Genomic DNA, 288,358 nt, shown 5'->3' on the forward strand with positions numbered 1-288,358 from the left:
GTTACGAGAATGTTAAGAAGCAACATTCTTCTAAGGGAATTTCAGTACTTCCCCATAATATTACACACAAATTCCCATGTGGTTCTATTTAATGTCATATTCTTACGACATTATGGGAATGTTCTGAAAAATGGTGTGACTTAAGTGATGTTCTCAGAACGTTCAGATAATGTATGGTTCTCTTTTATGTCAGTTCTTGGCAATATTTTAAAGTTCTTGGCAAACATTTAACATTTAAAAATCGACAAATTTAATTTAAATTTCCTCTAAATATAAAACTTTCCATAAAAACCACAACAAAAATGTAGTAACATTCAGTAAACGTTCTAAGAATGTTATTTCAAAACATATACATTCTGTTCTCAGCATCAACACATCTCTCTCTATCCTCTATCTTGTTAAGTGTGTTCAGGTGTGTTGGCTGTGCCCCCACTAATTGGCCACACCTGATCTGAGTGCTTGTTTCCTTTGAAATTAGGTCTAGTTCAATAGACTAAAATGAACATCTTTGAATGGGAAAAAACAACGTGGCATGCTAGCTCCATCCTGTTGGCGCAGTAGACTAATTTCAAGGATAGAGAACAGAAGATCATAGTTTTGAATCTCACCGATGCTGTGTTTAGAGAATGTTCTCAGAATGTTATTTAATTATCTTCAAATAACCTATAATTTACGTTCTCAGAGCATTAGTAAAAACCTGCCAGGAAAACTTTCAGGAACCATTATTATGACAGATGCTGGATTAAGTTATTGGGGGAGATGGTAAGAGAAAGATATTAACATGACTTGTGAAGTATCTGCCCCCCTAAACGGAAACTGTCTTGCATGTTTCAGGTAATGGATCAACGTCCCCTCCCCTTCAGTCATCACATCCCACAGCCTGTTGACATACACTACAATACCATTTATGTTTCGTGCGTTGTCCACAAGAGATTACACTTTTCTCAAACCTTGTTTGGAGATTTAACTCAGTATCTCTGTGTGTCTTATGCTGCATGCACTCTCTAAGTATGACCTCAGCTGTAAAAACAGTTGGTGCACCCACCCCTCTCCTCACCCACACATCCAGGCGTGGGTCCCTGGGGTGGGGTGGTGGGGGAGCAAGGAACACCTCTCCTGGATGTTTGTGGCTGGGGGTGTGGGAGTTTGGGTTGAAGCAAGCCAAATACCTCCAGGGTTTAGATGGTTTTATGTGTTAGGACACACTTCAACAGTTCTCTGTGTGTGTGTGTGTGTGTTTATTTAAGACAGTGTGACGGAGAGAAAGTGTGTGTTATTCTTTAATGCATATCAATCCTTCCTTTCATTTTTCATCATCCACCCCACTAGTTAGAAAAAAGCCTATTGGCAACACAATGTCAGGATTCATATGTGCCGTATAACATTATTTGGTAGAGCAAGAACTAGAAAAGCAAATGACATGAAGTAGTCTGTTAAGGGGAGCACAGAAGTGTTGGAATGGTGTTTGTTTGTTTGTGTGTGTGTGTGTGTGTGTGTGTGTGTGTGTGTGTGTGTGTGTGTGTGTGTGTGTGTGTGTGTGTGTGTGTGTGTGTGTGTGTGTGTGTGTGTGTGTGTGTGTGTGTGTGTGTGTGTGTGTGTGCGCACGCTTGTATCCAGGGTAGTTAAACCTCTCTGACTTCCTCCTCCAGGTCCCGAGGCTGCTGGGAGGCCCCTCTCTGCCAACAGCTTTTCTCTGACTCGCTCTCGCTCGCTCTCGCTCCAGCTCCATAAAATGCCAGTGGATAGCCATGCGTCCCTACGGAACATCCCCAGGAAAAACACACAGCTATGAATGGCCTGCATTGAGCCCGGGGTTGAAGGGTGCAGGGGGGTGTACAGGGGGGAATATAGGGTCAGCACCAGACCCCTCCTACATGGGGAAAGGTCACCCCACTGACCAGCCTGGTGGCCTCTCAGGAGCACGCTGGAGAAAGTCCAAGACAAGAAGGATAAATTCCCTGGTAACCCTCTTTCTCTCATCTCCTCCACTCCTCACTCACTCACTCACGCCCTCACTCTCTATCCTCTCTCCTGCCCTCCACTCTCCTCCCTCCCTCCTCCACCTCTTCAGTCCATCCGTCTCTCCCTAAACCCTCCCTCCCTGTCCTCCACCCCTATAGACTGTGAATTTATAGGCCTATGAATCCCTGTCTTCAGCTTCTGTGAGACTGATTATTTGTTTAGACTGGTAAAGTCATTAAGCATTAACGATGGAGCATCAATCTGACAGGCTGTTACACTGTCAGGCCCAGCCCGGCCCAACCAACCTCTGGCCTGTGTCCCAAATAGCACACTATTCCATATTGCCATAGGCCTGCATGATAAAGTATTATAGTATACTATGGTATAAAAACTATAGTATTCACTGTAGGTTTTTTTCGGGCGTTACTGTAGTATTCACTGACTGTAGTATTCAAAAACTAATGTTTTTGTGGACTAAAGTATTTATGTAGTATACTGTAGTATTTACAGTTAACTATATTATAAAAACTCTAGTAAAATAAAACTGTAGTATATACTATAGTAATTCATGTAATTCAATATACCATGCTGTAGTATTTACTGTATGTGTTTTTGCGGACTGTCGTATAATGTACTATTTACTGTAGTGGTTTTGCAGACATTACTGTAGTATTTAATATAGTTATTTTGTTTCATTATCTTTGAGATATAAAAGTGAAGGCTTTCTCCTTCAGGAAACCTACTGGAAAACACCAAAAGTCCAAATGTTCCATAACCTGTAAGTAGGAATGGGTTTTGAACAGAGAGTTCAGTGCATCTGCTCTTTTCTATAACTTGTAGGGAACACAATATGGTCTATACTTGACATGTAGATTTTGCACTTATGGGTAGCACAAATTGCGAAATGGAGAGGGGAATGGACAAGGACACATGAAATACCATCGTTAAAAAAGTTTCATTTTTTTTGTGGACATTACTTCATTATTTATTATATGTATTTTTTCAGATAATACTGTAGTATTTTACAACATTCTAAAGTAAGTACTACATTTTAGTCATTTAGCAGATGCACTTATCCAGACCGACTTACAGTAGCAAGTGGATACATTTTCATCCTTTCTCCCCAGTGGGAATCAAGCACAAGGCATTGCAAGTGCCATGCTCCACCAACTGAGCCACATGGGACCCCATATGATCTATACATGATCAAGAGATAATGCAGAGTCTAGTATAGTATTCTACAGTATACTATAGTTTACTATATAATTCTATAGTAAGTAGTGTATTATTCTATTGTAAACTGTCGTATTTTTTCATGTGGGGGGCTCTGGTCAAAAGTAATGCATTTTGTAGGGAATAGGGTGCCATTTGGGATTCAGTCCGACTACTCCTCTTCTGCAATGACAACTCTCTGGGTGTGAAAATGCTTTGATACTCATCTAGAGCACCCCCCCCCAGTGCACATTTGTTTTTTTGCCCAAGCATTACACAGATGATTAAAGTAACCAACTCATCATCAACCTTATTTGAATCAGCTGTTTATTGCTGGGGCCAAAGCCAAAACGTGCACCCGGGGGGCGAGGGGGGGGCAGGACCGAGTTTGGGGAATCCCTGATCTATAGAACCCTTTCAAAATGTGTTGGCGATTTGGCTCATGCTACTCAGGCTAATAAGGCAAAATTATTTAAGTGCATAAAAGGTTTTTCTATCGACCCTGAGGAAACATGAAAGACCAATTTCAAAAAAATTGGCCAGTGGTGTTGTTTCTTTATGTCTGTAAATTACCAAGTTTATTTCTCTATAATCATCATTAAGTTGTGTTTTGTCAATGAGCAGTCTCCTCCTCAACCCGTGAAACCTACTCCAAATATAAAACTCAGCACACCAACCAATGGTCTCCAAATACGGGGAAAGAGAGGGGGGTGCTCCAGGTCTCTCTGGGCTCATGTAGCTAGGGGAGGGAAAAACTCTAAAGCTAACAAAGGGTTGGTGTTCAGGTTTATGTGTTTGCTCTGTGACATCCTAGCGCCATCCGACTAGCACTACATTTCACTTCTCTTCCCTTGTCGACTCACAGAAACTCTATCCGTACGCACCCGCCAGGGAGGGAGGGAGGAGAGGGGGGTTAGGAAGGAAACACGCTGATCTGTGTAACATATGTGGAGAGGAGAGGACGGCAGGACGCAGAATGGTGCTGGACCCCCTGCTAGTCAGTTCCACCTGAGTGAGACATGACAGGAGAGGATGGAGCGATCAAGAGGAGAGGAAGAACGCCGTAGGAATCAATTACACAGTGTAAAAACAATGGGGCCTGCATAGACAGACAGGTCGAGAAGTTACAGCAGGATCAGTGTCCCTAGAATGTCCACTGCTACTCCACTTACACCAACTCAACTCTGCCACAATAGTTGGGGAATAGTTGCTCTGTTTCAGTACTAAGTTTAAATAAATAAAAATTAAAAGCACCCTTATTTTTATATATATATTTTTTTAAATACTCAATTTTACACTGTCCTATGTCAAAATTATATCAATTTTGCCTCCCACCAAATCACAGATGTCTCACATTCAAACAATGCATTTTGTTTACTGCTACACTAACAGGAAATTAGAACTCGTAACACTTGTAAAAGTGATAAATCTCCACACAACTTTCCTCAAATTTTTATGACTGAAATCAAATTTGGCAGGTGGATGTTTTCAATAATACAGAGGGAGGCAGAAGTAATGGAGATGGGAGTTTATCTATTTGAAAGTTCATACTTTGTTACATTTTACAACACAAAACAAACACGTGCCAGCACAAATGCTAAAAACTACCATACCGGTATTATTACTACATAAGCCACCCAAAATTGCCAATGAATACTTCAGATATATTGTATGTATCTGTGACTTCCACTGGAAAACAAAAGGATAAGACTGGGAGTGTTAAAAAAAATCTAACTGGCTTGTCGCTGTACCATACATAATAGTACATACAGCATCCAACCCTTACAAGGCACGTTTTACTCACATAAGGTCTAACCACAAGTACCTGGATTATTTTTGTCTTTCTTCCTTGCTCTTCTGAGTCCACTAGCTAAGTGCTGGCACACACATTTGACTTCTTTCCAGGACAATTATTCTATAAGCCTTTTCCTCTGTAGTCAGGTCGTGCTTCCTACATCTGACCTGCCTGTTCTAATTGAACGTGTACTGTATTTATTGCCATATATATTTTAATATGTATATATGTAATAATAATAATAATGTAATAATATATATAATATAATATGTATATGAGTGTGCACCCGGCATGAGTACTGGAGCTTTTGCCTTTGTTTGTGTCAAATCCGGTCTGTTTGTTTGTTTGTCTACGTTGCAAGTGTATGTTTTGATGTACAGCGCATTCGGAAAGTATTCAGACACCTTGACTTTTTCCACATTTCGTTACGTTACAGCCTTTTTTTAAATGGATTCAATAATTTTTGATTCTCATCAATCTACAAGCAATACCCATAATTACAAAGCAGAAACAGGTTTTTATACATTTTTTGCAAATGTATAAAAAAAAAAAAATGCATATCCTCTCAAGCTCTGTCAGGTTGGATGGGGAGAGACGCTGCACAGCTATTTTCAGGTCTCTCCAGAGATGTTCGATCAGGTTCATTTCCGGGCTCAGACTGGGATAGTTAAGGACATTCAGAGACTTGTCCCGAAGCTACTCCTCCGTTGTCTTGGCTGTTTGCTTAGTGTCATTGTCCTGTTGGAAGGTAAACCTTCGCCCCAGTCCTGAGTGCTCTGGAGCAGGTTTTCATCAAGATTCTCTCTGTACTTTGCTCCATTCATCTTTGCCTCGATCCTGACTAGTCTCCCAGTCCCTGCTGCTAAAAAACTTCCCCACAGCATGATGCTGCCACCATCATCCTTCACCTTAGGAATGGTGCCAGGTTTCTTCCAGACGTGATGCTTGGCATTGAGGCCAAAGTGTTCAATCTTGGTTTCATCAGACCAGAGAATCTTGTTTCTCATAGTCTGAGATTCCTTTAGGTACCTTTTTGGCAAACTCCAAGTGGGCTGTCATGTGCCTTTAACTGAGAAGTGGCTTCCGTCTGGCCACTCTACCACAAAAGCCTGATTGGTGGAGCGCTGCAGAGATGCTTGTCCTTCTGGAAGTTTCTCCCATCTCAACAGAGGAACTCTGGAGCTCTCTGAGTGACTATCGGGTTTTTTGTATACTCCCTGAACAAGGCCCTTCTCCCCTGATTGCTTAGTTTGGCTGGGCGGCTGTCTTTAGGAAGAGTGGTTGGTGGTTCCAAACTTCTTCCATTTAACCCTTGTGTGGTATTCATGTTTTTGTTATTCACCCAATGTTCGCGGGTCTGTTGGACCCACAACATTTTGGGTTTTTAAAATCAATACAGCCAAAATAATTTACATAAAAATACTTAATACTTAGATGTTGACTCATATCAATTACAAGCTATATAGACATTATACATGGTTAATATTTGCCATTTACCTTTGCTAGTGTGATAACATGCGTCTTGGTGAGAGGTGTAGGAGTCAGGCGCAGGAGAGCAGGGATGTCTGAGAAGCGTGTTTAATAATATAGTCCACCAATACGAAACGGCACAGACAAAAAGCTCTTGAATACTCAGAAACTCGTGCAAACACATGGAGGAACAAACACAGTTCCAACACTTTACATACACGTGCGTAATAGCGAAAAAACAACAAACATCAAATACAATCGAGCGCAATACACACAAGTCTAATCCTGCACGAATTACGGCAGGTAACAGGTGCCCTATATACCCACAGAAATCAAAGCAATTGAAAACCAGGTGTGAAAAGGAACACAGACAAAACAACCAGAAAAAGAAAAAGGGATCAGTAGCGACTAGTGGACCGGCGATGCCGAGCACCGAGCGCCGCCCGAACAGGGAGAGGAGTTACCTTCGGTAGAAGTCATAAAAGTATCCCCACCCCCAGCGCGACGACGCTGGCCTCGAGGACGACCCGGGGGACGAGGCGCAGGGCGATCCGGATGGAGGCGGTGAAACTCCCTTAGCATAGGTGGATCCAGTACGTCCTCCACCGGCACCCAGCATCTCTCCTCCGGACCGTACCCCTCCCAGTCCACGAGGTACTGAAGACCCGACGCCTCGAGTCCAGTATGGACCGAACTGCATACGCCGGCGCCCCCCGATGTCCAGAGGGACCTCCCGCACCTCATCTTCTTGAAGCGGACCAGCCACCACCGGCCTGAGGAGAGACACATGAAACGAGGGGTTAATGCGGTAATACGGGGGGAGCTGTAACCTATAACACACCTCGTTTATTCTCCTCAGGACTTTGAATGGCCCCACAAACCGCGGACCCAGCTTCTGGCAGGGCAGGTGGAGGGGCAGGTTTCGGGTCGAGAGACAGACCCGGTCCCCCGGTGTGTACACCGGGGCCTCGCTGCGGTGGCGGTCGGCACTGGCCTTCTTCGGCCCGTTTAAGGTACCCGTGGGCGGCCTCCCAGGTTTCCCTTGAGCGTTTCACCCAATCGTCCACCGCAGGAGCCTCGGTCTGGCTCTGATGCCATGGTACCAGGACCGGCTGATAGCCCAACACACATTGGAAGGGCGACAGGTTCGTAGAGGAGTGGGGGAGTGAGTTCTGGGCCATCTCCGCCCAGGGGATGTACTTCACCCACTCCCCTGGCCGGTCCTGGCAATACGACTGCAGAAACCTACCCACATCCTGGTTCACTCTTTCCACCTGCCCATTACTCTCGGGGTGAAACCCAGAGGTCAGGCTGACAGAGACCCCCAAATGTTCCATGAACGCCTTCCACACCCTGGACGTGAACTGGGGACCCCGATCAGAAACAATATCCTCAGGCACCCCGTAGTGCCGGAAGACGTGAGTAAACAGGGCCTCCGCCGTCTGTAGGGCCGTAGGGAGACCGGGCAAAGGGAGGAGACAACAGGACTTAGAAAACCGATCCACAACGACCAGGATCGTGGTGTTGCCCTGTGACGGTGGCAGATCGGTCAAGAAGTCAACCGACAGGTGTGACCAAGGCCGCTGTGGAACGGGAAGGGGTTGGACAGGCTCCGAGGCATCTGGGCAGATGCCTCGGAGCCTTGCACTGAGCGCACACTGAGCAGGAGGACACATAAACCCTCACGTCCTTGGCTAAAGTGGGCCACCAGTACTTCCCACTAAGACATCGCACCGTCCTCCCGATCACCGGGTGACCAGAGGAGGGGGATGTGTGAGCCCACCAAATTAACCTGTCTCTAACCTCCAGCGGAACATACACCCGTCCCACTGGACACTTTGGTGGAGTGGGCTCAACACGCGATGCTCGCTCAATGTCTGCGTCCACCTCCCACCTTACAGGTGCCACTAGACAAGAAGCCGGGAGGATGGGCGCAGGATCAATGGCCCCGCTCCTCCGTATCATATAGTCGGGACAATGCGTCTGCCTTAATGTTCTGGGAGCCTGGTGTATAGGAGATGGTAAACCTAAATCGGGTGAAAAACATGGCCCACCTTGCCTGATGTGGGTTCAGTCTCCTCGCTGCCCGAATGTACTCTAGATTACGGTGGTCAGTCCAGATGAGGAAAGGGTGTTGGGCCCCCTCAAGCCAATGTCTCCACACCTTCAGGGCTCTGACAACAGCTAGCAGCTCCCGATCCCCCATGTCATAGTTTCACTCCGCGGGGCTGAGCTTCCGAGAAAAGAAAGCACAGGGGCGGAGCTTCGGTGGCGCACCCGAGCGCTGGGAGAGCACGGCTCCAACCCCAGCCTCGGATGCGTCCACCTCCACTATAAATGCCAAAGAGGGGTCCGGATGCGCCAGCACGGGAGCCGAGGTAAAAAGAGCCTTCAGGCGACCAAAAGCCCTGTCTGCCTCAGCCGACCATCCCAGACGCGTCGGCCCCCCCTTCAACAGTGACGTAATGGGCGCAGCCACCTGCCCAAAACCCCTGATAAACCTCCGGTAGTAGTTGGCAAACCCTAAGAACCGCTGCACCTCCTTTACCGTGGTTGGAGTCGGCCAATTACGCACGGCTGCAATGCGGTCATCCTCCATCACCAACCCCGATGTGGAAATGCGATATCCAAGGAAGGAGACGGTCTGTTGGAAGTACGAGCATTTCTCAGCCTTGACGTACAGGTCATGCTCCAACAGTCGCCCAAGTACCCTGCGCACCAGAGACACATGCGCGGCCCATGTAGCGGAATAGACCAGAATATCATTGATGTAAACCACCAGACCCTGACCGTGCAGGTCCCTGAGAATCTCATCCACAAAAGATTGGAAGACTGCTGGAGCATTCTTCAACCCGTACGGCATGACGAGGTACTCATAATGGCCGGATGTGGTACTAAACGCCATCTTCCACTCATCTCTCTTCCGGATACGCACCAAGTTATATGCACTTCTGAGATCCAGTTTTGTGAAAAACCGTGCTCCGTGAAATGACTCAATTGCCGTGCCAATGAGAGGTAGCGGGTAACTATACCCCTCCGTGATGGAATTTAGACCTCTATAGTCAATGCACGGACACAGACCACCCTCCTTCTTCTTCACAAAAAAGAAACTCGAGGATGCAGGTGAGATGGAGGGCTGAATGAACCCCTGCCCCAGAGATTCTGATATGTATGTCTCCATAGCCACCGTCTCCTCCTGTGACAGGGGATACACGTGACTCCTGGGAAGTGCAGCGCCTACCTGGAGATTTATCGCACAATCGCCTCGTCGATGAGGTGGTAATTGGGTCGCCTTCTTTTTACAGAAGGCGATAGCCAAATCGGCATATTCTGAGGGAATGTGCACGGTGGAGACTTGGTCTGGACTCTCCACAGTTGTAGCACCGATGGAAACTCCTACACACCTGCCTGAGCACTCCTCCGACCACCCCTGTAGAGCCCTCTGTTGCCACGAAATCCTGGGGTGTGACGGGCCAACCAGGGGATCCCCAACACCATCGGAGACGCAGGAGAATCAATGAGGAAGATACTAATTCTCTCCTCATGACCCTCCTGCGTAACCATACCCAGTGGAGCCGTGGCCTCCCTGACTAGCCCTGACCCTAATGGTCGGCTATCTAAGGCGTGCACTGGGAAGGGTTTGTCCAGCTGAACAAGGGGAATCCCTAACCTGTTCGATAAACCGCGGTCAATAAAATTCCCCGCCGCGCCTGAATCTACTAGCGCATTATGCCGGGAAAGAGGGGAAAATTCAGGAAAAACAATCCATACATACATGTGACCAACAGGGGGCTCTGGGTGAGCCTGGTGCTGACTCACCTGAGGTGTCCGGGCAGTGCTCGGCCTGGCGTCTCGACTCCCGGGGGGAACCCCCCCAGCACCGGTCAGCAGTGTGCCCTCTGCGACCACAGCTGGCACAGGAAAGGCCCCCTCCTCCGGTCGCCCTCGTTGAAGTACCTCCTAGCTCCATGGGTGTTGGAGTAGTGGTGCTGGGAGATGGAACTGACAGAGCCCGATCTGGACGTCCGCGGGTCGCCAGCAAGTTGTCCAACCGAATGGACATGTCGATCAATTGGTCCAAGGACAGGGTGGTGTCTCTACAGGCCAGCTCCCTACGGACGTCCTCACGCAAACTACACCTATAGTGATCAATCAAGGCCCTGTCGATCCATCCCGCGCCAGCGGCCAAGGTCCGGAACTCTAGAGCAAAGTCCTGAGCACTCCTCCTCTCCTGCCTCAGATGGAACAGCCGTTCACCCGCCGCTCGACCCTCAGGTGGGTGATCGAACACGGCCCGAAAGCGGCGGGTGAACTCTGGGTAGTGGTCCCTCGCCAAGTCAGGATTGTTCCATACCGCGTTGGCCCACTCCAGGGGTTTACCTGCGAGGCAGGAGACGAGGGCGTTCACGCTCTCACCCCCCGAAGGAGCCGGACGAACGGACGCCAGGTATAGGTCCATCTGGAGTAAGAAGCCCTGGCACCCTGCCGCCGTCCCATCATATTCCCTCGGGAGGGCGAGTCGAATCCCACTGTGCTCAGGCAATGAAGGAGAGGGTAGTGGTACTGGTTGGGGTGTGGCTGATAACGGTGTGGGAAGGCCACCTCTCTCCCATCTCTCCATCGTCGCCATCACCTGATCCATGGCGGTCCCCAGTCGGTGTAACACTGCCGTGTGGTGTTGAACTCGCTCCTCCACGGACCCTGGGAGTGAACTCCTGCTGACTCCATAATTATATTGGTGCAGGATTCTGTGATAACATGCGTCTTGGTGAGAGGTGTAGGAGTCAGGCGCAGGAGAGCAGGGATGTCTGAGAAGCGTCTTTAATAATATAGTCCACCAATACGAAACGGCACAGACAAAAATCCCAAAATTACGCTGTCGAATACTCAGAAACTCGTGCAAACACACGGACACAGTTCCGACACTTTACATACACGTGCGTAATAGCGAAAAAACAACAAACATCAAATACAATCGAGCGCAATACACACAAGGCTAATCCTGCACGAATTACGGCAGATAACAGGTGCCCTATATACCCACAGAAATCAAAGCCATTGAAAACCAGGTGTGAAAAGGAAAAGACAAAACAACCAGAAAGAAAAAGGGATCGGTAGCGACTAGTAGACCAGCGACGCTGAGCACCGAGCACCGCCTGAACAGGGAGAGGAGTTACCTTCAGTAGAAGTCGTGACAGCTAGATGAAGGGGAAGAGAGGGAAAGATAGAGAGAGATGAATGAGGAGGAGAGTGAGAGGAAGAGAGATGAAGTGGGGGAGAGAGGGGGGGGGGAGAGAGATGAGAGGGAAAGAGAGCAATCACATTTATCAGTAAAAGCACTATTTGTTTTTTGATAAAAATGTGATTTTTGCAAACAAAAATCAATTATAATCAAGACATGGGCGGAATAAATCATGTTAATATTGAACAAATAGAAATGAAACAAGGTTTTCATCACTATTGATGTTTATTGCTTTGAACTGAACAAAGTGGAACAACAAATTTTACATACAGTATTTTATGGAAATGATAAATGAGCCCCATTGAACACAAATTAAGGTCGGTCTACACACCACATGAGGGACAGATTTTTACTGTGTGTGTGTTGCAAATGTATTTCTTGCACTTGATGCATGTGTACTGTGTCTTCCTGTCCTTCTTGAGTTCACAAACATTGCAGGGTTTCTTCTTGTTGCTACCGGCTGCAATCTAGAATGATGAAAACACTTAGTTCAGGAATTTTACGAACATCTCACTCACTCACTTATTCACATATATAGTTACAGCAGGCCAAGGTAGGAGAGTCAGACACACACATATGCAACAACATCACTCACACTTACTTCCGGGAATAGGAGTTGTTGGTTCTGTGGGTTGGGCGGATGGGGCACCAGCATCCTCCTCCTGAATCATCTTCACGATGGCTGCAGAAGCTGAGGTCTTTGGGATATGTTGCCTCCTCTGGATGTGAGGTCTTACCAATGCCTTGCCCAGCTCCTCGAGAAAAATCTGCCTCCTCTGGCGCTTCCCTCTGTTCCAATCTGGGTTCAACGCCATCCAGATGACAAACGCGTTGTATGCCAAGATGTCCAAAATGTTGAAGAATATCACAAGCGGCCAGTGTAGGGTTCTTCTTTTGCAACTGTAGCCAGTCACCAGTTTGTCTATATTGTCCACTCCTTCTTTTGTGTCATTGTAATCCATTATGATTTCTGGTTTTAGATGTTCCTGGCCACAGATTCTCCTATCCCTATGACACGTACTCATTTTTACCTTTCTTTGTCACGTAGAACACTATAGGGATGTGTCGGCCGTGAACACAAACTTAGAGGGATTGATAGGCCGGTTCCGTATATTTAACAGCTGAGGTGAGAGCTCTGGCTTGTTTTTTTTGTACTGTTCCTACCATCGTCAGCTTCCTCTTGGGGACCTCCTGTCCCAGCTTGTGCAAAGTAAAAAAGTTATTGCATGTGATGTTGTGGCCATGGAGTCCCTGTGTCATGTCCAGGACAACCCACATCTCTTGGTTCTTCTCAGGGGCTCCTCCATGTGGCTTCCCCGTATACATTTGCAAGTTCTACGCATATGATGAAGCAGCATCACAGGCAGCCCAGATCTTGATTCCATATTTGTGGGTTAAGACGGAATGCACTGTACTGAAAAAAGTACTGAAGGGGCAACGGCCCCTAAATGGCATAAGTTGCTCATCAACAGTAATGTTGGGCCCAGGGTTGTAAAACAGGGGAAGGAGGTCCAACCACTTGTCCCACACTGACCTGATTGCAGCTAGCTTGCCTCTCTACAGCCGAGCTGGTCTGGTGTCTCGGTTATCAAAGCGGATTTACCTGGAAATAATGTGGAAGTTTTCCAGAGACATTGTTGCACGAAAAAGTTCTCTGACCGTTTCTGCATTCCACAGGAATTCTGTGGATTCCCCATTGGATCTGAAAACACCAGCAAGGATTAGAACCCCAATGTGTAGTGCAGTCCAGAATTATTTTCTGGATGGTGTCTGGGATGAACAGTTCAAAAGACGACTTTATGTCCTGCACATGAATAACCACCATCCGCGTCGAACCTGGTTGCATCCTTATCACATTGGCAGCCATGTGGGGGGACTCATTCCTTGGGGAAGAAGACCATTACATTTCACAATTTTTTGACATCCATATTTCTCCTCCTGCAGGCTGCTGATGAGCTGGCTGCTGACGTGTCCTGGGGGTGGCTCCTGACGGGCTGGCCCTGGGGGTGGCTGCTGACGTGTCCTGGGGGTGGCTGCTGACGGGCTGGTCCTGGGGTGGCTGCTGACGTGTCCTGGGGGTGGCTGCTGACGGGCTGGTCCTGGGGGTGGCTGCTGACGGGCTGGTCCTGGGGCTGGCTGCTGACGGGCTGGACCTGGGGCTGGCTGCTGATGCGCTGGTCCTGGGGGTGGCTGCTGACGGGCTGGTCCTGAGGATGGCTGCTGATGGGCTGGTCCTGGGGCTGGCTGCTAACGGGCTGGTCCCGGGGCTGGCTGCTGACGGGCTGGTCCTCGGGCTGGCTGCTAATGGGCTGGTCCTGGGGCTGGCTGCTGACGGGCTGGTCCTGGGGCTGGCTGCTAACGGGCTGGTCCTGGGGCTGGCTGCTGATGTGCTAGTCCTGGGGGTTGCTGCTAACGGGCTGGTCCTGGGGCTGGCTGCTGATGTGCTAGTCCTGGGGGTTGCTGCTGATGTGCTGGTCCTGGGGCTGGCTGCTAACGGGCTGGTCCTGGGGCTGGCTGCTGATGTGCTAGTCCTGGGGGTTGCTGCTGATGTGCTGGTCCTGGGGTTGGCTGCTGACGGGCTGGTCCTGAGGATGGCTGCTGATGGGCTGGTCCTGGGGGTTGCTGCTGATGTGCTGGTCCTGGGGTTGGCTGCTGACGGGCTGGTCCTGAGGATGGCTGCTGATGGGCTGGTCCTGGGGGTTGCTGCTGATGTGCTGGTCCTGGGGGTGGCTGCTGACGGGCTGGTCCTCGGGCTGGCTGCTAACGGGCTGGTCCTGGGGCTGGCTGCTGACGGGCTGGTCCTGGGGCTGGCTGCTAACGGGCTGGTCCTGGGGCTGGCTGCTGATGTGCTAGTCCTGGGGGTTGCTGCTGATGTGCCGGTCCTGGGGCTGGCTGCTAACGGGCTGGTCCTGGGGCTGGCTGCTGACGGGCTGGTCCTGGGGCTGGCTGCTAACGGGCTGGTCCTGGGGCTGGCTGCTGATGTGCTAGTCCTGGGGGTTGCTGCTGATGTGCTGGTCCTGGGGCTGGCTGCTAACGGGCTGGTCCTGGGGCTGGCTGCTGATGTGCTAGTCCTGGGGGTTGCTGCTGATGTGCTGGTCCTGGGGTTGGCTGCTGATGTGCTGGTCCTGGGGGTGGCTGCTGACGGGCTGGTCCTGGGGCTGGCTGAGGGTCAATCTCATCCTCTTCTTCCAACTCACTGTCAGACTCCAAATTGACAGAGACATGATCCTCATATACATACTAGCTTCTCTCTCTGCAAAAATGATTTCTACGGCTTTTTGAGAAGAGGTTATTTTTGCCATACATGCAAAGCTATTTATTTGTTGTGTCCCTCCCCAAATTTGCATCTGGCTGGGGTAGAATGTGGGAAAATACTGAATTTCTTAAAATAATGTATTGTAATAACATTGTGCAGGTTCCCGCAAGACAATGTGTAGTTTCACACACTACAAAGGGTAAAGAGTGCGAGAAAAACGGGAGGCAGGTTCCTTGGTGCTATGTTGAAACAGCAGGCCTAGGGAGGAGGAAGACAGAGTGAAGGCACACAGCAAACCTTTTTGTTAAATGTTTTACTTGTTTTCAAGGCGGGGGGGGGGGCTAAGGCCAATGAGTCTCAGGTTGGAAAAGATAATGAATTGTATCATTTTTATTTGAGTAAACATTGAAAATGGGTCCCACAGACCCAAACAAGGGTTGAGAATGATGGAGGTAACTGTGTTCTTGGGGACCTTTAATGCTGGCAGACATTTTTTGTTACCCTTCCCCAGATCTGTGCATTGACACAATTCTGCCATGGCGCTCTACGGACAATTCCTTCGACCTTATGGCTTGGTGTTTGCTCTGACATGCACTGTCAACCGTGGGACCTTATATACACAGGTGTGTGCCTTTCCAAATCATGTCCAATCAATTGAATTTACCACAGGTGGACTCCAACTAAGTTGTAGAAATGTCTCAAGGATGATCAATGGAAACAGGATGCACCCGAGCTCAATTTCACTTTGTCATTGTGGGGTATTGTGTGTAGATTGATGAGAATATTTTATTTTCATCCATTTTAAAATAAGGCTGTAACGTAACAAAATGTGGAAAAGGGGAAGGGGTCTGAATACTTTCCGAATGCACTGTAGTCATCTAAAGTATATCTGTTAAAAATATATACCTCAGCTCAGTTAATCAAATCCATTTTTATTGAAAAATAAAGTCATAATTTAATTCCTGTAGAGATTTGTTGAAAGTTTCCAAATGTATTATTCTTCCTTGTTTAACTTGGCAGCATGAATAAGAGTACATGAATCTGTAGGAAAGTCAGTTACAATCGTCCACCCCGAGACTTTGTTGAGTATGGAGAGGCTAACTGATTCCCTGGCTAAACCAACAAACACAAAGTTAAAACAAATGTAGGGAATGTTGTCTTAGGCTTCGGATACTGTGGACCACAATTAGGAGAAGCACAGTGTATGTTTAGCAAAACCTGTCAAATACAGAAACCAAATATTATCCTTGTTTCTAGATGAATTTGAAAATGAGGGTTCCTCAAGGGTTCTTAGGGAAGGGTGGTTGTTCTATGAGGAACCATCGTGACGCAAATAACCCTTTGAGCTCTTCAATGGTTCTTTACAGTTCACAAAAGGGTTGTTTACTATTTGAGTGATAATTAAAATGTAGGGGAGGCGGCTAGTTAAAATACACTACATTTACAAAAGTATATGGACACCCCTTCAAATTAGTGGATTCAGCTATTTCAGCTACACCCGTTGCTAACAGGTGTATAAAATTGAGCGCACGGCCATGCAATCTCCATAGACACACATTGGCAGTAGAATGGCCATACTGAAGAGATCAGTGACTTTCAACATGGCACCGTCATAGGATGCCACCTTTCCAACAAGTGAGTTCGTCAAAATTCTGCCCTGCTAGAGCTGCCCCGGTCAACTGTAAGTGCTGTTATTGTGAAGTGGAAACATCTAGGAGCAACAACGGCTCAGCCGCGAAGTGGTAGGCCATACAAGCTTACAGAACGGGACCTCCGAGTGCTGAAGTGTGTCGCGTATAAAAATTGTCTGTCCTCGGTTGCAACACTCACTACCGAGTTCCAAACTACCTCTGGAAGCAACATCAGCACAAGAACTGTTCCTTGGGAGCTTCATGAAATGGGTTTCCATGGCTGAGCAGCCGCACACAAGCCTAAGATCACTGTGCTCGATGCCAAGTCTCGGCTTTGGACTCTGGAGCAGTGGAAACACATTCTCTGGAATGATGAATCAAGCTTCACCATCTGGCAGTCTGACAGATGAATCTGGGTTTGACTGATACCAGGAGAATGCTACCTGCCCGAATGCATAGTGACAATTGTAAAGTTTGGTGGAGGAGGAATAATGGTCTGGGGCTGTTTTTCATGGTTCGGGCTAGGCCCTTTAGTTCCCGTAAAGGGAATTCTCAATGTTACAGCATACAAAGACATTCTAGGCGATTCTGTTCTTCCAACTTTGTAGCAAGCGTTTGGGGAAGGTCCTTTCCTGTTACAGCATGACAATGCCCCATGCACAAAGCGAGGTCCATGCAGAAATGGTTTGTCGAGATCGGTGTGGGAGAATTTACTGGCCTGCACAGAGCCCTGGCCTCAACCCGATTCGAACACCTTTGGGATCAATTGGAATGCCGACTGCGAGCCAGGCCTATATGCCCAACATCAGTGCCCGACCACACAAATGCTCTTGTGGCTGAATGGAAGCATGTCCCTGCAACAATGTTCCAACAACTAGTAGAAAGCCTTCACTGAATAGTGGAGGCTGTTATAGCAGCAAAGGGGGGACCAACTATATATTAACGCCCATGATTTTGGAATGAGATGTTCGACGAGCAGGTGTCCACATACTTTTGGTCATGTCAGTGTATTTTCGGGCATGGTTTGCGCGCAGCTCTTTTTGTGCCACCGTGAAAGTGCCATTCCAGTTTAGCTATTGTGTTTTGTCATGCCATTATACACTATATATTACTATGTCCAGTGACAAACGCATGGCCTTGTGTCGATTGAGAACTGTTGACTAAGTCAGTGGTTCTCAATTGTTTCCTCTGGGACCCCCAGCTGCTCTAGAGGTAGCTTACTTGATTCAACGTATCAGTTAACACAATAATAACACCTTTTAACAGTATAATATGGCTGACCAGAATTAGAAACCCTGTGTGGTTCTTCAAAAGGATCTATCTACAAATAACCTTTCAGATTGAGAAAGGTTCCATGAAGGTTGTATAAAGAACCATCGAAAAAGGTTAAATATCAAGTACATTCTGATCGTATTCGGACGCCATCCCTCTTCGCACATTTTGTTACGTTACTGCCTTGTTCTGAAATGGATTACATTATTATTTTTCCTCATCAGTCTACACACAATAGCCAATAATGACAAAGAGAAAACTGATTTTTTTGACATTGCTGCACATTTATTTAAAATACAAAACAGAAATACCTTTTTCACATTAGTATTCGGAACCCTTTGTTATGAGACTCGACATTGAGCTCAGGTGCATCCTGTTTCCATTGATCATCCTTGAGATGTTTCTACAACTTGATTGGAGTCCTCCAGTGGTACATTCAATTGATTGGGCATGATTTGGAAAGGCACACACCTGTGTATACAAGGTCCTACAGTTAGCAGTGCATGTCAGAGAAAAAAACCAAGCCATAAGGTCGAAGGAGTTGTGCGTAGAGATCAGAGACAGGATTGTGTCGAGGCACAGAAATGGGGAAGGGTACCAAAACATTTCTGCAGCTTTCAAGGTCCCAAAGAACACAGTGGCCTTCATCGTTCTTAAATGGAAGAAGTTTAGAACCACCAACACTTTTCCTAGAGCTGGCCGCCTGGCCAAACTAAGCAATCGGGGGAGAAGGACCTTGGTCACGGAGATGACCAAAAACCCCATGGTCACTTAGACAGAGCACCAGAAGTTTCTCTGTGCAGATGGGAGCTGCTTCCAGAAGAACAACCATATCTGCAGCACTCCACCAATAAGGCCTTTATGGTAGATTTGCCAGATGGAAGCCACTCCCCAGTAAAGGGCACATGACAGCCCACTTGGAGTTTGCTAAAAGGCACCTAAAGGACTCTCAGACCGTGAGAAACAAGATTCTCTGGTCTGATGAAACCAATATTGAACTCTTTGGCCTGAATGTCAAGTGTCACGTCTGGAGGAACCATTCACCATCCCTACGGTGAAGCATGGTGGTGGCAGCATCATACCGTGGGGATGTTTTTCCGCAACAGGGACTGGGAGACTAGTTAGATTCGAGGGGAAAGATGAAAGGAACAAAGTGGAGAGAAATCCTTGATTAAAACAAGTGCTCCAAAGTGCTCAGGACCTTAGACTGGAGCGAAGGTTCACCTTCCAACACAATAATGACCCTAAGCACACAGCCAAAACAACGCAGGAGTGGCTTCGGGACAAGTCTCTGAATGTCCTTGAGTCGCCCAGCCGGAGTCCGGACTTGAACCCAAACGAACATCTCTGGAGAGACCTGAAAATAGCTGAGCAGCGACACTCTCAATCCAAACTGACAGAGGGGATCTGCAGAGAAGAATAGGAGAAACTCCCCATATACAGGTGTGCCAAGCTTGTAGCGTCATACCCAAGAAGACTCAAGGCTGTAATCGCTCCCAAAGGGTGCTTCAACAAAGCACTAAGTAATTGTTCTGAATATGTAAGTAAATGTGATATTTCCATTTCTTACTTTTAATAAATTTGCAAATATAAAAAAAAAAAGGTTTTGCTTTGTTTAACTTAAAACAATACAGAAGTCCATTATCGGTTGTGGGGTATTGTGTGTAGACTGATTAGGGGGGGGGGGACAATTTAATACATTTTAGAAAAAGGCTGTAACGTAACAAAATGTGGAAAAGGTCAAGGGGTCTGAACACATTCTGAAAGCATTGTACCCCCAAATAGGGTTGTAACCGTAGCGGAACCTTTTTTAATCGTTATTTATAGGACATTAGGAAAGGGTTCTTTATAGTACCATACAGATTCCATTTAGAACCTTATGAGCATGGTTCTTCGTTGAATGTAAAAAATAAAATAAAAAGTTATATATAGCATCAAAAAGTTTCCTGCTATGGTTTCAAGCCAAATATCCTCTTTCGGTTACAATTTAGAAGAATAAAAAATGTGTTTGTGTGTGCTCAACTCTCAGAAGTTTACTATTAAATCATTAATAGAAAACAAACAGAAAGTGACACAACAGACAGACAGTACAGTATGTTCCCCTAAGGACTATGGGTAAACACCTGACCAAACATTAGACAGGGAGGATGATGGGAGATGACCTCTGACCCTACACCCTCTTTAAAGAAGTTTCTCTTTCATCTCTAATACATACCAGGTCTGGACCAGGCTTCTCTCTCTTCAAACAACATATCTCAAAGAGACTAATCAAATGGATCAGAAAAGGTTCAATTAAATTCATACATTCAATTTCATGTGCACATCCAACCATGCAGTGTTGTTATGTAATTTTATTCCTATTAGGAAGAGATTTGATTTAAAGGACATTCTACTAATGTTAAAAAAGGGGAGGGGGCTTACAATTCAGAGTATCAGCAACATAGAGTAGAAACAATTACTCATAAGACTAGCACTTTGAGGATGAAGATCTGTAATCCGCTTGTAATAGTGTGGATAGTGGCTGAATTACCAGTTAGTCTGGCTGTGCAGAAGAGGGACCGAATGAAACCTTTAAGTGAATCACTAAAAGCTAGGAGCAGAAACACAATTGTGAAAATCAACCAGATTCATCAATGATTCAATGGGAATGAGTGGAATAGGGTTCTGATCATGATGGCATTGGTACACACCTGAGATGAGACCGTTACCCCTTCACCACTCGCTATCTGCACCAGTCGAGTGTGAATGCTCAGTGCAGCTTGTTGACTCCGTAACACAGAGCAGAACACACACACACAAACACACACACACACACACACACACCCCACAGGAAGCTGCTAAGGGGAGGGCAGCTCATAGTAACGTCTGGAACGGAGTAAATGGAATGGCGTCAAACACATGGAAACCATGTGTTTATGTATTTGATACCATTCCACCTATTCCACTCCAGCCGTTACCACGAGCCCGTTCTTCCCAATTAAGGTGCCACCAACCTCCTGTGACACACACACACTGGAACCCCAGCAGCTCACTAGCTACAGCCCAGTGTGCCCTGCATGTGTTACATGTGCCTGATATATCCAGTTACCACCACCATGGGACCATGAAACAACCTCACATCTCCAACAGGGATCCGCTCAATATATGCTGCCCTGACCTCCCCAAAGCACAGAGACCCTCCTTACACTCCCCCCCTACACAGTTGTGACGGGGCACAGGAAGTTCCTACCACCGAGGAAGTATCAAATCAAACAGCATCTTTTTCCACTTTGTTGAGACTTCTCTGGTTAAACGCTTTCTGCATGGGCTTTGTGACGGAACGAGAGATGAGCTGTGTGTGTTTGTGTGTGTGTCTCTCTGTGTTCTGCTCCCAAAAGAAAAGGGTGCTTTCAGCCTGCCTCCTTCTATAGGAAACACTATGTTGTTTTAAGGTATTCTTTCTGACCTTTGAGAGAGTCAATGTTGATGTTGCACACTAGGTATATGATTTTTGGGTATTATTGTATCCAACCTCAGGAGGGGAAGAGAGAGGGATGGAAGAACGGGTAGACAGAGGGAGGGAGAGGCAGATGGGGAGAAGGAAAGAGAACTTCCTTGATTTGAGTCTTCATATTTGAATCTTCATATTACCACAGAAGTGCTGGCGACTGAATTTGAGCTTTTACAGAAGTTACAGCAGCTTACTCAACATATGGTAAGCACATAATTGAATTAGTTAATGAATTAACTAATAAAAAAATGAAAGGACTAAACAAAAGTGCCACACTTTTTTTAAGTCCATGATTTGTGGAATGAAATACAGCAAAACTACACTAACTTGTCAATTAATGTTTGCTTGCTCTATTTCAGGGCTTATTGGATCTGTCAATCTAAGAGACATCAAAAGCATGCGCGCACACACACACACACACACACACACACACACACACACACACACACACACACACACACACACACACACACACACACACACACACACACAGCTTAAATAACTGGTGTTACAATAATTTAAGAAAATGGATCAATGTAATAAATAGCCTCTCTGAAATCCGATTATCACTTAGAATGCCTATTCTTTCACAGTGCAAAGAACTGTCAGATTTTGGGGTAATCTTTATTGTAGATCAAGAAGTTCTTTTACAGGGCTTTAAAGAATGTCACCCAGTTCACATAGCAGCTCTTAGCCCGTCATACATCATCAACCGGCGTAACATTGATGCACACATAGTTCTGAGGGATTCTCACCTCGAAAACCCCATACATAACCTATGGTCTAAGATCAGTATCTTGCAGAATATCAAAGCCCCAAGCCCTTCTAATGTGTTACAGAAGGTCGTGGTGCTGCCTCTGATGTGGCTCACTTTTTGGCAGAGGGGTGGGCCCTGGGACAGGGGTCTTGTGTGTATCACAAAGCCTCTGGATCTAATTGTGGTGTCGATCTACCGCTATGAGAACACCACGTCTCTCAAATACTGATCCCCGGGTCGGGAGAGTTTTGGGCATGCCTCCAGGAGACTGGGAACATACAGGCATAGAGGCGGGGGTGTATGCAGCAGAATCTACCCACTTAAACGCTTAGCTCTGGTGTCTCGCTAGTCCTTTTAGAGGCTCTGGGCATCTGCAGCAGACACTTTGTGGCTCAAAGAGGCTGAGAGCAAGAGAAAGAGAGACAGCGAGAGAGAGAGAGAGAGAGAGAGAGAGAGAGAGAGAGAGAGAGAGAGAGAGAGAGAGAGAGAGAGAGAGAGAGAGAGAGAGAGAGAGAGAGAGAGAGAGAGAGACAGGGAACGAGGGAGAAAGAGAGATAGTGAGAAATTAGGGAGGGAAAAGAGAGAGTCAGGGACAGAGTGAGACAGAGGGAGTGAAAGCGAGCACTTTATGATAACTCCACATAATAAAGCATTTATAATGGATTAGTAAATAGTTTATTCATCATTTATTCATCATTTCTCCCGCATTTGTTTTAACCCAGTTATTCACACATTTATAAAAAACTTTAAAAGTATTTAATAACGAGTCATAAGATAATATAATAAGTTGTTTAATATAGGTCCTTATAAACAATTTACTAATCATTAGTTGAGTATTTTTGTGTGTCCTAATCTAAAGTTTGGGCTTTTTATACTTTATAACTACTTTATGTTTTGAGTGACAATTGAAAATTCTAAAAAAGGATGGACATGCCATTGTTAGACATTCCAGCAGTACCAGACCATATCAATGGTTAAACAATAAGCACACAATACAGAGTATGTTTAAGAAAGTACAGTATATTTAACATTTTATTCAAAAACAGTCACACTATTGTAATAGTGAGATGTGTAACTTCAAACACTTTATGCTGAGTAAAATAACGTTTTAGTCCGGAAATGCTAACATAAACTTTTAAAGTGTGGATTGCAGTCACTCTTTAGAGCAGTTTAATCTCGGTTATCCCAGAACTAAAATCTTGCGTTATTTGGTCAGCTGCGTTATTAAGTTCTGGGTTCATACGTGTTAGAAATTTGGAGTTCCAGTTTGTGAAATATCCAATATATTTCCTTTAACATCCTGCGTTGTGTGCTTATTCTTTTACCAATGATATGTTCTAGGTTACTTTGAGACCACAGAGCATCATGTTCTGCTGGAATGTCTACCAATGGCATGTCCATCTTGCTGTGAGAAATTACACTGGTCAATCACAACATTTCTAAAGTATTTATAAAATATAATTAGCCCACACTTTAGATGAGGCCATGCAAAAAGACTTGACTAATTATTGGTGAATGATTTATAAAGACCTATATTAAACATCTTATGAATTGAGTAATGATTAATAAATGATGAATAAACTAGTTACTAAACAATTATAAATAAAGTGCTACCAAAGCTAGTTAGGGGGAAACATTAAGAGAGAGGAGAGAGTGTCTTCATGGGTGGCTTCCAATGTTGATGTTTTTTGTTGTTGTTGCTTTTTGAGTGACAGGGGCGTCGCCATGGAGAGAGAGGGAAAAGATCACATAGAACAGAGACAGCAGGTAGAAACTTCAAACATGAACTTTCCCCACTGAGTCTACGAACACACAAACAAACAGTCACACACACAATATTCCCAAACAACATAATTATGTGAGCCTATATCTTTTCCCATGAATATATGTTGATCCAGTAAATATATATTTAATGCATCATATAGTACATGAACCTGATACCATATCATGAAATTAAAGTATATTTGATCTTTGACATAAGTGTATTTATATGGATGCATATGTTTTCTTAGCTTTATGTTTAAATGGGTTTGGTCAAATCTCTGGCAGTCCTCTGTTAATATTGGACAGTGTTTGGGTACTGGATAGTAGAACTAGGGACTGGGGTTGAAAGGAGCTGCGCTGTAACTGGGCAGTGTGCATTACCTGCAGGTGTCACTATGATGAACGGGCTGCTTGAGGTTGATGAAGTGTTTACAACCCAGTGGCGTTGTTGCATGTAGCTAACCAGGTCCCAGACTGGTAGCCAGCCGCTCCAGTCCACCAGCTACAGCGGCTACACCTTCTGCCAGAACCCCCCTGAATGGGTGTGCACTGGGGAGAACACGGGATGCTAAATGATGTGTTGGATGCAAACCGCCAGGGAAAGCTGTTCACTGCTAGCTGTGACAACAGACAGCTGCTGGCGGTTGGCATCGGTTCAAGACTCTTTATGGTGACCGAGAGTTAGGACCCAAGACTCAAGACTTTCCGGAACTTTCCATGTGGCGAGGGCCCGAACCGCGTAAATGGCAGCAACACATTTTTTGTTATATTTATTGTTGTAGCTTAAGTAGGAGATGCCTCGCTAACCTCTGTGCTTCGTTTCAAGTGGACAGAATAATAAATCTGTGAGTTGTAACAAATGGTTTGTTTCAGCCCGCCTGTTATTTTATCATCACATTCTGCACAAGCCTGATGGATAGGGCTATGGGCTCTGGGTTGTTTGTACGGGCACTGAGCATGCCAAGGCAAACAAGCACGGAGAGGGGGAAAAAGAAAAAGAAAAGGAGAGTAAAAGAAAGAAAGCGTGGTCGGTCGGTCGGTGAGAGGCAGAGACATAATTCTGCAGCGGAATCTCAGATTGAACAAGTTCATCTCGAGGTGAGACAGCCAAGATGTAGGAATAATAACCCCTACTCCCAAACTCAAACTCTTCATCAAAATAAATTATGGATGCGATGGAGGTGGTGGCGTGGATTACGTGGGGAGTCAGTGAAGGCCGTCCTACTGGGCACAGACGTCAATTCAACTTCTATTCCACGCTTGTGCAACGTCATTTCCTTGAAATGATGTGGAAACAACGTTTATTCAACCAATGTGTGCCCAGTAGGGTGCCTGTGTCCAAAATGGCACCCTATTCATTATGAAGTGCATTACTTTAGACCAGGGCCTGTCTGAAGGAACCAGAAACAGAACCAGGCCCCGTGCCAGACTGCTACAACCTTTCATCCTATCATCAAACACTACATCTCTCTCTCTTTCTTTCTTTCTCACTATCTCTCTCCTTTCTTTCTTTCTTTCTTTCTTTCTTTCTTTCTTTCTTTCTCTCTCTCTCTCTCTCTCTCTCTCTCTCTCTCTCTCTCTCTCTCTCTCTCTCTCTCTCTCTCTCTCTCTCTCTCTCTCTCTCTCTCTCTCTCTCTCAGCTTCCCCTATTCTCTCTCACCGTCTCGCTCAACGAGTTGTTGATATAACTGTACATCTTTTCTTCTCTCTCTCCCTCCCTCTATCTCTCTCACCATGATATCTCTCCATTATGTGAAATCCAGGGAGATTTGTTTTTAGGATTAAAATGTTCTTTAATCAACAGTTTGGGGTTATTATCAATAAAAGCCAACCCTGTGTATAGTGTATGAGGGTATGGGATTAAGTTTATTAAGCCAGACATCGAATAGTGTTTATAATGCGTTACTCAAAGCAGTCTGCCTCTATATAACAAAGCATTTGGACTGAGACCCAATTGGCGTGCTATTCCCTATGTAAGTGCACTACTTTTGACCCAGGCCCAAAAGGAATAGGGTGCCATTTTGGGACGCAAGCCTGTGCATCAGATTGCTATATCATATGATGTGGTTAGAAGTGGTTACACCTATCCACGTGTCTGCAATTTAGTTGAGCAGGAACTCAATCCATGACTCAGATCACACCAGAGAGAAGGTCCTGGGAGAAGAAAAGCAACAATATCACAATTCTTTGTTTTTGTAGTCATTCCATTCTATTCATACTTCTCAAAATAAACACCTTACTCTTCACTGACCCCCCAAAAGGCCAGTGATGGTATCCTGGGTAGCCTCATGGAGACCGACACCATTCATATTTTCATAGTCCATCTGGACCTGTCTCCCAGATCAAAAGTAACGTTATCTCTAGGATGAAAGGTCTGTTCGGTTGTAGTAGGATTCCTCATTCCTGCTCTCTATACACACAATGAATAGAGAGAATACGGAGAAACAGAGCAAGAAAGAGAGTCGGAACGTGAAAGAACAAAGAGCAAAAAAGAACACCAAAAAAAGATGGGTTCCACAAAAGGGAAATGGAAGAATCCATCCCAGAGCCTCAGACTCCTCTTGTGTAGCTGGGCCCTTGCAGCTCTGGGTACTCTAATTAGACTAGTATTCAGGGGTGGCATTTTTTTTCTAAACGTTTTAATGGGGCGGAAAGCGGAGCTCCTTTTTGAGAGAGGGGATAAGGGTAGGGAGTGTTCTATACGCTGAATAGCAGATGGGGGGATTCTACGCCTCCCTGGGAGGTATTCCCTCCTTTTTACTCCTCTCGTTCCTCTCTTTCCCTCTCTTTTTCATCTTTTTCTCCTTTCTCTCTTTGCCTCCCCCTTCTCTCCTCTCTTTTCCCGGAGTATTTTAGATTTTGTACACACACGCACGGAGGCAAGTATGCGCACACACACTGACACACACACACAGAATGCTTTTTCTTCACTCCAACGAAAAAACACAATGCAACAAATCATGTTAAACAGAGTACACATCTCTACATGTTTCTCTAATTAAGAATCATTATAACAGGAATTGCGATGCACTGAGAAGAGCCAACATACTTTCAGATGATGTTCCATTCTAATCAACACTGGGCAACAACTTATTTTGATATTTTTTGCCTTACTCAGGGAGGTTTTGATTCTGGTCGTTGTCGTGACTCTAGATGATGGTTTTGAATTAGAGTTTTAGTTTTAGTGTAATAGTAATCTCTGGACACCTGTATGAATGTGACACAAGTGTACATCTGTGAAAAACATGTGTTTTATAGTTGAATATTTGTCAAGGAATGTTTCTTGACTGTTGCAGTAGAGACTGATGAGGTTTTGTGCTTTTTAGTATTAGGGAGAGTTAGAAACTATGGAAATTAGAAGTATGGAAAGTAATAGAAACCATTGATTCAAACCATGTACATAAAATATGATTTTTTCCCCTGGCTCAAGTGTCAGAACAACCAAGAACTTTCTCTTAAAAGCTATAATTCACAAATGATTGATTAACTATGAGGAGGGTGGATGGAAGGAGAAAGGCTTACACACTGACTCCAAATATTAATTTTTCCTCGTGTTTATTTAGTAGAGATTTACATGAATTAATCTACGTAAAGCATACATAACACACCCGTGAGCACTAAATATAAATGATGTAATAGTTATGCACTGCAGAGCACCACTAAAAGTTTACAACGTATTTTACAATGCATCTAATAGTCAGATGGAACTGTGGATGGAAAATACACTTTGACGTCATGTCTATTTGTTGTTTATGGATCTGTTATGAATTCTTTATAGATTAAGGATGTAGTTACTGTAGTATCGGTGTACATTATAGCAAATGTAGTTGTGAAAATGACATTCAAGGTTTATGTCTCAATAAACTAAGTTACTATACAAGTCAAGAATTTAGAGCACCACATGTCATTTAAAATACAAACTTTTCAAAACAGGTTTAAACTATATTGTCTATCCATACACACAAGGATGAATTTGGAAATATAATTCGAAACATTCAACTGAAATATCATGAGCTAAGCACTAGCATTGACAATAAAAAACCATAACATTGCTTTTATCACATCCAGTATAGTGCTATATTATCACAATGTTGGAGTCAAAGTTATTGAGACAGTGTTATCTTTGTGGTGGTGCAAAGATGAGGCCAGAGTCTGAGACACCAGGCGACTAAGGATCTGAGGGTGAACCCCTAGGCCCCAAATGTTCCATACACAGTGGATTCGGAAAGTATTCAGACCCCTTCACTTTTTCCACATTTTCTTACGTTACAGCCTTGTTCTAAAATGTATTCAATTGTTGTTGTTTTTCTCTACACACAATGCCCACAAAATCAGGTTAAAAAAAGAAGGAAATATCACGTTTACATAAATACTCAGACCCTTTACTCAGTACTTTGTTGAAACCCCTTTGGCAGCGATTACAGCCTCAAGTCTTGGCACACCTGTATTTTGGGGAGTTTTTCTCATTCTTCTCTGCAGTTCCTCTCAAGCTCTGTTAGGTTGAATGGGGAGCGTCGCGGCACAGCTATTTTCAGGGTTCAAGTCCGAGCTCTGGCTGGGCCACTCAAGGACATTCAGAGACTTGACCGGAAGCCACTCCTGCATTGTCTTGGCTGTGTGCTTAGGGTCATTGTCCTGTTGGAAGGTGAACCTTCGCCCCTGTCTGAGGTCCTGAGCGCTGTGGAGCAGCTTTTCATCAAGGATCTCTCTGTAGTTTGCAGAGTTCATCTTTCCCTCCATCCTGACTAGTCTCCCAGTCCCTGCCGCTGAAAGACATCCCCCGAGCATGATGCTGCCACCACCATGCTTCACCGTAGGGATGGTATTGGCCAGTTGATGAGTGGTGCCTGGTGTCCTCCAGATGTGACGCTTGGCATTCAGGCCAAAGAGTTAAATTTTGGTTTCATCAGACAAGAGAATCTCGTTTCTCATGGTCTGAGAGTCCTTTAGGTGCCTTTTGGCAAACACCAAGTGGGCTGTCATGTGCCTTTTACTGAGGAGTGGTTTCCGTCAGGATACTTACTATACCATAAAGGCCTGATTGGTGGAGTGCTGCAGAGTTGGCTGTCCTTCTGCAAGGTTCTCCCATCTCCAAAGAAGAACTCTGGAGATCTGTCAGAGTGACCATCGGGTTCTTGGTCACCTTTGTGACCAAGGCCCTTCTCCCCCGATTGCTCAGTTTGTCGTGGTTCCAAACTGGTTCCAGACTTCTTCCATTTAAACTGGTTCCAAACTTCTTCCATTTAAACTGGTTCCAAACTTCTTCCATTTAAGAATGATGGAGGCCACTCTGTTCTTGGGACCTTCAATGCTGCAGAAATGTTTTGGTACCCTTCCCCTGATCTGTGCCTCAACACAATCCTGTCTTGGAGCTGTAAAAACACATTTTCGACCTAATGACTCAGTTTTTTTCTCTGACATGCACTGTCAAATGGGGGACCTTATATAGACAGGTGTGTGCCTTTCCAAAGCATGTCCAATCAATTGAAGTTACCACAGGTGGACTGGAAACAGGATGCACTTGAGCTCAATTTCGAGTTTCATAGCAAAGGGTCTGAATACTTATGCAAGTAAGGTTTTTCAGATTTTTTTTATTTATAATACATTTGCAAAAATGTCTAAAAACCTGTTTTCACTTTGTCATTATGTGTAGATTGATGAGGGGGGAAAAATATGTAATACATTTTAGAGTACGTCTGTAATGTAAGCAAACGTGGAAAAAGTGAAGGTGTCTAAATACTTTCCAAATGTACTGTAGCGCAACCACCCATTCTGGAATGTAGCTTGATATAGCTTGATATCTCATGCAATAGTAAAATACTCTGTGAATGTGTGTACCCCACTGAGCCCATTCAGCACACAACTTTTACACACACTGAGTCCAGAAGGTGGATTTTACTTGAGATAGTTTGACTTTTGTCTCGTGGTTGTTCATCAATCATTTGTCTTTGTAAACCTCTTTGTTGTATTTTCATCTGCACAGCATAATGCAGAACTTTTGTTTTCAATGGACTGGCTAAATGTGAGGTTAGGCTATGCATGCATGTTTTACAGCAACATTTATTTGAAATGAAGTAGGATTAAAATAACCTACTTTGAATAAATGCCTTTGTTCCTGAATTGAATTTAGGGTTAACGAAAACTAACTTTGCTCATTCTCTAGTCTAGTGTCTGTGATCATACACGTTGCACTATCAGCGCCTTCGGGTTGCTTTGTGAGCTATGAGTGTTTTGGTTGTAACCCCGTTCCTCATGACCTGTGTGACCCGCCAACGATAAACTGTTAACTGCAGAGCTTCAGTCACGCTCAAGGAGGCTGATGCCAACATGATCCGTGACATTTTATGAGAAGCGCTTGTTTACCGCTCAGTCACCTAACTAGGCCTATAACTATAAACGTTCCTTCTTATTTTCTGTCTGACTTCAACTTATTTTATTGTAGCCTATAGGTTCACTTTCTGACATCTATCATCAAACACACTCTCTCACAATTTTTTAAATATAAATGCTATGCTAATTATAAAATAGCCTTTCGGCAAATCGACAGAAAGCCAAGTCGACATTTTACTATCTTTTGAGATTTCTACTCAATCGCTGCTGTAGCTTACTATTTTATTTGAAAATTTGAAAATTAAACTGGACAGATTAATTTAAAAAATAATTCAGTTATCAAGTTAGTCTACTTTTACTTTGGTCAACATTTGTCCAATAGCCTACTCAATCAACATTCGTATAAATTAGGGTGAGAATATAATGATTCTAACGTCAAACATTGTCAAAGTGAATAGGCTTATGTCTGGCTAAACTTTGTAGAAAGGGTAAATCACCTAAGAAAGCCAACAGGGTTTATATCGAAGCATGGCAATAAATAAATAAAATCTGATCAGTTATGCCGTGCAGGTGTAATAACAACACAGAACAACCAGGCTATAGACATAGAAGTCCTACCTAACCAAGCACCCCGGCCATATCAACAGGAAAAAGCAGGTCATTAAGATCATGCAGATGTGTGGTAACTCTTGTGATCACTTACCCAAGTTATTAACATCAATTTAGCATAATTTATACATTTTAGGCTGGGTATCTTTAAAGGCCAATCCGCAGTTGAAGCAATAACAAAGCGAATACCCTCTGTTTCGAAAAAAAAAACCGAGGGAGTGCCTGAAGAAATGCAACCACTCTCAAATTCAAAGACAGCTACAGCGTTTGCTTACATTTACAATGTTTAGAAACATTAGAGTAAAACAAGGTTATTTGTGAGGTTCTGATGGGGTGTGACGTTAGAACTAGGCTCATGAGGAATTTACAAGGTATATTCTTTAACAATCAATGGATATGTCATTAATTTAAAAGTTTAAAAAATGGAGGTAGCAACTGTAGATTGCCCCTCTAAAGCACTTTATGAAAACTGTAAAAGGGACTTAAGCCTATAAAATTAAGTTGATTTATTGATTGAGGTGTAAGCATTTTCGGCTGTGACGTGTTTTATAAAGGTAAAAGGGAGTTAGTTCAGTGTGAATCCTATTATTTTCTTGTTGTATTTTATTAGGATCCCCATTAGCTGTTGCTCAAGCAGCAGGTACACTTCGTGGGGTCCACACAAAACATAAAATATGACATAAATGGATCAAGTAATCAATCCACTAGCAGATGTATTTATTCGCATCATACTTTTATGGATGAAAGAAAATGAAAAAGTAGGCTAGTGGCGTTTCATGCACATGCATACAGACAGATCAACAAATTATTCATGAGATGGTGGGGAGAAAATAACTCCTGTTCGTTTTAGACATGCATTTGATCTAATTTTCTATTTGTGGGTAGGCTGTAGGCTGTACTTCACTCTACTTTTGTGGGCAGAGTGACTGATGGTCTATATTAGGTTTGGTGGAAAGAGGAAGTCCTATTGCATGACACACAACTTGGTAAAATAGATTGACATCCGAACACTGATAGGCATAACACAGCTAGGCCTAATAAAGACCAATATAATGGCAATTGCGAAACAAAATGTGTAGGAAATAATGACACAAATTCCAAAGGATTCAGCATAAATAAATATGTATCCATTCCATTCATGTAGGCCTATGTATTTTTAGCATTGTATTGGCTTGTGTCCTATGTGGCTTTTTGAATGTAGTAGCCGACTTTTTACACCGGTGAGTTGATTTGCTGTACGTTTGTTTATGTGTGACTCCGTGTTATTGTTTTTGTTGCACAGCTTTGCTTTATCTTTGCCAGGTCCCAGTTGTAAATGATAACTTGTTCTCAACTGGCCTACATGGTTAAATAAAGGCGAAACAAAACATCCAAATTAAAAAAATATGTCTAATGTCTGCAGTGTCATTGCGTGTAGACTTTTCTCCAGACCTTTCGTGTTTTTCAGGTATTTGTAATCTATTCTATTATTGAACTAATTTTCGTTCGCCATTTTAGTCTCACTTCATAACAATCCAACGATGTTCAAAGGTAGGCTATGCTTTTGGCCTGGTTTGGCCGCACAGGCTCTCTCTAATTTTCATAACCTGTGGGCCTACAAACCAAATGTTTTCAGTCATACAAAGACTAACAAAAAGTGAGATATTTTCTGAATTCCAATAAAAGTGGAATATATATTTGCGTATTTATTAAGCCCATATTTATAAAAGAAAACATAAACTACATTGCTGAAGGTATCCTGAAATCCATTATATTATGGGGACAGTGTGTGTGTGTGTGTGTGTGTGTGTGTGTGTGTGTGTGTGTGTGTGTGTGTGTGTGTGTGTGTGTGTGTGTGTGTGTGTGTGTGTGTGTGTGTGTGTGTGTGTGTGTGTGTGTGTGTGTGTGTGTGTGTGATGAAGACACGCAACATTTACAAGATGATATGGCTATTTCAAACAAGGTCATTATTACGCACGTGGCCCGTGGGGTGAAAAGATTTACATTGCAAAGTAATAAAATCATAGTTGTGGCACACATTAACACACCTGTATACATGTACTATATTAATAATTTCAGGGCTATATGGGCAATTTCTTTAATTTTCCCACTCTGAGTTTGTATGGCATTGCATAGCCATATTTGCCTGTAATAAATTGACTCATTTTACAGCCAATGAAAAGCATATATTTCAGTCTGTCGGGCGGCTCCACCTGCATATATTTATCGCCTGTGAAATGGCAGTGGTAAGAATTAGTTATGTTCCCGCACCTGCTTGGCCCGAATTATTTGTATAATTTAGCACAATAAAATATGTGACCTAAGCCTCCAATAAGCAGGTCGCGACCCGGGGTTGTGTGAGTGTAGTGCCATGGCTCAGTCAGGGACTCTCTCTCTCGCACTCTGCATTGGCTGTCTGGCTTGCGTGTTACATCATCACGCATGCTGCTGTCCTCCGGTGGCCTAGTGAACTGTCTCTGAGCAGTGCGCTGCGCGGAGTGGATCTACGTCTACTACACGTATTTCCTCTGCGTCGTGGCGCCATAACACGCGGCCGGGCAACGGGGGTGCGCATTTGTAGTCACGGATGGATCACACTCTCCAAACAGTGGTCCTTCCACCAGAGACAGGGAGAGGAGACCTTTCTCTTCGCTTGTCGCCCGCCCATCATGCCACACAATTGATGTTGTGAGGATATCGGCCTAAAAAACACCACCACAAACACCTGCTTTGAATATTGACTGGCATATTTAGTAGAGATGCTGGTCTTTCGTTTTAGCATCATCCCAATTAAGATCATATAGCCAAAACCTAAACATCATGATACTATTATTATCCATAAGCTCATAATTGTGAACAGTGGCTCAAGGATCTTCTTCTACTAGGAATTCAGGGTTAGGCCTAATATTTAATGAGGCATAATTGCAGGATAAATACGTTGTGCTCATGTCTCCTAATTATCATTAAATGATCTTAGTTGCTTTTAAAAAATAAAAAGCCTCGACATGGCGCATGTCTGTATACTAAAGCTGTGGGCTATGGATGTGAAGGAGTAGGCTATAGCCTCTCTGGCCAATACATCTCTCTTTCATGGCAACTGTGACATGTAGGCCTATGAGGAGATTATGAAACGGTCGAGGAGGAGTGTTTACTCAAGAGTCCGAGCCAGCTGCCTCTGATCACCCGTGATAATCATCGTCCTGCAAAATACAGTCTTTGTCACCCCCGTGACACCGCCCTGTCCACCACGAGTAATTACGAGGATAAATGTATGAGAGGGTAAATGGACTTGTAGGACCAAGGTTTATCATCTAGCCCGTGCATGGAGCATGGAATTACAGTCACACACATAGGCCGCTCAGAAGAGGCCTAAACTTTGGCTGCTTTTGTGCATAAAGATAAATGTTGAAAAACTTGAACAAATATTGATTCAGAATGTTAATCGTAGAATTGCACATGTTCTAAAAGTCACACACACATACACACTCACACACACAGTATAGAACATTGACGTTTCTTATTTAGGTCTATAGGTGTGAAGTTGATCCTGCACCCCAGGGCCTGTTGAAAGTAATGGTTCTAGTTTGGGCAATGTTACACTGAAAGTGAATTATTATTTAATGTAAGAATAATGTTCTTACAGCTGATTCGCACTCATCTCTTTCAGTATTTGTGCTGAACCACTCGTAAAAGTTGGAAGAGAAGTAACAGAGGAATACACTCTGCTTTGTATATGGGAAGCAACTAACAATGTCCATGGGTAATTGTAACAGCTATTCCTAGATGTATTTATATTATTATTATTAGTAGTAAGTCGTATTATTATAAACGGCAGCAGTCGAGTAGTTATAATAGGCCTATCAATTTATTATTCTAAAAGTATAAGCCTAGTAGTATTGATATTAGTATTATGTGCACTGTTGTTCAGTCCTATTTTACAGGTTCCACTGTAGGCTAATAGCCTACATTGTCTTTTACTTTTTGGGAATAGGATTCTTAACAAAAATGAAAATTATAGGTATTTTTAAAACAACAACACTTCATGCACGTGATCTACTGTGGGCCTTCATTTGGCTAATTTCTAGAGTATTACTTACTCAAAAAATTACTTTCAAGGCAAATGTCTTTTTTTGTAAAACAATATTTATTCTCATTGAAAAACAAACCGTGTAAAAAATATCACACTCCGATTATACAATACTTGCCAAAGAATGTACAATGTTTTATTACTGAAATAAGCACACACTGCATATAAATGAATGACCTTCATCTTTGTGTCTTTTAAATACAGAGCACAAATCAAAACAGTAAAAAAAAAGCCAAACTAAAAAACATGTGTGTTTGACACAATATACATTGTTTGAGACGTGATCATGTTTAACCTTTCATTTAGTCGATATCCTGAGACGCCCTAGACTTAAATGAATCACTTCATAAACAATGAAAGTTCGTGGAGAGAAAATTAGATTGACACTAAAATTGTATTAACATAAATATAGCCGAATATTTTTTTTACAGAATGAATTGGCACGAATAGTGTTAATGTCCATCATTCAGCTGCGTGTTACCAAAAAACATACAAAAATAATCCTACCTTCAAAAGAGGGGGCGTTTTTGTTTGTGTTTCTTGAAAACTTGGAAGTTAGTTTATAGAAATTAACAGCCACTAGTACCGTTCAGAATTATGTTGGGAAAGTTCTCGACCATGTGTAAAACAGTTCCTGGGTGCATACTCAGCGGCTGGTTGGGCGACTGTGGCGCGAGGGAAGACGATAACATTGGAACAACAGTAGAAGTCCGCGAAGCACAGTGATTGTGCGCAGGGCTCAGCGAACTCCCAATGATACTCTCTATGGAGAAGGTAGAGCGCTGGACAGGCGAACTGGATTTGGCTGCAGTGTGTATGGGTGAAACCAGGCTGGGACTGAGCTGGGGTAAGAACCTGCTCCTCGCTAAGTCACTGGAGGTGGGCAAGGACGGTGCCGAGATAATGGTCCCAGTGTGTGAATGCCTGGACTGTTGCTGCTGCTGAAACGCGAAAAGCGCAGAGTGTGTGTGGTAGGACTGCAGCTGGATACCGTAGCCGCAGCCGTAAGGTCCATAGCCGTACGCAGCAGCGGGGATAAAACTGTTATGCTCCCGCAGCAAGTCCTGCTGCTGCTGTCGTTTGAAGCGTTTCCGTCGTCTCAGAAAGCTACCGTTGTCGAACATATCGGCAGACTCTGGATCGAGGGTCCAGTAGTTCCCCTTCCCGGGGTTTCCGGGTTCCCTCGGTATCTTGACGAAACAGTCGTTTAGTGACAAATTGTGTCGGATTGAGTTCTGCCACGCGGGGAATTTTTCCCGGTAGTATGGGAAACGGTTGCTGATGAAATCACAGATCTCGCTGAGGGTGAGCCGCTTCTTGGGGCTCTGGAGAATGGACATGGTGATTAAGGCGATGTAGGAGTATGGGGGCTTCACCAGGATGTTCTTACTGGCTGGTTTGTACGGATCCCGGGACGAGGAGATGTCTAGGCATGGCGGGGAGCCAGCCAGGAGATCATCGTGCATCTGCGCCACCTCGTCTACGTAGGAGCGCGTCTGGCTGTCCCCATCCTCCCCTTCGCCGACCACGTCGATGTCGGTCTCTTCCGAAAGGATGGAGGCATCCGACATCTCGGAGCTCAGAGTCATGGCTCACGGCTGGTTATGCAGAGCGCTGCACTGTGCTGTGCGCTCCCAGAAGCTACGGCGGAAAGGAAGAGGAGATGCTGCCCGTGCTACTCTGCCCTCTTTCAAGACAACTCATATGAGGGGATGAGAGGAGCACGCCGGCGGTAAGAGATGTCCCTTTTTCCAAGCACTTTCATGTGTTTTGGGGATTTTTTCGTTTTTCAGTAGCGCACCATTCGGATGTTAGTTTGAAGTGTGTTTAAAGGACCTGAAAAAGGCCGAACCTGAATCCTAAAGAGGGCGGATCTTCCATCGCGCTTTATACCAGTGCTCTGATCACATGGCGAAGGAACGTCACCAAGGCAAATGAATAGAGGGGGGAAAAAGCAAAACATTGTATTTGAAAAAGAACTGTGGACGATTTAAAAAGTTTGGTTCTATTTTGGTGGTCATCTTGGTATAGGCTACACATATGGTTCATCTAAAGATTTCATTTCAGCTTTCATTTCTGCATGCAGAACAAAGCCAATGCAGGACTATCCCCTTTAGATAATAATTTATTGTGATAAAAAGCTCTAACATGATAGTGGGATTTTATGCTTGAAAGAAGTAGGCCTATGTATACAGTTATGGCATTTTAGAAATTCCATTTCACCATTAAAAGGTAATGGTTCAGATGAATTAATGATTTATAGCCTACATCAAACTAAATTATCAGCATTTTTAAAATAAATTATTACAGACGGAATTTCATGTCCCACTCTCCACGCATCATAGTTTGCGTGATCCGGTAGTTATCTAGATTATCCGCGAGCCATTTGTAATGGAAAAGAGTCAGCTGTTAACTTGCATCAGTCACGGGTCACGCAGAGCATGCGAGCAGCTCGAAAAATAAGGGCCTCTATCTCCCATGCACAGACTTTATAGCACTGAATGAAGATGTTCAAGATAATATAGAAAGAAAATCGAATACATCTGTTTTGATGAGTTTCTATAATGTTTTGATGAGATCGTGATGTTTACGCATGGTACAAAATCCGTTATTTGGGTTATCTCGATCATGTTATCTGCTGTAATATATTGTAATTGCCTGCATGTAACAGTGTGAAACTTTCTTGCGTAATACGGCTCTAGCAAAAGAGTGTGTCGAGCATATCTCTAAAATCTTTACAATCTGAATGTAGGCTACACGTGCGTAATTGCTCTATGCACAGCACCAGCTAATACATTTTGAAACTACACCAACATAGGCTTATATGATGTTTTTTGATGAATTAATTTGAAATATATAGGCCTAGAGAATATATAACTCGTAATTATATTGTAAAACGGAACTGATAGTTCAGAACACCTCCCCATTGTGGTGTTCCTTTTCATTGCCTTTGCACTAGAAGTATAGGCACGAGAAGTAGGATAATACGTTATGATTTCTAAAATGTTCCTGCTCACCAATCAATTTTAAATGATAGGCTATGGTTACACGATTCATTCTAAAGAACCCCCTTTAACAACTCGGAGACAGTCACGTTCATGAAGTTGGGCGAAGTGAAGAATCCCCATTTGTTGTTGAGTGAACTTGGTTCATATGTTTTCTTTAGTGAATTTACAAACATGTGACAATAACAATCTAAACTGGGACTCACTTTGTTATGGCACTAGGCTAGTCTAAATCAGGCATGTATTGCACCCACAACTAGACACATTTGAGACATATCTCTTGACACAGGTGAAAGATGATCATATCTAATATATCACACCAATATAGGGTGCGTGAAAATAAATCAGTAAATAAAACGTATAAAATACGTTTTCAAAGCGCTGAAAACCTACTCAACGTGCGTTTTTGCAACAATAAAATACAAGTAAAATTACATTTTAATGCAAATAGGATATGAATTAATGTTGTTATCATAACGTCCCTTTCTATGTCCCCCACTAAGTTAAGTTGGTAAATTCAGAAACAACTATAGCCTACCAAAGCACTACAATAACAATAGATCCTGTAGGCCAATAAATAATAAAATAATGGGTTTAGGTTCCCTTTATGTCAGTAAGAAAATGTGTGGTGCTTTTTTGATGACCATATAAAGCTACCCCATGGCAGAGTTGTATGACGACTTATGTTTATTTTACTCTGGCCTATCTACGGCAGCGTTTCTGCTGGACTAGCACCATCTAGCGGATAAAAAGTCCACACTCCATCCAACGGACGACTACTTTGACGACTTCAGCTTTTTAAAAATGTGACTTTGACAACACTTTTATTTCCCCTTTCGTTATTTTCTATGTCATTTGGATAATATTTATATTCCACAAACAGTTTATGATTTACATTCAAGCCTTTGCGTTCTCACAAATTAACCAGTTGTTGGCTGACAATTGGCTTAGGCCTAAACCTCGCCAAAAGGCCATAGAACTCTCTCAAATACACATCTCTCTCAGACAGGTATTAACACCATTTTTAATGACTATCGAAATAATGGCCTTTCGATTTAACTCTTCAAAATTAACACAGCAGTGATATAAAATATTTTTAGTCATGCATACAAACATTTTTGAATTATTTGAAAATCACTAGTATGTGTTTATTAGTTTGTTTGTTTGTGCTAAATATCATATGTATACCCTAATAGCCATTGTCTTAAGAGGGATATTGTGCTGTCTTTATAGGAAAATAGATAATATGGACCACAATTAGGCATACTTATTGCCACATGCACTACATTATATGGACACAATGCAGTTTTAGGTTGTAAAATAGAAAGGTAACCCTACGTGGATTGAATATTTTATGTTTTATTCCTGTAAAAAAAATATTAGGCTCATAAAGAATCTCAGTTGATGCTGACCGTTTCTGGCAAATTAATTGTCACCATATGGAAACGAAGCCTTGTTGAACAGTGGAGAGTTAAAACATAATTATAAATACTTTCGTAATCGTCCTATTCCCTTTTCAAATGCCTATTTTAGACTTGCAATAACCTAGTCTTGGAGAAGGCTACGGATGGATTTATAAATGATCAATTATCAGTCACTTTCAGACAAAATAAATCGAATAACGAGTGACACGTTGTAAGTGACACTTACAAATTAATAGGTGAAAGTTGATTTTTTTTTAAAACGGTAATAATTTATTTGAATGAATCATTTTAATTTGCACTGAAACTCTCGGAAGATGTTTGAAATGGGTTTTGCTCTATACGTTTACGATTGTCACCTACATCATTTGGTCTATATGGGGAAAGCATTTAGCCTGTTTGCATCATGCTTTCTATAATTACTCATTTGACATTATTTCGTTAAGTTATTAGTATAGTTCAGGTTTAGCCTATAGCTAAAGGAGGGTGATATTTTAAAACTGACACTTAAAGCAGGGCTCGCATGTGTGGTAAACCACTTCTAAAGTGGTTCTAAATTCCCCTCTGCGATCGGAGGGTGTTTCCGTGCCACGGGGTACCAAGAAAGCACTTACTGCTGAACGCAATCCCTGCCTCCCTGCCTCTAGCTCTGACAAATCCTATGAATGTCACCAAAACAGTCCGTCTCTCCCGGGGGACTTGGTAGCCTGTGATTCATATGTATCACATGCCTAAAGGGCAAGACAATACCAGTGCACATATTGTGAGTGCGTGCGGCTGTACGTGTGCGTGATTAGGGCTAATGTGTAAGGTGTTGTGTGTGTGTGTGTGTGTGTGTGTGTGTGTGTGTGTGTGTGTGTGTGTGTGTGTGAGAGAGAGAGAGAGAGAGAGAGAGAGAGAGAGAGAGAGAGAGAGAGAGAGAGAGAGAGAGAGAGAGAGAGAGAGAGAGAGTGTGTGTGTGAGAGAGAGAGGGTGTGTGTGTGTGTTTGTGTGTGTGTGAGAGAGAGAGAGTGTGTGTGTGTGTGTGAGAGAGAAACGGTGTGTGCGTGCGTGGGCGCCCGTGTGTGTGTGTGTGCATGTGTGTGTGTACACAATGCACAGTTTAGGCTACTTCAGGAAATATATTGTATATTTGTGAATAACCTGAGAAATATATAGACTACTTATTAAATATTTGTGAAAATACTTGAGATTGTTTCTGTTGGGACAAAGTAAACATGGCTAACTTTGATCTGGTAATGTAGTGGTGATTCCATATGACACACTATTTGCACAGTTTGAGATCAGTTCAAGATGTATCCACAGAATTTACTTTCCTAACTTAGATATTTGGTTGGTGTTCCCATCCCATGCATTAGGCCTATGGTAGATTATCAAATGCAGAATTCCAATATATTTGATGTACCATACTCTTCCAGTGAGACAATAAGAACTGTCTGCTCTCTCCTCTCTACTGTGGGAACACTTCCTGGTATCCTGGTCAGCTAACCTGTATAGGTTACATGTGACCAGTGACCTGTAACCCCATGTGAGAGTGTCACTACTGTACAAAACCAAGTTCAAACATTCCTAGCTAGACAACATATACACAACAGATTCAATGAGCATGTAAGCAGACCTAAATGGCTTCTACAAGTAAGGTGAATAGATTGACAAGGTGTCACAAAGTTTTCATCACAGGAAGATCCATGATGCCTCATGTGCTAGCCCACTGTGGAGGGTTATGTTAGGAAGTTCTATTCAAATCTGGACAAAGAGACACTTTGGCCAAAATGGGTGGGCTATCATTGTTTGCTTTTCTGTTGCATAGTGTTTAGTCTACATTAGGCTACATTCTTGTGCTCTCATTGCCATGGGAGTTTTGTACTGGACTGGAGTTTGTTGTTGTTGTTGTAATTCTTTGAATATTAATTAGCATTCCACAAATAGGTATACCAGTTTGGCAGTCTGTGTAGGCTACGTCTAGGCTTACTGTTATTGCATTGTAACAGGCTTTAGGTATGGGATCCAAGTTTTATGCTCTATTGAAATTATAATACCATTCAGTACAGGCTAGGCTTGGTCTAGGTCTAGGCTATGGTGACACTTTCCACCTTGTTCTCACACACAGAATGAGGGGGCCTTCAAAATTACATTGTGACTGATAACGCAGGATGTAATGCAGCTCATCGCCTTATAGCCATTACTTATAATAAAAAAAAAAATGTTTTATTTATTTCACCTTTATTTTTAATTTTTAATTTATTTCACCTTTATTTAACCAGGTAGGCTAGTTGAGAACAAGTTCTCATTTGCAACTGTGACCTGACCAAGATAAAGCATAGCAGTGTGAACAGACAACACATAGTTACACATGGAGTAAACAATTAACAAGTCAATAACACAGTAGAAAAAAAGGGGAGTCTATATACAATGTGTGCAAAAGGCATGAGGAGGTAGGCGAATAATTACAATTTTGCAGATTAACACTTGAGTGATAAATGATCAGGTAGGCCAGTTGAGAACAAGTTCTCATTTACAACTGCGACCTGGCCAAGATAAAGCAAAGAAGTGCGACACAAACAAAAACACAGAGTTACACATGAAATTAACAAACGTACAGTCAATAACACAATAGAAAAAAAATCTATATGCAGTGTGTGCAAATGAGGTAAGATTAGGGAGGTAAGGCAATGAATAGGCAGTACTGGCGAAGTAATTACAATGTAGCAATTAAACCGTGGAGTGATAGATGTGCAGAAGATGAATGTGCAAGTAGAGATACTGGGGTGCAAAGGAGCAAAAAAATAAATAACAATAGGGGGATGAGGTAGTTGGATAAAACATAAAGATAAACAAGTGGAAGGTAGGTCTAGGCCTACTCAACAGAATAATTGGCTGCAGTTTTATTCTATAACCGATGAGTAACTACAGATTAAGATCATTTTATTGGACAATTGCACACAAGGTTCAACCCAAAATGTGACTTTCGCTTTTAAGCCAACCCATCCGAAAGATAAATAGACCTATATACAGATTTTTTGGAGACGTGTGGGGGGCTGCCACACTGGGCGCTGTTGTGCCTTGCTCAGGGGCACAACAGCAATGCTCCAGTTGGCAGCTCACTTCCCACTAGATTTGGCATTCAAACTGGCAACCCTCTCTAACCCCTAGGCTACCTACCGGTTAGAAAGGCTTGCTATTCAATCTAGTCATAAGAATAATATAATTTCACTGAAACAAGCGCTGTCTTGGTGAGGGCAGGGCACTCACCAAGGTGGGCAGCAGTTTCCACACCTGGGAGTTCCCAGAGAAATGCTGGAGATGATTGCACATACAGTTGAAGTCAGAAGTTTATATACACCTCAGCCAAATACATTTAAACTCAGTTTTTCACAATTCTTGACATTTAATCCGAGTAAAAATTCCCTGTTTTCGGTCAGTTAGGATCACCACTTTATTTTAAGAATGTGAAATGTCAGAATAATAGTAGAGAGAATGATTTATTTCAGCTTTTATTTCTGTCATCACATTCACAGTGGGTAAGAAGTTTACATACACTCAATTAGTATTTGGTAGCATTGCCTTTAAATTGTTTAACTTGGGTCAAACGTTTTGGGGAGCCTTCCACAAGCTTCCCACAATAAATTGGGTGAATTTTGGCCCATTCCTCCTTACAGAGCTGATGTAACTGAGTCAGGATTGTAGGCCTCCTTCCTCACACACGTTTTTTCAGTTCTGCCCACAATTTTTCTATAGGATTGAGGTCAGGGCTTTGTGATGGCCACTCCAATACCTTGACTTTGTTGTCCTTAAGCATTTTTGACATGGAAGTATGCTTGGGGTTATTGTCCATTTGGAAGACCCATTTGCAACCAAGCTTTAACTTCCTGACTGATGTCTTGAGATGTTGCTTCAATATATCCACATAATTTAAAATTCCTCATGATGCCATCTATTTTGTGAAGTCCACCAGTCCCTCCTGCAGCAAAGCACCCCCACAAAATGATGCTGCCACTCCCGTGCTTCACGGTTGAGATGGTGTTCTTCAGTTTGCAAGCCTCCCCTTTTCCCTCCAAACATAACAATGGTCATTATGGCCAAACAGTTATATTTTTGTTTCGTCAGACCAGAGGCCATTTCTCTAAAAAGTACAATCTTTGTCCCCATGTGCAGTTGCAAACCGTAGTCTGTCTTTTTTATGGTGGTTTTTGAGCAGTGGCTTCTTCCTTGCTGAGCGGTCTTTCAGATTATGTCGATATAGGACTCGTTTTACTGTGGATATAGATACTTTTGTACCTGTTTCCTCCAGCATCTTCACAACGTCCTTTGCTGTTGTTCTGGGATTGATTTGCACTTTTTGCACCAAAGTACGTTCATCTCTAGGAGATTTTTAAAATTTAGTTTTGGCTGATTTCTTTTGATTTTACCGTGATGTCAAGCAAAGAGGCACTGAATTTGAACATAGGCCTTGAAATACATCCACAATACATCCACAGTGCCTGAAGCCACTCAATGGACTCCCATGATTACTCGGCTACGCATGCCTCTCCCTAACGTCAATATGCCTTGTCCATTGCTGTTTTGGTTAGTATTTATTGCCTTATTTCACTGTAGAGCCTCTAGCCCTGCTCAATACGCCTTAGTGAACACTTTAATTCCACCTCCAACACATTCGGTGACATCACCTGGTTTAAATGATATTCCTAGAGACAATATCTCTTTCATGGTCACTCTATGCACAGGTTTAACCCCACTGTATTCACATCCTACCATACCTTTGTCTGTACATTATACCTTGATTCTTTTCGTTTGTTTTATTCACTGTCCTAGCACACTCTGCCAACCCAAATGCCTTAGCCATGTCTGAATCCTGCCTCAGGAAGATTACCCAAAATCCTGACATTTCCATCCCTAACTATAACATTTTCTGACAAGATAGAACTGCCAAAGGGGGCGGAGTTGCAATCTACTGCAGAGATAGCGTGCAGAGTTCTGTCTTACTATCCAGGACTGTTCCCAAACAATTCAAGCTTCTACTTTTAAAAATCTACCTTTCCAGAAACAAGTCTCTCACCGTTGCCGCTTGCTATTGGCCACCCTCTGCCCCCGGCTGTGCCCTGGACACCATATGTGAACTGATTGCCCCCCATCTATCTTAAGAGCTCGTGCTGATAGGTGACCTAAACTGTGACATGCTCAACACCCTGGCCATCCTACAATCTAAGCTTGATGCCCTCAATCTCACACAAATTATCAATGAACCTACCAGCTACAACCCCAAACCTATAAACACTGGCACCCTCAAAGATATAATCCTAACCAACTTGCCCTCCAAATACACCTCTGCTGTTTTCAAGCAAGATCTCAGCGATCACTGCCTCATTGACTCCATCCGTAATGGGTCCGCGGTCAAACGACCACCCCTCATCACTGTCAAACCCTCCCTAAAACAGGCCTTTTTAATCAATCTGGCCCGGGTATCCTGGAAGCATATTGACCTCATCCCGTCAGTAGAGGATGCCTGGTCATTCTTTAAAAGTGCCTTCTTCACCATCTTAAATAAGCATGCCCCTTTCAAAAAATGTAGAACCAGGAACAGATATAGCCCTTGGTTCTCTCCAGACCTGACTGCTTTTGCCCAGCACAAAAAATATCCTGTGGCTTTCTGCATTAGCATCAAATAGCCCCCGTGATATGCAACTTTTCAGAGAAGTTAGGAACCAATATACACAGGCAGTTAGGAAAGCTAAGGCTAGCTTTTTCAAGCAGAAATCTGCATCCTGTAGCACAAACTCAAAAAAGTTCTGGGACACTGTAAAGTTCATGGAGAGTAAGAGCACCTCCTCCCAGCTGCCCACTGCACTGAGGCTAGGAAACACTGTCACCACCGATAAATCCACTATAATTGAGAATTTCAATAAGCATTATTCTACGGCTGGCCATGCTTTCCACCTGGCTACCCCTACCCCGGTCAACAGCCCTGCACTATCCACAGCATCTCGCCCAAGCCTCCTCGATTTCTCCTTCACCGAAATCCAGATAGCTGATGTTCGGAAAGAGCGGCAAAATCTGGACCCCTACAAATCAGCCGGGCTGGACAATCTGGACCTTCTCTTTCTAAAATGATCTGCCTAAATTGTTGCAACCCCTATCAGTAGCCTGTTCAACCTCTCTTTCGTATCATCTGAGATTCCCAAAGATTGGAAAGCTGCCGCGGTCATCCCCCTCATCAAAGGGGGAGACACTCTATACCAAAACTGCTACAGACCTATATCTTTCATACCCTGCCTTTCTAAGGTCTTCGAAAGCCAAGTTACAAACAGATCACCGACCATTCCGAATCCCACCATACCTTCTCCGCTATGCAATCTGGTTTCAGAGCTGGTCATGGGTGCTCCTCAGCAACGCTCAAAGTTCCTAAAAGATATCATAACCGCCATCGATAAGAGACATTACTGTGCAGCCGTATTCATTGACCTGGCCAAGGCTTTTGACTCTGTCAATCACCACATTCTTATTGGCAGACTCAACAGCCTTGGGTTCTCAAATGATTGCCTCACCTGGTTTACCAACTATTTATCAGATAGAGTTCTGTTTGTCTAATCCGAGAGCCTGTTGTCCGGACCTCTGGCAGTCTCTATGGGGGTGCCACAGGGTTTTATTCTCGGGCCGACTCTCTTCTCTGTATACATCAATGATGTTGCTCTTGCTGCTGGAGATTCTCTAATCCACCTCTAAGCAGACAACACCATTCTGTATACTTCTGGCCCTTCGTTGGACACTGTGTTAACCTCCAGACGAGCTTCAATGCCATACAACTCTCCTTCCGTGGCCTCCAACTGCTCTTAAATGCAAGTAAAACTAAATGCATGCTCTTCAACCGATCACTGCCCGCACCTGTCCGCCCATCCAGCATCACTACTCTGGACGGCTCTGATTTAGAGTATGTGGATAACTACAAATACCTAGGTGTCTGGTTAGACTGTAAACTCTCCTTCCAGACTCACATTTAGCATCTCCAATCCAAAATTAAATCTAGAATTGGCTTCTTATTTCGCAACAAAGCTGTCACGTTCTGACCTTTATTTTCTGTGTTTTGTGTTTAGTTAGTATGGTCAGGGCGTGAGTTGGGTGGGTAGTCTATGTTTGTTTTTCTATGTTTTGGTTATTTCGATGTTTCGGCCTAGTATGGTTCTCAATCAGAGGCAGGTGTCATTAGTTGTCTCTGATTGAGAATCATACTTAGGTGGCCTGGGTTTCACTGTGTGTTTGTGGGTGATTGTTCCTGTCTCTGTGTGTGCACCAGATAGGACTGTTTTGAGTTTCACATTTCTTGGTTTGTTAGTTTTGTTCATGTGTACCTTATAGCATTAAAAAGTACCATGGAAAATTACCACGCCGCGTATTGGTCCTCTGATCCGTTTCGCCTCTCCTCTTCGGAAGAAGAGGAGGAAACTCATTACAAAAGCATCCTTCACTCATGCTGCCAAACATACCCTTGTAAAACTGACCACCCTACCGATCCTCGACTTTGGCGATGTCATTTACAAAATAAAATAGCTTCCAACACTCTACTCAACAAATTGGATGCAGTCTATCACAGTGCCATCCGTTTTGTCACCAAAGCCCCATATACTACCCACCACTGCGACCTGTACGCTCTCGTTGGCTGGCCCTGGCTTCACTCTCGTCGCCAAACCCACTGGCTCCAGGTCATCTACAAGTCTCTGCTAGGTAAAGCCCTTACTTACCTCAGCTCACTGGTCACCATAGCAGCACCCACTCGTAGCACGCGCTCCAGCAGGTATATCTCACTGGTCACCCCCAAAGCCAATTAATCCTTTGACCGCCTCTCCTTCCAATTCTCTGCTGCCAATGACTGGAACTAACTGCAAGAATCACTGAAGCTGGAGACTCATATCTCCCTCACTAGCTTTAAGCACCAGCTGTCAGAGCAGCTCACAGATCACTGCACCTGTACATAGCCAGTCTGTAAATAGCCCATCCAACTACCTCACCCCCATACTGTATTTATTTATTTATCTTGCTCCTTTATACACCCCAGTATCTCTACTTGCACATTCATCTTCTGCACATCTACCATTCCAGTGTTTAATTGCTATATTGTAATTATTTCGCCACCACGGCATATTTATTGCCTTAACTCCCTTATCTTACCTCATTTGCACTGACTGTATATATACTTTTTTTCTTCTTTTTTCCTACTGTATTATTGACTGTATGTTTCGTTTATTCCATGTATATCTTCGTGTTGTTGTATATGTCGAACTGCTATGCTTTATCTTGGCCAGGTCGCAGTTGCAAATGAGAACTTGTTCTCAACTAGCCATCCTGGTTAAATAAAGGTGAAATGAAATGTAGAAAAACACTTTTTTGAATCATCAGAAGCTTCTAAAGCTATGCCATCAATTTCTCTAATTTTACAAGCAAATTTTACAAGCAATTTTACAATTTTACAAGCAAATTTCTCTAATTGTACAAGCACAGTCAACTTCGTGTACGTAAATGTCTGACCAACTGGAATTGTGATACAGTGTGTGAATATGTGAAATAATCTGTCTGTAAACAATTGTTTGAAAAATGACTTGTGTCATGCACAAAGTAGATGTCCTAACCGACTTGCCAAAACTTTAGTTTGTTAACAAGAAATTTGTGGAGTGGTTGAACATGAGTTTTAATGACTCCAACCTAAGTGTATGTCTGGCTTCAACTATAGATTACGCAGGACCATTCATGGGGAAAATATTTCTGATTTTGATTGATGCGCATTCTAAATGGGTGAATGTGTATCCTGTTCTGCTTCATCCACCACTATTATAGATTGCCTATGACAGAGCTTCAGTAACCGAAGGAGTGAGTGACAACACAACCTGTTTCGTGAGCACTGAAGCACAAGAATTCTCCAGAAACAATGGTATTGTGCACGTGACATCAGCTGCATATCAACCATCTTCAACAAAAGTGTAATCTGTTCTGTTCAGCTACAGAATAACACCTCAATCCACAACAATGCTTTCTCCTGCTGAGTTGTTATTAGGTTGTAAGACTACGCTCCACACTGGACCTAGTCCATTCAGATCTGAAATGGAAAGTTGAACGCAAGCAAAACAGACTGAAAGAGAACCATGACAAATGAACCAAGGGCCAAAGTTTTGGAGAGGGGGACCCTATCCTCACCAGAAATGTCAGTCATGGGCCAAAATGTATTCCTGGATTCATAGACTCAGTGACTGGTCCTGTCTCCAACAAGGTAATGTTGGGAGATGGTAAAGTGGTTCGCAGACATGTTGATCAGATTATTTTCAGACATGAGGGAACAACAAGTGAGTTACTAGTTGTGATGGCAGAGGACAGGCTGGTCTCTAGCTATCCACTTGTTTCTATGGTGCACATTCCACAGACAGAGATCGTAACAAAGGAAACAGTTCAAGAAGAGGAGAACCCAGTTTCAGAGTCAGATACTGAGCCCGGCTCAGAAACAGCTGGTGGCTCCTCCTCTGTTGAGAATGGACGCTATCCCTAGTGTTAGTCACAAAGCTTCCAAGCTGCTTAAAGGACTTTGAACTGTGAACAGGGTAAACTAAAATGCTTGTGAGCATGTGAAATGTAATGTCTATTGTCATGCTTATTCTTTACACTGACTTGTTTAGTTCAGTAGAGTACAGAACAAGTTAAAAAGAATGCTGTTTCAGTTAAAGGAACGTTATTTCAGCATTAGTTCATTTTAATGCAATAAAATAGCATTCTTATGTTGTATATCCTAAAAAAAAGTTTTTTTGGGGGGAAGATTTTATATTGAAATCTTAATAAGGGAGGAGGAATGTGGTATTAACACGTCATTACACATTCACGCCACCAGGTCGTGTTGCACTTAAGATGAGTACGTGTAATCATTGTTAGAGTATTGGGGCGCACCAATACACACGTTGAGTGCAGCTGCGACTGTCTGCCTTTTACACCATGCTCCGGGTTAATAATAAAATAATCAGGGTATATAGAGCTACTCCCTTATTTATTATAAGGCATAAAGAGTTCCATGGATTATTACATATAGGGCCATCCCTCATTCCCATAAATGAACTGGCCCATCAGCCACTGAGGTATATGAATGACATCAGGCACTTTTGCGGTTGCACGTCTGCCCGGACGTCACTTCCTCCAGCCTCTCTCGCTTCCATCTTGCTCCCCGCGTGTGCTCGTTGCTAGTGTGCAGGTCAGTGAGGAGCTCTAAAATACCTTATTTCCTGCACTGTTTCTGCTCTTCTCCAACTGCACACGGTAAACAATATCCTCGGTTATCAGACCGGTAAAAATCGTGGAGTTTGAGCACAAGTGGGCTTGGTAATGGAGTTTAGAGCTGGGAGGTGAGGTTTGAGTGACAGGCCCAATACCGCTGGCGCAAATCGAATTTAGCAACTTGGTAGCTAGCCAGAGGCAAAAAGCCCGATACATCGTTTATCTGGCTTTTACTTTTCAGTGGTCATGGTCGACATGTCAAATGTATGTAGATATTTAGCTGGCAGTGTTTTTTTCATTTTCTCGACATGTTCCAGTTCTTTGACATCAACAGTTACAACGGCCTGTTAGCATAGTTAGCTACATCAGTGCCTATTATTATCCAGCCAGCTAACGTTAGCTCTCATATCTAAACATAACTTACCAACTAAGTACTGGTAAGTTGGTTGATAGTTTTTCTGCTAGACTCAGACAACATGTAGCTAACGTTGTTGGCTAGCTACAGTTCATTAATTTAAGCCGTGGCGTCTGTGCTTTTTTTGGTTGCAGGTCTGCGTCTTAACGACGTTGGCAAATGTTCTATAACGTTTGCTAGCTGATATGTGATCTACTAGCCAGCTGATACTGCTCAACAGGCAGTTTGGTTGCTAACGTGACGTATCTTAGTGTTGCCTTTCAAACTTGTCAACCACAATATTGATTTACTGTTTTGGGGATTTTTGCTAAATTACTGTACATCAACAGTACACTCACGTGTGGGGGTGTGCCTTCAACTTGTATTTCATGCTCAAATTAATTTAGGCTACATGTAACGTTACTAGTGTAAGGAAGGGGAAAGGGGGATACGTAGTCAGTTGAACAGCTGAATGCCTTCAACTGAAATGTGTCTGGCGCATTTAACCCACCCCTTCTGAATCTGAGAGGTGCGGTAGTCTGTTAGTAGAAAATAATTTCGGTAAGAAAAATACAGGCTTAAGTGAGGCTGGGCTTAAAGGTATTACAAATTTAACGTTAGTTAACCAGACACACATAATCCTAATTATATAATACCAGTAACCCAAATGCTGTCTATTTCAGATGAAAGAAATAATAATGAATCAAGAAAAACTTGCCAAACTTCAGGCACAAGTCCGCATTGGCGGCAAGGTAAGAAAATAAGCCATTAACACACCAATTTCTTCCCATTATGCTCCGATCATGTTTTTCCACCTAGTAACACAGGCACTATTTAAAACAGTCAATATGTTTAAAAAACAAACATGTTATTGTAAAGTTAATCTTGCACCTGGTGTTAAATCTGTCTTCTGTTATACAGGGCACCGCTCGCAGAAAGAAGAAGGTCGTGCACAGAACCGCAACAGCAGATGACAAGAAACTTCAGTTCTCCCTAAAGAAACTAGGCGTCAACAACATCTCTGGTATCGAAGAGGTAAGGCCTGGTCAATGGTTAGACTGACCCATTCACTCTCTGTAGCCATCTCTTTTTAAATGTATGCTTTTTAAATGTATGCGTTGATCTCTTTGAAAGCAGAGGGTTCTTTTCAAGGCACAACTTAGCTAACTCTGTGAGTTTTCAGAAATGGAGATGTCTAGTGTGACTGCAAGTAACATGAAATAACCATTCTCATTCCTCGCAGGTGAACATGTTTACGAACCAGGGGACAGTGATCCACTTCAACAACCCCAAAGTGCAGGCCTCCCTGGCAGCCAACACCTTCACAATCACTGGCCACGCCGAAACCAAGCAGCTGACAGAGATGCTGCCCAGCATCCTCAACCAGCTGGGAGCAGACAGCCTGACAAGCCTCCGGAGACTGGCTGAGGCTCTACCCAAACAGGGTACGTGTTCCTGGGGGAGGTAGCTGGATGGTGAGGGGGTACTGGCCGAGGCGCTGCCCAAACAGGGTACATGTGTCTGGGGGACATTTCAAAATAGTCTTCACCTCATCTGTTTGATTTGGCCACAGACTTCTGTAGTGTTAGTGTGTGTGAGGAGGTGGATTGGTAAACGAAACAGACAGAAATGCACAGTAATAATTTGAACCTTTTTGCACTTGTAATTGGAATGTTTGGGATTTGAAGTAGGGCTGGAGGTTCATCGATGGATCTTGAGCACTGAAATTGTAATAGAAATGCCATTTGTTTGACGTATTCTTCATGATTGGATGCATCTTCCTGTACATTGCTCTGCAAGTAGTTTAACATTTCTTATTTCTTCCTCACAGCTGGAGATGGAAAAGCACCAATTGCCCCCATAGAGGAAGAGGATGATGATGTTCCAGGTGAGTTATATGAAGAGCAGTCTCAACGTGCTGAGGTTGAAACTCAAACAATCAAAATCTGAGAATTAACTCAGACTTCTGTTTCCATCCATGTGGGCCGGCACCTGTTTCTCACTAGCCCGTGGCTCCGGCAAACCTGCTCTGACTTTGGGCCAAAGTCAGGCCACTGGTACTTTTCCGCTGGCATTTACAAAAAAAATAGCTAGCCGAACTTTAATTTTCTCACAAAGCAACTGTCTTGATGTAAAAGTAGTTGATTCTGCTCACCCCAAGTCTTTAGTCACACTCCTGATGGAAACTCATTTAAACTAGCTTTCATTAACAAAAATCACTAGTGACACACTGGTGTGGGCTAAGTCTTAGAGGAAAAATCCCCCTAAAACCACTCATTCCTTTAATTTACAGTGTTAAGAAACACTGAGAACAATATTGTTTGTGAACAAATGTTTCATTTTGGCTTTGTAGTAAGGTTGGTAGCAACATGGGAAATCGTTGTGGAAGTCTGTTGCAGCTCAGGTCGACTACAAAATCCACAATACAATGCTCTATGGGCTGGCTAGCTAGCAAATGTAGCTACACACAATAATATCAAAGACAATATCAGCATGTGAAGGAGCTAGTTAGTGCAGTTGGTTTAGGCGATTTTACAGCTATCACTACAATCTCACCATGTTCAACCTGCAGATCGATGTGCCTCAGTGGAGTCGGACATTCGCAACAGCAGATATACTTTTGAGGAGATGGGGAAACGTTGCCCATGCTACGTCAATGGACCGAGCGGTGCTTTCTGAGCGATTCTGGGACAAGTTCTCTTCAAGGAGTGAATGGGAGTCTATTAGGCGCTAGCTCAAAAAACCAACATTGGCACCAATTTCATCAAGTACAACATTACAAATCTTGTCCAAGATGTGAGAATTAACTTGCTATCTGTAATATCGTGTAACTTTGGATTTGTGTAGTTGCGTACTCAAGGAAAATGGGCACGTTTCTCGACATAGTCCGTTTGATAAGGGATTATAGCAACTGCAGGACGCAGCATGACAACGTGAACGCAATTGGTGGGGCATTATGTCCTCTGTCAACTGCGTTTATTTTCAGCGAACTTGTGTAAATATTTGTATGAACATAAGATTCAACAACAGACATAAACTGAACAAGTTCCACAGATGTGAGTAACAGAAATGGAATAATGTGTCCCTGAACAAAGGGGGTCAAATTTAAAAGTATCTATATCTGGTGTCTGGTGTGGCCACCAGCTGCATTAAGTACTGCAGTGCATCTTCTCCTCGTGGACTGTGCCAGATAATATAATAATATATGCCATTTAGCTGACGCTTTTATCCAAAGCGACTTACAGTCATGTGTGCATACATTCTACGTATGGGTGGTCCCGGGAATCGAACCCACTACCCTGGCGTTACAAGCGCCATGCTCTACCAACTGAGCCACAGAAGGTCCACAGATGTTACCCCACTCTTCCACCAAGGCACCTGTAAGTTCCTGGACATTTCTGGGGGGAATAGCCCACACCCTCCCCGATCCAACAGGTCTCAGACATGCTAAATGGGATTGAGATCCAGGCTCTTTGCTGGCCATGGCAGAACACTGACATTCCTGTCTTGCAGGAAATCACGCACAGAACAAGCAGTATGGCTGGTGGCATTGTCAAGCTGGAGGGTCATGTCAGGATGAGCCTGCAGGAAGGGTACCACATGAGGGAGGAGGATGTTTTCCCTGAAACGCACAGCGTTGAGAATGCCTGCAATGACTACAAGCTCAGTCCAATGATGCTGTGACACACCTCCCCAGACCATGACGGACCCTCCAACTCCAAATCGATCCCGCTCCAGAGTACAGGCGTCGGTGTAACGCTCATTTCTTTGACAATTAATGTGAATCCAACCATCACCCCTGGTGAAACAAAACCGCGACTCGTCAGTGAAGAGCACTTTTTTGCCAGTCCTGTCTGGTCCAGTGACTGTGGGTTTGCCCATAGGTGACGTGTTGCCGGTGATGTCTGGTGAGGACCTGCCTTACAACAGGCCTACAAGCCCTCAGTCCAGCCTATTGCGTACACTCTGAGCACTGATGGAGGGATTGTGCATTCTTGATGTCCTAAGTTTTCATAAGTGACCATAATTGCCTACCGTCTGTAAGCTGTTAGTTTAGTTTCTTAACGACCGTTCCACAGGTTGCATGTTCGTTGAACAAGCATGGGAAACCGTGTTTAAATCCTTTACAATGATCTGTGAAGTTATTTGGATTTTTACAAATTCTTTGAAAGACAGGGTCCTGAAAAAGGGAAGTTTCTGTTGAATTTACGCTCCTTCATTTTGATTCCTATCGCCTTTCTGATATCTTTGGCCACTGCATCATGACTGGACTGGACTTACCCTGGACTGAGGAGGCAGACAAATAGGAAAATTCTGTTAAATTACACATCGAGGTAGGAATATTGCAAAAATATGATCAATGGCTAATTCGAGAAGACATCCTCCCGAGTTATGACATTATGACATGGCCCGTATTGAAGTCTGACATGCATGACAGACCTTTTAGCAATCTAAAGGTCGTGTTCCTATTTACCTTCCAGCGAGAGCAACTATCACAGTGCTAAGTCATACCGGCTGGATTTCTGCCTGCTTGCAATGCCAATAACTCAAACATGAACTGACCCAGGGAATTGATAGAACATCACTCAGATGCACAAAAACAAAACATTCAAAATTGGTGAATCATTCCTTTTAAGAGCTCTCCAGTGATTTCAGTCTCTGCAAACGGAGCGATCCCAGAATTTCAGCTGCGCAAAAGTACGTGGAACTACGGAAACAAAGCAAAGTCAGATCTGTTGCATACTGTGTGGAGCACTTTAGGTGGAAGTGTAGCAATGGAGGCATCCTTGTGAGAATCACACCAGCCTCTGGCAGTACATTTGACGCTGTCCCACTCCCACCCTCTTGGCATGGATGGACACATCTCTAGTTATTGGTTCTTTTCCCTCCCTGCTTATTTCTACTTGACCATAGGGATTGTGTAGGTATCGTCAATAATGGACCTGGTTCTTGGCCTCTTGTGAATTTGCTCAGTGACGTGCACCTTTGTCTCAACATCACCCACATGTCTAGTTAGTATACATGTTATACTTTCTCTGAAGTCTGCCTCCAGAATAAGTTACATCTGGGCTTTTACTTTCCCTCCAATTCATAAAACCTTGCCAGGGTTTGCTTACTTTTGGGAATTGAAGGGGGTCATGCTCAGGGGATCCAACAATGACTAGAGTAATTGGTGATGGGTGGGAGTCGGGGTGGTGGGCTTAGTGTTTGAAATGTTGTTCGTTGTTTAGGAGTTCTGAAAGCAGTTTGCTTTTCTTTGTTGGAGAAAATGGGTCCAAACACATGAGGTTGCCATTAAAATTACCCACAGCTTTTCCCAGGGCTATCCTTTTCCCGTAACCCAAAGTTTTCTCAAACGATTACACTCCCGTTCAGCGTGAGGAATGGTTGAATCCCGTTGACAGTCTATGTCTATGCCATGTTATTACTGGAGTTTAGTTTCCCTTTGTGTCCATTTGAACCCTCACAACCCCTCTGAGACATATGGACTTGACAGATTTCAGTCTTCATTGAAAAAAATAGGACCCTCCTTGAGATCCTCAGTGCCTTTGATCTTCAGTGCCATGATTTTTACATCTGTTTTTGGGAGTTCTGTGTACCTTCCCCTTGCAGAGCGAGACTCGTTCTGAGTGTAAAGGGAGAGCTGATTTTGTGGGGGGGGGTTGTACCTGGGATCATGTTTCAGATAAACTCTTTTTTTCTTAAGTGGTCTGAGATTAGTAGAAAGAGGCATGTATGTTTGTATTTAGGCCTGTTTAACCTTACTGACACGTCACTTACCCACCGTTGGCTCTTGTTGTTTTTAGATCTGGTGGAGAATTTCGATGAGGCTTCCAAGGATGAGGCAAACTAAAGAAAAAAAGACCTTCAGGAGTCTCAACAGGACTTGACTGGGTTGGATAAGGGCACTAGGTGTTATTTTTTTTATTTAATTTTTTATTTCTTGCCACCCGACTCATACTTTTTTGTGCACTGTGGTGTCCGTGTCCAGTTTGAGTCAGTGAGAGATTGTACGGGTTCTGTGGTTCGTGCTCTTCATATTCTCTTCAGCTGTTTCTTCCATGTTACTGAACCTGATTTCTTTGCAGTCTGGCTGAAACTATATCTGGAATAAACATTTTGCTATTGTCAATTTATATTTTCTCTGATTACTTAAACATTTTTTTAAATTGCACCCCATGGACAACTAAGTAGTGCGCCGGACTGCCAACAATGTGACTTAAAGGCCATTTACACTTGCACCGACGTGCACAGCGTTTACTTTGAATAAATGAGAATTTGGTGAAGATGGTTTACAAGGTGTTTTTTACAATAAAGCAGCACTAGCAAAAATCTGAAGGAACATTCTACTAAACTAATGTACCCTAGGATGGCATTTCAACCATATCTTCCAATGAAGTCGGGCAGATAAACACAAATATACATTAAACTACAACCTACCTACAGCAGTCCCCCTCCCCGCAACACTGCTCTTTTATTAAGCTTTACATATATTTGAAAAAGCTCTGAGGCTGATACGTAAAGCTTAATAAAGAGCAGTGATGCTACCAAGAGCAGTGTGCGTGTTTATTTTTTCTGGACAAAATTTGAGAAGCTTTTTGTGGCTGTGGATTTTTTTTTTTTTTTTTATCTCTTAACATGGGACCAATTTTATTAATATTTATTATTTGATGTACTTAATTTCACCACAACTTGTTAAAAGTAGCCCGCGAAATGACGTTGCCACGAGCAGCACTGCAGATATTGAGATGCAAGCCTTTGTTCCGTCACACACAGTATGTGCACAGGTTCGCTGAATGCTGTTACGTGGGAGCTAGGGCACCAAAACAGCATAGAAGTCTATGCTCTTAGTCGTTGCGGCAGTTGACCCACTAGGCTGTTTTACTCTCATGCCAATACCCTTTTCATGAGGGGCAGAATTCTCAAATGACGTGTGCAATTAACTCAACTTTCAACATCCCCCATTATTAAGGAATGGTTTGGGTTTATGCACTAGTTTCTTACATGGTTTGTTACAAAACTCAATAGGATGTCTACCCAAAACGGATACATGGGGTGCCTAAATACTCACACACATGCTTCCTAAACGTTTCACACATGAGCCTCAGACGTGCTTCACGATTGTCCTCAGACATTTCTTTCTTCGCTATGGCATCTGCTGTATACTGCATTTCCATTCCCAGGCAATCCCTCAATTCCTCATGTCCCCAGGTTAGTGGCTTTTCCCTGGGCTCTGGTCACTCTCGCATCCCCATCAGCAGCTTCAGTAGATGGGCCTCCATCACCTGTTGAACTGATCAGAGAATAGAGAAGTTTCATGAAAGTTTGAGTATTGTACGAAATCAAAAAGGCAAGTATCTGGTAGAGTTGGTTAAAGGTAAATAGGAAAGCTCGGTTGCTTAACCTGAACTGACAAGAAAAGGACATAAGAATGCTATCCTCAAACAGCACAGCTCCAAAAGGCCATTTTAAACATTAGGTCTCTTATTTCCAGAGTACAAATATCCAAGTCATGAAATCGTAACAGCTACTGGGTTAGTTTGAGCATGGATTGATTGGGATATGTTTCCATAACAATGACACGTCTAGCCTTAGCATACACAGCACCTTACTAACTTGTCCAGCAATTTGAATTGTTAAGAGAAATTGACATAGAAAATAGATGCGCCAATTGCCTGATACGGTGCATTTCCATTGAATGGTCTTGTGCCACTAAACAGGTGGATGTAATGTCACGCCTAAAAATAACACTTGCAAAAACCTAGTCTAAGAAAAATAGTGGTTGGAGTGTTTCCATTATCCATTTTGGCAAATTATGCATTAAATTGCCTACAGGTGGGTGGGAGGGCATACAGGTACACTGGGAAAGCCAGCATGAATAGAATGCAAGAATTGACATTCTAATTCTCATGTGCACCTGTAATGATCATGCTGTTTTATCAGCTTCTTAATATGCCACTCCGGTCAGGTGGATGGACTAGCTTGGCAAATAAATGCTCACTAACAGGGATGTAAACAAATTTGTGAGCAAAATGAGAAGCCTTTTGTGCATACGGAACATTTCTGGGATCTTATTTCAGCTCATGAAACCACTTTACATTTTTTTTTCAGTAGTTACATATTTATTTAGCAAGCAGTATGCCTTTTAAGAATTAAATGTTGAGTGGAGCTTCGTAGTTGTGATGACATCACGTGCCCATGTACCTTCTAAATTATCCTGCAATCAGCATTTAAGTTTTCTATAAAAAAAAAAGTTTGAAAAATTCAAAATCCACCCGTCGAACAAATACATGTCGCTTTAGAATATTTCTCCTATAGCTGTCGTTTCCATTACGTCTTTTTTTGCGACATTGCTTTTGTCAAATAAACCTGGGTCAATGGAAACCTGCCTATTGTTATACACTGACTAGAAGGAACTTTCACCAAATACCCTTGTTTCTTTCAAAATATTCTAATATGTAGTTAAGTTGTCTGCACCATATGTATCTTTAAGAAAGTGAACCTGGCAAAAGACAAGTAATGAACGGCTATATTTCTGCTTTATGTATGCATAGAGTACAATGCCTCTTGTGAAAGGATTCATGATATTGCAACCTGTTCATGATAAGTATATAGCCTATAAATGATATGAAATGCATATTTGTATACCATTCCTATGGCCCATTGCCACAGCCATATCCATAGCGTTGAAGCCAGAGTCGGACTCAATGGTGGGGTCGGCTCCACTTTCTGTGACAGGAAAGTTTGAATTCATCAGATGACAGACCCGTCTACACAAATACAGCCTACATCTAAACAATTTACCTAAACATTAAGTCAGTTTCAGATAACCGCCACTGCTGTTGATAAGTACAGTATGTCTGCTGAGTGGAAGGTCAGTCAGCCAGCCAGTCAGTCCTTACCCAGGAGGATTTCCACACAGGGTACATGGTTCCCATGGACAGCGTAGAGCACGGGAGTCCCGCCGTTCTGAAACCAACCCACAAACACTGCATCACATTCGGGCAAACACCTTGGGCAGCCTCCAGGAAGGTAAGCTCACCACATTCACATTACTGATTTGGGGGATCCATTTGTCTACATAAGCCATACACAAGAATACAGTTTAAAATCCTGAATCAGCTAACTTTCCTACCCAGTCATATTCATTGACATCCACCCCACAATCGATGAGCATCTTCACGATGTCTGTATATCCCTTACTGCATGCCAGAGACAGAGCACTCTCTCTGCCTTTAGCCAACAGGTTGGGGTCCGCTCCCTAAAGGAAGAGAACATGGAGACAGACCATAAGCGAGAAAAGTCAGGTCTAAGCGGCCCATTTAGTCAAAACATGATTTCAACAATGTGGTGTTTTGCTGTTTTATGTACATTTTATAACAATGTCTGACTATATTTCTGTACCATGTTGTTCAAATGAATTTAGTCATTTGCTGAGTTATTCGTCTCAACATGTCATTGTACTTACATTCTGAAGCAGGAATTCTACGACTGCAATCTGTCCATGTGCTGCAGCCCACATCAGGGGGGTGAAGCCTTCCTCATCCTGCAGGTTAATCACAGTCTCTACAGCCATACAAACACCAAAGCAATCAGTAACATGTTCCACATCTTTCAAGTCAACCAGTGAGAGCCATATTATAGACGTTCTTGAGTACATATTGTTCTTACCAACTTAATTATGTGACTGCATGGTTCTAAGGAGCCCGACAACATCAATATAACAAAACAAATAGAACTCCACCTTGAGGACATCCTCACCTTGTTCAATCCTGCTGGCTAGGAAAACCATTTCACCCTGTGCTGCTAGCTGGTGAATGGACAGAGCTGGAAAGACATCATAGGTCAGAGGTCAAGCAGCCATCGTTCAATGTTAGATTCAGGTATGATTTGTGTTGTCATGTTTGAGGCTAAGTGATGTGTGACAACTCTAGGATAAACGCCTTCATATAGCTGCCCACTGCTCCGACCTCTAAATTGGAAGTCTGTACATTGGACAAAGAAACCACCTTTATTTTAAGATGAGCTCAGGTACTTACAGTGGACGAGAAGAGGAGTGGAGGACACTTCGTTACCACGGTGCTTGTTGGTGAGTGTTGTCGACTGTTTGATGGGAGAGAAGTGTTTGGTGGTGGACGGGGTATAAACATGACGTACTTGTATCCCCGGTGAGGGTGACGTCTGAATATTACACTCGGCTGAAAGGCAAGAGGCAGCAGCATCATCAAACATTAGCTCTGTTCAATTGAGCAGCAAAATACCTGATTTATATGGGATCAAATTAGCCTAAAATCATGGCTCTCTGTTCCACTAAATTACACATAACTAAGTCATTGAACGAAGGCGTCTTCTACCGGGTAGTTTTAAGACCCCCAACGCTCGGCCTGAACATTTACACGCATATCAGTGAGAATGTGTGTATATATATATATTGAGAAATTGCTACGTAGGAACACTAATATATATATAATTGTAACATTTATACACCTTTTTATAGGGTTAGTGTTCCTACGTAGCAATTTCTCAATGTTACAGCTCGTGTTTTAAGACCGAAGGACCACCTGTTCTAATTCCGTATATAGCGTGTTCCGAACACCTGTATTGTAACGCTAACGGAAGAAGGCCGCCAGAAACTGAGGGAGTAACGGTAGGCACCTTTAATAAGAGTACTGGGGGATAGGGTAAAACATGCGAATTGCATTGTAATACCAATGAGTGCGTCAACAGTTGGTAGTTAGTTGGTACCTTTAAATAAAACAGAAGCCACCTCCAAATCGGAGTTGACCTGGTCCTGTATGTTTTTGCTGTCCTCTTCGTTGAGTGACTTGACGAATCTTGAGCATACGTTCATATCGAAGCGGTTGGGCAGAATGAACTTGATCCCCATGGCCACGTTCTGTGCACCTGTGTTGTCCGCACTTCCACCCGGGTGCTCCGACTTGATGCCACTCATATCTGGCATCACACATATCCCCTCCATCTCCTCTGAGACCGAACTGGTCCTGCCTGGTACCAAACCTTTGTCCATGACTGAGTAGTTAAGAGTCAAGAGGGTCGACTCAGTGCTGGGTGGATGTGATGGCGACTGTCTTGGTTAACGAAGACTTTGTTTACCACATCGAGTGTGCCATAAGAGAAAAGTCAGTGAAAGCCTAGAATGAATTCAAACGTAACATCAGCATTGGGTAGGCCGAGGGTTAGTGCTAATATGCATAAACCCACAGGAGAGAGTGGTTGCAAGAGAACAGACAAGGATCATGCCTAATTAACAACAGGATCAAATCCGTCCAGAGGCTTACATCGTTCAATTTTAGGGCCTAGCTAGCTACAACCAAATGCTGTCTGACTTACCATTACTGGTAGTTAGGTAATATTTTGAAATAAATAATAAAGACGAGACCCAAACAGACCGACTAGTGTTAGCTAGCCCAAGATTGGCCAACTCGTTGAACGAGACGTAGCTAGCTAAGTGTTAGCAAGCTAGCTAACAGACCCAGTATCATCCATTGCAAGCAACCTACCGTACTGATTAGAAGCACAACTTACACCGTTGTTAGTGATTTACATTTATTAATAATAAATAATTTCTTACTAAGTAGCTAACACATTTTGTGTAATGTCCACCGATGGTGCAAGGAGTTGATAGCTGGCATTCTACTTGTTTCTCGCGCATGAGCACTAAAGTTTTTTTCTCTTCATAATGTGCCAGACTGTAAAACCAGGTATGTGAACAATAAAACATTCGAAAACATGCTTTATTCTAGCGCGACACTTACAATTATTGAAAACATACAGAAAAATATTTTGTATTTTAGCAAATTTGACAATGAATGACACTTAATAACCAAGCCTCTGTTGTGTTTTTTAGTTGTCCATATTCTGGTTGCGGAGGCCTATCGCATACAATTCTTTGAGGCCTTGGGGACCTGTGTTTTACTTGTGTGTCAGCTCCAAAAACCTAACCTGGGTGAATTAAAGTTTTACCATGACATTTTGCAATGTTTTTGTTAATCCATTTTAATACGAAAGCTTGGATAATAGATTAGGCTACATTGGTTACCCTGCTGTGAGATTACCATCTGAAGCATAAAGATCACAGTTTTGGTCAAATGCTAAAAATTGGTTTATGCGATGCAATTATTTTTTTGACCACAGGTTCATTAGAACAATTGCTCAATTTTCCTTGAATATTTTCCTTGAATGAAATGGTTCCATTGTAAACCAAAGACAAAGGAGCTGATCGTGGTCTACGGGAAAAAGAGGGCCGAACAGGCCCCCATTAACATCGACTGGGCTGTAGTGGAGCGGGTCCCCCTCAGGAGACTGAAAGGATTTGGCATGCGTCTCCAGATCCTCAAAGTTCTACAGCTGCACCATCGAGAGCATCCTGACCGGTTGCATCACCGCCTGTATGGCCACTGTTAGCCAGCCGACTGTAAGGCGCTACAGAGGGTAGTGCGTATGCCCCAGTACATCACGGGGGCCAAACTTCCTGCCATCCAGGACCTATATACTAGGCGGTGTCAGAGGAAGGGCCTAGAGACCCAAGTCAAAATAAACTGATCTCTCTGCTACCACACGACAAGCAGATCCAAAAGGCTCCTTAGCAGCTTCTACCCCTGAAGCCATAAGACTGCTGAACAATTATTCAAATGCCACCCCCCTTGTTTTTACACTGCTACTCACTGTTTCTTATCTATACATAGTAACCTTACACCAACCTACATGTTGAAATTACCTGGACTAACCTGTAACCCTGCACCTTAGTGTTATTTTATTGTTACTTTTAATTAAAACATTTTTACTTTTGTTTTATTTTCTTAACCAATAACGCAGTTCAAGAAATAGAGTTAAGGGCTTGTAAATAAGCATTTCACGGTAAGGCGAACCTTTTGTACTCAGCGCATGTGACAAATACATTTGAATTGATTTGAATCACAGAAGATGGAAACAGGCATATTAGAAGTGTGCCAGGTGTTTATCCAATCTTTGATGATTTTCTCTCATAAACATGTTTGAAGTTACTCTTTTCATTCTCAATTTAAAGTAATAGAGCAGTAGAGTATGTAGGTTTGTAGAAATGTATATGGTACCATTCAGATGAAATTAAAAACATTTATTGACCCAGCTAGCTATCTTAAGTGTTTCCTTTTGTGCTGCAAAGTCTCTACATGTCACCATTTGAAGCATGTTACTTCTGCTTGAATAATCTGGAATTACTCATTCGTTTGAGCGGTCAGAGGTTTTCCCCTTCACTGGTCGAAATTGCAACATGCTAATCTGATTTAGGGGGATATGCCAAATATTTCTCCCTAATCTGTCAAGTCCTGACATAGAGTGTAGTCCTAAAATAAACGCCATTCGCTTTTGTTTTTGTCGGAGTTTTCATAGCTAAACCCCTGTCCAGATCAGGAAATTAGGGGCCACCTCTCTATTTTATCCGCTAATATTTATGTGGCTATTTTCAAATGCTGCTAATTTAGCTCATAAAACATAACTTTATATTTTGGTTAGGGATCAATTGGCCAAGCAATAGATATTATTTGATTTATTTCTGTGGATTTCTGATCTGGTACAAAGGATCAAACGCTAAATCAACCTGCTATCAACATTTGTCTCACCACAGCTTTCTTTCTTTTGGTTGTTTATACCTGAGTAACAAGGACTTGGTAAATAGTTTATTTTTGAATTGGTGACAATAGTTTGTCAACAGCGACCCATTCTAGTCAGGTCTTTCGTGACACCACAACAATTTCTGGGAATTACGCTTTTCTGAAACTAACCGTATGCAATGCAAACCATAAAACGTGAATGTCACATTCATTATGCTAGGTAAGTTCCTCCTTACCAGAAGATCCCCTGTAGGAAAGTAACCCATGACTGTGGCGTTGGTAGATTTAATAGATCCGTTTCACCTGTTGTGTGTTGGTTGACTTTCTTACGTGGCCTTGGCTTTCAACGTTAGTTTATTTTGAGGTGACTGTGAGGCATGTCTACAAATCTGCTACAAAGTGGGGATTTCCTAACTACGTGTTTAGGCTTATGTTGCCTGGATGAAAACCGTTTTTCAGCCCCTGCCCTGTCGTATTTATGCAGTTCATCAGTCCCATAACCTCCGCTCGTGACATACTTTGGCAGCATTTTAGACAAGCAGCCCAATTCGCATCTTTTTTTCACTAATTGATCTTTTGACCAATCGGATCAGCTCTGAAAAAGATATGATGTGATTGGTCAAAATACCAATTAGTGGAACAAATATCAGAATGGGCTGCCTGTGTGAATGCAGCCTAAATAACCTCTAACCTGTTTGCATGTGTGCATAATCTCTCTCTCCCTCTCTGCATGCTTACACACAAATAAAGCGAATATGTTTTCATAATGATGTATCATTGTGTGTCAAAGTGAATAACACTATTTAGCCAAGGCATATCATGCATGTCTACAGTTGGGATTACCACCAATAGAGGGGCATGAATGAAACACGTGCCCTTTGGGTTAGAGGTCAACTGGTTGCCATCAATATATTTCATACACTTATATCATGCTGTCTGATCAAAGAGAAAAGCCTTATAGGTCAATAAGTCTGAACAAGAAAAGTTGAGTAGGGAAATGTTTTATTTTCCTTCTTCTATTAATAGAAATGTACAGCACCCCAAGAGCGACAGGGATAGCTTTTACAGTCTTTTAGTTGAGGTAATGAATCAACTTAAATAGTACACCACCATCTCAAACCAAACACGTTTTGTGACTTTCCAGCCATGTGTTTTTGAGAGGTTAAGAAGAGCTTTAGGAACTGAATTTGCTTAAGTAAAACTAACCATAAGCTGTTGTTCTTGGAAGGCAAAGGTAACGATGTCCTTGCAGTGATATCGAGGATAGAGGCAGAGGTAGGGGGGCTGTTCAGGGGCTAGCCTAGCTGTGGCGGTAAAGGGGGCTTTTAGCTTACGAGGGGGCTGGAGTAGGGTGGGTAACAACAAGGGAGTGAACAAGCAGGAACAAGGGGTGACCATGGTATTCTTATCTTTTCTTATTTTTGTTGCATTGTCGAGAAGGCACCTGCAAGTAATCATTTTGTTGGACAATGTATCAAATCAAATTTGATTTTTCACATGTCCCGAATACAACAGTGACATGATTACTTACAAGCCCTTAACCAACAGTGCAGTTTTAAGAAAATAGAGTTAGTAAAACATTAACTAAATAAACTAAAGTAAAAAATTATTGATAAAAGTTACACAAAATAATAATGAGGCTATATACAGGTCAATGTGCGAGTGTACAGGTTAGAAGTTTACTATGCGTATACCATACATACAACTAATAAAACCTGAAACTAGTCATAGACCATGCAATGGTGCATGGAATGATCTGGGATGCTGCTGGTTGGTACACCTGCTTCTTCCAGTCCATAAAACCTTATGAGCAGGCTTCTCTGGGGCCTTGTTGCCAGCAGCACCAACAGGCCTACTCACAGCGCCTGGGTCCTTTGTGCCTCCCGTGCCTAGTCCTCTGCCTCCTGCTGTTTTGTGCTGGACGACTGTAGCCCATGACGTGATTTCACACAACACAACCAGCCACGGCAGAAAGAGAGGGGGTTTTGTCCCGGGACCCTCTTTTGTGCTGTTGTTTAGTTTGTTTGTTTTCAGAGATTCTAATGAAGAAGGCCACGAGTTGTGGTCCGTCACTGCCACAGTAGGGACACCAGGGGGTCTGGAGAATAAAAAGCTTCCAGGTCAGTAGCATGGAGCAAATCGCCGCTCTCTAATATCTCTGTCAGTTATCACACGCAACTCCGGCCTCAGTTGCCTTGTTCCCCCAGCATGTGAAGGGCACTCGCGTGATAAGTCTGCGCTCTTGCTGTGACCATAACTCCTACTCCTCACGGCATCTACAGGATAGCCTACTGAGTTGACTGTTAACTCAACTAACACTCAGCTATTGAAACAATGATGCTGAGCTGACCTCGACCCTCTAGCAGGCTGAACTATGTTAAATCTGATTATTGGTGCATACTCATTTATGTCTGGAAAATGCCACAACCACAATTTATTCTAATGTCTTTCACATGTAATCTATGTAATCTTCTTCACTTTATAACAAAAATTGGATGTGGCAACCAGTCCCAAAATATTGCTGAAACAGACAGACAGGCAACCGGGCTAATAGAGAACCTAAACTGTGCTTGTATGATAAATATATGTTGTTAACATGTAACATAAATGTCAATGGATGTGTAAGAGGAAGGTAAACAGATCTACGTTTCAGGTTTTACCCAAGCTCTTTACTCAATTGGTGTTTGGTAACTGGGACTAGATCTGCACCTAGGGACCACCTTACCCCAATCTTGTTATAATTTTCCCCCAGTATGTGATCAAATCTAATGAACACATGGGGGCAGTATAGACCAATCTGACACACTGGCACTTGACTTGCAACGAATCAAGTTCATGATGAGTAACTGAGCTGAAATTGTTTCTATTGAATGTAACATCAAACAATGAGTTGGCGAGTCTGATTGTACTTAAAGCGTCAGTGTTTTTTATTGTCTTTATAAAATAATATTTAAGTGTATTTTTCATGTACTGAGTATAAGAGATGCATTTTAGAAAACAACGTGTCATACAGTATATGCAGTCATGTACTCTCATATCATCTATTGTGTCCAGTTGCACATGTGGGATTAGTAATTTTGACTGCAGATGGCAGAACTGGTTCAGTCCAATAACCTTGATGAATGAAGTGTTGTCATCTGCGGGGCTGAGTCCCCTGGTCTACATCTCACACATTTCTCCATTCATTCAATAATTGCTGCAGGCAATTTGGGTTACAAGCTGCACTCAATGGTACAACTGTAGTGGTCTCTGCCTGGTATTCAACTGTTTCCCCAGAACCTGCACACATTATAGGCCTACCCATAGCTTTATATTTGTTTATGGTTGTACTGCTGCTACTGCTGTTGTTGCTGCCAATGAGCTGTAGTCTAAACTGATTCTCCAGTCCATGTTTGCTCAATTTGAGTTAATGGGTTAAGCAGGAAGGGCGGTAACTCCATTTGGACTCCCTCTCATTTCCTCCCGTTGCTATGGGCACTAGTATGAGTAATGACCTTGTATACATGAGTGCAGCAATAAGTTAGTGGAGAACAGCAATATATATGTTTTCAGTATGGGAGGGGGTTGGGCTCACTTATGGTGGACCATATGGGAGGGCAAGCGGTGAAATAGAAAGTGCAACACTCACTAGCCTTCCCATGCAAATTAAGTGTTTTGGATGGCATACAAATATAACTCCCCATGGAAATAAATAGTTATGTACGGATTCATTCTTATGTTGTTCGTTTGTAATTAGGCTACCTTTCTACCATGTAATGGGCTACTGTAAAAATAAAAAATAAATGTTGGAAATATTTTCAAAAGACTAGTCTCTTCAGGAGGCACTGATAAGGGAACATATTTTATTTTATATTATTCTCTACATTTCATTCAGAAACTATTCATACTCTGACTTATTCCGCATTTTGTTGTGTTACAGCCTGAATTCAAAAGGGATTAAATAGTTTTTTTCTCTCTCAAGCATCTACACACAATACCCCATAATGGCAAAGTGAAAACATGTTTTGAGAAAGGTTTGCAAATGTATTGAAATTGAAATACAGATATATCATGTACATAAGTATTCACACCCCTTTGCTATGTGCTTCTACAAAGTATTGACTCAGGGGTGCTAATACTTATTTAACCCTTGTGTAGTCTTAACATTCTGTTTACTACCTTATCCTAAGGGTAAAAAATGACCTGCCTTCACTAAACCCCTAAAATAAAGTAGCTTAATTGAATTATAAACCCCAAATCTGTTTTGCATGAAGAAACAACTTGTCATTCATCACAAACTTTGAATATCTGGGTTTCCCATTTTCACAATGCAGAAAGACTGCATTTAATCAGTGGACACCACTTGTTTTTACTACAACATACCTGTCATAATTGTTTTCTTTACTTTATTATTATTGCTAAAGGTACTGCATAGGTGTAAACATACATTTGTCTTTAGCAAGAGATAGCACTTGTATAGCCTAAGAAAGTAGAAAAAATGTGCAGAAAATAGTTTTGAATGCATTTTATTGAGACGAGTTGTACTTTTTTTGGCAACATAGTGATTGATATATTCTTATATACTGTACAATTAGAAAATCAACTACAAAATACTAGTATTCTCCCATTTTTTTAAACCATTGCCCCCATCCACAAGGTGTATAAACAACAACAGTAAGTAAGAATAAAACAAGATAATAGATACAAAACAAAAACATGAAGAACATAAATCAATCAACTTTAATTAGCACATGTAGGACAGTATGCAAGTGTGTGTGCATGGACTTTGCAGATGTACTTTTACCATGTGCAGCACATAGTATTTGTTTTACAGTCCTTCTTTGGGGGGCAGAATTGGCTTCTCCTCTTGCCTGCCCCAGCTGCAGCCTCATATGGATCAGAACAAGATTCAGCCCCCTGAACAGCTTTCACAAGCACTGCAGAGGCTGCTGTGCGGGGGAGGCACTCCCTTCTTTGAATGTGTGGGGTTACAAGTGCCTTTCCCAGCTGCTCCAGGAACACCCTCCTCGTGTTCTGCTTATCAGGGATCCAGGTAGGGTTGATCTTGTTCCATATCATGCAGGAATTGTATGAGGACACATCTATGATGTTATGGAAGATGACCAGGGGCCAGCGGGCAGTCATCCTCCTGCAGCTGTAAGTTACAATCACCTTGTCCAGGTTGTCTACGCCACCTTTGTTGTGGTTGTAGTCCAGGATGATGGCTGGCTTCCTGTCCTCACGATCACTGATCTCAGCTGTTTTTTGCAGTGTGCTCAGGAGGACCACATTCTTGTGGGGAGGTAAGAAACTAGAGTGGTGGTGGGGGTGAAGGCAAACTTTGATGAGAAGGCCTCTCTCCCTCTTGTTTTGCGAAGAGTGCAGGGGGGAGCTTAGGCTTGTTCTTTCTAACTGTACCAACCATGGTAATCTTTCTCTTCAGGAGCTGCTGGCTGAGCTCATAAGAGGTGAAGAAATTGTCACATGTGACATTGTGCCCCCTCAGTCCATCTGTCACATCAAGCACAACCCGCATCCCCTGGTTCTTATCCGGGCCTCCACTGGTCGGCTTCCCTGTGTAGACTTGCATCTTCCAAGTGTAGCTGGATTGTGCGTCACAGGCCACTCATATCTGGATGCCATACTTTGCTGGCTTGCTGGGCATATACTGCCGGAAAGAACAGCGACCTTTTGACAAAAGAGATTACTATCAGTAATTAGTATCAGTGTCACAGAAAATAATTACATAAATCAAGGATATTACAGCAATACATAATAAAATGAACAGTGAAAATCACTTACATTACAGATATGAAACTAAAAATGTACCTCTGAATGGAACCAGTTGCTTATCCACTGTTACTGCAGGCCCAGGGTTGTAGAGGATTGGCAGACGCTCAATCCACTTCTCCCAGACCTCTCTTATGGTCGTTCGTTTGTCTCTCACACATCTTGGAGGTCTTGACTCATGGTTATCAAACCGTAGCATTCTTGAGAAAGTGTGAAAGACTCAGTGGCACTGAAAATCACCCTTCCACTCTCAGCATCCCAGAGACTACATGTAGCCTCGCCTCGGGACCTATAGATACCCGCTAAGATTATCAGCCCTATGTAGGCACGCAGGTCAATCTCATCCATCTTTTTCCAGTTGTCTCCATATTTACGGAAACCCTGCAAATTTGTCATCTCCAGGATGATTTTTTCAAAGGCTGGTGTGATTAACCTGTAGAATGTTGAGGCACTGTCCTGGAGATGGGCAACCGCATGTCTTGTGGGCCCTGGGGTCATCCTTATGACATGTAGAATGTTGAGGCACTGTCCTGGGCATGGGCAACTGCATGTCTTGTGGGCTCTGGGGTCATCCTTATGACATGTAGAATGTTGAGGCACTGTCCTGGGCATGGGCAACTGCATGTCTTGTGGGCTCTGGGGTCATCCTTATGACATTTTGTGCTGCCATCCTGCCCTGGTTGTCATATGGTGACAAGGACCATGTTATTTTGCTGTTCTTTGACAGAAATGTATCTCTTTCAGGTTGGGGGATTTCTTCATCTGAAGATGATGCATTGTGCTCTGGGTTGTAATTCTTCCCCATTTTCTTCAGATACCTCCTCCTCTTCTAAATAATTAGTTTCCTTATTCCTCTTGGACATCTTAATAAATCAGGTCTACGACCTGTTGGGCACTGAAACGTGCAATCATGGCTTCAGCAAAGAGAGAACTGGGGGGGACTGTCATCTGCAGCACCTTTATAGCCTCTGACTGCATTCCCCATTAGTAAACAATGCTTTCAATAATTTTTTATTTTGTCTGTGAACTTGGGTCATGTGTGGGGTCGTGGAGGGGAGATGCTGCACAAGAAACTTAAACCATTAGCACACAATCTCAATTTCTCATTGTGTGTGTGTGTGTGTGTGTCTTTGTGATTTTTGTGGTGTGTAAATGATTTTATAACTGCCGGGTCAAAAATGACCCTAAGACAATCTTTGTACCCTGGTGGTGTACAGCTTCATTGGAAATATGAACAAAGACGATGTTTCACTTTATCTAATGTTGGGGTCACTCTAGGAAATGTAATCAAAATTCAAGTTGAAAAAATATAATTTAGGGGTTTTTCTCTGCTGTTAAATATTAGTGGCGGATCATTGTTTTACCCTTAAGACAACACAAGGGTAATGGGTTTCATTGCTAAAAGACTTTAAGTGGAGCAATACAGGAATGGAGATGTGTAAAAAGTTTTTTTTTTGAGAGAGCGATGACCCTCATTTAAATGAGATATTTATATATTTCATTTTCAACAAATTAGAAAAAATGTCTAAAAACTTGTTTTCACTTTGTCATTATGGGTGTGTGATTTACAACAACAAAAAAACGATGTAATATATTTTGAAATCAGGCTGTAACACAACTAAATGTGGAATAAGTCAAGGGGCATGAATACTTTCTGAAGGCACTGTACGTACATAGTAAACCGAGTCCCACTCACCACGACCTCACCTGTGAATTAAAAGTGGAAATCAAGTGGCGTCATGTCTCCCATCTCATCCAGGTCCGTGGACACGTAACGGTGTAATCGACCCATAGAGGGGAGACCTGCAGCTTCACTGATCAACCCTGTCAACACAGAAAATACTAGGTTATTGTTAATTTCTTAGCCGAGAATGTCACTGTAAAATAGCTAGCTCCGTCCAAATATCATCAGCAAAATCCGAGAGCGCAGCGCGTTAAGGGATTCAGAAGTGGCGTGACATTGATAGAGTTCGATGCGCCATGATTTTTGTGTTATTAGCACATAAAAATATGGTGCTTATTTCTACATATACATATTTCTACATAGTACATCATTAATGAGGGACTGGGTTGTCACTGATGGAGGAGGGGCTGGACCGCCACGCACAGTGGAGGAGAGGGCCGGCAGAACGAGCCTGGCAGCGGTGCTCGTTCTGCAAAAATAAAGTTTGCCTACACTCTTCGTACCGAACTGAAGACTTCACGAAATCGATTCGCAAACTGTCGTGTTATTGATATTTTTTACTATTACCTATTGGGGGGAATTAGTAAACGTTGAGACTTTTAGGAGATAGATAGGACGTTGGAAAGTGATCGCTCAACTTTCTACAAGGAAGCGATTTCAACAGGTCTAGCGAACGGAGCGCGGACGACTCAGGTAAAGTTAAATCCGACAACACAATGTTGGGCTTTGCATCTAGTCTAGCAAAAAATATATAGACAGACAATTTGTAATATATAACCCCATTCAAAATGCAAGCAGTTGTATGCCAACGCTCTTCCAATAGTGCATAGGCATAGGCTAGCTGACTGCAGGCAGATGAGGATGTTACAATGCGTTATAAATACGTATATCACGGTGTACTGCTGAGGTTGGGCTCTCTAGAGTACAGTTCCTCTCAAGGCTTCTTCCATACCTTTGCAATTATTTGCCACTGACACCCTAAGCTTTTCTTTCTAGACACTTGGGTCCAGCAAGGTTTTTGTTAAACACTTTTTGACAAATGCAATACAATGACAAAATGTGCTGCAGTGTTAGTTCCTAATGTATTGTTAGAGGGAGGTAATTTGTTCCATAAGGTCTTGGATCTATGTTTTGGACTCCAGTGAGTGTTGATAATGCATTGTGTATAGAGCTGTTTCACGTTCTTGTACACGTAGGAGAAAAAAAGGTGCTATCAAGAACCTAAACAAGTTTTTTTTGTCTGTCCCCATAGGATAACTCTTTGAAGAACACTTTTTGGTTCCAGGTAGAACCCTTTTAGGTTCAATGTAAAAACCCTTTTCACAGAAGGTTCTACATGGAACCCAACTAGGGTTCTTTCTACCTGGAAGTGGAACCAAATCGTTTTTTCTTATAAGGGAGCATGTGTCAGGTTGACATAGTTTTAATATATTATACTGTCTGCAACTTTAATAGCATCATAAATCAGGTTGAAAAAGACGTGTCTAGTCGTTTTCCTATCTTAGTTCACCTGCATATCAGCCCTTACTGAAGCAGAATGGTTTTGTTTCCTAGACTGAGGACTCGCACTGTTCTTGTCTTGGCAGCTGTGTTACATTGTCATCATTCCAGCTTGCATCCCGTTCTCAGGGGCCACGAATCAACACATCAATGAGCATGTAGCTAGATGTTCTATCTCACAACCACACCTGTGCCAAATGCACCAAAGACAATGAGCTGCTACATTTTGGAATTACCAAACGACATGGTGAAATCAAGATTCACCAGTTCAGGTAATGTACAGTTGACGTGGGTGTTGTCATGTGACAGTAACCAGATTCATATTGGCATTTGAAAATATTTGGGTACATGACCAGATGTCAAACCTGTGTTCCTTCTGGTTTTGACGTGTTTGTTCTCTATTGTGTAGAGAGTGACTGGTTAGTCATTGTTCACATCAGCTAGTCTCTTCAGGCCCAGTGTCTGGCTAGGGGCCTAAATCAGGTTTCTTACACACAGACGCACTAAAGAGTAGAGCGGTCAGGGTTAGGAGGACGTCACCACCTGAGGCTTTTTCAAGGCGAGTGGTGTATGCAGGGCTCTAAATTAATATTTTCCCAACGTAAAAAAAAAAGTTAAAAGCACAACCTACAATCTAGGCACACCAGAATATATATTTTTACATGATTGAGATATAGTAAAAGATCAGTCATTAATTTCTATGATCATTGATCGTTTGAAAAAGCTATTTCCTTTCTTTCTGTGCCCCCAAATGTTTAGTTATACTGGTAAAGTAACCAGGTTGTTAGCTAGCTAGCTAATGAGGTAACATGACTGAACAAGGTGTTAACAAATGCCTGAGAGTGGTTTTGGAGCAACCCACAACATGGTTTATGAACAGGGCCTAAAAACGAACTTTTTGGTCCACCAGCCATTGTGGCAGGTAGATGAAAAAAATCTACCAGCCACTCATTACCTGACACTTATAATTATTACTAGCCAATGCATTTATTTGCCATAATAACACCAACAACAAGTACGGTTTCTCGGCTTTGTTTTTGCAGATTTCGGATTTCCCCCAGATTTTATTCACGCTTTCACAAAAAAAAAATTCACTTATTTTAATAGAACATCCGATTTGGTTGTTTTTCCAAGTCCACAACAATCCTTAAACCACATCAGGAGATTACTTTTGAGGTCTGGGAAGAAAATAAAAAACATATTTTTGTAACTGCTGTTGGAAGGAGAAGGTGAGGACCAAGATGCAGGAAGGAGACTGAGAGACAGCCTGGTCCTTGGAGGAGGCACAGGATAGACCGGGCCGTGGAAGCGCACTGGAGGTCTCGAACTAAGGGCCTGCACAACCCTTCCTGGCTGGATGGTGATTCTAGCCCGGCATGTGCGGGGCGCAGGCACAGGACGCACTGGGCTGTGCAGACACACGGGAGACACAGTGCGCCGGCGCAGGATATCTTGGCCCGAGGAGACGCACTGGAGGTCTGGAGAGCAGGGCTGGCACCATCCGTCCTGGCTGGATCCTCACCCTAGTCCGGCAGATGCGGGGAGCTGGGATGTTGCGCACCGGGCTAAGAACGCGTACTGGAGACACCGTGCGCTCCACTACATAACACGGTGCCTGACCAGTACGATCCCCGCCATGGTAAGCACGTCTTGGAGTGCTGTAGCGCCGAGCTGGCACAGGACGTGCAGGGCTAGGGAGGCGCACAGGAGGCCTGGTGCGTGGGGCTGGTACAGTCTTCACCAGACGGCTAACACACACCTCAGGACGAGTATGGAGAGCTGAGTATGGAGAGCTGACTCAGGTGACATCAAATCTCATACACGCTCCGTCGGGTTCCGTCCTTGGCTCCTTACGGTAAGCACGGGGAGTTCGCTCAGATCTGCCCCCCCCAAGACATTTTTGGGGCTGCCTTTCGAGCTTCCTTGCCAGCCGTGTTCCCTCGTATCGCTGGTTCCCTTTTCTTGCTGCCTCCACTCTCCTGGCTGCCTCCACCTGTTCCCATGGGAGGCGATCCCTTCCAGCCAGGATCTCCTCCCATTTGTAGGATCCCTTGCCGTTCAAGATGTCCTCCCATGTCCATTCCTCCTTTTCACCACACTGCTTGGTCCTTTTGGTGGTGGGTAGTTCTGTAACGATATTTGTCGTGAGAAGGAGAGGAGGACCAATGCGCAGTGTGGTAAGTGTTCATCGTTGTTGAATTTAGTGTTCAGTTTATTACAATAAGGAACAAAAGAAACCACCGACACAGCTCCGTCAGGTGCAAAACACACTAAAGAGAAAATAACTACCCACAAAACCCATGTGGGCAAGAGCTACCTAAGTATGGTTCTTAATCAGAGACAACGATAGACAGTTGTTCCTGATTGAGAACCATACCCATCCAAAAACAAAGAAATACAAAAACATAGAAAAAGGACCATAGAATGCCCACCGTAGTCACATCCTGGCCTAAACAAAATAGAGAATAAAAACCTCTATGGCCAGGGCATGACAATTTTGGATTGTATAGTTGCTCTTTAATTTAATTTGCGTAGCTCTAGAGACAGTTTTTTTCTGTACTGAATGCACAATAGCAGAGTTTGCAAAACAAAAGACCACCCGATTTGATACAATTCCACATGATATTATATCATTCTGCCATGGTATCCTGCTTTGCAGTTAATGGTATGCAGTTACCGGGTTAACGGGGCCCTCCCATGGTGTCTGAAAAAAATAATAGAAAAGATGAGAATCTTCAATGTCTCTTCGCTAGCAGTTCTTTCCAACTCAAACTAACAACCTAGCATGTGAACAAAACAATGTAAATATCCAAGAAACACAAAGACAAAGTCACACTGAGTATGTTTACATGAGCACTAATAATCTGATTTTAAACTGATTATGGCAGTAGGCCGAGTGTGGCATTTGTCATGTGAACACTTTACTCTGCTAATCTTAATCGGTGTCAATTCAAAATCAAAGTAAGCATATACTGATTGAAACAACTGCTTTTCTGGGCAATCTTTTTAATTATTAGGACATGTAAACAGCTTAATCTGTGTTATGGCAGTGTATTTCTTTATGCGCATGTGCCAGCAATGGTAGTGCAAGCCTTCCTCCTTTTTTTTGTGAGTGAAGAAAGTGTGGGAAAATGAAGTTTTCATATAGACTTAATATGTACGATCTCAGAATGCAGAAATGCAGAAATGTCCATCTTTGCAGAAATGTCCATCTTTGCCTGGTTGCTAAAATTCTAATGGTTTGCCTAATTTCAGTTTGTGACCAAACAACCTTTATTTAATTATGCAAGTCAGTTAAGAACAAATTCTTATTGACGATGATGGCCAGGGGCAGAACAGTAAGAGAAAAGCTGCGAAATGGAGAGTAAAAGAGAAATGCCAGAAAATAAATGTTTTGGAAAGATTTGATGAAGTGGTAAAAGAGGATTATAGCAGTGTTGTGTGATGATTGTGATACCATTTCGACAGTCACAAGATGGATTTCAAATAGGCTTGAACTGTAGCCTACTGGTCAGATGGGTTAAATAGTAACTAAAATCTGGACACTGACTCTAGGTCTATAACCTCTCACATAGCCTTATAAATTCCTGCCAAATTAAGCATTTCTTGCAAGTGAACAAACAGCTGACCCGATCACCACAAGTGTCCATAAAAACAGGATTATTAGGGAAAATCATTCTTCTTGCAAAGCATGCAAACGTTTAAAAAAAACTTATATTGATCTGACTATCAACAATAATGATATTATTGTGTGCATTTAACCTTGAGAGGCTATCAAGACAAACCAGTGTGAGGGAACAAAGCTTGAGTAGGGAGTATTAGGCAGAAAGGAGGAAAAGCATAGAGCAGCACCCTTTTGCCAAGGGTGTGCCAGAGTGTCCACCCCTAGTGGTGCATCTCCTGCCAGGGCAAAGAACAGCGGGCAGTGTGCGTCTTTGTATTATGTGAAGATACTCGACCGTATCTATCCCAGATCTGGTTCAACACTTGGGGATTGAGCCTCCAATCCCCATGAATGGGATTCCCTCTGAACAATAAGTCCGCTCCTACGTTCAGTACTCCCGGGACATCAGTCACGCGTAATGAGAGGAGTTGTGCTCTGTTCCACAGAATAATCTTGACAGCCAGTCTACGTAGATGCCGAGAGTGAGTGCCACCCTGGCGGTTGATGTATGCTATCACAGTCGTATTGTCTGTCCTGACCAGGATGTGACAATTCCAGAAGAAGAGCAAAAAGTGTTTTGGAGATAGGAATACTGTCAGTAGGTCAAGGTAGTTTTACCACTTTACCGTAGTTGTACCTGTTTACCGCTCTTCCCTCGTGAACTGGGCCCCATCTCGTGAGTGATGCTTCTGTCGTCAACACCTCACTAACACTACCCCTAGGAGAATGCCTGTAACGAAGATGAAGGGGCTCCTCCAGTGGCGGAGGACCGAGAGACAGATTGTGGTCACCTTTTACCTTTCGATTTAGGTGACAAAGTATACAGGCACTGGGCAGAGACCCAATGCTGGGAGTCTCTCATCCTCAGTAGTCCCAGTAGTACTACTGAAATGGTGGAAGCCATCAACCCCAGCACTCTGAGACATATTCTGAACAGGGCAATACACTGATGGAACGGCGTGATGCGGCTGACCGATAGTGTGGTCCAGAAGAGATAGAATCCAGTCTGGCGCCCAGGTATTCTTTATAGTCTTTTAGTGTGTAGCAAACTAAGCTCTTTTTCTGGTTGATCTTGAACCAGGACGCCAGAGCCGCTTTAACACACTTGCTGAACATCTGGGTGGCTAATGCAAGCCCAAAGGAGCCCGCAAGATACTCGTAGGCCGTGCACTGAAAGGTGAACCCGAGAAACCTGGCAGAATGCTAATGTGAAGTAGCACTAGCGAATAGATCGAGACAGCACGTTGAGCATACGGAATATGAACTTCCTCACATAGCTGTTGAGGACCCCTAGGTCCAAAATGGAGCGTTGAAAGCGGGTGGTTTCATAACACTGCAGTGTCTATCCCTTTGTGACTGTGGACAGGATCCAGGGCTGGACTGTGCATGTGTGCCAGTTCACTGCTCTTGTAGTGAGTTGCCCACAAGTTATTTTTCAAACTTATTTTATTTGCTGCTTCTTATTTCTCTAGTATAGGCTACTACCGTAATAAACGATATCAGCAAAATGCTGATCGGTATGGTCTGTGTCGACCTATTTTTGGTTAACATCCCAGATCTAGAGTTGAGTGAACTCCCTCCATCTTCCCTGTGGCTGGACATATAGGAATGAGCCGCTGCACGGAGATAGGGCTCATGGAGCGCAAATGTGCCTCTCCCCTGTTTTGTTGGGGGAGGAAAGTCTGCGCTCAGCCCAAGACGGGACAGGCTAGAATATGGTGTGAACTGTTGACTGCCCCTCTCTGCCACTGGGGACTGACCTCTTCTTTCGCTCCAAGGGAATCAATGGGGCTGGGCCTCGTTGCAGGTGCAACAAATGACCGCTTCCCCTACTGGCTGCCTCTGTTATTGGGTCTTGACTGGGGGCTCGCAGTCTGCAGCGTCACCAGGGGTTTTAGTGGCCCTAGCGCCAGTGTACTGCCCTATCCCTACCCCGAAGCTATGCATTCTTCTTGCTGGGGTTCCACGGTTCCCAGGTATGTGAGGCAAGGTGAAGTTGAAGGCTTTGCCCTCCTTCTTGTGAAGTTCGCACCTCTGCCGCATGGCGGTGGCCTGCCACGCCAACAGGAGCATTGAGGAAGTCTGCCTTCTCCTTGTCTGATAGGCTGGACATATTCAGCCAGAGGGCTCTCTTCCCCAACCACCACAAGTCTCATAGTGCACCCACAGCTTTAAATGCCGCCTCTGGAGACAGGTTTTTATACAGTTGAAGTCAGAAGTTTTACATACACCTTAGCCAACTACATTTGAATTCAGTTTTTCACAATTCCTGACATTTAATCAGAGTAAAAATTCCCTGTCTTTAGGTCAGTTAGGATCACCACTTTATTTTAAAAATGTGAAATGTCAGAATAATAGTAGAGCAAATGATTTATTTCAGCTTTTATTTCTTTCATCACATTCCCAGTGGGTCAGAAGTTTACATACAATCATTTAGTATTTGGTAACATTGCCTTTAAATTGGTTAACTTGGGTCAAATATTTCGGGTAGCCTTCCACAAGCTTCCCACAATAAGTTGGGTGAATTTTGGCCCATTCCTCCTGACAAAGCTAGTGTAACTGAATCAGGTTTTGTCATTGATTATGTTGGAGTGTTTGTGTTGACCAAATGCCCTCAATAGAGAACTGTGTTCAATCAAGAAAACCTACCCCTGACTCGTTTATTCCACCTTCCCGCTTTAGAGTGACACCCAATTACTTGGTCCGCTCACATATGCTTGGGGTCATTGTCCATTTGGAAGACCCATTTGCGACCAAGCTTTAACTTCCTGACTGATGTCTTGAGATGTTACTTCAGTATGTCCACATAATTTTAAATTCCTCATGATGCCATCTATTTCGTGAAGTGCACCAGTCCCTCCTGGAGCAAAGCACCCCCACAACATTGTGCTGCCACCCTCTTGCTTCACGGTTGGGATGGTGTTCTTCAGTTTGCAAGCCTCCCCCTTTTTCCTCCAAACATAACAATGGTCATTATGGCCAAACAGTTATATTTTTGTTTCATCAGACCAGAGGACATTTCTCCAAAAAGTACGATCTTTGTCCCCAATGTGCAGTTGCAAACCGTAGTCTGGCTTTTTCTGGCAGTTTTGGAGAAGTGTCTTCGTCCTTGCTGAGCGGCCTTTCATGTTATGTCGATATAGGATTCGTATTACTGTGTATATAGATACTTTTGTACCCGTTTCCTCCAGCATCTTCACAAGGTCCTTTGCTGTTGTTGTGGGATTGATTTGCACTTTTCACACCAAAGCACGTTCATCTCTGGGAGTCAGAACGCGTCTCCTTCCTGAGCGGTATGATGGCTGCGTGGTCCCATAATGTTTATAATTGCATACTATTGTTTGTACAGATGAACGCGGTACCTTCAGCCATTTGGAAATTGCTCCCAAGCTTGAACCAGACTTGTGGAGGTCTACAATTTGTTTCTGAGGTCTTGGCTGATTTCTTTTGATTTTCCCATAATGTCAAGCAAAGAGGTGCAGAGTTTGAAGGTAGGCCTTGAAATACCTCCAATTGACTCAAAATTATGTCAATTAGCCTATCAGAAGCTTCTAAAGCCATGACATCATTTTCTGGAGTTTAAAGGCACAGTCAACTTAGTGTATGTAAACTTCTGACCCACTGGAATTGTGATACAGTGAATTATAAGTGAAATAATCTGTCTGTAAACAATTGTTGGAAAACTTACTTGTCATGCACAAAGTAGATGTCCTAGCCGACTTGCCCAAACTATATTTTGTTAACAAGAAATTTGTGGAGTGGTTGAAAAATGAGATTTAATGACTCCAACCTAAGTGTATGTAAACTTCCGACTTCAACTGTATGTGCGACAACGCAGATTTCCTCTCTGGGATCACGGTTAGCCCTCCCGATGCATAGGAGGTTGCCCATCTCCTGTAACAGCTCCGACCTGGTAGGCCATCAGTAGGGATGTGTTATTAAATCAAATTTTATTGGTCACATACATATATTTATTGTGGATGTAGCAAAATGCTTGTGTTCCTAGAGCCAACAGTGCAGTAATGTCTAATAATTCACAACAATACACACAAATCTAAAAGTAAAAGAATGGAGTTAAGTAATATATATCAGTATTAGGACGAGCAATGGCGGAGTGGTATTGACTAAAATACAGTAGAGTAGAAACCAGTATATACATATGAAATTATTAAAGCAGTGTCGTTGGCAAATTCAAGAGTCCATACTGAAAGTGCCACCGACTCTTAGACCTTCTGGAGGATTGAGACTGAGAAGCTCTCCATCTTTCCAGGAAGGGAAATGCTGGTCAGAGAGGAGACACCGCTGGGGTTGTGGTGGTTGGCCAAGGATTGCTCCCTAACCGGAGGCTTGCTGAAACCCAGCACCTCCATGCCCTGCATGTCCAAAGCTGCAAACTCCCTAGTCAGGGCATTGCTGTACAGGAGCTTTTTCTTGTTACGTTTGGCTTCCGCCAAACAGGCTGGGACCGTCGGGAGGAGTTGCTTCCCCGGGATTGTGCGAGAAGGGATTCTCTTCTCATCGAACCAGTCCCTCTCGGCATTGCCGCCCCCCTCAGGCGCATTCCACCCAATATTGAGTTTGGCTGCAGCCCGCTTGCAAACATCAATAAGCCAGTACTTCTTCTTGGGTTTCAATGCTCCGCTTAGGGCACTGGAGGGCCTTGAGCCCTGGGCTTGGAGTTCCTCTTCCTGATTGTCTTCGTCAGGGAAGAGATGACTAATGCTGTCATCGTCATCCCCTTCGATAATGAGCTCCCCCTCCCCCGCTGTGTGTTCGTCAAACAGCGGGTGGAAGTTCAGGGAGGGTGCTCAGGAGGTCTGGGGTCGGGGGTGTGGAGTTTACTCCTCGCCCGAAGGCTATGAGGAAGAGGAGCCTAGGCCGGTCCTCGGCAACTCCTTACAATGCATGCAGGACACCAGGTGAGCGAGAGCCGTCAGTGCATGTTCTTCCCCCAAGCAGGTGATACACAAAGTGTTTATCCTTGCCTGCTATCATAGCCCCACATGGCTAGCCGGTGCCGGGGCAGGGGTATGCCGGTGCTGTGGCAGGTGCTGTGCTCGGTTCTCCTTGAGTAGGGTTAGCAGGTTCCATAACTCTGAGAGACACACAATGGTTTTATCCTCGAATTAAAGGGATACTTTGGGATTTTGGTAATGAGGCCTTTCATCTACTTCCCCAGAGTCAGATTTTTGTGTCTCTGTGTCCAGTATGAAGGGAGTTAGAGGTAGTTTCACAAGCCAATGCTAACTACCGTTAGCGCAATGACTATGGGTGTTTACGATTCAAATTCTACTCAAAGCAAATATTTCCGTTCGGTCAGTATTCACGTTTGGTAGCGTTATGCCTGGCAGTTCGCCTGAGAACAGTGAAGCAGGAAGACAAGGACCAAGTCGTGCTGAAGAAAGCTTATAGAGAGCAAGAATGACCAGAGCGCGGGCGTGGGGACTGATAATGAGTAGGGTCTCTCCTCATTCGCCACTCGACCTGTCTGACTTTGAAAGATGTTATGTGATTGGACCTTCCGTAGTGATAGGCTTGTCCAACAATATCCCATAGTGAGATACCGAAACAAATATTTGAAAGAAAACATACAGGTTATTCTATATCAGACAGTGACACACATAAACAGCGACCCTACACACACAAACTGTTACGCTGCACCCATATTACAAAAGTTTTGTTTTATATCCATAGTTCCAAAGTTTCTTTCTGACCCCGCAGCCATGAGAGTGATAACACCATTATAGAATGATAATATCATGAGTGACATTACCAGGTAATAGGTAACCTGTTACAGGATCATGAAAATCACGCACCAGCCCATGGCATCAGGCACCTTATCTATTGACAAGGATATCCTCTGACTACATTAGCAACCGTCAGTGAAAAGGACCGTAATATTAATTTCCTGCGACATCCTTCCAGCACACCACTGAGTATCACCTGTCAAAATCTCTGGGTTTTGATGTAATTTGAGGGACTTTTATCATGTAACGACAGTGGAAAATGTAACTCACAAGACAAGTAAGATTTATTGGTTGCTTTCCTCTTTGATAGTTGTTTCTCATCATTCCCTTGTCAAACCTGAGCTATATCTCTATAGAGCTGACAGCATCTCTCTTTCACTTTGAAGTCATGCAGTATTCACACACACAAACAGCTGAGAGTAAATTCAGACCGGATCAGGTGTATGCAGGTGGCTAAAGTTACACTTTCAGCACAGTGTCCTCCATTCCTGCAACCTGCCACAAAATAGAGAGAGAAACACAGCAGATAACGTACCCTGCAAAGACAGACTGCACACTAAAGCCTTCCAATTTGAGCTGATTCTCTAATTCTGGGAAAGTTCAGGTAAAATACACGTAGTCTAGACGCCGACAGACAGATTGGATCGCTCTTTCCCATGGAGTAAAAAAAGAGAAATATGGAGGAATGGAAGGAGAGATGGGATAATAATGAAAGGATAACGGTGTTTCATAGAAGACCTCATGTTCCGACATACCAGGATGAAGAGATTAGGCTGTGTCTCGCACGTAGAGCAGAGCCTTGTGATGCTGTAGCCCTGACTGCCCAATTTAATAAACTGCTTCAGTACTGGAATTACTGTAGAGAGGAGTTTGGACAAAATCTGGGATATATTTTCACAGCGTGCTGATCATTGTTTTGATGATACCAGTGTGTTGTTAATCAGATATATGCAGGGTTGTTGGTACATATTGGTTATTACAGTTGTACTATGGTGGTAATAATATATATGACCGTGTCACTTTTCTTCTTATTGTTTCATCAGATGCTCAGAACATGGAGTTGAACAGAGGAGAAGTGCCTCTATATGTAAGTGCTGCTATACTGTTGTTCATTCTCTCTGTGTGTGTGTCTTACATGTGAGTGACTACCTGTAATGTTTCTCCTCAGCTACCTCTCTCTTTATGCCCTTTCATTTTCCCTCTCTCCGTTTCCTCTCTCTCCGTTCCCTGTTTCTCCCTCCGGTTGGTGGTTGACTGACTGGTGTTGTGTTGAGGTTGGGCTCCAGGTGAAATCTAACCCTGGTGTGTTACACTCCCCTGGGATAGAAACCTTTACATCCGGCCTGTTCTCCAGATGGACAAGGCCTACTGAGACCACTAAAAGCCCATTAGTGTGTGTGTGTGTGTGTGTGTGTGTGTGTGTGTGTGTGTGTGTGTGTGTGTGTGTGTGTGTGTGTGAGACAGCCAGCATGTGTGTGTTTGATAAATAGTGTGCTCAAGTGGTAAGGAAATAGGGCCCAGTAAAAGAGAGAATCAGAACTATAAAAGATGAATGTATTGTTTATTGGTTCTGAGCAGGTAGGCCCAGACCTGAGTGGCTATATGTTTATTCTAAAGGTCAGTACATGTGTTTTCTATTTGAGGTGAATTAGGAGTGGGTTTTCAGAAGGTCATTTTAAAGCTTCTCATTTATTTTCATTAAATGTGTAATGACTCTCTCTCTCTCTCTCTCTCTCTCTCTCTCTTATTGTCTCTCTCTCTCTCTTATTGACTCTTTCTCTCTCTCTCTCTCTCTCTTATTGTCTCTCTCTTATTTTCTCTCTCTCTCTCTCTCTTTCTCTTTCTCTCTCTCTCTTTCTCTCTCTTTCTCTTTCTCTCTCTCTCTTTCTCTTTCTCTCTCTATTGTCACTCTCTCACTCTCTCACTCTCTCTCTCACTCTCTCACTCTCTCACTCTCTCACTCTCTCACTCTCTCCCTCACTCTCCCACTGCCCTTTTTTTCTCTTCCTCTCTTCTTTTGTGTGGTAGAATCCTGGGTGGGCCAGCCAGCCGGGCCGGCCAGTCGCTAAAGTTTTGCCAGATTTCTGGAGGACAGAGCGAGAGCAGAGTATCAGATTGTTTTTACTAGTTTACCAGTGTTTCAGAGTTGTCCTGAAGACGTTTTCTTTCTGTTATTGAGAGCCTAGTCGCCTGTTTGGCCTGTAAATCTGGCCGCAATAAGCGACTGGGTCACATGGAACACGTAACATTCATGATTCATATCCTAGTTTTCTCTTGTTGTTTAGACCATTATCTCTGGTTGCAGAACTTAAATTCTCTAGTGAGCCGTGACATTTTTAAAATGGTACAGTGCTCGCTGTTACTTTGAAAGTACTCACAGATACTCACTTACTCTTACTAGAGTTTACTAGGTTTTTACCATGTTTCAGTTGAACTCTCACTGGTATATGTCTGTATGGCCAAAAATGTACCATAAAGGTTGAACTAATACATCTGTGTTACAAGATGAAGTGTAGTCTCCACCCTAAGGTCATAGCTCTGCCTCTGCAGCACGGCTCCTCTCACCTCTGAATGAGAGCCAGACTTAAATGCTCTGCTTTGTGGATGTAAGCTGTGCTATATTTCACTCATTTAAAGACTGTTATTGTAACTGGCCTGTAAAAGTTTTATGGTGTAGCAGTCCTGCACAAAGACAACATGGAGCTTTTCCTCTCACCACACCAGAAAGTCCACAATCAGTACAATGAACAAACGGTAGTATTGATAGAAGTTCTCACTGTGTAACTGCCTGTGTCTGGTCTGAAGGGGTGTTTTGTGCTGTGTGTGGAACCTTCAGACTGCGATTTACTGAGTTTGAATGAGGTGTGTGTGTGTGTGTGTGTGTGTGTGTGTGTGGGTGATCTGGCAGTGCTTTTGTTGGCTGGCTATGAGAGATTACCTGGTAGACTGGCAGGCCGCTGGTGATTTGTGTTACAAGAGGAGAATGTGAGGGATTCTATTTAAGTGATAATGCCAGAGAAGCCGGTGTTGGGTGGATATATTGCCATGGGTGTTGTGCGGCCCGAGATGAAGTCGAGCCAATATATCTTCCAAACACCGGCTTCAAGGGCATTAGCACTTTTATACAACATATTTGAATTAAAAACATGATTTTGATGAATTTATTCATGCCATTTCATCCTTTCACAATATATAGTCCCTACACAAATCTTGGGTTGCTACCCAAGCCGGCTGGTTGTTCGTTCTATCGGTTCGGTTGCCAGAGACACGACCTGGTCGTTAAGTCTTTTTGTTCTGTATCTATGGATGCAACCCAGTCGTTTGTCCTAAAGGTTCTATTGCCATACTGGCTGTCAACGTTCTTATCCCTTGCTTACTAGCTAGCCAACTACGGCTAACTTACAGTCATGTCAAAAGATTTCACCTGGCTCTCTCGCCAGGACACTGTTGTTCACAGTAGTTAGCCAACAACACAGCTCATGCAAAAACTTCAAACTGAAGCTGGAAAGACTGCAAACTAGCTGCACTTCGTTTCTTTCAGGGTCCGGGAGAGCGGCTGCCCGGAGGTTACTCCAGCTTTGGCAGGACTCCCTCAGTGTTGCAGACTATGCAGTGGAATTCCGCACGATAGCAGTGGAGGGTGCCTGGAACCCTGAAGCTCTGTTCGCCACTGAGTATCGGAGGAAGTAAAGGACGAGCTTGCAGCCCCGGAACTACCGACGGATCTCGACTCACGGATCGATGGACGGCTATGGGAACGCAGAAGGGAGAAGAGGTTTGATTGTGGTCCCAATCACTCATTCAAGGATCCCATCTTGCATCTGATGGACTCCAGAAGTCCCCGGTGTCTACGTCCCAGAGAGGATCTGAGCTTACCCGAGTTCCTCCAAGAGCCTCCGAAGACTGACGATGTATCTCTTACCGAGCCGATGCAGCTCGGTAGGGCGAGGCTGTCTCCAGCCGAACGGGTACGCAGACTTAACATCCAGAGTTGTCTGTATTGCGTTACTGCCTTTATGTCTCTACCTGTCACTTCAAGAGTCCTAACTCATTGGTAGCAATGAAATTGTCCTAATGACAATTTAGCTTCCCCCCCTACTCGCCACGTCTCCATGCCACACTGCTGTGGGGCGCCCAGTCCAAGTCTCTCCAGGTACTCATCGACTCGGGGGCCGATATGAGTCTTATGGATGTTGCCCTGCCGTCCGAGCTGGGCATCCCCACTCAACCCCTCTCCTTTCCCATGAATGTTCGAGCACTGGACGGGCCTTCTATTGGCTGGGTCACCCACCATACCACCCCCATCAACCTACGAGTGTCGGGGAACCACAGCGAGATGATCCAATTTCTGCTAATTGAGTCTCAGCTGGTTCCTGTGGTATTGGGATTGTCTTGGCTCCAGCGACACAATCCCTCGATTGACTGGTCTACTGGTGCCATCGTCAGCTGAAGCCCGTTCTGCCACACTCATTGCCTGAAACCAGCTCTGCCTGCCCCGGGATGTCTTCCTGGGTGCTTGGAAATTGCCCTGGATCTCTCCGCCATTCCCGTGGAGTACCAGGACCTCCGGGAGGGGTTCAGTAAGGCCCGGGCCACTTCGCTTCTGCAACACCAACCAGTAAACAAGGATGTTAAGCCGGAAGCTCTGACACGCCACTATAGCCCCGCGGCTACACCCCCGGAAGCCGAGACCTTTGCTCCAAGATAATTAGCCCCTCTGCTGTTCATCCTCTGTTGCCCCGTACCCTCCGTATACTTCCTACTTTTCAGGTGTCTAAACCCATGTCTCACAGCCCATTGCAGGGTGGCGTCCCTAGAGGGTGGGTACTGTCATGCCCTGATCTGTTTCACCTGTCCTTGTGATTGTCTCCACCCCCCTCCAGGCGTTGCCTATCTTCCCCATTATCCCCTGTGTATCCCATGTTCTCTGTTTGTCTGTTGCCAGTTCGTCTTGTTTGTCAAGTCAACCAGCACTTTTCTCAGCTCCTGCTTTTCCCCAGTCTCTCTTTCTCTCGCCCTCCTGGTTTTGACCCTTGTCTGCCTGGACTCTGAGCCCGCCTGCTTGACCACTCTGCCTGCCCTTGACCCTGAGCCTGCCAGCCGTCCTGTACCTTGGCCCCACCGCTCTGGATTATTGACCCCTGCCTGCCTTGACCTGTCGTTTGCGTGCCCCTATTGCTGCAATAAACATTGTTACTTCAACACAGTCTGCACTTGGGTCTTACCTGAAACGTTATAATGGGGCCTTTTGGATGCAAGCAACTATGATAAAACACATTAAGTCTACCACATAATGTGTGTGGCTACATTGCACAGAAGACCCACTAATACAAGTATAATCTACTGCACCAATCATTCAGTGCAATAGTCTTGGGACATGGTTTTTAAAGACTTACATTTAGACATGATGATAACTTTCAATTTTGTGTATCGTTCTTCATATATGGTATCAGTAGGTTTGCACAAAAAAATTCAGGTTAATTTTACAAATAGGTCCCTATAATGCTTATGATGCCATGCGAGTTTGAGTGTCTGTCATTTTGACTTTTACATTAATGTGTCATTAGTGTGCTAGATTTGTTCAGAGGTATGTGGCTCAGGCAGTGTACTGTAACATTTCTCTGTTCCGATGTGCACGCACACACACAAAGCCACCCTGAAGACCTCCGTGTGATTCACATTCTGGAATGTACATCAATGTTCCCTTTGCCTTGTCATGTGCATAGGTATAAAACATATTTTTTAATTTTTTATTTTTACCTTTATTTTAACTAGGCAAGCTCAGTTAAGAACACATTCTTATTTTCAATGACAGCCTAGGAACAGTGAATTATCTGCCTTGTTCAGGGCAGAATGACAGTTTTTTTTACCTTGTCAGCTCGGGGATTCTTTGATCTTTCGGTTACTAGTCCAATGCTCTAACCACTAGGCTACCTGCCGACCCAAAGGTAGCCTGCTGTATAGGTGCTGAAAGTTGGTATGGCAGTTGAAATATCAGAGTTTTATGTTGGAATGGCAGAGTTCTAAGCACTATGGCCTCAGATGATCTTTGATGTAACAATGGCGCCGGAGAAGAAGGCTGATGTTTTACGTGTCCCCAACCGATTGTGTTTTTTGTTTGTTTATTTGCAGCTTATTTTTTAAACTTATTTTGTACATAATTTTGCTGCTATTGTCTCTTATGACTGAAAATAGCTTCTGGACATCAGGACTGCGCTTAATCACCACGACTGGCAGAATCCTTTTTTCATTTAACGAGTCTGATGAGCCCGACGCGAATGATATACGACTTTCTCGGGAACAGGCCAGATCCCCATGATTTGCGTGAAGAAGAGGCAGAGAAAAGGGGCTAGAGGGCGGCTGCCTTCTGAGAATTCGTAGACGATCGAATAAACCCCCACTTCCTTCCATTCTGCTAGCAAACGTGCAATCTTTGGAGAATAAAATCGATGACCTACGCGGAAGATTAAACTACCAACGGGACTTTCAAAAATGTAATATCTTATGCTTCACAGAGTCTTGGCTGAACGACGACACTATCAACATACAGCTGGCTGGTTATACGCTGCACCGGCAGGATAGAACAGTGGCATCTGGTAAGATAAGGGGCGGGGGACTATGTATTTCTCTAAATAACAGCTGGTGCAAGATATCTAAGGAAATCTTGAGCTATTGTTTGCCTGAGGTAGAGTAGGTAGAGTATCTGAGGTAGAGTATCTCATGATAAGCTGTAGCTATCTACCTAGAGAGTTTATCTGTATTTTTCGTAACTGTTTACATACAACCACAGACTGAGGCTATCAACTAAGACAGATGAGCTGTACCACCATAAGCAAATAAGAAAACGCTCACCCAGAGGCGGTGCTCCTGGCAGCCGGGGACTTTAATACAGGGAAACTTAAATTAAATTCTATCAGCATGTTAAATGTGCAACCAGAGGGAAAAAAACTCTGGACCACCTTTACTCCACACGCAGAGACGCATACAAAGCTCGCCCTCCATTTGGCAAATCTGACCATAATTATATCCTCCTGATTCCTGCTTACAAGCAAAAATGAAAGCAGGAAGCACCAGTGACTAGATAAATGAAAAAGTGGTCAGATGAAGCAGATGCTAAACTACAGGACTGTTTTGCTAGCACAGACTGGAATATGTTCCGGGATTCCTCCGATGGCATTGAGGAGTACACCACATCAATCATTGGCTTCATTAATAAGTGCATCGATGACATCGTCCCCACAGTGACTGTGAGTACATACCCCAACCAGAAGCCATGGATTACAGGCAACATCCGCACTGAGCTAAAGGCTAGAATTTCCACTTTCAAGGAGCGGTACTCTAACCTGGACGCTTATAAGAAATCCCACTAACCATCAAACAGGCAAAGCGTCAATACAGGACTAAGATCAAATCGTACTACACCGGCTCTGACGCTCGTCCTATGTGGCAGGTTTTGCAAACCATTACAGACTACAAAGAGAAGCACAGCCGAGAGCTGCCCAGTGACACGAGCCTACCAGACAAGCTAAATTACTTCTAAGCTCGCTTCGAGGCAAATAACACTGAAACATGCATGAGAGCACTAGCTGTTCCGGAAGACTGTGTGATCATGCTCTCTGCAGCCGATGTAAGACCTTTAAACAGGTCAATAATCACAAGGCCGCAGGGCCAGACGGATTACCAGGACGTGTACTGCGAGCATGCGCTGACCAACTGGCAAGTGTCTTCACTGACATTATCAACCTCTCCCTGTCCGAGTCGTCTGTAATACCAACATGTTTTAAGCAGACCACCATAGTGCCTGTGCCCAAAAACACTAAAGTAACCTGCCTAAATGACTACCAACGTGTAGCACTTACATCTGTAGCCATGAAGTGCTTTGAAAGGCTGGTCATGGCTCACATTAACTTTTTAGGGAGTTGGTTCCGCTGTTGGGATCAAATCAGCGGAAATTTCAAGAGCGCCACGTATAGTTTTTGATAAAAATCAAACTTTCATTAAAACACACATACAAGGTACTGAATTAAAGCTACACTCGTTGTGAACCAAGCCACCGAGTCAGATTTGTAAAATGCTTTTCGGCGAAAGCATGAGAAGCTATTATCTGATAGCATGCACCCCCAAAGTACTGGAACATCATCTAAAACGACAGATTTTGTGGTAGCCGGCGCTACCCAAAACACAGAAATAAAATATAAAACATTCATTACCTTTGACGAGCTCCTTTCTTGGCACTCCTATATATCCCATAAACATCACAATTGGGTATTTTTCCCGATTTAAATCCGTCATTGTATAGCCAAAATGACGTTTTCTGAAGACCGGTCTGATCCAGGAATATTCCCTTTTACAAGACGCAACGTCACTTTTTAAAATGACAAAAGTTGCCTATATACTTCTACAAAACACTTCAAACTACTTTTCTAAACCAACTTTAGGTATTAATAAACGTTAATAATCTATACAATTCATCACGGGGCGATCTGTATTCGATAGCAGCTAGTCTTGAAGTCAGCGGCCATCTTTTCCATTTGAATAACATCCTGTTGAGAGACTGAAACAGGAAAGGGTAAAACGTCATACAACCAAGGATTAAGTCTGCTCGAAATGCCAGCACTGGCGACATCGTGTGGAAGCTGTAGGCGTTTACAGAACAGCTTCATGTATTTGCAGTCGCCTTAAACAATACATTGACTGGCGGATTAATATATTTTTTGTGTTTTTGGAGAACAGTTTGAGGGATTTTTACTCCTAAACACGTTGTGTTATAGCCACAGACACGATTTAACCAGTTTTTGAGACTTCAGAGTGTTTTCTATACACACATACTTATCATTTGCATATACTATATTCCTGGCATGAGTAGCAGGACTTTGAAATGTTGTGCGATTTTTAACAAAATAACACTATCCCAGAAACCCTAGACCCACTCCAATTTGCATACCGCCCCAACAGATCCACAGATGATGGAATCTCTATTGCACTCCACACTGTCCTTTCCCACCTGGACAAAAGGAACACCTATGTGAGAATGCTATTCATTGACTACAGCTCAGCGTTCAACACCACAGTGCCCTCAAAGCTCATCAATAAGCTAAGGACCTTGGGACTAAACACCTCCCTCTGCAACTGGATCCTGGACTTCCTGATGGGCCGCCCCCAGGTGGTAAGGGTAGGTAACACACATCTGCCACGCTGATCCTCAACACATGGGCCCCTCAGGGGTGTGTGCTCGGTCCCCTCCTGTAGTCCCGGTTCACTCATGACTGCATGGCCAGGCACGACACCAACATCATAATTAATTATCCCGATGACACAACAGTGGTAGGCCATGATCACCGACAACAACGAGAGCCTATAGGGAGGAGGTCAGAGACCTGGCCGTGTGGTGCCAGGACAACAACCTCTCCCTCAACGTGATCAAGACAAAGGAGATGATTGTGAAGTACAGGAAAAAGAGGGCCGAGCACGCCCCCATTCTCATCGAAGGGGCTGCAGTGGAGCAGGTAGAGAGTTTCAAGTTCCGTGGTGTCCACATCAGCAACAAACTAACATGTACCAAGCACACCAAGACAGTCTTGAAGAGGGCATGACAACCTATTCCCCGCCAGGAGACTGAAAAGCTTTGGCCTGGGTCCTCAGATCATCAAAAGGTTCTACAGCTGCACTATTGAGAGCATACTGACCAGTTGCATCACTGCCTGGTATGGTAACTGCTCGGCCTCCGACCGCAAGGCACTACAGAGGGTAGTGCAAACTGCCAAGTACATCACTTGGGCCATGTTTCCTGCCATCTGCCATCCAGGATCTCTATACCAGACGGTGTCAGAGGAAGGCCCTAAAATTGTCAAAGACTCCAGCCACCCTAGTCATAGACTGTTCTCTCTGCTACCGCACGGCAAGCAGTACCGGAGCGCCAAGTCTAAGTCTCTATGAGGCTTCTAAACAGATTCTACCCCCAAGCAATAAGACTCCTGAACATCTGATCAAATGTCTACACAGACTATTTGCACCCCCCCCCCCCCTTTACAACCCTGCTACTCTGTTATCGTCTATGCATTGTCACTTTAATAACTCTACCTACATGTACATATTACCTCAACTAACCGGTGCCCCCGCTCATTGACTCTGTACCAGTACCCCCTGTATGTAGTCTCGCTATTTTTATTTTACTGCTGCTCTTTAATTGTTTGTTTCTTTTATTTCTTATCCTTATTTTTTTAAAACTGCATTGTTGGTTAGGGGCTCGTAAGTAAGCATTTCACTGTTGTATTTGGCGCATGTGACTAATAAAATTTGATTTCATTTCATCAAAGCTGATCCATGAAGTCATTTGTTTTTAATAAGGGCCATTCAGATCAGTCCTATTATGATTATGTAAGCGGATTAGAACCTGTTTCTCTACTTCGGATCTACTTTGCACTTCACTGAATAGCAGAACACAGCTCCAATAGTTGCGATTGTACATTATTCAAAGACCAGGGAAGTTAAACTAGGCGGTAGTGTGTGTGTTCATGTGCTTTTTTGTGTGTGTGCATGCGCGCGTGCACTTGTAAGTGTAGGTGAGTCCTGCCAGAATATCAGATGCGTCTTCTGTTTTTCAAAGTCATTATTGTTTTGAGGCTACTAGGCTATTTATTCAGGCCACTTGCTGTTGAACTTGTTGTTGTTGCAGTAGCTCAGGGCTGGCTCCCCTGACATTGTGTGTGTGTGTGTGTGTGTGTGTGTGTGTGTGTGTGTGTGTGTGTGTGTGTGTGTGTGTCACTCAGAAAGATCACGCTACAGAGCCCTGCTCTAATGACTCCTGATCCCCAAGAGACCACAGATGGGTTAGCGTGACCCAGCTGTGGTTCTTTTCATCACCATCATGAGAGCGTTAAGTTAAAAGTCATGTTGGTTATAGGCTTTAGAAAAATAGGCTATAATCAGGATGTGGCAGGCCTGGAGGTTGGAGCAGGGCAAAGGCCAATGGATCCACACTGGGGATCGACCTATTCGGATATAGCTGATTCCCACGGGCAGCACTGGTTTACGGCTCTGCTTGGCCCAAGTTCGGATGTGTCGTACAGTGCGTTTTCGTCAATTCCTGCGCCTACTGGGGATGATGGCTTCTATGATAGTAGTCGTTCCCCTGGGGCTATTATTAATGCAGCCTTTCCAGCGTTGGGTGCTAGCCACTGGATTGGACACATTTAATCTAAATCGGGCGATTCAGGTGTCCCTGGCATGCCTTCGAGCACTGGTCCAGTGGGGAGACCCCCAGGTACTGTCGCAAGCGGTTCTCATGGGCCAGGTGTTATTCTGCAAGGTGGTCACGACAGACCCCCCCCCAAGGAGTGGTGTGGCTCAGTTCTCATGGGCCAGGTGTTATTCTGCAAGGTGAATGTATGCACACATGACTGTAAGTCCCCCAGCTAAATGGATGGGGCGTGCTGTGCAATGGCTACTCGATTCTGGGGGTATGGACTGTGGCACAGAGTGCCTGGCATATCAATTACCTGGAGCTTCTGACAGTGTATTTGGCACTCAGGCTTCTCCTCCCTCGTTGTTGGGCTGGCATGTGCTGGTCAGACCTGAAAACATGACGACAGTAGCTTACATCAACAAGCAGGGGGGCGGTCTCTCCCTGACCTCGCTTTGGTACGCTCTCTGTTGCTGCGGGGCGCACTCGCTTTTGCTCGGGTCCGGATCTGCTATCCAGGGTGGCCCTAGGTGGCTAGACACCTGGGTGGTTACCCAGATATGGGAGAGGTTCAGGCAGGGCCAACCTAGACCTTTCCACATCGTGAGAAAACATGCAGTGTCAGAGGGACCCGAGCTCTCCGTTGGGAACGGACCCCCTGGCGCTCCAGTTGCCTCGGAGCCTCCTTTATGGATTTCCTCCCGTGGAGCTGATTCAGCCCACATTGGAGAGGGTTGCGCCAGGAGGGCTTATCATTGATTCTTTTGGCTCCCCATTGGCCCAGGCGGCCTTGGTTCACGGAGATCATTAGCCTGTTGGATGAGGTCCCGTGGCAACTCCCGTTGTCCCAGGCACATAGGCAGGTTTGGCGCCCCAAGCCGTAGATTTTCAGATTTGCTAGAGGTTTACCTCTGAAAGTTGTTGTTACCAGTTCCACAACTGTATGTGTGAAAGAGGTAGGCGTTTGAGGTCTGGGAGGAGGATCGGGCATTCTCCAAGTGTACATGGCCGTTATCTCAGGGCGTCATGTGGGAATTGACAGAGCCACACCGGGTGGCCACCCCCTGTGCTGTTCCTGAAAGGTGTGCACAGTCTCAGACTGGTCTCTAAACCTATTACACCTACATGCGTTTTGGCTCTAGTTTTGGAGGCACTGAATGCGGCCCCCTTTGAGACTCTGGAGTCGGATCTGAAGATCCTCTCCCACAAGACCTCCCTGCTCATGGCTTTGGCCTCGGGTTAAATGTGTTGGGGACCTCCACACATTATCCGTACACCCTTCCTGTACTCAGTTTGCCCCTGGAGACTAAGGTGGCATATAGCAGGAAGGGGCAAAGGTTACCTAGCGGCGTGCAGGCCCACTCCACCAGGGGTCTGGCAGCTATTTAAAGGGTTGACTGCAGGGGATATTTATGCTGCGTTGAGTTGGGCGATGCTTACAGCTGGGCCAGGAAATGGTCATGAAGCAGCACGCAGGATGCACATACCCAGTCTATTGCATCTTGCGGGGTTGAGGTCTGAGAGGTCTGCCATGGGCCATTTCATTTAGTATCCGTTGAGGCGGGACTCCATTCCCCATAGTTTCATTGGCCCTGTCAGGTGTGATTCTAGTTCTTCAATCGAAGTTGCGAGAGTACGACTCCCTATAGTGGTATTGTACCTTGTTACTTTCCTTCAGAGAACATTAGTTATAGTCCATAATGTAACGTTATGAATGGTGTCCTTGATGAACAGTCACAGGAATGTGTTGATGAGCTGTCTTTCTTCTCTCTAGATAGAAAACCAATTAAACCATATCGTGATATCACACAGTAAAACCCTTTTTATCCCCACCCCCTTTCTCTCTATTTGTCTTTCTCTTGTTCTCTTGTTCTCTCTCTGTCGGTCTCTCTTCTCAGGGCCAATTGGAAGTGTGTGCTCTTCTGCAGGTTCCAGATCTAGAACCAGAACAGACAGAGTTCTATGTGGTTTTAGAAGGTTCCAGACTAGCCCATGTTACTGTAGGGAAGAGAACAGAGGATGGAAAGTCTCTGTGCTTCACTGTTCCAGGTGAGTCCCACAATTGCTGGTGCCCATTGATCCCAGATCAGTCTGACGGTCACACACAGGGCTACTGACTGAGGTTAGAACAGAATCCTTAGTTTGATACAGGGTCATTGCCTCCAGTTATCATTAGTTCCCCTTTTATTCAAATGTTAGGTCATAAATAACATGGATTCTAATAAAGCCAGTAGATATATTCATAGCAGTAGTTTGCCTAACTTAATGAAGACCATGTTGGTCCAAACATTGTTGCTAGATCACAATCTTCAATAGAAATCATGTTTGGGAGCAGAAAACTATTATTGTCTTATTGTGTCCATATTAGGACAGCCTCGGTATCAGCAGGACTCTCAGACCGTATTGTTGTCACATTCCATCATCAGTCGTCTGTTCGTCTCCTCTCCTCCACAGGTCATGACCTTCAGGAGACTGTCTCTGTCACAGCTTATTGCCACACAGAGGGCAGAGCCAAGCCCTGTGGAGGCGGGGCCTGGCTGGACTACGTCTGTGATTTGCCACAGGAAGTGGCCGAGTACCTGCTAGCCAATAGCGACTGTCTGAGTCCCCAGAGCCACCTGGAGGTCCTGAGGAGGGTTTCAGCAGCTCCAGGGGAGGGGAACAAGGAGGGTGACAGGAGTGCTGGCTCAGGAGAGAACTATCTGGGGAAGACAGACCAGGAGGATGGGTATGGGGGTGGGAGACCCAGACCTGATCCAGAGGTGGAGTGTCGTCTCAGGGAGATGGATGAGAGGATAACCCAGGCCATGGCCAACCTGGACTACCCTCTGGAGTGGAGCGGCAAGGCCAGCCAACCTAGAGAAGGTAACTAGCTATCCTATACAATACAATATAAAACAACGTTATCCACCTAGCCAATAGGCCTATGTCATATAGATTACAATCAGTAACAGGTAAGGAAGATATGCCCCAAGACAGTTATCCCTGTTCAGAAAGATAAATAATTATTGAAATAAAACAATGAAAACAATAGCTTCTGTATTGGCTACACAGATGTATTCAGATGATTACCATCATTTTTCAGTCATAACATTTCACACACACAGAACAACACTCACTTAACTCAACTTGTACTTACTGTAGCTGGTGCCATGGAACCATGGTAAGGGTAATAATGCAGACTACACATACTCTTTTTCAATGTTCTTATGTCATGTTCATTGTCACATGAGCGTTTTATGGAGGAAATGCTATAGACAAACACCATCTCTGGTGCCAGCCTGTTTCTGCATGTAACACAACAACAATGCCACATGGATACCTTGCCAATCAGGCCAACAGAACAACCATCTGGCAGAGACAGACTGGCACCGCTATGGCCAGATTCAAACGGAAGCCTAAACGCACGCAAAACTCATTATCAAAACTCGTTATTTAACTTGATCAAGCTAGTGAAAGCACAAGGATCGTGGTGACATTAGTTTGGACGTTAGTTTGGACTTTGTATGTCATACTGAGAAGGGAAGAGTGAAGGGGATAGAGAAAAGCACTCCATTCTAGCCACAGGCCAAGTTCACCCACAGCTTCTTACGTAAGAGGGGGGATTGTGTTTTGTAAATTGTTCTCTTCAATGCTTGCCCGTCTCATCGGAAAGGTCGCGTATTGTCTGTGTGCCTGAGTGTCGGTCTCCACTACGGGACAGGAATCTCAGTACGCTCCGTCTTTCTCGCTCTTTCTCCTTTTCACATTCTCTCTGTCTCTGTCTCTCTCTCTCTATAAATATAATTTGAAGCTTTTGCAAATGAGACGTACATCTTGGGCTCTATTTTCGCTTCCGCCAAGGAGGCGCAAATGTCAAACATGTTAGTTTGCAATTTTGTCATGTAAAAACAGGCATTTTCCAGCCCTTACGCCAGGTTCGGCAATTTACCTGACTAACATCAACTTGCTGTTGAGGTAGGAGGGTTGGGAATATTTGAGGTGTCCTTAAAAACAAGTGCAAAAGTGACATTTTCATGCAGCGCTAATGGGATGTTTTAGCAGGTCTTAATGTTCACGCAGTTGATAATGTGAAGAGTGAAGTACATCGAAAAAATCAAGAGAAAACTGCAAGACTCAATAGAAGACAAAACAAGGAACAAACCAAAAAAGACAGGCTTTTGAAAAATTAACTATTTTTCATAAAATTGTACAGTTATCTTAGCTAGCTGAATTGCTAGCAGAATTGTTTACTTGTTGCTAAGCAGTTGCTAGGGACTCTCCTGGAAGAAGCTAGCTAGCTTACAAAGAATAACAACAAAAAATATCTAGTTAACAGAAGAAAGGAAGACAAAATAAGGACAAAAGAAGGACAGAAGAAAAAGGAAAAGAAAGAGGACAGCAAAGTGAAACAGTCAGAACTTCTATTGCAACTTCGTATTTCGTTGTCCTAACATAGTCTACACTGCTATCTGCCCAGCAGCTAGCCAGCTAGCAAACGTCCACCGTCTACCGAATAGCAGCACTGTAGAATCTATTACACTCAACTGAACGACTTGATTAGTGTAGTGTTAGCTAGCTACATAGTTGTCTTTGCTGTCTTCGTATCCAAGATAATTGTGTAGTTTAGAGCGTGTAGTCTTAGAGTGATTATCTTAATTTACCGAGGTTAGCTAGCCAGCTATTTGTCGTCCTTAACATAGGAGACACTGCTAGCTAGCCAACAGCTAGCCAACGTCTACTGAATAGAACTTCCGCACTCAACAACCCGGTCGCATTCCGCTTCGCTCCACAGGTAGTATCACATTTTCATTTCATTTCATTACAGCACAACGGTTTGATTTGTTTGATCGTAGCTAGCTACATAGCTAGCTACATAGCCGTCTGTGTATCAAAGATAATTGTGTAGTCTAGAGCGATTTTCTAGGTTAGCTAGCCAGCTATTGTCGTTCTTTTAACGCAACGTAACGTAATCAACACTGCTAGCTAGCTAGCCCCCGAATAGCAGCACTGTAGAAACTATTACACTCAGCGGAACGACTTGATTAGTGTAGTGTCAACAACGCAGCCACTGCCAGCTAGTCTACAAAGTCAACAACGCAGCCACTGCCAGCTAGCCTACTTCAGCAGTACTGTATCATTTTAATCATTTTAGTCAATAAGATTCTTGCTACGTAAGCTTAACTTTCTGAACATTCGAGACGTGTAGTCCACTTGTCATTGCAATCTCCTTGCATTAGCGTAGCCTCTTCTGTAGCCTGTCAACTATGTGTCTGTCTATCCCTGTTATCTCCTCTCTGCACAGACCATACAAACGCTCCGCACCGCGTGGCCGCGGCCACCCTAATCTGGTGGTCCCAGCGCGCACGACCCACGTGGAGTTCCAGGTCTCCGGTAGCCTCTGGAACTGCCGATCTGCGGCCAACAAGGCAGAGTTCATCTCAGCCTATGCCTCCCTCCAGTCCCTCGACTTCTTGGCACTGACGGAAACATGGATCACCACAGATAACACTGCTACTCCTACTGCTCTCTCTTCGTCCGCCCACGTGTTCTCGCACACCCCGAGAGCTTCTGGTCAGCGGGGTGGTGGCACCGGGATCCTCATCTCTCCCAAGTGGTCATTCTCTCTTTCTCCCCTTACCCATCTGTCTATCGCCTCCTTTGAATTTCATGCTGTCACGGTTACCAGCCCTTTCAAGCTTAACATCCTTATCATTTATCGCCCTCCAGGTCCCCTCGGAGAGTTCATCAATGAGCTTGATGTCTTGATAAGCTCCTTTCCTGAGGACGGCTCACCTCTCACAGTTCTGGGCGACTTTAACCTCCCCACGTCTACCTTTGACTCATTCCTCTCTGCCTCCTTCTTTCCACTCCTTTCCTCTTTTGACCTCACCCTCTCACCTTCCCCCTACTCACAAGGCAGGCAATACGCTCGACCTCATCTTTACTAGATGCTGTTCTTCCACTAACCTCATTGCAACTCCCCTCCAAGTCTCCGACCACTACCTTGTATCCTTTTCCCTCTCGCTCTCATCCAACACTTCCCACACTGCCCCTACTCGGATGGTATCGCGCCGTCCCAACCTTCGCTCTCTCTCCCCCGCTACTCTCTCCTCTTCCATCCTATCATCTCTTCCCTCTGCTCAAACCTTCTCCAACCTATCTCCTGATTCTGCCTCCTCAACCCTCCTCTCCTCCCTTTCTGCATCCTTTGACTCTCTATGTCCCCTATCTTCCAGGCCGGCTCGGTCCTCCCCTCCCGCTCCGTGGCTCGACGACTCATTGCGAGCTCACAGAACAGGGCTCCGGGCAGCCGAGCGGAAATGGAGGAAAACTCGCCTCCCTGCGGACCTGGCATCCTTTCGCTCCCTCCTCTCTACATTTTCCTCCTCTGTCTCTGCTGCTAAAGCCACTTTCTACCACTCTAAATTCCAAGCATCTGCCTCTAACCCTAGGAAGCTCTTTGCCACCTTCTCCTCCCTCCTGAATCCTCCCCCCCCCCCCCTCCTCTCTCTGCAGATGACTTCGTCAACCATTTTGAAAAGAAGGTCGACGACATCCGATCCTCGTTTGCTAAGTCAAACGACACTGCTGGTTCTGCTCACACTGCCCTACCCGGTGCTCTGACCTCTTTCTCCCCTCTCTCTCAGATGAAATCTCGCGTCTTGTGACGGCCGGCCGCCCAACAACCTGCCCGCTCGACCCTATCCCCTCCTCTCTTCTCAGACCATTTCCGGAGACCTTCTCCCTTACCTCACCTCGCTCATCAACTCATCCCTGACCGCTGGCTACGTCCCTTCCGTCTTCAAGAGAGCGAGAGTTGCACCCCTTCTGAAAAAACCTACACTCGATCCCTCCGATGTCAACAACTACAGACCAGTATCCCTTCTTTCTTTTCTCTCCAAAACTCTTGAACGTGCCGTCCTTGGCCAGCTCTCCCGCTATCTCTCTCAGAATTACCTTCTTGATCCAAATCAGTCAGGTTTCAAGACTAGTCATTCAACTGAGACTGCTCTTCTCTGTATCACGGAGGCGCTCCGCACCGCTAAAGCTAACTCTCTCCTCTGCTCTCATCCTTCTAGACCTATCGGCTGCCTTCGATACTGTGAACCATCAGATCCTCCTCTCCACCCTCTCCGAGTTGGGCATCTCCCGGCGCGGCCCACGCTTGGATTGCGTCCTACCTGACAGGTCGCTCCTACCAGGTGGCGTGGCGAGAATCTGTCTCCTCACCACGCTCTCTCACCACTGGTGTCCCCCAGGGCTCTGTTCTAGGCCCTCTCCTATTCTCGCTATACACCAAGTCACTTGGCTCTGTCATAACCTCACATGGTCTCTCCTATCATTGCTATGCAGACGACACACAATTAATCTTCTCCTTTCCTCCTTCTGATGACCAGGTGGTGAATCGCATCTCTGCATGTCTGGCAGACATATCAGTGTGGATGACGGATCACCACCTCAAGCTGAACCTCGGCAAGACGGAGCTGCTCTTCCTCCCGGGGAAGGACTGCCCGTTCCATGATCTCGCCATCACGGTTGACAACTCCATTGTGTCCTCCTCCCAGAGCGCTAAGAACCTTGGCGTGATCCTGGACAACACCCTGTCGTTCTCAACTAACATCAAGGCGGTGGCCCATTCCTGTAGGTTCATGCTCTACAACATCCGCAGAGTACGACCCTGCCTCACACAGGAAGCGGCGCAGGTCCTAATCCAGGCACTTGTCATCTCCCATCTGGATTACTGCAACTCGCTGTTGGCTGGGCTCCCTGCCTGTGCCATTAAACCCCTACAACTCATCCAGAACGCCGCAGCCCGTCTGGTGTTCAACCTTCCCAAGTTCTCTCACGTCACCCCGCTCCTCCGCTCTCTCCACTGGCTTCCAGTTGAAGCTCGCATCCGCTACAAGACCATGGTGCTTGCCTACGGAGCTGTGAGGGGAACGGCACCTCAGTACCTCCAGGCTCTGATCAGGCCCTACACCCAAACAAGGGCACTGCGTTCATCCACCTCTGGCCTGCTCACCTCCCTACCACTGAGGAAGTACAGTTCCCGCTCAGCCCAGTCAAAACTGTTCGCTGCTCTGGCTCCCCAATGGTGGAACACACTCCCTCACGACGCCAGGACAGCGGAGTCAATCACCACCTTCCGGAGACACCTGAAACCCCACCTCTTTAAGGAATACCTAGGATAGGATAAAGTAATCCTTCTCACCCCCCCCCCTTAAAAGATTTAGATGCACTATTGTAAAGTGGCTGTTCCACTGGATGTCATAAGGTGAATGCACCAATTTGTAAGTCGCTCTGGATAAGAGCGTCTGCTAAATGACTTAAATGTAAATGTAAATGTAATGTTGCAGCCTATCCTGCCATGACAACGCCCATGAAACGAGAGATGTGCCTTTCGTGCCGGTGAATCTCGTATTTATAAACATAAAAAATGATAGGTTTCCCCCCATTTAGTTTAATTTGATTAAAAACAACCATAGCCTTACCCCCCTTCATCAAGGCTGGCTTAGTAGCTTCACATAAGTGCATTTTTTTTTATCCTGGCAATGCATTAGCCAAGCAGCCTATAAATAAAGTGGTTTAAAATGGTCTACTGAGAGGTTTTTGCCCTCGTGCTTTTTAATGATTCACAATTCACATACCTGCGTACTTCATTCCACTTAAGCTGTCCGTCCCCATTTTCAAAGAGCGCCTCTCGTACGATTACCAAAGACACGTTCTTCCAAACTATTCAGTCCTCCTGTAATGCCATATCAACGGCAGATTGTTTTTTGAATGTGCCTCAACGGTACAATTGACGATAGAATTGACAGGAGCCTAGTATTTTGTGTAGACGCGCAAATATTATGCGTAAAGACATGTAGGCCTGCGTGTGCACGCAGTGTGACAAAGGTGTGATTTATGATATCATGTTTCCGACCCCATCCTATTTAGAAATATTGCTGTTATTTTAATAAACAGATTGCTTCTTTTTCCATTTAATTTGACAACAAAACAAGCATAGCCTCCCCTCCCCTCAATGAAGGCTGTTTGCTTTTGTCCTGCCCAATGCATTCGCCAAATAGCAGCCCATCAATAAAGGGTTTGGCTCATTTGAATTCTTTGAAATAAATATTAACCACCAAATCTTTATTCAAAGATCAAGTTTGGGGAGCATCAAAACAGTGAGCTGATTGACACTAACCCTAACCCTAACACTACTGACGATGCGCTCCCCAAATTTCACCACGCTCACTGTTCATTAACTCTTGGAAGTGCTTGCACAAAGGATAGTAAGATCTCATCCTGTGTTCTTGGAATCTGAATATCTGGACTTGTCCAGTGACTGCTGAGAAAGATCAGCTGACAACAGGGGAAAGTCCTTGTGGCGGCACGGAGAGACGGCTGACAGGAGGGAATAGACCCCACTGGGACAGTCATGGGGTAGCTTCCCATTTCTGTAGTTTCCCATGCTTCGCAGTATGTTGGAAACACCCGCTTTAGCTACAGAAAGTCAACATACGAGAATATCCCTAGAGTCTGCGAGAGCGGGGGCGGAAGATTACTCATCGGCTGACAACATGGTAACGACTGGACTGGAAACGACTACGAGTAATGAGAGCACAGCACAAGAGAACACCACAGCAACTGTCACAAGTTCTGCTGCAACAGTGGGCCACAAACAGATGCAGGTATGTGTCTGTGGTTGGAGGAAAGTTACATCACACCATGGGTTGAGGATCCACCAGGGGAAGAAGGGGTGTTTGGGTAAAGAGAGACAGAGAACTCGCATTGATTACTTTCTGCGAAAGCGATCAAATCAGTCGAATGAAGCACAGCAACTGGACGCAAACCATAGTTTGCAGTGCATCAGTACCACTGTCATGGAGGACGTAAACTCAAGCACCGAACTAGCAACTGAGGTGGAACCAACAACAGGAGTGGAACTCACCCAGCCTCCCAGACCTGCAGTCGAGAGGAGACTACCAGGGCACAGACCGTATGTGAAGTGGCCTGGCGCCAGTGACAAGAAGTTGTGGGAAACAGTGAATTGACCTTACCTTGACCCTCGAGAAACTTCGAGGCACAGTGGAGAAGAAGTTGGAGAGGATGGGGACATCATCTATGAGTACGGGACAGAAAGATTTGGAGTGGAAGAGGCAAAAGGCGGGAGAAAGGTTCCAACCCCATCAGTTTCCAGGAGGCAACAAGAAATCAAGCGCCTCGTTCAAGAAAGGCGGCAGCTTAAGAAACAGTGGAAGAAGGCCTCGGAAGTGGAAAAGGAGGGCATAGAGGCACTTCAGGCTGACATCAAAACCCGGTTGGCATCCCTCCGTAGAGCAGAGAACCTACGGAACCGCAGAAGGAAGAAAGAACAAACTAGAACTCGATTCTATAAAGATCCCTTCAAGTTCCTTAAAAGTCTCTTCACAAAGGAAAAAAGTGGAGCTCTAAAAACAACAAAGAAAGACCTAGAGGAGCACCTGAGAACAACAAACTTTGACTCAAAGCGACATGAACATCTTGCCATCCCATCAGATATCCCACCTATTGAACCCCCGGAACATCATATTGAGACCAGCCCTCCGACATGGAAAGAGGTGGAAAACACAGTTCGACGGGCAAGAACAGCATCAGCCCCGGGGCCAAATGGAGTCCCGTACAAAGTGTATAAGAACGCACCAGACGTCCTGAGGTTCCTCTGGAGGCTTATGAGAACAGCTTGGCAGAAGAAGATAATACCCAAAGTGTGGCGTAGGGCAGGCGGGGTCCTGATCCCTAAGGAGAAGGATGCAGTGAACATCAGCCAATTCTGCCCAATCTCCTTACTGAATGTCGAGGGTAAAATCTTCTTTAGGGTCATTGCCCAGAGGATGGCCGAGTACCTGCAAAGGAATGCGTGTACGTCGATACATCTGTACAGAAGGCAGGAATATCAGGGTTCTCTGGCTGCTTGGAACATTTCAGCATGATCTGGCACCAGATCCAAATGGCCAAGGTGGAGAAAAGGGACCTCCATGTAGTCTTCCTCGACCTCGCCAATGCATTTGGCTTTGTGCCCCATGAACTCCTGTGGTCTGCCTTCAGATGTTTCCACATACCGGACACCATCACAAACCTGGTGAAGTCGTACTTCCAGGATCTGCAGTTCTGCTTCACCACCTCAGAGTTCACCACCTCATGGCAGTGCCTGAATGTAGGTATAATGGCGGGATGTACCATTTCTCCGTTGGCATTCACAATGGCAATGGAGGTTATCATCAGATCCTCAAAATGGGTTGTTGGTGGACAGCGAGTCGACTCTGGTTCCCGCCTCCCTCCACTCAGAGCCTACATGGACGACATTACAACATTGACCACCACTGTCCCATGCACCAGGAGACTGCTCAGAAAACTCGAGGAGAACATCAGCTGGGCCCGTATGAAGATTAAACCATCCAAGTCACGCAGCATCTTGATTGTGAAGGTAGTACTCTCTGACCTGAAATTCTTCATCGGAGATGACCAAATCCCAACAGTGTCTGAGCAGCCGGTAAAAAGCCTTGGAAGGTGGTACGATGCAAGCCTGAAGGATAAAGACCAGGTGCAACAGCTGCACAAAGACATCAGTAGTAGCCTACAGTCCATCGACAACACCCAGCTACCTGGAAAGTTAAAGGCCTGGTGTCTGCAGTTTGGTCTCCTACCCCGGGTGTTGTGGCCCTTAGCACTGTATGAGGTTCCAATCTCAACAGTGGAAAAGATGGAAAGAGGAGTCACAGGCTACTTAAAGAAGTGGCTCGGAGTTCCACGATGCCTTACCACCATAGGCCTCTATGGAGATGGTGTCCTCAAGCTGCCCTCACCAGTCTAACAGAGGAATTCAAGTGTGCAAAAACCAGGCTCCAGATGACACTGAATGAATCTCAAGACCCAGTGGTGAGCAACAACGCGCCGACCTTGGCAACTGGGCGCAAATGGAGGCCAGGAAAAGCAGTCCAGGAGGCAACAGCAGCCCTCAGACATGCTGACATTGTGGGTCATGTTCAGCAAGGGAGAGGAGGCCTTGGGCTAACTAGCCGTGCTGCTTGGAGTAAGGCCACTGCACCAGAGCGGCGGAAGATGGGAGTGCAGGAAGTACGCCATCAGGAGGAGGCTGCAAGGTGGGCCAAGGCAGTCTCTCTTGCCAAACAGGGACAGTGGACTCGATGGGACAGTGTGGAGAAGAGGAAGATCAGCTGGAAGGATCTGTGGGCCATGGAAGCGAGGCGGTTGAGCTTTTCCATCAGAGCAACATATGACGTCCTTCCAACACCAGTTAATCTTCACCAATGGTATGGTGAAGATCCGGACTGTGCCCTCTGTTCCATGCCAGCCAACCTCAGGCACATTCTCACAGGGTGTAAAACAAGCCTCACCCAAGGACGCTACACTTGGCGTCACAACCAAGTCCTTAAAAACCTTGCGTCCGCCCTGGAGGACAAGCGAGCTGCCACCAACTCCCTACCACCCACAGCAGCATCACACTCCTTACGGACAAACTTTGTCCGAGAAGGGGCTAAACCACCGAAGAGCGGCTCTACACCATTAGAGCGAGACCAGCTGCGCTTGGCCCGCGACTGGAAAATGCTAGCTGACATTGGCCGGCAACTTGTGTTTCCTCCGGAGATCGCAACCACCACCCTAAGACCTGACATGGTGCTCTGGTCCCGTTCACTCAATAAGGTCTTCATCATTGAGCTCACAGTACCCTGGGAAAACTCAGTAGATGAGGCTTATGAGCGAAAACATCTGCGCTATGCTGATCTAGCTGCCGAAGCACGGCATCATGGCTGGAACACAGAAGTCCGACCAGTGGAGGTGGGCTGCAGAGGTTTTGTGGCAACATCTACAACCAGACTGCTTAGAGACCTGGGAATTAAGGGCCAGAGCCAGCGTTCGGCAATCAAAGCTGTGTCAGAGGCGGCAGAAGGCAGCAGTCAGTGACTCTGGATGAAGAGGAAAGACCCCAGCTGGGCCCCGAAGTGAGAGGGCCAGGAGGTATGCGGTCAACAATGCTTGACTCAGGGAGGAGGACGCCCCTGCCATGCATAGTCCCATGGGATGTTGGCTATTAACAACAAGGCAACTCCTATGACTAATTGGGAATGGGACGCAAGCGTAGGATTGATCACCCTGTCGCTGGCCGCCTTTGGGGAGGGTGTATAGTGTGAAAGGCCGAAACACCCTAGGAACCAAAGGTACACTACTGACGATGCGCTCCCCAAATTTCACCACGCTCACTGTTCATTAACTCTTGGAAGTGCTTGCACAAAGGATAGTAACAACTCATGTGGTCCTTCTGTGGCTCAGTTGGTAGAGCATGGCGCTTGTAACGCCAGGGTAGTGGGTTCGATTCCCGGGACCACCCATACGTAGAATGTATGCACACATGACTGTAAGTCGCTTTGGATAAAAGCGTCAGCTAAATGGCATATATTATTATTATTATTATTCTTGGAATCTGTATCCTTATTTTAGCCAGCTCCCGTTCTAATTTTGGATGTGCGTAAAAGCCTCCAAAGTCGACCTTAATATTATATGTCCATGGGGAGCAATTATGGTACCTGTCTTTAGACATACTGTGGGCTATTTAAAAGAAGTTGTTTTGATTAGAATTATTCACTCTTTTTTTTAAGCCTTGTGAATTGTGAATTTAATCTTGCTTATTGACAATGTTCTGATAGTCCATGCCTCTGACATGGCAGACATAATGGAATGTACAGTAGGCCTCGCCCTTATATCAGTGTGAATGTTAATTTTAACAATACATTTCCATATTGAAAGCCATGCAATTAGGACTGCAATTTGGACTTCAAACATGTTCAACCTATTTAGCAAATATGGGATAGGCCTACATACATTTTTGTTATTTTGTTTCTGTAGGCTATTTAACAAACTAGCCTATAACGGATGAACATTCAAACTGGAGTTTATGACAACGCAATACATAAAAGACGGTAAATACAATTTAAGCAACCACATGTTTAGCCGTGGAGCATGTTCTGATTGGCCAGTGAGGGGTCAAGTCTTGACACATCTACAACTTGTTTATTCATTAAAACCCAGCCTTTTCGTACCACCGCCAGCTACTGCATCCATAATTCCGGTTGTGAAAATAGCTCAAATATTTCTGGCACACCCCCGAACCTTTAGCGCTAGTGCTAAGATTTAGCATTGCGTTAGGTTTGTTACAATAATGTCTCTAAGGACATTTGTCAATACATTTTCTTATTTCTTTTGACCTGGAAGGTACAGTATTTTCCCCTCATTTACAGTTCTTGGTCAAGTAATTGGGTCATGGTTATGTGGTACATCGTTAAGCATTTGTGGTACAGTATAGGTAACTGTGGGAACGAACACAGTGTGAGAAAAATATGGGGAGAAAGTTCAAGTTTAGGACAGCGATTCAGAATGCAGAGATATCGGCCTATCTTAGTAGTGCACTAGATAGGGAACAGGGTGCCATTTGATATGCTGCCTGAATCAAACGGGTGAATTTTCCCAAGGACTTGTAGCTAACGTAGTACTTAATTTTTTCTCTCAATACCACAAGCCCTAAAATACAAGCCAGTATAATAACTAACACCAGTTTGACATACCTGACCTGCTTTGTTGGTATGCATTCTCCATACAGTTTTATAGTCTAGATAGACTTCACACAGCATGACACCCATCTGGATTGTGTGTTAGCTACAGCAGGGCCTACATGTAGTTCTGCTCTTGTCTATTAATGTTCTGTATTATGTCATGTTTCATGTTTTGTGTGGACACAAATGTATGTGTTCTAGCTACAGTGCATACCATCTATGTGCATACCATGTATTACTGTGTGTGTGCGCAGTCACTCACCGAGTGTATTTCGGCATTCACACCTGACCTGGAGCCAGAATATGTGTGTTTAGGTCTAGAGAGTGGAGTATATACAATAGTGTGGACGGTGAAGGTATTGTGTGAAGGATAACAGGTTGAGTGATCTATAGTGGAGATGTAAGAGTTCACAATGTTCTTATTTATACGGAGGGCTGGTCCACCTCTGGCCTAAATACTGTCTGTATTCATCTATTTTATGGAACACAGTGTTGTCTGCAATGTTATTAACATTGGCTACCATGTTATTTTACCCCCTCTTACCTTTTAAATTCAATTGAAAGGGGCTTTATTGGCATGGGAAACATGTTTACATTGCCAAAACTAATATTAAAACAATAAACGTGAAAATAATCAGTAAACATTACACTCACAAAAGTTTCAAAGGTATAAAGGCATTTCAAATGTTATATTTTTTAGCTATGTACAGTTTTTAAACAATGTGCACATAGTTGAAGTATGAATATCAGGGGAAAATAAATAAATAAACTCTGTCACTCCCTCTCTCTCTGCAGAGCACCAGTCCAGGGACACTCTCCTCCACCTCTCTGTGCGTCTGGGTTTGCTCAGTCTCTCCCGCTTCCTGATTGGCCAGCCCAGGGGTCAGAGGGCACTGACCCTGCCAAATGAGGAAGGGGCCACACCCCTCCAGCTGGCTCAGAACGGAGGAGACCACACCCTCTTCATGGCGCTTACCACGTGAGTCTCCGCCTCTGCATCTCAAAAGATTATACCATCATCATGTTTGTTCATTTATTGCCTTTATTTTACCAGGTAAGTAATTGAGGACACGGTCTCTTTTACTATAATGACCCAAGAGCAATGATTTGTGTGAGTGATGATTGTCATAAAAAAATGGCCAACTCAATCAAATAACTAACACATACCTTCCTACTTCACTTCCATACAGCCCCCCTGTCCCTGTCGGGGTGTGCACTGTGTGGGCAGATAGGACTTGTGTTCTAAGGGTATGTCCTGGGTCTGGCACCCTTAACCTTACCTTCCTGGGGGGCCCTGAGAGCAGTGTTATGGACAACATCCTGGTTCTCAGAGAGAAACTGACTGACCACAATATCCTCAGACAGGTGAGATCAGGGCTCGTATCCACAAAGCGTCTCATGCTGTGCTGATCTAGGATCAGTTTTGCCTTTTGGATCATAATGAATATGTTTATATGGACAGATCCTAGCTCCTTCCCTACAATGCTTTGTGGATACGGGCCCAGAATTGTTCAGTTTAGCTCAATGTGTTTTTACCTTCAGGTGAGTCCAGTGGATTAGAGAGGAAAACATTGAAGAATTTAAGGAAAAACTAAAGCTTACTTAAAAACTCCAAAAAAACTATATTGGTGTTTGATCTGTCTAATACATGTTATAACTAATCCACACGTGATTTGTCTAGTTTTTGGACTTGTGCATACCGGTGGATCTGACTTAGGCAGTAAAATGGCTATAATTACAGTTTGTAATGTGGATGTTACACACACTGAGTCGTAAACATGATCACAGGAAATGTGATAATTTAATTGTTGAATGACATAGATACAACATAGTGACATTAATACGTCTGTTAAAATATTAAGTTACATAATGTTGTTGTAGCCACCAATTGCTGCTGCTAGATTATAAAATAACTGGGAACATTCATAGGCAAATTGTAACTGTACACAGTGGCCAATTTATTAGGTACACCACAGTGAGTCACATGTAGGGCTGTTATGGTGACCCTACTACCGCCACACCGGCGGTTACGAGTCACGATGGAAGTAAAATTCCATGTGACTGTTTAGTCACGGTAAATAGGTTTCCAGCTCTAATGCTGCTTATGGTTATTAGTAGCCTACCAAACTTGCTAACTGCCTAGTCCTCTGCACTCTATTGTCCCTCTACATCAATGCAAATGTAATTGAAAATCTAATCAAACACGTTATGAGAGCCATAGTTGCACATCTCATGTAGCCTAGCACATAGGCCTATATGTTTTGATAAGGTTTGTATCACAGCTAAAGTGGCCAAATAACTTCTTAAAATGAAGCGCATTAATCTGCTTTACAATGGGTTTAGAGCCTAACTGGCACACATGTACAGCACGTGAGTTTGAGGAAGATCATTTTCACCATAAATGTTCACCTTTTATAATAAAATAATTATGTGCATAATCACATTTGTGGTCACTTTTGAGAATAGTGTTTTCCTGCTAATGTAACTTTCCCGCTTATAGCCTACTGACCTGTGCGCATTGCTGCACTTATAATGCGAAGAAATGACTCAACAGTTTATCAACATTTTAGGCTAAACTTTCTTATCTGTTGCGTCAGGCTCATTGCTTAAAACATTTTTTTTTTATGCTAGTGGTTCTATTAATTTGCGATCGATCGCATCTCACAACTGTCCCGGACCATGTTTGTAATATTTATTTATCGTACAAAATAGAATAGGTCAACTTTGGTACTATAGTAGAATTGACATAGGCTAATGCTTTTGCTGTTCATTAGGCCTACTCATCTGTTTGGCTGACGAAAAGTAAATGTGGACAGTTCTTCCCATATCTTCAATATGCCCCTTGGAATTGGATAAGGACGTGCGCAGTTGTCTACCCAATGTGTCTGTCTTCACTTGTAGCCTGTGAGAAAGACCCGATCACGTGATGGAGAGTCATGTGAGTGAGAGGTCCTTCGGCACGCAGCAGGGAGAAAGGAATTATAATTATTATATTCTGCCCAAGGGCTCAATGGCCCCCTGCCGCAAAAGTAATGGATTTTATTTAGGGGGCATTATGGCCACACAAAGGGGATGCAGCCGAGAAATTCGAGGCATTATCAAGAGCTTGTTGAATTTTAAATGAGAGACTGATGAAGTGTGTACAGCCTGTGCAAGAAACAAAGCAGAGCTCATGCCTTTCGTACAACTTTTTTTCAAATCCTCATTAGTCGCATAATGCAGCCTTAAAATGTATTACAAATCAAAACACATTTCCCAACATTTGTATCACAACTAAAGTTACATTAATAACTCTAAATTAAGCATATAAGAGTACCTGTTTCTTTGTGAACTGCGCAACACAGAATAGCCGCATGTGCACACAAGCTATTTTAAGAAACAAGTAACTCCATTTTTATGGGACAACAAGGCAGCCAGAATTTCAAAGAAGCATTTATGCAAGTACAAAATAGAGGGGGGCTTTGGCCTTCCTCACTTTAAACTGTATTATTGGGCTGCTAATCTGAACATTGTGTCTTTCTGGAGGGAAAGTTTACCTGCGATGAGACAGAAGGATATGCCTGCATGGCTTTTGATTGAGCAGGCCTCCTGTCAACGTTCCTCACTCCCTGCACTTGTTAATAGCCCATCATATGTGAAAAAATCTACTTATGACTCTAACCCAGTCATTTGTCATACGCTTAGGATCTGGAAACAGATTAGGTATTTTCTTAACATACCCACTGTATACATTGACAGCCCGATTTGCCTGAATCATGCTTTCCACCCCGCATTGGATGATGTGGTGTTTTCACAGTGGAGGGAGAAGGGGCTCACAACAATTGGTAATCTATACATAGATGGTCAGTTAGCTTCATTTCAACAACTACAGGGAAAGTTCAACATGTCAACAACACATTTTTTCAGATACCTCCAAATCAGGAATTTCGTAAGGACACATATCCCACAGTGTGGCATGAAGCCAAATAGTCCAACATTAGACAGCTTGATCCTTGTCAAGCCCCATTCAAAAGGGTCGGTCTCTAGACTGTATGATGTGCTACAGGCCCACATAGAGGTATCCACAGACACCATTAAAAGGGCTTGGGAACAAGAATACCTAGGATAGGATAAGTAATCCTTCTCACCCCCCCTTTAAGATTTAGATGCACTATTGTAAAGTGACTGTTCTACTGGATGTCATAAGGTGAATGCACCAATTTGTAAGTCGCTCTGGATAAGAGCGTCTGCTAAATGACTTAAATGTAAATGTAAATGTAAGAACTTGGGTCAGAAATCTCAGATGAGGACTGGGTAGAAGCTCTCAGGAATATAAACCACAGTTCAGTGAATGCCAGAAACAACCTTGTACAGTTTAAGGTGATACACAGGTTACATTACTCAAAAGTAAAACTGCATAAAATATTCCCGGACAACTCACCACTGTGTGAGAGGTGCAAGCAGGATGAGGGGACGTTGACCCACTTATTCTGGACATGTCCTAAGTTACATGTTTACTGGGCTCTAATTTTTTATTACTTATCTAGAGCCTTTGATAGAGTTCTAGCCCCAGACCCAGGCTATCCCATTCAACAGTACAATGAATGTCATTGTTAGTATTGCTGTCTTTTTTATTTGATTTTTTATTGTAAAATAATAAACATATTATAAAAAAAATAATTTGTAGAAAACTTTCAACCTTTCGTCTCTCCCGAGCCCGTACTGGAGTTGTAGCGATGAGACAAGATAGTAGCTACTAAAAAACAATTGGATACCACGAAATTGTGGAGAAAACCGGGTAAAAAAAAAAAAAAAAAAAAAAAAAAACCCACATTCTTCATACTATAAAATATTATAAAATAATGCCACTGAATTCTAAGCTAATATTGTCTGCTAAACGAACTAGTGTCGCCCACAGCCATATTGCATAGCCAGATCTGGGTCTTATATAAGGACAATGCAGAGTATGCTATTATGTTCTTCTGAAATTTACTATATTTTCTTCATATCATGTTTCTTTAGACCAGTTAAAAATGAATAATGGATTTATTGTGATGCTGTAGGCTAAATTACATGGATTTATTAAAATGTAGATTTTCCAAAGGTCTGCACCAGTGGTTTGTAGGCTATACAGGAGATGCTAAATGTGTTTGTTAATTAACAGTCAATTACCTTGAGACCGGCAGTTATTTGCTTGACAATCACCAGCTGACAAAATTTCATGACCGCCACAGCCCTAGTCACATGACAGTGGCTTGCTATATTAAGCAGGCAGACAGGCACCGAGGTATTCACTTACTGTTCGATTGAACATTAGAATGGGAAAAACGAGTGAACAAAGCGACTTTGAGCGTGGTATGATTATTGGTGCCAGGTGCTCCGGTTTCAGTATCTTAGAAACTGCCAGTTTCCTGGGCATTCCACGCACGACAGTATCTAGGGTTTACCGAGAATGGCGCAACAAACAAAAAAAACAAAGTCCGTGGCAGTCCTCTGGGCGAAAACAGCTCATTTATGAGAGGTTGAAGGAGAATGGCAAGAATCGTGCAAGCCAACAGGCGGGCCACAAACAGGCAAATAATGGCGCAGTACAACCGTGGGGTACAGAACGGCATCTTTGAACGCACAACTCATCGGTCCTTGTGATGGATGAGCTATTGCAGCAGTTGACCACACCAGGTTCTATTCTTATCAGCTAAAAACAAGAAGCGGCTCCAGTAGACACGCATTCAACCAACAGTGGGGTCAGGATTTGGCATATGCACTCCACGGCCCAATCCTGTCTGGTGTTAACGGTACAGGCTGGTGACGGTGGTTTAATGGTTTGGGGAATGTTTTCCTGACACACATTAGGTCCATTGTTACCAATTGAGCAATGTTTGCACGACCCAAAGAATTCAGGCTGTTCTGGAGGCAAAGGAGGGTCTGACCCATTACTAGATTGGTTTACCTAATAAACTGGCTAATCAGTGTATATAGCTGCTACTTCAAAACATACTTAAGTGAAAATATAATTAATTCATTGACTATGTTTTACTGTAATAAAACCTTTATAATATAATGAATGCATTTACATTGGAATTCATAGGCGGTGTATAGTATAGTTTACCTACAGTATGTATATATTATTATTATTTTTAAGAGCATGTTGTCACAGAACTCCTGTTTTTGGCACAGATCTCAGCACTGAGAGGTGATGTTCAGATGGAGGACAGTGGCAGAGCGGATGTCCATACAAGTGATACCAGTGACGGAGGTGAGGGTGAAACACCAAACTCAGGATTGTGGCTTTAACTTAGTGATGGGTCTTTCAACTCAAACTCTGTTCAGAGAGTCATGGTGCTTTTCTCGGTTCTCCAAACCACACTATTTACCAGTGGACAGTCTTAGTTACCACAAATAGAACAGGAAGACCAGGCCATGAACAGTGTTTGCACATGAGACACACCGAGAGAAGGGCACAGCCCAGTCCGCATGCACGCACACACATACACCACGCTGACCTGTGTGTATGTGCCTCCATGACGCCACACACACCACCCAGTCAGCACACACGTGTCATGTACATGAGCGTGTTTCAATGAACTAAACAGACGATACACACTCACTACACAGATGTCAGCAAGTCGCATGCTATACAGGATACACACTGCACAGGGATAAGGAGAGGGAGTCTGTATTAGGGTGGGAAATGTTTAAAAAAAATTACCAGCAACTTAGATTTTTTTACCAGCCAAAATATTTTGTTTATCCATAATTGCACAAAAAACAGATGAGCATGTGTTATAATAATAATAATAATAATAATAATAAAAAAAAATAAATAAATAAAAAAAAATATATATATATATATATATATATATATATATTACTAGTAATATAGTATATCACTTGCTTAATTTCATTTCATTTTTGTGACCTGTGTCTTTTAACCAATGTACAGTATTTAGATCCAAAGAAACAGATAAAATGTTCTACAGCAGAACATCAATAATCAACAAAGAGCCTGCCCTGCCAATAAATGCTGAGTAATGTGGTTTATTTATTATTATAGTTCAGGGCTCTACGCTGACATTTTTTTACAAGGAGTACATGATGTGCTCCTAAGTAGAAATGTAGAAGCACACAAAACAAATCTAGTTGAACAATGACTGAAAGTGAATGAATAAAAGTCCATGCTCAATCAAGCGCAGTCATTAGGTGAGACAGACATTTTCAGCCGGCCCTTTAAGGGACGGGCTGTTACAGTGTTAACTTGGGCACTCGCTTATCAGTGATGGAAAAAAAAAATCTCACACTGTAATGTCGTCTTAGCAGCAGACAGTTGCAGCAAACTCAAACTAACATTGAAAAACAACTTAGCTTGTGAACAAAACGATGTAACTGGCCAAGAAACACGAGGACAAAGTCACACTTTATGAGTCTTTCTTGTCTATTCGACCAACTTCTACATCTGGGCTTTGGATGAAAAAATACTTTTTCCAAATGCTCCGCCAACGTGTCTGGTGAAATATACATTCTTACCCGCCAATGACAGAATCAACCCGCATTTGGCGTGTGTTAATTTCCAACCATGGTCTGTATGAGACAGATTAATAAGGCAGAGGAGGGAGGTAGGGAGAGAGAGAGCGGTGGTTGGCCTCACATTCAGTTGGCCTGAGACCCCTTCTAAGAACCAGTCGAGATGATGAAAAAGATGAAGATACTGTCTTACGATGCTAAGTGTGTGGAATGTGTGTGTCTGGGGTTTGCGTGTGTGCTTCTGGGGGAAAAGGTCCTGTCTGGTGTGTGTCTAGATGCCTCCTTCAGTAAATACAGCTTCATGGAGCAAGTCTTGGATGACCTAATAGGACTTGGCATAAAATAATTGCCATACACACACACACTAGACAGATGAGGTGTTGGACATGGTGTGAGTGTGTGTCAGAGCTTTGGTGGCCTCTCCGTCTAGAAGCTGTCCATATTTACTGTCTCTCACTCTGTATGTCACAGTGACTCTGTGAAAGACTGTAAGTAAAGCTACACAGCTGCTCGGATACAGCAGCGTTTCTTTTACTTCAACATCCTGATATCAATTCCAACTGTTTCTCTCTCTTCCTGTAATTAGTTTAATTTACCAAGCCTTTTTGGGACACACACACACAGAAAGCCCTTTGTGAAAACATCAGGGGTGTAGGTGAGAGGTTAGGTTGGAACTCATTCCCTCTCTCTTCTGGGTGGGCTGCGGTGGTGCAGCCACACACACACACACACACACACACACACACACACACACACACACACACACACACACACACACACACACACACACACACACACACACACACACACACACACACACACACACATCGCCTCAGACACACGCTGCCTCCCTCTCTCTCTCTCTCTCTCTCTTGTTTCTGGTAACCGTAGTGACGGCAGGCTTGATATCGATGCATACTTAGAGAGACAGGACAGGAAGTCTTATCTCAGTATCGACCTCACCCCTCAGTAGCCCCAGCCAGACTGGAAGGAAGCACTATAGACCTGTACATAACAACCACTCTCTACCATTTTTTCCCCCTGTTGCTTTAGCTCCGCTGCTCTAGACTTCTTAGTTCCTGCAGAACATTGGTTCTAGAAGTCAAGCAGTGATTCCAGCATATTTAGTGGAGAGGTCACCTGTCTCTTCTTGTGACCAATCACTGCTTAGGGTGTTAATGGGTGTTGTTAAGTGTCTTTCTCCTCTTCTGCAGGTCTAGGCAGGGGGCTAGCAGAAGACCTTACACTGGTGGTTAGAGTAAGTATACTTTTCTGCTTTTCTTTTCAAATGAAATTACCTGGTACATCAATGAGTTTGGTGTGCATGTGTGGATCTGTTTTTGTGTGTGTGTGCGTGTGTGCTTTTGTGAGGCTGGTGAGAGTTAATGTGTGCGCACATTGCTTGCTCTTTCTCTGGGGAAGCTTTTTGCCTTATTGTGTGTGTTTCGTTAAGACCATTCTGAACAGTGCTTCGCTAATGGACTGCCCACATGCATTCACCTCATCCTCTGCTCATAGGTGTGTGCGTGCATGGTTATCTGATTAATTTTAATAAAAAAGGGGACCATCGTGCTCTCCAAGAAGCTGGGCTGGTGCGCAACACCCACAAATTCAGAACCACATAAGGCGTAATGGGTCCACACTCTAAAAGATGTCGAATTTAGCTTACTTCATTTTGTATTTTCTTTGGTATTCTTTTCACTGCATCAGGGATAGCAGACGTTAGAAATAGGAGACGTTTTGGCGCTGCAGCCTTCTTCAGTGTGTAGGTGCAATTTAATATAAAAACCAGCAGGTGCTTCTAATCACGATTGCCGTTCATCTGCCAATCAGGGATGTGGCTTTTTCTGGTCGACAAGTTACTCACAAAGAAATACATAATGCCACGGAGGGCAATTCATGAATCAATTGACTTACGCGTCTGCTCACTTGGACACATTATCTCAATTCATGAGATCGCTTTCCAGAAAAGCCACATCCCTGATTGGCAGATGAGTGGCAACCCTGATTAGAAGCACCTGCTGCTCATCTGTTCTTCCCTACAAATGCTGTTTCTTATGGCTTCCCCTCACGGGTCCCCAAAACCTTGGTTGGGTCTGAGTTATGGAACCCAGGGGTGAATTGGGGGCGTTAGTCTGCCTAGGCTGAGGCATGCCCTTGCTCAACCATGTTGCTGTGCGCTCTGTCGCTGACTAAGGGAGGCAACTTGAAGGGAGAGGGCGGCCCGTTCAGTGGGCACTCCCTGCCGCCTTGGCCTGTGTCAGTCAAGCACCGTTTACCTCTCTTCAGACTTGGTCGATGAGCCGGTCTTATGTGGATGGGATCAGACTAGTGTAACAGTGCTGCATAGCCTGACTCGTTAAGCTGACTCGTTAAGGCAGGTATCTTAACGGTTAAGAGCGTTGGGCCAGTAACCAAAAGGTTGCTGGTTCTAATCCCTGAGCTGACTAAGTGGAACATCTGTTGATGTGCCCTTGAGGAAGGCATACGTCACGCTCAGTTACTTGGTTATTCTAAATGCTGTGGTCAGAGAGGTTCTCTAGGAATGTATCACGTGCTTTACCTCCATCATTGGTTGTACGTTACTGGTATTCATAGCTGATTCCTCCCTGTAGCTCACTGGTCCCTATGAGGTGCTTACTGATACAGGTTATGGACTCTGTATGCAATTGGCAATCATGCTATTATCCCACACACAGTCTCTGTGGTTCATATGAACTCCAAGAAGTTGGTCTCCTGCTCAACGTATTTTGTTCCTGGGAATTAGTTTAAATGTTTAATAAAAATAAAAATACATCTTATTTTTAATGACGGCCTAGGAACAGTGTCTCTGTACTTTGCTCCATTCATCTTTCCCTCGATTCTGATTAGTCTACCAGTCCCTACCACCGAAAAAATCCCCCCCAGAATGAAGCTGCTGCCACCACCATGCTTCACCGTAGGTATGGTGCCAGGATTCTTCCAGACATGACACTTGGCATCAGGCCAAAGAGTTAAATCTTGGTTTCATCAGGCCAGAGAATCTTGTTTCTCTTGGTCTGAGAGTTCTTTAGATGCATTTTGGCAAACACCAAGTGGGCTGTCGTGCCTTTTTACTGAGGAGTGGCTTCCGTCAGGTTCTTGGTCACCTCCCTGACCAAGGCCCTTCTCCCCTGATTGTTCAGTTTGGCCGGGCGGCCAGCTCCTAGGAAACATTTCTGAAAACCTGTTTTCACTTTGTAGATTAATGAGGGGAAAAAATATTTAATCCATTTTAGAATAAGGCTGTAACGTAATAAAATGTGGGAAAGGGGAATACTTATCGAATGCAGTGTATATGGCCGCTACTTCAGCGTGTTATGTGGAAATTGATGGGGCGATTCCAGGGGCTCTTCTCCTCGCGGTGCGGTTTTAACAGGTGTGCACCGTCTCAGGCCGGTTTTCTATTGCGCCCACTTGGGATTTGGATGTGCCGTGTGAGGCCCCCTTTGAACTGATGATGTCTGGGGATCTGAAGATCCTCTCATACAAGATTGCCCTACTCGTGGCTTTGGCCTTGGCTAAAGGCGTTGGAGATCCACGTGTATTCCGTTCAACCCGTCCTATACGAAGTTCGCCTTTGGCGAAGGGAACGTTTCATCCTAATGCAACATTTGCCCGCAAGGTCATGACTATGTCCTACAAGTCTCTAGCTCTTTAGCTTTTTCCCCTTTTCACCTCCTTCGTTTGCTTCTGAGGAGCAGTGGAGGTTACATGCCACGTCCAGTACGAGCGTTACGCATGTACATTGAGCGGTCCAGGGGTGTCCATTTCTGTGACCAACTTTTTGTCTGTTTTGCTAATCCTGCTTGTGGTAGAGTGCTTTCTAAGCAGTGTCTCTCCCACTGGATTGTGGAGGCTATTGCTCTGGCATAAGGCAGGAATTACTGATTGTAATGACCGAGAAAGTTACAGATGCACAAATCATACCCCAAGACATGCTAACCTCTCACAATTACAATAACGGGGGGAGCATTAGCATTTTTTGTGCGTCTAACTTCCTCACTAGAATCACGTCTGACAAGGTCAATGAACACCGTGCCTCACTGGAAAATTAGAATCATTATTCACGATTCATTCAGGACTATCCGTAATCATGGTAGCATTCACATTAATGTCGAGGTGTCTTATTTACAATAAATCTGACTCCAAAATGACACTCTACACTATTTACCATTCATTTATATTGGGCACAAAATAATCTGAAACACAACCTAAACAAACAGCAAATGCATCCAACAAGTTTGTAGAGTCACAAGCTTAACGTAGTCATTGTGTGCTAGGAATATGGGACCAATTACTAAACTTTTGACTTTTTTAATACACATGTAAGTGAATTTGCCAATACCTTTGGTCCCCTAAAATGGGGGGACTATGTACAAAAAATGCTGTAATGTCTAAACGGTTCAGCCGATATGTACCCTCAAATTAAACTCATCGATATTGTATAATTTCAAATCCAAATAGGTTCTTGAAGAGCAGCTTGTTCTCTCTCTGGATGATGATGAGGAACTTCCAACATTACAAACAGGTAAGATATATTTATCTGTTTATCTCTCGCTATCTCAATTTAATTTCTATTTAAAGGGCTTTATTGGCATGGGAAACATATGTTTACGTTGCCCAAGCAAGTGAAATAAACAGTAAACATTACACTCACATAAGTTCCAAAATAATAAAGACCTTTCAAGTGTCATATTATGTCTATATACAGTGTTGTAACGATGTGCAAATAGTTAATGTACAAAATGGAAAATAAATAAACAGGGGTTGTATTTACAATTGTGTTTGTTCTTCACTGGTTGCCCTTTTCTTGTGGCGACAGGTCACATGGTATTTCACCCAACAGATAGTTTATCAATTTTGATTTGTTTTTGAATTCTTTGGGGGTCTGTGTAATCTGAGGGAAATATGTGTCTAATATGGTCATACATTTGGAAGGAGGTTATGAAGTGCAACTCTGTTTCCACCTCATTTTCTGGGTAGTGTGCACATTTTTGTGTTTATTTTATATTATTGAACCTTTATTTTACTTGCCAAGTCAGTTAAGAACAAATTCTTATTTACAATGACGGCCTATACCTGCCAGACCAAGACAACGTTGGGCCTATTGTGCGCTGCCCTATGAGACTCCCAATCACAGCCGGTTGTGATACAGCCTGGATTCGAACCAGGGTGTCTGTTGTGATGCCTCTAGCACTTAGATGCAGTGCCTTAGACCGCTGCCCCACTCGGGAACCCTGTCTTCTCTTGAGAGCCAGGTCTGCCTACAGCAGCCTTTCTCAATAGCGAAGCTATGCTCACGGAGTCTGTACATAGTCTAAGCTTTCCTTCATTTTGGGTCAGTCACAGTGGTCAGGTATTCTGCCACTGTGTACTCTCTGTTTAGGGCCAAATAGTATTCTAGTTTGCTCTGTTTTTTTGTTAATTACTTGACACATTGGAAATAATTATCTTTTTTTCTCATGATTTGGTTGGGTCTAATTGTGTTGTTGTCTTAGGGCTCTGTTGGGTGTGTTTGTGAACAGAGCCCCAGGACCAGCTTGCTTAAGGGACTCTTCTCCAGGTTCATCTCTTCATCAGGCTTTGTTATGAAAGTTTGGGACTCGCTTCCTTTTAGGTGGTTGTAGAATGTAATGTCTCTTTTCCGGATCTTGATAATTAGTGGTTATTGGCTTAATTCTGCTCTGCATGCATTATTTGGTGTTTTATGTTGTACACTGAGGATATTTTTTTCCAGAATTCTGCATGCAGAGTCTGTTCGTTGTTTCTCCCATTTTGTGATTTATTGGTTGGTGAGCGGACCCCAGACCTCTCAACCATAAAGGGCAAAGGGTTCTATAACTGATTCAAGTATTTTTAGCCAGATCCTAATTAGCATATCAAATTTGATGTTCCTTTTGATGGCATTGAAGGCCTTCTTGCCTTGTCTCTCAGATCCTTCACAGCTTTGTGGAAGTTATCTGTGGCGCTGATGTTTAGGCCGTTTAGTTTTTTTGTGTGTAGATGTCATTTGTATTTGTGGTCCTGGCAACTAGACCTTTTTTGGAACACCATTATTTTTGTTTTACTCAAGTTTACTGTCAAGGCCCAGGTCGGACAGAATCTATGAAGATCTAGGTGTTACTGTAGGCCCTCCTTGGTTGGGGACAGAAGCACCAGATCATCAGTAGACATTTGACTTCAGATTCTAGTAGGGTGAGGCCGGGTACTGCAGACTGTTCTAGTGCCCTCACCAATTCGTTGATATATATGTTGACGGTGGAGCTTAAGCTGCATCCCTGTCTCACCCCACGGCCCCGTGGAAAGAAATGTGTTTTTTGCCAATTTTAACCGCACACTTGTTGTATGCATTTTCCCATGCAACACCACTTTCTGTCAATTTGTAGAGCAGACCCTCATGCCAAATTGAGTCAAAAGCTTTTTTTAAATCAACCAAGCATGAGAAGACTTTGCCTGTGTTTTGTTTGTTTGTCATACAGTAATTTGGTAAAAAGCCAATTTGACATTTTCTCAGTACATTGTTTTCACTGAGGAAATGTACGAGTCTGCTGTTAATGATAATGCAGAGGATTTTCCCAAGCTTGCTGTTGATGCATATCCCATGGTAGTTATTGGGGCCACATTTGTCTCCACAGTTGTGGATTGGGGTGATCAGTCTTTGGTTCCAAATATTGGAGAAGATGCCAGAGCGGAGGATGATGTTATTTTTTTGTTTGTATTTTGTCCTGTAGTTCATTCAATGTAATTGGAGAATCCAATGGCTTCTGGTAGTCTTCAACAGTTGATTCTAAGATTTTAATTTGATCATGTATATGTTTTTGCTGTTTGTTCTTTGTTATAGGGCCAACAAAAATTGGAGAAGTGATTTATCTTCTCTCTCTCTCTCTCTCGAAGTAAAGACAGTTAGTGTGTAAGTGAGAAGGTGAGAGAGCAGATTTTGATGCTCTCAGGAGTTCTCTGTTGTGAGTAAGGAATGCAAATGCAAGTAAAATCACCCGATGTGTTACTCTGGGATGCTGGCCTTCTAGGCAGAGTTCCTCGGTCCAGTTTCTGTGTTCTTTTGCCCATCTTAATCTTTTATTTTTATTGGCCAGTCTGAGATATGTCTTTTTCTTTGCAACTCTGCCTAGAAGGCAAGCATCCCGGAGTCGCCTCTTCACTGTTGATGTTGAGACTGGTGTTGTGCGGGTACTATTTAATGAAGCTGCCAGTTGAGGACTTGTGAAGTGTCTGTTTCTCAAACTAGATACTCTAATGTACTTGACCTCTTGCTCAGTTGTGCACCGGGGCCTCCCACTCCTCTTTCCATTCTGGTTAGGGCCAGTTTGCGCTGTTCTGTGAAGGGAGTAGTACACATTGTTGTACGAGATCACTTTTTTCAGACAATTAATGCAAGGGCTCATCTCCTCTCTGCTGCTGGCTCCTTCACATTGTTTTCAACACCAATATGCTGGTTAACATTGCTATTATACCTATAGCAACATGGTTTCAAAAAATACAATTGATTTAACCTTTATTTTACTAGGCAAGTCAGTTAAGAACAAATTCTTATTTACAATGACGGCCTACCTGGGAACAGTGGGTTAACTGCCTTGTTCAGGGGCAGAACAACATAGTTTTACATTGTCAGCTCGGGGATTTAATCCAGCAACCTTTCTGTTACTGGCCCAACGCTCTAAACGCTCGGAAAGGGCACCAACTCAACAGTGCACTGATGTTTCAGAACAGAGGACAGTGACCGCTATCCAACAAGCGAGAAAGCTAATTTGTTATAAAATTATATTATTTTTGACCGACCAGTCGACTAAATTGGTTCAGCCCTAATTCCTACACTATGGACCAAGGTAAATCTCAGCTTTGTTAAAAAATAAAATCGATGATGTACCATAGTGTTTCAGGAGTAACATAAAACAGAATAATATACCCCACCAACATTACACAACCTTACAGAAAACCCTCAAATTGCTGAAATGAGTCAATTAATTAAATGATGAGAGAATAATCATAACTAATGACTAAAATAACTTTGTAGAGATGTATTATAGGTGATGAATGTTTAGGGGAACACTACAGACTTTGACTTTGTGGCACAACAGAAAGATCAGTGTACCTCAAATCCAGAGGAATTGAGTTCAAATCCCAGGTGGGCTCATATTTTAGCTGAACAGGGATAACATGTGGAATTGCACTTTTTGGAATTGCACGTGTGAAATGTCACATGTAAAGTGTTCCAAAAACAAATGTTTTCACATGTGACGTCATGTGTAGTGTCCCAAAGCTGCATGTTTTCACATAATTTCATATGTGAAGTTTGAAATCATGTGGTTCAAAATGTGATAACATGAAACTACACTGTTAGCCATTGCTGTTAATTTTGTCATTTACGGTACATTTCTACAGTAATAAATCAAATTTTATTTGTTAAATGCGCCGAATACAACAGGTGATATGTTTACTTACGACAAGCCCTAACTCTATTTCTTGAACTGCATTGTTTGTTAAGAAAATATTTACTAAATAAACTAAAGTAAAACAAAAATATTTACATAACAATATTCAGGGTGTACCGGTACCGAGTCAATGTGCGGGGGTACAGTTTAGCATTTGCGACAGTGATGCAACCAGTCAGGATGCTCTCGATGGTGCAGCTGTAGAACTTTTTGAAGATCTGAAGACCCATGCCAAAACTTGAGCGGAAAAAGGTGTTGTTGTGCCCTCTTCAAGACTGTCTTGGTGTGTTTGGACCACGATAGTTTGTTGGTGATGTGGACACCAAGCAACTTGAAACTCTCGCCCCACTTCAGCCCTGTTGGTGTTAATGGGGGCCTGTTCGGCCCTCCTTTTCCTATAGTCTATGATCAGCTCCTTTGTCTTGCTCACATTGAGGGAGAGGTTGTTGTCCTGGCACCACACTGCCAGGTCTCTGATCTCCTCCCAATAGGATGTCTCATCGTTGTCGGTGATCAGGCCTACCACTGTTGTGTCATCAGTAAACTTAATGATGGTGTTGGAGTTGTGCTTGGCAACGCAGTCGTGGGTGAACTAGGAGTACAGGAGGGGACTGAGCACGCTCCCCTGAGGGGCCCCAGTGTTAAGGATCAGCGTGGCATACATGTTGTACCCTTACCACCTGGGGGCGGCCTGTGAGGAAGTCCAGGATCCAGTTGCAGAGGGAGGTGTTTAGTCCCAGGGTCCTTAGCTTAGTGATGAGCTTTGTGGGCACTATGGTGTTGAACCCTGAGCTGTAGTCAATGTAGTCAATGAACAGCATTCTCACATAAGTGTTCCTTTTGTCCAGATGGGAAAGGGTGTGGATGAATCCCATAACATATCCCAGTCTGTGCTAATAGGATACTGTACTCCAGTTTCAACTGTTCTGCCTGCGGCTATGGAATCCTGACCTGTTCACCGGACGTGCTACCTGTCCCAGACCTATTATTTGAACATGCTGGTCATGTTATGTTATAATCTCCACCCGGCACAGCCAGAAGAGGACTGAACACCCCTCATAGCCTGGTTCCTCTCTAGGTTTCTTCCTAGGTTTTGGCCTTTCAGGGAGTTTTTTTCTAGCCAACGTGCCTCAACACCTGCATTGCTTGCTGTTTGGGGTTTTAGGCTGGGTTTCTGTTCAGCACTTTGAGACATCAGCTGATGTACGAAGGGCTATATAAATACATTTGATTTGTATTAGTGTTTTGCTATCTATTTACTGTCAATCACAATGCACTTGGGTACTTTTTGGCCCATTCTGTAACTCAACCTGGCATGCCTCACTTGCAATTGCATTTAAAGTAATAGGATACTTTAGGATACCTTCCATTTTTGTAGTAAGTTACCTGCTACTGTGGAAATAACTTTTAATGTATTTCTACAACTGAACTATATTTTCTCACTAAATACACAACAGCAAACTATATTCAGGAAGTACACAGAAATTCCAATGTAATTTTTTCCATTCCTGGACATTTAGGAATTGGGTTTACTTTCTGAATTGACTTTAACTTAAATGGAATTGAACTCAACATTGATTAGCACACTTGGGATGCTACTACACCTGGGAATTGAACTCACCACCTCTTAGGTGACAATAACCTAAATTTCCTGCTTCGCCACCAGGTCTGTGGCCATGACAGAAATCGGCCACATATTTATTGACAAGAATACATTTATGCACTTTGCTAAACGTTGCCTGGAATCATGTCAATAATTGTGCGAGCATTTGACAACTCCAACTAAAAAGTAGCATTGCTCAGGGACACTTGACATTAAGGCCAAGATTCAATCCGATCAAGCCTAAACACGTGTTAGCCGATACCTGCATAGCTGGTGTTTTGGTAGAGTCGCAGGTGTAACTGCGTTAGAGCTGTCAAATTGTTGAACTTTGTTGAATCACCTTTGGCAGCAATTACAGCCTCCAGTCTTCTTAGGTATGATGCTACATGCTTGGCACACCTGTATTTTGGAAGTTCCTCCCATTCTTCTCTGCAGATACTCTCAAACTCTCAGGATGGATGGGGAGCGTCGCTAAACAGCTATTTTCAGGTCTCTCCAGAGATGTTCAAGTCCAGGCTCTGGCTGAGCCCCTCAAGGACATTCAGAGATTTGTCCCGAAGCCACTCCTGCGTTGTCTTGGCTTTGTGCTTAGGGTCGTTGTCCTGCTGGAAGGTGAACCTTGGCCCCAACCTGAGGTACTGAGTGCTCTGGAGCAGGTTTTCATCAAGGATCTCTCTGTACTTTGCTCCTTTCATCTTTCTCTCTATCCGGACTAGTCTCCCAGTCCTTGCCACTGACAAACTTCGCCACAGCATGATGCTGCCACCACCATGCTTCACCGTAAGGGATGGTGCCAGGTTTAGTCCTGACGTGACGCTTGGCATTCAGGCCAGAAAGTTCAATCTTGGTTTCATCAGGCCAGAGAATCTTGTTTCTCATTGTTTCTTGTTTTTCTCAGCCCAAACGGGCTGTCACGTGCCTTTTTCTGAGGAGTGGCTTCCGTTGGACGACTCTACCATAAAGACCTGATTGGTGGAGTGCTGCAGAGACGATTGTTCTTCAGGAAGGTTCTCTGATCTCCACAGAGGAACACCTCCCTGAGCAAGGCCCCTCTCTCCCGATTTCTCAGTTTGGCCGGGCGGGCCATCTCTAGGAAGAGTATTGGTGGTTCCAAACTTGTTCCATTTAAGAATGATGAAGGCCACTGTGTTCTTGGGGACCTTCAATGCTGGAGAAATGGTTCGGTACCCTTCCCTAGATCTTTGCCTTGACACAATCCTGTCTCGGAGCTCTACGGACGTTACCTTCGACGTCATGTCTTAGTTTTTGATTTGACATGCACTGTCAACTGTGGGACCTTTTATATTGACAGGTGTGTGCCTTTCCAAATTATGTCCAATCAACTGAATTTAACACAGGTGGACTCCAATCAAGTTGCAGAAACATCAAGGATGATCAATGGAAACAGGATGCACCCGAGCTCAATTTTGCGTCTCATAGCAAAGGGTCTGTATGTAAATAACGTATTTCTGTTTTATATTTTATATACATTTGCAAAAATGTCTAAACAATCTTCACATTGTCCTAATTATTGAATGAAAGGATAATTTAATACATTTATTGTGGTGCGTTTTTGTCATGGGGTTTTTGTGGGGTGTCTAGCATAGTCTATGGCTGCCTAAGGCGGTTCTCAATCAGAGTCAGGTGATTATCGTTGTCTCTGATTGGGAACCATATTTAGGCAGCCATATTCAGTCACTTTGGTTTTTCTTTTTTACTTGTTTTGGAAGAGAAGAGAATGAGCGCCATTCTCCTTGCGGAGATGGTGCTAAATACATCAACACGGTCGGTCCCTGGGATTGGGCTGGCCAACACGATTCGGTTTGCTTGGAAGGAAAAGGAGTTGGAGCCTTTAGGACGGGAATCTTTTGGAAGGATAATATTGCTCAGCCAGTGATACACCCGTCCGGTTACCTCCTGCGGGTGTTTTTCTCGTATCAGGCGAGAAGCATAATGGTGTGGTCTTAACACGGGTCCTCGGGCGGAATAGCTGCCGTGGCACTTTGGTCATGCGGCCAAGTGGCTGCGTGCGCACCCTGAGGTTGAAGTTGCCCAAGTAGGTTTAGATCATAGGCACCTGTACGAGGAGGTCAGAAAGGCAGGGAGTCCGGCGCCTGTAGTGGGCATCTCGGAAGTGGTCTGGGAGGGAGTGCAGGCGCAGGGGTCTGGACAACAGGCTCAAGGACCTGAATTGGTTGAGCCTTCATAAGTGTTTGCCGGTACGTCCCATCTTGTACCGGTATAGTTTGGTGCAATCCCCCACCTGTCCAAGATCCTCTTGTGGCAGGGAGGAGACTGTGCGCCATGTCTTTTGGGACTGTGCCTTTGCCGGAGTAGTATGGGCTAGGGCAAGGGTGTTGTTAGGTTTGGTAAAGGGGGATTTTTTATTGACGTGGGCCAGGTTAGAGAGGGGTGTAGGGAGAGCGAGAGGGACGGATAGGGACAGGTTTCTGCTCTGGCTTCTCATGAGTCTCTTTAAACGGGGGCTGTGGGAAGCAAGGCAGAACATGGTGAAGACAGGGAGAGATTGGGGGGTGGAAGGGATAGTGAGGAGGGTGGAAGGAGATTTGAGGGGGAGGATGAAGAGGGAGGAGAGGAAGTGGGGGACTAGAGAGATTTTTTAGGCTTCCAACATACACTGGGAGACAAATTCACCTTTCAGCAGGACAAGACAACATTGAATGTTCCTGAGTGGCCTAGTTACAGTTTTGCTTTAAATAGGATTGAAACCAATTTGACAGAGCTTGAAGAATTTTTAAAGAATAAATTGCACATTTTGTACAATCCAGGTTGGCAAAGTTCTTACAGAATTACCCAGAAAGACTCACAGCTGTCGAATAAGTCAAGGGGTATGAATTATTTCGGAAGACAGTGTACTGTTGACCTTTTTGTACCCCAGGTAACAATGTGGTACCCTAACCATTTTGTACCCCAGGTAACAACGTGGTACCCTAACCATTTTGTACCCCAGGTAACAACGTGGTACCCTAATCATTGCTTTTTTTTATATACATAGAATGAATAAGTAACCAAGAGGTTGCAAGTTCAAATCCTCAAAGAATGAACTCTACGTCAAGTGTCCTTGGGCACTGCTAGTTTTACATTGATGTTATGTTGGTTGTGATTATTTGACAATTATTTACTTTATTCTGGGCAGCTTTTAGCAAAGTGCAGAAATCTATTCTTGCCAATAAGTCTATGGCCATATCTCTTTCCCGCTCGCAGATCTGGTGGTGTCATTTCACCCTCGCAGGACATTTCAGGTTGCTAGATATTATTAGATTGTTAGTTAAAATCTTGTTTAAGGCTGAGTCCTGTTTAAGGCTGAGTGTGGTCACAGTATGAAATTATACTGTGGGGCGGCAGGGTAGCCTAGTGGTTAGGGCGGTTAGTTGGACTAGTAACCGAAAGGTTGCAAGTTCGAATCCCCGAGCTGACAAGGTACAAATCTGTCGTTCTGCCCCTGAACAGGCAGTTAACCCACTGTTCCTAGGCCGTCATTGAAAATAAGAATTTGTTTTTAACTGACTTGCCTAGTAAAATAAAGGTAAAATTAAAATAAAATTTGAATTCAGCAGCATACTGTCATTTAATGGAAATAACACCTTCAAGTTGTTATATTTACTTTGTTTTTACTGCAACTTTAGGCAAAGTACAGAAATGTTTTCTTGCCCATTTCCATTATGTCCACAGACCTGGTGGTGCAGCAGGAACTTAAAGTAGCTAGCAACCAAGAGGTTGTGAGGCTGAATCAGCTTACTGTCCTTTAACACCTGAATTTAGCTGTACAAATACAAATAAATATTTAACATGAGATTGTGTTTTTATTTGCTCACATGTTGTCATGTGTAGTTTCATGTTAAATCCCCATGTTGTCATTTTTTTTTAAACATGAATTTCACGAGATCATGCACTCAACGTGCTTACATATTATCACATGTGTAATTTTAATTTATCACATGTAGCTTCACATGATGTCACATGTTATCACACGAACTTAACATTAAATCACATGTGATCACACAAGATCACGTGTTCACATGTGACATTCACGTGTTTTTTTCTGTAAGAGCAACCAAGCAGCTGATATATGGGGAATAGGAAGGAATCTTTTCCATCATGTATTCTAGAACTACAAAGTCAACAGAAATTGATGTTTTTTAGCATTCCATTGCCATAAAGGCCCATCATGCTATTCTTCTCAACTGGTATTGGCTAATGGAATGTTGTTTTGATGATTGTGATTGATTGGAACAGACATTAATCTTTGCTAAGCCATCATCAGCCTGTTGGTCTGTTTGTGTTTTGATAAACATCTATTAGTATATTTTAACATTATGCAGTGTTCTTACATAGCACTCATTATTTTGTGGTGGTCTTCGCCCTCTGTTTGACTGATGGCTCTCACCCCACACTCTTGGCTGTAGTTAGTCTAATTTTTATTTTCTTTCTTTTTATTAAACGTTGTTTAACCAGGAAAAGCCCATTGAGACACAGCGTACTTTTGCAAGGGAGACCTGGCCAAGAAAGCAGCAGCAGTCAATACGTAATTTAGCAACATTAATCATTCATTCTCCTTGTTGTGTTGTTTTCTCCAGTGAAGTCCCAGACGGCCCACCCCAGACGAACCCAGAGACAGTTCTCCCACACTGCTGTGGCAGACAAATCAGCCTCCATCATTAATGGCAGGAGTCAGCTCTCCACAGAGGTACACCACTTTACCATAACTCACACGATTGATGATATGGTATTTGAGCAAATACTTTATTGATCTTTTTATCTGGTGTTTTCTCTCTCGCTCTCTCTCTCTCTCTCTCAGGTGGATGACCTCAAGGCCAAGGTTAGTGTTGCCGGGATAATAAGGGACAGCGCTGTGACTGACAGCAGGGTGTGGGACACAGTGGACTCAGAGGTCCTCCTCCAACAGGCCACCGTCACCCCTCCACCCCTACCTCCCTACGGACTAGAGGAGCAACAGTCCCCCTTTGTCTCTTCTCCCTTGTCCTCCCCTGCTGACCGAGCCCTCGCCCGACTGAACAGCCTTTCCCACTCATACCTAACCAATCAGAGAGGGAGCCCACCTCTGGAGTCACCTAACCTCAGGTATCAAGCTCATTCATGCAACCCCCTGTTACTCAAGACATTGGGTTTCTTTTTAGATCAAGAGAAGTTCTCTTTCAATTATTTGTTTCGATATCTCACATGTGGGATATGGCCAACTCCCGTATCGCAAACATGCTCTCCGAAGCCAGGTAGTGTCAACGTATAAACCCTCAGAGGCCCCGATAGGGCCAGCAACCTTAAAGAGGAAAGGGTCTACACCTTCTGACCCAGATGTATTTTTTTGGGTCAAGTTTAAGGAGCTTCTTTAGCACTTCAGACTCGGAGACCACCTGCAGGGAGAAACTTTGTAGCGGGGCAGGGGAAAAAGAGGGAGGAGCATCAGGGCTCGTCGCATTAGAAGGGGTGGGAGATGAGGACATTTTGGCTGGGCAAGGAGGCATGGCTAAGTCAAATAGGAATCCTGATGAAATGGTGATTAAAGGGCTCAGCCATGTGCACCTTGTCAGTAACAACCACATCATCAACATTAAGGGACATGGGCAGCTGTGAGGAGGAGGGTTTATTCTCCAGGGGCAGGATTCACAAAACACTTCTTAAACAAAAATTTAAGAAGCTTCTAAATTGGTTTTGCAACCAATTTAGTTAGCTATCTAGCTAGCAATGGCATCATGTTAGCATATTTTGTACTGAGATTACTGTTCTAAAACATGTTCTTGGGTTTAAAATAAACAAAACTGAAACTTTCAGATTGAAGTATGAGTGAATTAAACATTTTCAATTGCTTTCATGAGCTTTTTCTCTCACTGCCCTGAGTTTAAGACACGAGTTTAGCTATCTTGGAATTATTTCCAAGAACTTTATTTTCAATAATCTAATTCCTTCTTAACTTTTTGCTTAAGGAAAAACATAAGAAATACCGCAAGAAAATTTCCAACAACCTTTTTGAGGAATAGCAACTTTGCTTAACTTTCTTCTTAAGTCTACAGTTAGAGAAAAAATGGCAGTTAAGAAATGCATTCTTAAGAAGGATTTGTGAGTCTGGGCCCAGGTCTTTAACTGTTTTCCAGAACTTCTTGGGGTTGACCCACAGAGAGAGAACTGCTTCTTAAAGTAACTAACTTTGGCCTTCCGGATAGCCTGAGGGCACTTATTTCTAATTTGTCTGAACGAGAGCCCGTCAGCTTGAGTGTGCGTATGCCGAGCCTTTCGCCAAATGGAATTCTTGAGGTGGAGTAAATTTGCCAGATCACGGTCATACCAAGGACTGAACCTGTTTTTAATTATAATGTTCTTTATGGGGGCGTGTTTATTAACAATAACACTGAAAATATCAAAAAAGAAGGTCCAAGCATCTTCATCAGAGGGGATCAATCTGATTCTATACCAATTTACAGAGGCCAGGTCATGAAGAAAGGCTTGCTCATTAAAAAATATTTTGCAAGCGTCTATGACAAATCAGGATCGGTCGTTTCACTGAGCAGCCATTACGAATAAATCAAATCAAATCATATTTTATTTGTCACATACATGGTTAGCAGATGTTAATGCGAGTGTAGCGAAATGCTTGTGCTTCTAGTTCCGACAATGCAGTGATAACCAACAAGTAATCTAACTAACAATTCCAAAACTACTGTCTTATACACAGTGTAAGGGGATAAAGAATATGTACATAAGGATATATGAATGAGTGATGGTACAGGGCAGCATACAGTAGATGGTATCGAGTACAGTATATACATATGAGATGAGTATGTAGACAAAGTAAACAAAGTGGCATAGTTAAAGTGGCTAGTGATACATGTATTACATAAGGATGCAGTCGATGATATAGAGTACAGTATATACGTATGCATATGAGATGAATAATGTAGGGTAAGTAACATTATACAGGGTGTCTAGGGTGTCATTGTTTAAAGTGGCTAGTGATATATTTACATAATTTCCCATCAATTCCCATTATTAAAGTGGCTGGAGTTGGGTCAGTGTCAATGACAGTGTGTTGGCAGCAGCCACTCAATGTTAGTGGTGGCTGTTTAACAGTCTGATGGCCTTGAGATAGAAGCTGTTTTTCAGTCTCTCGGTCCCAGCTTTGATGCACCTGTACTGACCTCGCCTTCTGGATGATAGCGGGGTGAACAGGCAGTGGCTCGGGTGGTTGATGTCCTTGATGATCTTTATGGCCTTCCTGTAACATCGGGTGGTGTAGGTGTCCTGGAGGGCAGGTAGTTTGCCCCCGGTGATGAGTTGTGCAGACCTCACTACCCTCTGGAGAGCCTTACGGTTGAGGGCGGAGCAGTTGCCGTACCAGGCGGTGATACAGCCCGCCAGGATGCTCTCGATTGTGCATCTGTAGAAGTTTGTGAGTGCTTTTGGTGACAAGCCGAATTTCTTCAGCCTCCTGAGGTTGAAGAGGCGCTGCTGCGCCTACTTCACGACGCTGTCAGCGTGAGTGGACCAATTCAGTTTGTCTGTGATGTGTATGCCGAGGAACTTAAAACTTGCTACCCTCTCCACTACTGTTCCATCGATGTGGATAGGGGGGTGTTCCCTCTGCTGTTTCCTGAAGTCCACAATCATCTCCTTAGTTTTGTTGACGTTGAGTGTGAGGTTATTTTCCTGACACTACACTCCGAGGGCCCTCACCTCCTCCCTGTAGGCCGTCTCTTCGTTGTTGGTAATCAAACCTACCACTGTTGTGTCGTCCACAAACTTGATGATTGAGTTGGAGGCGTGCGTGGCCACGCAGTCGTGGGTGAACAGGGAGTACAGGAGAGGGCTCAGAACGCACCCTTGTGGGGCCCCCGTGTTGAGGATCAGCGGGGAGGAGATGTTGTTGCCTACCCTCACCACCTGGGGGCGGCCCGTCAGGAAGTCCAGTACCCAGTTGCACAGGGCGGGGTCGAGACCCAGGGTCTCGAGCTTGATGACGAGCTTGGAGGGTACTATGGTGTTGAATGCCGAGCTGTAGTCGATGAACAGCATTCTCACATAGGTATTCCTCTTGTCCAGGTGGGTTAGGGCAGTGTGCAGTGTGGTTGAGATTGCATCGTCTGTGGACCTATTTGGGCGGTAAGCAAATTGGAGTGGGTCTAGGGTGTCAGGTAGGGTGGAGGTGATATGGTCCTTGACTAGTCTCTCAAAGCACTTCATGATGACGGAAGTGAGTGCTACGGGGCGGTAGTCGTTTAGCTCAGTTACCTTAGCTTTCTTGGGAACAGGAACAATGGTGGCCCTCTTGAAGCATGTGGGAACAGCAGACTGGTATAGGGATTGATTGAATGTGTCCGTAAACACACCGGCCAGCTGGTCTGCGCATGCTCTGAGGGCGCGGCTGGGGATGCCGTCTGGGCCTGCAGCCTTGCGAGGGTTAACACGTTTAAATGTCTTACTCACCTCGGCTGCAGTGAAGGAGAGACTGCATGTTTTCGTTGCAGTCCGTGTCAGTGGCACTGTATTGTCCTCAAAGCGGGCAAAAAAGTTATTTAGTCTGCCTGGGAGCAAGACATCCTGGTCCGTGACTGGGCTGGGTTTCTTCTTGTAGTCCGTGATTGACTGTAGACCCTGCCACATGCCTCTTGTGTCTGAGCCGTTGAATTGAGATTCTACTTTGTCTCTGTACTGACGCTTAGCTTGTTTAATAGCCTTACGGAGGGAATAGCTGCACTGTTTGTATTCAGTCATGTTACCAGACACCTTGCCCTGATTAAAAGCAGTGGTTCGTTCTTTCAGTTTCACGCGAATGCTGCCATCAATCCACGGTTTCTGGTTAGGGAATGTTTTTATCGTTGCTATGGGAACGACATCTTCAACGCACGTTCTAATGTACTCGCACATCGAATCAGCGTATTCGTCAATATTTTTATCTGACGCAATACGAAACATGTCCCAGTCCACGTGATGGAAGCAGTCTTGGAGTGTGGAGTCAGCTTGGTCGGACCAGCGTTGGACAGACCTCAGCGTGGGAGCCTCTTGTTTAAGTTTCTGTCTGTAGGCAGGGATCAACAAAATGGAGTCGTGGTCAGCTTTTCCGAAAGGGCGGCGGGGCAGGGCCTTATATGCGTCGCGGAAGTTAGAGTAACAATGATCCAAGGTTTTGCCACCCCTGGTTGCGCAATCGATATGCTGATAAAATTTAGGGAGTCTTGTTTTCAGATTAGCTTTGTTAAAATCCCCAGCTACAATGAATGCAGCCTCCGGATAAATGGTTTCCAGTTTGCAAAGAGTTAAATAAAGTTTGTTCAGAGCCATCGATGTGTCTGCTTGGGGGGGGATATATACGGCTGTGATTATAATCGAAGAGAATTCTCTTGGTAGATAATGCGGTCTACATTTGATTGTGAGGAATTCTAAATCAGGTTAACAGAAAGATTTGAGTTCCTGTATGTTTCTTTCATCACACCATGTCTCGTTAGTCATGAGGCATACGCCCCCGCCACTCTTCTTACCAGAAAGATGTTTGTTTCTGTCGGCGCGATGCGTGGAGAAACCCGTTGGCTGCACCGCCCCGGATAGCGTCTTCCCAGTGAGTCATGTTTCCGTGAAGCAGAGGACGTTACAGTCTCTGATGTCCCTCTGGAATGCTTACCCTTGCTCGGATTTCATCAACCTTGTTGTCAAGAGACTGGACATTGGCAAGAAGAATGCTAGGGAGTGGTGCGCGATGTGTCCGGAGTCTGACCAGAAGACCGCTACGTTTCCCTCTTTTACGAAGTCGTTTTTTTGGGGGGTCGCTGCATGGAATCAATTCCGTTGACCTGTTTGTAAGGCAGAACACAGGATCCGCGTCGCGGAAAACATATTCTTGGTCGTACTGATGGTGAGTTGACGCTGATCTTATATTCAGTAGTTCTTCTCGACTGTATGTAATGAAACCTGAGATGACCTGGGGTACTAATGTAAGAAATAACACGGGGGGGGAAAAAAACTGCATAGTTTCCTAGGAACGCGAAGCGAGGCGGCCATCTCTGTCGGCGACGGAAGTACAAACAGTGATCACGAAGGTCATTACAGAAAACACCAGACTGATACCTATCAGGATTATTTGTGAGGATAACATCAAGGAGAGTAGCCTTTTCTGGGTGTTTGGAGTCATACCTTGTTGGATTGGTAATAATCAGAGAAAGATTTAGGGAGTCACATTGCTTTAGGACTTGGTCAGATGGTTTAAGCATGTCCCAGTATAGCAGGACAAATGATCAGGACAAATTCAGACTTAGTGTAAGGGGAAAGGAGAGAGCTTATGGCATTTAGGTTACAGGTCGGTGCTGATGGTGGACGATAACACCCAGCAACAGTCAAAAAATAGCTATTTAAAAGTTTAATGCTTGAAACCAGCAAATAAAATTATTTGGGGACAGACTTGGTGGAGACAACCGAGCACTGAAGGTGTTCCTTGGTAAATATTGCCACTCCACCACCTTTGGAAGATCTGTCTTGCATAAAAAGGGTATAACAAGAAAGGTTAACATCAGTGTTCAAAACACTGTTTCTTAACCACATCTCAGTAATGACCACACATCTGGATTGGAGCTGTGAACCCACACTTTCAATTGATAGATTTTAGCTAATAAGCTTCTAGTGATAATGTGCAGAGAACCCAGGCTTTCACGAAATCAGTGAAGCAGATATCAGAGCATAAGTCAAAATTAGGGCTTGCAATAATAGATGGGCCAGGGTGTACATGCACATTTCCAGATATCAGCAGCAGCAATACAATCGGGGCATGGCAGAGGACAGTGAGAGCTCTGCAGTGTTGATTTATGACATTTGAATGTGCATTACAGCAATTTCATCAGGTAACATTAATATAAAGCCAGCGAGAGTTGGTTAGGATAGGAGGCCAAGAGTCCATGTAACCAATAGAGTGTCAGAGTCCCGAGTGTGGAAACAAACAGTCTGTCCCACGGTCTGTCCCAAGTAAGTTCATAGTCAACAAAGCAAACAAGAGTCATGAGGCAAATAGCATAAAGCACCAGAAAAAAATATAGCAACTTGGGGCTATCCATTGTAAGTGCAGAGTCACTCGCCCCAACAGTGCGTGTGTTGGAGGCGAGCGAAAGCTCGGGAGAGATGGGGGAGTGTGATGGGGGTACCTGTACCAGACGGGGAAACAGCTTAAAAAGTAAGATAAAGGTAGTTCAAGAGCTTTGAGATATCATATCTGCATTGTTGACTGAAAGAAACCAAAAGTTCTGTATCACAGTTCTGTGTTACTGTACTGCGATAATAAACTGAAGATTACATGTCATGTATGATTACATATATTGTTAGTTCTTACCTGAACAAATATATTCAATATTTGCTCATAGTGTAAGGCTTTCTCTATGTGGATACTGTATGTGCAATCCCATATTGTATTTGCTGAAGCCAATTAATTTACTTTTACCTTGCGCCAGCTGTTGGTTTCAGCACTTAGAGTATGGATATGAGGAAGCTGTAGTAATAATATAATATATGCCATTTAGCAGACACTTTTATCCAAAGGGACTTACAGTCATGCGTGTACAGATTTTTACGTATAGGTGGTCCTGGGAATCGAACCCACTATCCTGGCGTTGCAAGCGCCATGCTCTACCAATTAAGCTACAGAGGACCACCAGTTCTTCAGATGAGCCTTTATGTTGACGTTCCCTCCTCTCTCTCTCTCCCTGACAGCCCCAGTCTGGTAGCTCTAGTGATTGACAGTGAGGAGGAGGGGGTTCTGGTGAAGTCTCCCTTCTCTCCTCTAACCTTTGACCCTCGTAGCAGCGGGGACGACACCGCCCCAGACCTCACCTGCACACGCACACACTCTGCCTCCTCAGCCGGTGACCCCACCCCCACAAAGGTACCATGCAGAAGCTTTCTTGTCCACCCTCACACACAGAGACTCACATAAAGAAATGTCATCGTTTCTCTCCTCCTCCTTTGACAATCTACTGACTATTCCATTCCAAAGGAGGTTGTAAGGACATATATATTAGGGCCAACTGTAAATCTAAAATGTATATAGTTCCTCACCATTGTGTTGACCTAAGTGTTTATGTTGTGTTGTATTTTTCCAGGATATGGGCGACCAGAAGATCAGACACCGCTCCTACTCCTACTCCTCCCCCAAGATCAGCCTGCTGCCCTCCCGCTTCTCCCGTGACACCTCAGCCCAGCCTGCGACATCTGACCTCAGCCCAGGTTAGCGTCCATGGGGACCTTTTACAGTTATTAACCCCCCATTTGAGAAACCCTTCCTGAGAACTTTCCCACTAGGCACACAATGGTTGAATCAACATTATTTCCACGTCATTTAGTTATTTTTTTATACATTAAACCAACCAGGAATAGATGTTGTGTTGACGTGTGTGCCCAGTGGGTTACTACTTCGATTGGAATAAAGGTGACAGGGTTTTCTGAGAACATGATGATATTGATAGTCCCATCACTTCCAATGCCTTGTTCGTTTGTATGTTTGGTCCTGTCCTTCTATATGTAGTAACGGTCTTCAAAATGGATAAAAGGTCAAAAATACAGTTCTGATAATGGAGTAAGACACTCAACTCTTTTTTTATAAAAAAAATATTGATTGAATTATAGCACATAAAAAAATGTATAACGAGAGAGACAAAATCTATGGAATCCAGACATGTTGGTGTGACTTCAGGAATTCAATGGAATGTCAAATATACAGTGCCTTCAGGAAAATATTCAGACCCCTTGACTTTTTCCACATTGTGTTACAGCCTTATTCTAAAAATGTATTGCATTGTTTTTTCCCTTATCAATCTACATACAATATCCCATAATGACAAAGAAAAACAGTTTTTAGAAATAATAGCTCATTTATTACAAACACAAAACTGAAGTATCACATTTACATAAGTATTCAGACTCTTTACTCAGTACTTTGTTGAAGCACCTTTTGCATTGATTACCTCATCGAGTCTTCTTGAGTATGACGCTACAAGCTTGGCACACCTGTATTTGGGGAGTTTCTCCCATTCTTCTCTGCAGATTCTCTCAAGCTCTGTCAGGTTGGATGGGGAGCATTGCTGCACAGCTATTTGCAGGTCTCTCCAGAAATGTTTGATCGGGTTCAAGTCCAGCCTCTGGCTGGGCCACTCAAGGACATTCAGAGACTTGTCCTGAAGCCAATCCAGTGTTGTCTTGTCTGTGTGCTTAGGGTTGTGTTCTTGTTGGAAGGTGAACTGTCGCCCCAGTCGAGGTTCTCTCTGTACTTTGCTCCGCTGCACAGCTATTTTCAGGTCTCTCCAGAGATCGAGTTCAAGTCTAGGCTCTGGCTGGGCCACTCAAGAACATTCAGAGACTTGTCCCGACGCCACTCCTGCATTGTCTTAGCTGTGTGCTTAGGGCCGTTGTCCTGTTGGTGAACTTCCGCCCCAATCTGAGGTCCTGAGCACCCTGGAGCAGGTTTTCATCGAGGATCTATATGTACTTTACCCCATTCCTCTTTTCCTCAATCCTGACAAATCTCACAGTCCCTGCTGAAAAACATCCCCACAGCATGATGTTGCCACCACCATGCGTCACCGTAGGGATGGTGCCAGGTTTCCTCCAGATGTGATGTTTGGCATTCAGGCCAAAGAGTTCAATCTTGGTTACATCAGACCAGAGAATCTTGCTTCTCTTGGTCTGAGAGTCTTTAGGTGCCTTTTGGCAAACACCAAGTGAGCTGTCATGTGCATTTTACCATAAAGGCCTGATTGGTGGAGTGCTGCAGTGATAGTTGTCTTTCTGGAAGGTTCTTACATCTCCAAAGAGGAACTCTAGAGCTCTGTCAGAGTGACATTCGGATTCTTGGTCACCTCCCTGACCAAGGCCCTTCTACCTTGATTGCTCAGTTTGGCCGGGCTGCTAGCTCTAGGAAGAGTCTTGGTGGTTCCTAAACTTTTCCATTTAAGAATGATAGAGGCCACGGTGTTCTTGGGGACCTTCTAAGCTGCAGAAATGTTTTGGTACCGTTCCCCAGATCTGTGCCTCGACACAATCCTGGTTTAGATATGTGGATTTGTCTGTCTGCTTTCTTTTCTGAGTGGCGACTTTGTTTACATTATCATCTAATCCAACATCTGCATTTTCTATCCCACGAAGGGAAACACTTCCTGTAAGTAGACCATTTTCTCTTCTCTCTGTTCACGTAGTTGCCGTGTCAGTGCGTTTATTCCCCAGCGATATATCAACTTTGATAAACACGTGGGCCAAAACCTTTTAGTCCCATGTCTATGATTTCCGACGATACCCCTGTCCTTTTGAGACATCGTTTCACACTTTTCCCCGATTAGTAAAGTCCAAGAGAAAAGGGGATTTGTACAGGTAATTCTATGAATATTGTCAGTTTCTGTTTTGATAACAGTCTGTGAAGTGAAAGTTCGCTGACAATTGGTTATTCACTTCTCAAACACAGCCAGGTGAAAGCTGAACAGAGCTGTATTCTCAGGTGGGCGTGAATTGAGCCTTGCTACTGTATGACTAAGGCCCGGATCCACAAAGTGTCTGAAGTAGAAGTGCTGTCCATATAATCTTATTCATTGTGATCTAAAAGGCAAAACTGATCATCCTAGATCAGTACTCCTACTACGCTTTGTGGACACAGGCCCTGGATTGATCTTATCTGAGCTAGTCTCTCTCTCTTCACTTATTTGGTTTGTCATGGGAGTTTGGCTGGTACAGGAAGCAGTAGGCCTACTGTCTGTTGTTGGATAATCATGCTCTCTGTGTTGTCACTAACTAACTGTAGCCACTTCAGTAGATAGTCAGTACTGTTTATAGCTAACATGTAACTCACGAGGGACCTCTGACCTTCTCATCCAATGGGTTTTGAGAAGGAGGTGAGAAGAGAGGTCGCAAGGAATTAAGGAAATGCAATTGAGATTTTCCCCCTACATGGCTCTGGTCACATCTTGCCTCCCTCTGTTCCTTTGAGTGGCCTAGTGAGTGCTATGTCCCCTCTACCCTGTAGATGGCGTGTTCCACAGAGTGAGCCACAGGCGGTGTCGCCTTCAGGCCCTCTCTCTGTCTAAATCTATGTCTCTACTCCACCCTGGTAGTAAGTACAGCTTACCTTAGATCCTCTATCCTCCACCACTCGCTCTGTGCTAACACTAGGCGTGGCAGACATGTGGCTACTGTGTGTGCATCCGACGTGCAGGTGCATATGTATGCACAGTACCAGTCAATAGTTTGGACACACCTACTCATTCAAGGGTTTTTCTTTATTTTTGCTATCTTTTAAATATATATAATTTTTTACCTTTATTTAACTAGGCAAGTCAGTTAAGAACACATTCTTATTTTCAATGACTGCCTAGGAACAGTGGGTTAACTGCCTGTTCAGGGGCAGAACGACAGATTTGTACCTTGTCAGCTCGGGGATTTGAACTTGCAACCTTCCGGAATAATAGTGAATACATCAAAACTATGAAATAACACATGGAATCATGTAGTTACCAAAAAAGTGTTAAACAAATGAAAATATATTTTCTATTTGAGATTCTTCAAAGTAGCCACCCTTTGACTTGACGACAGTCAAGTTGCACTTCCTACGGCTTCCACTAGATGTCAACCGTCTTTCGAAACTGGTTTGAGGATTATACTATAAAGGAGGGGCTCATGAGACCTGTTTGAGTCAGTGGTCTGGCAGAGTGTCTCAGGCTTGTGACGCGCGCTCCTGACAGAGTTACTTCTCGTTCCAGTGCTTTTCTTCAGACATAGGAATTATCCGGAACATTATTGATGTTTTATGTTAACAACATCCTAAAGATTGATCCCATACTTCGTTTGACTTGTTTCTACGACTTGTAATGGAATTATTTTAGTTTTTGTCTGGACGAAGTGCTCACGCCTCATGAAGATGAATTACTGGGCTGAACGCGCTAACAACAAGGGGCTATTTGGACATAAATTATGGACTTTATGGAACAATTCAGTAATTTATTGTTGAACTGGGATTCCGGGAGTGCCTTCTGATGATCATCAAAGGTAAGTGAACATTTATTGTGTTATTTCTAACTTCTGTTGACTCCAAAATGGCAGATATTTATCTGGCTGGATTGGGCTCTGAGCGCCGTTCTCAGATTATGCTTTTTCCGTAAAGTTTTTTTGAACTCTGACACAGCGGTTGCATTAAGGAGAAGTCTATCTTTAATTCTGTGAATAACACTTGTATCGTTTATCAATGTTTTATGAGTATTTCTGCAAAATCACTGGATGTTTTGGAATCAAAACATTACTGCACTTGCCAATGTAAACTGAGATTTTTGGATATAAATATGCACATTATCAAACAAAACATACATGTATTGTGTAACATGATGTCCTATGAGTGTCATCTGATGAAGATCATCAAAGGTTAGTGATTAATTTAATCTATATTTATGCTTTTTGTGACTCCTATCTTTGCTGGAAAAATGGCTGTGTTTTTTTGACTTGGCGGTGATTCTAACATAATCATGTTGTGCTTTCGCTGTAAAGCATTTTTGAAATCGGACACGATGGGTAGATGTTAAGGGAATTTTTATCAATGATGACTAATTATGTATACATTTCAATCAGGACTGACTAATCAGAATACTATTATGTTACTGTATATGAATGAATTTTCTTTCTTAATCTTAGTACTGAATATAATGTTTGTGAATGAATCAAGGATTAGAACAATGACGGTCTGTTCCTGGGTAGAAATCTTCAGACTGGCTAGAATGCTTATCTACACCGTAAAACCTTGGCTCAGCCATAAATGATATTAAATTGGTAGGGAGACGGATGTGGGAAGGCTTGAGATACATCCTTTGTAATGGAACGGAGATGGCACGGGTTGGTACTGGAACTAATGACATCATTTATAACCTGTGGTAACCTGTATCGTGTTCAGTACTCTCGTGAATAAACTCTGCTGTTTGACTTTAAGACTGGGCTCTGTCCATTATTATAGAATAAGGGTCTTACAAATCCTTATGAATTGACTGAGTGTTTAATTTTAATTGGGTATTAAAACAGAACAATTTAATTCCTTTAACAGTAGATTAACAAGAAGTTTCTTTCATTTGCTGTATTGGACTTTCAGAACTTTCCTTTCCTGTGCAATTGCAAAAACCATCAAGTGCTATGATGAGAATGGCTCTCATGAGGACTGCCCCAGGAAAGGAAGATCCAGAGTTGCCTCTGCTGCAGAGGATAGGTTAACTACAGTTAACTGCATGTCAGATTGCTGCCCAAATACATGCTTCACACAGTTCAAGTAACAGACATCTCAACATCAACTGTTCAGAGGAGACGGTTTAATTGAATTGCTGCAAAGAAACCACTACTAAAGGACACCAATAAGAAGAGACTTGCTTGGGCCAAGAACCATGAGCAATTAGACCGGTGGAAATCTGTCCTTTGGTCTGATGTGTCCAAATTTGAGATTTTGGTTCCAACTGCCGTCTCTTTGTGAGACGCAGAGTACGTGAACGTATGTGGTTTCCACCGTGAAGAATGGAGGTGTGATGGTGTGGGGGTGCTTTGCTGGTGACACTTGTCTGTGATTTATTTAGCATTCGGCAACGATATGCCATCCCATCTGGTTTGCACTTAGTGGGACTAATCATTGGTTTTTCAACAGGACAATAATCCAAAACACACCACCAGGCTGTGTAAGGGCTATTTGACCAATATAGGGAAAAGAAAGAAAAACCCTTGAATGAGTAGGTGTGTCCAAACTTTTGACTGGTACTGTATGTCAGTATTTATGTAGGGTGAGGGCATAGGTAAGTGCATTGGCTGGCTAGGCTATCCTGCCAAATCACAGTGTAAGCTCAACATTACTAGGTAGGGGGCGATCCTCCATAATGTTGCTCATGCTGTTTTATTTCACACAGAGGGTTCATGTTGTGTCTTGTCCTCCACAGAACGGAGAGAGTTCAGCCTATCGAAGCAACCTCAAGAGAAAAGGTATGTATCCACTGACGTAGTGGTTGTCCAAAGTGAGTGTGACATTTTTACAGTTCCATACAGTTTTCCCCTAATTCCCAGGCTCTCCAGCCTTCACCAAGACTACTTGGTTGGTTGCTGGGCGACCGAGGGCTGTCTCCGTCGTGGAGTTCCTGGTTGTCTTCATATCAAGAAAAGGGGTGGCAGGTAGCCTAGCACGTAGAGAGGCTAGCCAGCAACCGGAGGGGTTGCCAATTCAAATTCCGGGTCTGACTTGTTAAGTCTGGCGGGAAGTGAGCTGGCAACCGAATGGTTGCTGATATCAAATCCTACATGCCATTGTGCCCTTGAGCAAGGCACGTAAACCCCCACAATAACAGCTCTTTGTTTAACTCCAGGCTTTGATTGTATAACTTTGTTAGTGTGCCGCATTTTGTAGGGCTGTTTTAGTAGTGGCGTAGAGATATGACACTTTTTTAAAAATCAGTGACTAAACTGTAAGCCCATTGTGCTCAGACAGTGTTTATTTAGCCATGCAAATGTTGTCCAATGCAAATTTCAAAGACAAGTACTGTGCTCAGATGAAGTTAGGCTAATGCACTGTAACTTTGTGACACAGTGAGTGTAGTAGGATTCACTGTATAGTATCCTTTGAGTAAATGGCTCCAGTAAAAGTGGGACGGACAAAGAAAAGGCATCCTCTTTGTTTCCTGCTTCACTATGTCTTTCATTGTGATGAGATGCTGCCGGGAACCATGCCAACTGCCTTTGTCCTCCCTCCATTCAGGAGTTAAAATGTCCTGAATGCACACGGTCACAGCACTATAGCGCCCTCTAGAGTATGTTTCCTGTACCTGTGCGCTTGTTAGTGTATGTGTGCGCATGTTAGTGTGTGTGTGTTCATGTACTGTATGTTTCAGAGCTGTGTGTGTGTGTGTTCATGTACTGTATGTGTCAGAGCTGTGTGTGTAATGTGTGTGTGTGTGTCCCCCTAGGGAGTTAAAGTTCCGTAAGCGTGCCCAGTCTGCAGACGATGAGGGCAGCGTTGAGCTGGCAGAGTCCCTCCAACACCTCACCCTCTCAGAGTTCCTCAAAGAGTATGTGGGCATCGCCCCCTTCTGGGCCGACAGCCTTGGCCCTTCCTCTCCACTGGGCAGATAGCCCATAGCTTTTAACCCTACAGTAACTCCCCTGATCTGGAAGCCAGCCATCTAGTCCCTAGCTTCCGCCTCTAACCCCTTTTAAGTCAACCATTTTAACCCTAGAACTCCCCTGTGTGCATCGTGACATTTAACGTCTACGTTTGTGCCCATAATGCTCTCTGCCTAGCATGGCATCAAAAATAACCTTTAGAGATTGCACTTGTATGCTGTTGATGTCAATGCATGAACCATGTTTGATTACCATACGTGTGCTGCATGTGTCTGTAACTACTACTGTGTAACCCTTAACCCATAGTGCTCTACCACTGACTCAGGGTGGAAATTAATTGCTTTGTAACACTAAAACTTGTGGCAAATGAGCTGCCACCAACTTTAAGTAGACGACACCTTAATGATGGAGTTTTGACCGGACTTTTTTCTTGTCTTAATTCTGTAATAAACATCGATGGTTGGCTTTGTGTGGTGCATGTGCTCCAACTGTACACTTGATCCAGCCTGGTATGACCATCACAGGCTGATTGAACTACTAACCAAGTACCATGATTACTATAAGGTTTGTATGCGGAGTTAAAACGTTTTTGTTTCCACGTGGCCTCATTCGCTAGGTTTCCATCCAATTGGTGGCCGATTTTCATTTGAATAAAATTTCAACTCTACTGAACATTTTGACACAAAACATGTTGAGTTATGTAGCGTACGTGCCCATTCTGGTCTTTGCACATGCACTCAAGCAAACTACTCGCAGATATAAAATGAGATTCCTGTTATGGGCAAAAGAGTGAGATTATTTTTAATTGTCAAAGGGAAGAATAATAATAATCTATCATGTCACCAGAATAAGACCCTCGATATTTATTGAAAGCAACATAAACCGTACACTTTCACCACCCTGTGAAGTTCATCATAACTTATTTCGTCTGTAGTAAAAAAAGGTTGGATGGAAACCTGGTTATAGATGAAATACTAAGTCAGAAGATTACTACTCGCAGAAATGACTGAGTAATAATTAATTTGAGATGACCAGGCAGAAATAAAGATCAGCAAAAAAGACTGGTATGGATACCGTTTCTAAAACCAACAACATATGAAAAGTCACATATGATGCTGACCCCATTGCGTCTGAACAGAATTGAAGAAGAGGAGTGGGACAAGTACAACATCCCTTCCAAGGTGGCGTCAGAGAAATACAAAGTGATTCGTACCTTCAGCTTCCTCAAGAGCCGGATGTCGAGCACACGCAACAAGAACAAGGTAAACACTATTTTAACACCAGTCGTGAGATTAGGTCAGCACTAATCTTGCCGCCAGACTTTACATTTAGAGCATATGCCATGTTCGGAGACGTACCCCACTAGACTAAATAATCACTGACAGAATGTACACACCGACTGACTCGCACGTAATCTACCCCTCAGTCTAAATCTAACGATCTACAGCTATAAGGACTGCATGATATACCCATAAAGGGCTATAAATACAATATAATTGACCGTCTATTAACACAAAAAAAGTTGTGCTGCTATTATCACTTAATTATCGGATACAAAAGCCTATTTTCAAGCGACTTTGGGTTGTTGAAAAGCGCTACATAAATACCATGTAATAATGATGATGATGAATATAATTATTAACATCATCCCAACCCTTCTCCTTATACTGTAGTATTCACATCAGGATCTGTGCTTCACATGATGATGTCACGCCCTGACCATAGAGAGCTTTTTATTCTCTATGTTAGTTAGGTCGGGGTGTGACTAAGGGTGTGTTATTTAGGTGAATATATATGTCTATGGTGGCCTGGTATGGTTCCCAATCAGAGGCAGCTGTTTATCGTTGTCTCTGATTGGAGATCATATTTAGGCAGCCATTTCCCCATTGTGCTTTGTGTGATCTTGTCTAGGTATAGTTTCCTGTGAGCATTATATTAGCGTCACGTTTCGTTTGTTCGCGTTATTGTTTTTGTTTTTTAAGTTTCTCCTCCAAATAAAAATATGGTAACATACCACTCTGAATCTTGGTCTGCTCATTATAACGATCGTGACAGATGACAAGAAGCAGGAAATGTTTTGGGTAATAACTGTAACCCAAAACACCACTCCAAACCCTTGTGTAGCTTCTTTCCTTTTCATCATAAACCCTTTGTTGGTGGATCCGCATTTGCAACCCCCCCCCCCCAATGTGTTAAGTGGACTTTAAAATGGGCTAAAATAAGGCGGGGATCCTTCTCACTCAAACTGCCTCAATTGGAGTCAGTGCACATGTGTGGCTACTTCATGGTACAAGTAACCTAACTGATATTGCTTTAAGTCGAGTCTAGCCTATGCCTATGGTGTTAGTGTTACAATTACATGATATGCTTTGATGGATTGTGGCTGAAGGGTTTTGATGTAGTTACAGTATATGGGTGTGCAATAACCCACCTATCCATACCTCTGATGTTCACCCCTGTGGATCTACCCTGGTTTTCCAAGGGGAAGGAGAAGGAAAGGGAGAAGGAGGAGAGAGACAAGGACAGGCAGCAGAATGGACATCGCTTCTCCACGGGGTCCTGTGCTGGACCCACGGTCTGTCTGGTCTGTGACAAACCTGCTACTGGCAAGGAACTTCTGCACTGCTCCAGTAAGTAACACAGTTAATCCATCTGTCAATCAAAATGTATTAATAACAGCCTTTGTACATCAACAATTAACCAGTAGTACATCAACTGATCAGTCAAAACAATCAACAATTTGTCGCTCAATGTTACAAACATACAAGCATATCTCAGTGATCTGTACACTTCTGAACAATGTAAATGAATTGAAAGATATATCATATTTATGGTTAATAAAGTATACCAATACATATTGTATCTCAAGAAAAATATACGGTATAGGCCTTTTTTTTTTGCATTCGACAATGATAATATAATTGACAATGATGGGGCGGCAGGTAGTCCAGAGGTTAGAACATTGGGCCAGTAACCGAAAGGTTGCTGGATCGAATCCCCGAGCTGACAAGGTAAAAATCTGTCGTTCTGCCCCTGAACAAGCTAGTTAACCCACTGTTCCCTCGTAGGCCGTCATTGTAAATAAGAATTTGTTCTTAACTGACTTGCCTAGTTAAAGACAGTTTAAAATAAATGAACTTTAATTCGCAATTTTTTTGCTGGACAATTATAGAACTGAATTAATATACGATCCTATTCTATTTCAAGTATTTTGTTTTTTCTCTTTATGAACCTATCCCTCTCTCCCTAAGGTTGTACACTCATGGTCCATAAGGGTTGTAATGACTTTGCTCCCCCGTGTCTAAACGTGAGTTTCAGCCTGGATACTTCTGCCCCGACCCACAACCACACACACATCTACTCCTCATCTCTCTCTGTTGAACAAAGTGATCTAGTTGGAATGTTTGGGTTGTCTGGTATCCTACTATCCTTAATTTTGTTAATCTTTTTTTACAATTTTAAATCTATAGAAACTTGTGAAGAACCGAACGGCATCCCTCCCGCAGAGTGAGTGTTATATTCCAGAGTTCAAGGGTCACTGACTAAGGACCTTATTACTGATGAATGTGTTTTGTTGTTTATGACTGTGTTTTTCTTTCTTTCTGCTTGCATTTTGTATTTATATTTGGTGTGTGTATTTTCTGTAATTCAATTAATCTGTTAAAGAGACCTTGGTCTCAGTATGACTCCCTGATAAAATAAAGGGTAAATAAAATAAAATGTCACAGCTCTTTGTTGTCATCATGTGAAGCACACAGAAAGGAATGCTGAAACAATAACTCCCCTCCCCTCCCCTCCCCTCCCCTCCTTCATACTTCACAGTGCGAGACAGTCCCTCTTCATGTCTGATCGCCACCTCAGCCTCTCTACCTATGATGAGCCAGAGGGACAGGAGGGAAACAGCCTCCCTCCCCAACCCCCTCTCCAGTATCGTCCCCTCTTCCACTGACAGGTCAGCTACGCATCCCCTCACTCACACACTCACCCACTCTCAGTATATTACAGTAAGCTTGTGATGAAGATTGTTTTGCGATGATGCTTATGTCATTGACATATTGTCACTCTCCCAGCAGGCTTAGCGAGAGTCCGGAAGTGGTGTCTGACAGGAGATGGAGTCCTGGCCGATCAGAGGAGCTCCTACAGACCACGGAGTCATCCTCCTCCACTGACTCCTCCCTCGGAGAAGGTACTGCAGGGACGGGAACCCAGAAGGGACAATTGGAAAAGTGATCATCTTAACGGTTAAAAGGGAAAAGTCACCATCATGTTCTTTTCATCCCCCCTCTCGTCCTGTAGACTGTGTGGACACCGGTCTCCACAGCGACCTGGCTGCTGATGCTCTGGACTACGAGGCTGAGTCTTGGAGTCTGACAGTGGAACACAAGTTTTGTAAGAAGCAGGACAAACGGGTGGTCAAGAGACAGGACGTCATCTATGGTGAGCTAACGATGTACTCAGAACAGTTGAACCACCATATATAACCTAACCCTGCTGTTTTGTGGTACAGTTTTGAGTTATGAATGAGTTATGACTTATGAAATGTTATGGGCCGTAGCACAGGAATGTTTACGGTTTGTTATTATGCTATGCCCAAGGGATATGTTTGTCTAGAGGGACCTTTGTCATCTTTGAAATGTGGGTAGTTGGTTTGAGCAAGACGAGACGCGGAATCGCAAAAATGTACACGTAATGCATGGATGGTTGTTTGGGATGCGAGATGATTTGTAGATTTGCGATCCTGCGCAGTCCAACTGCAATGTAGTCGATCTCAAACACGCACTGTTTTTGTGTGTGTGTCCGTCCTCTCAGAGTTGATGCAGACAGAGATGCACCACCTCCAGACTCTGTGCATCATGGCTGAGGTCTTCCGGCGAGGGATGAGGGAGGAGGTCCAGCTGGATGCGGGCGCAGTGGGGCGTGTCTTCCCCTGTTTGGACGAACTCCTCCTCCTCCACCACGACCTCTTCAACTCCATGAGGGAACGCCGCCACAGCTCCGCCCAGCCATACGGGAACAGGAGCTACGTCATAGAACGCATCGGAGACTTTCTGCTGCAACAGGTGCACTGTTAAAATGAAGTGCTTGTAACAACAACAAACCTTAGCTTTCCTGGAGAGGGGTCGGGGCGGAACAGTATTGTACTTTCTGTCATACGGTCAGGAATCTGTGGAGACAGAATTAACTTTCAACCCCTAAAATTACATGGAAGTCCTGATTCTCCCACAAAACATGGATAAATACAGATGTTTTTTTTGTGTCTGAAACATTGCCAACATCCACTCACTCTCTCCTGTAATTCAACCTCAATAGACATGACTGTGGTATTAATGTTCTGTGACTGATTGAGTTACGTTAGCTCAGTATGAGTGCCTGTATAACTTCTGTATAATTTCTGGTGCAGTTTTCTGAAGAGAACGCAGACAGGATGAAACAGGTGTATGGAGACTTTTGCAGCCATCACACTGAGGCAGTCACCTTCTTCAAAGAGCTACAGCAAAACAACAAACGATTTCAGACCTTCATCAAGGTACAGGCTTGTCTGTTTATGACACCTCTATAAGCCTCAAGAGTTACACTACATGGCCAAAGTATGTGGACACGCCTTTAAATGACTGGATTTGGCTATTTCAGTCACACCGTTGCTGACAAGTGTATACAATTGAGCACACAGCCATGCAAACTCCGTAGACAAACATTGGCATTAGAATGGCTCGTACTGAAGAGCTAGGTGACTTTCAACGTGGCACCGTCATAGGATGCCACCTTTCCAACAAGTCAGTTAGTCATATTTCTGCCTTGCTAAAGCTGCCCCGGTCAACTGTAAGTGCTGTTATTGTGAAGAACATGTAGGAGCAACAACGGCTCAGCCATGAAGTGGTAGGCCACACAAGCTCACAGAACGGGACCGCTGAGTGCTGAAGCGCGTAGCACGTAAAAATCGTCTGTCCTCGGATGTAACACTCACGAGTTCCAAACTGCCTCTGGAAGCAACGTCAATACAATAACTGTTTGTCGGGAGCTTCATGAAATGGGTTTCCATGGCCGAGCAGCCGCACACAAGCCTAAGATCACTAATTGCAAAGTGTTTGGCTGGAGTGGTGCAAAGCCCGCCGCCATTGGACTCTGGAGCAGTGGAAACACATTCTCTGGAGTGATGAATCACTCTTCACCATCTGGCAGTCCGACGGACAAATCTGAGTTTGGCGGATGCCAAGAGAACACTACCTGCCCCAATGCATAGTGCAAACTGTAAAGTTTGGTGGAGGAGGAATCATTTTCTGGAGGGAAATCTTAACGCTACAGCATACAATAACATTCTAGACGATTCTGTGCTTCCAACTTTGTGGTAACAGTTTGGGGAAGGCCCTTTCCTGTTTCAGCGTGACAATCCCCCCGTGCACAAAGCGAGGTCCATACAGAAATGGTTTGTTGAGATCAGTGTGGAAGAATTTGACTGGCCGACAGAGCCCTGACCTCAACCCCACTGAACACCTTTGGGATGAATTGGAACACCGACTGCGAGCCAGGCCTAATCGCCTAACATCAGTGCCTGATCTCGCTAATCCTCTTTTGGTTGAATGGAAGCAGGTCCCCGCAGCAATTTTCCAACATCTAGTGGAAAGCCTTCCCAGAAGAGTGGAGGCTGTTGTGGCAGCAAAGGGGGGACCAACTCCATATTAGTGCCGATGATTTTGGAATAAAATGTTTTTCCGAGCAAGTGTCCACATACTTTTGGCCATGTAGTGTATCTTGAGAAGACATCTGGAGAAATGATCTGTCCTAACAAGTTAAATTGTCTTAAATATTCCACTTGTGACTAATTATTCACTGTTGATTGTGTGTTTCTATAGCAACAAAGTAATAACTATTTGGTGCGGAGGAGAGAGATCCCAGAATGCATCTTGTTGGTGACCCAGAGGATAACTAAGTACCCTGTTCTGTTGGAGAGGATTCTACAGTACACCCAGGGTTAGTCTGTCTGCCTTTCTCTGCTCTGCTGCCCACTGCTGTTAAGATCAGATAAATCGTGATAATACGACCAGGCTCGTTTTTTTTTGGACAGGTGGTCTTAACATACAGCTCAGCTATCAGTGATAATATACAGCAGTTACAGTAAGATATTCCATGAAACATTTGTTGTATTTGAAATATAACTTCCATACTGACATGGGGCTGGTAACCGGATGTATAGTTTTGATCCTACTACTCCAATGTGCCTGAATATTTTCTCTCTCTCTCTCCTCCCTCGATCCCCCCTCTCCCTCTTTCAGAGGACAGTGAGGAGCACAGGGACCTCTCCAGAGCTCTGGTTTTGATCAAGGAGGTGATCGCGGCTGTAGACCTGAGGGTCAGTGAATTTGAGCAGGGTCAGAGGTTACAGGACGTCCTAAACCGGATGGACAACCGTAGTGCTGCCAAACTGAAGAACGGACACACCTTTAGGAAGCAGGATGTTCTGGTGCCAGGCCGGACCCTCAAACACCAGGGCCTGTTACTGTGGAAGACCGCCACCGGACGACTCAAAGGTCCGAGGCACTGATCTATCAATCAATGAATCAACCAATCAGTCAATCAATCAACCGATCAAGCAATACATGAATCAGTCAATCAGTTTCACACCAATGATAATATTGATTAGGGATTGCATTGTTCACAATTGCTTTGCTGTCTCTGATCTCTGCAGATGTCCTGGCTCTCCTTCTCACCGACACACTGATCTTCCTACAGGAGAAAGACCAGAAGTTCATATTCGCTGCTGTGGTATGTCTGTGAAATGGTCTCGTGACGTTTGCTGTTTATGGAGTAAGACAAAATAAAACTCTACCGTTCAATTCAGTTCCTTTGGACTGAAAAAGCATCCTGGATGAACTAATAAAGTATATTGGATCATATATGGGGGATTGAGACTCAAAAAGACATGTCAACGTCTACATCCTCCCATACTGTCTGTGCTCCTCAGGACCAGAAGCCCCCAGTAATCTCTCTGCAGAAGCTGATTGTCAGGGAGGTAGCCAATGAGGAGAGAGGGATGTTTCTGATCAGTGCATCGGCCGCGGGTCCAGAGATGTACGAGGTCCACACCTCCTCGAAAGACGAACGCAACACCTGGATGAGACACATCCGAGAGGCTGTGGAGAGGTCAGTAAAGGGGGTGTGGGAAGGGTGTAAGTGTGTGTGTGCATAAATGTGTACGAGTGAGTGAGTGTGTGTATGTTTATCGCTGTCTGCTTGTCTGTCTGTCTCTATCCAGCTGTCCAGAGGATGAGGAGGAGAACACTAGCGAATCAGAGGAGGAGAGAAGAGCATCTGAAGCCAGAGCCCAGAAGATACAAAGACTACAGGGTAATATGCTACCGTATATTCATAGCTTTCAAATAGCTTGTCTGCAATGATCCTTTCACTTTGATTAGCCCACATTTCCTATAGTGTTGTCAAGTAGTATGTGTTTGTGGATTGTGGGTGCATGAAGAAACTGCACATTACTTTGTGTATCATTTCTATGTTGATTGTGTAATACTGACTGTAAAGTGCTATTTGTGTATCACTGACTGCTTGATTCTGTGTGTCGATTGTACAAGAATGGCTTTATGTCGCGTTTATCTATCAGAGAACCTGTCCAGTCAGGACCATCAGATATGTTCTACTCTGGAGGAGAAGCTACAGATCTATGCTGATCTGTCTGCTCTGAGGGGCGGCACCCAGGAACAGCACCCTGAGCCACGCTTACTGGTCCAGCCACACCCAGAGGAGGTGCCCCGGGCTGCAGTACTGCTCACTGCCGCGCTCCGAGAGGGTCAGACGATACACCACACTTTTAGCCTCACTGACCATTGTTAGCATCATGTACATGTTGTCCATTTCCTGTTGTAGAGTGTCCAATGTCTTTGTCTCTCTGTGGGTCTTTTTGTCTACAGTAAATTCTCTTTCTCCCTCTCTAACCACCCATCTCCTCTCTCCTTCTCCAGCTGAGAACCTGAGGACCACTCTGTCCTCCAGGACCTGTTCTCCCTCCAGCCTCTGCAGCCCTCACAGGGACCCCCTGTCCCACCCTGTGTCCTCAGCCAACCCTCCTACCCCCATGGACAACCCCACAGACGGCGAAGCCTCACCTGGGGACCCTGATACCAGGGACAGAGAGTGGTCAGCCTCCCAGGGCCTCATACTACAGTCCCTGACTCAATCCCACACTGGGGACACTAATAATATCAACCTTAAAGTAGGTCTTCTATACAAGGTTGTGTTTTCTACCATAGATATTGAATTCGGGTCCCAGTAACTGTCAGTCTAATACGTTAGCCATAACACCAAGTGGCTCAAATACAAATGGGATTTGTAGTTGTAGTCATAAGCTTATTGTAGTCTTTAGCTGCTGAGGTGTATGTCAGTCTGTGTTCATATTGGCCTTGGCTTCTCACCTTCCCCCACTTTCTTATGGTGGTGCAACATTGTTTAAATAATTTAACACCATCTATTAGAATTTCATTTCAGCCTTAATGTGCTAAATTATTAATATCTTAATACAGGGAAAGTCAATTTAGCTCTCAAATGTACCATCTCATTAAAAATAGATGGATAATAATATCCCAATTTCCTCAGCCACATTTGTGCTACTGTTAGCATCTTGTCCTGGCTGTGAGGTGAATGACTATGATAAAATAGAGCAATATTGACTGAATGTAGTGTAATGTAGTGTATAGAGCAGGGGTACTCAACTTCTACCCGACGAGGTCCGGAGCCTGCTGGTTTTCTGTTCTACCTGATAATTACTTGCACACACCTGGTGTCCCAGGTCTAAATAAGTCCCTGATTAAAAAGTTCCAGAGTTCAGTTTGCAAGGTATAGAACCTTCAAATTCAAATCTGGACCTTGAGGCCAGTTCCACTTTTTTTTTAGTCTTCCCCTCTAATCAGGGACTGCTTTAGACCTGCTGGGACACCAGGTGTGCGCAATTAACAGGTAAATCAGAAAACCAGTAGTCCTCCAGACCGCATAGGGTAAGATTTGAATACCCCTGGTATAGAGCAATGCAATGTACAGCACGTGTCAATCTCATTCCACCGAGGGTTTAGTGTCTGCAGGTTTTCACTCCTAATATAATATATATATATAATAATATATATGCCATTTAGCAGACGCTTTTATCCAAAGCGACTTACAGCCATGTGTGCATACATTCTACGTATGGGTGGTCCTAGGAATCGAACCCACTACCCTGGCGTTACAAGCGCCATGCTCTACCAACTGAGCTACAGAAGGACAGAAGGCTCCTCCCTTGGACTTGATTGATGAATTAAGGTCACTGATTAGTAAGGAACACCCCTCACCTGGTTGTCTAGGTCTTAACTGAAAGGAAAAAACAAAAACCAGCAGACAATAGGGCCTCCATGGAATGAGTTTGACACCCCTGGTGTACAGATTCTGTGCACAGACACTACCAGACCACAAAGTGGCGCTATATACTTACATGACCACATAGACTTCTCAGACAAATCTCTTTAGAAAATGTGCCATGTGATAAGAGGAGAAGATACTATACTCTCACCACTACACTCTAGTCTAGTCTAGTCTGGGAGTAAGACTGTATTGGCTGGCTTCAACTGATATGGGTATACAGTAGTAGTAGGAGACTAAAACTCCCTTGCCCATCTACTGTAGAAGTTGTTAATCTTCAGATACCAACACACTGAAATAGAACCAGGACATGTACTCCTTAACAGTCTTTCATAGAAGGAATATAATTTGTGACATGATTAAGTCATCTACAGTGGCTTGTGAAAGTACTCATCCCACTTGGCATTTTTCTCATTTTGTTGCCTTACAACCTGGAATTAAAATGTATTTTTGGGGTGTTTGTATCATTTGATTTACACAACATGCCTACCACTTTGATGATGCAAAATATATTTTCTTATGAAACAAACAAGTGTGCATAACTATTCACCCCCTAGTCAAAGTGTTTTCCCCACTTAAACCATTAGTGTTGCTTTAGCATTAAGACATGCTTAAACCATTAGTGTTGTAATGGTCCTGCTGGAAGGTGAACCTCTGTCCCAGTCTCAAATCTCTGGAAGACTGAAACAGGTTTCCCACAAAAATGTCCCTGTATTTAGTGCCATCCATCATTCCTTCAATTCTGACCAGTTTCTCAGTCCCTGTCGATGAAAAACCTCCCCACAGCACCAGAGATGGTGTTCTCAGGGTGATGAGAGGTGTTGGGTATGCGTCAGACATAGAGTTTTCCTTGATGCCAAAAAGCTCCATTTTATTCTCATCTGACCAGAGTACTTTCTTCCTTATGTTTGGGGAGTCTCCCACATGCCTTTTGGCGAACACCAAACGTGTTTGCTTATTTTCTTCTTTAAGAAATGGCTTTTGTCTGACCACTCTTCCGTAAAGCCCAGCTCTGTACAGCTTAAAGTGGTCCTATGGACAGATACTCCAATCTCTGCTGTGGAGCTTTGCAGCTTCTTCAGGGTTATATTTGGTCTCTTTGTTGCCTCTCTGATTAATGCCCTCCTTGCCTGGTCCGTGAGTTTTGGTGGGCGGCCCTCTCTTGGCAGGTTTGTTGTGGTGCCATACTCTTTCCATTTTTTTATCATGGATTTAATGGTGCTTCATTAGATGTTCAAAGTTTATGATATTTTTTTAGAACCCAACCCTGTACTTCTCCACTATTTTGTCCCTGACCTGTTTGGAGATCTACTTGGTCTTCATTGTGCTGCTTGCTTGGTTGTGCCCCTTGCTTAGTGGTGGGCCTTTCAGAACAGGTACAGGTGCATATACTGAGATCATGTGACCGATCATGTGACACACTAATTATGTTAAGGTAATTGGTTGCATCAGATATTATTTAGGGGCTTCATAGCAAAGGGGGTGAATACATACACATGCACCACTTTTATGTTTAAAAAAATATATATATAATTTTTTGAATTTCTTTCATTTCACTTCACCAATTTGGACTATTTTGTGTATGTCCATTACATGTAATGCAACAAAATAGGAAAAATGCAAAGGGGGATGAATACTTTTGCAAGGCACTGTACCAACATGGGAGACTGACTGTTAGTCGTGTGTTTGATGTCTTCTTCAATAACAGGTGGCTCAGAGTGTCCAGAGCTTGACCCAGTTACTCTACAGTCTGCAGGTGAGCTCATCCCACACAAACACACAAACTCTCTCATACACATGCACGCACACGCACACACACACACTTTGTATCTATGTATCTATCTCAGTCACTCATTTCCATTTCCCACAAAGATCAATTGTGTTCTCAAATAAAATATAATCTAATTGTATTTGTCACATGTACCGAACTGGTGTAGTCTTTACCGTGAAATGCTTGGTTACGAGCCCTTCCCAACGATGCAGAGTTAAAAAATAAAATAGGAAGAGGAATACCAGAGGAATAAAATACAGTACAGGGAGCACCAGTACCAGATCAATGTGCAGGTATGAGGTATTTGAGGTAGATATCTACATGAAGGCAGGGTAAAGTGACTTGGTTTCCCCATAGATAATAATAAAGAACAGAGTAGCAACAAAAGTGTGTGTGTGTGAGTGTGCATGTGTTTGTGTAAGTAGTGTATGTGTGTGGGTTGCAACCCCCCCCACCGCACCCCTTTTTGGCCCAATTCGTCAGGGCATAGACTTTACAGGGTGTCGAAAGCATTCCACAAGGATGCTGGCCATGTTGACTCCGAAGCTCCCCACAGTTGTGTCAAGTTGGCTGGACGGCCTTTAGGCGATGGACCATTATTGATACACACGGGAAACTGTTGAGCATGAAAAATCCAGCAGCGTTGCAGTTCTTGACATAAACCGGTGAGCCTGGCACCTACTACCATACCCCGTTAAAGGCACTTAAATATTGTGTCTTGTCTATTCACCCTCTGGATGGCACACATACACAATCTAAGTCTCAGTTGTCTCAAGGCTTAACAATCCTTCTTTAACCTGTCTCCTCCCCGTCATCTACACTGATTAAAGTGGATTTAACAAGTGATATCAATAATGGATCATAGCCTTCACCTGGATTCACCTGGTCAGTTACGTCATGGAAAGAGCAGGTGTTCTTAATGTTTGTATACTCAGTGTATATAAGCTCAGCAAAAAAAGAAACGTCCCTTTTTCAGGACCCTGTCTTTCAAAGAAAATTAGTAAAAATCAAAATAACTTCACAAATCTTCATTGTAAATGGTTTAAATACTGTTTCCCATGCTTGTTCAATGAACCATAAACAATTAATGAACATGCACCTGTGGAAAGGTCGTTAAGACACTAACAGCTTACGGACGGTAATTAAGGTCACAGTTATGAAAACTTAGGACACTAAAGAGGCCTTTCTACTGACTCTGAAAAACACCAAAAGAAAGATGCACAGGGTCCCTGCTCTTCTGCGTGAAGGTGCCTTAGGCATGCTGCAAGGAGGCATGAGGACTGCAGATGTGGCCAGGGCAATAAATTGCAATGTCCGTACTGTGAGACGCCTAAGACAACGCTACAGGGAGACAAGACGGACAGCTGATCGTCCTCGCAGTGGCAGACCACGTGTAACAACACCTGCACATGATCGGTACATCCAAACATCAGGATGGCAACAACAACTGCTCGAGTTACACCAGGAATGCACAATCCCTCCATCAGTGCTCAGACTGTCCACAATAGGCTGAGGGAGGCTGGACTGAGGGCTTGTAAATGTAGGCTTGTTGTAAAGCAGGTCCTTACCAGACATCACCGGCAATAACGTCGCCTATGGGCACAAACCCATCGTCGCTGGACCAGACAGGACTGGCTAAAAGTGCTCTTCTCTGGCGAGTCGCAGCTTTTTCTCACCAGGGGTGATGGTTGGATTTGTGCTTATGAGCATTACACCGAGGCCTGTACTCTGGAGCGGGATCGATTTGGAGGTGGAGGGTCCGTCGTGGTCTGGGGCGGTGTGTCACAGCATCATCGGACTGAGCTTGTTGTCATTGCAGTTAATCTCAAAGCCATGCGTTACAGGGAAGACATTATCCTCCCTTATGTGGTACCCTTCCTGCAGGCTCATCCTGACATGACCCTCCAGCATGACAATGCCACCAGCCATACTGCTCGTTCTGTGTGTGATTTCCTGCAAGACAGGACTGTCAGTGTCCTGCCATGGCCAGCGAAGAGCCCCGATCTCAATCCCATTGAGCACATCTGGGACTTGTTGGATCGGAGGGTGAGGGCTAGGGCCATTCCCCCCAGAAATGTCCGTGAACCTGCAGGTGCCTTGGTAGAAGTGTGGGGTAACATCTCACAGCAAGAACTGGCAAATCTGGTGCAGTCCATGAGGAGAAGATGCACTGATTTTGACACCCCCTTTGTTCAGGGACACATTATTCCATTTCTGTTAGTCACATGTCTGTGGAACTTGTTCAGTTTTTGTCTCAGTTGTTCAATCTTGTTATGTTCATACAAATAGTTACACATGTTAAGTTTGCTGAAAATAAATGCAGTTGACAGTGAGAGGAAGTTTCTTTTTTTGCTGAGTTTAGTCTAGTGAGTGTGCGTAGTGCAAGATAGAGTCAGTGCAGATAGTTTGGGTACCATTGATTGACTATTTAGCAGTCTTATGGCTTGGGAGTAGAAGCTGTTGGTCTGAGAGCTGATGCTACGGTACCGGTTGCCGGACAGGAGCAGAGTGAACAGTCTATGGCTTAGGTGGCTGGAGTCTTTACGTGCCTTCCTCTGACACCGCCTGATATAAAGGTCCTGGATGGCAGGGAGCTCATCCCAAGTGATGTACTGAGCTGTCCACACCACCCTGTGTAGAACTTTGCAGTCAAGGGCGGTGCATTTGCCATACCATGTGGTGATGTACCAAGTCAAGATGCCCTCGACGGTGCAGCTGTAGAACCTTTTGAGGATCCGAGAGCCCATGCCAAATCTTTTCCACCCTGTGAGGGGGAAGAGGCGCTGCCGTGCCCTCTTCACAACTGTGCGGGTATAAGTGGACCATGTTAGGTCCTTAGTGATGTGGACGCCAAGGAACTTAAAGCTCTCGACCCGATCCACAACAGCCTCATCGATGTGGTTGGGGGCGTGCTCAGGGTGCGGTTGTTGTCCTGTTGCCACACTGCTACGTGTCTGACCTCCTCCCTGTAAGCTGACTCATCACCGTCGTCAGCAAATGTGATAATGGTGTTGGAGTCACACTTGGCCACGCAGTCGTGGGTGAACAGGGAGTACAGGAGCGAACTAAGCACGCACCCCTGAGGGGCCCCAGTGTTGAGGATCAGCGGGGCAGATGTGTTGTTGCCTACTTGTAACACCTGGGGGCGGCCCGTCAGGAAATCCAGGATCCAGTTGCAGAGGGAGGTGTTCAGTTCCAGGATCCTTAGCTTAGTGATGAGCTTTGTGGGCACTATGGTGTTGAACGATGAGCTGTAGTCAATGAATAGCATTCTCACTTCGGTGTTCCTTTTGTCCAGATGGGAAATGGCAGTGCAGTGTGCGATTGAGATTGGGTCATCTGTGGATCTCTTGGGGCAGTATGCGAATTGGAGTGGGTCTAGGGTTTTTGGCATGATGGTGTTGATGTTAGCCATGACCAGAATTTCAAAGCACTTCATGGCTACTGACGTGAGTGCTATGGGGTGGTAATAATTTAGACAGGTTACCTTTGCTTTCGTGGACACAGGAAAAATGGTGGTTTGTTTGAAAAGTTGGTATTACAGACTCGGCCAGGATGAGGTTGAAAATGTCAGTGAAGACACTTGCCAGGAGCATATACCCACATGTGTGATTGAAAGATGAACTAAGGTCCACACTCCAATCCAGTTGTTGGTGGTAATGCACCTTATAGTTGGTTGCCAACCACCATATAATGTCCAAAGAAGAAGCCTGAAAGAGGAGAGATTACTAGAAACAAACTTGGTTTACCCTTCTATCTGTGGATTAATTGTCGGAGTTGAGGACCTTGTGCATTTCAGGTAAAATAACAACCCAATGTTTATATCCCAGGACAAATTAGCTAGCAACAGCAAGCTAACTGGCTAAATTGCCATAAATGTTTAATGCTTTTCGACCTATCCCCAAATTAATATAGTTGGTTCAGAGTTTGTTTTGATATTTCAACCTGCGCGTCCTGATTGCGTCCGGTGTGCGGGGGCAAAGTCAACATGTTTGCACGCACGCGCATGAGCGGTCTGGTCAGCATTTTATATTCCTTCAAGTGAGCATAAAATGCATTTAGCTCGTTTGGGAGTTCTAGATCGCTGGGCTAATCATGGCTGGGTTTCTTTTTGTAATCTGTTATCGTCAGCACGCACTGCGACGAGCGTCAGAGCCGGTGTAATAGCATTCCACCTTCGTCCTATATTGTCCTATTTTAGTGCCATGCACAGGTTGAAGGCTTTGTGTGTGTGTGTGTGTGTGTGTGTGTGTGTGTGTGTGTGTGTGTGTGTGTGTGTGTGTGTGTGTGTGAGCGCGCGTCTGGCTGCACAACAGCTTCTATAAACAGATAGAACAATCAGCTGGATTGTCTGAATCTTGAACCGCCAGATAGTAAATAAGCGGCTAGAGAGAGGACCCCAATTATCCTATTCTAAATGGAAGTAAGAACAGAGGATAGGCTTTTATCTTGAACTGCACAGGGGAGCATGTGATATGTAGATGGAGTCAATGTGAAGTGGGTGTGTGTGTGTTAACCTAACATGTAGCTAAGCCTTTCAAGTAAGTACACTAATGATCAATGTTAAACAGTGCTGACTGACCCATTTGGTATTCAAATCACCTGCTCATATTGCCCCCATTCACCTTGGCTTGGAGCAACTCGTAGTCAGCCACAGTTGGACCAGTTTGGACTCGTTCAGTCAGCCAGCCAGTCAGCTTGTCACATTATCATCACATTTTCGTCTCCCCTCTACAGGCAGCGGTAACCATCCAAGACAGTTTCTACGAGGTACAGAAGCTCCTCCTCCGTGAAAGTGACCGCTCCGGCCCCTGCCCGCCGAGGCCACACCCCCCGTGTCTCCAGGAGCAGGAGAAGTATCGTAACCAGGAGAAGCGCCGTGAGGAGGTGGCGGCAGCGGTGCGGTTACAGGGTCAGCTGCGCCAGGTAGGGGTTGCTAGCTCCGATTAACTTTTTGATTTGCATTTTTGTCCTTGAAATGGATAAGTAAGCAAGCATCCATCTAGTATGCGCTCATACCACTTATTATCTTATTATTTTTCTTGGAAAACTCAGATTGATTTGTGAAAAATAACCATATTTGGACTATTGATCCATTAATTGGCCCTAGCAACTATCAACCAGTTGATTCTGAAAAACAAATATATTCCTGCTCTCCAGGAGAGGCAGCGGTGGGAGAGGGAGTGCCAGCTGCGCCACAGCCAACAGGGGGAGCTGGAGAGCAGGCTAGAGGAGAGGGAGAGACAGTGTCACCTGGAGGCTGAGAGGCTGAAGCAGGAGTGGGAAGAGCTCGAAGAGCAGCTGGGAGAGTACCAGCAGAGCCTGGAGAGGCTGAGGGAGGGCCAGAGAAGCGTGGGGAAGGACAGGGAGAGGCTGGAGACCCAGCAGAAGCTGCTGCAGAGCTGGAGACACAGCCGACAGAGGAGCCTGCCTGTCATGGTCATACCGCTGGATGGTCATCAGGTGTGTGTGAGGGGGTTAGTGTGTGTGTGTGTGAGTGATGATGACTTCAGGTATCTCACAGAAGGCCTGTAGCTACTAACCACTGCATGAGAGTGTGAATAAGAGATCCTGAGCATGTGGTTTCCATGTGTTTTATACCGTTCCATTCATTCCATTCCAGCTATTACAATGAGCCCGTCCTCCTATAGCTCCTCCCAACAGCCTCCTCTGGTGTACGTATAATGTAAGTGTGTGTATATGTGTGTGTGAACCAAGGGCATGTTTCACCCTGGGTAAGTAGTGCATTAATGAGAAGTGCCTTTCTCCCAGGACAAAGTATTGCCAGCAGCCAGAGCTACGGTGGCCTACTCAGTCAAACAGACAATTCAATCCAGCCGTTGATATACGACCTGTGGTAATGAGAGGAATTTTAGCGGCATCCGTCTCGGGGCTCAGCAGGTCCGTTCGCTAATAAACATCTTAATGATTGATGATAATTAAACCACTGTGAATAAAAGCTCCAATTACAAAATATTTAAAAGCAGAGGCACTCAAATCCTGCAAACCAATCAATCCTCTCCAGAAAAACTTTAATTATTCATATCGATGCTTTGTTTGAAAAGCAAGTTGAGCGTGCCTGCAGTGAAATATGCCCCCGAGCTGAGAGGAGAGGCAGGAAGAGAGGGAGAAGGGGAGAGATGGCAAAAGGAGATAGAAAGAGAGAGAGGAGAATAAGGAGAAGTGTTCCTGTACCCTGCCCTCTGCCTGCCTCTCGACAGGACCTTGTATGCTAAAACCAATGACCTCATTAATTTACCCTCTAGGCCTCCGTGGGCTTGAGCTTGTGTTGTGATGTTCAGCAGGTGCTATGATTCAATGAGTAGAGAGTGGAATGGAGGGGGTCTCATATGCGTGTCACTCTCCTCTTTCTCTCTCATTTACGTACTTCTCTTCTGTATGCTATATCCAGGCTAGGTAAGATGTTCTCCTGCTCCATTCATTTGATCTGTGTCAGGAGTAATTAGCAGTCCACCACTAACATGCGTGATAGGAGTAGGGAGTCACGGCAGGCTTATCTATATGGAAGCAGTGCACTCTCGGGCTACATCCCAAACAGCAACCTATTCCCTATGGTCCCTGGTCAAAAGTAGGGCACTATGAAGGGAATAGGGTGCAACTTGCAACCTTTCGGTTACTAGTTCAACACTCTAACCACTAGGCTACCCTGCTGCCCCAGGCGGTGTGGCATACTTAACAGAAATCACACTGAAAATATGGCTTAAATCTCTCAAATATGATTTTGGATGATAGTTCTGTTTTTGGATAAACTGTGGATAAACCATTAGTGTAAAATAGCCACTGTGGCTACTTTACTATCCCAGATGTGTAGCAATGGTTATGCTGTTGACTCCAGCAAACAATTTTCTTAGTGAAAAATCAAATCAAACTTTGTTTGCCACATGTGCCGAATACAACAAGTGTAGACTTTACCATGAAATGCTGACTTTACAAGCCCTTAACCAACAGTGCAGTTCAAGAAGAAGAAAATGTTTACCAAGTAGGCTAAAATAAAAAGTAATAATAAAAAGTAACACAATAAGATTAACAATAACATGGCTTTATACAGGGGGCACCGGTACCGAGTCAGTGTGCAGGGGTACAGGCTAGTTGAGGTAATCTGTACATGTAGGTGGGGACGAAGTGACCATACATAAGGTAACAAACAAACAGTGAGTAGCATCAGTGTACAAGAGGGGTGGGGGTCTCAATGTAAATTGTCCGTTGGCGATTTTCATTAATTGTTCAGCAGTCTAATGGCTTGGGGGTAGAAGCTGTTGAGGAGCCTTTTGGTCCTAGACGTGGTGCTCCGGTACCGCTTGCCGTGCGGTAGCAGAAAAAACTTTAACTTGTCTATAACTTGGGTGACTGGAGTCTTGGGCTTTACTTTTTATTTTGTTTTTATTTCACCTTTATTTAATCAGGTAGGCCAGTTGAGAAAAAGTTATCATTTACAACTGCAACCTGGCCAAGATAAAGCAAAGCAGTGCGACAAAAACAACAACACAGAGTTACACATAAACAAACGTACAGTCAAAAACACAATAGAACATTTTATCTTCAGTGTGTGCAAATGTAGAAGATTAGGGAGATAAGGCAATAAATAGCCCATAGAGGCAAAATAATACAAATGTAACCTTAACACTGGAGTAATAGATGTGCAGATGATGATGTGCAAGTAGAGATACTGGGGTGCAAAAGAGCAAGAAGATAAATAACAATATGGGGATGAGGTAGTTGGGTTTGCTATTTACAGATTGGCTGTGTACAGGTACAGTGATCAATAAGCTGCTCTGACAGCTGATGCTTAATGTTAGAGAGGGAGATATGAGTCTCTAGCTTCAGTGATTTTTGCAATTCGTTCCAGTCATTGGCAGCAGAGAACTGGAAGAAAAGGTGGCCAAAGGAAGTGTTGTCTTTGGGGATGACAAGTGAAATATACCTGCTGGAGCGTGTGCTACGTGTGGGTGTTGCTACGGTGACCAGTGAGCTGAGATAAGGCGGGACTTTACCTAGCAAAGACTTATAGATGACCTGGAGCCAGTGGGTTTGGCGACGAATATGTAGCAAGGACCAGCCAACGAGAGCATACAGGTCGCAGCAGTGGGTAGTATATGGGGCTTTGGTGACAAAATGGATGGCACTGTGATAGACTGCATCCAGTTTGCTGAGTGTTGGAGGCTATTTTGTAAATGACATCGCCGAAGTCAAGGATCAGTAGGTTAGTAAGTTTTACTAGAGTATGTTTGGCAGCATGAGTGAAGGAGGCTTTGTTGCGAAATAGGAAGCCGATTCTAGATTTAATTTTGGGTTGGAGATGCTTAATGTGTGTCTGGAAGGAGAGTTTACAGTCTAACCAGACACCTAGGTATTTGATGTTGTCCACATATTCTAAGTCAGAGCCGTCCACAGTAGTGATGCTAGGCGGGCGGGCGGGTGCAGGCAGCAATCGGTTGAAGAGCATGCATTTAGTTTTACTAGCATTTAAATGCAGTTGGAGGCCATGGAAGGAGTGTTGTATGGCATTGAAGTTCGTTTGGAGGTTTGTTAACACAGTGTCCAAAGAAGGGCCAGATGTATACAGAATGGTGTCGTCTGCGTAGAGGTGGATCAGAGAATCGCCAGCCGCAAGAGCAACATCATTGATGTTTACAGAGAAGAGAATCAGCCCGAGAATTGAACACTGTGGCACCCCCATAGAGACTGCCAGAGGTCCAGACAATAGGCCCTCCTATTTGACACAAAGAACTCTATCTGATAAGTATTTGGTGAACCAGGCGAGGCAGTCATTTGAGAAACCAAGGCTATTGAGTGCCGATGAGAGTGCAGTGATTGACAGAGTCAAAAGCCTTGGCCAGGTCGATGAAGATGGTTGCACAGTACTGTCTTTTATCAATGGCGGTTATGATATAGTTTAGGACTTTGAGCATGGCTGAGGTGCACCCATGACCAGCTGGGAAACCAGATTGCATAGTGGAGAAGGTACAGTGGGATTCGAAATGGTCGGTGATCTGTTTGTTAACTTGGCATTCGAAGGTTTTCGAAAAGCAGGGCAGGATGGATATTGGTCTTTAACAGTTTGGGTCTAGAGTGTCTCCCCCTTTGAAGAGGGGGACGACCGTGGCAGCTTACCAAGCTTTGGGGATCTCAGATGATACAGGCTAGCAATAGGGGTTGCAACAATTTCAACAGGCTAGTAATAGGGGTTGCAACAATTTCGGCAGATGATTTTAGAAAGAGAGGGTCCAGATTGTTTAGCCCGGCTGATTTTTAGGGATCTGGATTTTACAGCTCTTTCTGAACATCAGCTGTCTGGATTTGGGTGAAGGAGAAGCGGGGGAGGGGGGCTTGGGCAAGATGCTGCAGGGGTGCAGGGCAGTTGACCTAGGGTAGGGGTAGCCAGGTGGAAAGCATGGACAGCTGTAGAAAAATGCTTATTGAAATGAGCGATTATTGTAGATTTATCGGTGGTGACAGTGGATGCCTGGTTGCCTCAATGCAGTGGGCAGCTGGGAGGAGGTGCTCTTATCCTCCATGGATTTTACAGTGTCCGTAAACTTTTTGGAATTAGTGCTACAGGATACAAATTTATGTTTGAAAAAGCTAGTCTTTGATTTCCTAACTGACTGTGTATATTGTTTCCTGACTTCCCTGAAAAGTTGCATATCGCGGGGGCTATTCGATGCTGATGCAGAACGCCACAGGGTGTTTTTGTGCTGGTCAAGGGCAGTCATGTCTTGGGTTAACCAAGGGCTATATCTGTTCTTAGTTCTACATTTTTGGAATGGGGCATGCTTAATTAAGATGGTGAGGAAAGCACTTTTTAAAGAACAACCAGGCATCCTCTACTGACGGGATGAGGTCAATATCCTTCCAGGATACCTGGGCCAGGTCGATTAGAAAGGCCTGCTCGCTGAAGTGTTTTAGGAGCGTTTGACAGTGATGAGGGGTGGTAATTTGACAGCGGACCAATTACGGACGCAGGCAATGAGGCAGTGATCACTGAGATCCTGGTTGAAGACGGCAGAGGTGTATTTAGGGGGCAAATTGGTCAGGATGATATCTAAAGAGGGTGCCCATGGGTATGGATTTAGGGTTGTACCTGGTAGGTTCCTTGATAATTTGTGTGAGATTGAGGGCATCTAGCTTAGATTGTAGGATGGCCGGGGTGTTAAGCATATCCCATTTTATGTCACCTAACAGTACGAACTCTGAAGATACATTGAGGGGACAAAGTATTTGATCCCCTGCTGATTTTGTACGTTTGCCCACTGACAAAGAAATGATCAGTCTATAATTTTAATGGTAGGTTTATTTGAACAGTGAGAGACAGAATAACAACAAAAAAATCCAGAAAAACACGTCAAAAATGTTATAAATTGATTTGCATTTTAATGAGGGAAATAATAATATATATAATATATGCCATTTAGCTGACGCTTTTATCCAAAGCGACTTACAGTCATGTGTGCATACATTCTACGTAAGTATTTGACCCCTCTGCAAAATATGACTTAGTACTTGGTGGCAAAACCCTTTTTGGCAATCACAGAGGTCAGACGTTTCTTGTAGTTGGCCACCAGGTTTAAGAGTGTGCTCCTAATCTCAGCTCGTTTCCTGTATAATAGACTCCTGGGAGCCAGAAATCTTTCTGATTGAGAGGGGGTCAAATACTTATTTCCCTCATTAAAATGAAAATCAATGTATAACATTTTTGACATGTGTTTTTCCTGGATTTTTTTGTTGTTATTCTGTCTCTCACTGTGAAAAGAAACCTACCATTAAAATTATAGACTGATCATTTCTTTTGGCAAACGTACAAAATTGGCAAACATAGTTGGCAAACGTACAAAATCGGCAGGGGATCAAATACATTGCCCCTCCATCTACAGTGAGGGAACAATCAATTGACATATGGTGTCCAGGGCACAACTGGGGGCTGAGGGGGGTCTATAACAAGTGGCAACGGTGAGAGAATTGTTTCTGGAAAGGTGGATTTTTAAAGTAGAAGCTCGAATTGTTTGGGCACAGACCTGGATTGTATGACAGAACTCTGCAGGCTATCTCTGCAGTAGATTGCAACTCCACCCCCTTTGGCAGTTCCATCTTGCTGCAAAATGATGTAGTTGGGGATGGACATTTAAGTGGCCTTCCTAAGCCAGGATTCAGACACGGCTAGGACATCAGGGTTGGCGGAATGTGCTAAAGCAGTGAATAAAACAAACTTAGGGAGGAGGTTTCTGATGTTAATGTTAACATGCATGAAACTTAGGCTTTTTCGGTTACAGAAATCAACAAATGATAGCGCCCGGGGAATAGGAGTGGAACTGGGGGCTACAGGACCTGGGTTAACCTCTACATCACCAGAGGAACAGAGGATGAGTAGGATAAGGGTAAAGGCTATAAGAACTGGTCGGCTAAAAGCTATAAGAACTGGTCGTCTAGTGCGTTCAGAACAGAGAGTAAAAGGAGCAGATTTCTGGGCGTGGAAGAATAGATTCAAGGCATTATGAACAGACAAGGGTATGGTAGGATGTGAGTATAGTGGAGGTAAACCTAGGCATTGAGTGACAATGAGAGAGGTTTTGTCTCTTGAGGCACGAGTTAAGCCAGGTGCCTCAACACTGCAAGTGTGGGGGGTGTAACAAAAGGGGTATCTAAGGCATATTGGGCAGGGCTGGGGGCTCTACAGTGAAATAAGACAATAATCACTAAAACAGCAATAGAATAAGCATATTGACATTAGGGAGAGGCATGTGTAGCCGAGTGATCATAGGGTCCAATGAGTAGCAATAGGTGAGTCAGGGAGCCGATTCAGTAGTCGCTAATACGCTAGGCTAAGCTGGAGACACAGCGATTCAGACAGCTAGTGGGCCGGGGATAGGAGGAGTAGGATAAGGGTAAAGGCTATAAGCAGTGAATAAAATGTTTAGCAATGTCTCAACCGAAGAGCTTGCAAAAGAGGTATTATAGCCCACAAATTAGCTGGTGGACCTCTTCGGCAAGCCGGGAGATAGCCTTGAGCTAGGCCCAACTGGTGCTTGCTTCGGGACAGAGACGTTAGCCAGGAGTAGCCACTTGGACTGCGATGATTCTGTGTAAAGGTTCAGAGCTTGCGTTAGGAATCCGGAGATGTGGTAGAGAAAAAGCAGTATGGGTTGATATCGCGCTGTGCAGACTGGCAGGGTTTGACCGACATTGGGTGAGTCGGGTTGCAGGAGAGTATATTCAGTCTGTAGATGGAAAGTGAGATAAAAATATATACAAACGAAAACGAGTTTTAAACAATATATAAAACTATATTAACACGGAACAAGACAAAAAACATGTCCGGTTGCTACGCTAACTTAGAATTTTACTGCCTATGACACCGCCTATTATATAGGTCCTGGATGGCAGGAAGGTTGGCCCCGGTGATGTACTGGGCCCTTTGTACTACCCTCTGTAGCGTCTAGCGGTCAGATGCCGAGCAGTTGCCATACCAGGCGGTGATGCAACCGGTCAGGATGCTCTCAATGGTGCAGTTGTTGAACCTTTTGAAGATCTGGGGACCCATGCCAAATCTTTTCAGTCTCCTGAGGGGGGAAAGGTTTTGTCGTTCCCTCTTCACGACTGTCTTGGTATGTTTGGACCATGATAGTTCGTTGGTGATGTGGACACCAAGGAACTTGAAACTCTTGACCTGCTCCACTACAGCCCCGTCGATGTTAATGGGGGCCTGTTCAGCCTACCTTTTCCTGTAGTCCACGATCAGCTCCACTGTCTTGCTCACATTGAGGGAGAGGTTGTTGTCCTGGCACCACACTGCCAGTTCTCTGAACTCCTCTCTATAGGCCGTCTCGCCGTTGTCGGTGATCAGGCCTACCACTGTTGTGTCATCAGCAAACTTAATGATGCTGTTGGAGTATTGTTTGGCCACGCAGTCAGGGGTGAACAGGGAATATGGGAGGGGACTAAGTACACACCCCTGAGGGGCCCCAGTGTTAAGGATCATTGTGGCAGACATGTTGTTTTCTACCCTTACCACCTGGGGGCAGCTTGTCAGGAAGTCCAGGATCTAGTTGCAGAGGGAGGTGTTTAGTCCCAGAGTCCTTAGCTTAGTGATGAGCTTTGTGGTCACTATGGTGTTGAATGCTGAGCTGTAATCGATGAACAGCATTCTCACATAGTTGTTCCTTTTGTCAAGGTGGGAAAGGGCGGTGTGGAGTGCGATTGAGATTTTGTCATCTGTGGATCTGTTGGGGCGGTATGGGAATTGGAGGGGTCTAGGGTGTCCGGGAGGATGCTGTTGATGTGAACCATGACCAGCCTTTCAAAGAACTTCATGGCTACCGATGCTTTGAGTACACACCCTGGTAATCCGTCTGGCCCAGCGGCTTTGCGAATGTTGACCTGTTTAAAGGTTTTGTTCACATCGTCTACCGACAGCGTTCTCACACAGTCATCCAGAACAGCTGGTGCTCTCGTGGGTGCTTCAGTGTTGCTTGCCTCGAAGCGAGCATAAAAGGCACTTAGCTCATCTGGTAGGCTCCCGTCACTGGGCAGCTCGCGTCTGGGTTTCCTTTTCTCGTCCGTAATAGTTTTCATGCCCTGACACATCCGACGAGCGTCAGAGCCGGTGTAGTAGGATTCAATCTTAATCCTGTATTGACGCTTTACTTGTTTGATGGTTGGTCGGAGGGCATAGCGGGATTTCTTATAAGCGTTTGGATTAGTCTCCCGCTTCTTGAAAGCGGCAGCTCTAGCCTTTAGCTCAATGCAAATGTTGCCTGTAATCCACGGCTTTTGGTTGGGATATGTATGTACAGTCACTGTGGGGACGACGTCATTGATGCACTTATTGATGAAGCCGATGACTGAGGTGGTGTATTCCTCAATGCCATTGGAGGAATCCCGGAACATATTCCAGGCTGTGCTACAAAACAGTCCTGTAGTGTAGCATCCGCGTCATCTGACCACTTCCGTATTGAGTAAAGTTACTAGTACTTTCTGCTTTAGTTTTGGCTTGTAAGCAGGAATCAGGAGGATAGAATTGTGGTCAGATTTGCCAAATGTAGGGCAGGGGAGAGCTTTTAGGATTTTTTCCCCCCCCCTGGTTGCACATGTGACATGCTGGTAAAAATGGGGTAAAACTGATTTAAGTTTGCCTGCATTAAAGTCCCTGGCCACTAGGAGTGCCGCTTCTGGGTGAGCATTTTCTTATTTGCTTATGGCCTTATAGAGTTGGTTGAGAGCGGTCTTAGTGACAGCTTTGTGGTGGTAAATAGACGGCTACGAATAATACAGATGACAACTCTCTTTGTAAATTGTGTGGTCAACAGCTTATCATAAGGTACTCTACCTCAGGCAAGAAATACCTCGAGACTTCTTGCACCATCGTGCACCAGCTGTTATTGACAAACAGACACACACCCCCACCCCTCGTCTTATCAGAGGTAGCGTCTCTGTTCTGCCGGTGCATGTAAAATCCCGCCAGCTCTATATTGTCCGTGTCTTCATTCAGCCACATTTCGGTGAAACATAAGATGTTAGTTTTTAATGTCCCGTTGGTAGCATAATCTTAATAGTAGGTCATCAATTTTATTTTCTAACGATTACAAGTTAGCAAGAAGAATGGCAGGCATTGGGAGTTTACTCGCTCGCCTACGGATTCTCAGAAGGATCCTCAATCTTTTCCGGCGTCTTTTCTTCACGCAAAAAGCGTGGATCTGGGCCTGTTCCAGTGAAAGCAGGATATCCTTCTTGTTGGACTTAAAGGAAAACGTTGCTTCCAGTCCGCGGTGAGTAATCGCTTTTCTGATGTCCAGAAGTTATTTCCGGTCATAAGAGACGGTAGCAGCAACATTATGTACACAATAACATAGTGTTGCATAATGGTTTCCCTGTATGTTTATGTTCATGCTGTCATCATGGTCAGAGTTGTGTTAACATGGAATTCTTCTCCTTTATTCTCCCATAGGACTCACTTCCTGGTCAGTCCGGCGTCCATCTTGACAACGCCGGCTCAGTGTTTGTCAACGAGGCAGCGTTCACCACGTCGAAGGTGCTTAATAACCGCCACATGCACCACCACATACAGCAGCACCAGAGAGGTGGGACCCTGAGGTACAGAGATGACCCTCGAGCCCACAACAGCCTGAACACCATACTGGCCCTCTCCAGCCAGAGACACACGCTCCTCCCTGACACAAACACACCCCAGTGCTGGGCGGGGGGTGCCGGTGTCACTGGGTACCTCTACACAACCTCAGGTGGACAGGGGACAGAGCACACACCCAACGGTAAGACCCAACTCAGTAAAGTTGTGTGAATCCATGTCTGTTAAAGAGATGTTTATTCACTAATCCTAAATACAGGATGAATTCAGGCTTTCTCTGCTGAATTTGACTGATAACACATGATATTATGGGATCTGTCATTGACTGCTAAATACCATATAACTACATAACTACATGTGGCATCAGCAATATAACAGGCTCTTTTCTCCTGTGTCTGTCCATCTGTCCATCTCTCCGTCATAACACATGATATCATGAGTCCTACCTGTGAGAGAGAAAACACAACCTTTGTACCCACCGTGCACACACGTGAAAGCAAATGTAATTCAGCACACTACTGCATGCAGCTGTGGTGGTTGATGTATGATACACACACACACCCCACACACACACACCTCCCATCCTGTCTCAGTTTCCGTAGAGATGTGAGGCCTTGTTTGTCCTTCTTTCCCAGTTAATCAGTGTCTCCTGGCAAAGAAACCCCCTTCAAACCTGACCCCCCCACCCCCCACCAGCCCGGCCCCTTTTCGCCTAGGAGAGAGAAAATAATCTATGTTTTCTCTATCTATTGCGCATCGGGGGCAGGGGCAGACAACAGCGTGTGAGTCACGGCTCAGAGCCCATGGCTGATGGGTTGGAACATTGATCTGAAAAATCTTTACAAAACTCATTACAGCACGATTTGTCATCGCAGGAGGAGGAGGGGAGGAAGGGATGAGAGATGCACACACATATTAATCTGTATTTAACTGCTGATGTGTCAGCTGACATCTGTCTGCGTCTGTGTCTCACAGGTTTCAACTGTTATACCTCACTGGTGTAATGTGCATGTAGACATGTACATTACACCAGTGAGGGCCACGTGTTGAATATACACTAGAAGGGATGCTACTGTTTTAATGGCCTGTTTAATGGTTTATGGCATTGTTTACTAAAGATTGCGACCAGAGCACAATCTCTCTCTCCATCGATAGCCTTATTATCCCCTACTGTTATTGACCACACATGAGCCACCGTAGAATCACAGTCTCTTGTCACGAAGACAGAGGTGTGGATACTTCTAACCCCATCTACCACAGGGCCTGATCATACCTGACATCTTACCCACAATGCATCCCTCTACGACCCCAGAAAGTCCCCATAATGCACGGCTCCTGTCCAGCTAGAGATGTACAGTATGTTATCTGACTGGTCAGCAGGATTGACGGGTGTTCAAATCAATCAAATAAAATGTTATTTTTCACATGCACCGAATACAACAGGTGTAGATTTGACCATGGAATGCTAACTTACGAGCCCTTTCCCAACAATGCATAGTTAAAAAGTAATACAATAACAAGACAATATACAAGGAGTACTGGTACAGAGTCAATGTGCAGGGGCACGAGAAAATTGAAGTAATATGTACTGTACACGTGGGTAGTGATAAAAGTGACTAGGTAGTCAGGATAGATAATAAACAGAGTAGCAGTAGTGTACAGTATGTGAAGGGTGTGAAAGTGTGTCTATTCTATTTCGGAGTGTGTGTGGCGTCAATGTGTGTGTGTGTGTGTGTGTGTGTGGGGGGGGGAATCCAGTGAATGTGCATAGAGCCGGGGCAAGAGAGTTGGTGCAAATTAAAACGGGGTCAATGCAAATAGTCAGGGTAGCCATTTGATTAACTGGTTAGCTGTCTTATGACTTGGAGGTAGAAGCTGTTCAGCAGCCTTTGCGCTCCGGTACCGGTTGCCGTGCGGTAGCAGAGAGCATACTATGACTTGGGTGGCTGGAGTCTTTGACACATTTTAGGGCCTTCCTCTGACACTGCCTGGTATAGAGGTCCTGGATGGCAGGGAGCTCAGCCCCAGTGATGTACTTGGCCGGGCCATGCTCACTACCTTCCGTAGCACCTTATGGTCGGATGCCAAGCAGTGATACAGTATGTCGATATGCTCTCAATGATGCAGCTGTAGAACGTTTTGAGGATCTGAGGGCCCATGCCAAATATTTTCAGCATCCTGAGGGCAGGAGGCATTGCCGTGCCCTCTTCACGACTAGTTTGGTGTGTTTGAGCCATGATAGGTCCTTACAGCCCCATCCATGTGACTAACTGGTGCCCCCTCACCTTGACTCTGTACCGGTACCCCCCGTATATAGCCTTGCTTGTTATTTTACTGCTGCTGTTTAATACTTTTTTCCTTTTTAATTTCTGTTTTTTACTTAAACTTCTTAAAGCATTGTTGGTTAAAACCTCTTTGTGCTGCAATCCCGTTAATGGGATGATATGACAACAGCCAGTGAAAGTGCAGGGCGCCAAATTCAAAACAACAGAAATCTCATAATTAAAATTCCGTAAAACATACATGTATTTTATACCTTTTTAAAGGTACTCTTATTGTTAATCCCACCACAGTGTCCGATTTCAAATATGCTTTACAGCGAAAGCACCACAAACGATTATGTTAGGTCACCACCAAGCCACAGAATAAACACAGCCATTTTTCCAGCCAAAGAGAGGAGTCACAAAAAGCACAAATAGAGATAAAATTAATCACTAACCCTTGATGATCTTCATCAGATGACACTCATAGGGCTTCATGTTACACAATACATGTATGTTTTGTTTGATAAAGTTCATATTTATATAAAAAAAATCTGAGTTTACATTGGCGCGTTACATTCACTAGTTCCAAAACATCCCGTGATTTTGCATAGCCACATCAATTCAGAAATACTCATCATAAATGTAGATAATACAAGTTATACACATGGAATTATAGATATACCTCTCCTTAATGCAACCGCTGTGTCAGATTTTTTTAAAAACATTACGGAAAAAGCAAACCATGCAATAATATGAGACGGCGCTCAGAAATATAATACAATTAGCCGCCATTTTGGAGTCAACAGAAACCAGAAATTACATGATAAATATTCCCTTACCTTTAATTATCTTCATCAGAATGCACTCCCAGGAATCCCAGGTCCACAATAACTGCTTGATTTGTTCAATAATGTCTGTTATTTATGTCCAATTAGCTACTTTTGTTAGCGCGTTTGGTACACCTATCCAAACGCTGGTGCTGGTCGACCATTTCTTTGGACATAAACTTCAAAAAGTTATATTACAGGCCGTAGAAACATTTCAAACTAAGTACAGAATCAATCATTAGGATGTTTTTATCATAAATCTTCAATAAAGTTCCAACCGGAGAATTCCTTTGTGTCTTGAGGAGGAACGGAATGCAAGTCGATATCATGTGGAATGCGCGTGACCAGGAAATGTCTCTCTGACAGTAGCCTGACTCATTCCCCTCTTATTCAGTCCCACAACACAGTAGAAGCCTCATTCAAGTTTCTATAGATGGTTGACATCCAGTGGAAGCCCTAGGAAGTGAATCTTCATTCAAATCCGAATGTGATTTCAATAGGGCATGGGTTGAAAATATACCAACCTCCGATTTCTCACTTCCTGTTTGGATTTCTTCTTCCCTGCCATATGAGTTCTGTTATACTCAGACATCGTTCAAACAGTTTTAGAAACTTCAGAGTGTTTTCTATCCAATATTAATAATAATATGCATATATTAGCAGCTGAGACTGAGGAGCAGGCCATTTACTCTGGGCACCTTTCATCCAAGCTACTCAATAGTGCCCCTGCAGCCATAAGAAGTTAAGGGCTTGTAATTCAAATTAAAACTTCTTCAGGATCAGTGTCCCTTCTACGGGACGGTTGAGCTAATGTGATTAGCAGGTAGTAAGTAACAAGAACTATGAGCTATTGTTGTTCCTAGACTTTTCCACATCACAATAACAGCACTTACAGTTGACTGGGGCAGCTCTTGCAGGACAGAAATTAGACAAACTGACTTGTCGAAAGGTGACATTCTATGACAGTGCCACGTTGAACGTCACTGAGCTCTTCAGTAAGACTATTTTATAATATATAATAATAATATTTTACTGCCAATGTTTCTCTATGGAGATTGTGTGCTTGAATTTATACACCTGTGAGCAACGGGTAGCCAAATTAGCCAAATCCAGTCATTTGAAGGGTCTTATGTAGCAAAAGTAGAGACCCAGAGCTACAAAATGGTATATCATACACTGCATTTTTGAGGAAAAATTGGAAAGTAATTCTGCTTTCAAAGTTGATAAACTTGTAAACTTACTTTTGAGAAAAAGGCCTTTGAATGTTTTGGTATCTAGTGACGAGCTCTTCTTTGTCTACACCCATTCAACATCGTTCAGATCGCTTTAGCACCACCCTTCTCGCTTCGCTCTCAGAGGGTTCAGATCGCACACTTGACGATCTGGCCGATGATTTGTTCACCTCTGGATAACATGAAAACAGCCTAACTAGCTCTGCTGGCAACAATTTCATTACTCTTTTTTGCTGACGTTTACTAACCCTGGCCATATTCAACGGGTGTTGTACACTTTAGCTTAAGACAAGTAGCTAGCTAGGTAAACAATGAACCTAGCTAGGTAAACAACGTGTAAGATCACACACGTCACGTAATGTTAGCTAACGAGCCAACCAGCTAACGTTAGCGAGTTAAACAACAATGAACATAGTACCAAATCATGTCATTATACTACCCTGCATGAATCTGCTGGGAGCTAACCAACCAGGATCAACGTTAGCTAGCTAACATTAGGCTCTAACTAGCAAAGCAAACGGCTCTGGGACACGAATGATAATGTCATACACGTAATGTTAGCTAGGGAGCTAGCTAGCTAACAGTAAACTTTAGCTTGAAATGAAACCACTTTCTGTCAAAATTAGACACGTGTTATATCTGCGTTCAACAGGATTACCAACACAGACTGACCAGCTCAAATAGACAGATGCCTTCTATATGGTAGACCAATCCAAACTCCTCTCTCGGTATGTTCAGCCCACTCATTATCTCAGCCAATCACGGCTAGTGGGAAGGTTGGTGTCTGTTTCTGTGGCTTAACCAACATGGCTCGTAATTTAACTATTTTATTTGTATTGCAGATTGCATACAAGTTTGTTATTAAGGCACATGAAAGTTCACATGTTCCAGAAGGCATTTCTGCCTAAAAACGCATTTTGACCAAAAAAACAACAACATTCAAATAAATGGCTCTTCTGTGAAGTCGTAACTTGCGACATACGCCTTGTTTCCTGAAATGGGTCACATATAAAACATACATTATACTTACAGTGAAGCCGCTCGACCATCTACACCACATTAGTCATCTAACAGAATCCCGTCCACATACTTTTGTATATACAGTGTATCTCACCTTCTTACCTTCTATTGATCTCATAGACGGTATAAGATCTAACCACAATACATAATTCATTACTATTTAATGCATTGTATTTGGTGGTATACTGTATTAGTGCACTCTGAGTCTGTATACGACCCCCCATTACAGAACTCTCACATCCCACAACTAGAATAGCTTCCAGGAAACCAATATCTCACCTTGAATATTTTTTTCTATAGCGTTTATTTAACTAGTATTTGATCAAAAAAAAGGTCTTATTTCAGATGGAAATCCTCCATATCTTGCTCAGAGCTATCAGAAGTTTGATTCTATTTCTCATCCTCTCCTCCAGGTGTGGACTGTTCTGCTCCCTCACACAGGGCCTTTGGGATTGTTCCTTCTCTCAGGATTTCCAATAATGTACTCCTGCACAGTGATAATGGAAAAACTGGAAAGATTGAATTTCCTGAAACTACTTTTGATCCACTGATTCCAATCAGATATTCTCATCTTGCCTAGCTGTTGAATAATTATGGCCTTTTGAAAATAAGTAATGTACCAGAATACTAGTTTGCTTCTGAAAAGAAAGATGTGATGAAAGCTATGAAGATCAGTGCTCAGTATGACGGTGTAGTGAGTTATTGTCCTAGACCCATAGAAATAGAATCTCATTGTAGTTCTGTGAGTGTCCCTTAGTGTGAAGATAATCCTGATTCACTGGCCTTTTAATGAATTGACAAGCCTCCTGACATTACACTTGGTGTTAAATTCATTCAAAATATCCCATTGCATTTTATGTCACTGATTTGAACAGTAATCCCCTTCAATTACATTTCCAAAATGGCCTCCATTTCTTGTAGCCTTCCGATCAGTCTGACCCACGTCCCTGTGAGGAGTGTAGTGACTAGAAAGTCTGTTTCCTATGGCTTTACAGTACAGCCCGTCTATCAGAACCCAGTGAAAACCCTAAGATCATGGCTAACAGTGACACACACACACACACACACACACACACACACACACACACACACACACACACACACACACACACACACACACACACACACACACACAGTGGTATTCAGGCAGTCAAACACATTCTGGGGCGGCAGGTAGCCTAGTGGTTAGAGCGTTGCGCCAGTAACTGAAAGGTTTGCTGGATCAAATCCCTTAGCTGACAAGGTAAAAATCTGTCATTCTGCACCTGAACAAGGCACTGATCCCCGGTAGGCTGTCATTGTAACTAAGAATTTGTTCTTAACTGACTTGCCAAGTTAAATAAAGGTTCAATTCAAATAAAACAATTCCTGTGGGAACACAATAAGGCGATTTTATAGGCCACACCATCTTTTACCACAGCCACAACAGCACACCAGCTCTACTGCTAGACAGTATCCACCCCACCTAATGGTCTAATGGTCGAACACTCCCTTCACTCACTCCAAGGCCATGGCTATGCACCTGTCCTACGCATGCACACACACACACTCAAGCACACACTTGCGTGTGCACGTACATACACACATGCACAACTGCATGCACGCCACAGGTTGTTGGTGGCACCTTAATTGGGGAGGACAGGCTTGTGGTAATGGCTGGAGCGGAAAAGGTGGAATGGTGTCGAATACATTGATCACCTGGTTTCCATTTCTTTGATGTCATTCCATTTGCTCCGTTCCAGACATTATTATGAGCTGTCCTCCCCTCAGAAGCCTCCTTCGATGCACACATCAACACAAACACAGAGACACACACACACTCTCCCTCCTTCCTCATTCTGAGGGCCCCATCTGGGCCTGCAGGTGTCATTTTTGTTCCTAATGATAATGATGACAGTGCCAAAATGACAACAGTCAGTGAAACTCTTTTTTTAAGTAAAAGAGAAAAGAGATGTTATCAATGGCTGAACTGAGGCTGTGTTATTCATTGAATTTCTTGTGCTGAGAGGAAACAGGACACTACTGCATGCAGCTGCAGTGGTTGATGTATGACACACACACACACACAGCTGCAGTGGTTTATGTATAACACACACACACCCACACACACATCCACACACAGCTGCGGTCGTTGATGTATGACACACATACCCCCACACACACCCCCCTACACACAGCTGCGGTGGTTGATGTATGTAGTTAGAGAGGAGATGGATGAGGCTCAACAACTTTAGGATGAGCTCATTATAGTGGGCAGTCAGCCGGGTCCATCCTGATGGGCTATTTATCTAGATAGCTGTTCTATTATTTTATATTTTCTTTCCTGTTCGGTTTCTCTTCATCCCACTTTCTCCTTTGTCGTTCCCTCCTCCCTTCTCTCCTCTGGCTCTGTGTGTTTCGTTTAAAATTATTATTGTTCATGTCTGGCTGTTGTATGTGAGAGAGATAGTTAAAGGTTTATCTCAATACTTTCTGGGTAACAATTAAATACCTTTGATTGTTTTCAATTGAAATGGTACAAAATAAACAAAAAAGCTTAAGTAACAATTTTAGTAGGACTAGTGCTACGCGAAATAACCAAAAAGTTGATGATTTTTTAAAACAAATTGACCGACGTCGGTTCAATTATTTCAATTCCATTTCGTTCCGTTTTTTTCTGTGAGCTCAATGTGCACCTTGCACTGCATTTTCTCTAGAGATAAATCAGATCATGCCCGAACGGTGCAATGTAGTAGGGATTTTCCAACAGATGTTTTCCAACGTTCTACATAGTTTATGGCAGAAAACGTTATAATGAACTAAAATGACCATGATCCATCGCGTGGCTACTTGTCCGGTCTGTGTTTCTTTCCCCTCATGTCCACCAGATGCATGAAACTCTTTGGGTTCCAGTGGAAGTCAATCATTGTCAATGGAGAAGTCCGCAATGCTACGTTGGGGGTGATGCACTAGGCTAGCCGGCCGTAACCGGGAGACCCATGAGGCGGCGCATAATTGACCCAGAGTTATCCGGGTTAGGGGAGGGTTTCGCCTGACGGGATGTCCTTGTCCCATCGCGCTCTAGCGATTCCTTGTGGTGGGCCTGGCGCCTGCAAGCTGACTTCGGTTGCCAGTTGTACGGTGTTTCCTCCGACATTGGTGCGGCTGGCTTCCGGGTTAAGCGAGCAGTGTGACATGAATCAATGTTCTACACTGCTTCTTGATACACTGCTCGCTTAACCCGGAAGCCAGCCGCACCACCGTGTCGGAGGAAACACCGTACAACTGGTGACCGAAGTCCGCTTCTTGGCACACAGCGTCGTGTTTCGGAGGTCGCATGGCCCTCGACCTTCGCCTCTCCCGAGTCCGTACGGGAGTTGCAGCTATGGGATAAGACTGTTAACTACCAATTGGATATCATGAAAAAGGGGTAAAAGTACAAAAAATGACAAAAAGTAAAGTACGTTGAATGGTGATGAGCAGTTACAGCATTCAACCCACATAATACATAGTGCATTTAATGATTCAAAGAAATATTCTAAACGAAACCAACTTCAAAAAGCACTAATCGCTCAGCACTAGCTAGGACTGTCTGGGAGTGGTCTGAGTGGGGCGGGGAAAACTGAAAACTAGCTGTTATTGGAACTCTCTTTTTTTATTGGCCTATTAACTAATTTACCACCTGGTGATGACACCAGCCAGGCCAAAACTCCATCCCACCAATTTCAGGTGGTCTTTTCAAACCACTCTTACGCTAAAAGGGCATTATCATAATTTTCACGATATCACAGTATTATTCCAATCTCATAGTGTGGAAATGTATATAAAACACAGGAAAATCATGTAATGGGCCTTTAATGCTGGTGGTTGGTTAAGTTTGAATATCTATGATTAATATCTATGTTTAATTGCTTAAAGGGATACTTCATCCAAATTACATAATGGTTTCCTATTGACAAGGTATGACAGCAATCCATGCTTTGGTTTAGTTTCCCTGGTACTGTTTCCACTTGCTAACGTTTTAGCATTTGTGGCACAAATCACATTCAAGGGATTGCTTCACTTGTAGATACTTTTGTGGCATTTTGTAATATGTGTCATTTTGTATTATGGGTGAACTATCTCTTTAATATGAATGAATATAAACATCATGTATTTATACCCATACAGATATAAACACACACAGCTATGTGAGGGAGACGTGGTCCTCGACGGCAACTGTGGCTGGACAGTATCAGGGTGCACCTCACCATGGCGACCACCAACTGGTCCTCTCCTCCTTGGTCCCCCTGGAGACGGAGAGTGGGGATGGGGAGGAGGGGGGAGAGGAGAACATTGTGTACCTCTGAGGCTGGACAGACAGACCTTAAACCCTTTGGTTCAAATCCAGGACTCAAAAGACTTGATATGGATTTAGGAAGGCTCAGAATCACAGACTGGATTGACTTTGATGGCTCAGACTGGACAGTAAATAGCTAGGCCAGGTTTTAAGAAGAACCAGATCTGGCACATATAAAGTAATCTCCCTTCCCCATCATGCTTTGCCCCTCTGCCCTCCCTGTTCTGTGCCAGGTGCCCTCCATATGTGTCTCCAAGTGTTGCCTATGAGAGAGACTTTTATACTGCTATATGTTTATACTTGTCCATGAATGTACAGTGTGTGTGTATCCGTCTCTGTTTAGAGTTCAGCTCCAGGGCTGCCACCAGGCCTTTGTGCCTGAGGCCCTCCATTGACATAATCAATTTCTCTGTTTCCCCTGCCCAACCCTACTGCAGTGACTTCCCCCTTTTTCCTCACCCCAGTATCAGTCTCCATCTCTCTGTTTCCCTGGCCCACAGTGCCCTAAGTCTGCTTCAGTCTACCTCTCTCTGTCCCTCCCTTGTCCTTTAGTCCCCATCTGTCAAGCGCTATTTATTAGGCTCACCCCAAATGAAATGGTGCCTACTCTGTTACCACAGGGGAAAAAGAGAGAGCAGAGGGTCAGATATCACTGGAAAGGCTGAATCTCTACAGTCGGTCTGTGGTTGCTTGTCTAGTGGCGGAATAAACTGCTGCTCGCCCATTCATCAGACAAGCTCTATTTACAAGGCGAGCGGGATGCGGCATACACATTAGATGTGAAGGATGAGGTGAAATGCCATGATCAGAAGGGATTTGGTGTGTTTCTTAGCCTGTCTGGCTACGCCTTTGTTTTCATCTGAAGGACTTGTGATTTTAAGGAATAATGTTGTGACTATAGCAATCCATCAATGATACAGTAGTGTACACTGCACTACTACCGCCTATATGATGAAGTACAGATTTTATTAGGGTCAACTGCATATCGGGGTCAAAAACCATAGGGCAGAAGCATTCCTATACTGTATGTTCAATGAACTTTGAAGTATTACATCTGTGACAGAGTGCACTCTATATGTAAACAATACTTTGGATGTGAATGATACCAAATATGTCCATTTTCTTTATTTTCTTTAAATTGTTTTTTTTATGATTCTTTAATTATTATTATTTTTTTTACATTGTTTTCATCAAGGCACATATTTCATAGCATGTTGTTTCTTGTACTTGGTGTTCAGTCATTTAGGAATTTGTCTGACATATAGTTACTATATTAGCAAAGTCTATGTGTCAGTAGTAGTTGGGAAGTCAGCCTGGTATCAGTTTATATGCACCACATTGTGATGCCTCACATCTTTTTAGCAAAAGCATCACAATGTGATGCACGGCAATGATATTGTAATGGGGTAGTAAGCTATGGTTGAAGGGTGACTGATGAAATTAATCTTGTACGCACTTAAGAGGTGACCTTGCTTTTTTTTTTTACTAAGAGCTGTACCATTGCACTTGAATATTCATGTTCTACTTTAGTGCCAATATGTTTTGTTTTTTAATGACCATTGAGATGTCCTGAAAGACAGCCTTTAGCTGTCCTGCAGCCACCATTAAAGCTAAAAGACATTGTAGGGTGTGTCCTGAATGGTTAACTATTCCCTATATAGTGCTCCAGGTTTGACCATGGCCTATGGGCCTCTGGTCAAAAGTGTGAAAAATATAGAGAATACTGTGCCATTTGGTAGTCGGCCGTAGTATCTAGTTATACACAAGGGTATTGTAATAGGTAGCTTCATCGACGCACATATAAAACAGCACAATGGTTATGTTCAGATGTTTGTTGTCGATACTATGTGATACAGTCAATTTACTTTTATGTGTATATTTCACTGCCTTCATTTATTTATAGTCGATGAGCTTTATCACTGTTTTATAGTACTCCTTGTTAGGTTATGTTATGTTGTACGTTGGATTGGTCTGTAGTGCATCATAACACGGAGATATGGTTATGTACATTGTCTTGGTTACATCATTACTCTCTATTAGATATCGTGGAATTTAAATGCAAATAATTTTTATGTGTTTGATGTTTGTATTGTTATAATACAGCTTCTTCTGAAACACGACTGTAACAGGAGGGTAAAACCATAGGAATAGGTTGAGAATTCATTCAAATTCTATGGGTAAAACCACAAAACTGACATCCCTTTCAGTTCAGTACACTGTAACACTACCTCAGTCATGTTGATTTGACTGAGAGAGTTTTGTATACTAGTCAGTGGTTTGAACATGCCTGTTATTGGAATATGTTATGTGGGGATAGATGGTGTTCAGCTGGCCCAGTCATCCGCCCTATATAGACACGTACAAACACAGACACCTTGATGAATCGACACACAGGTGCCAGAGGTGGCAGGTGGCAAGCCAGCAGGTGCATCGCTTCACTCGCTGGCTCTAAGGTTAGTATGACATGCCTGCCTGTCTCCCTAAACATGAATAAGATATACAACAGTCCTCTTACCTCAACCCCCCCCACCTCCACACTCTCTCTCTACCCCTCCCTCTCCCTTATTTTCTCCTCCTATAATCTCTCCTGGGAGTGAAGTTGGAGGGTAGTAGAAGAGGACTTATCTTTTTGCTGACCTTGATGGGTTGGTTTAGTCCCAGTGTTTGATCTCCTTCTATTCTCCAGGTAGCCTCTTTCGTGTTTCCACTGTTTCCATTACCCTTATTTCCCAATAGCCAGCTCTGCAGCTCAAACTGAGATTAGTCTTTGCAATATCAGCGCTTTGAGTCTCTGGTGGCATACCTAGTCTAATTGGATTTGCGTGGGTGCGTGCGGCATAGGATTGTTGTACTGTATCAGTATGTTGAAGCTGGAGCAGAAAGCGAGAGTAGCATGAAAATGAAAATGTTCCTTTTGTTTTTATTTTAACTCTCCAGAACCTTCACAAAGGGACTCGCTTCCGGATGTTACCATGGCAACCTGGCAGGGGCTGCCAAAGGGAGTGAAGCGGAAGGAGAGGCTGGAGCACTGTGTAAGTGTGTGTGTGTGTGTGTGCACAAATGTGTGTGTGTTCACTAGAGCAGCATGCAGGTCTGAATAAAGATGAGCTCTCAATGGGGGACTGACACAAACACATACAATGGAGATATTTAAGGGGAAACATTGTTAGGCTGGTAACTGGTGAGACCAAAGATGCTAGTGGCAATACAGTATCAATCAATCAAATGTATTTCTTAAGTCCTTCTTACATCAGATGGTGGTCACACCAAATACTGACCGGTTTTCTGTTTCACTCCGCTACCTTAAAAACATTTTTTTAAATCTATGACCAACAGATGCATATCTTTATTGCCAGTCATGTAAAATCCATAGATTAGGGCCTAATGAATTTATTTCAATTGACTGATTTCCTTATATGAACTGTAATTGTAAAATATTTTACATTTGTTTGTTTATACACTATATATACAAAAGTATGTGGACACCCCTTCAAATGAGTGGATTCGGCTATTTCAGCAACCCCCGTTGCTGACAGGTGTATAAAATCGAGCACATAGCTATGCTATCTCCATAGACAAACATTGGCAGCAGAATGGCCTTACTGAAGAGCTCAGTGACATTCAACGTTGCAACATCACCATCGTTTTTTCCCCCTGTATTGCAGGAGGGAGAGAGAAGCCAAGCAGCTGCTCAAGCATGGAGAGGGGTAAGGGCAGTGTGGTGTGTGTCTGTGAGTGACAAGGGGAGCAGGGATAGGAGAGAGAGAGAGAGAGAGAGATAGTAATCAAGTCGACTCGCGCTGGTCGACTAACATACAGTAGCGGTGCGTGTGTAAAACAGTGGGGAAGCCAAGACAGAAAAAAATCCATATTAACAACCTTTGTATTTGTGCTATAACCTGTTAGTTCATACTGTTTGCTGGCGGTCTCGAGTGGTGCAGCGGTCTAAGGCACAGCATCTCAGTTCTTGAGGCATCACTACTCCACTACTACACTCGGGTTTGAATCCAGGCTGTAACACAACTGGCTGTGATTTGCACAACTGGCCCAGCGTCGTCCGGGTTTGGCCTGTGTAAGGCCGTCATTGTAAATAAGAATTTGTTCTTAACTGACTTGCCTAGTTAAAAAAAGTATGCCTTGCCACCGTGATATATATATGTCCTTCTGTAGCACAGTTGGTAGAGCATGGCGCTTGTAACGCCAGGGTAGTGGGTTCGATTCCCGGGACCACCCATGCGAAGAATGTATGCACGCATGACTGTAAGTCGCTTTGGATAAAAGCGTCTGCTAAATGGCATATATTATTATATTATTATTATATATTTTGGGCTCCCGAGCGGGGCAGCGGTCTAAGGCGCTGCATCTCAGTGCCAGAGGTGTCGCGTCACTACAGTACCTGGTTAGAATCCAGGCTATATCACATCCGGCCGTGATTGGGAGTCCTATAGGGAGGCGCACATTTGGCCCAGCGTCGTCCGGCCTTTGGCCGGGGTAGGCCATCATTGTAAATAAGAATTTCTTCTTAACTGACTTGCCTAGTAAAATAAAGGTTGTTTCATCACAAAACTGGAGACCAACATCTGTCCGGTGAAGTCCATAAAGCATATTGCATTTAACAAACAGTTACATGACCTACAGCACGGTCAAGCAAGTTAATGTTTCCAACATTTTCGGACTACTAAAGAACTAATGATTTAGAACCACGGAGAGTTAACGCAAGTTGGAGGCGTTGCCTCCACTATTCCATCACCATTTCAACTTCAACATCATCAAATCACCTATGCTTAGTCTAATACAGTGACGACTAAAATATAGCAAAAACAATTTAGTCCAATCAAAGTAAGCTAAATGACGTGGCTGTCCATGGTACTGATTTGTGTGTGTGTGTGTGCGCGCGCAAGTAGAAAAACATGTTGACTCACTAACCCTACTTGTAGAGAAACGCCAATGCCATTCTCTCTTTCATGTTGACGAAACAGTCTATGACTTTGTCATACAGTACACGATTTTAGTTTTTGTTGTCCTAGGCTACCTGGCTAAAATGCTTGCTTGCTAGCCTAACTTCCTTTTATGGGCAATGATGTGCCAGGACAGCTAATTAACATTAGCCTACTACAACTAACTACATATTGAACTTCAATCCTGCCAGGGACACAATGTATGAATTAATTGTCGGATCTGAATTACTGTTATAATCATTGGCCAGTACAGAGATTTAATAAAAATTCATTGAAAGTCCACATTCCTATCTCCATCCATGGCTAATTTAGGAAAGGGGCGATTTTAGCTAGCTAGCCACCGGAGGACAATGACACAACGAGATGAAACATTTAACGTTTTTTCTGGAAATTCCGTTTTGCTTTTGATGTGATTGTTGTGAAGCGAAATCCAACATGGCTTCCCTTGGCGTTTTTTGTTGTTGTTGTTTTGCTCCAGGACCATTCACAGCTTACTCAGTTTAGCTCAACGCTGATTGGCTATAATTTTTTTAAGAAGGGAGACCAAATGCTCTCTGGCTCCCGATGCATTCAATGCTACCGGCGGCAACAATGTCATACTCTTTTTGAGCAGACATCAGATAGATGGGCTATACATATTGAGACAGAGGGGCGCTGTTTCACACGCTGGGATGCTTCGTCTCGTGAGATACATTCAGCCTCTTACGAAAATAAATAAATAAATGAAACACAGAGGCGAAAGATGCAATATGTTATGTATTTTTCTTATTTGCTTGGTAAATTTTTGGGGAAGCCTGACTTCCCTTGGCATCGATGAATACACAACACTGCTAACCTATTGCTAGATATTTATCATCTCATCTAATTACACATAGCACCTGTCTAGACAGCATCAAACCGAGAGAAGCTAGTTAAGCTATCTAGCTAGTGTTAGCTAGGCTAATTGAGACTACATAACTTTAACTGTGTGCTTTCTCCCCTTCCTACAGTAAATAACAACAACTCCATTCAGATTATTAAGTAGCAGCTTGCTTGTTGGCTCTTGGTGTTGTAACCTGTCCTTTTTATATTTAACTTTTAGTTTTGTAATTTTAATTCCATTTTCCATTGATTAGCCTAGATATCTCCTAATAACTTGCCACAGAGTCTCTCGCTCCTATGACTTTAGCCTAGTGCGGTTTGATGTCTTGTGATTGGATGACAGCAAGAAGTTACACGCGCCACTCTCGTGGAAAGCAAGAGCAGCGGCAGCATAAATGATCAAATGTTCATTCTCTCTCTGCAGGAAGTGTGATGTGGACCATCTGTTTTGTGAATTCACGTGGAATTTTATACATTTTTCTTACCGTTTTAACAGAAAAACTATAAAATTGGCCGTTAAGAAAAATTATCCATTTGTCACCTCCCTACTTCTGAGTCATCTGCCCCAGAGGAACGTGGAGTGTGTGTGTGTGTGTTCACAACCGCGGAGTGTTGAGAATGTAGAGTGCTTATGCCCTCCCCATGGGGAACTGTAATGATTTCTGTGGGCGTTCGGAATAAAACTGTCCAGACCAAATATAAATAACAACCATTAAAACACATCCAGCTGAGGAGGGATTTTATTAGGGATACCAACAATATACAGCATTTATGCAACTTATTGGATTCCTCTCTGGCTGATATATGGTGACACACTAGCCTCGGTATAACTACAGTCTAGTGTGTTTGGCATCAAAACAAGCTTTATGGGAGGAAAATCAACTTCAGGTGTAACAATTTTTTTCTCATTTATTTTTTATTTCATTTTACAACTTCCATAAACTAGTTTTCCCCAGGCAATAGGGCTGTGGTGGCATGCCAGGGTTACATGAGGCATGGTCATAGCAGTGGAGTATGAAGGTTTGGAATTTGAGAACATTAGTTGCCATTGCTTAGATCTATGGATATCACATGACTGAGCAGGGCTGCAGCCATGAGTGGGCATTGGAGGGCATAGGCCCACCCACTTGGCAACCAAGCCCATCCACTGGGGAGCCAGGCCCAGCCAATCAGATTGAGTTTTCCCCCACAAAATTACTTTATTACAGACATAAATACTCCCCCCCAGACGATCTGAAGGTGAAGAAGTCGGATGTGGAGGTGCTGGGCTGGCGTGGTGACACGTGGTCTGCAGTTGTGAGGCCGGTGGGACGTACTGCCAAATTCTATAAAACGACATTGGAGTCAGCTTACGGTAGAGAAATTAACATTTCATTCTCTGGCAACAGCTCTAGTGGATATTCCTGCAGTCAGCATTCCAATTGCACGCTCCAACAAAACTTGAGACATGTGTTGCACTGTGTTGTGTGACAAAACTGCATAAACTGGCCTTTTATTGTGCCCAGCACAAGGTGCACTTGTGTAATGATCATGCAGTCTTATCAGCTTTTTTTGACACCTGTCAGGTGGATGTAAACAAATTTGTGCACAAAATGTGAGTATAATATTTCTGGGATTTTATTTCAGCTCATGAAACATGGGACCAACACTTTACATGTTGCATATATATTTTTGTTCAGTGTATATGTATGCCTCCAGACAAGCAGTCATTATTTGTAGTTGTTGAATTCTATTTTAATCGCAAATCAAGTAATATGACAAATAAGCGAGGGGTGTTATGTTAAAGGCCCAGTGATGTCAAAACATGCTGTGTTTTATATATATTTCCACACTGAGGTTTTAATAATATTGGAAAATTGTGAAAATTATGATAATGCCCTTTTAGTGTAAAAGCTGTTTGAAATTACTACTCTGACAGTCTTACCAAAATTCTTGCTTAAAAAGCTATTTTGTTTCTTCTTCTTGTCCCCAGCTGTGTCAAGGTGCAGCAATCTTTATCCATAAACACTGTAATACAGACACATTTGGTGGCTTTGATGCCATAAAGGAAGAAATTCTCAAAGCTATGGCATGTAACGACAAATTCTGTGGTGAAACAGATCCCAGAGGGATCCCCCTTTTCACGCGCACACACACACACACACACACGCACACATAGACAGACAGACAAACATACCCAAACACACACCTTTGTTTCCTGACGCCCCTCTTTCATGTCAGATGACCTGTCCCAACTCTCAACGTTGTGTGATGGACCTGTGTTCGACGTCATCACATCATTAAGGTTTCCACGGCAGAACCAGGGGATTCCTTTAGAAGCTGTCACACAGGAATTAGTTTGAAAGGGGGAAACATGATTCGCCAAAGCTTCCTCCATCGAGCGTCATGTGAAAGGGTTAGAGGGGGTGTCCCCCTGTTGTGTTAGATGTTGTGTGCTGAGCTGCACGTGTGACAGCCTAAGACTTGATCACACACAAAAGCATGTTCCCACTCGCTGCTCTCTGACAGAAAGATCCACCTTCAAAAGACCATAATGGAGATTTTTTTGTTGTTGATCTTTTTGAATAGAAGAAGAGGATTGTTAATTCCTCTTACAGTATTGGTTAAGATGACAGCATGTCTGAAAAGGCTTTGAGCGCATGGATAATCCACAGAGGTGCGGAACACCAGAGGATATACCCTGGGTTCGCTTTGGTTTGACGTGAGTCACCGCAAATGACTGACATATACTGTACCTGTGAACATATTTTTAACCTGATGATTATATCTGGTACTATCCCCAAGGTTTGGTAGGCGGCCCATGTACTCCCCCCCCCCCCTTCACCAAGGTGGTGACCCTTGTGACCTAAATAATTATCGGCCTATTTTTAAACTTTCTTGCCTAGCTATAGTATCTTTTATTTATTCTCAGCTAAGATCTTTCTTATCATTGAAATGTATTCTAAATGTTGGGTTTTATACCAGGTTATAGCACTGTCTCTGCTGTGTCCCTAGTTATAAATTATGTGCTTAACTGTAAGAATAAAAGGTGTCATTGTGCTGCTCTCTTCATAGACCTGTCAAATGCTTTCAATACTGTTGACCACTCATTGCAAATTCAGAGGCTTTACTCAATTGGCCTAGACCAGGCTGCAATGTAACTGGTTTTAAAATGACTTGACAGATGGAATTCAATGTGTATCTACTGATGGGTGTTAAATCAGGTTTCCTGGATATTACGAAAGGTGTCCCGCAGGGGTCGATTCTCTGTCCTTTCCTTTAAGTTTTACTGCTTACATGTCTGGAAAGAATTGTAACCTGGACTTGAATGCCAATGATACTGTTGTGTATGCTATTTCTCCCATGGTTGACCAGGCTCTGTCTGAACTACAGTCTGCCTTCATTGTAATTATAGAAAAACTGTATTAAACTGAAATCAGTATTGAATGCAGGTAAAACTATGTATATGTTCTCTAGAGTGCATTAAAATGTGATTTAAGCATATGTACTTTGGATGGTGTCCATATTGATTGTGTCTCTGCTTATAAAAATATCTGGATAGATGAAAAGCTGAGAAAACAAATGGGCTTCTATAGAAAAAATATGTCCTGCCTCTCGCTAAATAGTAGAAAGTACATATTTCAGTCTATGTTCTGATCGGTCCTAGACTGAACGCAGCTGCCACTTCATTAAAGCCGTTTGATGCAGTTTGTCATAGCGCGCTGCGCTTTATTACGGGCAACAATTTTAGTACTCATCACCTCATTCTCTACCAGAAAGTTGGTTGGCCCTCTTTGATGTCAAGCAAGTTACTACATTTTTTTTGCACCTTATTTTTGGAATCAGCTCCTGGAATTAAATGTGTTCTTTTGGTGCCTCTAGGCCAATTCAGAAAGCTGATTGAAGACCTTTTTACAGATGAATGTGTTTGTTTTTTATGACTGTTTCTATTTTGTATTTATGTATTTTCTGTAATGTATGTAATTCAGGGCTCATCTGTAAAAGAGATCTCGGTCTCTCAGTATGTCTCCCTGATAAAATAAAGGTTAAATTAATTAATTGATTTTAAAAAATGCCCCCAGCCTCTTTATCCTCCATCCTCACATCTACTTGTTCTCCTGCTCTCTGCCATTTTTCCTGTCCTTCTCTCTCTCTCCCTCCATCATCCTCCGTCCCCCTGTTCTCCACCTGTGAGTCCAGGCTCTAAATCTTTCTAATCCTCTGAAACCTCATTACCACCACCCCAGTCAGAACTGTGATCTTTCCCAACAGCACCCTGTCTGTCACATCACTCTCAACCTTGACAATGTCCCACCCTCCAGGTAATGAACCAATGGTTGACATTCTGGCGCTCAGAAAGAGAGAGAATATCTGCTATCTGCATGTCAGTCTGCAGAGGACTTCAAAAGCAATCGTCTCAGTAATGGTGGGGTCGGGCTGTGTGTTTACCACTTTAAAAATATCATGATAATTATATGGTTTTGTGATCCTACTGCTGTGATCGTGCTGGCTAGTTTTCAGACATCCCCACAGGCAATAGATAGGGATAGTTTGGGATTTTGGAGAGTCAGATGAACTTGGGGATACCATGTTTATGTATTTTCGTTCAGTATGAAGGAAGTTAGAGGACGTTTTGCGAGCCAATGCTAACTGGAGTTAGCACAATACTGGAAGCCTACTCCCATATACACTGAGTATCCCAAACATTAGGAACACCTTCCTAATACCAAACGATACCACTTTGCCCTCAGAACAGCCTCAATTGGTCAGGGCATGGACTCTACCAGGTGTCGAGAGCATTCCACAGGGATGCTGACCCATGTTGACTCCAATGCTTTCCACAGTTGTGAAAGTTGGCTGGATGTTCTTTGGGTGGTGGACCATTCTTGATACACATGGGAAACTGTTGAGCGTGAAAAACCCAGCAGCGTTGCAGTTCTTGACACAAACCGGTGTGCCTGGCACTTACTACCATACCGCATTCAAAGGCATTTCAATCTTTTGTCTTGCCCATTCACCCTATGAATGACACACACACAATATCTCAATTGTCTCAACGCTTAGAAATCCTTCTTTAACCTGTCTCTCATTAATCTACAGTGATTTCAAGTGGATTTTTCATGTGACATCAATAAGGGATCGTAGCTTTCACCTAGATTCACCTGGTAAGCATGTCATGGAAAGAGCAGGTGTTCTTAATGTTTTGTATACTCAGTGTACTTCTAGTCATTGAGCTAATGCCAGTTAGCAATTGCGCTGACGCTGGTTAGCATCTTCCTTCGACCTGCACACAGAGACTTAAAAATGGTATCCACGAGTTCATCCCGGGACCACCCATACGTAGAATGTATGCACACATGACTGTAAGTCGCTTTGGATAAAAGCGTCTGCTAAATGGCATATTTATTTTTTATTTTATCTGACTGGGGAAGAAGTTGAAGGGCTTCATTGCCAAAGTCACAAACTATCCCTTTAAGCATTGTTAACACTTAAAACGTGTGTTCTTAAGCCCTCGGCATCACCAGACATGTCTGTCAGTGTAACAAGCAGCTTGCATGCAGCCAGATAGACCAATGGACAAGCTAGGACACTCATCCATAGAACATCTGTTTGACAGATGGAGAATAAGGATGGACAGGGGAGAATAAGAGTCCTAGATGACCAGGGACAGAGTGACAGTTGTGGCCAGTGAATGGACTGAACCGTCTTCTCTGACGTGGTGTTTCTGTAGTTTGTCCCCTTGGAGCACACTCCCGATTTTCCCCAGCTGTCATCGGCCCTATCATCATCCCGCTCTGTGCCAATGGTCTCACAGAATAAGTTTTATTTGTCACGTGCCCGAATACAACCTTACTGTCAAATGCTTACTTACGAGTCCATAACCAATAAAGCAGTTTAAAAAAGTAAGTAAGAAAAATCACAATAACACAATAAAATGACAATACCGGGGCTATATACAAGGGGTACTGGAACGGAGTCAATATGCAGGGATACAGGTTAGTCAAGGTAATTGTTGTAAAATGTACATGTAGGTAGAGGTAAAGTGACTAGGCATAGATAATAAACAGAGTAGCAGCAGCATATGTGAAGAGTGTGTGTGTGTGTGTGTGTGTGTGTGTGTGTGTGTGTGTGTGTGTGTGTGCGTGTGCGTGTGCGTGTGCGTGCTGTATTTTCACGTCCGGATGAAAAGCATGCCCAAAGTAGACTGCCTGCTACTCAGGCCCAGAAGCTAGGATATGCATATAGATTTAGATAGAAAACACTCTAAAGTTTCTAAAACTGTTAAAATAATGTCTGTGTGTATAACAGAACTGATATGGCAGGCAAAACCTGAGAAACATCCATCCAGGAAAATAACATTTTAGGTCACTCTTTTTTTTTTTTTAGGTCACTCTTTTCAATGGGATTTCTATGTGGATCTAGATTTCTGTGGCAGTTGCTTGCAGTTCCTATCGCTTCCACTAGATATCAACAGTCTTTGGAAATTGGTTGATGTTTTTCCTTTGAGAAATGAAGTAGGGCTATTCAGAACGAGGGTCGAGTATAGTGTACTGTTGTGGTTGGGGCGCGCGACCTGAAAGCTCGCTCCACTTTGTTTTCGTCCGGTATTGAACACAGTATATCCCGTCTTAAATTTGATTATTTACGTAAAAAAATACCTAAAGTTGTATTAGGATAGTTGTTTGAAATGTTTGGAACAAGTTTACAGGTAACTTATTAGATATTTTGTAGTCATGTTGCGCGAGTTGGAACCGGTGTTTTTCTGAACTCAAACTCGTCAAATAAATAGACATTTTGGAGATATAACGACGGAATTTATCAAACAAAAGGACCATTTGTGATGTTTATGGGACATTTTGGAGTGCCAACAAAATAAGTTCTTCAAAGGTAAGGCATGAATTATATTGTTATTTATGAGTTTTGTGTCACGCCTGGCGGGATGAAATATGATTGTCTGTGTTTGTTTGATGGGGTGCTGTCCTCAGATAATCGCATGGTTTGCTTTCGCCGTAAAGCCTTTTTGAAATCTGACACGTTGGCAGGATTAACAACAAGTGTAGCTTTAAAGAGAAAACACCAGTTAAAAAAACTTAAGTGTTATTTTAGATTCTGAACCCAATTTCTAATCACACATTTACTCCTGAGGTGCTGACCTGTTGCACCCTCTACAACCACTGTGATTATTATTATCTGACCCCGCTGGTCATCTATGAACATTTGAGCATCTTGGCCATCTTCTGTTATAATCTCCACCCGGCACAGCTAGAAGAGGACTGGCCACCCCTCAGAGCCTGGTTCCTCTCTAGGTTTCTTCCTAGGTTCCGGCCTTTCTAGGGAGATTTTCCTAGACACAGTGCTTCTACATCTGCATTGCTTGCTGTTTGGGGTTTTAGGCTGGGCTTCTGTAGAGCACAATGTGACATCGGCTGATGTAAAAGGGGCTTTATCAATACATTTGATTGACATTAGGAATGGAACCAAAATAGCTTTTTAGCACCTGAGAAACATTGCCAAGGTGCGCCTGTTTCTCTCTCAGGCTGATACGGAGAGACTCATCCATGCTTATATTACAAGCAGGCTTGACTACTGTAATGCTCTCTTGTCTGGTCTACCCAAGAAAGCCATTGGTCAACTGCAAAACATACATGCTGCAGATTGGATACTGACCAAGACCAGATGGATGGCACACATTACACTGGTTTTAAGGTCTCTGCACTGACTCCCTGTAAGTTTTAAAATTACTTTTAAGATTCTTCTAATTGTTTTTAAATCAATCCACAATTTTGTACCCCAATACGTCAGACATTCCTTTAAGTTATGTACCCAGTAGGAACCCTCAGGTCCTCTTGCACTGGCCTTCTAACTATCCCAAAGCCCAGGACCGAGAGGCAACCTTTAGTTATTATACCCCCAGCCCCTGGAATAGCCTGCCAGAGAACCTGAGGGGGGCTGAAACAGTGGATGTACTGAGATCTTAAAATATACCTTTTTCTATTTGCTTTTCCTTGGGATGCTTTTTAGTCATTACATTTTTTTGTTATTCTTGTATTTGAATCCTTTTATGTTTGTTTTGTAGTAAATATTTAAGTTTTTATTTTTAAAAAATAGTGTGAAGCACATTGCATTCCAATGTCTGAAATGTGCTGTATAAATAAAACTTGATTTGTTTTGATCTGTGCACGTGTCTGTGCAAATAATAATCATAATAAAATAAGGGTTAATTCAAATAGTCAATTTTCAGAGACGAATAATAATTTATTAATAACGAATTATTTAATTTACTGTACAGCAGTCTAATGGCTTGGGGTTAGAAGCTGTTAAGGAGCCTTTTGGTCCCAAACTTGGCGCTCCGGTACCACTTCCGTGCGTTAGCAGAGAGAACAGTCTATGGCTTGGGTGGCTCGAGTCTTTAACAATTCTTAGGGCCTGACCACCTGGTATAGAGGTCTTGGGTGGCAGGAAGCTCGGCTCCCAGTGATGGTCCCATGCCAAATCTTTGTGTGTGTGTGTTCATTTGAGAAAGAGCGAGAACGAGAGAGACAGACCAGGAGAGAGCGTACATTACAACACAGTATTTCTGCCCATGACTAGCGGCAGTAGGTGAGGTGTGTGTCTGATTCTGAGTGTGTGTGGTGGTGTAAATTGACTTTGAGCATCGGCTGCATCACGGTCAGCTTGTTTATTAAAAGAGCTCAGAAAATAGGGGTGGCAGAAGCCTAGAGAGAGTGCGTGCGTGTGTGTGTTTGTGTGTGTCTGCAATTGCATGTGTATACGTGCTTTCATCCATACATGCGTGCCTGTGAGTGTCAGCACATACAGTTGAAGTCGGATGTTTACATACACTTAGGTTGGAGTCATTAAAACTTGTTTTTCAACCACTCCACACATTTCTTGTTAACGAACTATAGTTTTGGCAAGTCGGTTAGGACATCTACTTTGTGCATGACACAAGTATTTTTTTAAACAATTGTTTACAGATTATTTCACTTATAATTCACTGTATCACAATTCCAGTTGGTCAGACATTTACATACACTAAGTTGACTGTGCCTTTAAACAGCTTGGAAAATTCCAGAAAATTATGTTATGGCTTTAGAAGCTTCTGATAGGCTAATTGGCATCATTTGAGTCAATTGGAGGTGAACCTGTGGATGTATTTCAAGGCCTACCTTCAAACTCGGTGCCTCTGCTTGACATCATGGGGAAATAAAAATAAATCCGCCAAGACCTCAGAAAAAAGGTCTGGTTCATCCTTGGGAGAAATTTCCAAATGCCTGAAGGTACCACGTTCATCTGTTCAAACAATAGTACGCAAGTATAAACACCACGGGAATATGTGGACAACTACAAATACTTAGGTGTCTGGTTAGACTGTAAACTCTCCTTCCAGACCCATATCAAACATCTAGAATTGGCTTCCTATTTCGCAACAAAGCATCCTTCACTCATGCTGCCAAACATACCCTTGTAAAACTGACCATCCTACCAATCCTCGACTTTGGCGATGTCATTTACAAAATAGCCTCCCAATACCCTACTCAACAAATTGGATGCAGTCTATCACAGTGCAATCCGTTTTGTCACCAAAGCCCCATATACTACCCACCATTGCGACCTGTACGCTCTCGTTGGCTGGCCCTCGCTTCATACTCGTCGCCAAACCCACTGGCTCCATGTCATCTACAAGACCCTGCTCGGTAAAGTCCCCTCTTATCTCAGCTCGCTGGTCACCATAGAATCTCCCACCTGTAGCACACGCTCCAGCAGGTATAGTCACTCTCTAGTCACCCCCAAAACCAATTCTTTCTTTGGCCGCCTCTCCTTCCAGTTCTCTGCTGCCAATGACTGGAACTAACTACAAAAATCTCAAACTGGAAACACTTATCTCCCTCACTAGCTTTAAGCACCAACTGTCAGAGCAGCTCACAGATTACTGCACCTGTACATAGCCCACCTATAATTTAGCCCAAACAACTGCCTCTTTCCCAACTGTATTTAATTAATTGATTTATTTTGCTCCTTTGCACCCCATTATTTTTATTTCTACTTTGCACATTCTTCCATTGCAAAACTATCATTCCAGTGTTTTACTTGCTATATTGTATTTACTTTGCCACCATGGCCTTTTTTGCCATTACCTCCCTTCTCACCTCATTTGCTCACATTGCATATAGACTTGTTTATACTGTATTATTGACTGTATCTTTGTTTTACTCCATGTGTAACTCTGTGTCGTAGTATCTGTCGAACTGCTTTGCTTTATCTTGGCCAGGTCGCAATTGTAAATAAGAACTTCTTCTCAACTTGCCTACCTGGTTAAATAAAGGTGAAATAAAAATCATTTAAAAAACACGGGACCCCGCAGCTGTCATACCGCTCAGGAAAGAGACACGTACTGTCACCTAGAGATGAACCTACTTTGGTGCAAAAGGTGCAAATCAATCCCAGAACAACAGCAAAGGACCTTGTGAAGATGCTGGTAGAAACGGGTACAAAAGTATCTATATCCACAGTAAAACAAGTCTTATATCGACATAACCTGAAAGGCTGCTCAGCAAGGACGAAGTCACTGCTCCAAAACTGCCATAAAAAAAGCCAGTCTATGGTTTGCAACTGCACACGGGGACAAAGATCGTACTTTTTGTCCTCTGGTCTGATGGAACAAAAATAGAACTGTTTGGCCAGAATGACCATCGTTATGTTTGGAGGAAAAAGGGGGAGGCTTGCAAGCCAAAGAACACCATCCCAACCGTGAAGCACGGGAGTGGCAGCATCATGTTGTGGGGGTGCTTTGCTGCAGGAGGGACTGGTGCACTTCACAAAATAGATGGCATCATGAGGAGGAAAATTATGTGGACAAAATGGCTTAAGGACAACAAAGTCAAGGTATTGGAGTGGCCATCACAAAGCCCTGACCTCAATCTAAAGAAAATTTGTGGGCAGAACTGAAAAAGCGTGTGCGAGCAAGGAGGCCTACAAACCTGACTCCTTTACAGCAGCTCAGTCAGGAGGAATGGGACAAAATTCACCCAACTAATTGTTGAAAGCTTGTGAAAGGCTACCCAAAATGTTTGACCCAAGTTAAAGAAAAATTGTTGAATCTCATTGTATTGTCCTCTGGTGACTAGCTAGCTAGCTAAAATTTCCCTTTCCTAAATTAGCCATGGATGGAGATAGGGATTTGGACTTGCGGTTTAACTTAATTCTCCATACTGGCCAATGATTATAATGATATAACCATACCTTGTGGCCCTGGCCTGAGAGGATGGAAGTTCAATATAGTAGCTAGTTGTAGTAGACTAATGTTAACTAGCTGGCCTGGGACATCATTGCCCATGAAAGGAAGTTAGGCTAGCTATCGAGCAAGCATTTTATCCAGGTATCCTAGGACAACTAAAACTAATAGCGCATACTGTATGACAGAGTCATGAAAGAGAGGAGGACGGCATTGGCGTTTCTCTACAAGTAGGGTGAGTCAACATGTTTGTTCTACTTGCATGCGCACACACATAAATCAGTACCATGGACAGTCACATCATATTTAGTATATTTAGCTTGGTATCTTAGGTGTCAGTGTATTACACTAAGCATAGGTGATTTGTTGCTGAAATTTGAAGTTGAAATTGTGCTGGAATAGTGGAGGCAGCTCCTGTTTTCTTCGCAACTTGCAGTAACTCTCCTTGGTTCTAAATCAATAGTTGTGTAATAGTCAAAAAATGTCTGAAACATAAACTTTCTTGACCATGCTGTAGGTCATGTGACTGTTTGTTACATGCAATATACTTTGTGGACTTCACCAGACAGATGTTGCTCTCCAGTTTAATGATTAAACAAAGGTTTAATTTATTCTGCCACTGTGTCTTCTTATTGTCTTGTCCCTAAGGCCAATATACTGTATCATGGTGGCAAGGCATATGAACTAACTGGTTATAGAGCAAACATCACAATTATCACAACAAATAGGTTGTAATATGTCTTTTTTTCTGGCCTGACTACTGCCTGAAAAGAATGAAAGAAAAACCTCAATGGAGGCTTTAGATATATATTACACAAGAACTATACATTTTTTTTTACGTATTGTTTACTATTTATTCAACACCTGCATCGGGTTCTAATCCCGCCAGCTCCAAAAGTACATGTGAAACTTAGAATATCACATGTGAAAAATAAACATGCAAAAAAAAAACACCTCTGACTCATGTCAATTTCTTCACTACATTTTTCACATTTTTCACGTTCAAAACGTGGAATAAGACAAGGGGTATGAATACTTTCTGAAGGCACTGTATATGATAGGATGTCTAGATATTATGGACAGTATATGGATATAATGTACAGTATATATGTAGGATATAATAATATATACAACAATAGTTAAATAGGATAGGCCTTGACTAAAATACAGTATATACATATGGTAAAACAGTATGTAAACATTATTAAAATGACCAATGTACATAGGGGAGCGGTCTCTAAGGCACAGGGTTGAGTACCGGGTGGTAGCATGCTAATGACAGTGACTAAAGTACAGGGCAGGGTACTGGGTGGAGGCCGGTTAGTGATGACTATTTAACAGTCTGATGGCCTTGAGATAGAAGCTGTTTTTTAGTCTCTTGATCCCAGCTTTGATGCACCTGTACTGACCCGGCCTTCTAGGTGGTAGCAGGGTGAACAGGCCGTGGCTCAGGTGGCTGAGGCTCTTGATGATTTTTTGGCCTTCCTGTGACACAGGGTGCTGTAGATTAAGGTTATTATAGTAAACAAAAATGTAAACGAAAACTAAAACTAATGATGAAAAAACTACTTAGTAAACTGAAAAAATTATAATTGACAAACCTGATTGAAAAACAAACTGTATTGAAACTATTAACTTTGACTCCAAGAAAATAAAAAATAATGTTCCTTTGAAGTATTTTTCAAAATTTGCGCCAAAATGTAATGCGGCTATCAACATTTTTTTTAGCTACTTAATCTGGCAGGTCATTGCGGCCAGGAGATGTGGATGTTTTTCAAAAAGGCCTAGCTAACAGAGAAAAAACATCTAGGTAGTGAACGTGATTCTTCTTACATGTACTACTAAAGTTAAAAAGCAATTGTTGGCTTGCAGCTGTTCAGTGAAAATGTGTGGTAAAACAGCTAACATTAAGTGTATATTTTGTATTTGTAAAGTTATTTTTGGATGATAATCAAGTTCAGTGTTCAAGGTTTCCAAAACCGTATGGCAATCAACGATCAATTGTTTCACACTTGATCAAATCACCTCAGCGAATCGAATGGGATGTGGAATGAGTCACGAGAAGGGCTAACCTATGATCTGACCCATCGCCATATTTATTTGCCCGCAAGTTGAAAGAAGTGGCATCTCATAATAATGAAACAAAAAATATACAACCCAAATTCCTCCTAGCCACCCACACATGCTTTCTGCCCATAACACTAAAACTAAAATGAAATAATAAAAACTCAATCTAAATAAAACTAAATAAAAACTAGGAAATCAGTCCTGCAACCTACCTGAAAATAAACTGAATTCAACATACAAATTTAAAAAGGATTACAAATAAAAACAAATTTAGAAGCACAAAACAATACTAACCTTGGCTTTGATGCACTTGTACTGTCTACCAGATGGTAGCAGAGTGAACAGTCCGTGGCCTGGGTGGCTGAGGTCCTTAATGATCTTCTTGGCCTTCCTTCAACACAGAGTGTATATGTCATTGAGGGAAGGCAGTGTGCCCACAATGGTGCGTTGGGCTGATCGCACCACCCTCTGAAGACCCATGGGGTTGACGACAGTTTACATTTACATTTACATTTAAGTCATTTAGCAGACTCTCTTATCCAGAGCGACTTACAAATTGGTGCATTCACCTTATGACATCCAGTGGAACAGCCACTTTACAATAGTGCATCTAAATCTTTTAAGGGGGGTGAATTACTTTATCCTATCCTAGGTATTCCTTGAAGAGGTGGGGTTTCAGGTGTCTCCGGAAGGTGGTGATTGACTCCGCTGTCCTGGCGTCGTGAGGGAGTTTGTTCCACCATTGGGGGCCAGAGCAGCGAACAGTTTTGACTGGGCTGAGCGGGAACTGTACTTCCTCAGTGGTAGGGAGGCGAGCAGGCCAGAGGTGGATGAACGCAGTGCCCTTGTTTGGGTGTAGGGCCTGATCAGAGCCTGGAGGTACTGAGGTGCCGTTCCCCTCACAGCTCCGTCGGCAAGCACCATGGTCTTGTAGCGGATGCGAGCTTCAACTGGAAGCCAGTGGAGAGAGCGGAGGAGCGGGGTGACGTGAGAGAACTTGGGAAGGTTGAACACCAGACGGGCTGCGGCGTTCTGGATGAGTTGTAGGGGTTTAATGATACAGGCAGGGAGCCCAGCCAACAGCGAGTTGCAGTAATCCAGACGGGAGATGACAGGTGCCTGGATTAGGACCTGCGCCGCTTCCTGTGTGAGGCAGGGTCGTACTCTGCAGATGTTGTAGAGCATGAACCTACAGGAACGGGCCACCGCCTTGATGTTAGTTGAGAACGACAGGGTGTTGTCCAGGATCACGCCAAGGTTCTTAGCGCTCTGGGAGGAGGACACAATGGAGTTGTCAACCGTGATGGCGAGATCATGGAACGGGCAGTCCTTCCCGGGAGGAAGAGCAGCTCCGTCTTGCCGAGGTTCAGCTTGAGGTGGTGATCCGTCATCCACACTGATATGTCTGCCAGACATGCAGAGATGCGATTCGCCACCTGGTCATCAGAAGGGGGAAAGGAGAAGATTAATTGTGTGTCGTCTGCATAGCAATGATAGGAGAGACCATGTGAGGTTATGACAGAGCCAAGTGACTTGGTGTATAGCGAGAATAGGAGAGGGCCTAGAACAGAGCCCTGGGGGACACCAGTGGTGAGAGCGCGTGGTGAGGAGACAGATTCTCGCCACGCCACCTGGTAGGAGCGACCTGTCAGGTAGGACGCAATCCAAGCGTGGGCCGCGCCGGAGATGCCCAACTCTGAGAGGGTGGAGAGGAGGATCTGATGGTTCACAGTATCAAAGGCAGCCGATAGGTCTAGAAGGATGAGAGCAGAGGAGAGAGAGTTAGCTTTAGCAGTGCGGAGCGCCTCCGTGATACAGAGAAGAGCAGTCTCAGTTGAATGACTAGTCTTGAAACCTGACTGATTTGGATCAAGAAGGTCATTCTGAGAGAGATAGCGGGAGAGCTGGCCAAGGACGGCACGTTCAAGAGTTTTGGAGAGAAAAGAAAGAAGGGATACTGGTCTGTAGTTGTTGACATCGGAGGGATCGAGTGTAGGTTTTTTCAGAAGGGGTGCAACTCTCGCTCTCTTGAAGACGGAAGGGACGTAGCCAGCGGTCAGGGATGAGTTGATGAGCGAGGTGAGGTAAGGGAGAAGGTCTCCGGAAATGGTCTGGAGAAGAGGGGAGGGGATAGGGTCAAGCGGGCAGGTTGTTGGGCGGCCGGCCGTCACAAGACGCGAGATTTCATCTGGAGAGAGAGGGGAGAAAGAGGTCAGAGCACAGGGTAGGGCAGTGTGAGCAGAGCCAGCGGTGTCGTTTGACTTAGCAAACGAGGATTGGATGTCGTCGACCTTCTTTTCAAAATGGTTGACGAAGTCATCTGCAGAGAGGGAGGAGGGGGAGGGGGAGGAGGATTCAGGAGGGAGGAGAAGGTAGCAAAGAGCTTCCTAAGGTTAGAGGCAGATGCTTGGAATTTAGAGTGGTAGAAAGTGGCTTTAGCAGCAGAGACAGAGGAGGAAAATGTAGAGAGGAGGGAGTGAAAGGATGCCAGGTCCGCAGGGAGGCGAGTTTTCCTCCATTTCCGCTCGGCTGCCCGGAGCCCTGTTCTGTGAGCTCGCAATGAGTCGTCGAGCCACGGAGCGGGAGGGGAGGACCGAGCCGGCCTGGAGGATAGGGGACATAGAGAGTCAAAGGATGCAGAAAGGGAGGAGAGGAGGGTTGAGGAGGCAGAATCAGGAGATAGGTTGGAGAAGGTTTGAGCAGAGGGAAGAGATGATAGGATGGAAGAGGAGAGAGTAGCGGGGGAGAGAGAGCGAAGGTTGGGACGGCGCGATACCATCCGAGTAGGGGCAGTGTGGGAAGTGTTGGATGAGAGCGAGAGGCAAAAGGATACAAGGTAGTGGTCGGAGACTTGGAGGGGAGTTGCAATGAGGTTAGTGGAAGAACAGCATCTAGTAAAGATGAGGTTGAGCGTATTGCCTGCCTTGTGAGTAGGGGGAAGGTGGGAGGGTGAGGTCAAAAGAGGAGAGGAGTGGAAAGAAGGAGGCAGAGAGGAATGAGTCAAAGGTAGACGTGGGGAGGTTAAAGTCGCCGAACTGTGAGAGGTGAGCCGTCCTCAGGAAAGGAGCTTATCAAGGCATCAAGCTCATTGATGAACTCTCCGAGGGGACCTGGAGGGCGATAAATGATAAGGATGTTAAGCTTGAAAGGGCTGGTAACTGTGACAGCATGGAATTCAAAGGAGGCGATAGACAGATGGGTAAGGGGAGAAAGAGAGAATGACCACTTGGGAGAGATGAGGATCCCGGTGCCACCACCCCGCTGACCAGAAGCTCTCGGGGTCTGCGAGAACACGTGGGCGGACGAAGAGAGAGCAGTAGGAGTAGCAGTGTTATCTGTGGTGATCCATGTTTCCGTCAGTGCCAAGAAGTCGAGGACTGGAGGGAGGCATAGGCTGAGATGAACTCTGCCTTGTTGGCCGCAGATCGGCAGTTCCAGAGGCTACCGGAGACCTGGAACTCCACGTGGGTCGTGCGCGCTGGGACCACCAGATTAGGTGGCCGCGGCCACGCGGTGTGGAGCGTTTGTATGGTCTGTGCAGAGAGGAGAGAACAGGGATAGACAGACACATAGTTGACAGGCTACAGAAGAGGCTACGCTAATGCAAGGAGATTGGAATGACAAGTGGACTACACGTCTCGAATGTTCAGAAAGTTAAGCTTACGTAGCAAGAATCTTATTGACTAAAATGATTAAAATGATACAGTACTGCTGAAGTAGGCTAGCTGGCAGTGGCTGCGTTGTTGACTTTGTAGGATAGCTGGCAGTGGCTGCGTTGTTGACACTACACTAATCAAGTCGTTCCGTTGAGTGTAATAGTTTCTACAGTGCTGCTATTCGGGGCTAGCTGGCTAGCTAGCAGTGTTGATTACGTTACGTTGCGTTAAAATATAATATATATATAATAATATATATGCCATTTAGCAGACGCTTTTATCCAAAGCGACTTACAGTCATGTGTGCATAAATTTTTTTATTTTTAAATCAAATTTTATTTGTCACATACACATGGTTAGCAGATGTTAAATGCGAGTGTAGCGAAATGCTTGTGCTTCTAGTTCCGACAATGCAGTGATAACCAACAAGTAATCTAACTAACAATTCCAAAACTACTGTCTTATACACAGTGTAAGGGGATAAAGAATATGTACATAAAGATATATGAATGAGTGATGGTACAGAGCAGCATACAGTAGATGGTATCGAGTACAGTATATACATATGAGATGAGTGTGTAGACAAAGTAAACAAAGTGGCATAGTTAAAGTGGCTAGTGATACATGTGTTACATAAGGATGCAGTCGATGATGTAGAGTACAGTATATACATATGCATATGAGATGAATAATGTAGGGTAAGTAACATTATATAAGGTAGCATTGTTTAAAGTGGCTAGTGATATATTTACATAATTCCCATCAATTCCCATTATTAAAATGGCTGGAGTTGGGTCAGTGTCAATGACAGTGTGTTGGCAGCAGCCACTCACTGTTAGTGGTGGCTGTTTAACAGTCTGATGGCCTTGAGATAGAAGCTGTTTTTCAGTCTCTCGGTCCCAGCTTTGATGCACCTGTACTGACCTCGCCTTCTGGATGATAGCGGGGTGAACAGGCAGTGGTTCGGGTGGTTGATGTCCTTGATGATCTTTATGGCCTTCCTGTAACAACGGGTGGTGTAGGTGTCCTGGAGGGCAGGTAGTTTGCCCCGGTGATGCGTTGTGCAGTCCTCACTACCCTCTGGAGAGCCTTACGGTTGAGGGCGGAGCAGTTGCCGTACCAGGCGGTGATACAGCCCGCCAGGATGCTCTCGATTGTGCATCTGTAGAAGTTTGTGAGTGCTTTTGGTGACAAGCCGAATTTCTTCAGCCTCCTGAGGTTGAATAGGCGCTGCTGCGCCTTCTTCACGATGCTGTCAGTGTGAGTGGACCAATTCAGTTTGTCTGTGATGTGTATGCCGAGGAACTTAAAACTAGCTACCCTCTCCACTACTGTTCCATCGATGTGGATAGGGGGTGTTCCCTCTGCTGTTTCCTGAAGTCCACAATCATCTCCTTAGTTTTGTTGACGTTGAGTGTGAGGTTATTTTCCTGACACCACACTCCGAGGGCCCTTACCTCCTCCCTGTAGGCCGTCTCGTCGTTGTTGGTAATCAAGCCTACCACTGTTGTGTCGTCCGCAAACTTGATGATTGAGTTGGAGGCGTGCGTGGCCACGCAGTCGTGGGTGAACAGGGAGTACAGGAGAGGGCTCAGAACGCACCCTTGTGGGGCCCCGTGTTGAGGATCAGCGGGGAGGAGATGTTGTTGCCTACCCTCACCACCTGGGGCGGCCCGTCAGGAAGTCCAGTACCCAGTTGCACAGGGCGGGGTCGAGACCCAGGGTCTCGAGCTTGATGACGAGCTTGGAGGGTACTATGGTGTTGAATGCCGAGCTGTAGTCGATGAACAGCATTCTCACATAGGTATTCCTCTTGTCCAGGTGGGTTAGGGCAGTGTGCAGTGTGGTTGAGATTGCATCGTCTGTGGACCTATTTGGGCGGTAAGCAAATTGGAGTGGGTCTAGGGTGTCAGGTAGGGTGGAGGTGATATGGTCCTTGACTAGTCTCTCAAAGCACTTCATGATGACGGAAGTGAGTGCTACGGGGCGGTAGTCGTTTAGCTCAGTTACCTTAGCTTTCTTGGGAACAGGAACAATGGTGGCCCTCTTGAAGCATGTGGGAACAGCAGACTGGTATAGGGATTGATTGAATATGTCCGTAAACACACCGGCCAGCTGGTCTGCGCATGCTCTGAGGGCGCGGCTGGGGATGCCGTCTGGGCCTGCAGCCTTGCGAGGGTTAACACGTTTAAATGTCTTACTCACCTCGGCTGCAGTGAAGGAGAGACCGCATGTTTCCGTTGCAGGCCGTGTCAGTGGCACTGTATTGTCCTCAAAGCGGGCAAAAAGTTATTTAGTCTGCCTGGGAGCAAGACATCCTGGTCCGTGACTGGGCTGGATTTCATCTTGTAGTCCGTGATTGACTGTAGACCCTGCCACATGCCTCTTGTGTCTGAGCCGTTGAATTGAGATTCCACTTTGTCTCTGTACTGACGCTTAGCTTGTTTAATAGCCTTGCGGAGGGAATAGCTGCACTGTTTGTATTCAGTCATGTTGCCAGACACCTTGCTCTGATTAAAAGCAGTGGTTCGCGCTTTCAGTTTCACGCGAATGCTGCCATCAATCCACGGTTTCTGGTTAGGGAATGTTTTTATCGTTGCTATGGGAACGACATCTTCGACGCACGTTCTAATGAACTCGCACACCGAATCAGCGTATTCGTCAATATTCCCATCTGACGCAATACGAAACATGTCCCAGTCCACGTGATGGAAGCAGTCTTGGAGTGTAGAGTCAGCTTGGTCTGACCAGCGTTGGACAGACCTCAGCGTGGGAGCCTCTTGTTTTAATTTCTGCCTGTAGGCAGGGATCAGCAAAATGGAGTCGTGGTCAGCTTTTCCGAAAGGGGGCGGGGCAGGGCCTTATATGCGTCGCGGAAGTTAGAGTAACAATGATCCAAGGTTTTACCACCCCTGGTTGCGCAATCGATATGCTGATAAAATTTAGGGAGTCTTGTTTTCAGATTGGCTTTGTTAAAATCCCCAGCTACAATGAATGCAGCCTCCGGATAAATGTTTTCCAGTTTGCAAAGAGTTAAATAAAGTTCGTTCAGAGCCATCGATGTGTCTGCTTGGGGGGATATATACGGCTGTGATTATAATCGAAGAGAATTCTCTTGGAAGATAATGCGGTCTACATTTGATTGTGAGGAATTCTAAATCAGGTGAACAGAAGGATTTGAGTTCCTGTATGTTTCCTTCATCACACCATGTCCCGTTAGTCATGAGGCATACGCCCCCGCCACTCTTCTTACCAGAGAGATGTTTGTTTCTGTCCGCGCGATGCGTGGAGAAACCCGTTGGCTGCACCGCCCTGGATAGCGTCTTCCCAGTAAGCCATGTTTCCGTAAAGCAAAGAACGTTACAGTCTCTGATGTCCCTCTGGAATGCCACCCTTGCTCGGATTTCATCAACCTTGTTGTCGAGAGACTGGACATTGGCAAGAAGAATACTGGGAAGTGGTGCGCGATGTGCCCTTTTTCGGAGTCTGACCAGAACACCGCCGCGTTTCCCTCTTTTTCGTAGTCGTTTCCTTGGGTCGCTGCAAGCGATCCATTCCGTTGTCCTGTTTGTAAGGCAGAACACAGGATCCGCGTCGCGGAAAACATATTCTTGGTCGTACTGATGGTGAGTTGACGCTGATCTTATATTCAGTAGTTCTTCTCGACTGTATGTAATGAAACCTAAGATGACCTGGGGTACTAATGTAAGAAATAACACGTAAAAAACAAAAAACTGCATAGTTTCCTAGGAACGCGAAGCGAGGCGGCCATCTCAGTCGGCGCCGGATGGGTGGTCCCGGGGATCGAACCCACTACCCTGGCGTTACAAGCGCCATGCTCTACCAACTGAGCTACAGAAGGACCACGAAAGACTATAGCTGGCTAGCTAACCTAGAAAATCGCTCTAGACTACACAATTATCTTAGATACAAAGACGGCTATGTAGCTAGCTATGTAGCTAGCTACGATCAAACAAATGAAACCGTTGTGCTGTAATGAAATGAAATGAAAATGTGATACTACCTGTGGAGCGAAGCGGAATGCGACCGGGTTGTTGAGTGTTGAGTGCGGAAGTGCGGACAGTTGCCATACCAGGCGGTGATGCAGCCCGACCGAAGGCTTTCAATGGTGCATCTGTAGAAGTTTGTGAGGGCCATGCCATGCCGAATTTCTTCAGCCGCCTTGTTGTGCCTTCACCATGGTGTCGATGTGATGGGACCATTTCAGGTCTTCAATGATGTGCACACAGAGGAATTTGAAGCTTTTCACCATCCCCATTGTGGCCCTGTCGATGAGTATGGGGGCGTAATCTCTGATCTGTCTCCTGTACTCCACGATCAGCTCGGTTTTGTTCACGTTGAGGACAAGGATATTGTCCTGGCACCACTCCGCCAGGGCTCAAACCTCCTCCTTGTAGGCTGTCTCGTCATTGTTGGTGATCAGTCCCACCGCTGCCGTGTCATCAGCAAACTTGAGGATTGAGTTGGAGTCGTGCGTGACCACGCAGTCAATAAAATGTTCAATCAAATTGATTTATAAAGCCCAGCAGATGTCACAAAGTGCTTATACAGAAATCAAATCAAATTCAAATCACATTTCTTTATATAGCCCTTCTTACATCAGCTGATATCACAAAGTGCTGTACAGAAACCCAGCCTAAAACTCCAAACAGCAAGCAATGCAGGTGTAGAAGCACGGTGGCTAGGAAAAACTCCCTAGAAAGGCCAAAACCTAGAGAGGAACCAGGCTATGAGGGGTGGCCAGTCCTCTTCTGGCTGTGCCGTGTGGAGATTATATGGCCAAGATGTTCAAATGTTCATAAATGACCAGCATGGTCAAATAATAATAATCACAGTAGTTGTTGAGGGTGCAACAAGTCAGCACCTCAGGAGTAAATGTCAGTTGGCATTTCATAGCCGATCATTAAGATTATCTCTACCGCTCCTGCTGTCTCTAGATAGTTGAAAACAGCAGGTCTGGGACAGTTAGCACGTCCGGTGAACAGATCAAGGTTCCATAGCCACAGGCAGAACAGTTGGAACTGGAGCAGCAGCACGTCCAGGTGGACTGGGGCCAGCAAGGAGTCATCATGCCAGGTAGTCCTGATGCATGGTCCTAGGGCTCAGGTCCTCCGAGAGAGAGAAAGAAAGATTCACACAAGACACTGGATAAGACAGGAGAAGTACTCCAGATATAACAAACTGACCCTAGCCCCCCGACACATAAACTACTGCAGCATAAATACTGGAGGATGAGACAGGAGGCGTCGGGAGACACTGTGGCCCCATCCGATGATACCCCCGGACAGGGCCAAAGAGGAAGGACATAACCCCACCCACTTTTCCAAAGCAGAGCCTCCACAACACTAAGGGGATATCTTCAACCATCAACTTACCATCCTGAGACAAGGCCGAGTATAGCTCACAAAGATCTCCGCCACGGCACAACCCAAGGGGGTGCGCCAACCCAGACAGAAAGATCACAAAACTCCAGCCTCAAACCCCAAATAGCAAGCAATGCAGATGTAGAAGCAGGATGGCTAGGAAAATCTCCCTAGATATGCAGGAACCTAGGCTCTGAGGGGCTCTGCCACATGGAGATTATAAGAGTACATGGCCATTAAGGCCAGATCGTCCTTCAAGATGTTAAAATAATAATCAGTGGTTATATATGGTGCCACAGGTCTGCACCACCTTGGTGAACATGGAGTACAAGAGGAGGCTGAGCACACAGCCCTGGGGGGCACCCGTGTTGAGTATCAGCGTGACGGAAATGTTTTTGCCTCCCCACCTGGGGTCGGCCGACAGGGAGTCCAGGACCACCCAGTTGCAAAGGGATGAATTCAGACCCAGGGCCCTGAGCTTAGTGACGAGATTGTGGGGAACTATGGTGTGGAATGCTGAGCAGTAGTCGATGAACAGCATTCTCATATACTGTAGGTATTCCTCTTGTCCAGATGGGATAGGGTAGTGTGTAATGCAATGGCAATTGCATTGTCCGTGGATCTGTTGGGGTGTTTTGCAAATTGTTGGGGGTCTAGGGTGTCAGGTGGAGGTGATAAAGTCCTTGACTAGCCTCTCAAAGCACTTCATGATGACAGAAGTGAGTGCTATGGGGCGATAGTCATTTAGTTCACTTACTTTACAGTGCCTTGCAAAAGTATTCACCCCCTTGGCGTTTTTCCTATTTTGTTGCATTACAACCTGTAATTTAAATCAAATTTTATTTGGATTTCATGTAATGGACAAACACAAAATTTTGCGCAAATACTGCCATCTATTCACAGTTTTTTGTTGGGGTATGTTGGGTATGTTTGAATCGTCGCCGTTGGAACAACATCCTCTATGCACTTCCTGATCAATCCAGTGACAGAGTCATTGTACTCGTCGATGTTATTCTTGGAGGCGACCCAGAACATTTCACAGTCCACAGAAGCAAAACAGTCCTGGAGCATAGATTCCTATTGGTTAGATCAGCGTTGAATATTCTAGTCGCGGGCATGTCCTGCTTTAGCTTCTGCCTATAGGTGGGTAGGGCCGGGATGGAGGAGTGATATGATTTGATTCTTCGAGCCCAGTGATTCACTGAGCAAATCCCAATGTGAGACATCAAAACAAGTATTTGAAATAGATCTTCAACCCTGTTACGGTCAAACCTGTTACTTTTTTATTTATTTAACCGCTTTAGATGTGAAAACATGTTTTTTATGAAGTTGAACATGTGCCCTTTATGACAGAATATTAAAGTTATGTGAAATTAATATATATTTTGTTTTTACCAAGTTACATTATACAAAATGTACTGTATTTGTGGAATGACCTATGCTACATGCTCCATGTAGTAGTGTGAATATGTTACGTTATCCATATCTACCTTGCTGACAGATCGAAGTTGAGTGCCCATTCAGTAGGTTTGTCTGTCGATGTTGAGGTGTGTTGTCACTCTGTGTCTTTGACAATGTGACTGTGTTTACCATAACCTTGTCAAATGATTTCTTATTAACTCTGTGACCAGACTATGACTAGAATAGAGTAGCTAGTCAAACAGCACTCTAAGTAGCCAAGTGTGTCTACATTCTGATTGTTTGACCACAACTTTGAGCATGCTCAAACATTCCCACCTCTACTCTACTGCATCTCAGAACCAATGAGAGAGCCACTCAACCTTACATGAACAGTGTTAATGAATGCGATACCGTTTGTCGATTCACATTCATATGATTCCTTTCCTTAGGATGGGAACTGGATGTTGGAAAGACAACAAACAAGGGGTATCCTTCTCCCTGATTCCCTGAGCAGAGCAGGTCAAAGCTAACAGCTGTTTATTGATGTGAGATTATTAGGGGATAAACTATAGCCCGTTTCTCCTGGAAATAATTTAGGAGTATTATGGACTTCCCATATGGTACTGTTTATTATGTTGTCAGAAACAAGAGAGAGCTTTGTCTGATTTCCCTCTATTCGTTGGATTATATATGGATGTGTTTAAGTGTTTTTCTTGATATGAAATACTAATCAATTTGGAGAGTCCCATATGGATAGTTAACAGACGTTAAAATAACCCTCCAACGCTAAACCTAAACCTAACAACAATCCTACGTAGACATAAACCTAACCCTAATTCTAATCCTAAACCTAACAATAACCCTAACCTTCCCCAGTGATGACAGAGCGGTGTTATAGTTGCAAGTAGTACAGAGCTGTTGTGCTGCAGGGCTGCTGTTCTATGCCCTGACTAACAGTAGATGACCCCTGAAAGCTGTTATTGCCACTTCCTCTGTGTTCTGAGGTGGATGGAGGTGTGTGTGTGTTGAGGCGGATGGAGGTGTGGACTGACCTTGTTTTCACCAGCCTTGAGGGCTAGCACTATTACATGACACGCAAGCTGTTGACGGACACCACCTGGGATGCTGTTGGTAGAGACCCAACCCTGCTAATAGGGAGGAAATCCAGGGGGGAGAGCACTGGAACTTGTGAAACCCACACTTGAATGGGTAAGGTCACACGTGTATACATGTACTCAATCACACACAAAACTGTTCATGCGTACTGGACAGATACATACACACCTAAAGCTAAAAACCACACGCACACACACAATTTTATTTGTCACATACACATGGTTAGCAGATGTTAATGCGAGTGTAGCGAAATGCTTGTGCTTCTAGTTCCGACAATGCAGTAATAACCAACAAGTAATCTAACTAACAATTCCAAAACTACTGTCTTATACACAGTGTAAGGGGATAAAGAATATGTACATAAAGATATATGAATGAGTGATGGTACAGGGCAGCATACAGTAGATGGTATCGAGTACAGTATATACATATGAGATGAGTATGTAAACAAAGTGGCATAGTTAAAGTGGCTAGTGATACATGTATTACATAAGGATGCAGTAGATGATATAGAGTACAGTATATACGTATGCATATGAGATGAATAATGTAGGGTATGTAACATTATATAAGGTAGCATTGTTTAAAGTGGCTAGTGATATATTTTACATCATTTCCCATCAATTCCCATTATTAAAGTGGCTGGAGTTGAGTCAGTGTCAGTGTGTTGGCAGCAGCCACTCAATGTTAGTGGTCGCTGTTTAACAGTCTGATGGCCTTGAGATAGAAGCTGTTTTTCAGTCTCTCGGCCCCAGCTTTGATGCACCTGTACTGACCTCGCCTTCTGGATGATAGCGGGGTGAACAGGCAGTGGCTCGGGTGGTTGTTGTCCTTGATGATCTTTATGGCCTTCCTGTAACATTGGGTGGTGTAGGTGTCCTGGAGGGCAGGTAGTTTGCCCCCGGTGATGCGTTGTGCAGACCTCACTACCCTCTGGAAAGCCTTACGGTTGTGGGCGGAGCAGTTGCCATACCAGGCCGCCAGGATGCTCTCGATTGTGCATCTGTAGAAGTTTGAGTGTTTTTGGTGACAAGCCAAATTTCTTTAGCCTCCTGAGGTTGAAGAGGCGCTGCTGCGCCTTCTTCACGATGCTGTCTGTGTGAGTGGATCAATTCAGTTTGTCTGTGATGTGTATGCCGAGGAACTTAAAACTTGCTACCCTCTCCACTACTGTTCCATCGATGTGGATAGGGGGGTGTTCCCTCTGCTGTTTCCTGAAGTCCACAATCATCTCCTTAGTTTTGTTGACGTTGAGTGTTGAGCCTTAGTGTTACTGACTCAGTGTTACTCTTTTACCCAATGCAAACTATGATGTACTCAAAGTCAATGCAAAGTAGAATCCGACATTACCAAAACATTCACCTCGTCGGTCCCTCTGACACCACTCCATAAAATCTACCTCAGAGGTGTTGTGATGACTCAGATGCCTGAATAACCCCTGCTGCTTTAGTATTACTCATTTACCAATGCAATGTCCCAAGCCAATGCAAAGTGCCTTGTTATACAATGCCTCATTACACAATCCACCTCAGAGCTGTTGTGATGACTCAGAAGGCTGAGTAACCCCTTTATCTCCTGGCTGTGACTGTTACTGTGTGGGGAGGCTGCTTTAAGCTCGTCTGAGGGGAGAGACTAGAGACACGGCAAGGCTGTGAGAGAGAGGGAAAGAGAGAGAGAGAGAGAGAGAGGACAACCAGTGAAGAACAAACACAACTGTAAATACAACCCATATTTATGTGTATTTATTTCCCCCTTTGTACTTTAACTATTTGCACATTGTTACAACACTGTATATTTGAAATGTCTCTATTCCTTTGGAACTTTTGTGATGTTTACTGTTAATTTTTTGTTTTATTTCACTTTTGTTTATTATCTATTGAACTTGCTTAGACAATGTAAACATATGTTTCCCATGCCAATAAAGCCCTTTGAATTGAATTGAGAGAGAGAGAGAGCATGCAGAATTCAGTATATCAAATAATGCATGCAGACCTGAATTAGGCCGATAGCCACTAATGATCAAAATCCAAAACTGCAACCACCCAAAAGGAAGCAATTCCCCAACCTTCCATAACACAGCCATTGCCTACAGAGAGATGAACCTGGAGAAGAGTCCCATTTTTTATTTTTTTCATTTTACCTTTATTTAACCAGGCAAGTCAGTTAAGAACAAATTCTTATTTTCAATGACGGCCTGGGAACAGTGGGTTAACTGCCTGTTCAGGGGCAGAACGACAGATTTGTACCATGTCAGCTCCGGGGTTTGAACTTGCAACCTAGTCCAACACTCTAACCACTAGGCTACCCTGCCGCCCCATAAGCAAGTTGGTCCTTGAGCTCTGTTCACAAACATAAACAGAGCCCTTAGGACAGCAACACAATTAGACCCAACCAAATCATGAGAAAACAAAAAGATATTTACTTGACACATTGGAAAGAATTAACACAAAACCCCCCAGATCAAAATAGAATGCTAGAGAGTACACAGTGGCAGAATACCTGACCACTGTGACTGACCCAAAATGAAGGAAAGCTTTGACTATGTATAGACTCAGTGAGCATAGCCTTGCTATTGAGAGGCAGGCCTGGCTCTCACGAGAAGACAGGCTATGTGCACACTGCCCACAAAATGAGGTGGAAACTGAACTGCACTTCCTAACCTCCTGCCAAATGTATGAGCATACTAGACACATTTTTTTTATAAAAAAAATTGGTAGTAGTTGTGTCTTGTCTCATCGCTGCAACCCCCATACGGACTCAGGAGAGGTCGAAAGCCATGCGTCCTCCGAAACACAACCCAACCAAGCCGCACTGCTTCTTGACACAACGCACATCCAACCCGGAAGTCAGTGTGCACTGTGCCCGGCCCGACACAGGAGTCGCTAGTGCATGATGAGACAAGGATATCCCTGCCGGCCAAACCCTCCCTAACCCGGACGACGCTGGGCCAATTGTCCATGGGCCTCCCGGCCGGGGCCAGCTGCGTCAGAGCCTGGGCTCGAACCCAGAATCTCTGGTGGCACAGCTAGCACTGCGATATAGTGCCTTAGCGCCACCCGGGAGGCCCAGAGACAAATATTTAGCCTCAGATTACACAGACCCACAAAGAACTTGAAAATAAATCAAATTTTGATAAACTGCTATATCTATTGGGTGAAATACCACAGTGTGCCATCATAGCAGCAAGATTTGTGACCTGTTGTCACAAGGGAAACCAGTGAAGAACAAACACCATTGTAAATACAACCCATATTTATGCTTATCTTTTTTCCCTTTTGTACTATTTGCACTTATTTACAACACTGTTTTTAGCCATAATATGACATTTCAAATGTCTCTTCATTTGCAACTTTTGTGAGTTTAATGTTTACAGTACCTTTTTTATTGTTTATTTCACATTTGTTTATTATCTATTTCACTTGCTTTGGCAATGTAAAATATGTTTCCCATGCCAATAAAGCCCATTGAATTGAGAGAGGGAGCGAGAGAGAGCGGGAGCGAGAGAGAGATCGATCAAACCCCACAAAGCACACAGACATTCCACAGCTGGTCTGGGGCGGCTAAACACAGCCCAACACAAAGACACACAGACAGACCGTGGTGGGATACAACTGTACCAGGAAGTCAGGGGAAGAGGAGGTTGTGTTGGGGGAGCTAAATCAAAACATCACCAGAGGGGTGGGAATGAGGTGGAAGGGAGAGAGGCGGTGGGGGTTAGCACAGGCTTGGAAAGACTTGGCAAGAGTATTCCTGGTGTCCACATGATCCAGTGTAACTAGTTTGTGTTCACTTCACACTTGTCTGTGTGTCTACATGTGTGCATGTGTGTCTACATGTGCATGTTTGTGTTTGAATGTTTGTAGGGGGGTGCATGTCTACTTATTCATGTTTGTGAGTGTGAAGTGTAAATAGAGAGAGAGGCGTCACTGAAGCTCTGGAATGTGGAACCCTGTTGTGATATTTCATTTAGCATGATATGTTTAGTTTGGTATGGTTACTTGAGATGCTTAGCGTCTCCCCTATCCTCAAGTGGTTTTAAGACATGTTAAAATTGCCACTGGTCAGGAAATATGCATCTTACGCTGTGAGCTACTTGTCCAGACACATTTTGGCATATGATACAGTTAATATCAATATCAGAATGTGCCAGTGGAATTGTGATAAGGATGCTTTATTGAAAAAGTGTTGGATCATGTCCATCTTTGTGGATGATTTTAATTGGCTGTGACAGAATTTGTTAACGAATGTAATTATCTGCTCAGTTGGCCATCCTCAGCATCGTGGCTAATTGGCCAGGTTGGCCTATGAGAAGAGCTAGAAGCTATCCATTTTAGACCAATGGTTTAAACCATGGTCTAAGCAAAAGATCACAAATATGGCCGCAGGGTTTTGAAAAACCCCACACTGGCCCCGAGAGAATAACAGACATTATCTGGTCTCCAATGTGACTTTGTTTAATGGGCTCTACAGTATCTATTTACACTTCTCACTGTTCTATTTTAGGTTTTGTTTGAGAGCCAACATAATACAGGAAAATACAGTACCTGCCTATTCAGTGTAAACCGCATAGCCAAGAATCAAACCCACAACTATAGTGTTGTAAGCGCTATATTTCAATCAACTAAGCTACAATAACCACACATCTTTGTTATGACTAAAACCCTATTAGAATTACAATGAGAAGCAAACACACCTGCAGAGACAGGGTCTATGGTGGATTAAGTGGTGTTGATCTAGTGTGTGTTGTGTGTGTGTGGGTGGGTGTGTGTGTGTGTGTCTTCCTAGTATGATGGATTAGCAGATGATCTCAGAGGATTGCGCTGCATTCCTTCTCCAGCCCCTTGTGTTAACCATAAACACCAACTCTACAGTATCATTACACTGTTACCTCATCAAACCAGCACTAAACATGCACACTTTAGGCCTCAGCACAGCAGAGAGAAAAAAAAACATACAGGCACTGGCAGACAAACAAAGTCAAATATGGCAGTTGAATATGAGAGGAGGGGTTGAGGAGGGGGTTGAGAAGCATGAGGAGGAGGCTGATGGGCATGAGAAAGAGGGTGAGGAAGAGGAAGGCGAGGATAGAGGTGAGGAGGGGGTGAGGGAGAATGATGCTCCGATCATGACTGGTGTCAGAGTGAACCTTGAACATGTTGCTTTGTTGCTCACATCTCCTCACTTCTATTCTCTCCAGATGTGTGGTATACTATATCAACACCGAGACAGTGGCAATATTTTCCCCTTTACCCACAGCATTTTTACAGTCGCGAGAACTCACACATACTCGTTCTACCTAAAGCACATACCTCCCTTTCTGTTTATATACCCTTATGGAAAAACCACATGATTTCACATGTGGAAAACAACATGATTTCACGTGACATTTCCACATGTTTTGCACATGTGAGACCATGTGCTTTTGGAACAGTTTATATTGATGATATTTCACGTGATCACATTGCCTTTCATAAAATTTCACAGGTAATAAAAATGAGTTATTATTATACACAAACAGTGCTTTTAACTTACATATTTTGGCATACATGACTAATTTGTGCATGTTTATTTATATAGTCACTATTATTCAACATGTCCTTATCTGGTATTTGAACTCACAACCTTTTGGTACACAGCATTCCAATCATCCTGCTATGTCTGCGTCATTAACTAATTTGACCTACACTTGGAACTTCAAAGTAAATCTCAGCTTTGTTAAAAATAGACTAAAAAAAAAAACAATTATATTTCTTGATGTTGTTAGTTCATATCCCAAGTGGTGTCATATTTTAGCTGAACGGTGATAACACATGAAATTGTATATTTGATAATGTTCCAAAAACACATTTTCACATGTGAAATGTCATATATTTACTGTCAATCACAATATTTACTGTCAATCACAATACACTTGGGTACTTTTTGGTCTGTCCTGCAAATGAACTTGGCATGACTCACTTGCAATTGCATTTAAACTTGTAGGATACTTTAGATACGCTTATGGCACAAACTGAGTTGCTTTGAAAATAGTGGAAAGAACTTTTAATCTATTTCTACAGCTGAATTGTAATTTGTTAGTAAATATACCACAACCTGTATTCAGGAAGTACACATACATTCTAATTCAATACAGGAAAATAAGGAATTAGGTTTACTTTCTGAATTGACTGGAATTTACAATGGAATTGACCTCATCATTGGTTAGTACACTAGGGAAGCAACCACACCTGGGATTTTAGATGACAGCAACCTGAACTTCTGCTACATTATAAGCTCTGGCCATGACAAAAAAATCAGCTAAAGATTTATTTGGTTGCGCATCATTGGGTGAGTCGGTGAAACTGTAAATCTTTTTTAAGACTATAATTTACCCCTCATATTGAAGAATATGCATGTCTCCACACCGAGGACTAGGCTGTTGATGGATTCAAGAAGAGGTCGTTTTTATTGATCCCAGATTCTCAGTTTGTCAGTGTCAAAATAGCCTGTTTTTTTGCTCATTTTTGCAGCTTTAAAAAAGGGTATGCTAAAGTCTCTGGTCATATAAAATGAGAGTAGCTTTGACACTGATAAACTGAGAATCTGAGATGTTAAAAGCCACCTTGTCTTGAATCCATCAAGAGCTTAGGACTTGGTGTGTGGAGACACATGCAGTGCATTTGGAAAGTATTCTGACAACTTGACCCTTTCCACATTCTGTTAAGTTACAACCTTATTCTAAAATGGATTCAATTGTTTTTTTTAATCAATCTACACACTACCGCATAATGACAAACAAAACATGGAAATATTGTACATAAGTATTCAGACTTATTAACTTAACTTGAAGCACCTTTGGGTAAGACGCTGGCAATAGCACACCTGTATTTGCAGTGTTTCTCCCATTCTTCTCTGCAGATCCCATCAAGCTCTGTCAGGTTGGATGGCGTCGCTACACAGCTATTTTCAGGTCTCTCCAGAGATGTTTGATCAGGTTCAAGTCCAGGCTCTGGCTGAGTGGCTAGGCCACACATTCTACCTTTCTTTAACTAGGCAAGTCAGTTAAGAACAAATTCTTACTTTCAATGACAACCTAGGAACAGTGGGTTAAGTGCCTTGCTCAGGGGCAGAACAACAGATTTGTACCTTGTCAGCTCGGGATTTGAACTTGCCACCTTTAAGTTACTAGTCCAACGCTCTAACCACTAGGCTACCCTGCCATCCCACATTCAGAGACTTGTCCCGAAGCCACTCCTGCATTGTCTTGGCTGTATGCTTAGGGTCATTTTCCTGTTGGAAGGTGAACCTTTCCCACAGTCTGAGGTCCTGAGTGCTCTGGAGAAGGTTTTCACTAAGGATCTCAATATGCTCCCTCAACCCTGACTAGTCTCCCAGTCCCTGCCGCTAAAAAACATCCCCACGCATGATGCTGCCACCACCATCCTTCAGCATGGGGATGGTGCCAGGTTTCCTCTAGATGTGATGCTTGGCATTCAGGCCAAAGAGTTCAATCATAGTTTCATCAGACCAGAGAATCTTGTTTCTCATGGTCTGAGAGTACATTAGGTGCCTTTTGGGAAACTCCAAGCAGGATGTCATGTTCCTTTTACTGAGGAGTGGCTTCTGTCTGGCCACTCTACCATAAAGGCCTGATTGGAGGAGTGCTGCAGAGATGGTTCTCCCAGAGTAACTCTGGAGCTCTGTCAGAGTGACCATTGGGGACTTGGTCACCTCCATGACCAAGGTCCTTCTCCTCCAATTGCTTAATTTGGCCGAGTGGCAGGTTTGTGCCTTTACCCAAATAATTTCCAATCAATTGAATTTTACACATGTGGACTCCAATCAAGTTGTAGAAAAAGGTCAAGGATGATCAATGGAAACAGGATGCACCTGAACTCAATTTCAAGTCTTATTGCAAAGGGTCTGAATACTTATGTAAATTAGGCATTTCTGTTTAAAATGTTTAATACATTTGCAAAAAAGTCTAAAAACCTGTTTTTGCTTCATCATTATGGGATATTGTGTGTAGATTGATGAGGGAAAACATTTATTTAATCAATTTTAGAATAAGACGAGTGTAACAAAATGTGGAAAATGTCAAGAGGTCTGAATACTTTCTGAATGCACTGTATCCTTCAACATGAAGAGGAAATTATAGTTATAAGAAAGCTTTCCAGTTTCACTGACTCACCCAATGACGGGCAGCTCACACAACCGTTGATGGCTGATGCCAAAAGTCTCTCTTTTGTTTTACTTTGTAAAACAATTCTGTTTGCGCAAAAGGCCTATTTGGAAGTTGATAGAATATTTTGGTAGCCTCAACAGACAGATTAGAGTCTTTTGTTTTCAACAATTCTATTTGAAATATTGCCAAATGCCATTTTTTGGATGCATGCTGTTCACGGACTGATTTACCGCACATTCCGGACTGTAGGTTATGCAGCTAGGTAATTTAAAAAAAGCTATTGCCTCTCCGTGGCTAAATTTTAAGCCTACTGCTGTCTAGTATTCAGAATTATTTAATTTCTTTCTCACATGGTACTGGTCGGTACTTTTTAGGGTACATCTAGTATAATGCTAATTTATTTTACCCAATATATTAAATAAAAAGCTGTGGGAGGTGGTTATTGACAAGTTGTGAAGTTGACAATACTAGTTGGATGCATATTCATAGATTGCGTTTGAGAAATAATGTTTTGTTACATTTAATTGCCGAAAATGCTGTTATCGAAGTCATTTCCTTAGTTGGTGATGTCAGCATGTGGGAGAATTAACAAGTTACAAGTGGGTTATAGTGAACTTCAAAGTAATTTACTGTGGCTAATCCATCACACTCACCTGATGGTCTGGTAATGAATTGAGTGTTGCAATTACATAGTGACTAGCTATGAATAAAATATAATATAGTGCCTTACATTACATGCACTTAAATAATCCTTTAACAAGGCTGCAGAACTGACACTGTAAAATGTTTACATTATACGAACAGATCACATTAACTGGGATGACCATCCGCCATACCAGGCTGGTGATGCAACCGGTCAGGATGCTCTTGATGGTGCAGCTGTAGAACTTTTTGAGGATCTGGGGACCCATGCCAAATGTTTTCTGTCTCCTGAGAGGAAAAAGTTGTTGTCGTGCCCTCTTCACGACTGTCTTGGTGTGTTTGAACCATGATAGTTTGTTGGTGATGTGGACAGCAAGGAACTTGAAGCTCTCGATCCGCTCCACTTCAGTCCCGTCAATGTTAATGGGGGCCTGTTTGGCCCTCCTTTTCCAAGAGTCCACAATCAGCTTCTTGCTCACTTGGAGAGAGAGGTTGTTGTCCTGGCACCACACTGCCAGGTCTCTGACCTCCCTGTAGGCTGTCGTCAGCAACGCCATGCAGTTGTGGGTGAACCGGGAGTACAGGAGGGGATTAACCTCTTGCTCCTACCTGACACGCAGGCTTCCCATCTAGACATCTGGAAATGCAAATGCAAATGAAAAAGTAGGGGGTAGGAGTAACAGGTTAAGCAAGCATCCCTGAGGGGCACCAGTGTTGAGGATCAGCTTGGCAGATGTGTTGTTGCCTACCATTACCACCTGGGGCGGACCTTCAGGAAGTCCAGGATCCAGTTGCAGAGGGAGGTGTTTAGTCACAGGGTCCTTAGCTTAGTGATGAGCTTTGTGGGCGCCATGATGTTGAACACTGAGCTGTAGTCAATGACCACCATTCCAATATAGGTGTTACTTTTGTCCAGGGATAGGGCAGTGTGGAGTGCGATTGAAATTGCTTCATCTGTGGATCTGTTGGTGTGGTATGCGAATTGGAGTGGGTCTACTGTTTCTGGCATGATGGTGTTGATGTGAGCCATGACAATCTTTTCAAAGCACTTCTTGGCTACAGACCTGAGTGCTATAGGGCGGTAATCAAATAGGCAAGTTACCTTTACTTTCTTTGGCACAGGGACTATGGTGGTCTGTTTGAAACATGTAGGTATTACAGACTTGGCCAGGGAGAGGTTGAACATGTCAGTGAAGACACTTGCTAGTGTGATCACACTGTTGTCCGGAACAGCTGATGAATCTCATGCATGCTTCATTGTTACTTGCCTCGAAGCGAGCATAGAAGTAATTTAGTTTGTCTGGTAGGCTTGTGTCACTTTGCAGCTCACGGTTGCGCTTCTCTTTGTAGTCTAATAGTTTTCAAGCCCTGCCGCATCCAATGAGCATCGGAGCCGGAGTAGTATGATTAAATCTTAGTCCTGTATTGACGCTTTGCCTGTGTGATGGTTCGTCGGAGGGGATAGTGGGATTTCTTATCAGTGTCCGGATTAGTGTCCCGCTCCTTGAAAGCGGCAGCTCTGTCATTTAGCTCAAATTTAGCCTGTAATCCATGGCTTCTGGCTGAGAAATGTATGTACGGTCACTGTGGGGATGATGTCGTAAATGCACTTATTGATGAAGCCAGTGACTGAGGTGGTATACTCCTCAGTGCCATTGGATGAATCCCCGGAACATATTCCAGTCTGTGCTAGCAAAACAGTCCTGTAGCGTAGTATCAAGCGTCATATGACCACCTCCGTATTGAGCGTGTCACTGGTACTTCCTGCTTTAGTTTTTGCTTGTAAGCAGGAATCAGAAGGATAGAATTATGGTCAGATTTGCCAAATGGAGTGTGAGGGAGAGCCTTTGTATGTGTCTCCGTGTGTGGAGTAGAGTTTTTTTCCCTCTGGTTGCACGTGACATGCTGGTAGAAATGAGGTAAAACGGATTAAAGTCCCCGGGCCACTAGGAGCGCCACTTCTGGATGAGCATTTTCTTGATTGCCTATGTCCTTATACAGCTTGTTGAGTGCGGTCTTAGAGACAGCTTTGGTTTGTGGTGGTTAATAGATGGATATGAATAATATAGATGAGAACTCTCTTGGTAGATAGTGTGTTCTACAGCTTTTCATTCTACCTCAGATCAAGCAATACCTCGAGACTTCTTTAACATTAGACATCACACACCAGCAGTTATTGACAAATAGACACACACCCCCGCCCCTCGTCTTACCAGACGTAGCTGCTCTGTCCTGCCGAAACACGGAGAAGCCAGCCAGCTCTATATTATCTGTGTCGTTCAGCCAAGTCTCGGTGAAACATAACATATTACAGTTTTTAATGCCCCGTTGGTAGGATAGTCTTAATCGTAGATCATCCAGTTTGTTTTCCAATGATTGCACGTTGGCCAATAATAGTGGTGGTTTACCTACTAGTCGGCAAATTCTTACAAGGCACCCTGCCCTCCTCCCCCTTTATCTCTGTATTTTCTTCACACTGATGACGAAGATTTGGACCTTGTCTCGACAAAGCAGTGTATCCTTCGCGTCGGACTCATTAAAGAAAGAAATCTTCATCCAGTTTGAGGTGAGTATTCACTTTTCTGATGTCCAGAAGCTCTTTTCGGTCTTAAGAGACAGTAGCAGCAACATTATGTACAAAATGAGTTACAAAATAGCACAGTTGGTTAAGAGCTTCCAGTTCCAGTTAAGAAATGACAAATTCACCACAACGTTGTCATGAAGTTACTGGAAAATGTACAATAATGTAGTGATGAGAAAAGAAAGCTTCCTGAAGCAATTGTGTCAACAAATGGGTTAATTACTAACCCTAACCCAAAAGAATTTAGAACAGCAAAATTATAATCGATGACTTCACACACGACGTAGCTCATGCGCAAGGGTAGCCTTTTTGTCTTCTACCAAAACTAATTGCCAAACCAATCTGGTGGTTGTTCGACGAAACAAAGCTTCGGACTTCATTGACCACGTGCTTCTGATAAAGTGATACAGGCATCGGCACACTGCTTCGAAGTAAACTTCATATGTGTACCTGTGAAGTGTAGCGTTGACCTTTTATTGTACCCCAGGCAGCAATGCCGTACCCTAACTATACCCACATTTTTTGAGAATTATAGCATGAACCTGGTGGCACTGCTGAAACATCGATGCACTCTCACGATGAGGTAGCAAGTTCGAAATCCTCAAAGAGTGAATATATCCTCTACGTCAAGTGTAATTGAGAAGTGCTAGTTTTACGTTGGTGGTGATAATTTATAGAAATAACACTTTCAAGTTGCATTTGTATTTACTTTATTTTTACTGCAAGTGCAGAAAAATGTATTCTTGCCTATTTTACAGTATGTCCACAGAACTGGTGGTGTTGCAAGGCCTTCAGGTAGCTAGCAACCAAGAGGTTGTGATTTCAAATCCCAGGTTGAATCCCAAATTATCAGCATACTGTCCTTTAACATTAAGAACTGAATTTAGCTGTAAAAATACAGTAACTAGTAGATTTAGCATATTTTCACTGAGACTAGACAGAAACCTCCTGGGAACCATGACACAATGTTCTACGAATGTCCTTAAAATGGGACGTCCCTGTAACAAACCGGGAACTAGACAAAACCTGCAGGGGACCATGACTATTTAAACTGTATGAATGTCAATTATGCCTTTCAACGTAAAATATTTGAAATTACATTAAGACACCTGGGTTTTCATGTGCTCGGTCATGACATTTTGTCAGCTGGAGATTGTCAAGCAGATCACTGCCGGTCTCTCGGCAATTGACCGTTAATTAACATAAACAATTTTAGCATCTCCTGGCTTGCACGCATAGCCTACAAGCCACTGATGCAGACCACAATAAATAGCCTCCACCATCACAATAACTCCATTATTTATTTTAGACAGGTCTAAAGAAACATGATATGAAGAAAATGTGGTCTATTTCCGAAGAACAGAATAGCATACTCTGAGTTGTCCTTATGTTAGGCCCTCATCTCTCTATGCCGTATCGCTGTCAGGCTATACTAGTTAATTTAGCAGACAAGACTTGCTTAGAATTCCGTGACATTATTTTACAATAAAAAACTTGTTGAATGAAATAGAAAGGATATTTTCTACAAAAGATTTCTGAGGGAGTGCACACTGAGGGAGTGCACGCGGATATTCTGTGTTGAGCATTTAACAAAGAAATAGGTCCCCCTGACAGCACCAGTAAAAGGTTTGGGCACACCTACTCATTCCAGGGTTTTACATTGTAGAATAATAGTGAAGACATCAAAACACAAATAATTTTACGTTACACTGGTGGAAATCTGTCCTTTGGTCTGATGAGTCCAAATTTTAGATGTTAGATTTCAACCGCCGTGTCTTTGTGAGACGCAGAGTAGGTACATGGATGATCTCCGCATGATTGGTTCACACTGTGAAGCATGGAGGTGTGATGGTGTGGGGGTGCTTTGCTGGTGACACTGTGATTTATTTAGAATTCAAGGCACACCTAACCAGCATGGTTACCACAGAATTCTGCAGAGCTACGCCATTCCATCTGGTTTGCGCTTAGTGGGACTATCGTTTGTTTTTCAAGAGGACAATGACCCAACACAACTCCAGACTGTGTAAGGGCTATTTGACCAAGAAGGAGAGTGATGGAGTGCTGCATCAGATGACTTGGTCTCCACAATCACCCGACCTCTACCCAATTGAGATGGTTTGGGATGAGTTGGACTGCAGAGTGAAGGAAAAGCAGCCAACAAGTGCTCAGCATATGTGGGAACTCCTTCAAAACGGTTGGAAAAACATTCCAAGTGAAGCTGGTTGAGAGAATGTCAAGAGTGTGCAAAGCTGTCATCAAAGGGTGGCTACTTTGAAGAATCTTAAACTTCTTAGGGATGAAATCCCTTTAGCGGGATCGATATGACAACATCCGGTGAAATGGCAGAGTGCCAAATTCAAATTAAATTTCTATAAGTAGGGGCATCCCAAGTGGCGCAGTGGTCTAAGGCACTGTGCCAACAGAGACTCTGGGTTCGAGCCCAGGCTCTGTCGCAACCGGGAGGCCCATGGGGAGACGCACAATTGGCCTAGCATCATCCGACCTAGCTCGCTAGGTGTATGGTGTTTCCTCCGACACATTGGTGCGGCGGGCTTACGGGTTGGATGCACGTTGTGTTAAGAAGCAATGCAGCTTGGTTGGGTTGTGTTGGGTCGTCTCTCGCGAGCCCGTTTGGGAGTTGTAGCGATGAGACAAGACAGCAACTACTAACAATTGGATACTATGAAATTGGGGAGAAAAAGGGGCAAAAAAATACTATAAATATTAAACTTTCATGAAATCACACATACAATACACCAAATTAAAGCTACACTTGTTGTTAATCCAGCCAATGTGTCAGATTTCAAAAAGGCTTGAAGGCAAAAGCAAACCATGCTATTATCTGAGGACAGCACCCCATCAAACAACGACAGACAATCATAATTCAACCCGCCAGGCGCGACACGAAACTCAGAAATAAAGATATAATTCATGCCTTACCTTTGACGAGCTTCTTCTGTTGGCACCCTAATATGTCCCATAAACATCACAAATGGTCCTTTTATTTGATTAATTCCATTGTTATATATCCAAAATGTCAATTTATTTGGTGCGTTCGATCCAGAAAAACAACTCGCGCAACGTGACTACAAAATATCTCATAAGTTACCTGTAATCTTTGTCCAAACATTTCAAACAACTTTCCTAATACAACTTTAGGTATTTTTTTACTTAAATAATCGATACAATTTAAGACCGGATAAACTGTGATAAACTACCGGAAGAAAACAAAGTGGAGCGAGCTTTTCAGGTCACTCGCCTCTAACAAACAGTACACTTCACTCGACCCTCCTTCTGGACAGACCTACTTCTTCATTACACAAAGGAAAGACATCAACCAATTTCTAAAGACTGTTGACATCCAGTGGAAGCGATAGGAACTGCAGGCAATTGCCTTAGAATTCTAGATTCCTATTGAAAAACAATTGAAAAGAGAGTGACCTCAAAAAAATGTTTTCCTGAATGGTTTGTCCTCGGGATTTCACCTGCCAAATAAGTTCTGGTATACTGGTTTGAAAAATGTAGTTTTTTGTTTTTTTTGTGTGCATTATGCATACACATCATCAGTCTCTCATTCGCAATTTGACAAGACCTTGATTTTGCCTCTAATTTCCCAGCGGCATCCCCTTTGTGTGGCCGTAATGCCCCACTAAAAATTCCATGCCTTTTACGGCCAGTGGCCGTTGTGTCCTTGGGCTGAATATAATAATTACAATTCCCTTCTCCTGGGTGCATGCCCCGAAGCACCCGTCACTCACATGGCTCTCTCAGATATCTCAATTCTTATTAGCCAATGTATGTCACGTAATCGGTCCTTCTCACAGGCAATAAGTGAAGACAGACACATCGGGGCACACATCCTTATCGAATTCCGAGGCGAATATTGAAGATGTCCACATTTACTTTCCGTGAGCCAACAAGATGACTAACGAACTGCAAAAGCACAAGCCTATGTAAATCTACTATATAACAACATTTTACTTTTTCTATTGGTCAACTATTCCTTCTGTACGAGAAATAAATATTCCAAGCATAGCCGGGGACAGTTGTGGGATGCGATAGATCCCAAATTAACACAACCACTAGCATCAAATAACATGTTAAATCTGGCTGATGCAACAGATCAGAATGTTTAGATTAAAACGAGCACATAAGTGTAGCAATGCACACACGGCAGTAGTGCAAATGTTCCAAAATGCAATCAATTTGCGGGAAAAGAACATTCTCAAAAGTGAATGCAAAAGTAATTATGCATGCAATGCTTTATTATAAAGGTGCATTTTAATGGTGAAAATGATCTTCCCCAAACTTGAAACTCACACACCGCCTACAGTATTTATACTAGTTAGGCTCTACACCGGTTGTAAAGTGGATCAATGTGCTTCATTTTAAGAAGTTATTTGACCACTTTAGTTGTGATACAAACAGTAGTGGAAAATGTACCCAATTGTCATACTTGAATAAAAGTAAAGATACCTTCATAGAAAATGACTCAAGTAACAGTGAAAGTCACCCGGTAAAATCCTACTTGAGTAAAAGTCTGAAAGCATTTGGTTTTAAAAATACTTAAGTATCAAAAGTAAAAGTATAAATATAAAAAATTCATATATTAATTAATATATTAAGCAAACCAGATGGCACCATTTTTCAAGTTATTTTTCATGTTAAGTTATAAAGATGTTGGACTTTCAAAAGTTTAATTAACACAACATAATACAAAAATAAGGAACATGAACAACGCGCAGAACTGACACAGGAACAGAAACAATGATGCCTGGGGAAGGAACCAAAGGGAGTTATATACAGTGGGGTAAAAAAGTATTTAGTCAGTCACCAATTGTGCAAGTTCTCCCACTTAAAAAGATGAGAGGCCTGTAATTTTCATCATAGGTACACTTCAACAATGACAGACAAAATGAAAAAACAAATCCAGAAAATCACATTGTAGGATTTTGAATGAATTTATTTGCAAATTATGGTGTAAAATAAGTATTTGGTCACCTACAAACAAGCAAGATTTCTGGCTCTCACAGACCTGTAACTTCTTCTTTAAGAGGCTCCTCTGTCCTCCACCTGTATTAATGGCACCTGTTTGAACTTGTTATCAGTATAAAAGACACCTGTCCACAACCTCAAACAGTCACACTCCAAACTCCACTATGGCCAAGACCAAAGAGCTGTCAAAGGACACCAGAAACAAAATTGCAGACCTGCACCAGGCTGGGAAGACTGAATCTGCAATAGGTAAGCAGCTTGGTTTGAAGAAATCAACTGTGGGAGCAATTGTTAGGAAATGGAAGACATACAAGACCACTGATAATCTCCCTCGATCTGGGGCTCCACGCAAGATCTCACCCCGGGGGGTCAAAATTATCACAAGAACGGTGAGCAAAAATCCCAGAACCACACGGGGGGACCTAGTGAATGACCTGCAGAGAGCTGGGACCAAAGTAACAAAGCCTACCATCCATAACACACTATGCCGCCAGGGACTCAAATCCTGCAGTGCCAGACGTGTCCCCCTGCTTAACTTCTTCGATATAGGGGGCACTCTTTTTAATTTTGGGATAAAAAAACGTTCCCGTTTTAAAAAAGATATTTTGTCACGAAAAGATACTCGACTATGCATATAATTGACAGCTTTGGGAAGAAAACACTGACGTTTCCAAAACTGCATTGTGACGTATTTGTAGGCATATCATTGGAAGATTGACCATAAGAGACTACATTTACCAGGTGCTCGCTTGGTGTCCTCCGTTGCAATTATTGTGTAATCTCCAGCTGCGTGCATTTTTCCATTTGCTTCAGAGGAGAAACCCAACTGCCACGAATGACTTATCATCGAATAGATATGTAAAAAAACACCTTGAGGATTGATTCGAAACAACGTTTGCCATGTTTCTGTCGATATTATGGAGTTAATTTGGAAAAAAGTTTGGCGTTGTAATGACTGAATTTTCGGGGTTTTTTCTTAGCCAAACGTGATGAACAAAACGGAGTGATTTCTCCTACACAAATATGTTTGGAAAAACTGAACATTTGCTATCTAACTGAGAGTCTCCTCATTGAAAACATCCGATGTTCTTCAAAGGTAAATGATTTTATTTGAATGCTTTTCTTGTTTTTGTGAAAATGTTGCCTGCTGAATGCTAGGCTTAATGCTATGCTAGCTATCAATACTCTTACACAAATGCTTGTGTAGCTATGGTTGAAAAGCATATTTTGAAAATCTGAGATGACAGTGTTGTTAACAAAAGGCTAAGAATGTGAGCCAATATATTTATTTCATTTAATTTGCGATTTTCAAGAATAGTTAACGTTGTGTTATGCTAATGAGCTTGGGGCTATGATTACGCTCCCGGATACGGGATTGCTCGACGCAAGAAGTTAAGCCAGTACATGTCCAGGCCCGTCTGAAGTTTGCTAGAGAGCATTTGGATGATCCAGAAGAAGATTGGAAGAATGTCATATGGTCAGATGAAACCAAAATATAACTTTTTGGTAAAAACTCAACTCGTCGTGTTTGGAGGACAAAGAATGCTGAGTTGCATCCAAAGAACACCATACCTACTGTGAAGCATGGGGGTGGAAACATCATGCTTTGGGACTGTTTTTCTGCAAAGGGACCAGGACGACTGATCCGTGTAAAGGAAAGAATGAATGGGGCCATGTATCGTGAGATTTTGAGTGAAAACCTCCTTCCATCAGCAGGGCATTGAAGATGAAACGTGGCTGGATCTTTCAGCATGACAATGATCCCTAACACACAGCCCGTGCAATGAAGGAGTGGCTTCGGGCAACAAAGGAGTGGATTTATTTTCTCATTTTGTCTGTCATAGTTGAAGTGTACCTATGACGAAAATTACAGGCCTATCTCATCTTTTTAAGCGGGAAAACTTGCACAATTGGTGGCTGAGTAAATACTTTTTTGCCCCATTGTATATAGGGAAGGTAATCAGGGAAGTGATGGAGTCCAGGCGAGTCTTATGACGCGCAGGTGCACGTAACGATGGTAACAGGTGTGTGCCATAATGAGCAGCCTGGCGACCCAGAGGCCGGAAAGGGAGCACACGTGACACTAACACTGAAGTGAAGTTATTACTATATGTGGGTATAACTGAAAGTGGCTTTGATAGTGGCTAATTTTCAACACAATACAACATTCTTTTGTGTTATTTTTAAAAGTCTGGTCATATAATTGTGGGGCGGCAGGTAGCCTCGTGGTTGGAGCGTTGGACTATTAACCAAAAGGTTTCAAGATCAAATCCCCGAGCTGACAAAAATCTGTCTTTCTGCCCCTGAACAAGGCAGTTAACCCACTGTTCCTAGAACGTCATTGAAAATAAGAATTTGTTCTTAAATAGTTAAATAAAGATAAAATAATTAAACCCTTATAGAAATCAACTCAATTGGTTGAGCTGTCATTTGCGCATAGCTACAAAGCCTATAGCTTGGGTCTCCAAATTTCATCCCTGCAAGTTAAATGGCCATCATTTCATATACTTCACTGTGGAAAATGTGATATTTTGATATGCTTCAGTTTGCTGCCATATATGACTGGTTTCACATTTGTCTCCAGCGATCATAAGGTCAAATAGATCTAAAACAGTTGCCATTTATATTTACAATCCCCTTATCCAAAAAGCTTACTCATTTACTTAGCTCTTATAAATAGCTCTTATCATTTCACAAATTACAGTGCATGGAGAATGGTGTTATTGCTAAAGGAAAAAAACAAAGGCGTAAAGGCCATCATCGGGCGTAAAGTTAGTGGAATTATGAGGGAATTAAGTCAAGGCCAGAATACGGCGTATCGGTAGACACAACTCCACCACATCTTCATTTATTTGATCTCCACTCCAAACGAATAGCAGGCGAATATGCTATTCTCATGCTTAAATTCAAGGTCAGAATACACGGAGAGAGGAAAGTGCATAAAAAAAAGAGATTAAGTTCCATTTATGCACGCTTAACCCGGTTCAGAATTGCCCCCTGAATCTTTTCTATGTACCTGGCCATTGAAAGTCCACAATATACCTTTTACCCCGAGTGGCTTCTTTCTATGTGAAGTCCTGTCCAATCAGAAAGCGTTCTTTCTATGTGATTCAATCAACTGAGCAGTTTCTCTCTTTAAACTCCAATCACGAAGCAAAGAAAAAAAGAAGCTGATTAGAACAGGAGCAATTACTATTGCGCAACAACAACACACAAAAACCAGGCCAAAGGATACTTCATAGGGTTGTAGTAATGAATGCAATCTAAACGTTATGGAGTACAGGGTTCCATATGCGTAATGGGTGTGGGTGTTGAGGAGCCTATTTTGTTTTGTGGTTTGAGGCATATTAATCATTATTAAGCAGGGTTCAAATGCTTTCCCAATACGCTGAGGTGATTTAACCTCATCTGGGGACAGTAAGTATATAACTGGACTGGGGCTTGTTGCTGTTGGATGATTGCTGCTTTACATAATGAATCACTTACTCAATGTGGCTGTGTGTGCATGTGTGTACGCGTGTGAGCGTATGCATTGCTGGACGCCCAGAGACTTCAGGGTTACCAGGAGGTGGAAGTGTTAGGATCAGCATTCAGTTGTTTGAGCCCTGCTCAAAGACATACACACTCACACACAAGTGCATCCACAGCAAATTCTCCAGTGTACAAGTCCACACTTTTGAGTGTTAAATTAACACTGTACTTAGTGTTGGAGCTGTTGAACTAGTCAGTGTTGAGTTAATGTAGTATTATTACCTTACATAACTTTTTTAACACTTGGAACACTTAACACTTCTATGTAGTTTACATCAATGGTGTTACGCAATAACACATCACAGTACTTCTTACCATTACACCAAGACATTCAAATCACTTGACAAGGTTATTCCGTGTTGGGTTATGGACATTACATTAATATTTAAAATTGCCACACCCCCACTAAGCCAAACCTCAATTACAATTGTCCAGGATGCCTTTTCAGTGAATTATGGTGAGCATGGTGAAGTTATTAATTACACTTTGGATGGTGTATCAATACACCCAGTCACTACAAAGATACTGGCATCCTTCCTAACTCAGTTTCCGGAGAGGATGGAAACCGCTTAGGGATTTCACCATGAGGCCAATGGTGACTTTAAAACAGCTACAGAGTTTAACGGCTGTGATAGGAGAAAAGGATAGATCAAGAACATTGTGATTACTCCACAATACTTACCTGAATGACAGAGTGAAAAGTAAGACAACTTTACAGAAAAAAAAATATTCCAAAACATGCATCCTGTTTGCAATAAGGCACTAAAGATTTAAAAAAAAAAAAAAAAAAATTGTCCTGAAAACAAAGCGCTATTTTTGGTGAAAATTCAACACAACATGTGACTGAGTATCACTCTTCATATTTTCAAACATGGTGGTGAATGCATCATGTTATGGTTATGCTTGTTGTCGGCAAGGACTTGGCTGTTTTTTAGGGCATGCAAAAACCTGGTACAGTCTGCTTTCTCCACACGGGGAGAAAAATTCAACCTTTCAGCAGGACAATAACCAAAAACACAAGGCCAAATGTACACTGGAGTTCCTCCTTTATTACCAAGGTGATTCTGTGGTCCAGTTACAGTTTTGACTCAAATCGGCTTGAAAATCTATGGCAAGACTGGAAAATGGCGTCTCGCACTGATCATCAACCACCTTGAAATAGCTTAAATGTTTTTTAAATGAATAATGTTGAAATATTGTAAAATCCAGCTGTGAAAATCTCCTAAAGACCTACCCAGAAAGACTCACAACAGCTATTATCGCTGCCAAATGTGATTCAGGGCTGTGAATACTGTGTAAATTGCAAATTTCTGTATTGCATTCAATACATTTGCTAAAATTTCTAAAAACAAATTTTCACTTCATTATTATGGGGAATCTTGTGTAGATGGGTGAGAGAGAAAAAAATATTTAATCCATTTTGAATTCAGTCTGTAACACAAAAAGAATGTGTCAAGGGGTATGTAACGGGATTCTTCCTTCGAAGGAGAGGAGGACCAAAATGCAGCATGGTTGAAATTCATGTTTGTTTTTAATATGAAAACAATACATGAATAAACTACAAAAACAACAAAAGTGTAAACCCGAAACAGTCCCGTGTGGAACAAACACTGACACAGGAGACAACCACCCACAAAACCCTACACAAACCAGGCTACCTAAATATGGTTCCCAATCAGAGACAATGACTAACACCTGCCTCTGATTGAGAACCATATCAGGCCAAACATAGAAATAGACAAACTAGACATTTAACCATAGAATGCCCACTCAGATCACACCCACTATGGTCAGGGTGTGACAGGGTATAAATCATTTCTGAAGGCACTGCAGGTTTATGTTTACATGTGATTTTACAAAATGTGTATGTACAGAAACCTAAAATCGCTTGGTGTTGCCAATAATATGTGTATATGTGTGAATGTGAGCATCCTTATTTGTGTGTGCATGTATGTATGTCTGTGTGTTTTTGGGTGCATGTGTGAGTGTGTGTGGGGGCGCGCATGTGTGTGTGTGTGTGCGTGCATGCATGAGTGTGTGCACTTGCATGTACAGAACACAGCAAATTGGCCAGGGTTACCTAGTGTTGATTTTCAAGTGTAATATTTCTAGTGTTGATTCAGGTGTGAAATTATCTCTCTAAGAGTGAAATTAACACTCATTGGTGTAAAATAACACCAGTGTTTGTGTTAATAACCAGTATTGAGTGTGAGATTGTGATTGTGTCTGTTTTACTCTGTGGAAAGTAAAAACGTTCCCATCAAAACCCCGTCCATCATTATCATATTTCCCAGCATGCTTTACTGCTGTGAGATTTTTAATTTTTTTTATTTTTTTTAATATCTGTTTTTGCATGTACAGTGATTGTGATTGATTTATCTTATGCTAAACAAAAGTACATAATGTTCATCCAATCATTTACTTACATTTATTTCACCCATTACTGAAACGGTTCTTCTAGTTTAAATAGGTCATCAAAAAGAAAGGAGGACCAAGGCACTCTTCATATAATTAATTAAAATGCCTTTATTAGTATGGCATGTTCAATAGAAACAAAGCTTTTTTTAAACCAACGTGTTTCGGCTGCTAGGCCTTCATCAGGGAGTACAAAATAAAAAAGGAATACAATCTCCTCTTTTGAACAGCTTTTCCAATTAGCCCTAATTGGAAGAGGGAGTGGTTACACAATTGATTGGACTCACCTAGTAAGCAACAATATACACATTAAAAGGGGAAATGCTGTAGCTATGTTATCATAAAGACACAACTCCAAGCTAGAAGTATCAGAACACTTCTGACCAGTTCTAACCTTAAATATGACTGGGAGAAGTGTCAAGAATAAGAAAGCAATATATTCCCTAGTACACTAGAACACAGCAAAATATGAACAACAACAGTCTTAACATAGCTGAGGGCAAGGTTAGGTAGTCTCCTGTATTAATACACTCAACCCTAACACTCATTCTGATTACAGGTTGTGGGTGAATAAAAGTGCCAGTTATTGTATGTTCTAACTCAGGCTGGATTCACACATCACTTTGCAAGCCAGTACAATTTGACTTGTTGGTCTGATGTGGTCTGTAAAACCAGGCAATTCATAACACAACTGTGTTAGGGTAAAAGTTTTGCATCAAAGTAAGCCTTGTGATATATGTAATGTATGGTCAAATAAAATGAATCAAATTTGAATAGTCACATACTGTACACGTGATTAGCAGGTGTTATAGCGTATGTAGTGAAATGTTTGTGCTTCTAGCTCTGACAGTGCAGTAATTTATAACAAATTACACAACATATACCCAATACACACAAATCTAAGTAGGAATGAGTGAAGACTATATACATATACGGACAAGCGATGCCAGAGCAGAACAGACTAAGAATAGTATAGAATACAGTATATGCATATGCGATGAGTAATGCCAGATATGTAAACATTATTAAAGTGACTAGTGTTCCATTCCTTAAAGTGGCCAGTGATTTCTAGTCTATGCCTATAGGCAGCAGCCTCTAATGTGCTTGTGATAGCTGTTTAACAGTCTGATGGCCTTGAGATAGAACCGTTTATTTGATAACATTCGCCCCTTTAGGACCTCACTTGGTGAAGTCCATAGGACTTCAAATGAATGAATTCAACAACCATGTCTTTGTCACTGAAAAATATAGTCATGTGCGGTAACTCTAGAATTCACTCAAAAGACATCCCGGAAAATTGTAATTTGAGGTGTGGCTTAGTGAGGGCGTGACTATTTTTTTGGGGGGGCCACCTGTGAGTGGAACTGTTGTACCAGTTTAGGGTATATGGTTGTGTTAATTAAGTATGTAAATGCTTACATACGAGTATGTGGAAATAATACTTGTAAATGTTAATTAATGTCCTTAACCTATCACTGAATAACCTTGTCAAGCGATATGAATGTCTTGGTTAGAAGTACTATATGATGTATATTTGATGTAAATAGCATAACACAATTGATGTAAACTTCCTGAGATCACATATTAATTTTCTAACACTGACTAGTTTAAGAGCTTCAGCACTAAGCACATTGTTAATTTAACTCTCAAAAGTGTGGACCCATATAGACACTGGCTCAGTGTTAAATTGAACACTGTCAGTGTTGTTTTAACACTGGACAGTTTGCTGTGTGCAGAAATGTAATTACATCAATTTGAAAGGAGCCATCAATCTTTCTCTCTTACAAACAGCCAGCAGCAGGGGTTAGGTTGTGTGTAGATTGCAATTTCTGATGGCACGCATCCAAACATATTTTAAAGAAACCTTTTTATATTGTAAATAAGTGGACAAACCTAACATACCAGTGACACTCTGACTGTGGGGATAGGAGAGTAGGATTTCCAATTAGAGAGACACTGTTCTGTTCAAGCACCTTTACAACAACAAACACGGCCCACTGCCAGGCCCATCTCTGGTACCAGGTGGTGAAGGTCCTGCCATGAGACCTCCACGGACCCGTCGTAACAGAAAATTCCAATTAACAAGAGAATGTTTGGTAAATTAAACATCCAGATGAATGAGTTATTTTTTCAAGACTTGTTTTTGATTCATTAAAGCTGTTTGTTATGTCCCCTAGTTTACTGAGGTAGAATGTCCTGATTAATATGGGTAGTTCCTGTGAATTGGTGGAGCTGCGCACGTGTGAATTACTGTCCTTGGTGTGTGTGAATGTTGGAAATGTGAGAAATGAGACAACCAAGAGACAGGGTTTATTCTCTTAATTTCCATTTAATTGAAACCAAATTAAATAAACCGAACACCCAATTGTTTTGATGTTGATTAAAAAAAAGGCCTGTGTTGGATCGGGCTGGCGTATGCAGGGTAATTACGGGCAGAGCAGAGCAGAGCAGCGGGAGCTGTGAGGTCTTCGTGACACAAACCAAAAGATTAGTCTGATATTTCCCCATTACCCCCGACTCTACTCCACACCATCTCTGTCACTCACCCCTTGGCCCACAATCCATCATGCCCAATTGGATCGGCCTCCTCTCCCTCCTGGTGGGAGAAGCTATAGGCTCCCAAGTGGCGCAGTGGTCTAAGGCACTACATCTTAGTGCAAGAGGCACTACAGTCCCTGGTTAGAATCCAGGCTGTATCACATCTGACCGTGATTGGGAGTTCCATAGGGCGGTGCACAATTGGCCCAGCATTGTCTGGGTTTGGCCAGGGTAGGCCTTATCTGACCGTAACAAATCAAATCAAATAAAATGTATTTATATAGCCCTTCGTACATCAGCTGATATCTCAAAGTGCTGTACAGAAACCCAGCCTAAAACCCCAAACAGCAAGCAATGCAGGTGTAGAAGCACGGTGGCTAGGAAAACCTCCCTAGAAAAAGGCCAAACCCTAGGAAGAAACCTAGAGAGGAACCAGGCTATGTGGGGTGGCCAGTCCTCTTCTGGCTGTGCCGGGTGGAGATTATAACAGAACATGGCCAAGATGTTCAAATGTTCATAAATAACCAGCATGGTAGAATAATAATAAGGCAGAACAGTTGAAACTGGAGCAGCAGCACGGCCAGGTGGACTGGGGACAGCAAGGAGTCATCATGTCAGGTAGTCCTGGGGCATGGTCCTAGGGCTCAGGTCCTCCAAGAAAGAGAGAAGGAGAGAAGTAGAGAACGCACACTTAGATTCACACAGGACACCGAATAGGACAGGAGAAGTACTCCACATATAACAAACTGACCCTAGCCCCCCGACACATAAACTACTGCAGCATAAATACTGGAGGCTGAGACAAGTCTTAACTGACTTGCCTAGTTAAATAAAGATTCAATAAATACAATAGAAGAGGAAGGGCTCATTGTATGGCTTTGTAGGGCTCATGGCTTGAATGGAAGAAATGGAATGGGATCAAACATATGGAAACCGCATGTTTGATTCCATTCCAATGAACCCATCTTTTTATAGCTCTTCCCACCATCTCCCATCTCCCAAAGACGCGCCACCACTGAACCTATCACCGGCTGACTCCTGAAATTAATTGCGTTTCTCGATAAACAAGGCTTCCTATTAAGAGGTTGATAACTGGCTATAAGCCCATAGTGATAGGGGAGGCACGTTGATAAATGGGTGTTGCGTGTCCCCATGCCTCTCAATCGGGTGGGTTTCGGGGGTCGACGTCACCGGTCTTCTAGCAGTCGTTTATCCACTTTTTTGTTGTTGTTTTGTCTTTGTTTTCTACACACCTGGTTTCATTCCCCAATTACATGTTCATGTATTTAACCCTCTGTTTCCCCCATGTTTTTGTGCGTGATTGTTTCTATGTTCATTCGGTATGCCATGGCTGGTTTCGACGGGTGCTGTTTTCACCCGTGCACAATTGATTACTGTTCATTGTTGGTCAAGTGTATTGTTACCTTGTGTCTTTATTTTGAGTAAAGTACGTTGCTCACTCATTCTGCTCTCCTGCGCCTGACTTCATGCACCAGCTACACCCACCTTCTAACAGAATCACACAACCAACCATATGGAGTCAGCAGGAGCAGACACCCTCGTATTAGGGGTCGAGGAGCGAGTCCAGCAGCATGCGGCCATGCTACAACATCTTGGCACGGCCATGGATCGTGTCCTACAGACTATGGATCGTCTCATCCACCTTAGGCAGGGAGCGAGGAGCGCTCAGGAGTTCGCTTTAGACTTTCAGACCCTGGCCGTCGGCGTGGGATGGAATGACAAGGCCCTGACCGATCACTACCGTTACAGTAGTTTGCGCGTCGGGAGTCGGCCTGCAGGGACACCCCTCTCACCTTTGACCAGCTGGTGAACCTGTCCATCCGGTTGGATAACCTGTTGGCTACCCGCGGACGTCCAGATCGGGGTCTATCGATTCCATCCCCCAGCCACACCGCTCCTACGCCCATGGAGCTCTGGAGGTGCTGCACTTAGGGCGATCGGAGGAGGGGCCGGTCTATGCACCATCTGTGGCTGCAGAGGGCACACTGCCGGTCGGTGCTGGGGAGTTCCTCTGGGAGTCGAGGCAGCAGGCAGGGCACTCTCGTGTCACCCCAGGTGAGTCGACACCAGGCTCACCCAGAGCCCTCTGTTGCACGCATGTTTTTGTATGTTAATTTTCCTGAGTTTTCTCCGAATTCCCAGCATAAGGCACTCATAGATTCAGGTGCATCTGGGAACTTTATTGAAAGATCATTTGCCCATAGTTTAGGGATCCCCATTGTATCCTTGATATGCCCTTCCCAGTTCACGCTCTAGATAGTCGACCATTAGGATCAGGGCTAATTAGGGAGGCCACCGCTCCACTCGGCATGGTGAGGAGTGTCGGAAAATTAAAAGGAGTGTCACAAGGAGAGAATTAGTCTTTTCCTTATTGATTCTCCTGCGTTTCCCATGGTGCTGGGCCTAATCTGGTTGGCCTGTCATGACCCCACTATTTCGTGGCAACAGAGGACTCTCACGGGGTGGTCACGAAAGTGCCCGTGGAGGTGTTTAGGGGTTTCTGTTGGTGCGACTACAGTGGAAAGTCCAGACCAGGTCTCCACCGTGCCCATCCCCTCTGAATATGCCGATTTGGCTCCCGCCTTCTGTAGTAAGAAGAGGGCAACTCAATTACCACCCCATCGACGGAGGGATTGTGTGATAAATCTCCTGGTAGACGCAGCACTTCCCAGGAGTCACGTGTCACAGGAGGAGACGATGGCTATGGAAACATATGTCTCCGAATGCCTGGGGCAGGGGTACATTAGGCCCTCCACTTCACCTGCCACCTCGAGTTTCTTTTTTGTGAAGAAGGATGGAGGTCTGCGCCCGTGTATTGACTATCGAGGTATCGGGTACAGTTACCCGCTACCTCTCATAGCCAGTGCGATTGAGTCAATGCACGGGGCGCGCTTCTTCACCAAATTGGATCTCAGGAGCGCTTACAACCTGGTGTGTACCCGGGAGATGAGTGGACGACGGCTTTCAGTACCACCTCAGGGCACTATGAGTCTTCCAGACCGTTGTAGACGAGATTTTCAGGGACCTGCACGGGCAGGGTGTAATGGTGTATATTGATGACATCCTGATATACTCAGCTCCACGCGCCGAGCATGTGTCCCTGGTGTGCAGGGTGCTTGGTCAACTGTTGGAGCATGACCTGTACGTCAAGGCTAAGAAATATACGTTCTTCCAACAGTCTGTCTCCTTCCTAGGGTACCGCATTTCCACTTCAGGGGTGGAGATGGAGAGTGACCACATTTCAGCCTTGCGTAATTGGCCGTAATTGGTTTCTAGGGTTTGCCAACTGCTAGCGGAGGTTTATCCGGGGCTTTGGTCAAGTAGCGGCTCCCATTACCTCACTGCTGAAGGGGGGACCGGTGCGTTTGCAGTGGTCGGCTGAGGAGGACAAGGCTTTTGGTCAGCTGAGAGCTCTGTTTACCTCGGCTCCCGTGCTGGCTCATCCGGATCCCTCTTTGGGATTCATAGTGGAGGTGGACGCGTCCGAGGCTGGGATAGGAGCCATGATCTCTCAGCTTCGGGTACGCCACCAAAGCTCCGCCCCTGTGCCTTCTTTTCGAAGAAGCTCAGCCCGGGTGTGCGAAACTATGACATGGGGGACTGGGAGCTGTTGGCTGTCGTCAAGGCCTTGAAGGCATGGAGACATTGGCTTGAGGGGGCTAAACACCCTTTTCTCATCTGGACTGACCACCGCAATCTGGAGTACATCTGGGCGGCGACGAGACAAAACCCTCGTCAGGCAAGGTGGGACATGTTTTTTACCCGTTTTGTTTTCACCATATCCTACAGACCAGGTTCCCAGAACGTGAAGGCAGACGCACTCTCCCGGACGTATGACACAGAGGAGTGGCCCATGGATCACACCCCCATACTCCCGGCCTGTTGCCTGGTGGCACCTGTAGTGTGGGAGCTGGACACAGACATCGAGCGGGAATTACGTACAGAGCCCACTCCCCTCCAATGTCCAGCTGGGCGTCTGTACGTTCTGTCTGCGACCGTTTGATCTATTGGGCCCACACGTCACCCTCTTCTGGTCATTCGGGTATCGGTCGGACAGTGCACTGTCTTAGTGGGAAGTACTGGTGGTCCACTTTGGCTAAGGACGTGAGGGTTTATGTTTCCTCCTGCTCGGTGTGTGTGCCCATTGCAAGGCCCCTAGGCACTTGCCCAGAGGAAAGTTACAACCCTTACCTGTTCCACAACGGCCATGGTCGCACCTATCGGTGGATTTCCTAACGGATCTTCCTCCCTCACAGGGTAACACCACGATCCTGGTCGTTGTGGATCGGTTTTCTAAGTCCTGTCATCTCCTCACTTTGCCCGGTCTCTCTACGGCCCTACAGACTGCGGAGGCCCTGTTTACACACGTCTTCCGGCACTGCGAGGTGCCTGAGGACAGTATCTGATCGAGTTCCCCAGTTCACGTCAACGGTCTGGAGGGTGTTCATGGAACGTCTGGGGGTCTCAGTCAGCCTTACCTCGGGTTTTCACCCCAAGAGCAATGGGCAGGTGGAGAGTAAACCAGGATGGGGGTAGGTTTTTGTGGTCTTATTGCCAGGACCGGCCGGGGGAGTGGGCAGAGTTCATGCCCTGGGCAGAGATGTCCCAGACCTCGCTCAGCCACTCCTCCACTAACCTCTCCCACTTCCAGTGTGTACTGGGGTACCAGCCGGTTCTGGCGCCTTGGCATAAGAGCCAGATCAAGGCTCCTGCAGTGGATGACTGGTTTAGGCGCGCTGAGGAGACATGGGACGCCGCTCATGTGCACCTTCAGCGGGCCGTGAGCACCGGGGGACCGGGTCTGGCTCTCGACCCGAGACCTGCCCCTCCGCCTGCCCTACCGGAAGCTGGGCCCGCGTTTTGTGGGGCCATTCAAAGTCCTAAGGAGACTGAACAAGGTTTGTTACAGGTTTCAGTGATAGCTGGTCCACTCCAAGAGTCTGAGGTGCGGGAGGTTCCTCCGCTCCCTCTGGACATCGAGGGAGCCCCGGCGTATGCAGTTCGATCCATACTGGATTCGAGGCGTTGGGGCGTACCTCGTGGAGTGGAAGGGGTACGGTCCTGAGGAGAGATGCTGGATGCCAGTGGAGGACATGTTACACCTGTCGATGTTGCGGGAGTTCCACCGTCTCCATCCGGATCGCTCTGCGCCTCGCACTCCGGGTCGTCCCTGAGGCCGGTGTCAAGGGGCGGTACTGTCACGACTTCTAACGAAGTAGGTCCCTCTCCTTGTTCGGGTGGTGTTCGGCAGTCGAAGTCACCAGTCTTCTAGTCATCGCTGATCCACTTTTCATTTTCCGTTTGTTTTGTTTTTGTTTTCTACACACCTGGTTTCATTCCCCAATTACATGTTTATGTATTTACCACTCTGTTTCCCCCATATTTTGTGCGTGATTGTTTCTATGTTCATTCGGTACGTTATGGCTGGTTTTCGACGGGTGCTGTTTTCACCCTTGCGTGATTGATTACCGTTTATTGTTGGTCAAGTGTATTGTTACCTTGTGCCTTTTATTTTGATTAAAGTTCTCACTGATTCTGCTCTCCTGCGCCTGACTTCATGCACCAGATACACCCACCTTCTGACACTTGTGACCGTGATATATACCTAACGCTGAGACAAAGTGGCAGAATAAATTCAACCACACCTTTTTGTTTCGTCACAACCCCGGAGAGCAATCTCTGTCTGGTGAAGTTCACAAAGCATATTGCATTTAACAAGCAGTTACATGACCTGCAGCATGGTCAAGAAAGGTTGTGTTTCAGAAATGTTCAGACTACTAAACAACTATTGATTTAGAACCACAGAGAGTTTCTGCAAGTTGCAAAGAAAACAGGAGCTGCCTCAACTTTTCCAGCACCAATTCAACATCATCAAATCACCTATGCTAAGTCTAATACAATTTAAATATGTATATTTTTTTATTTCACCTTTATCTAACGAGGTAGGCCAGTTGAGAACAAGTTCTCATTTACCACTGCGACCTGGACAAGATAAAGCAAAGCAGTGCGACACAAACAACAACACAGAGTTACACATGGAATAAACAAACATACAGTCAATAACACAATAGAAAAGTCTATATACAGTGTATGCAAATGGCGTGAGGAGGTAAGGCAATAAATAGGCCATAGTAGCGAAATAATGACAATTTATCAAATTAACACGAGTGATAGATGTGCAAGTAGAAATACTGGTGTGCAAAAAGGTAAATTAAAAACAATATGAGGTAGGTAGATTGGATGGGCTATTTAAAGATGGGCTGTGTACATTTGCAGCAATTGGTAAGCTGCTCAGATAGCTGACAACTAAAAGATACCAAAAACAAGTTAGTCTAATCAAAGTAAGCTAAATATGATGTGGCTGTCCATGATTCTGATTTGTGTGTGTGTGTGTGTGTGTGTGTGTGTGTGTGTGTGTGTGTGTGTGTGTGTGTGTGTGTGTGTGTGTGTGTGTGTGTGTGTGTGTGTGTGTGTGTGTGTGTGTGTGTATTCGTGCAAGTAGAAAAAACATGTTGACTCACCCCACTTGAAGAGAAATGCCAATGCCATCCTCCTCTCTTTCATGTTGCCAAAATGGTCTATGACTGTCTTACAGTACGCGCTTACATTTTTTTGTTGTCCTAGACTACCTGTATAAAATGCTCACTCGCTAGCTTAACTTCCTTTCATGGGCAATGTTAGCTTGTTAATATTAGCCTTCTACATCTAGCTACATATTGAACTTCCATCCTCTCAGTCCAGGGGAACAATGTATTTTATGGTCGGATCAGAATCACCTTTATAATCATTAGTCTGTACAGAGAATTAAGTAAAACCAGAAGTCCAAATCCCTATCTCCATCCATTGTTAAGTTAGGAAAAGGACTATTTTAGAAAGCTAGCTAGCCACCAGCAGACAAAAACACAACGAGATGCAACAATTCAAGTTGTTTCTATTGATGACGTATTTCTCTGTGATAGGAGTGAAGCCAAATCCAAACTAGCTTCCCTTGACACTTACATGTTTTGGTGCACCAGGACCATTCACAGCTGAGCTCATTCAGTTCAGCTCAACGCTGATTGGCTATTATTTTATACTTTTTTATCAAGGGAGGCCAAATGCTCGCTGGCTTCCCTTGTATTCAATGCTACTGGCGGTAACAATGTCATACTCTTTATGACCAGACAGCATCAGATACATGGCCTGCACATACAGAGACAGAGGGGCGCTCACTCTGATGCTTTCTCTGGTGAGATACATGCAGCCTCTTGCAAATTGAAAGAACATCATGAAATCACAGAGACGAAAGAGTCACAAATGACTAAGTCATAAATCACATAAGTCGTCGAACTAGAGTAAAATTGGTCAATGCAGTGTCTCCACACTCTCCGTTTTTGATGTTAAAGGTATTTCTATACAGTACTGTACCAACCTTACCTTTCAAACCAAGCAGGACAGACAAGGTGACTGAACTTATTTCCCAGAAACAGCAAACTCTCTGAGGGTTATACAGGGAAGAGGAGGAAGCATATCTAACTACCGCTGTGAAACCACAGAGTATGAAGAATCCAGGACAGAAGAAATATAAAAACAACCAAGCAACCTCCAAGGTCAGCGTCTTTACTCTGGACAATATCTGTGAAAGGTCACCATCATATTAGCCTATCAGATCTTTAAAGCTGCTCTTTTTTTCAAAAGGATCATTCCTCAGCTTTCAGCCCAGCCTCAGAGGCTTTGCTGGTTGAATGACACTCCCGTCATAATTATCTCTTCTCCTTATCACAACCAGCTTAACCCTACGACCTTGTTCGGAAAGTATTTACACCCCCTGACTTTTTACACATTTTTTGGTGTTAGTCTGAATTTTATATTGATTACATTTAGATGTGTCATTGGTCAACACACAATACCCCGTAATGTCAAAGTGGTATTATGTTTTTAGAAATTATCTGTAAGGTCCCTCAGTCGAGTAATGAATATCAAACACAGATTCAACCACAAAGACCAGGGATGTTTCCCAATGCCTCGCAAAGAAGGGCACCTATTGGTAAATGGGTCAAAGACGAGATGAGTAAATTTAGTGTCTGAAGGCCATTCATTTAACATAAAAAATAAATATGTATAAATACAATATTAAATCACTCAACTCTTACCCTTCTTTTGACCCAGAAATATTTGTGTTACAAACTATTAAATGAAGGGAGTTATTGAGCTCTAAAGTGTCAAAATGCCCTTCAGTGTAACTGTCCGGGTTAAAATTCTAATTACAAAAATATAAATGAACACGCATGGCATAATTGTGTTAGTGTTTACAGCAATATATAGAACAATGGGCGACATAATGTATCTGAAAAATATTTAAAAACTTTAATAACTTTTGTCCGGACATTTGCGCTTCATCAATGTCATTTAGTATATGTTTGAGTTGTACCCGTGACACATAAAATATGTGGTATTCAAAATAAAATAATGACATTTTTTGGGATAGTTATATTTCTGCCAGTCTAAGCATGAAAACACTTAGTGTTATACTGAATTACCTTTTATTAGGGTACATTCATATGAATCAATAAAAATTCATTATTGGCATTATTGAATATAACTAATATAAGGGCATAGGTGACACTCCAATGAACATAATAAAGCATTTTAGGGAATTTTAATTGCCATTTAATTTTTTTGCTACTTTGAAAACATAGGGACTTTGACCCAGATGCAAAAAAAAAATACATTCAGGCATTCACACCCGGTCACTACAAAGATACAGGTGTTCTTCCTAACCCCGTTGTCGGAAAAGAAGGAAACCCCTCAGGGATTTCAACATGAGGCCAATGGTGAATTTCAAACAGTTACAGAGTTTAATAGCTGTGATAGGAGAAATCTGAGGATAGATCAACAACATTGTAGTTACTCCACAATACTAATGTAATTGACAGAGTGAAAAGAAAGAAGCCTGTACAGAATAAAAATATTCCAAAACATGCATCCTGTTTGCAACAAGGCACTAACATGCAGACCAAACGGGCTCTGCGCGTGCATCCGCATGTTGATTTTGTTTATCCCCACCAGACAGGTTCATGACACGCAGATTAAAATACCAAAACCAACTGTTAGCCAATTATATTAATTTGGGGACAGGTCGAAATACACATGAAATATTCATGGACATTTAGCTAGCTTCCTGTTGCTAGCTAATTTGTCCTGGGAGATAAACATTGGGTTGATATTTTACCTGAAATGCATACAGAATGGTCCTTTTTTTTGCTGGACCTCTGTAGAATTCTGACCCATTTTGAGTCACACAAAATCGTGTGTTCTGTACCCAGACAATTAATCCACAGATAAAAGGGGAGATATAGTTAGTTTTTAGTTTGTTTTCTTTGAGTAACCTCACCCATGTGGGTTAGTATGCTCCTAAGGTTAATCTCTCCTTGTTCAGTCTTATTTTTTATATGGCGGTTGGCAACCAATTTTAAGGTGCAATACAGCTACCAACTGGACATGGGTGTGGACCTTGTTCTTCTTTCAATCACCCATGTGGGTTAGTATGCTCCTAAAAACTAAAGAGTATATGGGACAGGCATTATATTTTAGGACCTGGCTATACACACGCCCGTTGACGCGTGTGAGCAGTTTGGATTAAATTATTGAATAATATGTATTTGTACATTTATTTTGCAACGCGGGCGCATGCAACGCAACCGTTTTGTCAGCATGTAAAGTAATTACTGAAAAACGTGGCAAACCTTTGGCCATGAATACGTGTATTTTGGGGAAAATCCAAAACAACACATTACAGAGTACAACTCTCCATATTTTCAAGCATAGTGGTGGCTGCATCATGCTATGGGTATGCTTGTAATTGTTAAGGACTAGGGAGTTTTTTAGGATAAAAAATAAATGGAAGGGAGCTAAGCACAGGCAAGATCCTAGAGGAAATCATAGAGGAAAACTGTCTTTCCATCAGACACAGAGATTAATTCACCTTTCAGCAGGACAATAACCTAAAACCCAAGGCAAAATCTACACTGGAGTTGCTTACCAAGAAGACCGTGAATGTTCCAGACCACTACTGACCAATCAATCCATACCAAGTTACATTAACTTAGCCCAACCTTCCCACGGAATGTAAGCACTACAGCACCCCTGCTACTCAGAGGTGTGACAAGATTGGGGGATTGGTGAGCTAATGCAGCATTGCTGAACAAATCAAATTGATTTATATAGCCCTTCTTACATCAGCTGATATCTCAAAGTGCTGTACAGAAACCCAGCCTAAAACCCCAAACAGCAAGCAATGCAGGTGTAGAAGCACAGTGGCTAGGAAAAACTCCCTCGAAAGGCCAAAACCTAGGAAGAAACCTAGAGAGGAACCAGGCTATGAGGGGTGGCCAGTCCTCTTCTGGCTGTGCCGGGTGGAGATTATAACAGAACATGGCCAAGATGTTCAAATGTTCATAAATTACCAGCATGGTCAAATAAAAATAATTACAGTAGTTGTGGAGGGTGCAGCAAGTCAGCACCTCAGGAGTAAATGTCAGTTGGCTTTTCATAGCCGATCATTAAGAGTATCTCTACCGCTCCTGCTGTCTCTAGAGAGTTGAAAACAGCAGGTAGCAAGTCCAGTGAACAGGTCAGGGTTCCATAGCCGCAGGCAGAACAGTTGAAACTGGAGCAGCAGCACGGCTAGGTGGACTGGGGACAGCAAGGAGTCATCATTCCAGGTAGTCCTGAGGCATGGTCCTAGGGCTCAGGTCCTCTGAGAGAGAGAAAGAAAGAGACAAAGAGAGAATTGGAGAGATCATACTAAAATTCACACAGGACACCAGATAAGACAGGAGAAGTACTCCAGATATAACAAACTGACCCTAGCCCTCCAACCCATAAACTACTGCAGCATAAATACTGGAGGACGAGACAGGAGGGGTCAGGAGACACTGTGGCCCCATCCGATCATACTCCCGGACAGGGCCAAAGAGGAAGGATATAACCCCACCCTCTTTGCCAAAGCACAGCCCAAAAACAACTAGAGAGATCTCTTCATCCACCAACTTACCATCCTGAGACAAGGCCGAGTATAGCCCACAAAGATCTCCGCCACGGCACAACCCAAGGGGGCGCCAACCCAGACAGGAAGATCACGTCAGTGACTCAACCCACTCAAGTGACGCACTCCTCCTAGGGACGGCATGAAAGAGCACCAGTAAGCCAGTGACTCAGCCCCTGTAATAGGGTTAGAGAATCCCAGTGGAGAGAGGGGAACAGGCCAGGCAGAGACAGCAAGGGAGGTTCGTTGCTCCAGAGCCTTTCCGTTCACCATCACACTCCTGACAAACACAAAATAATACTTGCCTACCATGTTGATAAGAGTCAGGTCGGGGGCTGGGCCTCCATTACACAGGCACCTTGTAAAGGCGGCTGCATGCTTCCCAGACGAAACAGTTTGGAAGAGTGTGTGCATATATTACGATGACATCTTGTGACGTTTTAGTTAATTTTGGATTTCAGGGGTATACAAAAAAATTCTGGATGCAAGCCGAAGTTCGGAGCCGAAGTCTATGCCCCTTCGTCGGTGATTGGTGAATAGTAGGGATTGTTCAATAAAGTCTTTGTTTTCATTCAATGAAACACAATTTGTCATTAAGAAATACTGCACCAAACATCTTAGTTAGATACAAATTGCGCAACTAAGATCTCCTTGGCAAAAACATCAAAATGAATGACAGATTTCTTAAGTTATCGTAGGTTAATTTGAACTATTTTGAAGAAGTGTATAGTGGCTACGTCATCTCAAAATAGAGAAACAGTACTATTGCTGTTTTTTTCTTGTTTTTCAAGCTCAAGTCATTAGAGGGAGTATGCGACAGCATGAAGCATGCTGTCGCCTTAAGGCAGTCTCCAACCCTCTCCTCTGGGATGTGATGATGTCATATCATATCACCTATAGAGATAGATATTTCCGTGACGTTATGATGTCCTCATTGTCTTGAAAGACACGGAAATCCTGGATGAAATCATAGGTGAACTAGTCATCTTCTATCTGCTTGTTGTGCCCTTTCCGTCATAAGGGTGACAAACTCATTTGTTACAGATTAATGTTGTCTTGCTGTTAATTCACCAAGAAACCAAACCCATATTGCACTTAATCATTTTCCTACAGCATCTACCCTTATATACTGGAAATCTGATAGTGAGGCCATGCATTTAAATTCAGTTGGTCTTACTGTAAAAAGGGACATTATAAAATATGGTTCAGATTATACATTTTATGATAAAAATATTTGGGCTGGCTGTAAACCAAACAAAGCAGACATAACACTTAATATCAAAGTCATGCACGTTATGCAATTCAACACCAAATATCTAAGAAGGGCTATTTTATTAATTACGAGTCCTAATGCTGTAATTGTTTTAGAGAGCATCAGCAAATTTATATTGTTATTACAGTAGAACCTTAATTCAAAGCGTTCATTTTGAAGCTCATTCCCTGTTGGAATTACATAGGCTTTTTATGAGCTGCCCTCTGACACCGCTGATAAATAAAAAGATCCACAGGCCTATTGCATCTGACCCAACTAACCAACGGAGCACAAGATGGAGGGCATTTCATGTACCTACTCAGACTCTAGGTCAGTGGACAGAATGATGTTGTCAGATGGCTAATACACTAACACAACACTAATACAACAGAGGAATTAAAGAGATAAATCTCTGATACGAACCTGTCCATGAAAATTATAGATGCTCCCAGCCTCACCCCTCACCCATTAAAATACTGGTAATAATAACAGTCTATGTAATAAAAAGGGACCTTCGGTCACCGATAATATCCTTTCACTGGGTGCTGAGTACTATGCCTTCCGATGAGTACATTTCCTGTTGAACGCAGAATGAGGGAGAGCTCGGTTTGTTGTTTTGGATAGTTTGTTGTTTTGAAAGTGGTTTAAAAGTTTCTCAGTAGCTAGCTAACTTTTGATCCCATGACGCATTTGGCATCGGTTGCTGGGACTGCTACTCTCTGTCCAGTGATCCTGCCGACCAAGGCCGGGTCTGAGGAGCTACTGGGCGTAGCAGCTTGCCTAGCTGCTAGCTAGCTGCCTATCAAGCTAGCAGGGGTTTCTTGAGGGCTAGAACGCAGCGACGATGCAGTTAGTCATTGTGGCTGGGACCATGGATTGTCCTGGGTTTGTGGGCGGTCTAAGATCCCTGCTGTTTGTTGTTGTTTGTTGTTGTCTGGAACTGAGAGGAGTAAGTGCGGAGTAACATCATAAAGCAGTTCAGGACAGTGGTGTTCAAAAGTGTTCTACAATGAGTTGTTACTACAACAAGAAACAAGAAATAGCTTCAAGTGTTTGCCCAAATACTGGTAGAGTCAACTAATAAAAGAATGGACAACATGACCAGAGAGGTCCATAACCTGAAGAATAGTTTGCAGTTCACCCAGGGTCAGCTCGATGAGTTGAAACAGGAGAATGGCAAGATGACAGCAATCTGCAAGTCATTGAGAGAGGACATCCGTACTGTGTGTAAATCCATGATAATCTGATTTCTCCGTCATTGTTATCTCGAGGGACAATCAAGGCAGAACAACATGCTTGTGGATGGAATTGCAGAATCTCCACATCAAATCAAATGTTATTTGTCGCATGCGCCGAATACAACACCATTAACCAACAATTAAAACATATATATATTTACTAAATAAACTAAAGTAAAAAATAAAAGGGCAAAAAAAAAACAACAATAACGAGGCTATATACAGGTGGTACTGGTACCAAGTCAATGTGGGGTATGGGTTAGTCGAGGTAATTGAGCTAATATGTACCACACCCGTAAACATTTTGGACACACCTACTCATTCAGGGGTTTTTGGTTATTTTTTAAATTATTTTCTATATTGTAGAATAATAGTGAATACATCAAAACTATGAAATAGCAAATATGGAATCATGTAGTAACCAAAAGAGTGTTAAACATATCAAAACATATTTTATATTTGAGATTCTTCAAAGTAGCCACCCTTTGCCTTGATGACAGCTTTGCACACTCTTGGCATTCTCTCAACCAACTTCACCTGGAATGCTTTTCAAACAGTCTTTTAGGATTTCCCACATGCTGAGCACTTGTTGGCTGATTTTCCTTCACTCTGCGGTCCAACTCATCCCAAACCATCTCAATTGGGTTGAGGTCGGGTGATTGCGGAGGCCAGGTCATCTGATGCAGCACTCCATCACTCTCCTTTTTGGTCAAATAAACCTTACACAGCCTGGTGGTGTCTTGGTTCATTGTCCTGTTGAAAAACAAATGATAGTCCCTCTAAGAGCAAACCAGATGGGATGACGTATCGCTGCAGAATGCTGTGGTAGCCATGCTAATTTTTTGTGAGCCTTGAATTCTAAATAAATCACAGCTAGTGTCACCAGCAAAGCATGATCACAGCTCCTCCTCCATGCTTCACGTTTGGAACCTCACAAATTTGGACTTATCAGACTAAAGGGCAGATTCCCACCGGTCTAATGAACCACACATGCGGAGATCATCCATTCACCTACTCTGCGTCTCACAAAGACGGTTGGAACCAAAAATCTCAAATTTGGACTCATCAGATCAAAGGACAGATTTCCACCTGTCTAATGTCCATTGCTCATGTTTCTTGGCCCAAGAAAGTCTCTTCTTTTTATTTGTGTCCTTTAGTAGTGGTTTCTTTGCAGCAATTCGACCATTAAGGCCTGATTCACGTAGTCTCCTCTGAACAGTTGATGTTGAGATATGTCTGTTACTTGAACTCTGGGATTACTGTTTTGGGCTACAACTTCTGAGGCTGGTAACTCTAATTATCTTATCCTCCGCAGCAGAGATAACTCTGGGACTTCCTTTCCTGTGGCGGTCCTCATGAGAGCCACTTTCATCATAGCGTCAAATAGGGCTGTCTTCTGTATACCACCCCTACCTTGTCACAACAACTGATTGGCTCAAATGCATTAAGAAGGAAATAAATACCAAATTAACTTTTAACAAGGCACACATGTTAATTGAAATGCATTCCAGGTGACTACCTCATGAAGCTAGTTGAGAAAATGCCAAGAGTGTGCAAAGCTGTCATCAAGACAAAGGGTGGCAACTTTGAAGAATCTGATTTGATTTGATTTGTTTAACACTTTTTTGGTTATTGCTTGATTCCATATGTGTTATTTCCTAGTTTTGATGTTTTCACTGTTATTATACAATGAAGAAAATTGTCAACATAAAAACCCTTGAATGAGTAGGTGTGTCCAAACGTTTGACTGATACTCTACATAGGTAGGGGAAAAGTGACTATGCATAGATAACAAAACAGCAAGTAGCAGCAGCGTAAAAAAAAGGGGAAGTCAATGCAAATAGTCAGGGTAGCCATTTGATTAGCTGTTCAGCAGTCTAATGGCTTTGGGGTAGAAGCTGTTAAGCAGCCTTTTGGACCTAGATTTGGCGCTCCAGTACCAGTTGTCATGTGGTAGCAGAGAGAACAGTCTATGACTACGGTGGCTGGAGTCTTTGGCAACTTTTAGGGCCTTCCTTTGACACTGCCTGGTATAGAGGTCCTGGATGGCAGAAAGCTTGGCTTAGTGATCTACTGGGCTGTACGCACTACCCTCTAGTACCTTGTGGTCGGAAGCTGAGCAGTTGCCATACCAGGCAGTGATGCAACCTTTCAGGATGTTCTCGATGGTGCAGCTGTAGAACCTTTCGAGGATCTGTGGCCCCATGACAAATCTTTTCAGTCTCCTGGGGGGGAATAGGCATTGTCGTGCCCTGTTCACGACTGTCTAAGTGTGTTTGGACCATGATAGCCTGTTGGTGATATGGACACCAAGGAACTTGAAGCTTTCAACCTGCTCCACTACAGTCCCGTTGAAGAGACTGTTGGCGTACTTGGTCCTCCTTTTCCTGTAGTCCACGATCATCGCCTTGGTCTTGATCACGTTGAGGGAGAGGTTGTTGTCCTGGTAACACACTCCCTGTAGGGTGTCTTATCATTGTCGGTGATCAGGCCTACCACCGTTGTGCCTTCGCAAACCTACTGATGGTGTTGGAGTCGTGCTTGGCCACGCATTCATGAGTGATGAGGGAGTACAGGAGCACGCACCCCTGAGTTACCCCTGAGTTGAAGATCAGTGTGGCAGATGTGTTATTGCCTACCCTTACCACCTGGGTGCTGCCCGTCAGGAAGTTCAGGATCCAGTTGCAGAGGGAAGTGTATAGTCCCAGGGTCTTTAGGTTAGTGATGAGCTTTGAGGGCACCATGGTGTTGAACAATGAGCTGTAGTCAATGAACAGCATTCTCACGTAGGCGTTCCTTTTGTCCAGGTGGAAAAGGGCAGTGTGGAGTGCAATAGAGATTGTGTCATCTGTGGATCTGTTGGGACGGTATGCAAATTGGAGTTGGTCTAGTGTTTCTGGGATGATGGAGTTGATGTGAGCCATGACCAGCCTGTCAAAGCACTTCATGTCCACAGACGTGAGTGATATGGGTTGGTAGTCATTTAAGCAGGTTACCTTGGTGTTCTTGGGCACAGGAACTATGGTGGTCTGCTTGAAATATGTAAGTATTACAAAATCGGCCAGGGACAAGTTGAAAATGTCTGTGAGGACACATGCAAGTTGGTCCGAGCAAGTTTCGGAGGACACGTCCTGGTAATCCGACAGGCCTTGTGAATGTTGACCTGTTTAAAGGTCTTACTCACATCGGCTACGGTGAGCGTGATCACACAGTCGCCTGGAACAGCTGGTGCTCTCATGCATGCTTCAGTGTTCTTGCCTCGGAGCGCGCATAGAAATGATTTACCGTGTCTGGTAGGCGTGTCACAGGGCAACTCGCGGCTGGGCTTCCTTTTGTAGTCCATAATAGTTTGCAAGCCCTGCCACATCCAACGAGCATTGGAGCCAGTGTAGTAGGATTCAATCATAGTCCTGTATTTGTGCTTTGCCTCCTCTGAGGGTATTGCAGGATTAAGCAGCAACTTTACCCTTTAGCTCAGTGCGGATGTTGCCTGTAATGCATGAGACCTGGTTGGAGTCTGAGGACAAAGTGAGGGAAACGATCTCGGAGAAATTGAAGATGGACCAAAAGAAGATTGAGGTGGAGCGTGCCCACAGAACTGGAAAACCCACCACCGGCTCAGGAGACAGACCCAAGCCGATTGTGGTCAAGTTCCTGATGTTAAAGGACAAGGTAGCTGTTCTGGAAAGAGCCAAGAACTTGAGAAAAATGTATATCTTCCTCAACAAGGACTATCCTGAAGCTCTGCGCCACAAGATGAATACACTTTTCCCAGCCATGAAAGCTGTCAGAGCGTGTGGGGATATTGCTTACATCTGCTATGACCGGCTCATTGTCCACCCTCCCTCCCAGAATCCTCCCAGAAGGATGAGAGAGCCAAGCCTATGGGTTCGTAGCTTCAACCCCGCAGCACACACACACTGATTAACGGACTGATGAATGTATATTTATTTCTCTTGCTTTGTTAGCTCTTTTCAATCTGATGTCTATCTCTGATTAGCTACCCAGGAAAGGGCTGAAAATCACTCATATTAATATATGTAGCCTTAGAAAAACTTGCTAACATCAGATAACATTCACAGATTAGCCATTTCTGAGACTCACTTAGATAATTCATTTGATGATACAGCAGTAGCAATACAAGTATAAAACATCTATGGAACAGACAGAAATGCTTATGGGATGGTGTTGCTGTATATATTCAGTGCCGTATCCCTGTAATGCTTAGATAAGATCTTATGTCAAGTTTTATTGAAGTGGTTGCAGGTTCACTTGGCACATCGAAAGCCTTTTCTTTCGGGGTGTTGCTGTGGGACACCAAGTGCTAACGGTCAGCATCTAAATAATATGTGTGAAATGCCTGACTGTGTATGTGATGTAAACAGAGAGGTCTGCTTTCTTGGGGACCTGAATATTGACTGGTTTTCATCAAGCTGTCCGCTCAAGCGGAAGCTTCTCACTTTAACCAGTGCCTGTAACCTGGTTCAGGTTATTAATCCACCTACCAGGGTGTTTACAAACAGTAAAGGTAAAATATCATCCACATGTATCAATTTTTAAAAAGTAATATTGTAGAACTTTGTTCTGAAGCTTAATCCGTACCCATTGGATGCAGTGATCACAATACAGTGCATTTGGAAAGTATTCAGACCCCTTGACTTTTTCCCCACATTTTGTTACCTTATACTACAACAAATTAAGTATTTTTTCCCTTCATCAATCCACACACAACACCCCATAAGGACAAAGCAAAAAACATTTACATAAGTATTCAGACCCTTTACTCAGTACTTTGCTGAAGCACCTTTGGCAGCGATTACAGTTCTGAGTCTTCTTGGGTATGACACTACAAGCTTGGCATACTTGTATTTGGAGAGTTTCTCCCATTCTTCTCTGCAGATCCTCTCAAGCTCTATCAGGTTGGATGGGCAGCGTTGCTAAACAGCTATTTTCAGGTCTCTCCAGAGATGTTCAATCGGGTTCAAGTCCGGGCTCTAGCTGGGTCACTCAAGGACACTCAGAGACTTGTCCCGAAGCCAGTCCTGCGGTGCCTTGGTTGTGTACTTAGGGTCGTTGTCCTGTCTGAGGTCCTGAGCGCTCTGGAGCAGGTTTTCATCAAGGATCTCGCTGTACTTTGCTCCGTTCATCTTTCCCTTGATTCTGACTAGTCTCCCAGTCCCTGCCGCTGTTAAACATCCCCACAGCATGATGCTGCCACCACCATACTTCACTGTAGAGATGGTATCAGGTTTCCTCCAGATGTGACACTTGGCATTCAGGCCACAGAGTTCAATCTTGGTTTCATCAGGCCAGAGAATCTTGTTCGGTGTCTTTTGGCAAACTCCAAGTGGGCTGTCATGTGCCTTTTACTGAGGAGTGGCTTCCGTCTGGAGAGTCTACCATAAAGGCCTGATTGGTGGAGTGCTGCAGAGTTGGTTGTCCTTCTGGAAGGTTCTCTCATATCTACAGAGGAACTCTGGAGCACTTTCAGATTGACCATCGGGTTCTTGGTCACCTCCCTGACCAAGGCCCTGATTGCTCAGTTTGGCCGAGTAATTTCTTCCATTTAAGAATGATGGAACCCACTGTGTTCTTGGGTGCCCTACGAACAATTACTTCTACTTCATGGCTTTTGTTTGCTCTGACATTCACTGTCAACTGTAGGACCTTATATAGACAGGTGTATGCTTTTCCAAATCATGTCCAATCATTTGTATTTACCACAGGTGTTCTCCAATCAAGTTGTAGAAACATCTCATGGATGGTCAATTGAAACAGGATGCACCTGAGATCAATTTTGAGTCTCATGGCATAGTGTACTTATGTAAATAAGGATTTGTAGATTTTTGTCATTATGGGGTATTGTGTGTGGATTGATGAACAAAAATGTTGAATCAATTTTAGGATGTAACGTAACAAAATGTGGAAAAAGGTAAGGGGTGTGAATACTTTCCGAATGCACTGTTTAGTGCATTCCTAAAATAATTTCTAAAATATCTGACAAAAGATTGTGCTGTGACGTGGATGATGTTAAAAAAAATTGTTGATGTGATTAATAAGAAGCATCCAGACACTGCACTTGATGAATTTATGACATTGCTTATTCCAATTATTGACCAACATGCACCCATTAAGAAACTGAATGTTAGAACTGTTAAGGTTCCATGGATTGATGAGTAATTGAAAAACTGTATGGTTGAAAGAGATGGGCTAAAAAGAGTGTCTAATTAGCCTGGCTGAACATCTGAGATGCAGTGTGTTTTGGAATGGGTGGCCAGAAATAAACTGGTCCTGAACATATCTAAAACTAAGAGCATTGCATTTGGTACAAATCCTTCTAGACCTCAGCTGAATCTGGTAATGAATGGTGTGGCTGTTGAATAAGTTGAGGAGACTAAGTAACTTGATGTTACAGTGCCTTGCGAAAGTATTCGGCCCCCTTGAACTTTGCAACCTTTTGCCACATTTCAGGCTTCAAACATAAAGATATAAAACTGTATTTTTTTGTGAAGAATCAACAACAAGTGGGACACAATCATGAAGTGGAACAACATTTATTGGATATTTCAAACTTTTTTAACAAATCAAAAACTGAAAAATTGGGCGTGCAAAATTATTCAGCCCCTTTACTTTCAGTGCAGCAAACTCTCTCCAGAAGTTCAGTGAGGATCTCTGAATGATCCAATGTTGACCTAAATGACTAATGATGATAAATACAATCCACCTGTGTGTAATCAAGTCTCCGTTTAAATACACCGGCACTGTGATAGTCTCAGAGGTCCGTTAAAAGCGCAGAGAGCATCATGAAGAACAAGGAACACACCAGGCAGGTCAGAGATACTGTTGTGAAGAAGTTTAAAGCCAGATTTGGATACAAAAAGATTTCCCAAGCTTTAAACATCCCAAGGAGCACTGTGCAAGCGATAATATTGAAATGGAAGGAGTATCAGACCACTGCAAATCTACCAAGATCTGGCCGTCCCTCTAAACTTTCAGCTCATACAAGGAGAAGACTGATCAGAGATGCAGCCAAGAGGCCCATGATCACTCTGGATGAACTGCAGAGATCTACAGCTGAGGTGGGACACTCTGTCCATAGGACAACAATCAGTCGTATATTGCACAAATCTGTCCTTTATGGAAGAGTGGCAAGAAGAAAGCCATTTCTTAAAGATATCCATAAAAAGTGTTGTTTAAAGTTTGCCACACGCCACCTGGGAGACACACCAAACATGTGGAAGAAGGTGCTCTGGTCAGATGAAACCAAAATTGAACTTTTTTGGCAACAATGCAAAACGTTATGTTTGGCGTAAAAGCAACACAGCTCATCACCCTGAACACACTATCCCCACTGTCAAACATGGTGGTGGCAGCATCATGGTTTGGGCCTGCTTTTCTTCAGCAGGGACAGGGAAGATGGTTAAAATTGATGGGAAGATGGATGGAGCCAAATACAGGACCATTCTGGAAGAAAACCTGATGGAGTCTGCAAAAGACCTGAGACTGGGACGGAGATTTGTCTTCCAACAAGACAATGATCCAAAACATAAAGCAAAATCTACAATGGAATGGTTCAAAAATAAACATATCCAGGTGTTAGAATGGCCAAGTCAAAGTCCAGACCTGAATCCAATCGAGAATCTGTGGAAAGAACTGAAAACTGCTGTTCACAAATGCTCTCCATCCAACCTCACTGAGCTCGAGCTGTTTTGCAAGGAGGAATGGGAAAAAATTTCAGTCTCTCGATGTGCAAAACTGATAGAGACATACCCCAAGTGACTTACAGCTGTAATCGCAGCAAAAGGTTGCGCTACAAAGTATTAACTTAAGGGGGCTGAATAATTTTGCACGCCCAATTTTTCAGTTTTTGATTTGTTAAAAAAGTTTGAAATATCCAATAAATGTCGTTCCACTTCATGATTGTGTCCCACTTGTTGTTGACAAAAAAATACAGTTTTATATCTTTATGTTTGAAGCCTGAAATGTGGCAAAAGGTCGCAAAGTTCAAGGGGGCCGAATACTTTCGCAAGGCACTGTAGATCCATTATTTCATGGAACTTCCTTCCATCTCATATTGCTCAAATGAACAGCAAACCTGGTTTCAAAAAACAGATAAAGCAACACCTCAACGTCTCTCCCCTATTTGACCTAGATCGTTTGTGTGTATGTATTGATATGTACAGTAGGCTACGTGTGCCTTTAAAAATATATAAATATTGATGTAGTTCTGTCCTTGTGAGCTGTCATTGTGAGCTGTTCTTGTCTATTAATGTTCTGTGTTATGTTTCATGTTTTGTGTGGACCCCAGGAAGAGTTGCCGCTGCTTTGCTCAAAGCTAATGGGGATCCTAATGTAACACCAAATACCTTGATAGAGACCTTCTGTAGATGCAGCAATGCTGCAGGTCAAGTGTGGTAAAACCCCAAGGAGACACATACAAATGGTTGGAGTGTTCTTAAGTCATGCAATCGGCTCGGTTTCCATTCACCAGCTGTTTTGGCCCTCTCCTACTGCCATACTGTGTCCTTACCAGCCAATCCTTCTGCATGTGGGCAAACCGTGAATCACTATGCCCTGATCAGGCAAAACATTGGCTGACATACAATATGTAGCTACAACCAATCCTACGACTAACTTCTCTACAGATGTGCACGCGTGTACATATGCAGGCACGCACTAACAACATGTGTTGTGTTCTGTCATAGTGCCGATACAGAAGCATAGGTGGTTATTGCTGTTTGATGTGGGCGGCAGGTAGTGGTTTGAGCGTTGGGCCAGTAACTGAAAGGTTCCTGGTTGGAATTCTCGAGCCGACAAGGGTCTGATAATGTGCCCTTGAGAAAGGCACTTGACCTTAATTGCTCCTGTAAGTTGCTCTGGATAAGAGCGATATCTAACTAATTTAACTTTTGGGATTGTACTTTTTTTTTTGTTCCCAGATCAACAACAGTCCGTAGCATTTGTTCATTTGTGAACCAGACTGACTGGGAGAAATCATGTTGAACTGTTTTTTCCCGGCACAGCACTTAAGGAGCTTTACTGTAGCTACGGGCAGTAACAAAGATAAACGCACACAGAACACTCACGACCACTACTCTCTATCTTCATTTCTACACAACACACACATAATCACATAATGCATATCATTCTTCAGTCGAGATTCGCTTGACAACTGAAAGGCCTTGACTACCTTTTGGCATGAGATACTGCAGTAATTGTGGCCTGTAAACTTGAGGAGGAGGAGGAGGAGGAGGAGGAGGAGGAGGAGAAAGTAGCTATGAATTGTAATAATTCTTGAGAAAAGCGAGTTTTGCATGTCCTTTTTCCAGTAATAGGATATTATTAAAGGACACATATTTTCCAGAACATAATTGAACTCTTGTCATTCAAAGGACATCTTATTCTTCATACCGCAGCAGTGTGAAACCTGTGCCATGTTTTCGCATAGTGGAATGAGAGTACTGTAGTTGTATATTGGAATGAGTTTTGTAGTGCGTTCTCTAGTGAAGGTTTATGGATGATAGAGAGAGTTCACACAGGAATTTATCCTTGGGTGACATGAACATCTCTCTTAACATACCTAAAACTTAGTACAGTACATCATGGAGAATACCTGTGTAGTATCTCCTTACCTGTTGGTACACAACATGACGGTGCAAGTCACGCTACGCCACCCAGAACATAAACTGAAGGGAGGAAAATAAAAAAAATAAAACATGGGAAAATCAAAGAGAGTCTTGTATCGGTACGATCCCACAAGCTGTCAAAACAGTTTTGATCAATGATCTGTAACATTGTGAAACACTCTGCGCTTGGCAGATATACTGTTATTGGGAGATGTCAATAGAAAGTGCACATACACTGAGTGTACAAAACAACCTGTTCTTTCCATGACACACTGTCCAGGTGAATCCAGGTGAAAGCTATGATCCCTATATTGATGTCAGCTGTTAAATCCACTTCAATCAGTGTAGATGAAGGGGAGTAGACAGGTTAAAGAAGGATTTTTAAGCCGTGAGACAATTGAGACATGGATTGTGCATATGTGTCATTCAGAAAGTGAATTGGCAAGACAAAAGATTTAAGTGCCTTTGAACAGGGTATGGTAGTAGGTGAGTGTGTCAAGTACTGCAATGCTGCTGGGTCACGTTCAACAGTTTCCTGTGTGTATCAAAAAATGGTCCCCCACCCAAAGGACAACCAGACAATTTGACACAACTGTGGAAAACATGAGTCAACATGGCCCAGCATCCCTGTAGAACGCTTTCGACACCTTGTAGTCTGTAGTCTTGGAAATTGTTCCTAATGTGTTGTACATTCAGTGTATCTCTTTTAGCTAACAGAGGACAGCTATTGGGTTACAGTGAAGGCATTACCACATTCCTCAATATTTAACCAGAGGGGTAAATACTGTACCTTGAGGTTATGGCAATGTTCTGCATGCTAACCATTCACGTTGCTGACTTTCCTTTCAGACCCTGCAGTACCTACACTCTCAGAAAAAAAAGTGCTATCTAGAACCTAAAAGGGTTCTTCGGCTGTCCCCATAGGAGAATCCTTTGAAGAACCCTTTTTTTGTTCCAGGTAGAACCCTTTCCACAGAGCCTTCTACCTTGAACCCAATAGGGTTCACCTCTGGGGACAGCCGAAGAACCGTTTTGGAACCCTTTTCTAAGAGTGTAACATGGGAAGCAGTACAGAGGTAACCAGCTGAAATGCACTAACGCACACACACACCACAAACACTGCGACATGAAAGCAAATTTAATTCAATCAGATCTACTTTAGCTGACATCTGCATAGTTGATGTTTTGACAGTGTCATCAGTGGAACGTTAGAGCTGTCAAATCCACAAGCGGCTCCCGGCATTTAAACCTAAAGTATACCATTGGCTACACGGAGTTGCATTAAGAGAAATCCCATGCAACCTTGTTTACAAGTTTGAACACTGGAATGCTAGATGCTCAATTAGACTGATAGAAATACTGATGATTTTAAATTTGAGCGTAATTATTTAAATATAGCCTCCACTTTCTCATTCTGATCTTGTGACAATGATCGCAAGAGCAGCTGCTCACCGATTGGACCCCTCCAAAGCAGTTCCGCCAAAACGTCCGCTATGCGGGTGTCTGCTATCTGCAGTTAACGCTTGATCTGATTGAATCTAGGCCCAAATTCAAACAATCTCGTGGTGTGTAATTTCTCTCCCCTGAGAGTCCTAGCTACATGCCTGCAGGTACGTTTTTGATCTTTCATTCCGGAGTCTTGAATATTGTTATGTGTTGTTGGGACTTGAAGAACCGGTTGAGGGCTGTTATTGTGATATTCCATCTAAACCTCTAACATTGTGTTCTCTTCTCCAGAGGAAAGAGGAAGTCTGTCTGATCACAGGCAGATCAGAGGGTTTCTGGTGTGCTGGTGTTTTTAGTAGGCCACAGGAGCTCTGTGAGAGAACCTGGCCTGGCTGGCTCTGGTCTGGTCTGGATGGTTTATTACAAGACCTAGTCTATGGAGTTTATTGGTCTTTGTGTTGTGATGTTTGTGTTGTGTTGTGATACTAATGATGTTGTTGTGTGTCTGGCTTATGTGTTTTCATTTCCTGTTCACACTGGAAAGCAGTCTCCGCTTCACTGGTAAAGACTGGATAGACTAAGAGAGAACAGTAATTCACACACCTAGACTCCCTCCCTGATGTTCAGAGAGTGAGCCTGAACCAGCTGAAACAAACAGGAATAATCAGCTCCTTGTTGGTATGCAATGGGAGGTGTGTGTGCATGTTTGGCTGCCTGCCTGCCTGCCTGCATTTGTCCATGTGTGTGTCTGCATGTGTCCCTGTCTGAGTGCGTGTATGTGCAGGTTTCCAACTGAATAAGTAGAGCCTTTCAACCATCCAGGAGAGCAGAGCAGAGGCTCTATTCACCTGCTCTCTAACCTCTTTCACCCTGTCTATCTGTCATTTAGTGGCTGTTAGACTACAGGGCTAGGGAGGACAGCCTTATACCCGCCAGGAGAATGCTAATGACAGCTAGTAGCTACAAGCTATTGGACCTTTCTATTGTTTATTGTTTACATTTACATTTAAGTCATTTAGCAGACGCTCTTATCCAGAGCGACTTACAAATTGGTGCATTCACCTTATGACATCCAGTGGAACAGCCACTTTACAATAGTGCATCTAAATCTCTTAAGGGGGGTGAGAAGGATTACTTTATCCTATCCTAGGTATTCCTTAAAGAGGTGGGGTTTCAGGTGTCTCCGGAAGGTGGTGATTGACTCCACTGTCCTGGCGTCGTGAGGGAGTTTGTTCCACCATTGGGGGCCAGAGCAGCGAACAGTTTTGACTGGGCTGAGCGGGAACTGTACTTCCTCAGTGGTAGGGAGGCGAGCAGGCCAGAGGTGGATGAACGCAGTGCCCTTGTTTGGGTGTAGGGCCTGATCAGAGCCTGGAGGTACTGAGGTGCCGTTCCCCTCACAGCTCCGTAGGCAAGCACCATGGTCTTGTAGCGGATGCGAGCTTCAACTGGAAGCCAGTGGAGAGAGCGGAGGAGCGGGGTGACGTGAGAGAACTTGGGAAGGTTGAACACCAGACGGGCTGCGGCGTTCTGGATGAGTTGTAGGGGTTTAATGGCACAGGCAGGGAGCCCAGCCAACAGCGAGTTGCAGTAATCCAGACGGGAGATGACAAGTGCCTGGATTAGGACCTGCGCCACTTCCTGTGTGAGGCAGGGTCGTACTCTGCGGATGTTGTAGAGCATGAACCTACAGGAACGGGCCACCGCCTTGATGTTAGTTGAGAACGACAGGGTGTTGTCCAGGATCACGCCAAGGTTCTTAGCGCTCTGGGAGGAGGACACAATGGAGTTGTCAACCGTGATGGCGAGATCATGGAACGGGCAGTCCTTCCCCGGGAGGAAGAGCAGCTCCGTCTTGCCGAGGTTCAGCTTGAGGTGGTGATCCGTCATCCACACTGATATGTCTGCCAGACATGCAGAGATGCGATTCGCCACCTGGTCATCAGAAGGGGGAAAGGAGAAGATTAATTGTGTGTCGTCTGCATAGCAATGATAGGAGAGACCATGTGAGGTTATGACAGAGCCAAGTGACTTGGTGTATAGCGAGAATAGGAGAGGGCCTAGAACAGAGCCCTGGGGGACACCAGTGGTGAGAGCGCGTGGTGAGGAGACAGATTCTCGCCACGCCACCTGGTAGGAGCGACCTGTCAGGTAGGACGCAATCCAAGCGTGGGCCGCGCCGGAGATGCCCAACTCGGAGAGGGTGGAGAGGAGGATCTGATGGTTCACAGTATCGAAGGCAGCCGATAGGTCTAGAAGGATGAGAGCAGAGGAGAGAGAGTTAGCTTTAGCAGTGCGGAGCGCCTCCGTGATACAGAGAAGAGCAGTCTCAGTTGAATGACTAGTCTTGAAACCCGACTGATTTGGATCAAGAAGGTCATTCTGAGAGAGATAGCGGGAGAGCTGGCCAAGGACGGCACGTTCAAGAGTTTTGGAGAGAAAAGAAAGAAGGGATACTGGTCTGTAGTTGTTGACATCGGAGGGATCGAGTGTAGGTTTTTTCAGAAGGGGTGCAACCAACTCTCGCTCTCTTGAAGACGGAAGGGACGTAGCCAGCGGTCAGGGATGAGTTGATGAGCGAGGTGAGGTAAGGGAGAAGGTCTCCGGAAATGGTCTGGAGAAGAGAGGAGGGGATAGGGTCGAGCGGGCAGGTTGTTGGGCGGCCGGCCGTCACAAGACGCGAGATTTCATCTGGAGAGAGAGGGGAGAAAGAGGTCAGAGCACAGGGTAGGGCAGTGTGAGCAGAACCAGCGGTGTCGTTTGACTTAGCAAACAAAGATCGGATGTCGTCGACCTTCTTTTCAAAATGGTTGACGAAGTCATCTGCAGAGAGGGAGGAGGGGAGGGGAGGGGGAGGAGGATTCAGGAGGGAGGAGAAGGTGGCAAAGAGCTTCCTAGGGTTAGAGGCAGATGCTTGGAATTTAGAGTGGTAGAAAGTGGCTTTAGCAGCAGAGACAGAGGAGGAAAATGTAGAGAGGAGGGAGTGAAAGGATGCCAGGTCCGCAGGGAGGCGAGTTTTCCTCCATTTCCGCTCGGCTGCCCGGAGCCCTGTTCTGTGAGCTCGCAATGAGTCGTCGAGCCACGGAGCGGGAGGGGAGGACCGAGCCGGCCTGGAGGATAGGGGACATAGAGAGTCAAAGGATGCAGAAAGGGAGGAGAGAAGGGTTGAGGAGGCAGAATCAGGAGATAAGTTGGAGAAGGTTTGAGCAGAGGGAAGAGATGATAGGATGGAAGAGGAGAGAGTAGCGGGGGAGAGAGAGCGAAGGTTGGGACGGCGCGATACCATCCGAGTAGGGGCAGTGTGGGAAGTGTTGGATGAGAGCGAGAGGGAAAAGGATACAAGGTAGTGGTCAGAGACTTGGAGGGGAGTTGCAATGAGGTTAGTGGAAGAACAGCATCTAGTAAAGATGAGGTCGAGCGTATTGCTTGCCTTGTGAGTAGTTTCAGGCTACACAAAGGCAAAAAGGGTTCTAGCCTCTTTTGATTTAATTAAATGATCAAATCTATGATCAAAGTATGATAATGAAGAATAGAGAAGTATGCAGAAATATGCAGACACACGCACACATACACACACACACACACACATGCACGGAACCACAGACACGGACAAATAGACAATTACGGTTAGCCAAGGACTGGGTTGGCTGCCACCTGATTGTGTGCCTCTATTTCTCTATCCTCCGGTTTGATATACAGCAGTTGAAATGGGTGCAAACTCCACGTCGCGGCGCAGGGCAATAAAGTTATTGCACTATTTCATCCCAACGCCAGCCTAAGCAAATTAAATAGATTTATCTTTAAATCAGTGACTTATAGATCTCTAGTGTGAGTCATCGCAACCAACTGAGGCTAAGGTATCTCCATCTCACAGCTCATACATTTATGTTCTGTTACTCTTATGGACTTTGTCCCAAATGCCACACTATTTCAAATACCTTTGACCAGAGACCTATGGGCTGGTGAATTGACTGTCATAAATCTGATGAAAGGGTTTAAAAAGTATTACTACAATGACTTACTTATTTAACTTGACAACTCCACAGTGTTCCCCTCCCGGAGCGCAAAGAGCATTGGCGTGACTCTGGACAATACCCTGTCATTCTCTGCAAACATCAAAAAAGTGACGTGCTCCCGCTCATGCTCTTCAACAGTCGTAGAGTATTACCTTTCCTCACACAGGAAGCCCTGCTCCAGGCACAAGGGACATAAGCATAACATGAGGGACATAAGCCGTCTCAACTTACTGTTGAGAGTTAGAATACTAGTTCAAAATGTCATTGTGCATCAGCAGTTTTTCTCGCTTTGTCAGTCACTGGCAGTCGCTCAATTAGTCATGTCGGCTAACAGTTTTTAGATTGGTATGTTAGTCTAGCCAGTTATCTAAACCTCAAGGGGGTCCCTATTGATTTTGTTTGTCACTCTTACTCAAATATCATTAACATGGCATGAGTCATGGCCAAAAAAACGAATTGCAGGAAATTCACTTTAAAACTGCAAAAATGTCTCCCCGCCCATGGCAAAATGTGTAGAACTGCGGGAAATTAACTTTAAAACATACATTTTTCTATTCGCAGTCAAGAGGGTAGACAGTTTTAAAAAATTGCCCGCTTGGTGGGCAACTAAATCTGGTTTAGGACACCCAAAAGGCTAAAGCCGGCCCAGCAGGTACTAATACAAGCACCCGTGCAACTTATCCAGAACGCCGCAGCACGCCTGGTGTTCAACCTTTCCAAGTTTTCATATGTTACCCCACTCTTCACTGGCTTACAGTCTAAGTTTGCATCCTCCTCAAGACCTTGGTGCTTGCCTACAGAGCAGCAAGGGGAACGGCACCTCCCTACCTCCAGGCTATGGTCAGACCCTACACAACAACCTGAGCACTCCATTCTGCCACCTCTGGTCTCTTGGCCCTCCCACCCCTATGGGAGGGAAGCTCCTGCTCAGCCCACACAAAGTTCTTCCCTGTCCTGGCACCCCAATGGTTGATCAAGCTTCCCCCTAATGTCAGGACAGCAGAGTCCCTGTCCATTTTCAGAAAACGTCTGAAATCCTATTTCTTTAAAGAGGATCTTAAATAAATCCCATGGCGTCCCTCACCATAGGGTTGTATTTTATTTTATTTCATCTCAGCGCTGTGTAAAAAAAAAATGACAGCAAGTGACTATATGACTAGCACCGTTGTGTCTCTCGCCCTGCTTGCAGGATCACCACAGAACACCAACAGTGTTCATCGTCAGCAGTGTTTATCAGTGTTGCTGATGCAGCAATATAATTACAGCCATTTCTAACTGAATAGTCCTGTTACTGAAATCCCTCATTTGTTTAAGAAAAACATTCTCTATTCCCGCCACCTTTCTTTCTTTATGTAACACTTGTATGCATTGCATGCACATGACCAATAGGGCCTGACATGTAGCATACCATAATCACATCAATAAATTGGTTATAACATACTCCGAACACGTAACACGTGACAGCAAAATGGACGTGACAAAAAAAATGTACTGACCTCGCCTTCTGGATGATAGCGAGGTGAACAGGCCGTGACTCGGGTGGTTGATGTCCTTGATTATCTTTTTGGCCTTCCTGTGACATCGGGTGCTGTAGGTGTCCTAGAGGGCAGGTAGTTCGCCCTCGGGGATGCGAGTCAACTTACAAGCCACATTTCTTCAGCCTGCTGACAATGTTTCACCGTCATGCCTTTAATCTAAATAAAGAAGTATATTGAAATAAAATGTGATGCCACAGTCCAATGATTCCTACCTGAACAGTGACTCTTACTGGAATATGAGGGGTAATGCACTTCAGTGAGAACGAGTCTAACATCCAGATGCCTGCCTCAATTTGACATTGATCAGCTTCCACATTAATTTGCATAGACTAACTAACTATTAATAGATTAAATTAACTCCTCTAACTTTTCTTACACAACAAGTGAGGTTGGGTTTATGTAAGCTACATTGCCGAACTAAAGAAACCATCATTTCATTGTGAAGCTAGATATACTATCATTGTAGAATAATAGTGAAGATATCAGAACTATGAAATAACACATATGGAATCAATTAGTAACCAAAAAAGTGTTACACAAATAAAAATGTATTATATTTGCTTTGATGGCACCTTTGCACACTCTTGGCATTCTCTCAACTAGCTTCACCTGGAATGCTTTTCCAACAGAAGGAGTTCCCACATATGCAGATCACTTTTTGGCTGCTTTCCCTTCACTCTGCGGTCCAACTCATCCCAAACCTTCTCAATTGAGTTGAGGTTGGGTGATTGTGGAGACCAGGTCATCTGATGCAGCACCCCATCACTCTCCTTCTTGGTCAAATAGCCCTTACACAGTCTGGAGGTGTGTTGGGTCATTGTCCTGTTGAAAAACAAATGATAGTCCCACTAAGCACAAACCAGATGGGATGGCGTATCGCTGCAGAATGCTGTGGTAGCCATTCTGGTTAAGTGTGCCTTGAGTTTTAAATAAATCACTGACAGTGTCAACAGCAAAGCTTCCCCACACCATCACACCTCTTCCTCCATGCTTCACGGTGCGAACCACACACATTTACATTTACATTTAAGTCATTTAGCAGACGCTCTTATCCAGAGCGACTTACAAATTGGACACAGAGATCCTCTACTCTGCCTCTCACAAAGACACTCGGTTGGAATCCAAAATCTCAAATTTGGACTCATTAGACCAAAGGACAGATTTCCACCTGTCTAATGTCCCTTGCTCATGTTTCTTGGCCCAAGAAAGTCTCTTATTTTTATTTGTGTCCTTTAGTAGTGGTTTATTTGCAGCAATTTCACTATGAAGGCCTGATTCACAGTCTCTGAACAGTTGATGTTGAGATGTGTCTGTTACTTGACCTCTGTGAAGCACTATTTGGGATGCAATTTCTGAGGCTGGTAACTACAATGAACTTATCCTCTGCAGGTGTAACTCTGGCTCTTCCTTTCCTGTGGCGGTTCTCATGAGAGCTAGTTTCATCATAGCGCTTGATGGTTTTTGCAACTGCACTTGAAGAAACCTTCAAAGTTCTTGACATTTTCCATATTGACTGACCTTCATGTCTTAAAGTAATGATGGTCTGTCGCTTCTCTTTGCTTATTTGAGCTGTTCTTGCCATAAAATGGACTTGGTCTTTTACCAAATAGGGCTATCTTCTTTATACCACCCCTACCTTGTCACAACACAACTCATTGGCTCAAACCCATTAAAAAGGAAAGAAATTCCACAAATGAACTTAACAAGGCACACCTGTTAATTGAAATGCATTCCAGGTCACGACATCATGAAGCTGGTTGAGAAAATGCCAATTTCTAAAATAACAATGGGTAAATATTGTACAATCCAGCTCCTCATTTGTCAATATTGTGCAGCAACTTTTCTAAAATGCTACTTACGAACAGAATTTAGAACGGTCGTAGGCACGGTTAAAGTGTGATTTATCAAACAATCCTACAAGCGTCGTATGCACACTGGTAGGAGATAACCATCGATAACTACTGTACTAATTGTTATGAGCCTCAGTGCTCGTACACGACCGCGGCTCTTTGCATTTCCATACGCGCCTAATTGACATGGTCAAAATCATTCCTTTAAGTCCTGTGGGGAACACACAACCATATGCCATACCATGAAATACAAGGGCGCAACCCCCAAAAAAGCACAAAAAAAAATCCAGAGACTGAAATAGAGGTTCTTGTGTCAGAGATTCAGTACAACCAAAAGGTTTTATTTGGCTCGCTCAGTTGTGGCTTGACCAGTAGAAATAAAAACATAGCCTCAAAGACGGGACCGTTAGAAAATTCAAGTCATATTGGCAAATGCAAATATACTGCAAATGAGTAGGCAACACACCAATAAGCCATCCTCAACAGTCCTTCTGTGGCTCAGTTGGTAGAGCATGGCGCTTGTAACGCCAGGGTAGTGGGTTCGATTCCCGGGACCACCCATACGTAGAATGTATGCACACATGACTGTAAGTCGCTTTGGATAAAAGCGTCAGCCAAATGGCATATATTATTATTATTATTATTATTATTATTATTTAAGTCGCTTTGGATAAAATCGTCTGCTAAATGGCATATATTATTATTATTAGCTCCCTCCTGTAGGCGTATAGGCCAACATTGCTGTTCTTCCGCATGAACGAGTCTTGCATTCCACACGGCCACTTTTCAACCACATCCAGAGTGGAAGCCTTTTCTGTTCACATTGTTGAAAACGTTTTGGGATGGTGTTTTCTGGCGATGTGGGTGCCGTCTATTGCTCTGTTCATATTTGGGAACCCATTGATAGCATCAATGTAAAGAAACTCCTCTTGACTTCAACCCTGTTTTGCTTTGGTGTATGGAAGTTGTATGTGTTACTGTTTGTTTTGCAGCTTGTGTCACATCTTCAAACAGAGCAAGATCCGCCAATTCTCATTCAATTTCCCATTATCTCAGTCTATTATAGTATTTCAACAATGGTTTCACTGTCACACGTACTTCTCATTTAACAAATTAATGTATTTTATATATTTTATGTAATGTATTTCATGTATTTCATTTTCAACATACACTGAGTGTACAAAACATTAAAAACAACTTCCTAATATTGAGTTGCACCCCCTTTTGCCCCGTTCAAAGGCATTTACTGTAAATAAGGTCACTTGTTTAATCCACTTCAATCAGTGGAGGAGACAGGTTAAAGAAGGATTTTTAAGCCTTGAGACAGTTGAGACATGGATTGTATACTGTATGTGTGCCATTCAGAGCATGAATGGGCAATACAGGTATTCCTAATATTTTGTAGACTCAAGTTCGTATTGAGTATAGATTTTAAAAAATGTTTTCTAAGTGGAATTTGCAACTCAATTTCAACATATTCATAGTTCTGATTATTATGTTGAAGTTAGATTGATTGAACAACCTGTTAGTCAGGTTAAGTCAATGTATTTAAGTTGAAGTTGTACAATAAAGAGATCAAAATTAGATGAAAACAGTACTGCTTGATACATTTTTTAAATCCAATGTATTTTTCACATTGATGCCACGTCACAGTACGTTGACAAATTACATTGAAACAACAACATTTAACCAACATTTAACCAGTATGTGCCCAGTGGGTAAGGGTTACTGAATGTGGGTTACCAGTATGTGCCCAGTGGGTTACCAATGTGGGTTACCAGTATGTGCCCAGTGGGTAAGGGTTATTGAATGTGGGTTACCAGTATGTGCCCAGTGGGTAAGGGTTACTGAATGTGGGTTACCAGTATGTGCCCAGTGGGTAAGGGTTACTGAATGTGGGTGACCAGTATGTGCCCAGTGGGTAAGGGTTACTGAATGTGGGTTACCAGTATGTGCCCAGTGGGTAAGGGTTACTGAATGTGGGTTACCAGTATGTGCCCAGTGGGTAAGGGTTACTGAATGTGGGTTACCAGTATGTGCCCAGTGGGTAAGGGTTACTGAATGTGGGTTACCAGTATGTGCCCAGTGGGTAAGGGTTACTGAATGTGGGTACCAGTATGTGCCCAGTGGGTAAGGGTTACTGAATGTGGGTTACCAGTATGTGCCCAGTGGGTAAGGGTTACTGAATGTGGGTTACCAGTATGTGCCCAGTGGGTAAGGGTTACTGAATGTGGGTTACCAGTATGTGCCCAGTGGGTAAGGGTTACTGAATGTGGGTTACCAGTATGTGCCCAGTGGGTAAGGGTTACTGAATGTGGGTTACCAGTATGTGCCCAGTGGGTAAGGGTTACTGAATGTGGGTTACCAGTATGTGCCCAGTGGGTAAGGGTTACTGAATGTGGGTTACCAGTATGTGCCCAGTGGGTAAGGGTTACCTCTGTTTCAGTAAACCACATGGGAACACCGGCCACAATGTGCCATAACAAAACAACAACAACAAAGTTTAAGACCTTGTTCCTATCATTTACCGTCCTCTCTTGGTTTTCACCATCATAAACCTCAGATTGACTAGCCCTGATATCTAGACAGCCGTCTAAAATTGAAGAGGAGGGTTACAGAAAAACAATAAACAAACACTGTAAACATTTGTCTCTGTCAGCAGTGCTATGACTCTTTGTCTTGATCAAGATCTGACACAATCCTTCTTCGAACCATAAAAAAATGCCCATCAAAACATTGTCAGAAATTGTGTATCATCTTCACCATAAGCGAAACCAAAACTAAATATTTTTTTTTTCTCTTACATTTGTCAAACTCTACTGACATCTTGGAAACAAGAGCCCTCGACTGAGCTTTTCCTTGTCCTGATAAAGACAAGAAGACAGGAGTGGAGGAGAAAATATGAGGGGAGGGGGAAGAGAAACAGAGAGAGTGAGACAGACGCAGAGACAAAGAGAGCTCCTCCATAACCATGTTTGTCTGACGTCCCTAACCTCTAGTCCCCTTATAATAAAGGGACATATCTGTTTTTGGAGGGCTGAATACAGTAAGCCTGTCCCCCTCCTCCCTGACGGCTCCTCGGAAGGCAGCTCTGTTATTCAATTTCTCCTGTAAAATGAAGACGGGGGAAAAATGGAATTTCCCAAGCCTTTTCATATGTCATCTCTGTCATGTGTGAAGGTGAAGACACAGCCCATCTTGTTATAATGACTCCCACAAAACTAATTTTCCCGGTACAGTACAGCAGACAGGGGAGTGTAGCCTATAGTAATATAATATTACCTGAAGCATACTCAGGGCCGGCTCTAGCCTTTTTGGGGCCCTAATACAGGTTTGGTTGTGGGCCCACTAAAATGTTTTGCCGGAAGGTGGGGGTCCCCCAAACCAAATCTGTGTTCTCTCCACCCTCTTGACGGTGGAGAGATCCTAGTATAGCAGTATCTCCAGACGCTGAAAAGGCCTTTGATAGGCTGGAGTGGCCATACCTATTCAAGGTACTTGCTAAATTTAACCTGGTCCTTTGTTTGTCAACTGGGTTAAGACTTTATACTATAAACCACAAGCCAAGATCACCAATAATGGCATGATATCAGCCACATTCCCACTCTTTAGAGGTAGTAGACAGGGCTGTTCACTTTCCCCGCTACTTTTTGTGCCAGCCATAGAACCCCTGGCGGAGGCCATAAGAACGGACCCTGGCATAAAGGGCTTTGAGGTGGGCCAGATAATGCATGTTCCTCTCTGACCCGACCGGATCCCTCTCAAAACTACAGACGCTTTTGGGTACATACAACTCTATATTAGGTTACAAAGTCAACATGGACAAAAGTGAAATACTTCCACTGACTCATTTTGATAATAGCATCTGTGAATGAACAGGTCCCTTCAGATGGCCGCCACAGGGGTTCAAATATAATAATGACTACTCTGTCTTGGTTCATAAGGTGGTGGATGACTTGAATAGATGGATAGATCTGCCTCTCACGTTATTTGGGGAAAATATCTGTATTAAGATGATGTACATATTTTAATCATTACCCATATCCCTACCTGAGAGTTTCTTTAACTCCTTTAACAAGACCACAATGCAATTTGTATGGAACCATAAAATCCCAAGGGTGTTCCTGGACAAATTAACGTGGGATTATAGTCTAGGAGGCCTACCAAATTTCAAGATGTATTACTGGGCAGCACAAATAAGATTAATTTAATTCCTATTTCAAACTGAACCAGCCCCTTCTTGGACTCGTTTGGAAATGTTTGCTCTTAATGAAGAGGTTGGGAGTAATATTATCTACAAGTGGAACCCCAAGACTTTTTCAACAAAAATGAACAATCCCTGTACCATCAATTTAGTAAGATCTCGGTATGGAATTCGTAAGTTATTTGGACTCAAACAAGATTTGTCACCCAAAACACCCCTGTGGCAAAACAGACTCCTGCCAATGATCTTTGATAGAAACATTTTTCAACAGTGGCATGAGAAGGGAATAACACATTTAGAACATTGTTATGTAGATGGGATACTTATGTCATTTGAGCAACTAAAAGAGAAATACAGTTATCCAATAATCATTTATACTACAATTGATGAGGGTCTATGGTCGGGCCTGTGCCGAGTTCAACTCTAGATATAGACTTTTACATTACAACTTCCTTCCTCTATCTGACACCTAAGGTAACATAGATATAACCCTGAAATATCAGAAATGTGTTTTATATTTGCCAGTGTACTAGATTACAAGCCTTCTGGCATGATGTTTGTGACACCCTGGCCTTTATTATGGAGGTCCCTGTCCCACTTGACCCTGAAATATGCCTTCTGGGTAACTTCACAAATGTGAATTTAAGGAATAACTTCAAAATCAAATTGACAGAAATTGCCCTTGCCACTGCAAGAAAATGTGTTGCATTGACATGGAAATCGGATTCCCCTCTCCCAATTACAAGACGGCTCTCTGAAATGAAAAAGTGTATTCCTATGGAGAAGATTACATCTGATTTAAGAAAGAAATTCAACCACTTTGTGAAAATAAGGAAACCCTTCCTGGACGACAGTATATGGAAACATTCCATTGAGGTTGGTGGATGTGAGCTTGTAGATCGATGTAGATTGATGTAGCTATTGTCTCCCTGTAATGTACTGTTTGTAGTGCTTTGTGTATATGTTGGTATCTCTTGTCATTTGACTTATTTAGTAATTAGTATTATTACTATTCTAATTTAACACTTATTATTTGTATTTTGTCATTGTTTTAATTTATTTTTATTTTGGGAGTGGGGAGTGTTGTTTACCTCTTGTCGTAATACTTACTCTTGCTGTGTTGCATTGTTTTGTTGTTGAATAATTGAAAAATAAAATATAAAAAAGATAACAAGAAAGGAGCACGGTTAGGCGGGTCATGTTTCAGAGGACTCGGGACTCCACCTTCACCTCTCCCGAGTCTGTTGGTGTAACGGCGTTCTTCGTTTGTAGAAAGAGAGTCGGACCGAAATGCAGCGTGGTGGTTACTCGTGACTTTAATGAAAAAAAGTGACACATGAAATAACTAAACAAATACAAAAACAACAAACGGAACGTGAAACCTAATTACAGTCTATCTGGTGAAACTACACAGAGACAGGAACAATCACCCACGAAATACACAGTGAAACCCAGGCTACCTAAATACGGTTCCCCATCAGAGACAAAAAGAATCACCTGACTGTGATTGAGAACCACCTCAGGCAGCCAAGCCTATACTAGACACACCCCTAATCAACCACAATCCCAATGCCTACAAAAACCCCAATATGTCATTACAATAAACCCATGTCACACCCTGGCCTGAACAAATAATTAAAGAAAACACAAAATACTAAGACCAAGGCGTGACAGAACCCCCCTAAGGTGCGGACTCCCGGACGCACCTCAAAAAGTTTGCGCAGGTCTCCTACCTGGCATAGCCATACTCCCTTTAAGCCCCCCCCAATAATTTTTGGGGGCTGCTTTTCGGGCTTCCTTGCCAACTGTGTTCCCTCGTATCGTCGGCTCCTATCTCCGGCTGCCTCTGCTCTCCTTAGTGCCTCCACCTGTTCCCATGGGAGGCGATCTCTTCCGGCCAGTATCTCCTCCCAAGTGTAACAACCTTTACCATCCAACATGTCTTCCCATGTCCATTCTCCGAATAATTCATCCTACTTTCGCTGTTCATGCTGTCGCTGCCTGTTAACACGCTGCTCGGTCCGTGTGTGGTGGGTGATTCTGTAACGGCGTTCTTCGTTTGTAGAAAGAGAGTCGGACCGAAATGCAGCGTGGTGGTTACTCATGACTTTAATGAAAAAAAGTGACACATGAAATAACTAAACAAATACAAAAACAACAAACGGAACGTGAAACCTAATTACAGTCTATCTGGTGAAACTACACAGAGACAGGAACAATCACCCACGAAATACACAGTGAAACCCAGGCTACCTAAATACGGTTCCCCATCAGAGACAACAAGAATCACCTGACTCTGATTGAGAACCGCCTCAGGCAGCCAAGCCTATACTAGACACACCCCTAATCAACCACAATCCCAATGCCTAGAAAAACCCCAATACGACAATACAATAAACCCATGTCACACCCTGGCCTGAACAAATAATTAAAGAAAACACAAAATACTAAGACCAAGGCGTGACAGTTGGGGAGTTGCTTCGATGAGACAAGATCGAAAATTGGGGAGAAAAAGGGGCTAAAAAATATATACAGTTGAAGTTGGAAGTTTAGATACACTTAGGTTGGAGTCAACCACTCCACAAATTTCTTGTTAACAAACTATAGTTTTGGCAAGTCGGCTAGGTATTCTACTTTGTCCATGACACAAGTAAGTTTTCCAACAATTGTTTACACAGATTATTTCACTTATAATTCACTGTATCACAATTCCAGTAGGTCAGTAGTTTACATACACTAAGTTGACTGTGCCTTTAAACAGCTTGGAAAATTCCAGAAAATTATGTCATCGCTTTAGAACCTTCTGATAGGCTAATTGACATCATTTCAGTCAATTGGAGGTGTACCTGTGGATGTATTTCAAGGCCTACCTTCAAACTCAGTACCTCTTTGCTTGACATCATGAGAAAATCAAAGGAAATCAGCCAAGACCTCAGAGAAATGCCTGAAGGTACCACATTCATCTGTACAAACAATAGTACGCAAGTATAAAAACCATGGGACTACGCAGCCGTCATACTGCTCAGGAAGGAGACGCATTCTGTCTTCTAGAGATGAATGTACTTTGGTGCGAAAAGTGCAAATCAATTCCAGAACAACAGCAAAGGACCTTGTGAAGATGCTGGAGGAAACAGGTACAAACGTATCTATATCCACAGTCAAACGAGTCCTACAGTGGGGAGAACAAGTTTTTGATACACTGCCGATTTTGCAGGTTTTCCTACTTACAAAGCATGTAGAGGTCTGTAATTTGTATCATAGGTACACTTCAACTGTGAGAGACGGAATCTTTAAAAAAATCCAGAAAATCACATTGTATCATTTTTAAGTAATTCATTTGCATTTTATTGCATGACATAAATATTTGATACATCAGAAAAGCAGAACCTAATATTTGGTACAGAAACATTTGTTAGCAATTACAGAGATCATACATTTCCTGTAGTTCTTGACCAGGTTTGCACACACTGCAGCAGGGATTTTCGCCCACTCCTCCATACAGACCTTCTCCATATCCTTCAGGTTTTGGGGCTGTCGCTGGGCAAAACGGACTTTCAGATCCCTCCAAAGATTTCTTATTGGGTTCAGGTCTGAAGACTGGCTAGGCTACTCCAGGACCTTGAGATGCTTCTTACGGAGCCACTCCTTAGTTACCTTGGCTGTGTGTTTCGGGTCGTTGTCATGCTGGAAGACCCAGACACGAACCATATTCAATTCTCTTACTGAGGGAAGGAGGTTGTTGGCCAAAATCTTGCGATACATGGCCCCATCCATCCTCCCCTCAATACGGTGCAGTCGTTCTGTCCCCTTTGCAGAAAAGCATCCCCAAAGAATGATGTTCCACCTCCATGCTTCACGGTTGTTCTTGGGGTTGTACTTATCCGTCTTCTTCCTCCAAACACGGCGAGTGGAGTTTAGACCAAAAAGCTCTATTTTTGTCTCATCAGACCACGTGACCTTCTCCCATTCTTCCTCTGGATCATCCAGACGGTCATTGGCAAACTTCAGACGGAGCTGGACATGCGCTGGCTTGAGCAGGGGGACCTTGCGTGCGCTGCAGGATTTTAATCCATGACGGCGTACTGTGTTACTAATGGTTTTCTTTGAGACTGTGGTCTCAGCTCTCTTCAGGTCATTGACCAAGTACTGCCGTGTAGTTCTGGGCTGATCCCTCACCTTCCTCATGATCATTGATGCCCCATGAAGTGAGATCTTGCATGGAGCCCCAGACCGAGGGTGATTGACCGTCATCTTGAACCTCTTCCATTTTCTAATAATTGCACCAACAGTTGTTGTCTTCTCACCAAGCTGCTTGCCTATTGTCCTGTAGCCCATCCCAGCCTTGTGCAGGTCTACCATTTTATCCCTGATGTGCTTACACAGCTCTCTGGTCTTGGCCATTGTGGAGAGGTCGGAGTCTGTTTGATTGAGTGTGTGGACAGGTGTCTTTTATACAGGTAATGAGTTCAAACAGGTGCAGTTAATACATGTAATGAGTGGAGAACAGGAGGGCTTCTTAAAGAAAAACTAACAGGTCTGTGAGAGCCGGAATTCTTACTGGTTGGTAGGTGATCAAATACTTATGTCATGCAATAAAATGCAAATTAATTACTTTAAAATCATACAATGTGACTTTCTGGATTTTTGTTTTAGATTCCGTCTCTCACAGTTGAAGTGTACCTATGATAACAATTACAGACCTCTACATGCTTTGTAAGTTGGAAAACCTGCAAAATCGGCAGTGTATCAAATACTTGTTATCTTCCAAAGTTGTGGCAAATGACTTAAGGACAACAAAGTTCAGATATTGGAGTGGCCATCACAAAGCCCTGACCTCAGTCCTATAGAAAATTTGTGGGCAGAACTGAAAAAGCGTGTGCGAGGAAGGAGGCCTACAAACCTGATGACACTTATGTCGCTTACACCAGCTCTGTCAGGAGGAATGGGGCAAAATTCACCCAACTTATTGTGGAAAGCTTGTGGAAGGCTACCCGAAACGTTTGACCCAAGTTAAAAGGCAATGCTATCAAATACTAATTGAGTGTATGTATATTTTGGAGAATGTGATGAAATAAATAAAATATGAAATAAATCATTCCCTCTACTATTATTCTGACATTTCACATTCTTAAAATGAAGTCTTAGGTCTAACTGACTTTTTACTAGGATTAAATGTCAGAAATTGTGAAACTGAGTTTAAATATATTTGGCTAAGGTGTATGTAAACTTCCGACTTCAACTATATAATAATACTAAAAATATATACATTTCCTGCATTCTACCCATTTTGTCATGGGGTGGAGAGATATTTTAGAAGTTTTAAAGCTAATTTCCTACAATTCTACACATTCTGTTATGACATGCCATGCTTATGATCTGAGTGAGAATGACTAACAAAATCAATGTGGGCCCGCTGGAGGTCAGGGCCCCTGGGCACGCCTTGCGTATTCGGCCATGATTACTACAAGTTTAGATAACTGACTAGACCACTAATCTAAAAATTGTTAGCTGACATGGCTAATTGAGTGACTGATAGAGAAAAACTGCTGATGCACAACCAAATTTTGAAATTGTACCTGGTGTATTCTACTATTCTTACTCACAATAGTAAGTTGAGACAACGACTGCGCACTAAGTAACCGCTTATGTCGCTTATGCCTGAAACTGGCCCCGAGCACACTAGAATATCATAAGTGCTGTACATTATCTGCTTTTACCCGTTATTCCCCTAGCTTCAAAACAAAAGCTCTTCAATCAAATCAAATGTATTTATAAAGCCCTTTTCACATCAGCAGATGTCACAAAGTGCTTATATAGAAACCCAGCCTAAAACCCCCAACAGCAAGCAATGCAGAGATGTAGAAGTATGGTGGCTATGAAAAACTCCCTACCAAGGCAGGAACCTAGGAAGAAACCTAGAGAGGAACCAAACTTTGAGGGGTGGTCCTCTTCTGGCTGTGCCGGGTGGAGATTATAGAGAGTTCACATATATAAGACTAGGACTGTGGCAGTCATGAAATTTTGTCAGCCGGTGATTGTCGAGCAAATAACTGTTAGTCTCACAGTAATTGTCTATTAACAAACACATTTAGCAGCTCCTGGCTTCCACACATAGCCTGCAAGCCATTTTAAAAAGTCTAATAAATCCATGTAATATATCCTACACCTTCACAATAAATCCATGATTTATTTTAGACAGGTCTAAAGAAGCATTATATGAAGAAAACGTGGTCTAATTTCAGAAGAAAAGAATAGCATACTCTGAGTTGTCCTTATGTTAAGTCCTGATGTGGCTATGCCAAATACTGTAGCTGTGGGCTACACTAGTTAATTTAGCAGACAAGATTTGCTTATAATTCCGTGCCATCATTTTATAGTATGAAGAATACAATTGTATCAGATATGAAGGTAAGACCCAGATGCAGACCACGTCGAATAAACAATAGTTTAATAAACCAACAGGGGCAGGCAACAGACAGGTCAAGGCAGGGAGGGGTCAGTAACCAGAGGTGGGGCAACAGTACTGGGCGGCAGGCAGGCTCAGGGTCAGGCAGAGGTCAGTAATCCAGAGGGGGGCAAAGGTACAGGTCGGCAGCAGGCTCAGGGGCAGGCAGAGTGGTCAGGCAGGCGGTCTCGGAGTTAGGACAGGCATTGAACAAAGCTGAATAAAATATAACGATTTGAGGGAATGCTCACATGAGGCTATTCTGTGATGAGCGGTTAACAAAGAAATAGGTACTCCTATATGTGTCACACCCTGTGTAAGGGTTTTCCTGTGGTGAAGGAGAAGCGGACCAAAATGCAGCGTGGTGGTTATTCATGTTCTTTAATAAAGGAACAAGACATGAAATAACTAACAAAACAATAAATGTGCGAAAACCTAAACAGTCCTATCTGGTGCAAACACAGAGACAGGAACAATCACCCACAAACACACAGTGAAACCCAGGCTACCTAAGTATGATTCTCAATCAGAGACAACTAATGACACCTGCCTCTGATTGAGAACCATACTAGGCCGAAACATAGAAATACCCCAAAACATAGAAAAACAAACATAGACTGCCCACCCAACTCACGCCCTGACCATACTAAAATAAATACAAAACAAAGGGAATAAAGGTCAGAACGTGACACCCTGACCTTAGAGATCTTGTTTATGTCTCTATTTTGGTTTGGTCAGGGTGTGAGTTGGGGTAGGTATTCTATATTTTATTATTTGTATTTCTATGTTTTGGCATGGTAGGGTTCTCAATCAGGGACAGCTGTCTATAGCTGTCTCTGATTTAGAACCATACTGAGGTAGCCCTTTTTTCCCCACCTGTCTTTGTGGGAAGTTGACTTTTGTTTATGGCACATAGCCTGTAGCTTCACTAATTTTTTCTTGTTTGTTGTTTTGTTGGCATCATTTTTTATAATAAAAGAACATGTATGCTCACCACGCTACACCTTGGTCCACTTCCTTCAACAGCCGTGACAATATGCTTCATTTAAATCAAATCACATGCGCCGAATACAACAGGTGTAGACTTTACAGTGAAATATTAACTTACAAACCCTTAATCAACAATGCTTTAAGACATTTTAAGAAAAATAAGTGTTAGTATGTAAATAGAAAATAAAAGTAACAAATAATTCAACAACAGCAGTAAATTTACGATTGCGAGGCTACAGGGGGTACCGGTACAAAGTCAATGTGCGGGGGCACCGGTTAGTCGAGATAATTGAGGTAATATGTACATGTAGGTAGAGATAAAGTGACTATGCATAAGTAATAAACAGAGACTAGCAGCAGTGTTGAAGAGGGGTCTGGGTAGCCCTTCGATTAGCTATTCAGGAGTTATTAACGTAAATTTAGGTGTTCTACAAACGTTGGCCTATATGTTATGATTTTTAATATATTGTAAGGCTGCATGATGAGGCTGTACACACACCAATAGTCTCTCATTCACAATTTGACAAGTACTTGATAATGCTTCGTACAGTGCCTTGCAAAAGTATTCACCCCCTTGGCGTTTTTCCTATTTTGTTTCATTACAACCTGCAATTTAAATGGATTTTCATTTGGATTTCATGGAATGGACATACACAAAATAGTCCAAATTGGTGATGTGAAATGAAAAAAAATATTTGTTTCAAAAAATTTCAAAAAATGAAAAGTGGTGTGTGTATATGTCTTCACCCTAAGTGTCACATGATCTGTCACATGATCTCAGTATATATACACCTGCTCTGAAAGGCCCCAGTGTCTGCAACAGGTCAGGGACAAAGTTGTGGAGAAGTACAGATCAAGGTTGGGTTATAAAAAAATATCTGAATCTTTGAACATCCCACTCAGCACCATTAAATCCATTATTAAAAAATGGAAAGAATATGGATCCACAACAAACCTGCCAAGAGAGGGCTGCCCACCAAAACTCACGGACCAGGCATTAATCAGAGAGGCAACAAAGAGACCAAAGATAACCCTGAAGGAGCTGCAAAGCTCCACTGCGGAGATTGGACTATCTGTCCATAGGACCACTTTAAGCCGTACACTCCACAGAGCTAGGTTTTACGGAAGTGTGGCCAGAAAAAAAGCCATTGCTTAAAGAAAAAAATAAGTTAACACGTTTGGTGTTTGCCAAAAGGCATGTGGGAGACTCCCCAAACATATGGAATAAGGTACTCTGCTCAGATGAGACTAAAATGTAGCTTTTTGGCCATCAAGGAAAACGCTGTCTGGCGCAAACCCAACACCTCTATTCACCCCGAGATACCATCCCCACTGTGAAGCATGGTGGTGGCAGCATCAAGTTTTTCATCGGCAGGGACTGGGGAACTGGTCAGAATTGAAGGAATGATGAATGTCGCTAAATATAAAAGAAAATCTTGAGGGAAACCTGTTTCAGTCTTCCAGAGAATTGAGACTGGGAAAGAGGTTCACCTTCCAGCAGGACAATGAACTTAAGCATACTGCTAAAGCAACACTTGAGTGGTTTAAGGGGAAACATTTAAATCTCTAGTCAAAGCCCAGACCTCAATCCAATTGAGAATCTGTGGTATGACTTAAGGATTGCTGTACACCAGCGGAACCCATCCAACTTGATGGAGCTGGAGTAGTTTTGCCTTGAATAATGAGCAAAAATCCCAGTGGCTAGATGTGCCAAGCTTATAGAGACATACCCCAAGAGATTTGCAGCTGTAATTGCTGCAAAAGGTGACTCTACAAAGGATTGACTTTAGGGGGGTGAATAGTTATGCACGCTCATTTTTTTTGTTATTGTGTGTGTGTGTCTTATTTCTTGTTTGTTTCACAATAAAACATATTTTGGATCTTCAAAGTGGTAGGCATGTTGTTTAAATCAAATGATACAAACCACACAAAAATCCATTTTAATTCCGGGTTGTAAGGCAATAAAATAGGAAAAATGCCAAGGGGGGTGAATACTTTCACAAGCCACTGTATTTCACAGCGGCATCCCCTTTGTGGCCGTAATACCCCCTAAAGAATCCATGCCTTTTTTGGCCTGGAGTGTTCCGTTGTGCCCTTTCACCCTGGGTGTGCTGTGCATTCCAAAGCGTCTCTCACTCACACGGCTCTCCGTCATGTGATTGGGTCTTTCTCACAGGCTACATGTTAAGACAAACACACCGGGGACACAACTGCGTGCGTCCTTATCCAATTCCAAAATGCATATTGAAGATATTGGATGAACTGTCCACATTTACTTTTCGTCAGCCAACAAGATGATTAGGCCTAACGGACAGCAAAAGCACTAGCCTATGTCAATCTACATAGTACAAAAGTGTACCCATAGTACAAAAGTGAACCTATTCTATTCTATGCCATAAACAAATATTCCAAACAGTCTGGGACAGTTGTGGGATGCGATAGATCCCAAATTAATACAACCACTAGCATAAAAAAACACATTTTTCTATGCAATGTGTCTGACGCAACAGATCGGAATGTTTAGCTTAAAATGTTGATAAACTATTACGCTGTTTATTCACATTATAAGCGCAACAATGTGCACATGGTAGGAGGCTATAAGTGGAAAACACCATTATCAAAAGTGACCGCAAATTAAATTATGCATGTAATACTTTCATTATAAAGGTGCATTTATATGGTGAAAATTGTCTTCCCCAAACTTGAAAGTCACGCGCTGTTTATATATGCCAGCCCTTGTAAAGCGGATTAATGTGGTTATTTATTTTTTATTTTTTTATTATACAAAAATTAACTGCAAATTAGTTATTTGGCCACTTTAGTTGTGATACAAACCTTATTAAAACTTATAGGCCTATGGGCTAGGCTACATGAAGAAAAAAAAGGCATTGTTTCTTATGCTGGGCATCATTCACAAGTGATAACATATAATTCACAAGTGACAGGCTAATATTGTCACCCATCAGACTATTCTTGATTTAATCTTGTCTTTATATATACTAAATAATATATGTGTGACATTTGTTATGATTTAGAAAGGACCATTATCATGCACCTATATCGAAACAGGGGCAGTAGAAAAATACATGTCATCTATGCACTTAAATTGCGAATGGAGGACACTTTTCTCCAGTGGTTTATTTTCATGCCAACCAGGTAGGCTTTTCTCCTGTTGTAAATATTAGTAATGTGCTTATTATTAGGAAAGTAAATAAATATAGTAGCCTATATTAAAGCTGATGGGGGGAACCTCCTCTTTTTAATAGAGGCCATCACTCTGTTTTCTCACACAATTGCAAAGCCTATAGAAATGTTGTGCAAGATGAACTCATGAAGTGTTTGATTTGATTTTCAAATACATTTACATTGATGTCAGCCCGAGATAAGACAGGAGAATTTCACCAGATAGGACAGACTGACAAAGCCCCCTGGCAAATAAACTATAGCAGCATAGATGCTAGAGGTTGGGATGGGGGGGTCGGGGGACACTGTGGCCCCGTCCGACGAAACCCCCGGACAGGCGCAACCGAACAGGGCCAACCAGGCAGGATATAACCCCAACCACCTTGCCAAATCACAGCCCCCACGCCACTAGAGGGATATCAACAGACCACCAACTTACCCAGAGACATGTATTACTGTACTCTACAGCATATACAGTGGGGCAAAAAAGTATTTAGTCAGCCACCAATTGTGCAAGTTCTCCCACTTAAAAAGATGAGAGAAGCCTGTAATTTTCATCATAGGTACACTTCAACTATGACAGAGAAGATGAGAAAATAAATCCAGAAAATCACATTGTAGGATTTTTTATGAATTTATTTGCAAATTATGGTGGAAAATAAGTATTTGGTCACCTACAAACAAGCAAGATTTCTGGCTCTCACAGACCTGTAACTTCTTCTTTAAGAGGCTCCTCTGTCCTCCACTCGTTACCTGTACTAATGGCACCTGTTTGAACTTGTTAGTATAAAAGACACCTGTCCACAACCTCAAACAGTCACACTCCAAACTCCACTATGGCCAAGACCAAAGAGCTGTCAAAGGACACCAGAAACAAAATTGTAGACCTGCACCAGGCTGGGAAGACTGAATCTGCAATAGGTAAGCAGCTTGGTTTGAAGAAATCAACGGTGGGAGCAATTATTAGGAAATGGAAGACATACAAGACCACTGATAATCTCCCTCGATCTGGGGCTCCACGCAAGATCTCACCCAGTGGGGTCAAAATGATCAAAAGAACGGTGAGCAAAAATCCCAGAACCACACGGGGGGACCTAGTGAATGACCTGCAGAGAGCTGGGACCAAAGTAACAAAGTCTACCATCAGTAACACACTACGCCGCCAGGGACTCAAATCCTGCAGTGCCAGACGTATCCCCCTGCTTAAGCCAGCACATGTCCAGGCCCATCTGAAGTTTGCTAGAGAGCATTTGGATGATCCAGAAGAAGATTGGGAGAATGTCATATGGTCAGATGAAACCAAAATATAACTTTTTGGTAAAAACTCAACTCGTCGTGTCTGGAGGACAAAGAATGCTGAGTTGCATCCAAAAAACACCATACCTACTGTGAAGCATGGGGGTGGAAACATCATGCTTTGGGGCTGTTTTTCTGTAAAGGGACCAGGACGACTGATCCGTGTTATGGAAAGAATGAATGGGGCCATGTATCGTGAGATTTTGAGTGAAAAACTAGGGCATCAGCAAGGGCATTGAAGATGAAATGTGGCTGGGTCTTTCAGCGTGACAATGATCCCAAACACACCGCCCGGGAAACAAAGGAGTGACTTCGTAAGAAGCATTTCAAGGTCCTGGAGTGGCCTAGCCAGTCTCCAGATCTCAACCCCATAGAACATATTTGGAGGGAGTTGAAAGTCCGTGTTGCCCAGCAACAGCCCCAAAACATCACTGCTCTAGAGGAGATCTGCATGGAGGAATGGGCCAAAATACCAGCAACAGTGTGTGAAAACCTTGTGAAGACTTACAGAAAACGTTTGACCTCTGTCATTGCCAACAAAGGGTATAATGTTTTTTAATAAGTCTATCTCAATACTTTGTTTAGATAAACTTTTGTTATTGACCAAATACTTATTTTCCACCATAATTTGCAAATAAATTCATTAAAAATCCTACAATGTAATTTTCTGGATTTTATTTACTCATTTTGTCTGTCATAGTTGAAGTGTACCTAATGATGAAAATTACAGGCCTCTCTCATTTTTTAAGTGGGAGAACTTGCACAATTGGTGGCTGACTAAATACTTTTTTGCCCTACTGTATATAAGTCTCCACACAGCTTCTTTTCAATAAGAGAAGGACTCTGACTTTAATAAAGGACTAGCTTTGAGAGGAGCACTATGACTGAGTGTCAAAAGCAGACAGATCATAGCCACTGATGGCCTCTATGGGGAAATTTAAAGATACATTTAGAGCAAATTTAAATGCATTTCATGGAAGGACCTCTCATGGAGGAATGCTATGCCCTATTCACTACATACCATTCTCCTCCACACCCATTATACTGTCCTTTACCATAGTATACTCTAATACACTTAAAAAGCACTGCTTTACCTGGGCCATCCTCACATCAAGGTCTGAATAGGGGAGTAGCTCTGATGCGTTGCGAGGTAATTTAGAGGTTATCAACTCCAATCATTTGACATTAAGGCCTGGCAACCTCCAATCTATATCAACACAACGCCATGGCAACGAGCAACCATCCCAGTCATCGTGGTAATAACACTCCTCTTATCCCTTACCCTGTCTTGTATCATTGGCTGTCTTGTTTATTTCATAACATCCCAAAAATAAACACACCAACTGCAAATACTATAAACACAGGGATAAAGACACTTGCTGTGCAAATACTATGGAGACTTTTTCATTTACACATATACAAATATAAATTGACCAACTATAACCCCATACAGCATAACAATGTATTGTGTTGATCTTTCAAAAAAGTACAGTATCACATCAGCATGAAGGTTTGATCTCTGTGTAAATTATATAATGGGAGATACAGTACAAAGGTGCCTCGGTGCATAGGTTGTGGAATATGTATGAGTCACTTACCAACAGAAATGTAATTCTAGTCAATATTAGCTTTTTGAATTTTACAAGAAGTTCACACAGTAACACAATACAAGCCAATATAATCAAAATCGCCCATAAGCAACAGGGAAGTCTCTGGTAGTGACATTTTAATCTGTTTAAATGCAATAAAACAGCTGGCAAACAACAAATCAAAGTTTGTTTTTATGGTATTGGTGAGGATCCAGCAAGTGTTATATGTTTTCCGCTTGTTAAATAATCCTGCGTTGGTTGAGAGTGTGTGTGTGTGTGTGTGTGTGAGTCATGCTGTATAGGTTTCCATTGTGTGGGACGGAAACCAGGTCCTCTAGGCCTTTTTCTTCCTAAGCAAATATACACACACGTGCACAAACACACATAGACACTTGTAATACTTCAATGTTTCTCATTCAAACTTTAACATTCACTTCTATGCCATAAGCCTAAAGGTGAAAAAATAAAGAGTAATCAGTTATGGAAAAAGTTGTCCGTTTGAGAAATGTTTTTAAAGGCCCAGTTTTTAATTAAGGGGGGTTCTACTAAGCTAGCATATGGAATTGTTTGTTTTAAGATGGTCCTACCAAGGATCACTTAACTATTTGATTTAGAATTTTCTAAACAAATATTTGATGAAACATTGAATTTGGCCTTACTGCTGATAGAAACAAATGGAATAAAACAGACATTTATCAAAAGGAAGTTTGTATTAAAGTGTCTGTCCTATATCTGAGAGGTATAAGAAAGATCAGGAAATATATATATATATTTTACCCATATTTAACTATTTAACATAAAAAACTGGTACCAGGCAACCTTCAGATGAGTAAAACAACTGACGTGTTCGTGAGAGTCTCACCTTTCCATAGAGGGGTCATATTAGTGTGTAGCCCAAACTGTTTAGACGCTACAGACAGAACTTGGCAGATCAGCGAAACCGAGACACAGCCCATGCAAAAAACAGTTATCTCTAGCTTAATCAGACAAGAGTTCTAACCCACTGGACACAGACGTCAGTTTAACGTCCAGTTTTTGGTTGAGTTGTCAACTAACGATAAAAAAAATAAAAAATATCATTATGTAATTGGATTTAGCTTAAAAGTTGGGTGAAAAAAATCCAAAACTTCCTTCAGTTTATGACTTCTTTCAAAACCAATCCATTTTCCCCACTGATTCAATGTCATCACATTGAATATTTTTTATTTATTTATCATTTCATTGTACTTTTTACCCCAATTGGTAGTTCGCTGCAACTCCAGTATGGACTTGGGCGAGGCGAAGGTCAAGAGCCATGCATCCCCTGAAACACAACCCTGCCAAGCCGCACTGACTCTTGACACACTGCTTGCTCAACCCGGAAGCAAGCCACACAAATGTGTCAGAGGAAACACCGTACAGCTGGCAAACGATGTCAGCGCGTATGCGCCCGGGCTCCACAAGTAGTTAAGAGCAATGGGACATGGACATCCCAGCTGGCCAAACCCTCCCCTAACCCGGACGATGTGGGGACAATTGTGTGTGCCACCTCATGGGTCTCCCGGTAGCGGCCGGCTACGACACAGCCCAAGCTCATCATTAAGCTAAGGACCCTGGGACTTAACACCTCCCTCTGCAACTGGATTCCGGACTTCCTGATGGGCCGCTCCCAGATGGTAAGGATAGGCAACAACACATTTGCCACGCTGATCCTCAACACTTGGGCCCCTCAGGTGTGCGTGCTTAGTTCCCTCCTGTACTCCCTGTTCACCCACGACTGCGTGGCCAAGCACGACTACAACACCATCATTTTAAGTTTGCTGACGACACAACAGCGGTAGGCCTGATCACCGACAACAATGAGACAGCATATA

At 43.6% G+C, this 288,358-nt stretch overlaps 4 protein-coding genes and 1 long non-coding RNA gene across 11 annotated transcripts; 3 read left to right on the plus strand and 2 right to left on the minus strand.

Annotated features, from left to right (window-relative positions):
• Positions 1-34,892: 34,892 nt before the first annotated feature.
• Positions 34,893-37,655, minus strand: LOC118385375 (forkhead box protein D1-like). The gene has a single exon (XM_035772476.2). It carries the CDS (start codon positions 36,443-36,445, stop codon positions 35,426-35,428), a length of 1,020 nt encoding a protein of 339 aa, XP_035628369.1. The 5' UTR covers positions 36,446-37,655; the 3' UTR covers positions 34,893-35,425.
• Positions 37,656-49,362: 11,707 nt separating this feature from the next.
• Positions 49,363-56,048, plus strand: LOC118385378 (transcription factor BTF3). 3 transcript variants are annotated; one of them, XM_035772482.2, is made up of 6 exons: positions 49,363-49,498; positions 50,599-50,667; positions 50,837-50,950; positions 51,159-51,360; positions 51,747-51,803; positions 55,723-56,048. In XM_035772482.2, exons 1-6 carry the CDS (start codon positions 49,394-49,396, stop codon positions 55,767-55,769), a joined length of 594 nt encoding a protein of 197 aa, XP_035628375.1. In that variant the 5' UTR covers positions 49,363-49,393; the 3' UTR covers positions 55,770-56,048. The 3 variants fall into 3 exon arrangements, with proteins under 3 accessions (XP_035628375.1, XP_035628376.1, XP_035628377.1); XM_035772483.1 differs by having other exon boundaries at positions 49,427-49,563; XM_035772484.2 differs by lacking the exon at positions 49,363-49,498 and adding an exon at positions 49,591-49,649.
• Positions 55,608-61,624, minus strand: LOC118385377 (ankyrin repeat family A protein 2-like). 3 transcript variants are annotated; one of them, XM_035772479.2, is made up of 9 exons: positions 61,509-61,624; positions 60,662-61,068; positions 59,956-60,114; positions 59,678-59,743; positions 59,385-59,482; positions 59,052-59,177; positions 58,819-58,885; positions 58,565-58,645; positions 55,608-57,209 (listed from the first exon to the last, which is right to left on the minus strand). In XM_035772479.2, the coding sequence occupies exons 2-9, from the start codon at positions 60,942-60,944 to the stop codon at positions 57,154-57,156; spliced, it is 936 nt and encodes a 311-aa protein (XP_035628372.1). In that variant the 5' UTR covers positions 60,945-61,068; positions 61,509-61,624; the 3' UTR covers positions 55,608-57,153. The 3 variants fall into 3 exon arrangements, with proteins under 3 accessions (XP_035628372.1, XP_035628373.1, XP_052377267.1); XM_035772480.2 differs by having other exon boundaries at positions 61,438-61,594; XM_052521307.1 differs by lacking the exon at positions 55,608-57,209 and adding an exon at positions 58,056-58,155.
• LOC118385376 (rho guanine nucleotide exchange factor 28) lies at positions 59,763-182,886 on the plus strand. 3 transcript variants are annotated; one of them, XM_052521297.1, is made up of 37 exons: positions 71,402-71,674; positions 82,936-82,979; positions 85,434-85,860; positions 94,973-95,123; positions 95,529-95,939; positions 108,446-108,629; positions 108,841-109,015; positions 113,807-113,885; positions 116,365-116,408; positions 119,636-119,699; positions 129,823-129,932; positions 130,044-130,327; positions 136,943-137,114; positions 137,332-137,455; positions 143,167-143,209; positions 144,184-144,285; positions 145,479-145,602; positions 146,823-146,970; positions 147,592-147,647; positions 147,811-147,847; positions 148,163-148,292; positions 148,411-148,526; positions 148,637-148,777; positions 149,150-149,400; positions 149,742-149,867; positions 151,192-151,309; positions 151,612-151,866; positions 152,025-152,101; positions 152,301-152,479; positions 152,592-152,683; positions 152,949-153,134; positions 153,307-153,557; positions 156,441-156,488; positions 161,241-161,429; positions 161,664-161,966; positions 171,463-171,784; positions 181,093-182,886. In XM_052521297.1, exons 3-37 carry the CDS (start codon positions 85,717-85,719, stop codon positions 181,269-181,271), a joined length of 5,415 nt encoding a protein of 1,804 aa, XP_052377257.1. In that variant the 5' UTR covers positions 71,402-71,674; positions 82,936-82,979; positions 85,434-85,716; the 3' UTR covers positions 181,272-182,886. The 3 variants fall into 3 exon arrangements, with proteins under 3 accessions (XP_052377258.1, XP_052377257.1, XP_052377259.1); XM_052521298.1 differs by lacking the exons at positions 71,402-71,674; positions 144,184-144,285 and adding an exon at positions 59,763-60,005; XM_052521299.1 differs by lacking the exon at positions 85,434-85,860.
• Positions 182,887-183,789: 903 nt separating this feature from the next.
• On the plus strand, positions 183,790-191,126 carry LOC127930766 (uncharacterized). The gene is made up of 3 exons (XR_008139361.1): positions 183,790-184,293; positions 184,927-184,968; positions 188,289-191,126. It is a non-coding gene; the product is annotated as an uncharacterized LOC127930766 (long non-coding RNA).
• Positions 191,127-288,358: the final 97,232 nt, after the last annotated feature.

This window comes from Oncorhynchus keta, chromosome 6 (assembly GCF_023373465.1).
Source record: "Oncorhynchus keta strain PuntledgeMale-10-30-2019 chromosome 6, Oket_V2, whole genome shotgun sequence".
Classification (NCBI taxonomy): domain Eukaryota; kingdom Metazoa; phylum Chordata; class Actinopteri; order Salmoniformes; family Salmonidae; genus Oncorhynchus; species Oncorhynchus keta.

Coding starts and splice junctions, on each gene's coding strand:
- LOC118385377 (XM_035772479.2), bottom strand. CDS start 60,944: ATGGACAAAGGTTTGGTACCAGGCAGGACCAGTTCGGTCTCAGAGGAG. Junction 60,115..60,661: donor GGCTTCTGTTTTATTTAAAG/GTACCAACTAAC, acceptor CTTGCCTTTCAG/CCGAGTGTAATATTCAGACG. Junction 59,744..59,955: donor CACTCCTCTTCTCGTCCACT/GTAAGTACCTGA, acceptor ATGTCTTTCCAG/CTCTGTCCATTCACCAGCTA.
- LOC118385375 (XM_035772476.2), bottom strand. CDS start 36,445: ATGACTCTGAGCTCCGAGATGTCGGATGCCTCCATCCTTTCGGAAGAG.
- LOC118385378 (XM_035772482.2), top strand. CDS start 49,394: ATGACATCAGGCACTTTTGCGGTTGCACGTCTGCCCGGACGTCACTTC. Junction 49,499..50,598: donor TGCTCGTTGCTAGTGTGCAG/GTCAGTGAGGAG, acceptor TGTCTATTTCAG/ATGAAAGAAATAATAATGAA. Junction 51,804..55,722: donor AGAGGATGATGATGTTCCAG/GTGAGTTATATG, acceptor TGTTGTTTTTAG/ATCTGGTGGAGAATTTCGAT.
- LOC118385376 (XM_052521297.1), top strand. CDS start 85,717: ATGGACTCCAGAAGTCCCCGGTGTCTACGTCCCAGAGAGGATCTGAGC. Junction 149,401..149,741: donor GAGACTTTCTGCTGCAACAG/GTGCACTGTTAA, acceptor TTTCTGGTGCAG/TTTTCTGAAGAGAACGCAGA. Junction 152,102..152,300: donor AGTTCATATTCGCTGCTGTG/GTATGTCTGTGA, acceptor TGTGCTCCTCAG/GACCAGAAGCCCCCAGTAAT.